A 288,358-nucleotide genomic window follows, 5' to 3' on the forward strand; every position below is an offset into this window, starting at 1 on the left:
CATGGAATTAAACCAACAGAATTTTACACAGCACCTTTTGCAATATTTTATCTGCAAGCAACAGCTATATTGCCGTAATTTTGGAGAGTTCTGTGCATAAAACACAGGCACTGCAACCATTTGCTATAAAAGTAGACATACCACACTGGGAATTCTATGCCAAAAACTTTTGGCACCAACCCAAGCCAGTCCAGGGCTCCTATACCCCAGTGACTGTGGCACATGGCAATGCTGGAAGTTTTTATTCCAGGAAAAACTTCAAAGTGATCTATTCAAGCCTGGAGGACAGGCTATGTCACTGTGAGGAAATACTGGAAAATGAATATTACATAGGAAAGGAAAGTTCATTAAGAGGTTTGTACACAAGAACAATTTTAAAAATAGCTGAACTGTTATATAATTAAAGGTAAAACATGCAACTTACCATGAGACAATGATGCTACTTTATCTGCCCAGAACAGAGCACTTTGATACTGTTGCTGTTTTTAGGGGCAAAAATACAAGAAAAAACTCTCAAGAGTTACAATTTGTTTATAGGAAACAAATTTCCTATTACATTTCTATCTTGCCCTTCATCCAAGGAGCTCTGGACAACATATATAGTCCATCCACCCCATTTTATCCTCACACCCTGTGAAGTAGGGAGAGAGAGAATGGTTTGTCTAAGGTGACCCTTCATGGCTGAGTGGGAATTTGAACCTGGGTCTCTCTAGTCATGCCACTTTAACAACTACATCACACTGTGTAGACACTGTTATTGTTTTGTAAGTCATAAGAACATAAGAAGAGCCATGCTGGATCAGACAAAGAGTCCTTCTACTCCAGCATTCCATACACACAGTGGCCAACCAGCTGTTGACCAGGAACCCACAAGCAGGACATGAGCGCAACAGCAGCCTCCCACTCATTTTCCCCAGCAACTGGTGTACATAGACTCATTGCCTCTGGTTCTGGAGGTAGCACATAGCCATCAAAATCAGTAGCCATTGATAGCCCTTTCCTCTAGGAAATTGTCTAACCCCCTTTTAAAGTTATCCAAATTGGTGTCCATCACTACATCCTGTGGTAGAGAATTCCATAGTTTAACTATGTGCTGTGTGAAGAAGTCCTTCCTTTTATCTATCCTGAATTTCCCACCAATGAGCTTCATGGGATGACCCTGGGTTCTAGTATTTTGAGGGAAAAAAATGTCTCCCTATCCACATTCTCCACACCACGCATAATTTCATACATCTCTATCATGTCTCCCCTTACCTTCCTCTTTTCCAAGTCCTTCAGCTTATATTAGGAATTATTTTTTTTGTAAAGTCATCAGCAGACCTCAACTCTGAGCATTTTTGAGCAGAACCTCTGTTCTCAAAAATAAACCAGGAATACATTTGATGTGTTATAATTCAGACACAACACATGATATTCCACTAGCTCAGCCTTGCCTAACCTGGTGCCCTCCAGCTGTTTTGGACTACAGCTCCCAGCATTTCTGTCCATTGACCATACTGGCTGGGATTGATGGGAATTTAAGTCCAAAACAGTGGGAGGGCACCAGGTTGGAGAAAGTTCCCCTACCTCCTTCCCCAAGTAATCCCTATATCTTTGCCTAAGGTCTCCGTTAAAAAAACCTACAAAGTACTTTAACCTCCAAATTACTGGATTGTATGCAAAATGTGTCTTATGTAGGGTAGATCCTTTGAAATGAATAGGACTTAAGTTAGACCAACATTGGATACAACCCATTGGATCAAACCTACTGTCAGTGCTGTAACATTACAGAAAATTAAAAGCCACAAATCCTTTAAAAAGGGCAAATTAAATGTCTTATTGTCTACTCTAATGGATCTAAGCTAGCAGAACTATTTATTGTATATCACAAATGATTTTAAAATAACTGGAGTACATTCACAGTAGAAAATGCCTCGGCACAGAACCAAATGGTGGAAAGCAGATCTAGAGTGATCTTGATAGGCTGGAGCACTATCAAGATGCACTCCAGCCTATCAACAGAATGAAATTTAATAGGGATAAAGGCCAAGTCCTACACCTAGGAAAAGGAAACCAAATGCACAAGATGGTGGGGCGAGATTTGGCTCAACAATACTACAAGTGAGAAGGATCTTGGAATTGTTGTAGATCACAAGCTGAATATGAGCCAACAAAATGATGTGGCTGCAAAAAAGGCAAATGCTATTTTGGGCTGCATTAATATAAGTATAGCTTCCCAATCACGTGAAGTACTAGTTCTCCTCTACTCAGCACTGGTCAGGCCTCATCTGGATACTGTGTCCAGTTCTGGGCGCCACACTTTAAGAAGGATGCAGACAAACTGGAGAGGGTTCAGAGGAAGGCAACGAAGATGATCAGGGGATTGGAAACAAAGCCCTATTTGTTTGTTTGTTTATTTATTTTATTAATCGCCCATCTGGCTGGTCACCCAGCCACTCTGGGCGATGTACAGTAATAAAAACTGTTTAAAACAATAAAATTCTACATTAAAAACACTGTATTTCTAAAAAATACCCTAACCCACCCCAAATGCCTGCCTGAACAACCACGCTTTTAATGCATGGCGGAAACTCATTAAAGAAGGGGCATGGTGGAGTTCTCTACGGAGGAAGTTCCACAGAGTGGGGGCCACCACAGAAAAGGCCCTCTCCCTCATCCTCACCAGTCTAGCTGTCCTGGCTGATGGGACAGAGAAAAGGCCATCCAAGGCTGATCTTGTTAAGTGGCCTGTCTGGTGTTGCTGGAGGCGCTCCTTGAGATAGGCTGGGCCGGAACTATATAAGGTTTTAAAGGTCAAAACCAACACCTTGAATTTGGCCTGGAAAACAACTGGTAACGAGTGCAACTCCTTCAGCACTATGAGGAGAGACTGAAAGAACTGGGCATGTTTAGCCTTGAGAAGAGAAGACTGGGGGGAGATACGATAGTGCTCTTCAAGTACTTGAAAGGTTGTCACAGAGAGGAAGGACAGGATCTCTTCTCAATCATCCCAGAGTGCAGGACACGGAATAATGGGCTCAAGTGACAGGAAGCCAGATTCCGGCTGAACATCAGGAAAAACGTCCTGACTGCAAGAGCAATACGACAATGGAACCACGTCCCTAGGGAGGTCGTGGGCTCTCCCACACTGGAGGCATTCGAGATGAAGCTGGATAGCCATCTGTCAGGGATGCTTTGACTTAGATTCCTGCATTGAGCAGGGGGTTGGACTCGATGGTCTTATAGACCCCTTCCAACCCTACTATTCTATGATTCTATGAGAGAAACAGTAATACAATATGGCATGAACTTCCTTACACCAAGTTTACACCTTCTTATCTAAAGACCAGCATTCCTTGTATTAAAAACACCTTCTAATCTAAAACCCTTGCACAGGCCAGGATTCCTTTTCTATTAAAGACTCTTAAATGTTTTGTATGGTATCTTATTCACTCTCACACCTCTGGGAGATAAATCGATAATATTGCCATTTTCCAGATGCGAATGCGAAGCTAAGAGATAGTGTCTTGCCCAGAACTATCAAGTGAGTCCCCAGATTGAACTAGCATTTGGGATTTGATCTCCCAGTCCACTAACAGTGTTTTAACTGATCTGGCACAGTTACAGAACCATGGTTAGTTCTATTGTTGTATATTTTCCTTGTGCTTGTATCGATCATAGCAGTTGGTGCTTTCATAAATACCACTTTTAACTAAGTATAGGTACTCCTCAATCTACTCCTATGAATCATTTTCAAAAACCAAACTTTTTGAAGCTTTTGGATCCAAAACTGTCACTTGAAGCACAGGTGAACTCACTGGCATGGAGCACTTTTTATCAGCTTAGGCTGATATACCAACTATCTGGACAGAGATAGCCTAGCTACAGTTATCCATGCTCTGATAACCTCTAGTCTGGATTACTGCAATGCATTATATATGGGGCAGCCTTTGAAAATGGTCTGGAAACTTCAGCTAGTCCAAAACAGGGCAGCAAGATTGTTCTCAGGAACTGGCCAACAAGATCACATTATGCCAGGACTTTTCCAGCTGCACTGGCTGCCAGTCCATTTTTGGGCCAGATTCAAAGTGCTGGTGTTAACATTCAAAGCCCTAAACGGCTTGGGGCCAGGTTATCTGAAGGATCGCCTCCTCCCATATGTGCCTGCCCAGACCCTAAGATCATCCTCAGGGCTCCTTCTCTGGCAGGCCCCGCCAAGGGAAGTGAGGTGGGTGGCTACCAGGAAGAGGGCCTTTTCTACTGTCGCCCCCTGGCTGTGGAATGAGCTTCCTAAAGAGGTTAGCCTGGCACCTATGTTGTTCTCCTTCCGGCACCAGGTGAAGACCTTTTCATTCTTCCAGTATTTTAGCATTTTAGCTTCCTAATCATTTAGCTCTGGTGTTTTAAATCTGTATTTTAAATCTCTGCATTGCTGTTATGTTTTATTCTGGTTGTACTGTTATACTGTGGTTTTAAGTATTCATATTTTATATTGTTTTATGCTGCACTCTGTGGTTTTAATTTTTGTGAACCGCCCAGAGAGCTTGGGTGGGATAGAAATGAAATAAATACAAATAATAAATAAAAACTTGAAGATTGAAATAAACCCAAATAACACAGCTTTTATTAATCTGTCTAAAAACACCACTAAAGTCTGAACCATTGAGAGGGTTGCCCCTTTTTCTGGCAGGGCTTCCGGTGCTTTCAAGTGTTGCACGTCAGACAGAAATTCTACCAGTCCAACCTCCCCAGTCATTTTACTGCCTCGTGCAGGTATAAAAGGCTCAGAGCTCCTGACAGCAAAAAGGACGGCAAGAAAATGGGAACCCCAGCAGGGAAGCGAGGAGGGACAGCAGCAGGCTCGGGCTCAGAGTTGCCTTTTGGTTTTCTTTTCATATGGCACGTAAGTGGGCTATGACTCTTACAGACGCGCATGTGACCACGAAGCAAGCTACCGCCAGCAAATTTCCACTAGTGGTGCCCGGACAGGAAGCTGCGTTACCTCGGACCAAACTCTTTGTCCACCTAGCGCTCAGGGCACCTTCGCCGGAATGGCAGCGACTCGCAGGCAGGGGCTCTTCCTCGTCACCTGGACCTTTTGGCCGGGGTTACCCAGGGGCTGACCCCGAGCCCTCCGCCTGGCCTGAGGCGAACAGGGGGCCAGGGCGCCACCCTCACGCATCCCCCCCGCGCCGCGCTAAGGGGGACGGTGGCGACAGCCTGAGCTCACCTGGTCTATGTACTGCCGCACGCGCTTCCTCAGCCGGTCCAGATTCATCCCTCCGCTGTGCGCGCCCGCCCGCGGGAAAAGCCGGTTAACGAGGCTGACTTAATTCCTCCCACGCACCCCGCCTCCCCACCCCTCCTGTCATAAACCGTGTTTACTGCCGCGCGCCGAGGGGCTCCCCAGCACCCCGAATCGCTTTCTCGGCTCGCGTAGCTTACGCCTTTCTACGGATCCCTATGGGTCCGCCGTCGATTGCCCTCCTCCTCCTCAACGTAGCCCGAGTGTCCCGTTCATAATTGTACCCCTTCCTACGGCGGAAACACGGGCCCTGCGCGTGGCGTTCCGAGAATGCCGCACACGGGGGGAACTGCGGGGCGGCCGTGTTCTTAATTTGCGCGGTGAGAGTCAAGACGAAGGGATAGTTTGTGGCGTTTTCTCTGGGAGTTCTTTTCTTAGAGCAGGTACTGTGGTAACCGTTTCGAGGAAAGAGAGGGACAGCAATCGTCTCGCTCGAAGAACGTCAAGCAACTGCCCGTGTATTTCGACCCCTAGGTCTTTGTGCTTTGTGTGTTCAGCCGAGGCTTGCAACCTTTTTTACAGGGGGAAGAGACTACACTTGTTTTTTATATTAATTAATTAGCTTTCTAAAACCTTTAACCCACAGTGTGGCCTGAAGGATTCTTGCAGCAGCTCAGAACGCATTAAAAAGATAAAACATTATTATTATTATTATTATTATTATTATCAATTAATAGCATTATGTCAATGCATGTAAATATATCTACACTTTGTTCTACCATCAAAGCTATGTTTTTAAAAAAGATGTTGGGTCACATAACAGTTTAAAAGTAGCCACATACCCCTTCAGCTTTACGTTACAATTATGGTGCGTCACTGTGCCTTATAGCTGTAAGCAAATCAAATGTAACAGTATTAAATATCAAAATGAAGTGTTGACTCTTTCATATTCATAACAAAATCACTGTGGTATCCAAGACTTGTTTATTCTTTTTGTTAAAGTAAAACCCATCAGAACTAAAGAGAAAAAAGTGGCCAATGTAACAGTTACTCATGCGCATGTTGACTCAGACGTAAGTCCTATTGCACTGTGCAGGTTACTCCCTAATAAGTATGCATAGGATTGCAGCCTTAAAGGTCCAGAAATGAAAGCAACCCCATATATTGTTTTTAAACTATCCTTATAATTGTTGAAGAATTTGGGAGGAGAATAGTGGCATGTTGTGATGTGATAATTTATTGGTCATGGCTTACAACCCTTCTCAAGAATGGGTCTTCAGGTGGTGCTGGACTACAACTCCCATCATTTCCAGCCAGCATGTAGTCCAACTTCATCTGGACCAGCGGTTGGGAAAGGTTAGCTTATTAGCAGCAGTACTAGAAAGGTGTGGTGAAATCAGATGGGTGGTATGACTGTCTTCACAAAGTAGCCGCATAACCTCATGATGGTACCGTGAAATGGCAAGTCACCATAAATAACTTTGCTGCTGTTTTGCCCTGTGGTTTACTTTCAGAAGACAGTAAGAACAAAGGAGTTCACTAAGAAAAAAAAGTGCAGTTGGGTCCTATTAAGTGGTGGCAGGTGGATTGTCTACATGTTGTTGTTCAGTCGTTAAGCTGTGTCTGACTCTTCGTGACCCCATGGACCATAGCACGCCAGGCCTTCCTGTCCTCCGCTCTCTCCCGGAGTGTGCTCAAGTTCATATTCATTACATCGGTGATGCTATCTAGCCATCTCATCCTCTGCCGTCCCCTTCTCCTTTTGCCTTCAATCTTTCCCAGCATCAAGGTCTTTTCCAGGGAGTTTTCTCTTCGCATTAGGTGGCCAAAATATTTGAGCTTTAGCTTCAGTATCTGTCCTTCCAATGAGCAGTCAGGGTTGATTTCCTTTAGGATGGACTGATTTGACCTCCTTGCAGTCCAAGGGACTCATAAGAGTCTTCTCCAGCACCACAGTTCGAAAGCATCAATTCTTTGGCGCTCAGCCTTCCTTATAGTCCAGCTCTCACAGCCATACATTACTACTGGGAAAACCATAGCTTTGATTAGACGGATCTTTGTCGGCAAGGTGATGTCTCTGCTTCTTACTATGCTGTCTAGGTTTGCCAGAGCTTTCCTCCCAAGGAGCAAGCGTCTTTTAATTTCATGGCTACAGTCACCGTCTGCGGTGATCTTGGAGCCCAAGAAAGTAAAATCTGTCACTGCTTCCATTTCTTCCCCTTCTATATGCCAGGAAGTGATGGGGGCAGATGCCATGATCTTCGTTTTCTTAATGTTGAGTTTCAAACCAGCTTTTGCACTCTTCACTTTCACCCTCAACAAGAGGCTGTTTAGATCCTCTTCACTTTCTGCCATTAGGGTGGTATCGTCTGCATATCGGAGGTTGTTGATAATTCTCCCAGCAATCTTAATTCTGAGCTGTGATTCATCCAACCCGGCGTTTCTTATGATGTACTCTGCATATAAGTTAAATAAGCAGGATGACAATATGCAGCCTTGTCGTACTCCTTTCCCAATTTGGAACCAATCGGTTGTTCCATGTCTGGTTCTTACTGTTGCTTCTTGACCCTGGTACAGGTTTCTCAGGAGACAGGTAAGGTGGTCTGGTACTCCCATCTCTTTAAGAACTTGCCACAGTTTGTTGTGATCCACGCAATCAAAGCCTTTAGCGTAGTCAATGAAGCAGAAATAGATGTTTTTCTGGAATTCTCTTGCTTTCTCCATGATCCAGCGAACGTTGGCGATTTGATCTCTAGTTCCTCTGCCTCTTCAAAACCCAGCTTGTACTTCCAGTAGTTCTCGGTTCACATACTGCTGAAGCCTAGCTTCTGGGATTTTGAGCATCACCTTGCTGGCATGTGAAATGAGCGCAATTGTACGGTAGTTTGAACACTCTTTGGCATTGCCCTTCTTTGGAATTGGAATGTAAACTGACCTTTTCCAGTCTTGTGGCCACTGTTGAGTGTTCCAAATGTGTTGGCATATTGAGTGCAGCACTTTAACAGCATCATCTTTTAGCTCAGCTGGAAGACTGTCATCTCCGCTAGCTTTGTTGTTAGTAATGCTTCCTAAGGCCCACCTGACTTCACTCTCGAGGATGTCCGGCTCCAATTCAGTGACCACACTATCATGGCTATCAGGGACATTCAGATCTTTCCTGTATAGTTCTTCTGTGTATTCTTTCCACCTCTTCTTAATCTCATCTGCTTCTGTTAGGTCCCTGCCTTCTTTGTCCTTTATCATGCCCATCTTTGCACAAAACGTTCCCTTAAGATCTCCAATTTTCTTGAAAAGATCTCTAGTCTTTCCCATTCTATTGTTTTCCTTGATTTCTTTGCATTGTTCATTTAAGAAGGCCTTCTTGTCTCTCCTTGCTATTCTCTGGAACACTGCATTCAGTTGGATATATCTTCCCCTTTCTCCCTTGCTTTTCGCTTCCCTTCTTTCCTCAGCTACTTGTAAAGCCTCATCAGACAGCCACTTTGCTTTCTGGCATTTCTTTTTCTTTGGGATTGATTGAGTTGCTGCCTCCTGAACAATGTTATGGACCTCCGTCCATAGTTCCTCAGGCACTGTGTCTATCAGGTCTAATCCCTTAAATCTATTCCTCATCTCCACTGTAATTCATAAGGGATATGATTTATGTCATACCTGAATGGTTTAGTGGTTTTCCCTACATTCTTCAATTTAAGCCAAAATTTTGCAAGAAGCAGCTCATGATCTGAGCCACAGTCAGCTCCAGGTCTTGTTTTTACTGACTGTATAGAGCTTCTCCATCTTTGGCTGCAAAGTACATAGTCAATATAGAAATCAGATTGATTATCTGGTGACGTCCATGTGTAGAGTCGCCTCTTGTGCTGTTGGAAAAGAGTGTTTGCTATGATCAGCGTGTTCTCTTGGCAAAACTCTATTAGCCTTTGTCCTGCTTCATTTTGTACACCAAGGCCATGCTTGCCTGTTATCCCGGTGATTTCTTGACTTCCTACTTTAGCATTCCAATCCCCTATGATGAAAAGGACATGTTTTTTGGTGTTAATTCTAGAAGGTGTTGTAGGTTTTCATAGAACCAATCAACCTCAGCTTCTTTGGCCTCAGTGGTTGGGGCATAGACTTGAATTACTGTGATGTTGAATGGTTTGCCTTGGATTCGTACTGAGATCATTCTATCATTTTTGAGATTGTACCCCAGTACTGCTTTTCCCACCCTTTTGTTGACTATGAGTGCTACTCCATTTCTTCTAAGGGATTCTTGCCCACAGTAGTAGATATGATGGTCACCTGAATTAAATTCACCCATGCTTGTCCATTTTAGTTCGCTGATTCCCAAGATGTCGATGTTCAATCTTGCCATCTCATGTTTGACCACCTCCAGCTTACGTTGATTCATTGATCTTGCATTCCAGGTTCCTAAACAATATTGTTCTTTACAGCGTAGGATTTTCTTTTCACCACCAGACACATCCACAGCTGAGTGTCCTTTTGGCTTTGGCCCAGCCGCTTCACTCTTTCTGGCGCTACTTGGAAATACCCTCTGCTCTTCCTCAGTAGTATATTGGACACCTTCCGACCTGAGGGGCTCATCTTCCGGCATCATCTCTTTTAGGCTTTTGATACGTTCCATGGGGTTTTCTTGGCAAGAATACTGGAGTGGGTTGCCATTTCCTTCTCCAGTGGACCACATTTTGTCAGAACTCTCCGCCATGACCTGTCCGTCTTGGGTGGCCCTGCACGGCATAGCTTATGGCTTCACTGAGTTACGCAAGCCCCTTCGCCACAACAAGGCAGTGATCCATGAAGGGGGGATTGTCTACATACTTGTACAATTTAGCCTGTTCCAGAAGTATTGGTGGCAGCCCTTCCTCTGTATTGAGCCTGAGTAATCAAGATCAGAGCTCAGAAGCTGGACAAGCTGGGATCTCTATGTTACTGGCTAGGCTTTTGCCACAGACCCCAGAGAAGCACTTTAAACCTACCAATTTATGAAGGCAAATGTTTGCCAAATGGCCTTCATTTCGATGGCACTTAGTTTCAAGTAATGTGATTATTTTAAAAATATATTCATCCTAAAATTTTCTTTTCCACTTGTCTTTCACTAAGGAACTCAAAGCAGCTAACAGCAGAGAGATAGAAATAATTAGGACAATATAAAACAACATGATAAAATATTTATTATTATTATTATTCAGCAAACAGAGCAGGTGATCAGTTCAGCTTTCCCCAAATGTCTCCTTAAAGAATGAGGTCTTCACCTGGCACCAGAAAGCAAATAGTAATGGGGCCATATAGGTTTGGAATGGCAGAGATCTTTTTCCTGGATGAATATTTTCTTTAGTCATCTAATTGCTTTCTGTGTATTTTGACACTGTGATGATACAGTTAAGCTGATAGAACTTGGTGAATTCCTGACATTCCACTTTGAAGAACTGAAGTTTGTACTCAATGTCTTGTATAGTTGGATATTTATAAACTACATTCTATTGTCAGTTTGAAATTTTCCACATGTGTAGATAGAGTTAGTATTAAAGGAGTTGTAGGGGCATGAGGAATTGCAGGGGAACAATTGGGGAATTTCCTCAATTGTATTTAGCTCAAGACTACTGAGCTCTAGGACTAGAAGACTAACTTGCTGTTTAGCTAACCCTAAATGCCAGCAGTCTTAACACTGTATTCCATACAGTGCTGAGTGCTATGGTGAGATCCTGGGTGAGCAGGAAGCTAGCTCTGAACTACAGTGTGTGGTAAAGGGGTGTTTCTACCCCCTCCCTATGCGATGTGGGAAAGTTCAGCGATAATTTTCATACACATCCCATTCCAGGGTACTTTAAGCTAAGATGTGCTGGATGGGATGATGGGAGTTATAGTCCAACATGGCTGGAGGGGGGCAGGTTGAGAAGCTGCTTTAAGCTAAACCGGACTCTGCCCACCTTGCAACTAAAAGACACCTTGGTGGGGGCAATGAATTAGAATTGGATGGAGTGTTTTTCCTCCGATCTTAATAAATACTACCATTATTCTTTTAGCTTTAAAGGGACTTCAAAGGGCCCCAACATCCATGACTGGGGGGGGAGGGTAAGGTTTAGGGATACACTCCTCATGGCATGTATCCTCAACCCTTATTTTTGCTGTAAGTTGTATCACTAGCAGGCCAATTTCTCCAAGCACATCCCATTTCCCCTTTATTTTTTTATTTCAGCTGATGCCCTTAACATTCCATGGTCAGTCCAGTTGCTCCGGAGCGTTCTAAGACCTCCTGTGAGGCATTGGCAAGGCACTTTGCAGATAAAATTGATTGGATCAGGACTGTTATTCCGTGCACTGTGGATACACTTAGTGAGTGAGAGGTGGCCTGTGGCAAACCGGTTTTGTGGGATTGGTTCCAGCTTCTTCCTTCTGATGAAGTGGACAAGGTGCGTTAATCTGTAAAGCCGACCATCTGCTTACTTGATCCTTGCCCATCTTGGCTCATTATGAGCTGCAGAGAGAGATTGGGTGAGGGGACCAGGGCGGTGGTGAACGCCTCCCTTGAGGAGGGAGTGATGCCATCAGCTCTCAAGGAGGCAGTGATAAGACTGCTTTTTAAAAAGCCCTCCTTGGATCTCCAAGTTCTGAACAACTTTCGCCCAGTCTCAAATCTGCCATTTTGGGGCAAGGTGATTGAGCAGGTGGTGGCGATTCAGTTGAAGGCACACTTGGAAGAAGCCGATTATCTAGATCCATCTCAGTCGGGCTTCAGGCCTGGGCATGGGACAGAAACAGCCTTGGTCACTTTGGTGGATGATATGAGGAGGGCTCTGGATAGGGGCGAATGCTCCTTCCTTGTTTGACTCGACCTCTCAGCGGCTTTTGATACCGTTGACCACAGTATCCTCCTGGACTGCCTGGACGGGTTGGGCATTGGACACATCGTATTATGGTGGTTCTGATCCTTCCTCTCCGGCAGGCACCAGGGGGTAGCACTGGGAGAGGAAGTTTTGGACCTGTGGCTGCTCACTTGTGGGGTGGCACAGGGTTCCATCCTCTCCCCGATGCTAGTTAACATCTGTGTGAAGCCGCTGGGGGCTATCATCAGGAGGTTTGGGGTGTGGTGTCATCAATATGCAGATGACACGCAGCTCTACCTCTCATTCAAATCTTCACCAGGGTTGGCCGTAGAATCCCTGTCTAAATGTCTGGAGATGGTGAGTGGCTGGATGGGGAGGAATAAACTGAAGCTGAACCCTGACAAGACCGAGATACTTTTGGTGGGAGACAAGAGGGGGTTGGGGGATGTTGACCTGGTGTTGAATGGGGTACAGCTACCCTTGAAAGACCAGGTTCGCAGCCTGGGGGTCATTTTAGACTCCCAGCTATCCATGGAGGCTCAGGCATCAGCTGTGAGCCGGACAGTGCTGTACTAACTCCATCTGATACGGCAGCTGCACCCCTACCTTCCTGACCATCTGCTCCCATCAGTAGTACATGCCCTGGTCTCCTCTTGATTAGACTACTGTAATGCGCTGTACGTGGGGTTACCCTTGAAGACGGTTCGGAAGCTGCAGCTGGTGCAGAACACGGCAGCTTGCCTGATTAAAGGCAGCCACCACTGTGATCACATCACTCCGGTGCTGAAGGAGTAGCACTGGTTACCAGTTGTTTTCTGGGCCAAATTGAAGGTGTTGGTTCTGACCTTTAAAACCCTATATGGTTCTGGCCCAGCCTATCTGAAGGAGTGCCTCTAGCAACACCAGACAGGCCGCTCAACAAGATCAGCCTCGAATGGCCTTCTCTCTGTCCCATCAGTTAGGACAGCTAGGTTGGTGAGGAGGAGGGAGAGGGCCTTCTCTGTGGTGGCCCCCACTCTGTGGAACTCCTCCCTAGGGAACTCCGCCATGCCCCCTCTTTAATGAGCTTCTGCCACGCAATTAAAATGTGGCTGTTCAGGCAGGCATTTGGGGTGGGTTAGGGTATTTTTAAACAATGTTTTAATGTGTAATTTCACTATTTTAAATTGTACTGTTGTACATCTCCCAGAGTGGCCAGGTGACCGGCCAGATGGGTGATTAAGAAATTTGATAAATAAAATAAATAATAAATAAATGCCTACTGGAGAGGCAATGAGTACAGTCAGTTGGAAACCCCAGCTATAGGGGCTCCTTTCCCCTACATTCACCACAGTCCTCTTAGCATAGCAGCAGTTCTCCTCAGACATCTGGGGAGAGGCTTTATGATCATGTTCCCCTAGTATGTCTCTTAGGTGCACCACCGCTGAGATGTATTACTAGCTTTCGTATAGGCTTTTAATTAAATAAACAATAGCTCTCTTGTTGCACGGGTCCCCAACAAGGCACCATGGCACCCATGGGCACCTTCAGTGGTGCCTGTGAAGGAGCCCCCAATGTGGCACCCACTGGCACCTGCAAAACATTTGTATTTTCATTTATTTTCATTTTTTAAAATATACATACATGGATTTGTATATATCCATAGCAATGAATACATATGAAATGCATACAGCTTTCTAGCAATTATACATAGACTTCAATAAAAGTGGACCAAATATCCAAATAAGTATCCATTTGAAGATAGCATCTATATGCTACCCGTTCAAATATTTAATGTGTTGTAAGGTCCTCAATCGATTGCATTATAGGAGGTGAGTGTTTATCTTTCCAGTGTTATAATATCAATCTTTTAGCTATCTAAAGGGCATGAAGAATCCATTTATACTGACCACTTGTTAATTTTCATGAAGTAGGTAAATAATTTAAAAGAGTATGTACATCAGTGAATATTAAAGACTGTTCTGGTACAAAATTTATCTGTGTAATAATGTCTTCCCAAAAAGAAGCGACTATTGGACATTGCCAAAACATATGTTTAAAAGAAGCATTATCTGTATTGCACTGCCAGCAATTAGCCAAATTAGACAATCTCTTATTAAAGAAGCATTATGGTGCCCAACAGACACAAAAGTTTTTGCTGAATAAGACACAGCCTAAGATCCATAGACATGGCAGGTAGACGCCAAAGTGGCGATCTACTGATTAGGCATTTTGTGGTGGTCCCACAGCAGTTTCTCAAATTCCCAAATATGCCCACAGGTCCAAAAGGGTTGGGGACCCCTGCTCCAGTGTTTACTACTGAACTTCAGGGCCAGATGAGCAGGGAGCTGCTTGCCCGAGTCCCAAACCTGTGCAATACATTCTCTGCCTCCTCGTGTGGTATAGATTAGAGTGGGAGGAGGAAATGAGGGTTGGAGGATGCACATCTCATGGCACTTATCCACCATCCCTAATTTCATCCTCATTTTGGCCTGTTATAGGGGTTCTGTCTGTTCCCAGCCTAAAGAGTACTTGGATGAGGCAGTAATTAATTAGGATCAAAGGAAGTACTTTTCCTCTGTTCCTAATTAATTTTCCCTGAGGACTCTTAGCTCAAAGCGGTCAGAGGCCTTTGTAATAATTATAGCATCCTGTACTGTGGGTGGTGGTAGTAAAATTAGAATCAAGGGATACCATGCTTCAGGCCAATTCTCCCTCCCTTTTTCTTCCTCCCCCCTACCCTGTTGACACTCATCTAACTTCAGAATTCTATGCTACCGGGAAGGAAGTGACAATGCTCGGTCCTCATTGTTGGAAACCTCATCTGCAAGTTACTGGAAGGGAACAGTGTTGCAGTTAGTTCATGGGAATTTTGACCACAGCTAGCCTTAGAGCATCTGTACACCAGCCTAAAATCCTGCATTTAAAATGGGGCTTTGTGCTTCCATTTTAAATGCAGGGTCATGACAGACTCCCTTTACATGCACTTCCTTCCCGGCTCTTTTTCCCCCTTATCTGAGTCTTCCATATGTTTTATTATACAGCCGCTGGATGGTGCTGTGGACTAGCTCCTCTTGTTGTGGCTTTTCCTTTTTCATGAGGGAATGCAAGCAGAACGCAAATGCTTTAATTTGATATGTCATTATCTGTGATATTTTAAAAAATGGAATGAAGGTCATTTAGTGCAGGAGACGCCCTGGAGGTTGACAATGTCATCTAAAGGACCCGCAAACTTCTGTGAGTAACCAATCTCAATAGCAGGATAAAAGCTCCATGTGAAGAAGTCCTTAGGATTTCTATAGCCTACAGTGTGGTTTCCTGTGCTCCCTTCCCCCCACCCTCTGACTTCCACCACTGCTGGAGCACTTGTCTTTGCTCTCTTGGGGCATGTTTCCACGCTATGGGATTCACTTTGTTTGCAACTTTGTTGCGATGTTTCCCCAGTTGCATCTTCTCCTTTTCCTGTTTCTACAGCCCTTAAAGACCTGGCTTATCATCTCTGTAGCCTGGGGCTCTGTGCTGTTTCCACTGAGCTCTAATCGAATTAGTTTCTTGATGGCTGAGTAGAGTCTGGGTTGGGTCTGATTACCTCATCAGTGTTCCCGCCTCTTCAGCCCTGTTTCCAAGACAATGGAAGGAGAAGCTAATGGAGGAATATGGAATTTTTTAAAAAGGAATCATCTTTGCTGTGAAGAGAGGCTCCCCCCCTTTCTCCTTTCCCCTGAAAGTCCAGATGCACCTGCATTTCAGGAGCAAGCCTCATTGAGCACAATGGGAATTACTTCCGAGCAGACACACATATGCTTGTGCTGGGAAGGAGTGGGGGAGGACACAAAGGGGGAAACTTGCCCCCATTTTAACCCAGAGGACCTCATTGACAACAATGGGAGTTACTTCTGAGGAGACAAGTAATGGGTTTGTTGGGAGAAAGAGTGCAGTAAACACAAAAACAGAAACCAGCCCCCGTTGTAACCTGCAGGATATCTATAACGAAGCTGTGAAGTACTTTCTTCCTAAGGCAATTATTTGGAGACTCGAAATCCCGCTTGATCGCTTAATCGCACTTAAGGAATTGGGCTTAAAAGTGTGCCATTTCAATTGAGGGGGAATCTCTGTAAGTTCTGATGTGGGCATTCAAAGGCAAGCTTCATCAACCGCAATGGGAGTTACTTCTGAGGAGACACTAATGGGTTTTTTTGTGGGAAAGAAATGGAAACCAGACCCCATTTTAACTCACAGGATCTCTATATGGAAGCTGTGAAGGAGTTACGTCCTAAGGCAATAGACCGGAGCCTCAAGATCATGATTAATCACATTTAAGGAACTGGGCTTTCATATGTGCCGTGTCAATTGAGGGGTTTCTCTTGTTATTTCTGTGGTCATTGAGAGGATAAGCCCCATTCAGCACAATGGAAGAAAACACCCCTTGACTGGGGACATGGGCTGTGTTCTGGTACTTATTTTCAATGATGTTTTAAAAGTTGGTCCCTTGGCATCCTGCTCCAAAACGGTGGTGAAACGTCTGGGAAGGAAGGGTTGGGTCACTGAGTGGGAAAGGGTTGGGTCACTGAGGTCAGAGCAACGCCCCCACAAAGGCTGGGCTACATGCCCCATGGGCAAGACTATGATACCAAACCCAGTGTGGTTGTGAAAACAGGTCAGCAATGGAGCCGAAGTAAACTAGAAAAGTCGGACTATAACCAGTCTTGGAAGAAGTGTTTTTTTCTGCATTAAAATGCGGGGCTGGTGCTGAATGGCCACAACATCATGAAAACACAGAGACCTCACCATGCAGCCAGATTGAACTAAATCACTGCTGGACACACAGCCTTGTTACTGCCTGTATAATAGAACATTTGTGAGTAAAACCATTTTATCTTTTCTTCACCAAAGAAAGTGTGGCCTCCTTTTATAGCCTTGTGTGCACTTGGGACTGGTAAATGCTCATTCTGTTCTGCCTTTGTTTTTCTCTGCTAACTGCCTTTCTAACAGGAGGCATCAATACTAAATAATTCCCATCACTCCTTGAGCTGTTTTGGTTGTTGATGTTTTCTTTTTAAAAATATCAGTAATATTTTTCTGCATCCCTGGGGAATCCCCCTGCCCCCCCCAGTATACCAACCTCACTAGTATGTCTGTGGATGGCCACATTTAGCTGCCCCACTGATAGCAAACTTGGTGGCCTGTGCCTATTAGATATAGTAATACTGGCTATGCATTATTTTGCTAATTGTATACTTTCTTTGAGATGACAACATTTGCCATTCACAAGGGTCATTTGTATTTGTTTACGTTCTTTCTTATTTTCTACCAGAATTCTCTTACAGCAATTATTTTAGAAAAGAAATTGTAGAAAGGCAGGAATAAACATGTTAGCCCTTTTGCTTTGGATGATGGAATTAGAAGCAAGTGACTTGTTTTCTAATGAAAAATGCACTCCTCCATTAACTAAAGTCAATTGAGTTAATGAAGTTGAGCAAATACAATAAAGGAGTCTTATCTGTCTACTACATTGGTGGTCTATACTTCAAGTAGAAAAAAATCTATTGGAAAATAATTGAAGAGAAAAATCCTTGATCTAAAAATACTGAACATGATCATCAAGTGTATACTCAGAAGAAAGATGAGATGGTCTTTAGCTTGGACTATCCATAGACAGCTTTAAAAAAAAGTTTCCCAGAAGTATCCTGTTACCTGGTATGTTAAACTACCAAGCCTTGCAGTCTCTGCCATTACAATTTCCAAACTGCATGACTCTTCCACAGATCAAAGGCTGAGCAACCTTAATGCTGTTTTCTCCTTAAGAGTATGACTCTTCTGTGCAGTGAATGACATCCATTAAGAAAGGGCCAAAAGGATTTTTTTTAAGGATAATTCTTCACATATGCCCACAACCCTGCACATTTATTGTCCCTGTAGAAATGCGGCCCATGGCATGTAAACCTTAGACAAAACAAAAATTAAAAATATATATTGTAGATGCATTTATATACTCACATTACTATGTGGCAATGTATTTTTCTACATATGCTTAAGCTTACAGGTCTGATTGTTTTAACTTAATTCTGTGCATTTTGCTGTGTGAAATGAATACATTGGTCCTCCAAAGGTACTGGATTTACCCCAAAGACAACCTGTTCTAAATATAAAATTGGATTCATCTATTTGGTGGCTGATGGCACCTTGGCTACCAACCCCTTTGTTCATTTCCTTTCTACTAAGTGACTCAGCAGAAGAGGTGATCAGGACGTGGAGGCATTTCTCACAGGTTCATTCCAATCTTTCCTTTCCTTTCTAGCTTCCTTGTTTCCTTACAATATAAGAATTCAAAAATGAAGGACATAGCAGTGTTGGAAATATAGAAACTAAGTATTTTATTCCTTGTTGGAAGTATAATGTCCAGTTTTTTAAATTTGTGCATCATGGGTCTGTTTTGCTGATGACAGCAAAGGAGAATTTACTGGTCTGGGCCCTGTTTAAAATATGAAAGAAAAATGTTTCTTTGATGTTCAAAACTTTACTGTAGGAATTTCTGCTTCTGTGTATTTGGATCCACTCAGAAAAGCAGCGTGCCTTCAGCACTGTGAATGGAATCATCTGTGTGACTTTCTTTAGCAGGCGAGGAGACACACAGCAGAAACTAATGCTAATAGGTTTAATGTCATTTAGGAGCCTTACAGCACAATCCTAAGCAAGTTTAGTCAGAAGTAAGTCCCAGTGTGTTCAGTCAGGTTTACTCCCTAGTAAAGATTGCAGTCTTAGTTCTATAAACGTAGATTGCTAACTGTCATTTTGTTTTTCATATTAAAAAATGTTACAAAAATATTTCTGTCCACACTTTGTTCTTTAAAATAGAGTAAATAAAAAGTGGCAGATATTGTGTTCCCTATTTGAGGGGTTAGGTATTCATCTTCATCTGTGGCCCCATCCTATGATTTTCTCTACAACGCAAAAGTCAGACAGGATTGGGTGCAAAGGTGACTGCATTAGCAAAATGTGTTTCATATTGTATAATTCCCAGAATGTTGCACTGATACAGGAACTCTTGACATTGCAGTTGTGCTAGTGTCAGTGTACTATGCACAGCTTTGCACAAGTCAGGCATAAGAAGTATTGACACTTAGTGCAATTGCATTCACAACAACAGGATTAGGGCTTTGACAATCCCACATTGGTGCAAGATTACCATTACCAAAGACAAACGGGGTGGATGGGGAGTCCAGCTGCCAAGACTCAGAGCTGAAACAGTCCCTGCAGAGCACAGGCACATGTGATTATTCTATGCCATGCAGAAATAATATTGCATACTCATCACACTATGGGTTGGATTCAGATTTGGTCATAATTAGAGTAAACCCATTGAAATCAATGGCTCTGCTCTAAATAAGAGTAAGTCTGAATCCAAGTCTTATGTCCACTGAAGGGATAGGGAAAATAACAATTATGCTCCAATCCTATACACACTTACCTGGGAGTAAGTCCCATTTTCCCAGTGTGACTTACTTCTGAGTAGACATGCCTATTGTCAGGATTCCCCTGTTGCCTAGTGAATACTCCAATAGCCAAATCAACACTCAGACAAAAGGGCTGCTTTCTAAGGCTTTAATTCCATTTACCCTAATGAGGCATACAGATGCTAATTGCTAGAGACTCAGGGAACTACAAAGGAACAGCCATCTAGGGGTTCAAGGGGAAAGTAGGTTAGTTGATCTCTGTTTGGGAAAAGGGCGGCAATTCTCTGAACTTAAGGAGTGGGAGGGGAAGATCTCCCCCTCTCCTGTGATGCTTCTGGGCACAGCTGTTGACGTTGAGCCTATTGGACTGAGCGCCGAAGCTGATCTCTCGCTTGTGCCTGCGTCTGCACCTCGCATCTAAAAGTTCAGGTCATCCTTCCCTTTTCATGCCTAGTTTGCTATCACTCCCAGGGATATGAGAAGGGGGGGCTCCCCCTCCATCTGTGCCTCTGAAGTTCCTCCCCCACGAATTGCCTCTCTTCCTCAGAATCAGAGCTGCTTTGGGATTCTATGGGCTCAGATGCAACCCTGACACCTGTGGTTGCACTGCCAGAGGAACAGTGGATAGGAAATTCCTGCACATCCCAGCTCAAAGGATGATAATTGGTGTTGAGGGACTTCAATGTACATTCAGAGGCCGTCCTCACAGGGGCACCTCAGGACTTCATGGAGACCACATGGCTTCCTGGGAGCTCCACCCTATTCCAACTGGGCCCATCCATGTAGCTGGTCATGCACTAGACTTTGTGTTTGTTTCTGGAGAAGCGGGGAGTGATCTGGAAGTCAGTCTTATGGATCCGAATGGATTCCTGAACATGCTTGCAGATTCTCTGGAACACGCCAACAGCCACTCGGTCGAGACCCTGGTGGGTGGCTGGAATGCTGCAATCACTGGGGCATTAGATTGGATGGCTCCGAAACACCCTCTCCCCCTGAACAGGGTTTGAACTGCACCATGGTTCAATCTGTGGTTTTGGTATGTTTTGGTAATATGGAACGAAGGGCCAGATCTACACCTCATGTCATATTGATATGATCCTATCATGGTAACACTATATTCCTCTTGCGCATTTATACCTCATAGCGCACACAGTGACATCTGTTGCAGTATTTTGGATAATACAGAATAAAAAGCAGGAAATAATGCTAGAAAAGTAGTACAGGGAATGTGTAATGTGCCCCAGTGGTTATCAGTGCACTTTGTTACGGACAAAAAGCACTAGTGTAGCTCTAGCCCAGGTGATCCACACCAAGAGATGTATTCTAAGCATGATTACACTTATTTTTTTTCCTGGTGAATTTTATATTAATACTACAAGGGTGCAATTCTATACATGTTTAGTCAGGAAAAAGGCCTACAATTCCCAGCATGCCCCAGCCACCTGGATGGGGAATACTGGGAGTTGTATGACTTTTTTTTCATCTAAACAAGCATAGGATTGTGCCCTAATTTTTGTTCAAGTGGAAATATAATTCTCAACCTCATGCCTCATGCCTTAGCCTAAATATCTTACAGTCTGAACCTAACCTACTTTCTTAGAAGTAATTTCCACTGATTTTGATGGAATTTAATTTTGAAATGTGCTCAGGATTGCTGCTGTAGCCACCCTGCTTATCTAGTACATATCTAGTAACTTGCATGAACAGTGTTTAAAGAAGACATGTTTCTAATAATTACCTTTAGTATAAGCAGGATAATTTCCTGATAATGATTTCTTTCATATCAAGACTTAGTTTAGTAATATCCATGGTCTGTACTGGCATCATAAAGTTGAAATTACTCTTTGTCTACTGAATTTTCTCTTGGATGATCACTTCGGTGAAATTTTAGTTCTTCGCTTCCTGTTTGTTGGATGTCTGTCTTTCAGGTGGTTGTCTTGCTGTTTCTCTCTTTTTGGTGTTTTTTTCCCCCTGTGCATGGATAAATAAATTATATATTCATGTGCTTGTGAATAGATGTGCGTGCGCGCGCGCACACACACACACACACACACACACACAAAGATGGATTCGTGTACTATAACTAAAAAATGTAATTTTGAGTACTAGACCCTTTTAACCCTATGAATCCAATCAGTAAAAATCATAAGATATTAAAATAATCTATGTTGTTACTTTTTTATTTGTCCTTGCAGATGTTGTATTCTAGGCTTTACCCTTGCTTTGGGCTTTTTCTTTATTTCTATTCTCTGAGCACATGCCATGGTAATCTGAATTGAAATTAATGGTATTTACACCTGATCTGAGGTGTGGGGATTATTGTCTTGGCCTTTCTTGTAAAAGGAGTGATTCCTGGATTCAGGAATTCGGCTTGAGGAATGTTTTGAGAATCTGTGAGAAATATAAGATAGCTGGAAGCCTTACAACTTGAAATTTATTACTTATGAGGTGCATATACATCTCCATTTGTTGCCTGAAGATAACAGGCTTAAATCCTTTTTAGGGGAAGGTGTCTTTCCTTTTCTTCAACCTCTAAGAATTGCTTCTGAAGATCTTTGAGACAACCCAGAACTTAAAGCATTAGTTGAGAACATAAAAGCTGACCTTGGAGGGATGGGAAAGGCAAACAAATTCTCTCATTTCAGTCTAACGGTATACTTCAGCAGAAAGAAGACAGTAGGAGCAAGAAATAAAAATGTTCTTCTTCTGATTAAGAACAAATTCACACATACAAATTGTGACCTTAAGATCTGTATGCATATTTTCATGAGAACCCACATTTTTCTTGTACCTACAAATTTAGTTTTCTGGTTGTCCAGTATATCTGCATGGAGTTTTAAGTACAGCAAATTGTGTAGCAATGACATGGCCTCTTCTGGCATAGAGTGAGCTGCAACTTAGATCATTCCAAATCTTGACACTAAGACCATCAGTTTGGTTGTGTGAGAGCTGGCTTGGTATTAGTTTTTTTTAATGACAGATTTTGCTGGCTCAAATAATCAACAAATTATACCCTGAAGCAAATGATGGGCTGGATCCAGTCTTAGTCATGCTTAGAGTAGACCCATTGAAATCTGTGGGACTGAAGTTAGTCATCACTTTCTTGTCCCTTTGAGTTCAATAGGTTTAAGCATAACTATGTCTGGCTCTTACCCAACATTTCTAAGTGCACACAAAATGTTTTTGATGGGACTAAAAGTATAATTTGCTGTTAAATGGTGCTATCTCCCTGAAGTTATGTGGACAACTTTCCTGTAAGTAGATTAGATGCATCCTTCCTAGCTTTATTAAATAGCTTCAAAATATTAACTGTACTAAGATAGAATCATAGAATCATAGAATAGTAGGGTTGGAAGGGGCCTACAAGGCCATCGAGTGCAACCCCCTGCTCAATGCAGGAATCCAGGTCAGAGCATCCCTGACAGATGACTGACCAGCCTCATCTTGAATGCCTCTAGTGTGGGAGAGCCCACCACCTCCCTAGGTAATTGGTTCCATTGTCATATTGCTCTTACAGTCAGGAGGTTTTTCCTGATGTTCAGCCGGAATCTGGCTTCCTGTCACTTGAGCCCATTATTCCGTGTCCTGCACTCTGGGATGATGGAGAAGAGATCCTGGCCTTCCTCTCTGTGACAACCTTTCAAGTACTTGAAGAGCGCTATCATATCTCCCCCCAGTCTTCTCTTCTCAAGGCTAAACATGCCCAGTTCCTTCAGTCCCTCTTCATAGGGCTTTGTTTCCAGTCCCCTGATCATTTTTGTTGCCCTCCTCTGAACCCTCTCCAGTTTGTCTGAATCCTTCTTAAAATGTGATGCCCAGAACTGGACACAGTATTCCAGATGAGGCCTAACCAGTGCTGAGTAGAGGGGAACTAGTACTTCCTGGGATTTGGAAGCTATGCTTCTATTAATGCAGCCCAAAAGAGCATTTGTTTTTTTTGCAGCCACATCACATTGTTGGCTCATATTCAGCTTGTGATTGACAACAATTCCAAGATCCTTCTCGCTTGTAGTGTTGTTGAGCCACGTATGCCCCATCTTGTAACTGTGCATTTGGTTTCTTTTTCCTAGGTGCAGAATTTGGCCTTTATCCCTATTAAATTTCATTCTGTTGTTTTCTGCCCAGTGCTTCAATCTATCCAGATCACTTTGAATTTTGTTTCTGTCTTCCAAAGTATTAGCTATCCTGCCCAATTTTGTGTCATCTGCAAATTTGATCAGCATTCCCTGCACCTCTTCCTCCTCCAAGTCATTAATAAAAATATTGAAGAGCACTGGGCCCAGAACTGAGCCCTGAGGTACCCCACTCATTACCTCTCCCCAGTTTGAGAAGGTCCCATTGATAAGCACACTTTGAGTCCAATTCTCTAGCCAACTGTGGATCCACCGGATCGTTGTTTCATCTAGCCCACTTTGAGCTAGTTTGCTCATCAGGATATCATGGGGCACTTTGTCGAAAGCTTTGCTGAAGTCGAGGTATATTATGTCCACAGCATTCCCACAGACCATCAGACCAGTCCAGCATTCTGTTCACACAGTAGGCAACCAGTTGTGGACTGGGAACCCACAAGCAGGACACAAGTGCAACAGCACCCTCCCACCGATATTCCCCAGCAGCTGGTGTACATAGGCATATTGCCTCTGATACTGGAGGTGGCACATAGCCATCAGGACTAGTAGCCATTGATATCCTTCTCCAGGAATTTATCTAACCTCCTTTTTAAACAATCCAAATTTGTGGTCATCGCTACATGTTGCGGTAGCAAATTCCATAGTACAACTATGCGCTGGGTGAAGAAGTACTTCCTTCTAACTGTCCTAAATTGTTTCTCTCCTTTTCGTCCCTCTGTGCTTTCTAATTTTTCTTGTTCTGTTCTTTCTCACTGCATCAGACATTTTCAGCACACACTTTCACCCCACCCACTGCCTTGTAGGTGGGGTGGCCACTTATGCATCGCCAAAAAAGAGGACAAAAAAGGGTGCTAATTTGCATATCATTACCATATGCACATTTCTGTGTATGGGTACACATTTACAAATTATAATTATACTTTAAATAGAAAGACAACATTTCTCACCATAGTGGAGAAGACTGACCAGGTGACCTGTGCGCCTGCTCAGTCTGCTGTCCAGGTGCCAACTGGTGATGGGCCACTTCAAGGCCCCTCCCTGCTCTCCCTCCTGATGGTTCTTTGACTTTAAACCAGACTTGCACTGGAACCTCTTCAAATAGAGGATGCTTTCAAGCAGAAGACTATCTTCTGCCAGTTCTCCATAGAGGACTGTCTTCTGTAATTAGGACACCTGGCCACCCTACTTGGAGGTGTCCTGCCCTCTTTCTTTTTTATGTTCCTCCACTCTGATTTCTATCCCCAATTAAAGTTGTTTCTTGCCTTGGGCTGTTTGTGTTTTGCTAGGCTCTGGTGAGTCAGAGTAAAACAGGAAGAATGGGAAGGCAGAGTAAGGAGAGCCCAGAACTGGCAGTCAGTCAGTCATCTAGTGATGGAAATAACATTTGGTACTTAACAGGTGAGCAACTCACAGAAGGATGTTAAATATGATCCCAAGCTTAAGGCATTATGGAACTTGCTTTGCTAAGAGCAGGTTTTGAACATAAAGGTGGAAATTGGAGATTAGGTACCTCCCTGGTTCAGCTGTTGTTGTTTTTGCAATATTTATTACAGATAGTTTAGAAGAATTCAGAAATAACACTTGTTTAAATTTTTTCCAAACACAGCATTTTCTGTCCATTTAAACATTTTATTGTATTGTAATTATCTTTTTAAAAATTATTATATAGCAATGAAGCCCAATGTGGTGAAAGATATACTGAGTATTTGTTAAAATAAACATCTGGCAGGAATAGCCCTGCCAATACATGTTTTTAATAAGAATAGAAAGAGAGCTTTTAAACATCAACTTTTTTGGCAGCAGTGATAGGGGGAGATATGCCCAATTAAATGCAAAATTCCAGAGGTTAGCCAGAAGATATAAGGAATTATTTTTAAACAAGCAATGCGCGGAAGCGGAAGAAGATAATAGTATAGGAAGGACAAGAGACCTCTTCCAGAAAATTAGAAACAGCGGAGGTAAATTCCAGGCAAAAATGGGTATGATCAAAAACAAAGATGGGAAGGACCTAACAGAAGCAGAAGAGATCAAGAAAAGGTGGCAAGAATATACGGAAGATCTGTATAGGAAGGATAATAATATCGGGGATAGATTTGACGGTGTGGTCAGTGAGCTAGAGCCAGACATCCTGAAGAGTGAGGTTGAATGGGCCTTAAGAAGCATTGCTAATAACAAGGCAGCAGGAGATGACGGTATCCCAACTGAACTGTTTAAAATCTTGCAAGATGATGCTGTCAAGGTGATGCATGCCATATGCCAGCAAATTTGGAAAACACAAGAATGGCCAACAGATTGGAAAAAATCAACTTATATCCCCATACCAAAAAAGGGAAGCACCAAAGAATGTTCAAACTATCGAACAGTGGCACTTATTTCACATGCCAGTAAGGTAATGCTCAAGATCTTGCAAGGTAGACTCCAGCAATTCATGGAACGAGAATTGCCAGATGTACAAGCTGGGTTTAGAAAAGGCAGAGGAACTAGAGACCAAATTGCCAATATCCTCTGGATAATGGAAAAAGCCAGGGAGTTTCAGAAAAACATCTATTTCTGTTTTATTGACTATTCTAAAGCCTTTAACTGTGTGGATCATAACCAACTGTGGCAAGTTCTTGGTGGGATGGGGATACCAAGTCATCTTGTCTGCCTCCTGAGGAATCTGTATAATGACCAAGTAGCAACGGTAAGAACAGACCACGGAACAACGGAGTGGTTTAAGATTGGGAAAGGAGTGCGGCAGGGTTGTATACTCTCACCCTACCTATTCAGCCTGTACGCAGAACACATCATGCGACGTGCTGGGCTTGATGAAGCCAAGGCTGGAGTTAAAATTGCTGGAAGAAACATAAACAGTCTCAGATATGCAGATGATACCACTTTGATGGCTGAAAGCGAGGAGGAGCTGAGGAACCTTATGACAAAGGTGAAAGAAGAAAGTGCAAAAGCTGGGTTGCAGTTAAACCTCAAAAAAACCAAGATTATGGCAACCAGCTGGATTGATAACTGGCAAATAGAGGGAGAAAATGTGGAGGCAGTGACAGACTTTGCCTTTCTAGGTGCAAAGATTACTGCAGACGCTGACTGCAGCCAGGAAATCAGAAGACGGTTACTTCTTGGGAGGACAGCAATGACAAATCTTGATAAAATAGTTAAGAGCAGGGATATCACACTGACAACAAAGGTCCACATAGTTAAAGCAGTGGTATTCCCCGTAGTAATCTATGGCTGCGAGAGCTGGACCATAAGGAAGGCTGAGCGAAGGAAGATAGATGCTTTTGAACTGTGGTGCTGGAGGAAAATTCTGAGAGTGCCTTGGACTGCAAGAAGATCAAACCAGTCCATACTCCAGGAAATCAAGCCAGACTGCTCACTTGAGGGAAGGATATTAAACGCAAAACTGAAGTACTTTGGCCACATCATGAGAAGACAGGATATCCTGGAGAAGATGCTGATGCTAGGGAAAGTGGAAGGCAAAAGGAAGAGGGGCCGACCAAGGGCAAGATGGATAGATGATATTCTGGAGGTGATAGAATCGACCTTGGGGGAGCTGGGGGTGGCGACGGCCGACAGGAAGCTCTGGCGTGGGCTGGTCCATGAAGTCATGAAGAGTTGGAAGCGACTGACCGAATAAACAACAACAACATTGCTCTTCATATGCTGTGAGCTCCAAAATCAGATCTAGCTATACCATGTTTCCCACAACTTGGAAACTGCCCGCCCCCCGCCCCCAACCTTCCACCATTATGCACTCTCCACAGGTCAAGAGCCTACCCAAGGAATCTAAGTGAATTTCACTCTGGTGCATGTTTGTAAGACCATAAAGTGTGAACTTTTGTTGGTTTAATTATTTGTTAAGCTTTTAAAATATTTTAATGTCTTATAAACATTTGGTTTTGAATGTTGAAGCAATTTTAATCATAGAATCAAAGTTGGAAGTGGCCATTTAATCCTTTGAGTCCTATCCCCAGCCCCGTGCAGGACTCCAGTTTAAAGCATCCCTGACAGATGGCTATCAAGTCTCTGCTTGAATGCCTCCAGTGATGGAGAACCCACCACCTCCCTAGGCAGTTGGTTCCGTTGTCTGACGGCTTTGACTGTTAGGAAGTTTTTCCTGATGTTCAACCAAAACCTGTTGTCCTGTAACTTAATTCTTTTGTTTTGTCTCCTAAAGTCTTGGATGATAGGGAACAGCTCTTTTCTGTGTGACAACCCCTTAGGTACTTTAAAAGTGCTAGCATATCCCCCCTCAGTCTTCTATTCTCAAGGCTATACACACCCAGTTCCTTCAGTCTTTCCTCACAGGACTTAGTTTTTAGTCCCCTGATCATCATTCTTGCCTTTCTCTGAACTCGTTCCAATTTATTGAATCTTAAAGTGTGGTGTCCAGAACTGTATTTGAAAGGAACTCTGACCAGCACAGAGTACAGTGGAACTATTACATCCCCTGATTTAGAAACTATACTTCTGTTGATGCAACCTAAAATTGTATTTGCCTTTTTTGCAGCCACATCACACTGCTGACTCATATTCAGCTTGTGATCAATTTTAGCTTCAAGATCCTTTTCACACATACTATTGTTAAGCCAGATATCCCCCATCTTATACCTGTGCATTTGATTTCTCTTTCCTAAATGAAGAACTTTGCACTGGTCTCTGTTGTTATTTTCTGTTATTTTCTGCCTACCTAACAAGATCATTTTGAATTTTGTTTCTGTCTTCTAAAGAATTAGCTATCCCACCCAAATTTGTGTTATCTGCAAGTCTATTAAGCATTCCTTCCACCTCTTCCTCCAAGTCATTAATAAAAATGTTGAAGACTGCAGGGCCCAGGCCTGAGCCCTGTGACACCCCATTTGATACCTCCCTCCAGTTTGATGAGGAACTGTTGATGAGCACTCAGTGGGCCTGTTCGCATGATCATACAGCCCACTGTAGCTTATTTAAGCCATGGTGGGCTGCAGAATTTGCCAGTGGCCATTTTGTACCCATGACCTGTTTTATAGTTATGTAAGGGTTGTTTAAGTCCCATACAACCCACTATGTTCGGATGACATGACAAGCCAAGGTTGTGGCTTGAATTTTCAGCGATTGTCCAAACCCAGTCACTGGGCATGGTTCTCTAGCCAGCTGTGGATCTGTCTAGTAGTAGTGCCAGCCAGCCCTCACTGAACTAGCTTGCTAATCAGAATATCAGTAACATGAATGAAACAAAGCGAAAGTATATTACAAACTAAGAGTATTTCATACCTCAGGAGCTGCATATTCAAAATTCCTACCTTAACAGATAAATGTTTCAAGCACACAGCAACCATCTGCCAGGGTTCTATCAATCACAATCCATTAATGATACTCCTTGAATCCAGGCTACCCAGATTCAGTGAATTTTACTGCATTTTTTTGCAGCTAGATAATGTAATGTGAAGAAACAAATATAGAAGAAATTGGTTCTTTCATGTCTTTCACATTCTTTTTTCCACCATTTCTGGGGCAGCTACCGAATTTTCCAGCTTTACACTGGTATAGATTCCTTCTACACCAACCAAGAGATAGCGAGAAACATAGTTTGGAAATAGAAGACCAGGAGGTGTGGACCACTGAGCTGCAGAAACTTGTGCATATTTGACAACTGGGGTTACCTTTTGATCCTGTAACTTGCACAATCCTCGAGGATATCTTGCAATACTGTTCATGTAGTTTTTAGCCTTTTGCCAGTCTTCATTCCACTTCTGGACCTTGTACTGAGGCTTACACTTCATAATCCTCTCCAGAATGGCATGATTCTCTTGGCTTACTCTTAGTAATTCTCGCTCTCGTTTTTCTCTGTTTAAGCTAAAATATATTAGCATAATTTATACAAATGCAATATATTATCCATCTAGTTACTAATATGCAGGGGCAATGCGAAACAAGTAAAGGGGCAGCTAAACTACTAAAAAAAAGTCCTATGATTCCCAGCATGCCCCAGCCAGCATGGCTGGCTGGAGAATTGCTGGGAGTGGTAGGTCTTTTTTCCATCTAAACATACATAGGATTGCACCCTTAGTATAGCTGCCACTACTGGCTACTTTACGTACAAAACAAAAGGAATATTAGTCAAATGGGAAATATACCAACTAGTATGTAAATGCTAACATAGTATACTATGAGTAACATTTCCTTCTGGGAGTAGTAGCTTACCAAAACAACTTGTGACATACAAGTGCACACAGGCTACCTGGCAAACATTTTTGTAGACTGGTGCATTTTTTTATAGTTACCTGAAGGACTGCTGTAGGGTAAATTCTAATTATGCTATAAGCATCAATAAGCTACTGTCATGGTTTGATAGCTTTATGTGAGGCTATTCTCCTCCAGAAATGGAATAGTCACACAAAATATTCTCAGTCATCTGACATACAGCAGAGAAAGATCTGACATGCTTCATGCTTGAAACCATCTTTCCCTGGAGAACTCTCAATGTTCTCTGACAAGTGTTCCTTCCTACTGCTCTGAACTAAGCAGCCTCCATGAATCGTACAGAAGTTAGACTGAGATCGTGGCTCTCCTCTGCCACCCTCATAGTGATATAGTTCAATGGAAATGCTGCTATTCGCCTTCTAGGTCAATATGAGCCGCTGCTTGCCCCAGGCAGGCCTTCTGAGTACCACCAGCCACCCTCTGTATGCCTGCCTGCTCACTGTTGATATCTTCCCCGAATCATGAATATTCCAATACACCAAATCATCATTTGAATGATGCTCTTGGTTGATGCCCTTCTGGATTTAGTGGAAGTCACAGTAGCAAAAGATCCCAAACCTCTGGTTTAAAGATTCCTATGCAACCTGTTGAACTACAGCTGCCATTATCCCAAGCAAGTGATGGGGGTTGTAGACCAACTAAGTTAGTTCTATGTTAGCTCCGAACCTAACTGCTCTGATTCATGGGTTCCTAGTACTTCCTACGACTTATCTTCTATTCTGTACCATCAGTTTTATCATCCTGCTTCTTTTTATTTTTAAACAGAGATGGCTGGCTCAATAAAATGCTTACTCTGTCACTTTTCAACATTGTCTTAAAGTGACTCCTTCCCTTTCATCACCTGATTTAAATGATCAGAGGGATTTTAAATGAAGAATGACCACTGAAGCAAAGCACTAAGCTTCGGAAGCCACAGGACATGTCTGCGAAACAGAACGAGAGCTTCTTGTTAATGTAGGCCTTTATTTATTTATAGTCATGGTCAACACTATCAAAATAATTGGATAACTCTATAGTATAGAGTCTATACCATTCTCATTGCAAACCTTACCTTTTGGCCTCATATTCATTTTTGTTATCAATTCTTCCTCCAGTCCTTATGATGTAAGACATCTTCTCCAGCAGCAAACGATTGTCTCGCTCAATGACTGACTGACGATCCTGATCCAGCTTAAAAAAATCAAAAAGACAAAAGAATACTCGTAGGGCTTTGTACATGAGGCATTTATCGTGTGCTCATCATTCTCTACTCACGGTTGTTTGCAGGTTCTTTGGATGACAACATGACCCTCAAGTTTCCCTTCTGTGTCTAAAGAACACTTATGGTGAGTTTTTTAGAGCAGGGGAAATGCAGAATTTAACTGTAAAATCAAAAGAAACTGCTTTTTTCATTTGTGTATTTGTGCTACTCTGCTATACCACAGTTCCACCTAGATGTTATGTAGTGGAAAAGCAGGGAAGGAAACATTCTTCATCCAGCGCTTGAATCTCAATTCTGCAATGAAACCAGGAGTAGATACAGCCAAATAACAGCCTTGTATGGAAAAGCTTGTAGAAGCTAATCATGTTCCATATATCCTCTCTAATAAAAGACAGCTATAATGCTTGTCCCCTCCTTCACATCTGCAATTTTGCCTGCTGTGGGATATGACTGTAGAAATGTGTTTCTTCGTGGTGAAATTCACAATAGACACAAAAGAAGTACAAGAGACTCTTGGAGCACTTAGAACAGCCTTCCCCAACCTGGTGCCTTCCATATGTTTAGGACCACTGCTCCCAGGATTTCTGACCATTGGCCTTGAGGGGTAAAGCTGGTGGGAGTTGAAGTACTAATCATCTGGAGGGCATGAGATTGGGAAAGGCTGACTTAGAACTTACTAAAATTGGGTCTTAATGCATAATACTCTTAATTATCCAGATAAATAAGGGAACAGAGAACATTATCTACATTATCTTTAAATGTCTTCTTCCTTTTAGGGAACCCCACCCACTTTTTCCCACAGTCCAGCTGATCAGCCCACCAGTTTCTTCCCCAGGCCCTATCCCCTTTCCCCAGTAGGTAAAAGCTCCTATCTCCCATCAGCTGCTTACAGGAGATAAGAGCTTTCCTTGCAGGGGAGAGACTGTGGGGCCTTGGGAGTAAGCTGCTGAGTGATTCAGTCCTGCTTACCTCTGAGTAGACATGCAGAGACTTGGTATTTGGGAGGCTATTTGAAAATGCTGCTGAGTGACTCAGTCCTGGTTATGTACAAGTAGGAAAAAGTTCCCCACCCCACTAGTGGAAGTAGGGAAACCACATATCACATTAGTGGTAGTATATGCATGTGTGCATATGCACACACACGTTTGCAGCCCCCCTCCCCCTGGCAGACACCAGATACAGTCCTCAGGGCAGAAAAGGTTGTGCACCCCTGATATAAAGTCTACAATCCTTTACTATGAGATAAAAATGTACTAGGACGTAAAAATAACGAAGTGCCGTCACACCTTAAAGACGAACAAATGTATTATGACACCAACCCATAACAGCTGATGTCACAATAAAACTGGCAATCTTTAAAGGATGCTTCACTCTTGTTTTTGCTACAATAGGCTATAAGCAGCAACATACCTTGAGTTTTCTTAATTTCAAATGAAGATGCCCATATGTTGAAGGAGTAGAGGTGTCTATGACAGGTTTGGCTGTCTGGATCTGCAGCAGGAAAAAAAGGGTTTTATTTTTAAATTTAACCATGGAATGAAAGGGAATAACTGTATTAGTGTAGTGTTTAACAGCTAAAGGCCCCTGATTTATGTCTCAGTTTAACTATGAACCCACCAGCTGCTGATAGACAAGCCATTACCTATCAGCCTCAGCCCCTTCTGCATAATTTGGCAATAATAAGAATAATATTGGCTTCCCTTCCAGTGATGTTGTGAGGATTGTTGAGATGATGTAAGTGCTTGGAACGCTTACAGCAGCACAGTCCTATGTATGTCTACTCACTCAGAAGTTCAATAGGCTTTTCCCCAGGCAAGCCCCAGATGTTAACTGGTAAGCATGCATAGGACTGCAGCATTAGAAAGACATCTGCAATCCTGTGCATGTTTACTCAGAAGCAAACCCCATCGTGTTCAGTGGGTCTTACTCCCAGGAAAGTGTGCATAGGATTGCATCCTCAGGCAATTTGGACTCAATGGGGTTTACTTCTGAGTAGACACATATAGAATTGCATTGTTAGTTTATTATTTACTACATTTCTATCCCGCTCTTCCTCTTCCATTCCTGTCTATTTTTAACCACCACCCTCCTTCATATATTACCTTTGTCTGTCTGTTTCTAACACCTCTATTCTTTATTTGTTTCATTTTTGTATCTTCCACTCCCCACCTTGTGGCTCATTGTGAATGAAATGCCAGGGTGTGTTTCCACCCCAGCTAACAGCAGAACACCGCTCCGGTTTCATTAATAATAAAAGCACATTCCATAAGTAAATATTTGCATGGTGCCTTGTCTGGTGGACTGTGCCTGTTCAAAGTCATTTACCCTAAGATGTATAAATAAGAGCAGGGTATTAATGCAATAAAATGAAATAGAATTGTTGATACCTAAACATAAAAACATCCTGTAGCAACAAGAAGGAGAACTACATTATCATGCAATGACAGTAAGCACTTGCCAGCAGCTCAGTCCACAGATTGAGGTTTTTTTTCTATGCCAAATCTGTGCTGCGGATATGTGCTTTGTGTCTTGTGACCACGTGCAAAGCCATTGTGTTGCAAAACCTCCACCCGAAATTTCCTACTTGGCTTCATTATGATGATCCCATAAGAAGTCAGAATGATCAAACCTGTGTGCCGGACTGAGCAGCCTCAGAACTGGAGTTGGCACTTATGATCCGAGAAGCGATACAAGGCGCATCCAAATAAACAGAAGTAAAAAGCATTATTTACTTAGGGAGCAACCCAATGCATGTTGAGACAGGAAAAACGTCCTACAGCTCCCAGTGTGTTGGGAGCTGTAGAACTTATTTCTCTCTAGTCATGCATAGGATTGTGCCTTTGGTCATACTTAGAGGAGACCCATTGAAACCAGTCATGACCAACTTAAGTGCCATTGATTTCAATGGGTCTGCTCTAAGTATGACAAAGTCTGGCTCCAACCCATTATGAGGATTATTCAAAAGTCAAGAACCTACATTATTTACCTTTCACATGCATATGTATTTGCATTTACAAATAAAAGAGCAGTAAGGGTTAATTTTGTGTCTTAGCAGCGATCTTTACATCTGAAAAATGTACAGATATCCAAAACTGCACTTTAAATCAGGGGTGAGCAACTTGTGGTCCTCCGGATGTTGTTGGATTGCAACTCCCATCATCCGTCACCATTGGCCATGTTGGCTAGGGCTGATGGGACTTGCATCCAACGACAGCTGGAGGGCCACAAGTTGCCCACCCCTGCTTTAAATGATCATATGGGGACCTCATATAGTAATTATGCTTTCCCCATGGCTAAACATGGATCATCTAATAAAGGAAAAATCCTAGTCTGTAAGTTAGGAAGAGTCGCCTAATAGTTTGATTTTAGCAATATAATTAGATTTTATTTTCCTGGGCTTTTTATCCATTACTTAATTTTATCCATTATTTTCACAAGAACTAAACCTATTGCAGCCAAATGCAGGATTGTTGTTTAATGGTACATAAAAGCTTTAATGTTTTCCTTGAGCACAATTAGACTATTTAATGAGTTAATGTGTGGCTGAATCCTCACAACTGGAGGAGATCAGATTTAGACTGCATAAAATACTAAGGATGTTCAGAAGGATGTTGCCCAATAGTTCCTTGCAGACTCAAAAGTAAACACTTTTTAGCTACTTCTACATTTAGGTTAAGGATGTTGTGACCTAGATAATAGACTGATTCCAGGCATTAATTTTAACAAACACATAAAATTGCAGTGAAACATAAAAAAATAGCATGCAAATTAGAGATAACCTTTGTTTTGATGAATGCAAAGATAGAGATAATTTAGAAAACAGATAAATGTTCAGCTAACAGAAATAACTGTTTTCCTATCCACTCATTCGATTGAAAGATGGAGGTGAATCTTACACCAAGCCAGTAATGTGCTGCAACTACTTATTCATTATATCTGCATTCCAGGTTTCCTCCAAAGAGCTCATATGTGAGGTTTCCCCATATTACCTTCACACAATCCCATGACATAGATCAGGCTGGCAAAAGGTGATGACTTGTGGCTTATGGTTACTCAGTGAGCTTCATAGTTAAGTAGGACTTTGAACCCTGGTCTCTCTGTCTCCCCCAGCCCCCCCCCCCACTCCAGCCAGCCATTCCTTTTCCAGAATACTCCATTCAATTCCCCTCCTCTGAGATGTGCCCCATCGCCAATAGTCAGTCAGCATTCTCTGCCACTGAGCTGGCTCAGTTCTCATTCAGTTGTTTTGGGTGCCCCCCCCCTCCCCTTAGGGTGTTTTTTAAAGACTGTTTGTACTTTTTCCTTTTGTGCAGTTGTGCTGGTGCCATTTGGGCTACATAAGGACCAGCACTCACCTCTGTACTTTGGAAATAGAGGGAATGAATAATACAATATAATATATATAATATAAATGGCAATATATTCATTTGTCTGTGGCTCAATGACCTTTACAAAAATATCCCCTCAAGGAACAAAGGGAGATAAAGATACATATTAGCAAAGGCACATTAAAAAGGTTCTTGGAATGCAATAAAACGGTGATAAACTCATAACACAATTCATAAAAGCAGAAAATAGGTGCAAATGATATTTTCCTGATTACAGTATTAGAGGCAAAGGGGACAGCATAACCATTACAAAGATTTCTTTTCAGGGGCTCACAAAAGATGATCTCCCTTGCAATCCACTGCAGCTATCTTTACAACATTTTGTTGGATTTTCTGGGCTGCCACTCCAAAAGTAGTAGCCTTGTTAGTAGTAACTTTACAATAAACTGCCAATAGATTGCAAATTATGCTGGCCAGAGGCCAACCCGCTCTTGCTTTCAGTAGGTCCCCCCAAAAGCAAGCCCTGGTTTCCTATATAATGGGCAATGCAGAAGATAATGCACCATATCTTCTACTTCCCCAGAGCCACAATACATAAATGCTGCACATAGGGGATCCCTTTATATTTCTCTTCTGAATATGCTGAAAGCATTATTTGGAAGCAAAGAGCCGTAAAGGCCTTTCTGAAAGTAACAAAGGTTAGATCCTGAAAGTACTGTTGTAGATAGTATTCTCTCTTAAAGAAAATAAATCACGGTGAGAACTCTTGGAGCTGAAGAGCAAGGCCACTTCCCTGATGGTCTGCCTCATAGTTTTGATCTGTCTGTATTATAAAGTATAGCGAAAGCCACTCAGATTAATTGTCAGTTCTTTTTCTCAACTACCAATGAGCAGAGGAAGAGCCCTAAATCAAAGGGTTCATTTTCACCTTTAATGTCAAACTCAAGGATATTTTCCTCCCATCTTCCTTTTTAAGCCTAATTTAGTTGTATGGGCTTTGTAAGTATAAAGATGATGATGATAATGAAAAATTACACAAGCTCCACACTGGCCTAGAAAGCGGAATTACCACCTGAGATTGAGTTCTCATGTACTTTTACCAACACTGATTAACCTGTGTGTCAGGAAAACAACAACTATGTATTATTTGTGCAGAATTGTGGCACAAGTATTACCGTTCTCTGTGGGTAGGGTACATGGATTGGGGAGCTCTGAACTGTATTGGAAAAGGAAAGGTTCCTCCTGTGCAAGCACCGGGTCATTACTGACCCCTAGAGGGACGCCGCTTGCGCTGGCGTCTTCATGGCAGACTATAGCGGGGTGGTTTGCCATTGCCTTCCCCAGTTGCGACTACCTTTCCCCCAGCAAGCTGGGTACTCATTTAACCGACCTCGGAAGGATGGAGGGCTGAGTCGACCTGAGCCGGCTACCCGAGACCCAGGTTCCTCTGGGATCGAACTCAGGTCGTGGGGAGAGTTTCGGTTGCAATACTGCCGCCCACCACTCTGCGCCACACGAGGCTCTCTGAACTGTATTACTGTGGCAGTAAAACACCCATTGATAAATGCATCCATGCTTTTTCATCATGGAAATTAATGTCCATGACTGAAAAAGTAACGTAAAGTGGTCTACAGTACCTGTGGGAAATGTTGCATTTTTACTTGGAAGGATGTTGAGATTGGACAGATTCCCTGTATCGAAACTCTTGGCATGAAACTGAGTTTTGATTTAAAATGTGGGATCGAGAGGGAGCAATGTAGGGTGAATACTGAAACAGCAAGCTAAGCTATGGCTAATTGTTCATATCCTTGGCAGAAATGCAAAGGTATTTCCTTTCAACAAGTTTGGCTTTGTACATGGTTCCTATGCTCTCTGTTATCAGAGAAGTTATGCTTACCTTTTTCTTGTGTTCTTCATATGTAGTTTTGTCCCACTTTTGCTGAAGATATTTATTGCCACATGGCAAAATTGGCTGGTAGGCTCGATGCATCTTAAAACAACATAAAATATCTCTAAATCTGGACTCCTTCAAAGTGGATGAGTCATCAGCTAGAGAACCTTCTTGAGCTGAGCTCTAACAAATGTGGTGTGTTTGCAGCAGGTCATGTGGTGGTTGTCATGGTATCACTGAGGCAAAAAATTGAATAGCTGGTGGTAGCCTTTTAAACAATATGTTGGGGGAATAGGAAACAAGAGCTAAGGATCTAAAGCTAGGATTCCAAAGGATACCCTTTTCAGTTTCGTTAATCCCTGGAACAATTACATTTCTGTGACCTTGCTTAGCACTTCAGCAATTGAGGAAAAGTAGTGGGTCAGCTAGTAATACTTTTTAGATTACTGCAGGTAAATATGGGTTTGCACAAATGTAGTATTTATCATAGAGCCTGCACAAGACATACAATAAAGTGTGCCGTCTGTCATTAAACTGTTAGAAATGCCTCTCTGCTAAAGGCCACCTTTCACATTACAAAATTATGTGGAAAGTAGTCCCAGGTAGAAAACAATAAGCAACAACTTATACATCACCATGTATGATGAACACATATATGGGATAGTAATTGCAAATCTCTCTCTCTCTCTCTCATATTATCACAACTCCCTTGCAATGTGAAAGCCATGCATATACACATGAAGAACCATGCATATGCATTGCATGTAGGAAGCTTGTAATATGTGCATGCACTTTCTAAAACAATTTTAAATCTTGTTTAAAACCCCTCACGTTCCTACTTGAAAACTGCTCCCAAAGTGTCAGGAGCTACTGCAGCCAGGATCAGGACCTTTGTTTTGGGGTGCAGTTGCCTCATGTGGTAAGCCAGCAGAGCTACACTTTAAGACAGCCTTCCTAAACCTTTGGACTACAACTCCCAGCATTCCTGACCATTGAATATGCTGGCTAGGGCTGATGGGAGCAGAAGTCCAAAACATCTGGAGGGCATGAGGTTAGGGAAGGCTGATTTAAGATGTCTTCTAGGGTAGTGAAATATTCTCAGGCTCTGGACCAAGCCTGCCCACCCAAGCTGGCCCCTGGGCCCTCTTAAACAGGAAGGGCTATAATGGACGTCCTGTTTGGGTGAAGAATTTACCTGAGTAACAAGGTCTTACTGGCTGGAGTGTGTGCTTCCAGTGGAGGCTGGTGGCTCCAATGTCAGTGGGGTAGTGAATCCACTCCAGGATATTTTCCTGCCGAACAGGACTCTAAAGGAGCTATCCAAGGTGGATAGCTCCTTTAGAGTCCTGGCTGGTTCTGACTGCAGCCCAGAACAGAGTCACTGCCCCACTGACATTGGCGCCACCAGCCTCCACTGTGTGTTTCTGTGTGGTCTTCAGAAGTCACTCCTGGCTCCCAAATGACAGCTGCTTATGGTTCAGCCTTATCACAGAGTTTTGTGTTTTTTAATCACGCCACCTAGTTTATGATATGCTACAAAGAGCTTGAAGCTTTTGGTTCAGGCCTCCTATTAAGGTAACAATTGAGTACTTAGAAGCAACAGCTTGGCTTTCTATTAAAACTTTCACTTTACTAATTGTTGACATCCAGTAATCTGGCTGCTACTGGCCCAAATGCAAAATATACCATTCAAAATGTATTTTGGACTGCCTGATTTTTACAGTTGCTGCCAGCCTCTGCTATTCAAGCTAATGCTAGAAAGCAGTAATATATGTTTTGATATGTAGTTGTGTCTGCTGTTCCACAGTAAGACATGTGAAAACACTTTGCCCCCGAGGAAGACCAATGGCCAAAACATGTTGGGCATTCTTCAGAAAATAAACTACCACCCTGCTATCATAGCAAGCAAGCGGTTAGAGATAGACAGCCAAATGTGGAAGTAAAACCTTCTGTGAAAAAAACCCTATTGGGACGGAGGGATCTGAACATTTTACTTGTTACATGTTTATCCTGTCTTTCTTCCAAGAAGCTGAGGGTGGTGTACATGATTCTCACCCATTTTACCCTCACAACAACCCAGAGGTACATTAAGCTGAGAGATGGTGACTGGCCCAAGGTCACCCAGTGAGTTTCATGGCTAAGAGGGGATTAGCACCTAGGTCTACCCAGTCCTAATCTGACACTCTAATTACTACACAAGGTTCTGCCAGTGTCCAGGTCTGCCAACAACTTGCTAGATGCTGCCAAGTTTCAGGTGGAGCCACTCTTGATCTATCAGATGCTGTCTCTGCTCCACATGTGGGCTGCCCACTCCTTCCAGGCTCAACCAGCCAGGATCTACTCTGCCCTAATTCTCCCTCTACACAGTGGGATGGCATTTTGACTCTGCCTTAGATCCTGCCTCCACACAGAGGAATGGTATTCCTAGCCATGTGTCTTTTGAATACTTACTGCATCTGCCTGGTGGAGTAGGGATACTTTGTAGGAAGGAGGGAGGGAGAGATTTAGTGCCTGTCAAGAATGTTAAGCTTGGTGCTTCCTCTTGCTTGCTCTTTCTGTCTCCCTAATTTCTCAGAACATTAGTGCAGGGTTTGATGTGGTGAACTGTTGAGCAATTTGACATAGTGCAGCACATTTACTGCAATATTTTACAGGTGAGCTTTTCCACTGTAGTTCATGGCATTCCACAGTTGAAAGGCTGGATGCATGGTACATGTGTTCAAAAAGCATGCTTAAACCTTTGTCTTCTTCCTCCTCCTGAACTGGAATCTTAACACTGTGTGACTTGCAGGAATTGAATACATTGAAAGAGTACAGAAACTCTCTCTCTCTCTCTCTCTCTCTCTCTCTCACACACACACACACACACACACACGTACGTTGTGCTGTGCAGACACTCATAGCCTTCTATCTCTGTGGATGGTCTTTCCTAGTGTAATTGAAGTATAGTTGGCACTGAGGGAAAATACATTTTCAAGCCATCTTTATGCCAACTTTTGTTGGGGCCATTGCATCAAGTTGTGTGATCTTGGGATGGCCAACTTGGTAGCCCATGAGCCAAATCTGGCAGAATGTTGGAAGCCCCTACCTAAACAAGATGTGATAAAAGGTTTCAGCCACAGTTCCAGTCATTTTCTAGTTTTGAAGTATAGAATATCTTACACATTGCATCTCTTTTTATTTTTTATATAGTATGTAAACCGATATACTATTTTGTGTGTACTTCTATGCCTGAACACAACTGCTCCATAACTAGAAACCTGTTCCTGCTATATGATGGGAATATTATCATGGAAATTGACTACCCATGAAGAGATCAGTCAGTGCAGCAAAATACATGTTTGGTCCACAAACCAATGTTTATAAAATTGAGTGGCCCCAGGCATACAGAAATTGCCCATCCCTAATTCTAACTCCTGAAGATCAACAGGGAAATATTGGTAGAGGTGATGTCTTCAGTGGTTTAAATGCCAGCAGAATACAGATATAGAATTAATCCAAAGCATAGAATCATAGAATAGTAGGGTTGGAAGGGGCCTACAAGGCTACTTCCTCCTTTTTACCCTTTTTGAAGATAGGGACAACATTAGCCCTCCTCCAGTCATCTGGCACTTCACCCATCCTCCATGATTTCTCAAAGATAATAGACAGTGGTTCTGAGAGTTCTTCTGCCAGTTCCTTCTGCCAGCAGACCTTCTTATCCAGGCACAATGTTGATGAACTTCATCTTCAAGATTCTGGTAAACTCCTAGAGCTGAACACAGTAATCCTAATGAGATATTGCTAGTTCTGAGACACTGAGTTTCTCCACATGGGGCTTATATCATGTGATCAAGACTGGTTGCTCACAGAAATTTGCAGGTACTTTACATGACATCATCAACCTCCAAGGCCCCTCCTGCAGCTTATGACCTTTATCTCATTAGGATTACACAGTAATCCTAATGAGATATTGCTAGTTCTGAGACACTGAGCTTCTCCACATGGGCCTTATATCATGTGATCAAGACTGGTTGCTCACAGAAATTTGCGGGTACTTTACATGACATCATCAACCTCCAAGGCCCCTCCTGCAGCTTATGACCTTTATCCTGATTTTAAAGATCGGAGATAACATGATAAGGGTTGTTAATCGATCTAACAGCTGTATGTAATGATGGCATTGAGCTATAATCACAGTGCCATCTAATGGTTGTAAAATGAAATGTGTAGAAACATATAGCACTTGCAGAGAAAGGAAGTCCTTGATTCAAAGCAGTGTCCACCCATGCAAAGGATCTGATCCTGCAAAGAATCTGGAAGCAAAAAGCCCCAGTAAGGATGCAAGATTTCAGCCTTGTGTGATGAATCCCACTGAGTCTTGGAACAACATTCTTGTCTAAACAAACTAAAAATGTTATTGGCCATTTTTGCCACAATAGCCCATCTTTCGCCTATTCATATAGGCCACACATGCCATGCCTATGTTTTGTCACCTGAATAGGTGGACTACCTCTGTTAAAGAATTACATTTGAGGTGATGCAGTCATATCAGATAATACGATTGCTTTTCCTGGGATATCATAGAATCATAGAACAGTAGGGTTGAAAGGGGCCTACAAGGCCATCAAGTCCAACCCCCTGCTCAGTGCAGGAATCCAAGTCACAGCATCCCCAACAGATGGCTGTCCAGCCTCATATCTGGGGTTGATCTGGGATGGTTCTTCAATACATGCAAACCATCACTTCATATTGCATTTATTGAAGTGGTAAACTTTCACAAGTTAACTCAACTGTAACAGACCAGCTTCACACAATATGCACTTTCCTTTGGGGTTGGATGTGGAAGAATAGACAATGCTGTGATATACTCTGCACATGATATACCCTGTGTTTGTATCAGTTGCCCTTTTATATGATTTTGATAAAAGGAAATCCTTCCTGCAGTACAGATGAAATGTCTGGAACTGCATGTGAAGCAACTCTCTGTGTGTGCTTTTGTGTATGTTTGTCCTCTTAAGTTTGTGGCTCTTTGATAATAGAAAACCAGCCACTGTCTTTTGGATTGGAGCGATCACAGTTTCCAGCAGGTGGCTTGCTGCAGAATCTAGGTAGAAATGGCTGACTTCCCAGATTGTATATAGCAATATTGTGATATAGCTGTGACTTGTTTTGTCCACAGTGATTGGACTGCATAACTGACACAGATTAGCAACAGCTGTAATTTATCAGTATAACATACAATTATAGTTGCAGGAATCAAAGAAAGCATGGAATTAAAAGGAGCAAACCTAAAGAAAACACATAATAATACAATAAAACAAGGGAAACTGTTGAAATCCAAATAGTCCCCAAGAACCACCTTGGTAACTGCTTCCTAGTATTATGGTGCCCATCAGCTGTGTGATTGGGAGTGGGTTTACTGCAGGAGAATATTTTTGCAAATAATCCTTTGAACTCAATTAGCAGCTGACTTCACCTGGGTTACTTGCAACTAGGGAAGATTATCTCAGCAACCCACTCAATGGCTCTGTAAGGTTGGTCAGTATTATTATCCCCCAAACTACAGGTGAGGTGCTCAGGTGACAAGATGGTCGCTTGCCTATGGTCACCTGCTGAGTTCATAGCAAAGGCTACATTTGCATGAGGGACTTCCTGGTCCAGAGCTCAGGCTGCAGTACACTTACCTGGGAGTTAGTCCCATTGAACTCTGTAGTGCTTTCTTCTGAGTAGACATGCATAGAATTGTACTTTTAGCCACTATCCTACAGTAGCTCTCTACTTTGATAGAAAGTGGCTGTAAAAACAAACCTGGCCCTTGTGACTACTTTAACCCCCTTCAGGCATTATGAAATCCTAACTGTGGAGGGGCGACAAAGATATGTGCTTTGCTTCTGCTCCACCACCCCAACTTCCCTGGGTTGATAAGGAAGGTCTGCAGTTAACCTGTAACCACAGTTAGAATTTGATAACACTCAAAGTGGGCTCTTGTTCCTCAGGTATGTGAAACAATGAAAAAGAATAGATTCCCAAGGCCAATTTCCTATTGTGTGGTGATTTTCCGCCAAATTTGGGATCCACATATTGGGAAAGCATCTACCATCCTGGGCAATCCAGAGTTTTGATGCTAAATATGTAATGGGGCCTTTTACCAAAATCTAGATAATCATAGATTCTCTTATTTATTTATTTCATTTATATCCCGCCTTTTTTCCCCTTGCAAGGAACTCAAGGCGGCTTACATTATCCTCCTCCTCTCCATTTTATCCTCCTCCCCTGCTCCACTGTCCTGTGGCTAGACAGCCCAAAGCAGCTGTCTAGCTGAAAATGCAAGGCAGGGGGAGCGCGGAGGGAACGATCCCCTCCATGCTTCTGTCCTGCATTGGATAGGCAGTCACCTCTGAGTTCGGAGGTGGCTACCTACCTGCATAGGATTACGCCCTTAATCTATTTCTGAATGACCTAGCTCCATTATTAAATTCAATTGATTCTCATGCCCCCAAACTAGCTGCCACATGGGTACCATTGTTCCTATATGCCGATGACTCTGACCTGGTTCACATGCTGTGCCAGGCTCCCCATTTAACCCACGATGAACCACAGTGCATGATGACGGGCACCATTTTGAATATGCAATCCCCCTATGGGGTTGCGGCATGGCATCTGAACCGGGTCGTCATCAGGGGTTCTGTGTTGTAGGGTTGTGCAAGGGTTGTTTAACCTTCACATAACGCCCAAGGGCTGAGCTTGGATGACACACCACAGCCCCATCAGGGGATGCATATTGAAAATGGTGCCTGGCATGGGCCATGGCTCATTATGGGTTAAATAAATGCAAACCGGGCCTCTGCATTATTGTCACAATAAAGGTTCTTCATTGCATCCTTGTTATCCCTGCAGTTCAGGGGATTTAGAGACTGTAATGTGTGGCTTATTATATTGCAGTTTGTGTTGGGATATTAGGAGAGAACTGATTGCGACTTTATTATTGAAGGGCACACTCCTTTCCTGTAGTTACTGGGAAAGCTGCTAAGTTTTTTTCTGTTACAGTTGAGAGCTCAGTTAACCTGTTTTTGATTTGCTCAGCATGGATGATACATTGTTCTGTGTCTTTGTATATATACTTTCTTGCTCTATATGTTTTGTAAATATATCTTGTATACCTTGCTTTTTCAATCTGGTCATGGACTGCAATAAACAGACTTAGGCTTAGAAGTCTTTTCAGAACCAGGTGAAGACATTTTTTATATATCCAGGCCTTTTAATAATTTGATTGTAGCCTCTGCTGGGTATTTGTTTTGTTTATTGCTCTGCTGTTTTAATCTGTTTAAAGTGGTGGTGGTGGTGGTGATGGTGATGGTGATGTGATTGTTAGTTATTTGTCTGTTTTGTAAGCTGCCCTGAAAATGGAAACATTGAAGGGTTTGGTTTAAATAATTTAAAATAAATACAGTAAATCTGTTGCATGAAATGGCGAGGTCATTGTGAATAAGAGCAAAAGCCACAGAATAACTTTAATTATGAGTTGAGGTTGCCAAGAGGATGTCTAGAGCTCATGGATCTCATTGTAGACAAGATCTTAATTTCATCATCCTAAAGTTCAAAGAAAGTTTTGATGAATGGAATTCTTGCTGGATCTAGAAAGGCAGTGTGTTATAGTGGGATTAGAATGTTGTTGGGTTTGGTGTGGGAAACACACACACAAACACAGGTGGATTTAGACAAGTCTATATCGTCTATATTCCTGCACTGAGCAGGGGGTTGGACTCAGTGGTCTTATAGGCCCCTTCCAACCCTACTATTCTATGATTCTATGATACAGGACTCCACTTTATGTGTCTGTAACAGCAAATGTAGGAAAAGAAGCGGCATGAGTTGTCACACATTTTCAGTCTCTGATTGTTATAACTTCTGAACTGACTCATACTCAAGATTCCAGATGCAAACAGATTTACATCCTACCAGCAGAGGGCGTAGACACACTGCCTCTGAGACTCGAAGCAATGCAAGTGATATGTGAATCCAAGGCAAAGCTGAGAGAAAGGAATCAGTATCTGTGTTTCCTTTCAGTATCCAGTATAGGATTAAAACACACATACATATGTATAAACTTGTTCCAGAATCTAACAGGGCATCTTTGGAGCATCCCTTTTTAATGTTTATGGTGAAGAAGTCACAATATACAAGTGTATTGATAGAACTGGTATGTGTCATGTTTTTGTTAGCTGTTTCCATTAAGGTAATTAGAAAATCTTTGAACTTCCTCTCAAGGGAAACCTCACATCTAGATCACTGAAAGGAAGTGATTTCCTTGCCTGGCAGAAATGAGTCACAGAAAATGACCTTCTGTGGATGTTTAATTGTTGCCTAATTTAGACTTCAGAATCCTCTGCAGAGTTACAATGCATGAAGTTTTAGATGCAGAGCACCAATGAAAGAGGCCTTGATCCTCAAACCACTTTTGAAGTGTTCCATTTAAATCAGTGGAATTAATTACAGAATTGTTCCTTAGATAAAGAACTGAGAAGAGAGGAGAACAGATTCTCTTAACATTCCTGTCTGAGAGAGCTGCTTACATTAGAAGACAGTATCATAGAATCATAGAATAGAATCATAGAATAGTAAGGTTGGAAGGGGCCTATAAGACCATTGAGTCCACCCCCCGCTCAATGCTGGAATCCAAGTCAAAACATCCCTGACAGATGGCTGTCCAGCGTCATCTTGAATGCCTCCAGTGTGGGAGAGCCCACCACCTCCCTAGGGAATTGGTTCCATTGTCATATTGCTCTAACAGTCAGGAAGTTTTTCCTGATGTTCAGCTGGAATCTGGCTTCCTGTCACTTGAGCCCATTATTCCGTGTCCTGCACTCTGGAGTGATCGAGAAGTGATCCTGTTCTTCCTCTCTGTGACAACCTTTCAAGTACTTGAAGAGCGCTATCATGTCTCCCCTCAGGCTTCTCTTCTCAAGGCTAAACATGCCCAGTTCTTTTAGTCTCTCTTCATAGGGCTTTGTTTCCAGTCCCCTGATCATCTTTGTTGCTCTCCTCTGAACCCTCTCCAGCTTGTCTGCATCCTTCTTAAAGTGTGGTGCCCAGAAGTGGACACAGTACTCCAGATGAGGCCTAACCAGTGCTGAGTAGAGGGAAACTAGTACTTCCCGGGATTTGGAAGCTATGCTTCTATTAATGCAGCCCAGAAGAGCATTTGCCTTTTTTGCAGCCACATCACATTGTTGGCTCATATTCAGCTTGTGATCTACAACAATTCCAAGTTCCTTCTCGCTTGTAGTGTTGTTGAGCCACGTATCCCTCATCTTGTAACTGTGCATTTGGTTTCTTTTTCCTAGGTGCAGAACTTGGCCTTTATCCCTATTAAATTTCATTCTGTTGTTTTCTGCCCAGTGCTCCAGTCTATCCAGATCACTTTGAATTTTGTTTCTATCTTCCAAAGTATTAGCTATCTTGCCCAATTTTGTGTCATCTGCAAATCTTATCAGCATTCCCTGCACCTCCTCCTCCAAGTCATTAATAAAAATGTTGGAGAGCACTGGGCCCAGGACTGAGCCCTGCAGTACCCCACTCATTTCCTCTCCCCAGTTTGAGAAGATCTCATTGATAAGCACTCTTTGAGTCCAGTTCTGTAGCCAACTGTGGATCCATCTGATAGTTGTTTCATCTATCCCACTTTGAGCTAGTTTGTTCATCAGGATATCATGGGGCACTTTGTCGAAAGCTTTGCTGAAGTTGAAGTATATTATGTCCACAGCGTTCCTACAGTCCACAAGGGAGGTTACCTGATCAAAAAATGAGATCAGATTAATCTGGCAGGATTTGTTCTTGACAAATCCATGTTGGCCTTTCTACATGAGGCTTTTATTGTGTGCTTGTGATTACTCACGGTAGTTTGCAGGTCCTTTAGACAATGCCATCTTCCTCCAGGGCCTCTCCTGTGTTTTGCAACTATTTCCCTGGCTTTTTTTAGATTGAGGAAAGTGTGGCATTATTTAGAAATGGTGGAATGAGACTCTCATGTAATTGCACAATTCTGCTATACCACGGCGTCATCTAGTTGTTGTCTAATGAAACATATAGAAAGGCAGAGAAAGAAAAACCCTGAAAAAAAATGTGCAAAGGAGCCAATCTTAATCCCGCAAAGAATCTGGAAGCAGAAGCCTTGGTAAAGATGCAGGTTAAAAGCTTCATGTAGAAAAGTCCTAGATCAGCCCCTGTAATATTCAGTGCTTGAACTTCTGGGGAGGCAGGCTCTTAATTAAACTAAGAAATCCCACCTATTATTTTTTCTAGATTTAGCTAAATCATACCCCCCTGTATCCTTCTAGAAACAGTAGATAAGAATCCTCTCCCCTGTAATTCAAGCACTGGTAATATTGCTTCAAATCCTCATTTTGAAATCTGCTCAAAATCTTTCTGATCCAGAGTGAAGGGCCAGATTTTATTAGGAATCTTTGGACTTGCACTGGAATTCAGTGGAGAACAACATTTGTTGTCCAACTGTACTGCATTATGGGGTTTGTAATGTTCACCACTGAAAGCACTGAATTGTTGTGCCATATTTTTTTAGGATATTTATATCCCATTCTTCAAATAGATATCTCCCAGAGCACCTAAGGAAGTTTAAAATAATAGCACAATAATCACTACTTTTTAATTACAAAAAATACATAGTTAAAAACAGAAGCAGCAGTACAAAAAGAATAAGACAGATTAAATAGAAGCTTAATGGTATAAAAGAACTGGATGGTCTTCACTTGGTGTCAAAAATAAAATTTAACTCCCCCCCAGGCCCAATCCTACATGAGCCTCCCTGCAGAGAACTTTCCATAGTCAGTGTGCCACAGCTAAGAAGGCCCTATTCTGGGTCAGCACCACCTTGCCTATGAAAGGGAGAGAAACTCAAAGATTGGCCTTTGAGGGAGATCTTTGTAACTGGGTAGGTTCTTGTGGGAGATAGCAGTCTCATCCCAAGCTATTTAGAGCTTTACAGGTAAGAACCAGAACTTTTAATTTATTTCAGAAATGGACTGGGAATCAGTGTAGTTGTTTTACGGGTGATGAGATATGTTCCTTTCACCAGCACCAGCTTGTAACCTAGCTGTCACATTTTGAACTAACAGAAGTTTATAAACTATCCCACAAATAATGCATTGCAGTCATTCGAGCAGGATGTTACGAGAGCACGAATAACAGTTCCCATGCTATCTGTGTCCAGGAGACACTGTTACTAGCACATGAGTCTCAGCTTTAGGCTTTATGCCACTGTGGCTATTTGGGCCTCCAAAGATATGGCTGGATCTAATAGTACCCCAAACAATTAGCTTGATAATTTACGGGGAGCGTAAGCCAATCCAGAAGAGGCCAAATACTGCCTTCTAGTTCAGATGAGCCATCTACCAACAACATCTCTATCTTATCTGGTTGATCAGATCTGAGTTTCAATTTCTTGACCTTCATCCAATCCATTATTCACCTTAGGACACAATTATATGCATGTTTAGACAGGGGGGGAAAGCCCTACAACACCCAGCATGCCCCAGCCAGCATGGCTAGATGGGGCATACTAGGAGTTGCAGGCATTTTTTTCTCCTGGAACATGCATAGGATTGTGCCCTAAATTGATTTAATCCTATTGACTTCAGCAATGTAATGGAAGCAATCAACTTTTAAGAATACATTTTATAGAAAAGTGGCTTTTCCTCTTCTTATATTCAAATACTTGTTTTCTCACTGTATTCTTGGCAACTGAGAAAGGCTCAATGGTATTATTTCTTCAACAAGTGGTTGCAGCCTCTTGCCACACTTCTTAATATGCCACCTCTGCCATCCTATACATATCGTCTATGTCATCGGAACTAAGGAGCAAGGATTTCTGATGGCTCTATGTCTTTATGTCCATTGCAGCAGCCCAGTGCTTTAGAAAATCTTCAGTGGCCTATTTACCAAGATGTCAAAATGGTTTGCACTCCATCCTGGTTTCTCGTGTACCACCTAGAGTGCTCCGCTCCTTTAACAAAACACTGGCCTAGGAATTTGCATTGCGTTGCGTTACGTGTACTTCAGAACTCAGGGCATGGATCTAATTTCTTGGCATTATTCTGAGAATCAAAAAGCTACAGCAAGCAACGTCTCAGAGATGCAAACATTCCAGAGCAACATATTCACCTCTACTGACATAGAAAAAGGCAGATGAATTATCTCAACAGAAGGAACTCTTGGGGCAACAACTTGTGTAATATGTTTCCCCCTTGCCTCTGCATTGTTCTTCACCCTTTGTTTGCTCCAGTGAAGCTCTGTGAAGACTAGATGAAATTCTTCTGAGGATGTTCAGTCCTCCACAGCCTACACTCCAGTTCTTCAGCTTGGGCAGTGGCCGTCCATCCATCCGCTCTCCAATAAGGGCAATTTGAGGGCAACTGTGTGCTATGCTGTCTGCCCAAGCAAATAAGTAACTTCAGCAGGAGAATCACATGTACTGCATTGGGCCTGACTTTTAGAGGAATTATTTTTGTAAGACACTGTTGTGCTCAGTTGAGAGCTTGGGAAATATCTCTTGCAAATACTAAGTGACAAGGGAGTACTAGGGTGCTATGTCAATGCAAGATGAACCACTTCAGAACACTGACAAATATAATCACTGAGTGATTATAATCACTAGAGATGTTGCAGGAATCTGCAACGGATTCAAATTAGTTCAAATTTCTATGAATCCGACCTGCAAATTCCACAGCGGACCAACTTTTTCTGAGTCAAACAGATTCTGCAGACTTGCATACTGCTTTTTACTTGGGGGGGGGGGTTGCACAAATTTGTACTTGCATTTGCTTTATTACTAATGTGCATTTGTGCAAAGTGCACACTTGCACGAATGCACATCACTAACACACACTAGCGCTAATACGCATTAGCACAAGTGGAATGAAATTCTTGTACATCACTAAAAAAAAATCAATTCTGTAATGAGCCGATGATGGAATGAAAGACGCCTGTCAATCCGTGAAACACAGATGAAATGGCTTTAACAAAATCCATACATCCCTCATCATTACTGTATTCTCCTGTACCCCCACACTGATGGGTTTGCATACACATCTTGGCAGATAATTTGCTTCCACTGTGCTCTGCTTCTAAATTTCATGTTGCCATTTTGAAAGCCTAAATTAAGGGTAGGCGGGCACCAGTGATCCTTGCTGCAGTACTTAAGAGTTCAGTTTGTCGCTCATAATTCCAGTGGTATTCTTTGTTCCTAAGCACGTCCTGCTTTGAGGAATATTGGGCTACTTTGGGGTCAAGCAACTTTTAGGATAGACAAAGGATCTTAGATAAAAAGTGACTAAGGGTGCCATCACACGAGGCTTTTATTGTGCACTCGACAGGTGGGTCACTCACAGAAGTTTGCAAGTTCTTTCCAACGATGCCGCCATCCTTTGGTTTCTCTCCTGAGATTTTCTAGCTTTATCCTGCAATGTTTTAACTCATTGATAATGTAGTAATAACTTATACAGCCATGAGAGGACATGTACTTCTGGGAACTCGCAATATTGCCATAATCTTGCAGTGCCATCTAGTGGCTGTATAAATGGAATATAGGGAACTTCCACACAAGGGAAACGTCCCCAACTCCCCCAAAGGGGGAGGCGTGTGTATTGTCCAGAAGAAGAAAGCCCAGTAGGGGTGCGGGAATTCTACCTCATATGATGACACCCTAAGAATAAGTAGTTGTCATAAAGGGAAGCACTTCTTCACACAGCACATAGTTAAACTATGGAATTTACTACCACAGGATGTAGTGATGGCCACCAATTTGGATGGCTTTAAAAGGGGGTTGGACAAATTCTTGGAGGAAAAGGCTATCAATGTCTACTAGTCTTGATGGCTATGTGCTACCTCCAGTACCAGAGGCAGCGAGCCTATCTATGTACACCAGTTGCTGGGGAACATAGGTGGGAGGGTGCTGTTGCACTCATGTCCTGCTTGTGGGTTCCTGGTCAACAGCTGGTTGGTCACTATTTGAACAGAATGCTGGACGAGATGGACAATTGGTCTGATCCAGCATGGCTCTTCTTATGTTCTTATGTCATATACAGGCATTTTTAGGACTCATATTTTGGAAACAAGCACAATTTCTGCTTCATATTTTGCTGTAAATTCTAAACATGTATTTCTCACTAATTAACTCCTGATACCAGCTCTATATAATATAAAGTAGAAGCTATTTTTTAAATCAAGTTCTTTCTTAAGCCCTGAGAATTATGTTCTGCAGTGCCTGGTTTAGTTTGGTAGAGTTGGAATTCGCAAGACATTACACAGCAACAAGCCTGTGTTTGCCACCAAGTATACATTCAACAGGGAGCCACTGCCAAGCTCAGATGAGTGTTCCTGTATGATTCCTCTTTCAAACACCTATTTAGCGCATTCACACTTGATTTTTAAAGTGTATACTTACAATATTAAAATGTAACATATGAAGAGGCAGTGAGTCTGGCATAGGCCTCTGATCAAGTATAACGAATGCTGATGGCTAGTATTAGAGTCCTGCTACTTAGTGGTAAATAAAAAGCATTAGTAGAAAGTAACAGTTTTATATTTATAGTGTGTTTCATGGTGGGGTCATACTAATAGGTGTAAAGCTGGAATAAGCTTATTCTAGTTTTGTTTACCAGTGATCCTTTGGGTTGCCAGAGTATGAACTATCAAAGAACTCTTAATAGGTTAATTTGTTGGAAGGACCCACATTATAGGGTCCAAAATATCAAAATAGCACAGCTGGCTTTATCAGCTGGAGGAGCACATCAAAATCCAGGGTCAAGAATGAGCAAATCCTACAGTCTTCATGGTCATGAATTTGGTTAAATACATACAGTCTTGACATCCCAAGAAGATGCCAACTCACAATCCAAGTAAGATGCCATGAATTTGGGTCAGAACAGGCAATTCTGACATTGTGTCAACAAAGGCTGTATAGCGGCCTTCCCCAGCATGGTGCCCTCCAGATGTTTTGGACTGCAATTCCCATCATTCTCAGATAAGATGTGATCTTGGAATGATGGGAGTTGCAGATCATCACATCTGGAGGGCACTAGGTTGGAGAAGGCTACTTACTATATGGCAACCAAGCCCTTTTTTTGAGGAAAGGAAGGATATGGTCATTTTCACCATGCTGGTTGTAGTATCTAGGTACCTACATATTATATAAGGGTAAACGCTAATGGCTCCTGGGTTAGCCATGCTGCTGCACTGATTGCCCCCATCAACAACAGCAATAACAGTTACATTAGCACTCCACCACAGGAGGATGGAAGCAGTTTCCCAAAAAACTCGAATTTCCACAAGCACAAAATGCTGCTTTTCTGAGTGGTCATAAAATGTACTTGATGTCAAGTACAACTGAAGCGCAACCTTGTATGTAACAAATGAGTGTTTATTGTGTAGCAGACCGATTGTGATGGGGAAAGCCTTCATATTAAGCACAACTGCTTTAGAGCTTAGTGGGAAGTAACCATTTTGTACACTTGCACAATTTTTTAAAAAATTATTTAAAATATTTCTATATCACCTATCATGTAAAACATATCCAGGCGGTGTACATCAACTATGACTTTGTTATTTAAATATAGATATATGGTCAACTGTTGTCTTTTCCTTTGTGGTAGCTCAGAATGCCTTTATTGTTACCTATGGGAGTGGGGAATTACATTTATATAACTTCAAATTAACTTAATTTTCACAGTCTATGATCTGGGTGACAAGAGCAAGAACAAGATCAGTAGGATCTCACAGGTTCCACTGTTGCTAGGGTGTTTTGGCATCAGGTTGCTAGGATGGCTGCAGCTGAGTGGTGACATCACCTAACTGGTGCTGCAGTCTAGCTTTCTTGCAGTACATTGGGAGGTTCCTTTCCAATGGCAAATTTTAGCCTGAAAAATGCCCCATCTGCACATGAGGAGAGTAGCTTCTCCAGAGCAGGGATGGGCAGAAAGTAGATCTGGATCTACTGGTAGATCTTGGATGATTTGCACTAGATTGGCCAGGATTTCTGAGCCCCTTCTGAGTTTTCAGGGCCTGCTGAAAACATACCTTTTCCTTAACAGGAAATACCTTAACAGGAATTCCCAGCAATTTGATCTGTTTTTGTACATCGCCTAGAAATGTCTTTAATGTCTGCGATTCATAAATAAATACATAGTTTAACTACCAACAACAGTATGACTCCCCCCCCCCCCACTAAAATAGGCTGCTGAAATGAATACGCCTGGGGTAACCAGGAGTGGAGTTTTGTGCGAAAGGACTAGATGAGTTTAATTCTAGTACTGAAAACAAATTCCTGGGCTCAACTCAGTACGTGCTCAAAGACACCCTGATCTTTAATCCCAAGCGCATGTCTTTTTCAGCTGGCTGCGGTCGGGGGGAGTTCTTGTAAAAAGAATGCATTTAAAACGTAGACCCGACAAGCCCGAAGGGCGCTCGGCCCTGCTCTAGAGTTAAGCCGCCTTGAGGGCCGTTTTCGCTTGGTGAAAAGGCGGCGCGCAAATCGCACCAGCCGAGAAATGGAGTTTGCGGGGTGCGGCGCGATCCTCTGCTTGCGCAAAACTCCATCCCTCCGAGCCAAACAAGAGGTACAGCCCAACAAGCGCTCTCAGACCTGCCTGCAGCCTTAAACTCTTGCGTGCAGCGAACCCACCTAGGAGTCTTCCCAGCTACTCCCCCCTCCCCCTTCCCCGTTGCTGTGCGCGGGAGAGAAGGAGCTGCAGAAGTTGGCGGCGGCGCGGTGCCTGCACTCTGCCCTTCATCGCGGGCCCTCTCGCCAGCCGGCAAGGCGGCGCGCCCGCCCTCCGCCGCCGCCGCCGCCGCGCGCTCTCCAGCTGTGTCGTTTGCGCGACAGATCTCTCGGTATTTCTCATTCTTCGCCCCAAGAGGGAGCGGCCGGCCCGAGCTGGCCCAATGAGGGGCGCCACCCGGCCTCCGGCTAGCCAATGAGAGGGCAGCTGTGGGGGCGGCCGCTGGAGGAGATCTGCTCCTTCGCCTGCCGAAGTGAGGGCGGAGGCGGGGCAGCGCGCGGCCTCTCCCCGCCTCTGCCTGCGCTGGGCGCGCTGGTGTCAGCGCCGTCCTGCACTTGCGAGAGCGGCGGCGGCGGCGGCAGCAGCGGCGCTTTGCCCGGCCCGAGCAGCGGGCGCAAGGGAGCCGGCCTCTGCCTCTGCCTCTGCCTCTGCCTCTGCCTCTCTCGCAGCGGAGCTGAGGCGCGGGCTGCAGCATGGCGGTGGAGGAAGAGGGGCTCCGGGTGTTTCAGAGCGTCAGGATTAAAATAGGTACGGGGGGAAGGAAGGAAGGCGGGAGAGTAACAAAGGGAGCCGGGAGAGCGCTTCTTCCATGCTGACCGGGGGCTTGTCGCTGCGCAGCCCCGCGGGATGGCGAGGAGGGCGGAGGGGGTTCGCTGGAGCGTCTTTCCGCAGCGCGACAGGCGCTGCGACCTTCTCGGCTTCCCCCCCTCCGAAATGCTCGCCGGGGACAGGAGCGGCGGACTGGGGCGGACGAGCGCGCCCCGTGGCCCTTTTCAGCGCCTCGGGCTTTTCCTTGCCCGGGCGGCACCGGCCACTCTGCCTTGCCCTGGCTTCTTCGCTTGCACCCAGTCCGTCCCCGAAGGAAATGACAGGCGCGGAATGCCTCTCGTACGGCCTGGCGTGGAGAGGAATGCCAACGCGCGCGCGCGCGCGCGTGTGTGTGTGTGTGTGTGTAGTCCGAAAGAATGCACAGCCGGGACGGGACGGGGTGGGGTGGGGTGGGGTGGGGTGGGGGGCTCATGGATAGTTTTACCGGGTGAAGAGGAGATGCCAGTAAAGCGGAGGCAGACAAGGATGCTCAGAGCAGGAAATGGCGCAAACTGGGAAAGCAGAACAGAGAATGTCTCTTGCCAACTTGTGTGGAAGTGTTTCGTTTTTAACTATGAAGCCATGCAAAGGCTGCCTCGCTGGATCACCCCAGGATCTTTCTGGTCCAGTGTTCTGTGGCCAGCCAGAGGCTACGGTGTGTGCTCCTGCTGAGCCCAGAAGCTCAAAAGCTGGCGTTTCACTCTTGAGAGCTGCAGGATGGCGTTTCATTAACACGTGGTGTGGGATTTCTAAGTTTTGCAATGCCACACTCAAGTCTGCGGAAGATTCTTCTTTGTCAGTTGGTATGAAATATATTCAGTGCCATTTTTCGACCCCCTTTTCTCCATCTCTGCATATTATTTCGCTTATGTCTCTATTGCAACCATCTGAATATCACCTGTAGTTGGTAGATTTCTTATTGTCACTCCTTGTGTGGGTCTACCCCCCCCCCCCCCGCCCAGCTTTCCACTTGCATTTGACAGTATCGGCTTATTGTCATCCCACTGCTGCTTAGTGGTTTCCTGTTGGCATTCCTGCATCCCATAATGCTTTAGAGACCACCCAGCTTCTTACCATTTCCTGTTGGTACAGTGTGGTCATCGTGAAATGTCAGTTTTTGTTCCTCTTTGTCATCTCTGCCATTCTTAAGCCCTAAATACACTGTGGTGTGTGTGTATTTTTTAACAGAGATCCAGTGAAACATCATTTACAGTACAATCCTATGAGTATCTACTTAGAAGTAAGCCAGATGAGTTCAGTTGGACTTACTATTGCATACTTGTGTGTAGGATTGCAGCTACAATATATTTTGCACTCTGTGGGCACCGCATTCCACTGTTTTCATGCTTTTAAAGAAGGCCCTCTTGTGTTCTGCTCTGAAATTTCTCTGCCAAGTCTTTGACTCAGATGATTGGTGCAGGCTGAGCAAAGACAGAAGGGATTGATGTTGCCATGTCAAACAGAGGTAATGGTTTCTTGCCATAACATCTCAAGGACAAACTTATCTGTTTGTGTGCCATCTTTGTCAGTTTCAATTACAAGAAACTTCCCTCCTCTTCTTTTGTGTGTCTTCCTCTGATCTAGATGTGCAAAGCATGTGTCATATGCCCATATGCACCATCATGGTGCTGGTAGTAAAAGTGGCATGCAGTTGTGCAGATCCATTAGAAGAGCTACACAGCTAATTATAAGAGCTCAGTGTGTGAACTGCTATTGTTTCTAGCCTGTGTTCAGGATTATGGCTTTTCAGATACATCAGGCTGGAATTGCAGTGCCACCCCAGCCCCTAGCATACATAATGGCCCAGTTTGCACATAATGACAACCCAGGAATGTTTTAAAAAGACAAACATGTGTTGCTGTGAACAAGCCAGTGTGCTAGTTGATGCGGCTCAGTCACTCCCATTTCATACCTCCTTCTTGCAGGAGTGACTGAAGAACTACATCCAAATCTGGAACTCTGACTTGCCTATCCCTTACCAAGCCAGAGCGGTTCCCACTCTGGGGAGAGAGACAATCAGAGTTCCAGGTTCAGATGTTACTACAAACAACCCAAAGATGGAGCATCCAGTGATGTGGAGTTTCCATAAAAATTTCCAGTGCAAATAAAGTCATTTGCATAAGGAAACTTTCAGTTTGCTTTGGCAAAATGTCTGATGCCTTAAAGCAGGGGTGGGCAACTTGTGGCCCTCCAGATGTTTTGGCTTGCAGCTCCCATCATTCCTCACCATTGGCTATGCTGGTTACAGCTGATGGGAGTTGTAGGCCAAAACATCTGGACGGGCACAAGTTGTCCACCCCTGCCCTAGAGAGAGCTAGTTTAGCATGTTTATTTTGCTTATATTTAGTATGCAAAGCTTAAAAGAAGGATTCCATGTTAATTTTTTCGACACAATACATTGCAAGTATTTGACCTGAAATACTTGAGGAGAGAAAAATTAAAGCACACTTAATAGGATCTATATTATGTAGACGTTTTTATTGGAATACTTGTAAAAATTAAAGACAATAGCATGTATTTGCCTTACATTGTTTAAATTTAAAGAAAACCTCCAAAGGTACTGAAAACTGTTGACACCCTAATTAATTTTAGCATCCCAAAGAACTGTGCATGATATGCTGGCAACCACTCATCTGTTGCAACAGCTCTCTTCCACTGAGGTTGGTTAGGCGGTTTCACTCTCATTATTAGTTGGTTCCATTTCACACTGAGACATAGATGTATTTCAATAACAAGTGTGTATTCATTCTATACTAGCTAAGGATCATCACCTGAAAAGCATTAATTGCAACTTTGAAACTGCCAAGCGTGACTAATATTGTATTTGCAATTGGCATATATTCATTTTTAGTAGTGAACTTATGAAATGGAAATTTTTCTGCAGTAAAATTAAGCACTGGAAAATTTTCCACCACATATCACTGGGAATGTCCCTGGATTGTTTAGTTGCTTATGCTGGCAGGAGCAGCCAAGCAGGAGAAATCCAGCATGCTGGATCGTTCACGACAACTCAGGGTTTAAAAAGGCCCTGGCTTGTCATTATGAGTGAACCCTTCCATTCATTTTTCCCCCCAGTCCCATGCTCTTTGGACAGACTTTTGGAAGTTCTTATAGTGCTATAAACCTGTTTGAGATGGCCATTGCAGTAAGGTAAAAATAAATAAATGTGTGTTCTGTGGACAATGACACTCTACAATATTAGCTTTGTTTATTTATTGAAATTCTTAGTCACCATTCTCTTTAAAAAAAGGTGGTGACTTACAACAAAATTATTAAAACATACAAAATATAAAATAGCTAAAAACAAATTGTGTTAAAAATATCAAAACATAATAAAACTACAGACCATAACCAGAACAAGTGATGCATAAAAGCCCATCATATGCCGTCAAATGCCTGGGAGTGGAGGAAAGTCTTGACCAAGCACTGAAAAGTGCCAGGCCAGCTTCACTGGGGAGAGCTGCTGAAAAGGCTCTCTTTCCCTTGTTGCCATCCCCCGAACCTCCCTCAGAGGAGTCAATTTGAGGAGAGCCTCAGCTGTTGATGGCAGTGTGCAGGTAGGTTCATACCAGGAGAGGTGCTCCATGTAAGTCTCTGAAAAACTTACTAAACACAGCCAAGGTTTGAATTGTGTGTGGTGTACTTATGTCAACAATACTGGTGGATCACTTTTGTGCATGATATGCTAAGAACCTGAGAAAGTGAACATAAAATGACTAGAGGTAAGCATAGTAAAGATTTCCTATATTCCAAGCTGCTAATGCTTTAATCTGCTATCGACTATTCACAGCATGTAGCTGCTGCGTGGCTATCACAGAAGGTACTTTAATTTGTCTGAAATATGTGCTATTATTTGACTGTTGAATGACTTCCAGACCACATCATTCGAAAGTAAGCAACAGATGTTACTGTTGTAGATTAAAACTCTCTCTGGTATTATTCTGACTGTACAGGGTTACAGGGCAAGTGCTATACCCTTAACAAACTAAATCCAGTGGGAGAACCCTTCTGCTTTCCCCCTTACCATTATAAAAAGCCTCTTGTGTTGATGCTGGTAAAAGCAAATTTGCACCCATCCCTATAATGCAAATCTGGGTGGTAAATATTACCTCAGCATGAAAATGATGATGTGATAACTTTTGCCAGAATACTTCTTATTCAGTGAACAGTTATACTGTTTTGTAAAAATACCACTAAAATACACTGGGAAACAGGGTGTGCTAGTCTGTTTAACTCATGCCATTCAGAATGCTGATGAGCCAGTATAATAATGCAAAATTTGCCTTCATATTCTACAAATAAAGGAAGACCTTATCATATTAAACACTTGGTATTGGTAGGCCTGTTTTAAGGGAAAAAACAATAATGTCTTGTTAAAATGTGAATGCCTCCAGATCAATTAAGGATGAGACCTGCTCTGTTTCATCAGAATAGTGACCACCTTGCCTGCTGTTTAGGGTTATCATGTCTCAGTCCAATAAATCCGGGCAACACAATTAGCATATTATGCAAAATTGGGCATGGATAAATTAGCATATTTGATTTGTGTTCTGCCAATAGGTGCTTATCTGGAGCACGAGAAGTGGTGGGAGAGGGGTACAAGTGAACTCATGTGTGCATGCATACACGTACACATATACCTACCTGCATACACACAATCAGATGTCTTCCTTGTCAGTTCCTGTGTGCCCTCCAGGATTCCCAGGTGCTCTTTATAAGTAGTTTTCCTTATATCACCCTTCCTCAACCCAGTGCCCTACACTTGTTTTAGACTTCAGCTTCCATCAGCCCCTGCCAGCATGCCAGTGGCCACGAATGCTGGGAGTTGTAGTCCAAAACATTTGGAGGGCACCAGGTTGGGGAAGGCTCCCTTATGTCATAGTCCTACAGAAAGCCATGGGAGTTCTTATTTCAAGGGGCCAAACTAGATGTGATGCATATTAGAAAGCACGATGTTGCTGTTTTAAAGTATTTACTAGCTGTTTGAGTGGAGGTAGTTTTCACCAAGATGATAGTTTGTGAGGAGGTGAGATTTAACTTTTCCATCCCTAGCTGTGATTCTGGCAAAAATCTCCCGCCCGCCTGTTACCTGTTATTAAATAGCAAGTACTAGGAAAACATCCTGACATGCTTTCTAATCATGTGTTCAGCATCAAGTGTACTTTGGCTCTGAAATCCATAGTATCTTAGTACTTACAAAATAAATTGATCTGGAAACCCTAGCACATGTCATCACTTTTCTGTCTGTCTTGTCTTGTCTTGTCTTGTCTTGTCTTGTCTTGTCTGTCTGTCTTTCCTTCCTTCCTTCCTTCCTTCCTTCCTTCCTTCTTTGAAAGGTGAGGGACTGCTCCTTTTTCTTTTTTTTTAAGAGAGTTGGCTCTCTTCTACCTTCTGTTTCATTCATACACTTTGTTTCCTACAGACGTAAGATGTCAAGAAAAAAAATCTGTGGGAGACCTGCCCCCTAACATAAGCAGTATTTATTTATTTTAGTTATTTAAAAAAGCATTTTATATCATCCTTTGGTCCTAACAAAGGCCTCCAAAGTGGTTTGCAGAACAGAAGAAAGCTAGACAAAATATCAAGCCTCAAAAATTAAAAATAAGAACCTGAACCAAAAGGAGCAGAGCTAAAAACTTCAGTCATATATTAAAAACCATTAAAAGCCATGCGGAATGGGAATGTTTTCAATGCCCATCTAAACACCATCAGGGATGGTGCTAAACTTGCCTCCTTTGGGAGGGAATAATAGAGGTGCTGCCACAGCAAAGATCCTGTCTCATTTTCCCACCAACCAAGCTTTATCATCTTTAGGATTATAAAGGTGGGGGCAATCTGCCTGTCCTCTCCTCAGTCTCAGAAATGCAGTGCAAAGAGAAGCCCCAGATAGGGATGTTGGAGAAATCCGCAAAGGAATCAAACTAGTTTGAATTTCTGTGAATCCAACATGCAGGCTTTTCCCAAGTTACATGGATTCTGCAGACTTGCAGACCATTTTATTTACTTTCTGCAAATTTAGTTGTAGAAAAATATGTACAATTAAAAAAAAAACACTGGGTGAAAATGTGCATTTCCTCCATAGGCTAAATCATTAAAATGTGCATTTTGGGAGACGTGTGCATAGGGGGGGAATTTTGCATTTGTGCAAATGTGAATTTGTGCACATTCAGGAAATTGGAAAAAATCTGATTCCATCAATGAACAGACAATGGAATGAAAGGCAGCTGACAATCCATGACATGCAGATGGAATGGATTTTACAAAATCTGTACATCCCTAGGCCCATCAAAGTGGAGAGGGCTGCAGGGATCATCCCTGCAGTTGTGCTGTCTTCCTGAGGCACCTTGGAAGTGCTGTGCAACTGTGGGGTGATCCCTGCCCCCTTCATAATCTCCAAGGTGCTCATCATGCTTCCCAGAGGGCAGTGGAATATTTACCATGGTGGGCATGGCAATGGGTCCTTGGATTATTGGAAAGAAAAAGTGGCTCAAGTGTGGGTGCTCCTCATGAAAGACCATTTAGTGTTTCTGCAATAATTTTCAGTGTTTCTTCTACACTCTGCCACCCAGCTATACTTCAGTGGTAGAGCATGTGCTTTGCATCCAGGAGGTGTCAGGTTCAGTTCCTGGCCTCTCTAGTTAAGAGGACCTTGTCCAGCAATTGGGAAGAGATTGCCTGAACCACTAGAGGACCATTGCTGGTCAGGATAGACAGTACTGGGCTAGATGAACCTGATTTTCCACCTGGAGGATCAGGGTGCTGTGTATCTTGAGGGGAAGGAGCACTCGTCCGAATATTTCTGACTTTCTTGCTGCATCATGTTTCTGAGGTGTCTTTATTACTTGCTGTAGAAAGCTCATATTGTTTTTTTTTATTTTTATACTCTTTGGTGAATGTAAATTGTCCTAGTGTTTTGTTCATGTGAAAAAACGTGCCCTTAAAAGTTCTTAGTCTGGATGAAGGACTGATTCACACGCTTGTACATCCCTTGATAATTCATCAGTCAGTGATTTATCCCTGCAGTTTCTTGCAGCGGATTCTTTGAACTGTTGTTTGAACTGTTGTCCATTGGGGGGTGGGGGTGGGGGGAAGCAATGCAGTTTGAGATGATGTGATATGAAAGCTGTATCTGGTTTTACACATGTAAAGTCATTGCATGATGTCTCTGTCAACAAATTATGAACTTGCTCTTATTTTAACCTCCTTTGGAGAATCAATAACGGTAGTATGTCTTTGATGCCCTACTCTCCTATCCCTGTACATGCTTTTGCTTGTATATTGCTCACAGGAGATTTTGACTTGTGTTGTCAAGTAGGACCTCATCTGTTCTGGTGCATAATAAATTATGGGCAACGGGTGAAGCCATGTTCTTACTTGCTGGGGGCTTTTTAAAAGAAGCAGGTAGCCAGTGAGAATGTGCTGAGAATTGGCACAGATTCTTGGCGCAAAGCTAGGGAGCTTGTCACCTGCTTTCCAAGGCATAGATCTCTGTGATTTAACCTAACCACTGAAGGTAACAGAAGAGTGTGCCATTATAGGAAGACGACATCTTGCAGCAAGGTACACTTCCCTAACTATTAGCAACTGGAAATAACGTAACAGGTTCATCTTCCAAATATCGGCAGTTTTGTTCTCTGATATTGAGTCAACTGTTCTTAATCTATCCTGTGGCTATTACAGCCATTACATTCCTTAGTATTTCACTTCTGCTTCATATATTTTGTCTCTTTGGACCTCACTGAGAATGAGGTAATCCCAAAGCTGCACCTGAAGCATATGTACTTGGCAGTGAGAGTAGCTTTGAACATTATGGTGAAACGTTGTGGAAGTGCTAGGCCTCTTATTATGCCTAAGTCATAGTACCTTAAGTGAAAGTTGTGCCAACTTGATGCAAACAAAAACGCTGGTGCATGTTACACAACATCCTTTCGATGTTACAATGGGAGATGTGGCAAACGGGCTTTGACAGGCTGTCCCTGTAATGTCTGAAGTTGCTCTAAGCTCTGTTGAAATCCAAAGCGTTGATGTCCATGTGAATATTGTGGATGTACTTTATTGACCGAATGTATGGTGTTGTGTGTCATTTGGGCAAATGTTATGGGTCCTTGTCCAAAAAGCAGATACTACTATTCTCCCGCTCAAAAAAAAAAAAAAAATCTAGTAGAAAACTGGAAGTCCTTATTGCTAGCAAGAAGTGTATGCCCTGCCATCTGCTTAAAAAAAAATCTTAACATTCAGCATACGGACTGAAAGCAGAGCATTTCTTTTGTTAAAGATCCAAATATGGTTTGGATTGATGTGACGACTTTTTACTTGCACTATATTTTGATTTGTCTCTGCTGGAAGTTTTTCTCTCTTGAATCCCTAGTACATAAATAAAACCAACGTGTCATGTAAGGCAAACAAACACTTCCTACGAGATTGCCACTTTGAGGAAGTGTGTGACTCTGATGTTTCCATGAGTCAGTGTACCAAAACTTGGAGGGAAACAACATACGGCATGTGACAAATGATTGCTTTTGAAGAACTACTAAGAGGATACTCATGCTTGGCAACATAGGTTATACTTGTTAATACATATAATTAGGCATTCCTTAATTGCTGTTCTCTTTGTTGTAATTGCACATGTGTAGCATGCATTTGGAAGAGTTTTCTTAAATCCTATAACTCTTAAGCAGAGAACAATAATCAGCTCTTCTCTTCACATTCTGTGGGTGTCTTGAAATACTCTATTCCAGGTAGTCAATTTAGGCTACTATAGCAAGCTTCAGTGCCTTTCATTTTATTAACTATAAATTGTACTCTTGACAAATTAGGCCAATTCATGTGCCCAGGGCCAGGTTTCCATGACAACGGAAGGGTGAAGCAAATGGAGGAATGCCGGATTTTTCATGGAATCCATATGGCTCTGCGCAGGGCTCCATGAAGGACTGCACCACACCATTATAAGTCGCTGACAGAAACATACTTCTGGGTAGGGTGGGGGGATTGGAAGGGAATGTCATCAGACTGGCAGGGGCTGCTCAACCAATAAGAGAGGCTCCCACCTCCAGGCTTTACTCCCCTTTCTCCTGCCCCCCTGGTTAGGTGATGATGCAAAGGATTGAAGCTGGCATTAATTACTCCTGAAAAGCATTGAACCAAACAGCAGAGATACGCAGCTTTGGAAATAGCGCTTCACAGCCATTAGGGGAGTTACTAGGCGTTTCACGAGAGGAATACATCATGTACCCTGGGTGTATTTAGTGTTTTTGGCTTAATGGCAATCTCAGTAAATTTGGGAACAAGCCTCATTGACCGCAATGGGAGTTACTTCTGAGTAGACTTCCCAGACCTATGCCCGATTCCGCCCACTTTTTTTTTTAACCTTTCCTTCTAAATACGGGGCTTCCGCATTAGCAGGCACCCCTGAATAAATGCGCTATCGCATGATAGCATACTTTTGGGAACAAGCCTCATTGACTACAATAGAAGTTAGCAGGAGCTCCTGAACTAATGTGCTATCGCACGATAACGCAAATGCACGTTAGCGTTTTTTGCGATAGAGTGATAGCAAGTTACTGACATAGGGGGTATACATATTGATGGAAGAAATGCACAATAGTATTATAATGAGATAGCGAAGGGGGGTAGAGGTGCTGCTGGAGCATTGAGGCGTTTTTCACTGTCGAGTGATAGTGATGCCTTCTAAATGCACAACTGAGGATTCTACAGTAACTGTCAGGGTAGAAACTGAGCTGATAGAACCCCAGACCAGTTCTGATTCTGAGGAGGATCAGCAATCCGTGGGAGAGGAGCCAGCTCATCCCTCACAGGCACAGCAGCTGGCAGAGATTCCTCCTGCCGGCATTCCTGAGATAGTGACCCTGGCAGTGAGCAAGTGCGGGGGGGGCCTTGCTGGACACTCGACGCAGACACAGGGAGTGATGAGCGATGGAGGGCGCGGAAAGCAGGCGTAGCGCCCGTTTGGCGCGCAAGCAACGGCCGCGTCCCGTGGACCCAAGGGAAAGAGGGAGGATCTTTCCCTAGCCCATACGTTCAGGGTCTTCAAGTAATTCTCCTTCAAATGGGGACCAACTACCTACCCGGAGCATAGGCTACTCTGCTGTTCATTGCTTAGTCGCTGGTGATTAGCATTTGAAAGAGTCATTAAGTTGTAAAAGGATTAAAGCCTTGAAAAGAATCCTTTCCTCTGTGTCTTGAGTTGGCTATACTCAGAGTGTACTGAAAGAGGCCGCTAGGGCGCTCCTGACAGCAACTACCTCTAGAACTGTGATCTGGCTGGGAACTTATATATGTATACCTCACCCCATGGCTCTTTTAGTAGTGTAAGCTTTAGCCCCTGATAGAGTAACAGCTTTAAATGTCCAACATCGATACAGTTGGTGGCTGGTGAACAGGGAGTGCTTACTTATTTACTTATTTATTACATTTATATCCCGCCTTTTTTTCCTTAAGGAACTGAAGGCGGCGTACGTAGTCCTCCTCCTCCTTCATTTTATCCTCACAACAGCAACCCTGTGAGGTGAGTTGGGCTGAGAGTCTGTGACTGGCCCAAAGTCACCCAGTGAGCTTCCATGGCCGAGTGGGGACTAGAACCCGGATCTCCCAACTCCCAGTCCAACATTCTAGCCACTACACCACACTGGCTCTCGACGTAGGGCTAAAGTGGTGTTTTGGTTTAATCCTTTACTTAAAAAAAAAAAAAACTCTGGTGGCCAGTGGGGAAATGGAAGAAACATCAGGGAAACACAGGTGGGGAAAACATTGGGGAAACATCCCTTGACTGAGGTCATGGTGAAAGGCACACCTCTGGGCAGCGCTAAGACACTGGAATACATGCAGAGGGTTGGTGTACACCACAACAGAAGCACCGACAAGCCAAATTAAGGAAAAGAATCGGACTATAAGCATTCTCAAGAAATCTGTTTTTTCCGCGATAAGCTCCGGGGTGGTTGCTGGATGGCCATGAGATCATGTATCCCTAACGACCTCCACACGCAGCCAGTTCGGAATAAATCACCTGTGGAAACAGGCCCCAGTTGAGGTGGTAATGGTATCGATAAGTTTGATTGGTTACTGGGGGCATGATGGGTCCTCTGTACCGGGTAGTTGGTCGGTGATGGCCATTTCACAAAAACAAACCTTTATGTTATGGTTGCAGCCAGTGGTTCCCAAACCGGTTTGTCAGGGGGGCGACCATGGATTTCACTTTGGCATTATAAAATAAATAACAAACATTTTGCATTAGTTTTAAAATGATTGCTACTAAGTGGCTCACCAGTGGGTGTTCTTATTATCAGAGGTGAGTGCAGGACCAGGAGCTGTGCTTAATTCCATGATTCTGTTTTGGAACTCTTAGCCCCACAACGTAGGAATGGCGGAGAATTCCGCCATGGATTTCAGTGAGGCCAAATGCCCCCCGAAACCCATGGCGGAACAGCCTCCCACCCCCCCGCCCACCCCGGGACGAAGCTTACCTGGGGCGGATGTTCCAGCAGTGGTGACTCCGGCAGCGGCAGCGGCTGGTCTTTTGACCGGCTGCCGCGGCCGCCATTGTCATCCTGCTCTTTGCCGTGATAGGCTATGTAAGTATTTACATATCCTATCATGGCAACCAAAAAAAAAACCATTAAAAAAAACAGCGTACACTACAGCAGCCGCCATTTGCATTCCCTATTTTTTGCCATTTTATCCTACGTAAATATTTACGTAGGCTATTACGGCGAAAAAAAGGGGGAACGCGAATAGCGTAGTGGGCGCTATTTGCGTTCCTTTTTGATTAGCCATTTTAGCCTACGTAAATATTTATGTAGACCTAGACGGTGAAAAATAAGGAACGCAAATGGCAGCTGCCGTAGCTGCTGCCATTTGCGTACGCTGTTTTGTTTTTTGCCTGCCGTGATAGGCTACGTAAATACTAACGTAGCCTATCACAGCAGCCTGGCTGGACGCAAATGGCAGCCGCCATTTGCATGTGCAGCAGCCCATCTGCAGCCGGAACTCTGGCTGCGGCCGGCCCTGGCAGGATTCCGGGGGGGGAGAACCAGATCACCTCCCCCCCTGTCGAGGATTCTGGGGGGAGGGACGGAGCGCCTCCCCCCCATTGCGAATCACATCCGCAAAAAGGTAAGTGACTTTCGTACATCCCTACCACAATGCAGCTCCTGACATTGCAACAGAGCACAAGCATAATCTGTAGGGATTCATTGAGCCTGATAAAAATAATCACACTGACCGCTGAGTGAAATTCATAAATGAGGCTTTTTGTGCTTATTTATCAATCTCTGGGTTCCCTTGCTGTCAAAGGCGATTAAAAGTATTGTAAAGGATGTTTGTATTTTTCTTCCACTTCCTCCACCCCTGCCCCATGAAACTGGGCTCCTGTCAAGCCCTGCTGAACTACTGCTTACAGTAAAATGCAAGTGGGAACATTAACAGCAGAGGCAGCTGGGGAGGTACATGCAAGAAAGCAAAGTTGAATGGAGAGGCAAAGGAAAGTGTAGCACTGGAAATCAAAAAGTCAGTGTGGTGTAACGATTAAGAATGTTGGACTAGGGAGGTGCAGATTCAAATCTCAACACAGCCAAGATGCTCACTGGGTGAGCATCCATTAGCCTAAGGTTGCAGTTCTGTACAAAAGCCTTACCTAACCTGGTGCCCTCCATATATGTTGTATTACAAGTTCCATCATTCTCAGACAGGATGTCATGCAGGCTGGGGATGATAGGCCCGTTGGGTAAGCCCGCTGTACGGCCATACCTGGGAGCATGCCCCACTGAATTACTACTGAATAGGCATGAAAAGGGTTGTACTCTCTCAGCCCAACCTACCTCGCAGGATTGTTATGAGGATAAAATAGGGAGTGAAAAGATGGAGGAAAGATAGGGTATAAATGGTTGATCTTTGCCTGGGTATCAATAGGGAGAGTGCATCCTTGCTGATTCTTTTGGATCTCTCAGTGGCATTCGATACCATCAACCATGATATCCTTCTGGATCGCCTGAGGGAGTTGGGGGCACTGCTCTGCAGTGGTTCCTCTCCTTTCAGGATGGTTCCAGATAGTGTCGCTCAGGGATAGTTGTTCCTTGAAAAAGGAACTATTATGTGGAGCCCCTGAGGGCTTCATCCTATCCCTGATGCTTTTAGTATCTATGTGAAACTGCTGGGAGAGATATCAGGAGGTTTGGGGCTGGGTGTTATCAGTATGCTGATGACATCCAAATCTATTTCTCCTTAACATCTTTATCCAAGGAAGGTATGACTCTTCTGAATGACTGCCTGAAGTCGGTAATGGGCTGGATGAGGGGGAACAAGCTGAAGTTGAATCCAGGCAAGGCAGAGGTGCTCATCGTGAAGGGTCCTATTGAGGTATGTCAGCCAGTTCTGTCAGACAGAACTGTCATGTATGTCAGACAGTTGCACTACCCCTGAAGGAGCAAGTTTGTAGCTTGGGGGTAGCTTGGCACCCCAGGTGGAGGCAATGGTGAGAAGTGCCTGTTATCAACTTCAGCTAATATGCCAGCTATGCCCATTCCTGGAACATGTGGACCTGGTAACAGTGGTGCACGTGCTGGTAACCTTTAGGCTTGATTTCTGTAATGCACTGTACTTGGGGTTGCCTGTATATTTGGTTCGGAAACTTCAACTGGTACAAAATATGGCAGCCAGGTTGGTCTCTGGGACATCCCGTGGAGACCATATTACATTGGTTTTAAAATCTTAACACTGGCTGCTAATTTGTTTCTGAGCAAAATATAGAATCATAGAATAGTAGGGTTGGAAGGGGCCTACAAGGCCATTGAGTCCAACCCCCTGCTCAATGCAAGAATCCAAGTCAGAGCATCCCTGACAGATGGCTGTCCAGCCTCATCTTGAATGCTTCCAGTGTGGGAGAGCCCACCACCTCCCTAGGTAAAAAGTGCTGGTTCTTACCTTTAAAACTTTACATGGCCTAGGTCCAAGGTACTTTAGAGAGTGCCTTGTCCCCTATGGAGTTCATCACACGGAGCTTTTATCTCGCTATTGAGATGGCTCTCTCTCAGAAGTTTGCGGGCACTTTACATGATGCCATTAACCTGCAAGGCGCCTCCTGCCATTTCCCCCAGCCTATCTTGTGTTTTCCCCAAACACAAAAAAATGTGGTATTTTTTTCCAGCCTATGGAACAAGAGTGCCATGACCTCCCCATGAAATTCTCCAATAGTGGAAAAAACTGTGTCTGCCTGCTGTGGGCGTTTGTTTTGGGTTGCTTGGGTCACAGTCAGGATGATGAAGGCATTGAGGATGGGAGGGGGTTGCAGGGAAGGAGACTGAGCAGATTTGACAGGCACGAGGGCAAGAATTGCCTGCTGACTGCTGCCTCTGCATTCTGATTCGCATCTGATCCCCCACCCCACCAAGCTCAGACGCAACGTCTTCTGTTGTTTCAGAGCACCCCATTAAGTTCAGTGGGGCTTACTCCCAAGTAAGTGTGCCGAGGGTTGAAGACTTATACTGTGGTATTATCTCTACTCAGAAGTAAGTCAGAGGTTTCCTGGGGGCTGCGAGAAAACAGTACAGCAGATGTTAAGCTACAGAAACCAGTCTCCCCACCCTCCTTTGCACACATGCCAGGGAGGGAGGCAGTCCCTCAGTTCAAACCATGTGGCTGCCGTGTAAAGAAGCCCTTCCTAATCCTGCAAAGAAACCAAAAGCCGGATGCTCCGGAAAGGATGTGGATTTTTTGTGGGGGGTTTGCTTAATGTAGAGACACCCCACGTCCCAGTCTGCCACCTAAGGTCTTCTGAGCGCTAGGGATATACGAAAGTGACTTACCTGTTCGCGGATGTGATTCACGGTGCGGGGGGAGGCGCTCTGTCCCTCCCCCCAGAATCCTCGACAGGGGGGGCGATCCGGTCTGCCGCCCTGGAATTCTGCCCGGCCGGCTCCGCTCCACAGCAGCCCTGCCGGAGTTCCGGCCGCGAACGGGCTGCTGTGGACGCAAATGGCGGCCGCCGTAGCAGCCGCCATTTGCGTCCAGCCAAGCTGCCGTGATACACAAGTATCACCGTGATACACAAGTATTTACGTTGCCTATCACAGCTAACCTCCCCCCACAAAAAAACAGCGTACGCAAATGGCGGTGGCTACGGCAGCTGCCATTTGCGTTCCCTATTTTTCGCCATTCTAACTTACGTAAATATTTACATAGGCTATTACGGTGAAAAAAAGGGGAACACAAATAGCGTACTGGGCGCTATTTGCGTTCCTTTTTTTTGCCGTAATAGCCTACGTAAATAATTACATAGGCTAGAACGGCAAAAAAAAAAGGAACACAAATAGCGCCCACTACACTATTTGCGTTCCCCTTTTTTTTGATGTAATAGCCTACGTAAATATTTACGTAGGCTAGAACAGCGAAAAATAGGGAACGCAAATGGCTGCCATAGCCACTGCCATTAGCGTACGCTGGGGGTTTTTTTTGGAGGGGGGTTAGCCGTGATAGGCTACGTAAATACTTATGTAGCCTATCACAGCTGCAAGGGCGCCAATGGCGGCCGCAGCAGCCCAGCCGCGGCCGGCCAGGAGACCAGCCACTGGAGCCACTGCCACTGCCAGAACCGCTGCTGCTGCTGCCGAATCCGCCGCATCTGCCCCAGGTAAGTTCCGTCCGATGGGGATTCCGCGGGGGGGCAGGAGGCCGTTCCGCCATGGATTCCGGGGGGCCGGATTCTAAAGAATCCAGGCTCACTGGAATCCGTGGCGGAATTCTCTGCCATCCCTACTGAGCGCTATCTGCTGCAGCTGCCTAATGTGAGATTGGCAGCCACACACAAGAGGACCTTTTCCTTTGCTACCCCTCAGCTGTGGAATGACCTGCTGGTTGAAATGCTCCTGCTGACCTCTTTGAAGGTTTTTTAGTAGGAATTAAAGATTCTATTATTCCGGCAAGCCTTCCCTTTTTAGAACTCTTTTTTCTTTTGCTTACTTTTATATACTGTTTTTAAGCTGTGTTGTTTTAAGCTGTGCTGTTTTATTGTTGGATGCTTATTTTTTATTTTTTGTTAAATTGTTTTTAGTTCAAAGTTGTTTTTAGTTCAAAGTTGTTTGCATATACTGTCCATATGCTTTTATGTAAATGGTTTTAAACTTCGTATATTGCATTTTAACGTTTTAACTTTTGTAAACCACCCTGAGAGCTTCGGCTATGGGGCGGTATAGAAATGTAATAAATAAATAAATAAATAAATAAACAAATAAAGTAATTTAATAACAATAATGGTTGTCAATCATGATCAGCCATAAACTATGGGCCTGTGACTGCAGTCACCACCTATAAATATAGCCATGTAGTTTTGGTCCCCAATTAATGAAGACTTGGGGATAGAAGGCAGAGTGTGAGGGCCATGTCACATATTATTTCGGTCAAACCTGGGTTTGTCACCAGCTGTTTAGGATGTTTGTGGTTAGAAATATAATAAATATTTGTCACTTCAGTTGGTGATAAAGAGTCTGCTGAGGCCTGAACTTTTTCTTTTAAAGGTGCTGTGACTGTTCTTTCCCCCTAGTAAAATTAGCTGTCAAACACATTTTGAACAAAGAGGTACTACTGTTAGATCTTCAGGTTTTCAAACTGCAGTGAGTTTGTCATTCTTGTTTTCCCCATCTCTTGTGCCAGTTTTGTCAGCTCTCTTTCATTGTGGAGGGCTGTAGAATCCAGAGAACCTTTTCATAGCGAGAAGAAGGGAGGGTGTACAAAGGAGAACTAGATTTGCCTGCATGGATGAGGGTGGGGGTGGCGAAGAGCGGCTGCTTTTCCTGGCTCAAGTGAGTCCCACCGCCCTTCATCTCCCACTGCTATCTTTGATCTGAGAACTGAGGTAGCAGTGGAGGGATGCCCTCTGAGGAGATTCCTCCAGGGGGTGGGGCTTGCAACCTAAGCCCCCTCCCTAGAGGAACCCCAGTCTCTGTATTATCTTATTCTCTCAATAGCATCATTTTATTTTGTGGGTGTGGCTGACCTGCAACAACTGTGGTGCATAACGTTTTTTTCGCCACCCTTTACTTTTATCTGTTGGGCTTAATAACTGCAGTTCTTTTTCTTGCACGTGTTATGTAGCTGCCAGTCTCCCATAACAAGAGTACGGGATCAAATCTTTTATTCGGTGCCTTGAATCAAATAAGTCCCCCTTGAGAACAAAACTTGCGTAGGTGGAGAGATTCATTACATAACTTGGCATGGCGGGTGCCTGTGTGCAGCAGCAAGTCAAAACCAAAATGCCAGTAACGTGGGCACATGCAGCGTTTCCAAACTGTGCTTGAAAGTAGGCAATTTAATTTGTTATGTTGCAGTAACCTATAAACTTTTAGAGGAGGCAGAGCAATGCATCTTTAAAATGGCATGCATGTACAATTGTATGTACAACATACATCATTTCAAATTATGACATAGGCACATAGGGAGCTGCCTTACACCCAGGTCAGACCATTGGTCATCTAGCTCAGTTTTGTTTGCATTACTCTGACTGGCAGCAGCTCTCCATAATTTCAGAACAATGTCTTTCCAAGCCCTCCTGGAGATGCCAGAGAACCTGGGATCTTCTGCATGCAAAGCATGTACTATATGGCCCATCCCCTATTTTTTTTTAAGGTGCAGCCCTATTCTTGGGCTCTCCCACACTGGAGGCCTTCAAGACGAGGCTGGACAGCCATCTGTCAGGGATGCTCTGACTTGGATTCCTGCACTGAGCAGGGCGTTGGACTCGATGGCCTCGTAGGCCCCTTCCAACCCTACTATTCTATGATTCTTCTCATTTGTATGGGGCTTATCCAGTACAATGATGATGTATCCATGTACAAGACAGTGGCACAAAGTATTCAAAAGGATTTATTACATAGATTGAACACGTTCTCAGTAGATCACTTTATCTACGACTTGGAACGTACGAAGTTAGAAACAGTGCTGTTTCACAGCCTACAGATTAACAGGTGATCGCAAATTGGAGCACTTAACTGAACACTCAGAATTACATTAGGAATTTGAAAAGGTCAATGGGTGACTTATGACAACCCCCTGCCCCCCCACACGCACGAAAACCCCACATACTAACATTGCAATCCTATACATGTCTATACAAAAGTAAGTCGAATTGAGTTTAAAGAATCCTGCTGCCAGGTAAGAGGGTATATGACTTTTGTCTGGTGTCTGGAATATGCAGTTTTGTATGGTTAGGTTGGAAATTCAAAATGGAATATTTGAAAGTTGTTTTAGGATTAATGCTATCCCACATTGATAATTTTCTTATGAAATAATTTAATACAAGTTTTCTTCTTGGTAAAAAGAGTACCACAATATATGGAAACCACAAGGATGTAATGATTTGGTGAGTCAAAATGTAAGAGCAAGAACTACACTTACTGGAATACCTGATTATTCTAAGTGTCTTCTGTGACTGACAGATTTTCGTTATTCTGAAGGCATGGCCCATGGTAAGGAAAAGTCACTCTGAGAGTGGAGTCCTATACTTCAAGCATGGGGAACTCTGGTCCACAGGCCAAACACAGCCCGCAGGGGTTCCTCTTCCGACCTACCAGCTTCTTCCCTAAGCCCTGTCCACTCTCTCCAGGCAGGGAAAAACTCCTATCTTTGATCAGCTGCTGATAGGAGACTAGAGCTTTCCCTTGATCAAAGCTGAGAAATAACCCCTCTACAGCTAATCTGCATGGATCAGCTGAAGGGCGGGGTGGGGGGGACTAAGGGGTGTGTGTGTGTGTGTGATAATGGTGTGTATGGGGTGTATGTGTGTGGATGGATTGTGTGTGAAAGAAGTAGCCATGCCCACTTTGGAATTTTGGCACATCTAATGCTGGAACGTGGCTCCAGGGAGGTTTCCTGGGTGGCAATCTACTCCTGGGGCTGAAAAAGTTTCCCCAACCCTGCTATACTCCCTTACCTGGGAGTAAGCCCCTTTGAACTCAAGGGGTTCAAAGTAGACATGCATAGGCTTGCACTATTAAAGTCTTAAACACAGAAATAAGACACAATTCTATGCATTTTTATTCAGGAGTAAGGCCCTCTGAGTTCAATGGGCCTTACTCTTAAGTAAGTGTGCACTGGATTGCATCCCAAGTAATTCTGTTCTAATCCTAAATCTCTATCCTGATGTGTTTGGCATTCTCTGCCACGACCAATTTTTGGTACAAAAGATGGACACAGATACACATTTATTGCATGTAGTCTTCTCTGGACATCTTTCTTTAGGGTTACACTTCCAGTTAGAGGGACCCTGCATTGAATGTGAGATATGCCATACTTTGAGGAAAAATACTCTTTTGCTACTGCAATTGTTGTATTGAACGTGCATATACAAATGTCATCAGTGCTTGTTAGATATGGATTGTGATATGAATGGGGGGTGAGCAGTGACGCAGCTCCTCCTACGGTGCAGGCTATGGCAGAGTTTTAGTTATTCCCAGTTCTTTAGAGGCCGAGTGTTTCTCATCAGAGTGTTCATCTAGCCGCCACTCCCCAAAACGTTGCACAATAGCAGTTGTCCATTTTCTACAGTTTATCCTCCCACTTCGGAAACCTTCTGTTTCTGATTTATTTTTTTTCTCGGTTACTTTTGGAGGCTGTGCCCTGCCGACATCTTGAGCGCTGATTGCACATCTACCCTGTCTTTCCACAGCCTTTGAAAAGAGACTTGTGTGATGATTGTGCAAAGGCTAAAATGTGGCTGGCTCGCACATTAATGGATGGTCTGCTTACATCCTTGAGAGATGTCTGACAGCAGCCTTAGAAAGTCTTCTCTCATACTGAAACTTCCAGCTATGGTCTTTGAAGTTGGGAGAGTTCTAATTACATTTAAATTCGCTTGTTGTCTTCGTTACCATAATGGGATGCCTTCCTCTGCTGAAGGTAGGTTTGCTTGCGTGGTTGTAAGTTTAAATTCAAGCTGCTATTCTAAGAGTAGATCAAGGGATTTTTTTTCCTGCCTAACCTTAGCCAAGAATACCTATCGGAATGAATGAAAGATGATTCCTGTATATGACAATAATCGTGGTGGACAGAAACATTTACGGTGGTTTGCTGCTTGTACACATGCCTCCCACCCGGTGAACAAGAAATATGGACCAAGGTTGCTGAAATGGCAGGACCTATTTAGGAACTTCAAGACATGTATGGCATTTAAGAAGCTTTGCAAAGAAGTATTGCAGTTAAAAGGGGGAAATCTATTTTAAAGTACCATGAGGATGACTTTCATGCTACAAAAAAAGAGGATAAACCTATTCAAAAGCTACAGTTTTCAAAAAGCGGAATGAAAACAATGTTTCCAATATCCTCTAAAAACTAATTGAGTTACATGTTATATATTTGCCACAGAGAAGCTATCAGAAATGATATCCCCTTTGGCAAATGAGTTCTCCGCCTACGCACTGTAATATGTTCTTCCCAAGCAACTTACATCCATCACAAAGTGAGCATTGGTTTCTGCACTTATATCCATTATGGCTGCAGGCAGGGGCACGAATTGTCACTACGTGATGAAGCTATTAGAGCTGAGTCACATGGTAGGCTCTTGTATACCAAAAACTTGGAAGGAATCTTGTACAAATTCAGGGCCACATTTAGGGATGGAAACTGTATAAACATAAACACTCAAGAAACTAACTTTAAACACTCAAGAAAATTCCATAAACACTCTAGAAACTAACTATGGTGCCTGTCTGCCTGGCCAATGAAAATATTTAGCAAAACAATAAAAAGGTTTATAATAAAACATTTTATATAGTGTTCTTTGTGTATTCAAAGCAGTTCACATCCAGTAATCCTTACAGCAGCCCTGTAAAGTAGGCTAGTATTATTTTCTACCTTATTGCAGATAAAATGCTTAGGCTGCACGAGGTATTGAGTTCATGAACTGCAGACTCTCTAGCTCACATTCCTAGCCACAACACTTCACCAGCTCTCAAATTTCTATCTGCCCTTTACACTACATACTTAAAACAATTTTCAGATAAAACAACCTGTCTTGAATTACCCCTGGGCTATAAAACTCCCACCTCAGCAGTCAGTATAATCCCATGGAAGGATAATGGGATTCCTGTGGGGTGGGGCGAGGTCCCCATCATATTGGCAACATAGCTGGTCCCTCTGGCCAGACAGCTGATCCAGAGCATCTGAAAGAGAAGATAGTGGTTGGGAGGTGGGGGTGGCCCTGGACACTTCAAGGCCAGGTGAAAAGCTCTCATGTGCCAGATATGGCCTGCAGACTCTGTGTGGCCTGTACACTGTAGCTTGCCCACCTCTGTAGAAAATAGGATAGGGAAGACCTTGTCACAGGGATGCCATTTTCAGCAACATCCCTGTCGTGAATGTAACTTATAGCCCAGCTTTTACTTATCATAGAAAAAGATGGCAGATTCTTCTGTTTGAGGCTCTCTGCAGTGTCAGCATTAGAATGTGAGTAATCCTTTTGCAGGATCAGGAGATCCTGCAATGGAAAAAGAAACAAATCCAATCAAAGAGTGAGTGATTAATATGAGAACTGTCCAACAGCAGAATCTGGTTAGGTCAGAAACTGGAGTATTGTGAGGCTTTTTTATTATACCAGAAAGGTGAGGCTGGCTGGCATACTCTTCATTCAGGAAAGAGAGGGCGAGTCAGTCATGGGGAACTGTGCCAGGAGCATTGGTAAACACTTGTGCATAATTAGAGTGAGGAGAGAAATGGAAGTGATTGCACAAGAGTTGAGACTTCAGAGAGACAGAGGAGATCAAGTAGAAGCTGGCAGAGCTTGTTGCAAAAGCAGAGACTGGCCCATGAGGAGTTTAGTCCCACTTGTGTTGGTCTGACTGAAAGCTTCAATTATTGAACCGCAAGGGGTGGCTGAGTAATGACTCTGGATGGTTCACTGGGAAAGGACACTGCCCTTGAACTACACAAACTTGGTTTGAAGCGCTGCCTTTCCTTGCCTGTGGAATTTGAAGCATGACTCTGATCTTCATTACAAAAAAAAAAAAGTGAAATGAAATTAACTCTAGTGGCTCTGGCTGATAAAATGTGTATGGAATTCTTCATTTTGCAGGTGCCCAAACAGCAAATTTGCATGCAAGAATGCCCAAGACCCTATTCAGTTCACTTATATCTTTGCATTTCCTACAGAAATGGAAGTGTAAATTATGGCAGTATAACTTGGTGGAATTCCCATGTGAGGTCCTGGTTATGAGTCTAAATAGGGAGGAGATGCTGGTTTCCTACGGTTCAACTCTAGATGCAGACATTGTGACAGTAGATTCATGAGCTCAGTTGTAGCAGGACAATAAGTGTGGAGATGCCTACCCTCACACACCCAATACATCGACACAATCCACACTAAAGTAAGCCATTGAAGGACTCTCTGAATTGTACCACATGTGTGTGTGTATCCCTCCCTCCCTCTTATTTTGGTGCGTAGTTGTACCTGGTTATAGCCAGTTATAGCCTGGTTTGAACAAAATAAGCCAGGATTCCAGAGTGAGCGACGGGCAGGTGGAGGAGGAGGGGGATCTGGGCAGCTGACTCCTCCTGCTGCCAAAGGCCTTGGCCTCCTCCCTGGTTCTCCACCAGAGAGGCGGTCAGCCTTCATGGGGCTGTAGCACTTCTGTAAAACTGGCACCCCACAGGCAAAGAAGGGGCTAGCTAGTTCTTCCTTGAGCAGGGGGTTGGACTCGATGGTCTTGTAGGCCCCTCCCAACCCTACTATTCTGTGATTCTATGATTCTATGATTCTGTGATTTACAAACATTGTGCCCAGTTGCCCCCACTGGGAGGCTCCTGCAAGCTGGAGTAGCTAAACAAACCACAGAACCTCCATCCATGATTTCTTCATCATGATGTCCAAACTGGGAACTCTGGCTTGTGTCCCCACACTACTCCAAAAGAACCAAGCCAGAGTAATAGCCCATGGGTGGTGGTGGTTGTTGTTGTTGACTTATGACTCTGACTTGTTTGGGGAGAGACATACTAGAGTTCCCAGTTTGGACATCACAGTAAACAAGCCATGGTTGGAGGGGCTGTGGTTTGTTTAGCTGTTTCGGCTTCCAAGTGGGAGTGGTTGGGCAGCATACACTTGTATGCTGCTTGGTCTCAGTAAGCCAGGGTTTATCATGACATCCAAACTGGGCCAATTTGTCATGCATCATGAGACCTCTGGCATACACTTTTAATAGCTGCAATTGGGGCACAGCAATCCTAATACCCAGCTCTACCAGCTAAAAGGACATTGGGGGAAGGAATTTAAAATAAAAAGGTCCACTGGGCTGAGGAGCCTGGCAAAACTGCCCCTCCCCATATCTTCTGCCTTGGCTGGCACGAGCTGGCTGGACGTATAAATATTGCTTTAGTATTGGCACTGTTTTCTGCTGCTAAGTATTGTTATACAAGAGTCTTTGTCTTTGGCCTAAAGAAAATAACATCTACTATTCTTGGAGGGTTCCTGCTACGTTAGCAGTCTGTGTTGCCTGTTGGGTATGTTCTGTGTAGTTTCTTTTAAGGGGTGAAGTATGTAGAGATTCTCATATAGTACAGAGTGTAGAATGGTGGGGCAGGTGAGTGAGTGAGGCCTCGGTAACAAGAAAATAAAGAGGCACAGAAAAAGCTCAGGGAATGCATACTACAGAGAGGAGAAATGGAAACAGGCAAAGGCCAAGTCAAACAAAAGGTCATAGGGAGAAAGTGAGAACTGAAGGGAAAATGAAACAGATATATTGGCACTTGGTGCCAACAGATACGCTAAATAGGAAAATATACAAGTGTAACATTGGATGCAAACTTATAATTTCCTTGTCATAAATTTTCATAATTCTGCTGCCCCTTCCTTCTCAAGACACATGGCATATATGATAAAAGATCCTTAAGTAGTTAGTGCTAAATATCTAGCAGCACAATCCTATATATGTCTACTTAAAAATAACTCCCACTGAGTTCAATGGGGCTTACTCCAAGGTAAGTGGGCATAGGGTTTCAGCCTAAAGCAAGTGAGCCAAAACATACACAGCAAGGAAAGGAGCTAGAAAAAATGGAGTGAATAATAAATGGCAATATTTAATATGGAGACTGTGTAATTGAAAACCCACTCGTTATATAATGTTCATACAGACAATTTATTTACATACTGGAATATGTAGTATTGAGCTACAAAATGACTGAGATATTTTGTTTTTAAAACATAACCCTTAGTTTACATGGTGTGATTTAAGTTAAATTAATACACCACATTATGTTGTTGCTACACCTTTATGAATTGTAACATTTGCTTCAGCTTTAATTCACTTTCCCTTGGAGCCAGGCCTGTTGACATTGTGCTTCTCAAGTTGGTTTCATAACCAGCCGTTGATTAACAAAGTCTGTTCTAGAAGTCACCACATCTTGTGCACGTGTGTTCCTGTTTCAGAAGAGAACGTGCAAAATTAAAGAAGGATAGATTATATAAATGGGAATGGGAGGGAGAGAATAGCAAAAAAAAGTATCAGTCACTCAGAATCATTCTGCTGCTCAAAATCATCAGTCTGCTCAAACATAATCCTCCCTCTCCTATTCATCATCAGTTACAATTAGTGTCTCCTACACAAATTGCTGTTAAAGGCACGTCTACAGAAAGGGGGGCAGGATACCTAGTTAATTGAATGCCACCTATTGAACCGGGTCAGTGTTTTTGAACTGTGTGAGTATTTTAGAAGATGACTTTAATTCTATGGCCTTTAGAGATGCAACAGATCTTAATGTTATGATTTAATATGCACAGAAAGGTAGAGTTTCAGCACACCTTCTATATGTATGGAGATGATATTAGGCACTGGCAGTGCATGTGCGTGGAGGGGGTGAATGTGCTATCCATCTGCTGCTGCTACAGAGTGAGTGAGAGAAAGGAGGCCCACTGGCCTCATATACTTAATTCTAGAATTATATTTGCTCTAAATAGCCTGCTGACTGACCAGTTAGGATATCAGAATGGAATATTCTGCATGTTGGACCATCTAACAGGAAGGGGATTTAGGACACCATTTTGTGTAGCTGTCTCTGAAATGTATTTGGAAGCTACAACTGGTGCAAAATGCTGTTGTGACCAGGGCCAGTTTTCTGGAATATGTGACTCCATTGTATTATCAACTTCACTGGCTTCCTATCCATGTCTGGGTTCAATCCAAAGTGCTGGTGATCCTTTTTAAAGTCCTAAACAACTTGGACCCAGGACACTGTCTTGAAGGACCACCCCTTTCCACATTAACCTGTCCCTCCATTAAGATCAGAGGAAGACCTTATGAGAGTCCTGACACCATCAGAAGTGAGGTTGGTGCACGTGGGAGGGCATTTCCCATGGAAGCACTCCAGGATGTGGAACTCCCTGCCGTAGGACACCCTCTTGGCTCCCTCCTTTATAGCATTTAGCTACATCTGGAGGTCAGTTGTTTCAGCAGGCAGTTGGCCTAGCTGTTGGACAATATTTTATCCCCTTGACATGTATTTTAACTGCCATGTTTCTGTTCTAATATTTGTGGTTTTAGGATTATTTATATTATGATGATGTATGCCACTTTGGGTATGTTAGAAATAAAGAAAAAAGGCAGGATAATAAATATTTTAACAAACGAAGGAACAGTAAAGATATGCACAACATTTTCCTAAAAGTTTACTAAAAACAACAACATTCAAAATGCTTATACTACTATTCTTTAAAACTGACAAGAAGAATAAAGTAGTCCAAGCCCAATTTATGTCACTTGAGTAGCATGATTATGGCATAGAAAGGACTGATCACATAGGAGGTCACCACGCTAGAGATGGGTGCCACAGAGCTATGGCACTGATGGAGACATCCTGTGTGATCTACCCTCTTAATGTGACTTTGTTATTGTATATATTAGTGGAATGGCATTGGATGGAACTACAAAATCCAGCAACTAAAGGCTCAATCCTATGCAAGTTTAGACAGAAAAAAGATCTACAGCTCCTAGCAGAAGAAACCAGCCAGCAAAGGAAAGTTGTAGGACTTTTTTCTATCTAAACTTACAAAAGATTGCATCCTAACTCGCTTGGGTATGAACCGCACCTCAATCGCTTTATTTTCTGTTCTACTTTCTGGTAAAGAAGCTATGAAAAGGAACTCATTAGGGGCTAGTCTTTGCTAAACCCTAGCAAGAGATAGCTCAAATGTAAGGTATCATAAGGTCATCACTTGAGTGAAAAAAAAATAGCTATCTTCATTAGCCTACAAACAACCTACAATGCCAGTTTAGCACATGGAACAATGTTCAAAGGCTGCTTTGATCTAGCAACCACAAGTCTGATCTTGAGCAATTCAATACACTTGACAGTAATATTGCATAGGGAGCCACCATGAAGATGAAACTGACCAAAACAAAAATGTGGTCAAGAGACAATATTTTAAATCAGGAAGGAGGGAGATCTGCCTTAATATTGGATGTCTTTCACTCGGAGTGGAGAGTTGGCAAGTCTGCAGGTACAGTAATCCATAATTAAATAGAATATTAATCATATCAATCAGTACCATTACTACACTAAAGCCCTCCTTCAGTGGTACTCTTAATCTACAGTAAATATTTGTTATTCATTAAATCACCATAAGACTGTTCTTTATATGCCCTTCCATCCTAAAAAGGGGGTGAGGGGAAGAGACCAAGCACTGATGGATTACCAGGGCCATGTATTGTTACGTGTTCTCTTATTAAAAGTAACAATGTGAAGTTCAGTGTGCATTACTCAAATGTTGATATAGTATCTCTTACAACTTTATAAAACATATCTTTAAGTAATATGCGATGGCATACAAGCATTTTAAGGCTGTAGTCCTACACACTTACTAAGGAGTTGATGAACATAGTGGGGCTTACTTCTGGGTAAACAGTCATAGATTGTGCCCTTTCTTTCTTTCTTTCTTTCTTTCTTTCTTTCTTTCTTTCTTCCCTGAAACTTACATCTAGACAATAATAATATTTGATTATTGGTATTGGAGGTAACTTGCAAACAGAGCCACACATTTTCAGTTACTGAACTTAGCTTTATTACTAAAGCTGTCTCTTAAGTTGCAAAATATGAAAAATCATTAAGCATACCTTAGCATTACATATTTTGTTGGAAGACCTTTAGAGAGGATTATAAAGAATACAGAGTTTATAGGCAATTGATTGAGCATTTAACAGTGTTCTACCTAAAAGCTTTAGGTTTCCTGATTCAGGCATGATCTCAAAATGATTTAAGAAGTAAAATCTGGAGACTTTGAGAAGGCATTCATTTTGTTCTACTACAGTTTCTGTATCAGAGATGTAAACCCATGCACATCGCACACTACATTTCCTAGAAAATACTGTTGATTTTAAAAAAGAATACAACTGTTGATTGTTCAGCAGTTACATAGTGTTAAAAAGGCATCTTTCATGCAGTGTAGCAGAGACTGTTCTTTTTTCTACCTCACTCCCAAATTTTCTGATGGCTGAACTATTGCCAGACCTCTGGGGTTAGCTCACTTTGACTGAAAAACCAGAAGAGACACATTTGTGAAGTTTAGTAGTGCAGTAGAACTATATCATAACAGGCACAAAAATACTTGACCTTTTAAGAATATCAATGAAAACTACAAGAGCTATTCATTGGAGATGATCAAGAAATCCACCTACAGTGCTACACTAAATGAGGCAGGAAATGATGAACAAAGAAAGGAATTTCATAGATTCCAGATGTACCCTAACACCAGCTGTGAGGTGCAAGCCAGAAATCAAATTAAGGCCTTATGAAGGCCACTACTGTCCATTTTCTTAGGGGAATTTTTTAAAGGAAAACAGCAATCCAGCTATACAATGTTTAATGTTCCTGTAATGAAATCACTATCTATGTTAATCTGGGGCTAGTTACCCCCCAAAGATGCTCAGTTTTAGAGAAGGTTTGGAGAAGAAAATGTTAACATTCACATTAGGGGTTTCCAAACAAACCTAGCATATCAAAAGCCCTTAAGAAAGTTGCCAATTGGCTGTTTTGAGTTTTCCTGTGAGAAACTCATCAAGTTCTGTTTAAAAATATAAAATCTACAGTGACCCATGTTTCTGTGATATAAGCTAAGAATATTTGTAAATATTCTCAGTAATCAGTGCCATTATTTTAGTTTCCAGTTAATGAAAGAAACACAATCACAAAGTCCTCTGGCAGGCAACTCTAGTTGCACCATTGGTGTTTTTAACTTTATGGGGTTAAAATGTAGTATTTTTAAATGTTGGCTAGTGATCTCTAACTATTAGATAGCTCAGATGGATACTAAGAATGTGTTAATCCTACCATGAATAAATGAATAGTTGTAAGCTACATTGCTTAGACTGACATTTTAGGATCATATCCCATATTTGGCAAGTGTTTTTTTTTTTAACACACACACACACACACACCATAGATCTAAGAGTGCCTTTTTATGTGGTAGGATAGAGGAAATGCAGTAATCAGAGCAGAGGTTCAGGACTCTGCCAATTTTGCCCCCAAGCAAGAAATATAGAAATATACCAGGCCAAGCAATTATGGACAGACCATGAGAGAGGTAGCCTGTGGGAAGCTCAAGAACACATGGTCAGGACTGTAACGGAGCAGAAGGAGAAATGTGGGAAGCAAGCAGACCTGGTGGCAATGATAAGAGGAGCAATAGATTAGAGGTAGTGCAAGAGTTGAGAGAGCTGAATACCTACCTCTCATCAAAGCTTCAGTTACACAGACTACCTGATAAGTCAAGCCTCTTTTGTACGCATAAGCTGACAAATCTGGTCTCAAGAAACTCATCAGGTGGTGTCACAATCTAAGTCACATATATAAATATAAATTGTGTGCTGTTTGGATTTAATTTTTGTGAACCGCCCAGAAATCTTTGGCTATTGGGCAGTATTAAATAAATAAATAAATAATCAATCCTGTATACTAATAGCAAAGTCATTCTTTGAGTGCCAATCTTTATGTAGCCCGAACAGCACCAAGATGGAGGTATCTGCACGCTTGGCCACAGCAGCCATTCTTTCTACAGGGATGCATTTTTTAAAGCATAATTCAAGGTGCTGGTTCTAATCTTTAAAGCCCTAAATGGCTTTAGGACCACGATACCTGTAGGATCGCATTAACTTGTCTGAAGAGGCTCTTTTCAAGTTTCCAAGTTACTGTACCTTCTGTTGCCAATTATAATGTCTTTTCAGTGCCAGCTGAAGACTTTTTATTTGCCCAGGCCTTTTTAGTGTTTCAGTTGATGGTTCATGAGGTTTCACTTTGAGGCAGAGGGCAGAGTAGATTGGGGCTGCATGATTCAGGTTCTGAACCCAACGAGCAGATAACAGTGCTCAGCATGAAGCAGTGACACTCTTGGCCTGCAGCCCCAAGTAACACAATTTTCTTCAAAGACAATTAGCCATGTTATATGTTCTGAAGAATACACCATCTAAGCAAGGAGATGAAAAACAGTCTTAGATTCAAAAGTTATTTATCTGGCAAATAAGCCTCTTTCTACTATACTGTAAATATTTGAATTGCATATGCGTATATACCAAAATATCTTTTATAGAGCAAGCACTGTTTTCAGTCTTTTTAGATCATCAGAATGAAAAACAAATAAAACACAATCAAGCCATAGAACACAGTACTTTGATCACTACATTATTACATTGTGAGCCTAAATGTACTACAGATATATTGAGAGTGGTCTCCACACAATTAAGAATATGCCAATCCTTCAGTGGGGCTCACACATGCATAATTAGCAGGATCACAAGCTTGTTTTTAGGTAATAAGAATAAATCTGCAGTGACAGAGGAATTTGATAATGCATTCATCTCTAGAATCACTGCTGCTTTTAAAAACAAAAGAAAAATCACATCTGCTTTTTAAAAAGTGAGATACATACCTACCTTGTGAAACATGCTAGATTGTTTATCCATTTGTATGACAAAAAATAATGCTGCATTAGGCTGAGGGCATATGTTGGGCTAAGGTCCTCAGGAACTGGGAATCTTTGCTGCTTGAGCCAGTCAGGATTGGAGCTCAAACGTTTTTGGAATGATAATGTTCTTCCAGGGTGATTTAACCCACCCAGACATCCCACTGGTTTTCCTTGACTCAGTAGAGCTATCTAACCTTCTGGATTAGCCTTGGATTTTGCCAGGGCAACAAACATAGGAAGCTGTCAGACCATTGGCCCATCTGTTGTTGACACTGACTGGCAGTGGCTCTCCAGGCGTTCAGGCAGGATTCTTTTCTAGCCCTACCTGGAGATGCCAGGAATTGAATTTGGGACCTTCTGCATGCAAAGAGGTGCTCTACCACTGAGCTATGGCCTCTCCCTCAAACAGAATTTATCTTATCAGCCTGTATGCTGTGCTTGGCTCTTGGTCCTTGGCCTGCTGAATTCCTCAAGCCCTGATTCTGGATGTGTGACTCTTGTACCCCATTCTACTGGCTTCATGGGCTGCCTGTTGACCACCATCACAACAGCAACATTGATCAGTAGAAGATCATAATGTCCTAATGAACTTTCTATTACTGGTAAAAATAAGTCTGAATGGGTTTTATTCATTTTTGTTTATTTGTTATGTTTATATCCTGCCTTTCCTTCAGGGAGCCCAAGGCAGGGTACATGAACCTCCTCTCCATGTTATCTTCACAACAATCCTGTGAGGTAGGTTAGACTGAAAGTCAGTGACTGACCCAAAGTCACCCAGTAAACGTCATGTCAAAGTGGGGACTAGAATGCAGGTCTCCCCAGCCCTAGTTCAATATTCTAACTACTATATCATATTGACTATAGCCAATGTTAGTCCTACTTAAAGTAAACCTATTGAAATAAATGGGACTTAAGTTAGACTAAAATTGGATACGATGTTTGTATTTTTGTTTTGCTGTGACTTTCAGCACATAGAGGTAATTTGTGGCCATTCTGCATGTAGCTATTCCAGGTTAAAAAAGCATAGCCGGTTTCTTTCTTTGCGCCTATGACTCCCAGATTTGCTAGAATGTGAAGTTAATGGTGATAAGCTAAAAATGGCAAATCAAACTTATATGAGGACATTCTTACTAAATAGCTCCTCAGCCTTTATTTTGTAAGGCTTTGGCAGCTGATATCCACAGTAAATTCTCACCATGTCTTCTTTCAGGGTTAGTAAACAGTATCTGAAATGCACACACTTTCAGGAATGTGTTGTGAATTAGCGTGTAGCAGGGGTACTTGTTTCAATCTGATATATACTTTGGTGTTCAAAACCGTAAGAAGAAGAATTGGGAGTGAGCCATCTGTAACATATAATTACATTCTGTCATATCTCCTGTGAAGGTTGATTTGTAAGTGCCATGAATTGGAAATGTTTTCATTTCAACTTCTGGCTAATATCCCAACGTATAGAACAGTTTAGGCCAAATATATGTATGCCGTAACTGTGCTATTGATAAACAGTGGGTCTTAAAAGGTTTGATCATGTATCTTAAAAGTGCCATCCTAGGCATGTCTGCTCAGAAGTAAGTTCCAATGAGTTCAAAGAGGCTTACTCCTAGGTAAATGTGTATAGGACTGCAACCGTAATTTCTGTGTTGCAGGACATGGTATATCTGAAACCTGACACTTCAAACATGAACCTTGGCAGACTCTTTCCCCGTAAGTGAAGTGTTCACCTCGTTCACTCTGTATTTCACCATGAGCTGCCTGATTAGAACTTAAGCATTACTAGTTTTCATTTGTTCCAGGGCGACTTTACCGCAGCAAGAGCAGGAGATAGCTTTGCAATGTGGAAATGAAGCTTGTAGGTGCTAAATGCCACTGCAAGTCTTGTGTCAGTATTCCTTCTGCCATAAATAGAGGAAGTGGTGATTCATGTTTAGCTCTTGATTCAGAGCCATGAAAGAACTTAGTATCTCTGGGACTGATCAGGCTCAGTTGAGGTCATGAGCAATTGCACAATCTGTCTGGCAAGTCAGAAAATCCAGTCCCATTTTGCAGCTGGCGTGAAGGTCAGAAATATGAAACATGGTTGAAGAACAATATATTGGTTGCATTATTTTTATTAATAATGTTTTATATGTCATTTAAATGGTTTGGGGTTTTTTTGTTTGTTTTAGGAATGTGTTAGTTCAGGGCTGCATAACTTGTGGCCCTCCATGCTAAATGCAACGGACTAACAAGTATCAGTGGCACACGACAGGCTTGATAAAACTCATTGCACTGCAAAAACGGGGCTGGGATGCTCAGGTACACTACCTACTTAGGCAAATATAGTACACCACCCATGTAGGATGGCCTTCTAAGTGTTTGGCAGTCCTCTCTGTGCAGCTGTGGGCATGCAGCAAAGCCTCCTGATTTATCAGGCTGTGTTCAGCTTGATGGGTCATGTGTTCTGCAGACCTGTGTACAAGTGAGCAAATTCAGTTCAGCTGTAACTGATCAAGAGTAAGCATGGTGCTGTATTGGAGTTGGACCTGAGAAACCCCAGATTCAAATCTGTGTTTGGCTATGAAGCTCACTGAGTGGACTATTGGGTTGCTGATTGTCTAGCCTGAAATGCTACTCTTGACTCATTATGGGAAGGATGTAATACATTTACATCCTAGCATGCTATATGTGAAACATGATTCACTTTTTAAAATAGAAAATACAGTTTCATACAATTTCACTTTTCTCTACTCATATGATAACTTCCAGTGCTTTCTTACTGTAATAGCCCCTTTTTGATCTACAGTGAAATAATTTGCGGCTACTTTAAAAAAAATATTGTATTGCTCTACATACATCTAAGCAGACTTATAAATACAGAAACAATAATTCCCAAACAGCAGACATGGATGCAGAGCTATCAGTTACAATAATTGCAATAAGGAAATGAATGCATGATCATAAATATATTCTCTTATAATGTATTTGATTATTGGTCTCCAGATCTTATAATAATATGCAAAGAAACAGGGCTTCTTTGAAAAAAAAAGAGAGAGAGAGAGAGAGAGAAAGAGAGAGAGAGAGAGAGAGAGGAGTAAATCCTATAGATGTCTACTCAAAAGTAAGTCCTGCTGGGTTCAGTGGGTAAATGGGTATAGGATTGCAGCCTAAATCCTATACCCACTTACCCAAAATGGGTAAAATGTGTATAGGATTGCAACCACAGCCTCCCAAAACTTCAACAACAATTCTTTTTTGGAAGGTTCAGAAGTATCTTTTTTTCCTCTGATGTTATTAATCAGTACAGAACTACATCCTGATCATCTGTCAGTCAGTATGAATTGTTTTACATTATTTAACAGTGTCACAATCAAATCCATTGGTAATGCTGCTACTTTTAAAATTTGAATTGCAGGACTCTTCAGAATTTCTCCTACTTTGCAAATATATACAGATGTAACACCAAACTCCATATGTAATCTAGTAATGTTAGTTGCTTTCTCCCTTCGTACACAGTCATTTGAATTTCAGTCCCTGTAAAATACATCATAGATGCAAACAGTCTTTTAAGAATATTTGCATTGATGTCATTTTGTAACACATGTTTTATACTGATTTACTTAGTTTCAAATGGTGTTAGCTGGCTCAGTTAAGTCAAGGCAGGCAAAAATCAAAATTACATAATTTCTTTCTAAAAAAAGATCAAGGTATGCTATTTCAGGTAATTTAGCCAGAAAAATTCAGGAGAATCTTAACTCCTCCGACCTGTCTACAGCCATTAATCTGGGGCTGGATTAGGACAGAGTGTATTGTTGTTTACTAGGGGATTTTTTTCAGTGAAGGTTGATCCAAATGCAGGAATTATTCTATTCAGGTTTTTTCTTTATGTTTTTTGAGATACTGTTAGGAAGAAATAACTTTTTGAATTTCTTATCAAAGTAATTTACCAGCCCAGGTAGGGTTTTCCCGTTGAAATGTTTTCCAAAGCTTCTGGCCAAGGCCATAGAAATCTTCCAAATTGAGCATATTGGTGAAGAACAGCATTTATTTATTTGATTTGTACCCCGGTTTTCTGTAAAGAAAAATGGCACTGAGGGCAATTTAAATAAATAAAACTTGATTAAAACAATAATACGAACACATTAAAACACGATTAAAAACAAAACAGTAATGAAATAAACAGAGCATCCAACCCAGCAGACCCACTTACATGCCAAAGGCCTGCTTAAATAAAACAGTCTTTTACTTGCTGGTGGAAGGACAGCAGAGAGGAAGCGAACTGAGCCTCCCTTAGCAAGGTGTTCCACAGCCTGGGAGCAGCCACCGAGAAGGCCCTCTTTCACGTTGCCACCAAAGCATCTCTGAAGGTGGTGGTCTCAAAAGAAGGGCATCTCCCAAAGATCTTAAGACCCAGGCAGGTTCGTATGGGAGAAGGCAGTCTTTCAGGTAGCCTGGTCCCAAGCCGTATAGGGCTTTATAAGTTATAGCCAGCACTTTGAATTCCACCCAGAAACAGACTGGTAGGCAGTGAAGCGGTTGTAACAAGGGAGTCACATGCTCCGTGTAACCGGTCCTGGTCAAAAGTCTGGCCACAGCATTCTGGACCAGCTGAAGTTTCTGAGCAGTTTTTGAAGGCAACCTCCTGTAGAGCATGTTATAGTATTCCCAACAGATTACTAAAGCATGTGTGACCATGGCCAGATCAGACTAGGGATGGGTGCAGTTGGCGTACCAGCCTCAGCTGCTTTGCCTAGAACTTGGCGGTGATGCACAAGCTGAATCCCTGGCTGACAGCTCTCAGCCTCCAGGTTCAGGACCTGGTTCAAGCCGTGCACAGGGTTTAATTCAGTCCTGCTTTGCTTCTGTTTCATTGTTTCGTTTCTGCCCAAACTGAGCAGGGCTACCTCAACTGCCATAATGCCACATCGTATTATGTGGCTAAATTGCACTGCTGCGTAGACAAGAGACACAGCTGCGATCAACCTTATGTGGAAGAGGCTGAAGCATCTGTTGGGTGTTTCTGTGTCACACACCTTTCTCTGGACCAAACTAGACATTTTTAAAATCACACACTGCAGAAGAGCTATGACTGATTGACTTACTTACCTCTGTGTAAGCATACATGGCCACAATTTCAATCAGGACTGTGTGATTCAGGGCGGTGGGTGAGGGGAGAAAAACCATGTCCATAGATTCCAGTAGAGATGTCTGCCTTTTTTTTTAACTCCTTCCCCCTGTGTGTGTGTGTGTGTGTGTGTGGAATTTTGGCATGAACATGGGAGGGGGAAGCTTAAATCCCCCTTACCAGATTGCTATGGTCCCAATCTGAATTGGGCCTGTGTGTGCTTACACGGAAGTAAGTAAGCCAAGTAAGTAAGCAGAGCTATGTGTGATTAGCAGAATATTTAGTATGGTCATCTCTCTGTGCCTGTGTTTGTATGTGTGTATTTACACACACGTGCATATAAATAAAGTAAGTACGATCCAGCAGAAATAAAGTAAAAAAACAAGCATTTCTGAGTCCATTGAAGCACACACAACTCATGAAATCAGTGGGATCTAATTACCTTTTCGCTGGAAGATCATCTTGCCCATTTTTAAAGATAGGTTGTCTGGAATGGTTTTCTTAAACTGCTTAAATTCAGCTACCTCTGATTATTGTGGTGCCATCTGTTTCTTCCTTCTCTGGAGTCAGTCCATAGTTGTAGTAAGTAAATCCTGCTTGAGCAATTTTAGTAAAGTCTTTAATAATGGGAAGTTTATCCTGAATACTTGGCGAACTTGGATATACAGTGTTGGATATGGGGAGATTGTGTAGGGGCTCAACACTTTAAATTACATTACATTTAGCAGAAGAAATTTGACACCAGTATGTCATAATTGGAACATGAAAGTTAAGCCAGCAGCTTCATAAGCCTTGGCGCGCACACACCCTGTCCATGAGGACATTTTTAGAATTCACTCTCCAGTTTGAGGCCTTAGTGCTGCAGAATGATGAAGGACAGATTATGGGGCTTCAGTTTTCCAGGACATTTTTCATATGATGACAGACTAGGGCCACCACATTCTCAGCTTGTTAAAGGTTTATGTTTCCTGTGTGACACACCCAGATCAGAGATGTTTACTCTTTATCCTATTTTTAGTAAGCATTTTAAAAGAAGCAAAATTGCAGTCTCTTTGGGGCAAGCAGGCCATACATGTGTTACAGTTACAGTCTAGATTATGGTGTCACATACACATTCTGTGTGGGTAAGATACTGTTTCCATAATTGCATGTCCAAGTATCTGTCTTGCCCCTTCGGGTCAATAGTTTCAGTAACTTAAGGCGCAATCCTATGCATGTTTAGACAGAGAAAAGGCCTATGACTCCCAGCATTCCCCAGCCAGCAGAGTCCTACAAATCCATACTGGTCGGGGAATGCTGGGAGCTGGAGGACTTTTCTTTCTGTCTAAACATGCATAGGATTGCGCTCTAAGTTACTGAAACTATTGACCCAAAGGGGCAAGACGGATACTTGGACATGCAATTACTGAAACAGTAAACAGGAAAACTGGCTGCTGTTCATAAAACTTATCTGTATCTTTATGCCTATATACATATACTTTAGTAATTCATTTTCCTTTTTATGTGTTTTATGACACTCATTGCTTTATGCATGCTTGAACTCCTCCTTGGAAGGGGGAAATGTCATCTGTTTTGAGATGTGTGGGTAATGAATGTCTTCCCATGTACAACAATATAGTGATGTGCAAAAGAAATGTAATGCAGTTCAGGTTATTGTGCACTTTACAGGTCTTGGCTTCCTGTTACAGCATATCCATTTGGCTAAAGTAGTAGACTTGATACATTTTCCTAGCAATGCACAAATATCTAGTGGAACCCATTGTCATAGGATGCTGTGAAAGTCAGTGGGCTCAAAACAAATAACCCCCACTGGCTCAGCCTAGTGTCTGGCATCGTTATGCAGTTCTGCTGTTACAAGGATGATATGTGGAGATGACATCCTCGATCCCATATCTAGTAATCTGCCTGCCTGCTTATCCAGTAGAGCTATGGAGGGGGTGGTGTGTGTGTGTGTGTTCCAATGGTCTCCTAACAGTCTATCAGTGCTGTGGTGGGCTTCTAAATGAAAAGCCTCATAAGACCTCATTAGCTGGATGTGGCATGGTCGGCTCTAACTATTTTGCTGTCCTGTAGATTGTTTCATCAACAGAAATTGTTCTTATGATCAGGACAGATAATTTGTGTTTCCTACAACATCATGACTGCTAGCAGTGAATTACAGGTGATTAATCTGTGATTAATAACAGGTAGTTAATCTAGTGGGGCTACCACATGTGGCAGGGACTTTTTGGTGGTGGGACCCCTGCTGTGGAACTCCCTTCTGGTAGAGATTTAGCTGTCCCGTACGCTGTTGTCATTTAGACTCCAATAAAAAAAACAAAACTATCTGTGCAGGCTTTTGGAATATGCTCTGTTTTTTGATGGTTTATTGTATTTTATTATATATTTGTTTTAGTCATGTTTTTAATGTTTGTTTGTTTATGTGGTGTACTGTGTCTTATATAGGTTGTTAACCACCCTGGGCTCTTTATGAGGAAGGATGGGATATATATAAAATAAATTACTAAAAATAAAATTACTTCACAGACGTTTCTCACAGCATTTCACTTGGCTGCCTTTTAGAAGTAGATTACCTTTTGTATAGTATTTAAATGACATAGTATATAACCAGCCACAACACATACACGCATAGAATATAACCAGCCACAACACACAACAAAAATACAAGTAGAGGGTATATAAAGGGGTTTAACAGAAAGTGCCAAATCTCAGCTCATTTAAATTCCTTATCAAGGATACTAAAAGTGTGTATAATTAGTTCTTCTGCGGAGTTATGTTTGTATCTTTAAACCTCTGGCTTGTCACAGTTCTTGGCCATAAATTGAAGCCCTGTTGTACTTAAATGCTCTAACCGTTTCTGCATTCTTTTAGCACAACCTTAGTGCTACATGTTGGAAGCGTTAACAATATAAACGTATTACACAGCTGTGTCTTCTGGGGTGGGAATCTGAGTGTGGATTTTTCTGCCCCCACGTCCTTTCCTCATATCTACCACAGAAAGCACTGCAATGGCTTCTCTTCTGAGGATGCAACACCATCCTCAGAAGAAGTCAGGGAGGGTGAAAAGGGGGGGGGTGTTCCGGGGGAGGGAGGAAGAGAGCTTCTCAATTGCCATCCCTGCCTACTGCACAGTAAGTCAGCTAGATGGGCTGAGAGGCCCATCTAGCTGAAAAACGTTAAAACAGAGGAACCGGAGGCTGTAAAAGCTCTTGCCGTCCGGGCTTTGGACAGACAGAGGGCTTGGAGCCCTCTTGTCTATCAAGCATCAATCCCTAAGGATTGCACTCTTAATGTCTTGTAATATCTTGTATTGACTACCACTGTAGTCAAACTGCTACATGGTTTGTTAGTCTGACCGAATATTTCTTGTATTTCCAAAGAGTGCTAATTAAAATTGTTCTGTTCATAAAGTGACTAAAAGGTACAGTTTCCTTTTGTATGTGGAATAAATTTATTAATGATGTTTGCAGTTACAGATAGAAAAAATACAGTTTGCATTCAAGGACATTAACAGTGCAATTCGCTGCTTGTCCACAAGTAAGTCCCATCAAGTTCAACATCAAACATCTATATTGAACCAAAAAATAAATAAAATGAGCATCAACATCATCCTGTTTTGTTCCTTGCTTAACATTGTTATTTTCCTGTTTTCAAAAATACTAGACATATTTATTTGTTATTGTCTGATAAAAATCAGATTAATGCACCTTTATTAATAAAAGTGATCATTCTGAAACTGTATGATAAAGCCATTTTCCTTTTTTTTTATCCAGGGAACAGATTCTCTTGTTTGGGGAGAGGAGCCAATAGCTTCATATAATCACTTCAGGTGGTGACTCGTGATGAAAGCATCATAGGGTGATGGTTTAAGCACGGTGACTGGTCATTTGAATGTTATAACATATCTTAGAGATTATGGCTAGCCACCTCCTTGAAAATTCATCCTACAAAGTCTGATTTGATCCATGAGTAAGCTTGTGGGTGTCAGTTCAGGAACGGACCTTTTCTGTGATAGCTGCGTGTATCTGGAGCGCTTTCCCCAAGGGAACTTGTCTGGCAGTGATACTGTCATCTTTTGGCACCAGGCAAAGACATACTTACTTTCCCAGGCATTTGGACATTACCTATGGCCCAATTGTTTGTGGGCTGCTTTTGTGATGTCCATTCTAGGCTGTGGATTTTGTGGATTTGTGGATTCAACACTGCTTTTTGTGGTGGGAAGCAACACATACATTTAATAAATAACAATAACAATAGATGGAAGAATAGCTGAGATGTGACAAATAAGTCAAATTATATATTACTTCAGAAGTGCAAGACATGCCATTCTGATTTTTAATCTTAAGAATACCATTTCTGTTTTAAAACTCAAGCAATTAGGCTTCATAGTTATAGATACACAGTCAGAGCCAGAAATATTGGAACAAGGATAACTGTTTTGGCAGTTGGCCTCTGTACACCACCACATTGAAGTTGAAAGGAAACACACCCAGATGGGAGCGAAGTCAGGACTTTCAGCTGTAATTCAGGGGGTTTGGCAAAAGTGGGGCGCTAACCATTCAGGAAGTATAGCCAGTGGCATACACACACACCCATCGTTGGTGGCTCATAAGTTTTGGAACGAATGGCTGATAAGCAGCTGCATGGCCAGATGTGGCTTGTTTCCTGGGTACCCCATGACCAATCAAGCAGATAAAAGGCCTGGAGGTGGTTCTGAGTGTTACATTGGCATTTGGGAGCTGTTCACTGGAACTCCCAACATGAGGTCCAAAGAGGTGTCCATGCGAGTGAAGGAGGCCATCATTAGGCTGAGGAAACAAAATAAACCCATCAGAGAGATAGCAAAAACAGTGGGAGTGGCCAGTACAACAGTTTGGAACATCCTGAAAAAGAAGGAATTAACTGGCAAGCTCAGCAACAGCAAAAGGCCTGGAAGACCACAGAAGACAACTAAAGTGGATGACTGCAGAATTCTGCTCATGAATCCTTGCACAACATCTAGCCAGGTCAAGAATGCTCTTGCGGAGGTAGGCATGTCATTGTCAACATCTATAGTCAAGAGACAGCTTTATGAATGTAAATACAGAGGCTTGACAACAAGGTGCAAACCACTGGTAACGCTCAAGAACCAAAAGGCCAGATTAGCCTTTGCCAGCAAACACCTAAAAAAGCCTGCCCAGTTCTGGAATAAGATTCTTTGGACTGATGAAACCAAGATTAACTTGTGCCAGAATGATGAGAAAAGTATGGAGAAGGAAAGGAACAGCTCATGATCCAAAGCTCATGATCTGTCAAACATGGTGGAGGCAGTGTTATGGCACGGGCATGTATGGCTGCCAATGGAACCGGGTCACTGGTGTTTATTGATGACCTGATGCTGATAAAAGCAGCAGGATGAGTTCTGAAGTGTATAGGGCTTACTTTCTGCTCAGATTCAGCCAAATGCTGCCAAACTGATAGGACGCCGCTTCATATTGCAGATGGATAATGACCCAAAACATACAGCAAAAGCTACCCAAGAGTTTCTCAAGGCAAAGAAGTGGGCTGTTCTTCAATGGCCAAGTCAGTCACCTGATCTCAACGCAATAGAGCATGCTTTTCACTTACTGAAGACAAGACTGAAGGCAGAAAGACCCACAAACAAGCAGCAGCTGAAGGCAGCTGTAGTAAAGGCCTGGCAAAGCATCTCGAGGGAGGACACTCAGCATTTGGTCATGTCCATGGGTTCCAGACTTCACACAGTCATTGACTGCAAAGGATTTTCATCCAGGTATTAAAAGCGATCCTTAAGTTTGAAATGATGTTGGTTTGTTCCATTACTTATGAGCCACCAACGATGGGGGCATGTGTATGCCACTGGCTGTCCTTCCTGAATGGTTAGTGCCCCACTTTTGTCAAACCCCTTGAATTACAGCTGAAAGTCCTGACTTCGCTTCCATCTGGGTGTGTTTCCTTTCAACTTCAATGTGGTGGTGTACAGAAGCCAACTGCCATAACATTTATCCTTGTTCCAGTATTTCTGGCCCTGACTGTACCTCTGAAAAGACAAGGGCAAAATTTATTAAAGGGTTAGAAATAATGGCCCTATACAGCCATAAAACTTAACCATGGTTTATTTTCAGTCATGATCTGCAGCATCTCTACACCAGCCTAAAATCCTGCATTTAAAACGGGGCTTCCTGCTTCCATTTTAAATGCAGGATCATGACAGACTCCCTTTACCCAGGCTTTGTTCCCCCATTTTCCGCTCTTAACTGAGTCTTCAATATGTTTTGTTATACAGCCACTAGATGGCACTGTGGTCTAGCTCCTCTTACTGTGAGTTTTCCTCTTTTCATGAAGGAGCTCAAGCATTGTAATTTGATAGCTCATTATCTCTGATCTTTTAAAAAACAGAATAAAGGTCATTTAGTGTGGGAGATTCTCTGGAGGTTGACGACGTCATCTAAAGGACCCACAAACTTCCAAGAGTAGTCTCAATAGCAGGATAAAAGCTCCATGTGGAGAAGCCCTAAGCATCATGTCTGGATATATAAACCATAGTTACAGATAAGACATGAACCACAGTGTGGAACCACAATTTGAAACGGGTTTGCAAACTATGGTTTTTCTTATATCTGCACTGAGCAAAGCATGGTTAAGAACCTTGGACTTGCTTCAGTCCATAGCTTCTCAGCAAGACGACAAGCAGATCTCACTGGTGTGTCTCCTTTGGAAGAGGGCTTAATTCTGCAAGCTAAATTCTGTTTAGCAGTGCTTGGTATCTTAACCAAGAGTAAGACAGGAGAAATCATGGGTGGACCACAAATTCAAATAGTCCAAATTTAAAATCAACTTTTATGGTAAGGTGTTAATTTCCTCAAGGTCTGACTCAACTTTTTAAATGAGTTGAATAAATGAAATATATGCCTGGCATCAGTCACATGTTATGCTAAGAACTTACAACAATATGTGGAAAATTAGCTATTCTGTGTTGTGTGTGTGTAAACTGTATATAAAATAATTGCTAAAAAATTTACCACTCCTGTGTTATAGTGATGAGAGGAAAAAGCCAATAATGTGGCTTACACATAACTAGCTGTGCCTTCATATCTCGTTATGTTGCTGATCTTCAGTGCTGACTTGGCTTTTAAAACCGTTTTTTCACTGGGTATTTCCCCATGTGTCATTGAGAGTGGCTTCAAACTTGGTAAACAATTGAGCGGTTTTGCTGTTCCTCTTCCCATAATTGTCTAGAACATCCAATGCTGAACTCATGTATTTGCACACCCATCCAGCCACCCCCAGTAAAGATGCAGAGAGAATACCTTCCTTTCCCCACTGGGAACAATATGTATGCATAACAATGCATACATATTTCAGTTTGAAATAAGTGTGAGTAGAGAAAGCACAACCTATGTGCTCCCCCCCCCACACACACTTTTTCAAAGCCTCTCTTAGCCAAAGCAAAGATGAATTGGCAGCAGAGTTGTTTTGTTCCTTCTAAAATATTTATTTGCTGCCCTTCAGTTTGACACAGCCTAAGGGTACTTCACCAAATCACAACAAAAATATATAAAAACAATTTAAAACCTTAACATCAACAGAAGATGTCAAAGACTAGCACAGCTTTCCCCAATCTGGTGCCTTCCAGATATTTGAGACTTCGACTCCCATGGCCAATGGTCAGGAATGCTGTGAGTTGTAGTCCAAAGCATCTGGAGGGCACCAAATGTTGGGGAAGGTTGGACTAGTAGATTAAGACCAGCTAGATGGCATGGGAGAAGACCAAGGTAAATACAAAGATCTTTGCCTGGCACCAGAAAGACAATAAAGCTGGTGTCAGGCAAACCTCTCTGGGAAGGGTGTTCCAGATGCTGGCTCCAAAACAAGGCCTTAGAGAGCTGGAGTAGCATGGCCACTAAGACACCAAGCTGCAAATCGAGAAGTCCTTGGTTTGAATCTTCCCTCTGCCATGAACTCACTAGGTTGGCCTTAGCCAAGCCCCCGCCCCCAATCTCTCTCTGCCTTAGTCCTCTCTGCTGCAGTATAGGGAATAATAATACTGACTTACCTTACAACAGGGGTGGGCAACTTCAGGAGGTTCAGGGGTATTTTCATAGTAGGTATGGAACATTAAAGGTTAAAAAAGACTTCAAAATGGCTGCTCCAGATGCCATTTTGTTTTTAAGAAATGTTTTAAACAATTATGGGGGCAGCAGGGAACAGCTGCATGTGGCCCACACATTGCCCACCCCTGCCTTACAGAGTTGTTGCAAGGGTTACAACTACGAAATGCATGTGAAATACCAAACCTCTGAAAACGTTTTATAATTATTAAGTATTATATTATTAGGAAAGTCAATGGCAAAGGGAAGAAGAATCAAAGGAAAACAAAAGAAGCAGGACCGCAGGGGTCTATGGCAAACTATGGCACAGTGGCCTGTGGCATACTTGGTTGACTTTTAAGTATGTGACTACTGGTATTTTACTAACCTGCCTCTCTGTCATTCAACATGAGTGGGTAGCATGTCATTTTCAGGGTTATACTGATTGGGATATGGGAAGCACAGGACAAACCTAGATTTCAGTTCCTGGCTCAGGCAAGATATGTGTTGGGTTGGTGGAGGGACCCAGGGGAGCTCTTTAGCTTCCCATAGCAGCTTCACAGGGTAGTCAGTTTCACATTTTGAAAAGCCTTAGCGCGTTGCCTTGGTTCTTATGCTTAAACTCAGTGAAACATTTACTGATATTTAAAATAAGAAAATAACTGTGCAGTAATAGAGAATCTGTATAAGGCCATCACTAGATTTATTTATTTTTCAAATTCGGTGTAATTGCAAATTTAGGTTATAGGTTGATCTTCAGTTTTCTGAATTAGTACAGTGTCATACACTTCAAGTGTTGTGCCTCTTAAAATTAAGATAATCTAAAATCTACATTGAAACTTTCTTCACTGATAACCATATCCGTTAAAATGTATTTCCTGAGTTCACGGTTTTGAGGGGACTTTTTTCAGAGATTACAGAACTTTTGTGAATAATCTAGCTATTTGTTTTCATCACGTTTGGTACACTGTATGATAAGCCAGTCTTGGTTTGAGCTTGTTTCTCGGATAAAGGCTCATATGATGTTTCTTCTGTCACAGAATTCAAATTATTCACTGTTTCGAAATTTTGTATTAATAGCAAATCACACAGCATGTATGATTTACAGTATGTGTTTTATTTTCTGTACCTGCTGTTTTCAGACAGAGGAAAATTATGCTCATGTATAAGGAAATGGAGCATGATTTGGTTGTTCTTTGCGTAAAAATAACCTTTTTATTACATGTCAAGTAGGACTTCTGCCTCTGCATATCTGTTCCAGCAAATGTCCATGCTATATCACAAACTACTTTTGAAATGCTCCTGATATAAAGTATGAATCTTGATGCGCCCTGCCTGTCTTTTTAGTTGCTTCATTTTATAGGTGTAAATCGTTATCTTCTCACATTTTTAAACATGATACATACAAGTAAGAATTAAGAAGAAGATTAAAACGATAGGTCATATGCAGTGTAATCCTATGCATGCTTGCTTGGAAGGAAGTCCTATTTTATCCAGTGGGGCGTACTCTCAGGTAAGTATACATGGTATTGCAATCTATTTGTGCCCCAACCTGTGGTCATTCTTTTCAAATGTACACAAACTAATTGGCCATCATTAGAAGTTAAAGATCTCTGTAGTTAATTGTCTCTTCTTGTTCAGCCTGTGCACAATACAAACTGAGAATGGGAATGGTTGCTGGTCATTGCCTGACAAACCTTATGTTATAAGGAGATTGTTTTAACATAGGGCTCAACTAGAATGGAACTGACATATAAATTCTTATGGGTCTCTATATATTTTATAAATATAACTGAGAGTGATTCCATGCAGTAGTTGTGTTTACTGTAGGAGCATTAGTGTTAAACTGGTGTTTTCAAGAGCAAATATGTAAAATGTGATTAAGAGCACGATTAATCTCAGTTCCCATATAAATGCATCAGGGGGAGCTATAGTTCAGTCAGGGCTATCCAGCCTGGGTGTTTTAAGAATGCATGGGTTGGTTCCAGACTTAGTCATGATTAGAGACCTATTGAAATCAGTGGGACTTAACTTAGTCTTGACTTGTCCTATTGTTTTCAATATATCTACTCTAAGCTTGACTAGGTCTTAATCCAATCCCATGTGTCTTGTTCACAGTATACATATCTGATGAAGGAAATACTGGTGTAACCCTAATGGACTCATGACAGACATCATGGTCACATAAGTGTTCTAGTACTATGAGCCTAACAGAGTTGTGATAATAGTTGGTGAGTTGCAAATAAATTATTTGCATGTTTCTGTTAAAATGCACTCATTTCCCACTCACCACAGAATCTAATCTATCCCTATCCCGGTGAATGTGGCATAATAAACTAAGGCAATGACATAGAGACAAATGGTAATATACCACAACATATTTTGGAAATACAACTATTTGATTCCACTTGTTTCAAATATATTCCACTTGTTTAATCTATTTCTGTTTATTTATTGAAGGTTGGACTCACGTAATGGCCTTTTTTGGCCATTGCAGCTATTTTTGGGTAGTCTGGTAATTTAAAATGTCTGCCAGGTACCAAACAGCCTGTCTAATCAAGTGCAAGCCATACCCAACAAGGAGGAACGCAAACTAATATATGATAAGCCTATCCCACAGCAAACACTGAGAAAGTGTGTACTTTCCTTAAGACTGAAATCATAAACAATGAGTAAGTCCCATTGAGCTCAGTAAGATTTGCATTTGAGTAGACATGTATAAGATTTCATAGTGTTGCATATATAGGAATCTGTTGGTTTTATGTACAAAATCAAAACACCATGCAGCATCTTTTTTTCTCTTTTTTTCTTTTTTCTGCTCCGGATGACTTTGGGCTAGCCTGTCAGTTTTGGATGGTTCAGGAGTGATGGTTCCTTGCACTTCGGTAGCCCCCCATTCTTCGCTATAATAAAATATATCTTATTTGGGTCAATACAGTCTGATTTTTGCCTGTTCTGATTATGCAGTTATGACAAAACAGTTGGTGGGCGGTGCTCAAAAGAAAATGCAGTCATCTGCTGTTAAAGTGGGCCATTGGCTGCAGGACAACTTGGTGGTGAAATCGCAAGAGAGCACATAAAAACTCTATCAGATTACTAAATTAAGCTTGATTAGTCAAAGCTGCTGGATATCCAGATTAACTCTACTTGCCATCTAAAACAAGATTTGCATCATTTATTTCAGCTTCTGGTTGTTCTGAACAACCTGGGTGTCTACTAGCGCAATCTAATGGAGATTTCATTACAATGTGCTTCATAATTTGCAACCCATTGATATCCAGCTGCTTGTTTATGGTTTTTTAATTACCATTGGAAGTGCTAGTGTTGTTTTGGATTCATAGAACACACATTTCTTGTAAATATTAACAGAGCTGAAATAAGCATGTTAAAAGAAATGTTTGTCTGATTAAGAGATGAGCATCTTATAGGAAAAAGTAATTTTTACCACAGCAGTTTTCTGCCACGGAGAATGTAGCTGACAAGAGTATCAGTACTCTAATAGTTAAAGAAAGGACACAAGAAAGGAAAATAGAACAAGAACAACCTCTCATGGCAGATCTTAATTTCATCATCCTAAAGTTCAAAGAACGTTTTGATGAATGCAATTCTTGCTGGATCTAGAAAGGCAGTGTGTTGTAGTGGGATTAGTGTTGTTCGGTTTGATGTGGGAAACACACACTCAAACACAGGTGGATTTAGACAAGTCTATACTGTCTATATTCCTGCACTGAGCAGGGGGTTGGACTCGATGGTCTTATAGGCCCCTTCCAACCCTACTATTCTGTGATTCTATAGCCTTTTTCAGGTGTTCTCTAGTAGGTAAATGTAATATGTGAGGAGAGGGAGCACTCTAGGCCCACCCTCCCTACCTGTGGAGGGTGACTGTTTTCTGAATGGGAGAGCCTCCTGTATCCACAGAGGCTCCTGTATCCACAGAGGCACTCCACACGATTGAGAAGCTGGGGGAGAGAAGGAGGAAGGAATCGGTGGCAAAAAGAGAGAGAAGGGGGTGGGCCTGCCCACTGTTGTCTCTAGCTCTGCCCACCACTGGCTTCAGCTGCATTCACCACCAGCACGTAGCCCCAGCAGATTACCTACTCTTGGCAGAAGAAAGTTGCCCAGCTCTGTGTGACATTATTCTGAGTAGACATGTATAGGATTGCACTGTTACTCTTGCACTGTTTAAGTACAACTACGTGCAAGATTGCATAGTCTGGTTTAAGACAGACAAGTTGTGTGAAGTAATTTAAACTAGATTCATCTTATTTTGCCTTTTCTGTAACATCTTGTATGGCCTTCAATGATGAAAGCAGCCACCAGAGAGAGAGAGTACATCTTGTTATTCAAGATGTCTTGTCTGGGAAACACTGGGGAGAATTGGCCAGTGTCTTTGGATGGTATTTGCACTCATTTGGGTGGTATTTGCACTCATTTGGTGGCACTCTATGTAATGATGCAGGAGTTCTGGCCACAATCCTCGCAAAGCTCCATCCGCATTAGATGATGTGATTCATTCAGCATAGGCTAGCTAGACCATTTGCCCATTGTGGCTCCAACCACAACCATACTTTCTGCTACCACCTCATGACTTCTCTCTCAGTGGTACTGATGTTTTTATTTATAAAACAATGCTGCATACATTCTCATCATAAAGAGAGGAACGATAACACTGGTTCTTCAGCAAATAATAGACCAGAATTATAAAAAGTATCAGTATGGATCTCTCTTAATGGAATGTCCAGCTTGCACCACACATTTGCATACAGTTTTATTATTCCTTCACTTCCTTTTAACAGTCAGTGGGATTGCTAGTGGAACTGCAAGAATATTGAAACCGAAGCTACTCCTGAAGAATGTCTGATGTTTGCTAGCTCATCACTCTTTCCTGCAGGTTTCTGTCAGAGCCACTTGCTCTCTCTGACAGCACTGAGTATTCAACACAAGCATCTCTGAGTGGCCTTAGACATTTACAGCACAGCTGCCACCTTGATGTTAAGTGCCTCATGCATTCATTATCGGAGCTGCTGAGAATATCCAGTGGAGGAGGTGGACAGGAAAGCTTTTTTAATTTTGTGTTTAGTTATATGCTCATTTATATACTGCCCTTTAGAACATGGTCCTCCCAAAGTGGCTCACAGTAAAAATTAAAAATGGAAGCTACAAGAGAAAAATACAAAATCGCACAAAGCAATTAATAACAGAGCAAAGTTGGTTAAAAATACAAATTACTTAGTGGTATGATACAGTAGCAAAAATTAAAGACACAGAAGATTTAAGGGAAAGCAAGCTGAAAAAGACAGGTTTTAAAAACTTCCTTAAAAGTTTGTAGGACAAGACCATCCACATTTGAGTGGGGAGATTCACAAGTTGGACACAGATCCAAAGCTCACCATTTCTTTCTATGCAAGTTCTTTTTGTACGTTTATAGGAGCTGCAGTAGGTCAAGGCCGCAGGTATTGTAGTGCCCAGATACAACTTTTGTTCCCTCACAGCTGTGTGTGTGTGTGTGTGTGTATGTGGGTATTATTTTGTCCATGTGCAATAAATAGCCCTCTAACTGTTACATTGCAACTGAATAACCTGTGAATGGCTCATCTGCATCACTACAAAAGGCTACATTTACTATATTTCTGTGGCCACCCATCAGCACAATATTTAAAATGGAATAAGAACAATAAAGTGGAGCCTTTAAAAACTTTCCCTTTTTAGCTGTGGAAAAACAGGACCTATTAGCAGCCAATAATAACTTTTTTTTAAAGTTGTTTAAGAGGCCTGAGTGAATTAAGAGGTATTAGGCAAGCCTCTTTGAGAAGGCATTCCACAGGTTGGGTGCCACCACCGAAAAGGCTCTCTCCCTAATTGCCACCTCCTCCATTTCACTTGGTGGGATACGTGGAGCAGGGCTTCTGAGCCGGGTCATCAATTATTTGACTGGTTGATGTAGATTAGAAATGACCATGCACATTTATTATTTTGGTAATTGACTCTTCAGCACAGATAAAAGCAATGGTCAAGGCATTTCTAGAATCCTTTACATTACAGTACCCAGTTGTTTATTGAACATGGCACTTGTATATTCTATCATTATTGCCTAATTTTGTTTTTTCTGTTTTGTGAAAAATTTAAAACAACACTGAAGTAAGTATACAAAAAGCAACGGTAGTCAGATTGATCCATAAGAAAAAAGCCAAAATCCATAGTAGGCCAATACCTTTATTAGGCTAACCAAAGTGGTCACAAAATAGTCAGCAAGCTTTAAAGCTCTCCAGAACTCTTCGTCAGGATACATCAATGTTCCGCAACCTCCAATACATCTATAACGCACTAGGTTGGGGAAAGCTGAGCTAGATGTTAGAGCAGGGGGAACTGGCTGATGTTGAAGCCATGGAGTTTGCATTTAGTCACAGTCTTAAGATGGAATGTAAAGGAGGTAGAAGCAATTAGAAGCTCTAAGTGCTATGCAAGGTGTCAGCCAGCCCCTAGAACTGTGGGTTAAAGACACATAGAATGGTTGATTCCTTCACTTCTGAAAATATACAATCCAAATCAAGAGTGGAATCCTTATTTGGTGGAAGATTTTATACCACCTGAAGATGGACCTGTAGTTTGGAGGGTAGGTTCCCTACCTCCAACTGCTAGGCAAAGCTACCCAATTTGTCTTCTGATTACTTTTTTAACCTGCTATACCATCTAAAGTTGTTTTCAGATGTATTAATATAAAATGGTTTAGCTTCTCTCAACTTGTTTTCCAACTGCCAAGGAAGCAAGCCTGGAGTCGGACCTGGGTAACAGGTGGATTTTATATTTTTAAAAATGGGAGAGCAACCATTGCATGTATGTGTATTCCAGTACTTCTAGGGAGAGACTAGGTGCAACCTAACACCTGCATAGCACCTAATAGAGTCTGATGTAATAGTTTGCTATCTCTTCCCACATTCCATCTTCAGACTGTGACCAAACACAAGACTTCATGGCTTCTACATCACTAACTTTTTACTTCCCCTTCTCTGTTTAATATGTAGCCTGATAAAAAGCTCTGGAGAACTGTTGTGTTAAGTAGAAGAAAAAACATGTATAGATCACACAGGCCTTGCAAACACAACTATTTTGTATTGCTACATAACATTTGACAAAACTCCTCCTACCAGCCACTTGTGGCATGCAAACTACAGGAGCTCAGAGGGTCCAGAAACCACTGACATTGAAACACAGTGCCCCCTGGCATACATACCAAGAACTCAAAAGAACTCTCACTATTTTGTGAAATGTTAGTTGGCCTAATAAAGATCTTGGCCTACTAAGGACTTTGGAATTAAAGTGGCTGGCTATTCACTTATTTTTATTTCTGTGATTTAATGTAAGATCTTAATCTTTGGCAACTTTTGTCTCCTGTAAGCAGTTTTAACTCTTGAATATAATAATGGTGTAATGCTATGCATGTTTAGACAGAAAACAATCCTACAACTCCCAGCTTTTCCTGCCAATGCTGGGAATTGTAGGACTTTTCTGTCTAAACAGGATTGTGCCTTAAATCAGCATGCATACAAATTAATGGTGTTAGGCTGCCAGCCTTGCCAGGTATCTCTCTCCCTCCACCAGTTTTAACTGCAAGCAGGAACAAAAGAGAAACATGACCTCTTGCAGTAAAATACTGCCAAAGGCAGTAAATGCCTTTGGCAGCAAATGCATGAGTGGGGTTAAACACAGATTATACTTGATAACCCTGTCCTTCCTGACCTGGAGAAAAATCACTGGTAGAAGCAATATTTAAAAGCTTAAAATGGTGATAGGGTGAAACTTCCATTTTTTGAACTGGTTCTTTTTTGTTTACCTTCAGCTTTTTTCATGTCTTAAAAATTATTCTTGATATTTAACTTGCATTATTTTCCTGTTGATTTAAGGTGTTATATGCTGCCCTACTCTGTGACTGAATGGCTACTGCCCTAGAATAGCTTTTCTTTTTTTTACTAAATGTGATTGCAGACCAGTGTTGGCTCATGAATGTGGAGTTCACTGCTCTGCTAAAAACTCATTAAGAAACAACAATTTTAAAACATCTGCATAGGTGTTAAATTGGGCAGTTCTGCTCAAACATACCCCTCAGAAAAAGCTCAGGACCCACTGCTTGTGCTGTTGTATTTCTTGAACATGGGGGAGGCTCCATTAGAAGCCAAGGGGCAAACTGTGAGTAGAAAGGGTGCCTGTTCTAGTAGATGAAGGCACAGATGTTTGATCAATGCAGTATGTCACAGTGGGCATTTGAAGATATTAGGTAGGCCTCCTGGAGGGAGGTATCTTCTGAAAGGGCAGTGCCATAATAGGATTTGTTGTTTTCATTTTATTTTTTTTACTATACCTCAAAGAGAATACTGGACTAGATCAAACATTGGTCTCATCCAGCAAGGCAGTTTTACAGTGATATTTCTGAACACCATCCTCATGAGAATAACAATTCAAACTATGTCTGTAGTCAGAAATACTTGAATGCAAGCTGTTTGGATCAATGTTGAGTTTCAGCCATGTATTTATAGACACTTAAAAAAATTAATTACTTGAATTTCCTCTCTCAAACGGTTCCTCTAAAAATAACCTTAGCCCAACACAGTCACGTTTAATTTCAAAAGAGGAATTTTTTTTTTCCTTAAATGAGGGGATTTATTTAAAGGAAGTTGAAAGGGAGAGTCAGGAGGGACAAATCTGTTCAGGATACTTGGAAATTATTTAAAAACCACTATAATAAAAGCTTAGCTAGAATGCACACCACGGACTAGGAGAGCTACAGAGAAGTCCAAGGGGATGCCACCATGGTTAATAAGTAAAGTCAAGAAAACCATAAAAGGCAAGAGCGCCTCTTTTAAAAAAGTAGAAGTCTTGCCTTAATGAGGAAAATAAAAAGAAGTGGAGATTCAGGCACAACAAATGTAAGTTGGAGAAAACAAAAAACACTGAAGAGCATATTATTAAATACTATTTTAAAAATTATTTTAATACATCAAGAAGCCAGAAACCAGCCAGGGAGACAATTGGACTGTTGGCAGTGAAGGTGAGAAAGGGGTAATGAGGGATCTAGAGGGACTGAGCTTCCCTGCAACCTAAACTGGCATTGATCTTGGGCTTGTGGTGAATATTATTCCAGGGTGAAGTGGGCAGTGGCAAAATGTAAGTTCTGTTTTAGGGATTATCAGGAATGGACCTAGAAATAGAACAGCCAATATTGTAATGTCCTTATGATGCGGCTATATTTTCAATATTGGGTTGGATCCAGAGCGCATTCTGGATCCAACCCAGCATGTACAATTGTGGTCTTCCCATTTCATAAATGTTATCTTATTGCTGTAAAAGGTGCAAGAAAGGGACAAAATTAACTGGATCACCTTTCTTATAAGGAAAAGCTGAAGCGTATAGGGCTTTCTAGTTAGAAAAAAGATAACTCAGGGGGAACATGATAGCGCTCATAAAATTCTGAATTATGTTGAGAAAGTGGATAGGAATATATTTTCCCCCTTTCATAATACTGCAGTCTAGTGTTGCTATGATAGTCATTGGCCATAGATGGAGGACAGACCAAAAAAGTCCTTCACAGAATTAACTTGGCTGTCATAAGATGTGATGGCCATTGGCTTTAAAAGCGGATGGAAGAAATTCATGGAGGATCAGTCTGTCAGTGGCTCTTAACTATGCTAACTATATGACAGCTTCATGTTTAGAGGCATTATGCTTCTAAATCACGGGTGGGCAGCCTGCGGACCAGACCTAAATTCATGAATGGGGGCGGGGTGGGTGGGTGTGGAGTTCAGAGGGAGAGAAGGAAGGTGGAAAGGAAGAAAATGGACTAAGTATGAAAGGAGCTGGGGAAAGCCCTCTACAAGTGATCAGTTTACATTGGTGGCTAAGAGCAACCTGTCCCTCTCCAGCTGGCTGGGTGGGGAGGAAGAGAGAGAGAAGGAGCAGATAGAGTGAGAAAAGGGCTGGCTACCCTAGCTCATTTTTGGCTCCGCTCTGCCCACCGCTGGTATGTGGCCCCCAACAGATTATCACCGAGGGAACGCAGCCCTCAACAGCAAAAAGGTTCCCCACCCTTGCTCTAGTTGCTGGGGATCAAACAGTCATGGAGCGGAAGGCTGTTGCCCTCAGGCCTTGAAAATCCTAGAAGCATTTGATTGGTCACTGTTAGAAACAGGATGCTAAATGAGATGGCCCCTTGATCTGATCTAACAGGGCCCTTCTTATGGTCATGTTCCTGCTTTCCAATGTCTCTCTTTCTGCTCAGTGTTATTCCAGCAGTAAACATCTTGTTCTGTTAGCCTGTACGCTAAGTAAAAAAGGGCTTTTGTTTATATATAGTCATCTTCCTGCTACCCCAGTGGGGGTGGGCAACTTGTGGTCCTCTAGATGCTTTGGCCTACAACTCCCATCAGCCGTAGCTAGGATAGCCAATGGTAGGGATCATGAGAGCTGTAGGCCGAAACATCTAGAGGACCACAAGTTGCCCACTATGGTCTTCACTTGCCCACTAAGGACCACTATGCTAGCCTCTTCATGTGCTTAGTAAACATGGGGTCTGAATACCTGAATAAGACTAAGGGCATCCTGTAATACCATTTTTTTTAAGTATGTTCCATGTTTTGTATAGCAACATGTTTTAAATATAAACAAAACCCATTTTTACTCAGTGTGCAGGCAAACAAAACAAGATGTTTACTGCTAGAATAACACTGGGCAGAAAGAGAGAAGTTTGAAAGAAAAGACTCAAACAGTGCAATCCTATACATACTGTATCTTGTCAGAAATATGCCCATTGAATTCAGTGGGTTTACTCCCAGGCAAGTGGGTATAGGATTTCAGCCCACTGGACTTCAGCTTCCATCATCCTGAGCCAATACTGCCAATGGTTAGGAACGCTGGGAGTTGTAGCCCAAAACATCTGGAGGACACCAGATTGGGAGAGGCTGTTCTAAAGTATTGGCATTATTATCCATTAAGAGTGTTCAAGCTGAGACTATGATCATGCATGATTACAAAAGCTTAGTGTGAATGTTGGAGTGTGTGTGTCTGATATATATAGTATGTATGAAAATGAACTGAGAAGACTTTCAAAAGCTTTAATGTTATGTGTGTAATTAACACACTTCGCTTTTTAAATAACTGCTGCCAAACACTGCTGAGAAGCTTCTAATAAGAACACCTGACGGAAATAGAAAATGAGATCACAGTTCCTTGCTGTTAACTGTCGATACCAAGAACAGTGGAAATGCTAAAATGGCAAACAAGCTGTGAAAGAGTAGTTTGGAATGATATTTATTGGTCCAGCTTGTTGGTGGAAATGAAAGAACAATGAAGGCTTTTAAGTCTCATACAGTTTTTTTAAAGCAAAGACGATGACAGATTAAGAAAGGGTGGTGTGGTAGGGAGCCAACTTGTTTAACTTGTTCACATGTCTCAACTGGATGGACTGTTCTGCAGCAGAGAAGCTCAGTTAGGTGAGACCATTAGAAGGAAATTTTTGATGATGCATTTTCAAGAATATGATAAATGGAAAGAAAAATCCACATGGATTTTTTTTCAAGATACTAGATACTACATATAGGCTTGCCATTGCTGCTGTCATGTTCGTGTGCAGGCTAACAAATCTGGGGGGCTGGGGGGTGGTAAGGGCAAGGTTTACATGGGAGCAGAGGTAGGACGATGGCCAGATACAAAGGAGAACTGGACTCCTGTATTTTTAACTAGTGTGTAGTTATGGCACCATGGACAGCCCCACCCTTGTGTGACAATAAAAAAGCTGAAATCCTGTTGCTTAAAAAAAGGGGGGGAGAGATGTACATGTGTTTAAGGCTAACATGCATAGTATTATGTTAAATTAATGTTATCTTCTCCCTTTTCACCTCCTACGTAATGCTGTTGTCCCAGTAGTTTTCTGCTAGACCCAACAGATATATCATTGCAGCAAAATCTAATCAGCTGTGCTATTAAAACTGGTCCATTGTAAAAACTATTGTGATTAAAATTACAGAATCCTTAACTAAGATTATCTCCCTTGTTTTATTTCTAGATATTAAACAGAGCAAAAATCCTGTGTGTGTGCACGCGCACGCGTGCGTGCACAGACACACATGCCTCTGACTATTAAAAGGCTGGCAACGCTAGGTTTCTAAATCAGGTCATGTACAGCCATCTGCATACTGATTCCAACATCCTGAACCCTAGATTTTCAACTGACCTGTTCCTAATGCGACCATTGCCTACCAGCACCTTTCTTCATGGTGAAGCAGACTAAATATAAAATTAGGAAGTTGTACCCAGCACTTTGAGTGGCGGGGGTGGGTGGGTATTCTTTTATGCCTTCACGTAACGCGCTATTCGTTTTTTTCATTTAAACAATAAATCAACTACCCATCTTTCTCAGTTATAAAAAGTTCTTATTAAGGAGAGTTCACTTCTTGGATATCCTTTTACCTTTACCCAGATTTAGAACTTTTTTCTGGTTAGGAAGTAAGCCTAGGATTAAATTGACCTGCTGCTCAACAGGGCTGAAATCGGGGACTTATTAAGAACAATGCAGCATATGCAAAGAGTGCCTTTTCCTTATTTCTGAGAAACCTGCTTTTGTCTCGCAATAGTTTAGTCACATTACTTATCTTCAGGGCACATGAACAGGAGTTGCAAGCTAAAATCCACACACACACACACACCCATTCCAAGAGTCAGAGGAGCCATTGCCTTTTCATAGAGCTGGTGGTACAGAAGCCAAAGATACCTGGTAACACCAGCTGAATCTGCCTGATAACTGCCAAGTTCAGAATCTGCTGAGGATTCTGTGTACTGGAAAAGGGGCAGATTAATTATTCTTAGGATGAATAATAATAATAATAATAATAATAAAATATTATTTTTATTATTATTAATAATATTAATATTAATTATATTATTTTATAATAAAAATAGATTTTGTTCAAAGCACACTGCTGCCCTTCATGTGTTGTGTTTCCTACGAGTATAGTTTTTCTTAAACGACACTCGTAAAAAATTCCACACACTGCTATCCTCCCCTGTTTCACTCCCAAGATGGCATCAGGCATGCATGTTATGCAAGACCTTAGAGTGGGTGCTTTAGGGTGGTGTCATCTTGCCCAATTGTGTTTGAATTGTGTTCCTGTGAACACTGGGGCTCCTTGCAAACTTGTCAGGTGGTCCCCCAAGGGGAAGATAGTAATGCTGGGCAAGCTTTCCTTTAAAAAAATCCAAACAAACCCTATCTTTCTCACCACTACCAGTCTTCCCTTGCATAGTATGTGCAGCCAGAGGGAGTCTTGGGTGCTCTTGCATCAATTTCTCTGCATGAAGCAATGGTGAGGCCCAGTAGGCCCAGCCAAAACTCCATGTGAATCAACTGGACACCAAGATCATCCCCTAGTAGTACAATCCACAAGGGTTCTGTGGCAGACATGGCAGTGTAGAAAGAGTTTCCCAAATGTCTGCCCCAGTGTATGTGCAGTGCATATGGCAACCTTTACCCAATAGTTGAATGGGGATTGCATCAGCAACATAAGATGCCTGTTGAGAGTCCAGATAATTAATATTCCAAAAAGATATGTCATGGTCTTATGCAGGGGTGGGCAGCTTGTGGCCCTCCAGATGTTTTGTCCAACGACTCCCATGAGCCGTAGCAAGCATAGCCAATGGCAAGGGATGACTGTAGGCCAGAACATCTGGATGGTCACAAGTTGCCCAGCCCTGATCTAGGGAAATTTGCAGTCCCTTGATGGACCACACTTAAAACAATGAGGCATCCTTGCTCCTAGTGGCAGTCTCTAGAATTTCAGAGCATCACCGTAGTCCATGGAAATAAGTGTGAGAGTTCAAGAATCTCACTGTACAACTGACATCACATATTACTGAAAAGAATGTTTCGTCTTTCAAGATGATATGGGTACTTCCTTTTTGTTTCTTTCTCCATTTCTGATTTGTTAGAAAGCGATCTCTTTTTCAGTAATTATTCTGGTTTCAGGCTTGAAACAAAAGGTGAGAAAACATTCATCTGCCATGATGCTCTGGGACTGAGTCATTCAAATGTTTTGGGAAATAGGAAGGCAACCAACATTCTCAAACAGGCAAATACAGTCTTTGGTAAAAACCCTAAAGAAAAATTTGAAATGAGTGTTATCCAGAAATATTTGCTGTCATTTTGTAAGTGTGATGGTGTTGGTGGTGTGTGTGTGTGTGTGTGTGTGTGAAGTATATACTCTCAAACCTAGTGAAAAATTACCATCATAGCTTGTGCACATTTCACTCTTAATATATTTTGTCTCTGCTTGATTTTCTGTGGCTTAATGCCTGCAATCAAATTCTGGCATAGATAGTCCAGCTGTTGTTCTGAGGTTTTTCTGCCTCTAGATCCATTTGAGAGATTAATTTGCCTTCTTTATTTTTTAAAGATATGTAGTGCTGTGTGTGTAGGGATATTTGTGTGTGTGTGTGTTTGTGTATGCTAGTAATGCATGAAGATTTTGTTCTATCTGTTGTAATTAAACAGCCCCGATTCACACTTCCTGGCCTAATTCTGTATTGGTATTGTAGTTTTAAGTCATTTTAATAGTGCATTTTAATTTTTTTATTGTTATTGTAATTGAAATAGTGTTTAATAGTGTTTTTAAATGTATTCTAATATTTAAATGTTAACCGCTTAGAGCTGTTTTTATATTAAGCGATATGTAAGTATTATAAAATAAAAAATAATTCACAGATCAGAATGTCAATATTTTTCTATTTTCACACTTCTCTGACTTTGCAACACAGTTATCTATTAAAATATGATAAAAAATTTGATCTTTTGTGCACTTAAGAAAGACCTCTCATTCAGTAATGGGATGGAATGGACTTATGAATGAACATCTGTAAAACTGACACGAACTGAAAATAGCCTGATCTGTCCCTTTCTAGTATATGGAGAGAAAGCCTGTTTATAAAATCAGCTATTCCCTTGACAGTGCTTACATATTGAGCAGTTAAGAACGTAAGAATTGGCATGCTGGATCAGACTATTTAAGTCCACTATTCTGTTTTTGACAGTGGTTGGCTAGTTGCCCCAGAATGTCATGAGCTGGGAATGTTGTTCCTCTGTCTCCAGCATCTAGTGTTCAAAGGCAAACGTCCCCTGTGCATTGAAGTTCCATTTAGCTATGGCTACTAGCAGCTGAAAGACTTACAGTGCAATCTGATGCATGCCTACTCAGAAGTAAGCCTCAGTGAGTTCAATGGAGTTTAATTCCAGATAAATGGGTATAGGAGTGCACCCTTAACCCCCATGGATTTGTCTAACCCTTTAAAAGGCCATAGAAGCCTGTGACCATTATCGCCTCTTATCACAGTGAATTTCCACACATTATGGGCATCTTTACACCAGCCTAAAGTCCTGCATTTAAAATGCGGCTTTCTGCTTCCATTTTAAATACAGGATCACAACGACTCGCTTTTTCATGTGCTTCCTTTTCCCCCACCCCCTTCCCCCATATCTGAGGCTTCCATTATCTTTCATCGATCTCGCTCCTCTTCTTACCGCTTTTACTCTTTTCATGGAGGAAACTCAAGCGGAACACAATGGGGATAATTTGATAGCTCATTATCTGTGATCTATTTAAAAACAGAACAAAGGGCATTTAGTGCAGGAGAAGCCTTGAATGATCACAGTATCATGTAAACAGCCCACAAACTTCCGTGAAGGAGCAATCTCAACTGCAGGATAAAAGCTCACTGTGAAGGAGCCCTATATGCTGTCTTTTGTCTGTCCTAAACCTTCTGCCAATCAGCTTCGCTGAGTCACCCCAGTAGTAGGAAGAGGAAGAACCCATCCTCAGAGCATTCATAATTTAATGAAACGTATATCCTTCCAGAGCAGATTTTGGGAGGCAACATTGGGGGCGGGGGGAGGCTGCAGGGAGGGAAAAGAGGGAATTGCTGAAAATCAACTCCTCCCTATGCCATGGAAGGATGGATATTGCATACCACCCTCTAGCTTTTTTTTTCACAAAAAAAGGTGATCCATTAAAAAGGTTAAATATTAGGCTGAAGTATGAGTAACAAGTGAAGCTCCCCTGGTAAAATAAGGAGATCTTGCATCTGTGTTTTCCCTACTGGGACTGACAATGGTAGGATTATTATGCAGAGGGTCAGTAAGCAAACCTACCAGAGATATTCTATAGGAGTTAAGGAGTATTGCCTGATTCTGGCCTATTGTTTCAATTAGACTTCCTTGGCTGGTTGGTGTTGGTAATCTCTGGAGAGTTCCCTCTTTTAGCCAATGCTGGGTGATGGGGCATAGCCTGGAACCATTCCCACCAACCCCAGAGCTCATCAGTTCAAGACCTGCTGGATGCACAAAGCCTGACCAGTGGTGCAGTGGAAAGGGACAGGGTTGAAACATCAGGACCTGTTTTAAAGCAGGGATGGCAATGTCATTTGCTGACTTTCAGGCCTCCCTGTTATTTCTGATCTCACAGCTATAGTTCTCACAGTAGTTGGAGTGTGTGTGTGTGCGTGTGCGTGTGCGTGCGCATGCATTTTCCCATTGTGAGCTATGCTGTTGTAATGCAAAGTATTTTAGCATGGCTTTATCTTAAATGGGTGTTAACTTTACAAGATTGGCTCTTTGTGGAGTTGAAATCAACTACTGGTTTCTTTGCCTTTGAGAGAAAGTCTTATTTCATGCTGCTGGACAAATAAACCCCTGGAGAATCTTCAGCTTTTGAAGGTTTTTAGCTGTCTTATGCTGTTGGGGACATCTTGTGTTCCTCAGATTCCTTTTCTGATGCCCTGTTGAGTCCTCCCCCCCCCCCCAAAGCAGGAAGGCAGGATGGCTCTCATGCCAGGAAAGTGTGCATAGGATTGTAGTCTTAATTGTGCACAAATAATAATTAGTAAGTGATTCCTTTGTAAGTGACAGCTCTGTGCCAGGCATCTGTGGTTAAAACTGGAAAGGGGGGATGTGGGGTGGGTGCACTTTCTCTTCAAAAAGAAAAAAATACTGTTTATTTTTTAAAATGCAGCAGTGTTAAGAGGTTTGCATTGAAGATACACACTGTATAAGCGTATACCTTTCAATTTACTGGCCTGCTTAAAGAGAAGAACTCGCCTTTAATATTGGATGATATAAAAAGTTTTAAAAACAATTTCAGTGTACTGAAGAGAGAGAATAAAAAGCTACTTAAACAAAGAAAGAGTTTTTTTCAGTATAATATAAAATGGTTGTTTCATGTGTTTAGATTTGTCTTTACATATTTTCTACATATAAGTGATATTTTGAATGTATATACCCCCCAAAAAACATTCTTGTGAATGCCCATGGGTGCAGCTATGGACTCTCCTGGGGGAGTGTTACTATGGGGGTTGTCATAATGAGCACTTGCATGTCAGTGTGTGTTGCTGCTGCTATTATTTATTGTTTTTGTTATTAAATTTATTAATTTATTTAAGGAATTTATACCCTGCTTCTCCTCTCCAAAAAAAGGGGGTCGCTCAAAGCTGCTTACACAGTATAAAAAGTATAATGCTATCACTAACCCACTGGTCTTGACAGAGAGATTTGTAGAGTGCAAAGTTCTCTAGAGTTCACTTGCTTAACTGTTACTTAGATTTCATTCATCATCTTTTCCTGAGTTGCAGGAACTCAACTCAATTTGCAACCAACTTATTTGGTTGCAAATAAGATTTGGTTCTTCACACTTCCTCTGGTGTCTTATCAGGGAAGAGTGTTCAGGGCTTCATGTCACCTGATGATAATCTCTCTGCACCGCAGAAGCACAAATTAAAACATAGAGATGGCATCCTCAGAGGAGCAGCTTCTCCTTGAGAGAAAAGGTTGAAGGGGACAGGTTATCTCTTAGAAAAAAAAAAAAGGTTTCTGACTTCTGTTCTAAACTGATTAGAGGACCCTTCTGATGTTATCGTTGTAGCATGGGAGCTGCTGCAGTGTGACTCCTGCTTGTGCTGCGGTGGTAATGCCAGCAGCCCTGGGCCATGTGGGAGGAGTCCATGTTGTCACAAATTCTCATACTGCTGTTTCCCATGGCCTCTTGCACCATTTTCTGGAGGGGTTGGTGCTGGTATGTGAAGGAGCTGGACTGTAGATTTTCCCACATTCAAAGGAGCTGTGATGCAGCAGCGCCCACACTGCAGAACTTCAGGGGTGGGCAACTGGCAGCCCTAGGGCCACATGTGGCCCTCAGTGTAATTTCATACGGTCCTCAACCTAATTCCAATAGCAATCTGTGTGCAATCACTTCAGACCTCTGGCAAGAGCGATCTGTCCCTTCCCTGGCAGCCCACAGGTGGGAAGGATGACGGGAGAAGAAAGAAGGGCGTGGCAGAAGGAGAGAGAAATGGGTGGGAGCAGAAAGCAAAAGGGTTGACTAATCCCCTTTTCACTCTGCCCCTTCCCACCACTGCCCTCAGCCCCATCCACTGCTGACATGCGGCCCTCGCCATACTATTCCTGAGGGAATGCAGCCCTGGACAGAAAAAAAGGTTGCCCGCCCCTGTCAAAAGAAAAGAGTCATGATAGTCTAGTGCTTCTGTTTTGTTGCTTTATTTTTAGATAATATCTGTTCTTACAAAAAAGAGACGATCAGAGCTTTGCCACTTGTGTGCTGCCTTTGTTCACAGTACTTATAGAGCTATAAAAGTACTGAGCAACATTCTAGTTATATTACCTGGAGCTTTTGTGTGCAGATGATTTAATATATGGGATGAAGCCTCCACCACCCAAATGCCTGGTCATCTGGAGGCCCCATTGGCTTACTTCCCCCATGTCTTTTATTTTTCTATTTTGAGGGAGAGAAGCTATGCAAACAGGGCCTCTGTGTGATCAGATGGAGGCTGCAGCTCATATGTTGTGTCATCTGGGTCATGCACGAGAAGGGATCGCAGCACCCATCAACTATGCTAATGGATGAACTGGGTCAGATATGGGATGTTTATGTGTTACTGTATTATACCATATGCATTTGTAGTACTCCCACCAATGAAGTTTCCTTTCATGGGTTTTAGACAGAAGAAGAACCTTTCCTTGAGGCTGAAATCCTATATTCATTACCTGGGTAGCCCACTGAATTTAATGGGACTTGCATCTGAGTAGCCATGTATAGGATCGCTCTGTAAAATCTGTATTATAATTCCTCAAATGAACTACAGTGTAGTACACCACTGGGCATTTGAAATGCGTATTCCAATGGGAGCAAAGGTCCGAGAAGCACTTTGATACATTCAATAAAAAACATCATCTCTATGGGATGAGCTCTACCCAGCTTTCCCGAGTGAGAAAACAGTTCCAATGTTTATCCATGCACTGTTTGACTTCTAATACATTTCTCATTTTAATTTCTTCGCTCTTTTTGTCTCTAGGAGAAGCTAAAAACCTTCCTACATATCCAGGCCCAAGCAAGATGAGGGATTGCTACTGTACTGTAAACCTGGACCAGGAAGAAGTTTTCAGGACCAAAATAGTGGAGAAATCTCTGTGGTAAAACATTTTTGAATTGAAGTATTCCAGCAGCTTTATATTTTTAAAAATGTATTCAGGTATTTATGTCCCACTCTTGAAGACAAAAGCCTTCACAAAGCAGCTTACAATTCGTTGTTAATTCGTTCAGTCGCTTCTGACTCTTCGTGACTTCATGGACCAGCCCACGCCAGAGCTTCCTGTCGGCCGTTGCCACCCCCAGCTCCCCCAAGGTTGAGTCCGTCACCTCCAGAATATCAGCCATCCGTCTTGCCCTTGGTCAGCCCGTCTTCCTTTTGCCTGCCACTTTCCCTAGCATCAGCATTCTCCAGGGTATCCTGTCTTCTCATGATGTGGCCAAAGTACTTCAGTTTTGCCTTTAATATCCTTCCCTCAAGTAAGCAGTCTGGCTTGATTTCCTGGAGTATGGACTGGTTTGATCTCCTTGCAGTCCAAGGCACTCTCAGAATTGTCCATAAATACCAGCTAGAAATGGTAACATTCAATAAAATCAAGAACTCAGTTAAAAACATGTTTTTTATGCATGTTTAGACAGAAAAAAGTCCTACGACTCCCAGCATTCCCCAGCTGGCATCCCCCAGTATAAACATGCATAGGATTGCACCCTTACCATACCCAAAACTAATCATAATGGGAGGGCACCATGGGAATGATAGAAGTTGCACTCCAACACATCTGGCGGGCACCAGGTTGGGGAAGGCTGCTTTAAAATCATGTCTCCTATGCCTCAGTGAACAGTTCCATTCATCTCTACTGATGCTGTGTAAGTGAGAGCTGGTGAATGTGGGCCACATGGCAAAAACAGCAGTAGTCTTGATCCAGAAAGCTCTCAAGGTTCGTTATTCCAGTTTCTCCATGCCTTGCCCTGCTCAGGGCTTTAGACATTAGATCCACAGTTCCTATATCACATGAGGAGTGAACAGCGAATAGATCTTAATGATATAGGGCAGGATACAAATGTTTTAAATAAAAAATAAGAAATAATAGTGCCTTCTAGGTTTCTGAACTGCAGGAAACTCCAAAGTAGTCCAGCACTATTCTTCTGCAGGATATGTTGGTAGGAGGCTTAATTTTAAGTTGAGACAAAAGCCTCATGACATCTGCCATGTTAGCCAGGAATAGCAAACGGATGACGGCTGAAAGCAGAGCTCTGGCTGCCCCCTGCCATGGTGTGCCTCACTTGACAGAGGAATGGAGATTATTACCAAATTCTGATGATGCTATTTTCATCGTTTCTCCGTGTGTACGCACATCTTCCTTGCTTACCCACATCCTCAACAACAGTGACGAGTTCATATTTTAGGTCCTGGCTCTTCTCTGCAATCTATTCTCCTTCTTTCAAAATGTTTTAAGTGGTTTGTTCAACCAAAGCAGCCAGCACATGATCCTTTTTAGCTTGGTCCTTGTTTTGTTTTTGTTTTTTTACCAGATGGGTCTGTTGTATGTGGCATTGAGGGAGTTGCGCTCGACCCCATGACAGTGGTGCTGTGGTGTCCTGCTATGTTCTGTTCTGGCTTCCATGATTTTTAATACCCATTCAAAGGTTCTGGGAGACTTCGGGGGATTTGGCATGAGGTGACAGCAGTATGCTGATGACACCTAGTTCTGTTTCTCCCTCTCGTATGAATCAGGTGAGGCCATGCAGATGCTGGATCGGTAACTGGAGGCAGTAACAGATTGGGATGTGGGCTGATAGACTGAATCCCAACAAGAGCTGGTATGGTGTAGTGGTTAGTGTGTTGGACTGGGACTTGGAAGACCTGAGTTCAAGCCCCCATTCTGCCATGAAGCTCACTGGGTGACTGTGGGCCACTGACTCTCAGCCTAAACTACCTCACAGGGCTGTTGTGAGGATAAAATGGAGAGGAGGATTATGTATGCTGCCATGGGCTCCTTGGACAAAAGGTAGGATATAAATGTAACAAATAAATATAATAAGACCGAGGTCCTTTAGGTGGATGGTTCTCAGATCTGGAAACTAGGTAGATGGCCTGGTCCCCTGAAAGAGCAGGTGCATAGTTTGGGGCCTTAATTCAGCTTTGTCACTGGAAGCCCAGGTAGCCTCAGTAGCACAGAGTACTACTGCCCAGCTTCAGCTAGTACACCACCAGTTCCTGAACAGAGATAGCTTAGCCACAGTGACTCATGGTCTGGTATTTGGGTTATTGTAATGCATTTGACATGGGGCTGCTCATGAAGATGGGCCCCAGCATATCAAGGAATGCCTCTCCCTGTATCAGCAATGTGCAAGCGATCTCCTTGGACACCCTTCCCACAATGCCTGGCTCTGAGAAAGTTTCCTCTCAGAGCCAAGCATTTGGGCCTCGCCAGCTCTCTGAAAAGCCATGGCCGGCGCCTTTTACTGGTGCCTCACAGATGTTTTGGACATCAACTCCCATCAGCCCCAGCCAGCATTGTCAGTGGTCAGGTGCTGGGAGCTGTAGTCAAAAACATCTGATCTGGAAGGCACAGGTTAAGGGAGAATTTGTATTTGAATTGGACCTTAGGGTATTTGCCGATTAATCTACTTTTTCAGTTTGAACACTATTGAGTTTCTTTATCAGGGCTTTCTGCAACTTTGCTTATGACTATAGAGTCTATACTAGCCTGCAATGGACAAGGAAAGAAATCCCATTGAAATGGATGGGGCTTATTTCCAAGTAAGCATGCCTGGGATGTGGGAGTAAGGTTGCAGTCCTGAGGACACTTATTTGGAAAGTTCTATTGAAATCCATGAGACTTCCAAGTAAATGTATTTGGGTTTTTTTAACTGTCACTTGAATCTGTCTCTCTTGCTCAGAACATGAAGCTGCTTGGATAGTGTTTTTACATTCCAAAGATAATTGAAATGGCTCATGGGGGTTTATTGTCTTCAGTGATGTCACTTTGCTGGACTAATCCAATAACCCTTTCCTATTGAGAAAATAAGTCCTTTGAGGGTGGAGGGAAGAAGGAAAATGCTATTTTTAGGCTTTCCTATAAAATTCAAGTGGTGTGCTGAGGTTTCTCTGCAATCAGATGGCTACTGTGTTTACGTGGAGCAAAACCCCACGTAGCTCCAAGATGTGACCAGGGAATGTTTCCTGTCTCCCAGCACCCAGCATCATGTCTTTCTCCATAGCATACCTGGGAGTAAGACCCACAGAACAGAGTGAGATTTTCTTCCAAGAAAACATGCGTTGGAGTACACTGTAAGGGCTTTTGCACACATCTTTATGTACCATAGACAGAAGTTCTTACCAACATGTCTGCTCTTAACGACCTACCCATGGCCCCTGTTAATGGCGTTTCGTGCAGGTTTCACCTGAGCCCCGTCTCTGATAGCCTTGCATTTGTACTGCTGATTTTCCTCTCTCAGTGTCTGGCCCACCCACTGTTCCTTTACCTCTAACTCCCCAGCCTAATCTATAAACCACGTGGACCCCCTCTGCTTACATAGGGGCACCCTGCAATTGGAGAGGAGCCATAGCTCAGTGGTAGAGCACCTGCTTTGCATGCAGAAGGTCACAGGTTTGATCCCCGGCATCCCCAGATAAGGCTGGAAAAACTCCTCTGCCTGAAACCCCGGAGAGCCCCTGCTGCCAGTCAGTGTCAGCAATACCGAGGACCAATGGTCTAATTCGGTATAAGGCAGCACCCTATTCCTACATTTCTGCCATGCATTCTGTCCTTCTGAGCTCCCTGTGAGTCAAGACATGGGAGCAGGGAGAGAGACTGGGGCAGAGGCACAGGCAAAGGGAGCAGGCTTGTACCTTTTGAACTGCCCCTTCTTTGAACTTCACAGGACTGCACTTGATTTTTTTTTAATGTCCACACGTGACTGCCAAGTCAGAATTTGAACAGCGGACAACTGAATGCAACTTTGGCTGACCCACTTTCTAAGAATGAACATTTTTATTTTTCCACCCCGTCCCTGCTTGAAAAGGAAAGGATGATGAAGGTTGTCTGTCGTTATTTGCAGAAACTGCTGAAATGGATTTAGGCTATCATTAAGTGTAGTTATGTCCTACTGATTTCTTCAGGACTTAATTGCACACAGTTGCACACAGGATTACAATCTCATTGAGTTCAATAAAAGGTCTCTGCAAGGTGTAGTAAGAGGGAGCAGCCAAGATATAGAGATTTACTTTTCCTCTTGGCCACTGGGTTCTTATGATCAATAATATATATTTAAAAATAATTGTTTCCCCAAATCCCTTTCTTATCATCCCCTGCATCTCCATCCCAAATGCAACAAAGAATAAATCTGTACAATCACATTTATTCACATCTTTGTTACCTTTGTCTCCTTCCTCCCTCTGTTCTCTTTCCATTGTCAATTGTTGGACTGTAAGCTCCTTGCGGTGGAGACATGTTCCCAGCCCCCTTTAAATTATGCTTGTAAGCACCATGTACATTGATGATGGGGTGCAAATAACAGTTAACAGCTGGGCAAGACTTTTGTGGCCTGACGACCTGCATACTTGGTCGCAGTAATTTTCCATGGCACCAACAAAACCATGTGATCCATTGCTGTCTTCATAGCTAACATTGTAAGTTGGTCATGAGCATAAATTCCTGTTCTACTCCAAAGCTTTAACCAATTATTTAGAAGATAGTGCGGAATACCATCTTCAAGTAGACATGTTTTAACCTTGAGAGATAACCAAAAAAAATGCATTTGTTCATCAATTCCTTTCAGAACTTTGTGGTCATGAGTCGTGACTGAGCGGTGATGGTTTCTTAATATCACACTTCATTGGGGCAGATTATACACATTTAGGCATTCCTCACTCAGTCAGAACCAATGTTTTAATGCTCCAAATTCTGTTACGTATTCCATTAAATGTTAAAAGTTTGAAGCCAATTATTGACCTCTCCTTGCTGTTCATAGCTCCATGAGGGAATTCCAAGCTATAGTTTGCAGCCCTTTCTCACTCTTTCGAAGGATCTTCTCAATTCCACCCAAGACCCTTAAAAAGTGGAGATGAGAGAATGCCTGTATCACTACATCTACACTGCTCCTTCATGGATTCTGAAGCATATGGTGGAATTGGCACCAGGTTGTCCTTATTCAGCCTGTTGCAGCTTGGAAGAGAGCTATGATACAGGCTCTACCTGCATGTGAGGTTGTCTCACTGTGTGAATTTCTGGGGGATGTAAGAGCCTTGTGTGCTTGTGCTACTCAGCTGGACAAGGAGGAGAGAAATCAGCCAAAAAATTCCTGAGGGGAAAGGGAGGAACTGAAGGAGAGGGATGCAGACATACTTGTGAGGGCGGGAAAGGAGGGAGAGTGGAAAAAGGTACCAGATGAGGCTACAGAGAGACCTTGGGGACACAGAGAGAGAAAGGAGGTAACATGAGACCTGTTGGGGTGGGGAAATGGCAAAAAGGGCATTACAGATGGGATATTGACCTGAAGTGGTTCAGAGAGAAAGGGAAAAGAATAACAGTTTATTTGAGTGGAATAAGTTAAGGAGGTAGGGCCATCAGAAAAAGGAGTTCCTGGAGACCTGCTATGGAGAAAAGAACAGAGAGAATCTACTGTTGAATGCCTGTTGCAGGAGATCTTTGACTGAGTTTCCTGACATCTTAATTTTATTTAAAGGCCCCAAACGTGATCAGAGCAGCGGCACAGGAGGAGGAGAAGGCTTATATCCTTTTCCACTTATCATTTCCCCCAATCTGAATCACTCCCCACACCTGTTGTTTGCCCAACTACCCTGAGAATGGGCAAAATAGAAGAGACTAGGTTAAAATTGTGACCCAACATGCCTTTCCATGGCAAATCTAGTGATATAGCCCCTTGAGTTAAGAGAATGTAAAATTGGCCCCTCAGAGTGATTTGAGTGATTGTTTTTAGTGGGGGCTAAAAAGGGGTAGGAAAACTTCCATTGACACCAATTGAGATTTCCTCCCCTCTTTTTTAGCCCTGTTGGGGATGAGAGAAAGCGGCTGGGTGGGAAGTTTTAAACCTCCCATATCTGCATGTGGTGATCCCAGTCTGGATTGGGGCTCCACATGCTTACTTCAAGGTTTTAAAAGACGGTGAGGATCAGCTACACACTATGTAGAATCATAGAATAGTAGGTTTGAAAGGGGCCTACAAGGCCATCGAGTCCAACCCCCTGCTCAATGCAGGAAATACAATGCATGCATGTATTTAATGTAGCATCAAGTTTAGCCCTAAAACATCAAAAATTCCAGGATGCACTCTTTTGATATTTTTACTAGGGATGGAGTAAGCATTTGAAGCAAGGGCACTTGGAAGTGCAAGCATCCCTGTTCAAATGACTGCTGGCAGCAAGCATCAAGGAGAGCGCAGCCCCCTTTGAGGAGTCTCGCTACCTCAGTTCTGCTCAGAGCCCACCTGGGCCAGTCCTCATTCCCGCAAGGCTGTGCTATGCTAGCCACTTTCTGTCCCCTGAGATAATGGATGCCGACATTGCTGTCAGTGCCCATGACCACAGGTGGAAACATGCGCAGCTCCAGAAAATGTGATTAGTTGGGAGGCAAAAAGCAACCCATTGCTGAAGACTGTCTTGTCCCAAGGGTCTTTAACAAGAACACTTTTTGGCAGTGTTCTGCAAAATACCGCTGCAGGTTCACATCTACCTATTGAAGACAAATGGAGGCACTGCATTGATTGTACTAGGTAGACTTAAAACTGCTGCATGGCATAAAAGGGCTGATTGGCAGGGGGGTGCAAGAAACCCACCAAGACTCTCTTGTCCCAAGGGTCTTCAGTCTTTGGGGCTTTGTGAGTGCTTGGGAATAAATGCTCACAAAAACATGTTTGAATCAAACACGGGGATGATCGTGCACCCGTAATTCTGACAGTACGCTCACACATGCACAGAGTTTGAAAAGAGGATGGTTTAAGGAATTAGCATGTGTTGATTTATTGTGCAGTAGTGTATGAAAGCCAACATGTAATGGCAGAGATATATTCAGACATGGACATTTGTATGTGACCTCTACCCGATTCGCACCCACCTTAGAAACATAAAACAATGAGGCATGAAACATAAAACTTTATGAACATAAGTTGGTACATCATTGGCGGCCTCAAATGAGCTATGCCAGCTAATGCTGGGTCAAATTGGTTTTGGTTAATATGTTTTATGTATTTACTTGCATACTGAGAATAAGGTCACTTGCCTAAAGCCACATTGGCTTAAATTGTTTCTCTTGTATCATCATCATCTTAACCTTTTAAAGAATCTAAAATATAACTTTTAAAAATGACATAGATTTACAATTTAAAAAAGACCCAAGACAGAAGGAAGAGGTGAGGTAAAAATGAGAAAGAGAGGTTTGTTAGATGCTAAGTTGAAAACAAAAGCAGAAATTGAGCAAGTAACATGAAAATTTAAACTTAGTATTTAAAGTTTCTATTGGTAGTATTTAAATTAATGGTATAACATTAAAAAGAAGTATTGCCATAGCATTCTGTGTGCATCATTTTGGATCCTTTCTTCCTTTCTTACCTTAAAAAGCCCAAGCATGTTAGCAGAGTGCTCCCGAGTAAGGCCCACCACCACCTGGACATGATGTTTGCTCATGGGGTGAAAGGCCAAAAATATCTTCTGACAGCAGCCACTTTTACTTTTATGGCGGTGCCACCAGAGTGCCCTCTGACTAAGAGGGTCTTGAGGGTGGTGGTGGAGGGGATGCTTGAAGGGGAGGCTCATTTCAGACCCATTGAACTGGCTGGATGCATCTTTTGATCAGCATTCCTAACTGGAGCCACTAATTATTATATGCAGCTACCTGGAACTGGATTGAGTCATACAAGTCTCATAGATACTTGAGTTGCACAAGTACCTTTTCCACAGACATGTTCAGTTTCTTTATATTTGCATTTAACTAATGCTATGATGTAAACTCCTGTCTTGAGTTTGTCCAGAAAGATGAACCAAGCGTTTCTTAAACATTGTGGATCAGCCAAAGGATGTACTGTAAAATTATCTATGGCATATTTAATGACTCTGTTTCTGAATACATTTAAAGTTCATATGCAAGAGATTCAGTTTGGGATATTCCATTATTAGTCACTGCATATTATTTACTCATTGTATCCTAAAGGGGAATAGTGCAATCAATACAAATCAAGACAGCATTTGTAATCTTGCAGCACTGAGAATTAGATGCAGTGTTTTACAGCTCACCAAATCATTATTGTCATCTGAGAGACTGAATGATGTAGATGCAAAAACATTTCAAGTGTTATTAAAGCTTTAAGTTCTGAAACTTTTGGTTAAATTCATCCCAAGGTAGCACAAGAAGCCACTTAACTGAGAATAATTCCATAGCCTTCAGCAAGAAGGTAATGGTTTGTGGGCTTTACCCTTAATTGCTAAAATTCATTATATTTCAGAACTAGAAGATTAAACTCTGAGGCATTTGCAGTTAAAGAATGCAGACTGTTATACCCATGTATTTAATCATTTTCTATCCTCACACCTGGCTAATATTTCTATTATGCTTGATCATAATTTTTTTAAGTACATACAAAACAGAAAAATTAAACTGATATACAAATATGTATCATCACTCCTAGTCTGAATTCAAGTAAAGTATTGATTTTTTTACATTTAGGCTGCAATGCAATCCTGTACAAAAAAACGTAATGGGTATTACTTACAATGGGTACTTATAACGCATCATGAGTTCTCCCATATAAACCTGCCTGTGATGTATGATTTTCATCAGAGTTCCTGTTATATGTATCACCACCAAGAGAAGTTAGATTGGTGGGCCTTTTCTGTGACAGCACCCTAATAATGGAACTCCCGCCCTAAGGAAGTTGGATTGGCACCATCTTTGCCTAACTTTAGGCGGGCTGTAAAGTCTGTTTTATTTAGACTGGGTTTTGATGGGTTTTAAAGCTTTATTCTGTGCTCTGGATGTTTTGGAGATGTCTTGCCCTGTTTTTTGATTACAACTTATTTAAAAATATGTATATATTACATAAAATGGACAGGCATGGGCGAATTTAATTCAGGTGACCATCATATCTACTATTGTGGGCATGAATCCCTTAGAAGAAATGGAGTAGCACTCATAGTCAACAAAAGGGTGGGAAAAGCAGTACTGGGGTACAATCTTAAAAATGATAGAATGATCTCAGTACGAATCCAAGGCAAACCATTCAACATCACAGTAATTCAAGTCTATGCCCCAACCACTGAGGCCGAAGAAGCTGAGGTTGATCGGTTCTATGAAGACCTACAACACCTTATAGAACTAACACCAAAAAAAGATGTCCTCTTCATCATAGGGGATTGGAATGCTAAAGTAGGAAGTCAAGAAATCACCGGGATAACAGGCAGGCATGGCCTTGGTGTACAAAATGAAGCAGGACAAAAGCTAATAGAGTTTTGCCAAGAGAACATGCTGATCATAGCAAACACTCTTTTCCAACAGCACAAGAGGCGACTCTACACATGGACGTCACCAGATGGTCAATATCGAAATCAGATTGATTATGTCCTTTGCAGCCAAAGATGGAGAAGCTCCATACAGTCAGTCAAAACAAGACCTGGAGCTGACTGTGGCTCAGATCATGAGCTGCTTCTTGCAAAATTTCGGCTTAAATTGAAGAACGTCGGGAAAACCACTAAACCGTTCAGGTATGACCTAAATCATATCCCTGATGAATATACAGTGGAGGTGAGGAATAGATTTCAGGGATTAGACCTGATAGACAAGAGTTCCTGAGGAACTATGGACGGAGGTCCGTAACATTGTTCAGGAGGCAGCAACGAAATCCGTCCCAAAGAAAAAGAAATGCAAGAAAGCCAAGTGGCTGTCTGATGAGGCTTTACAAGTAGCTCACGAAAGAAGGGAAGCGAAAAAAGGGAGAAAGGGGAAGATATACCCAACTGAATGCAGAGTTCCAGAGAATAGCAAGGAGAGACAAGAAGGCCTTCTTAAATGAACAATGCAAAGAAATAGAGGAAAACAACAGAATGGGAAAGACTAGAGATCTCTTCAAGAAAATTGGAGATCTCAAGGGAACGTTTTGTGCAAAGACGGGCATGATAAAGGACAAAGTAGGCAGGGACCTAACAGAAGCAGATGAGATTAAGAAGAGGTGGCAAGAATACACAGAAGAACTATACAGGAAAGATCTGAATGTCCCTGATAGCCATGATAGTGCGGTCACTGAACTTGAGCCCGACATCCTCGAGAGTGAAGTCAAGTGGGCCTTAGGAAGCATTAGTAACAACAAAGCTAGCGGAGATGACAGTATTCCAGCCGAGCTATTTAAAATCCTAAAAGATGATGCTGTTAAAGTGCTGCATTCAATATGCCAACAAATCTGGAACACTCAACAGTGGCCAGAAGACTGGAAAAGGTCAGTTTACATTCCAATTCCAAAGAAGGGCAACGCCAAAGAGTGTTCAAACTACCGCACCATTGCGCTCATTTCACATGCCAGCAAGGTGATGCTCAAAATCCTACAAGCTAGGCTTCAGCAGTATGCGAACCAAGAACTACCGGAAGTACAAGCTGGGTTTAGAAGAGGCAGAGGAACTAGAGATCAAATCGCCAACATTCGCTGCATCATGGAGAAAGCAAGAGAATTCCAGAAAAACGTCTATTTCTGCTTCATTGACTACGCTAAAGCCTTTGATTGTGTGGATCACAACAAACTGTGGCAAATTCTTAAAGTGATGGGAGTACCAGACCACCTTACCCGTCTCCTGAGAAACCTGTACGAGGGTCAAGAAGCAACAGTAAGAACCAGACATGGAACAACCGAGTGGTTCAAAACTGGGAAAGGAGTACGACAAGGCTGCATATTGTCACCCTGCTTATTTAACTTATATGCAGAGTACATCATGAGAAATGCCGGGTTGGATGAATCAGAGGTCGGAATTAAGATTGCCGGGAGAATTATCAACAACCTCCGATATGCAGACGATACCACCCTAATGGCAGAAAGCGAAGAGGATCTCAAGAGCCTCTTGTTGAGGGTGAAAGTGGAGAGTGCAAAAGCTGGTCTGAAACTCAACATTAAAAAAACTAAGATCATGTCATCTGGCCCTATCACTTCCTGGCATATAGAAGGGGAAGAAATGGAAGCAGTGACAGATTTTACTTTCTTGGGCTCCAAGATCACCGCAGACGGTGACTGTAGCCATGAAATTAAAAGACGCTTGCTCCTTGGGAGGAAAGCTATGGCAAACCTAGACAGCATAGTAAGAAGCAGAGACATCACCTTGCCGACAAAGGTCCGTCTAATCAAAGCTATGGTTTTCCCAGTAGTAATGTATGGCTGTGAGAGCTGGACTATAAGGAAGGCTGAGCGCCGAAGAATTGATGCTTTCGAACTGTGGTGCTGGAGAAGACTCTTGTGAGTCCCTTGGACTGCAAGGAGGTCAAATCAGTCCATCCTAAAGGAAATCAACCCTGAGTGCTCATTGGAAGGACAGATAATGAAGCTGAAGCTCCAATATTTTGGCCACCTAATGCGAAGAGAAAACTCCCTGGAAAAGACCCTGATGCTGGGAAAGACTGAAGGCAAAAGGAGAAGGGGACGGCAGAGGATGAGATGGCTAGATAGCATCACTGATGCAATGAATATGAACTTGAGCACGCTCCGGGAGAGAGCGCAGGACAGGAAGGCCTGGCGTGCTATGGTCCATGGGGTCACGAAGAGTCGGACACGACTGAACGACTGAACAACAACAACAAATATATTACATATAGGGCCCTTTTGGGCACAGAGCCAATTTATACATATTTTAATGAATAAGTACTTCTAGATAGGTTTTCTATGCTTCTAAGGTCTCCAAACCCCTCACTTCTTTAGAACTTCAGTTCCATCCTTGCCAGTCTCTCTGTTGCACTCTCTCTCTCTCTCTATATATATATATATGTGTGTGTGTGTGTGTGTGTGTGTGCGCGCGCACACACACACACATGCGCACACACAACACACACTCACATTTTTGTGTTGCCTTAGTGGAAAGTGCTTGTGCACAAGGAGAGACTCCATTTTCACCAATTCCCCGCCCTCAATCCATGTAAAGTCCTGGTCTACCCTAAAAGCTTGCTCCTGGTGGTTCCACATGGACCCATGGCCCTGTTGGAGTCCACCAGGAAAAGAGCCTTCAGCATGGTGGCCCCCTTCCTGTGGAATTCCCTGCCTTTGGAGGTCAAGCAGGTGCCAATGTTATGTTGCTTTCGGCGCATCCTGAAGGCATTGTTATTTCTAGAGGCCTTCCCTGAGTGACCAGCTGTGGTTTATTACGTTCAGAATCTGTTCTTTTAAAATGTTTTAATGGTGGGGTTTTATTCTTTTATCTTGTTGTTTACCACTCTGAAATCTTTGATGTGGAGCAGTACATAAATATTGTAAAAATGAATGAATGAATGAATGAATGAATGCCTGGTTCTGAGGATTGTGGTACCCTTTAGGACACAATTAGACATGCCACTGAGGGCTACATGTAGGTAGGAATGTCAGAGAAGTCCACAGTGGAATCAAATGTGTTCAGATTTCTATGAATCTGAACTATGGACTCCACAGCAGACTGGCTTTTCCTGAATCACATAGATTCTGCAGACTTGTGGACTGGTTTCTTTACTTTCTGGAATTTTACGAAATTTAGTTGTAGAAAAATACGTAAAATAAGAAACCACCGGCCAAAATTGCGCATTTCCCCCATAGACTAAAGCATGAAAATGCGCACTGGGGGGATTTGCACATTTTCGCAAGTGTGAATTCTCACAGGTGTGAATTTGTGCAAACGTGGGAAATTGGGGGGGGGAATTCCATCAATGAATGGCCGATGGAATGAAAGGTGCCTGAGAATCTGTGAATCACAGACGGAATGGATTTTACAGATCCGTATATCCCTACAGGTAGGTAGAGGGGTCTACCAAAATCAGGTGTCCCAGCCTGCACAAGTGGAAGTGCGTTCCACTACAGCCAAGCCACCATTGGATACAACCCATTATTATTTTAAAGAATTTGTCAGCCCCAACAAGCATTGGCATCCTTGAAATCTGGCTTTAAAGGCTTCATTTGGTTAGATTGCACCCAGTGAATTTTAAACAAGTATTATGTTTATGGTGCTATAATTTCTTTACAATTGTGACAGAGGATTTGACCATAGCTCAGTGGTAGAGCACCTGCTTTGAATAGAGCAGGTCCCAGGTTCAATCTCCAGGTAAGGCTTAGAAGGAATCCTGCCTGAATGCCTGGAGAGCCGCTGCCAGCCAGTGTCAACAATACTGGGCTAGATGGGCCAATGGTCTGACTCAGTATAAGGCAGCTTCCTACGTTCCTGTGAAAATTACCATCATTGTGAAGTCTGCAGAAATCTGGAAACCAGGGAAAAAACCTGTTGTGGCCCCATTTTGCCTTGCTCCAAGGTGTAACGCTTACAGGTTTAGGGATAACATGATTCAAACTTCTTGACTGTGGCCTGTGTTTGCTTAATATTTACGCTGCCTGTTGAGCAGTAGGATAGATTGGCAGTGCTTTAAACAACTGTGCTGAGGAGAATGACTGACACAGAGGATGGGTACTAGCTTGATTTAATTATTTTATGGTAGTTTACTCCAAAACAAAGAAAAACAAACTAAGTATCCTTGAAACATTCAAACATAAGAATTCAAACACAGCTTCGTATTCTTATCCCAGTTAAAAGACACATTTAAAATTCCTTAATTTTTCCTTTATATGATTTGTTTTGGAGTGCTTTATATGATAGGAATTTCATATTTCACAAGAAAATGTATGAAGGGTTTCCCCATGAGCTGACCATGTCAACATGTGTCTCCAAGCTGGTTTCCTGGAGGAGAGTTAATAAGGCGATTTTTCATAAAAGGACTGAGGGAGGAAGAGACTGTTTTCTTCAACATCTTCAGTAGAATTAGTTTAACTTGAAATAACATTCGCAGACTTGCTACAGCCATCACTGATTCATGATTTGGTTCCCTAGATGGGTTGTTAGCATTAGGGGCCTCAGAATGAAATCAGTGTCAGAATGTGTTAGCAGTAAAACATGATTAGCTATTTGTGGTCTTCCTTTGCATAATTATTTAACATTATAATTGGAGAATGAAGGAAACTGCAAGGGTTTTTGCCAAGAGTTAATCATTGTTCTCCTTCTTTCAGTTAGGGAAATTCATAAAAACACTAGTTTAAGCGTCTGAACTCAATTAAATGTGTTCAATCTTCTATCTATGTACCATAATCAAATAAGTTGAGATGTACATAGATCATTATGTTTATGATGTCCTGATATGTCAAAATTGCAAATTTGGTTGCAAGCATTTCCTTCATTTTTCTTCACTGGAAAAATACAAGACTTAACACTGGGAGTAATATTTTAAGTATGACTATGTAGAGTATAATGAATTTGCTTTTTAGTACATCTCCTTCTAGGCTTTGCAGTAATGCAAAGAATAACAATGCATGTTTAATTTCATAACATCTGTGAAAAGGCAATTTGTTCACTTCCACTTGGATCAAGCAATACAGAAAAGATCTTACTGGCTTCTGGTGTGGGAGGTAATGCATCTTGGACATATTGCTTTCCCACTCCCCTACCCCAGCTGGACCTAACCTGAAAGGTAGTTGGAAAACATAGTATATCACTTAAGTATAATTTGAATTATTATACTTGGGGGGTGATTGTGGTAGAGGAGGAAGTACAGGTGGAGGGTTTGCAATTGCTGGATAAAAGCTTTACGTGGGCTAGATCTGAGCTGAACAGTTTCTAACCACAACACTAAAATATTTCCTTTTTGTTTTACATAGCCCCTTTTATGGAGAAGACTTTTACTGTGAAATTCCACGGAGTTTTCGTCATCTGTCATTTTACATTTTCGATAGAGATGTTTTCCGCAGGGATTCAATCATTGGTATGTGTTTTTATGCTAGCTCAATTTTAAATTCAGCTCTAATCTTCAATATTTCCCCCTGTTAGGAGTAATTTTGTGCATTCTAACATCTGTTATAGGCAACATTGAATCATTCCTTCCCCGTTTCCGTTTAACTGAACAATGACTATTTCAACATACTGTTCATTATTCTTAACTTTTAAGGTGGCGTTTTATGGGTTTAAAGATAATTCTATATAATAATGATGATTAAGAAGAAAATTACCCTTAAAATTAGGGCAATTTCTTATTTTAGTGTAAGGTAAAATGGGCCTTTTTAAAACCTGTTTTTAAAAGAATAAAGAAGAATTTACCTGAACATGTTATGAAACACATGGCTTCAATTTATCTGTTAAGAAGGATAAAGAGATTAGTCAGCCCTGGTTATTTCCAAATGGATGCTTTAATTTTAAACTCTTGTTTTCATGCACTTAAACTTTCTAAATTGGTAGCTAGAATACTTGATGCTCCGTGCAGCTTTAAATAAACAATACATTTATCATGGATCTCTTCAGTCTCTTTTAAAATAGTAAAGCAATCCATGTCGGTTTTTTGTGAACATTCCATCTTGGTGTTCTTCCGGTCCTTGGATGCAGAGTGTGTAAAGAACTAAATTAGGGATGCATATGGATGGGAGAAGCAAGTGTTATAATATAATTGCAAGATGAAAACAATATGAAAATGGGCATGTAGAGATGCTAGAACAGAGTGAAAGAGGCAAGAATGCATTCTGTCCAGAACTATTGCAAAGATAGAAAAAAAATATGAGTGAGCATTGTGTCATGGCTTATAAGCATTAATAATGAGCTAGTAAGTCCTTGGTTCAGATTTCAGCTCAGCCGTGAATGTAGTGGGTGATCATAATCAAGCCCAAATACCTCGGTCGCCCATTTCTAATGTGGGGGATATATAATACTGGTTTATCTTACAAGGTTATTGTAAGGATTAGAGTGCAATCCTTAATACACTTGCTGGAGGGAATAAGCTCCAAGGGACACAGTGGAACTTACTTTAGAGTAAACATGCATAAGATTGCACTGTTAGTGAGATAATGTATATGAAATTCCTAGAACACTTAGGAAAAAAGAACACAGCTGTGTGTTAATCTAGAAGTATGTAATATTCTAAAGAGAAATTGCCTTAGCAGTCAATCAGTTAAGGGTGTATGTACAGGGTAAAAATATAGCAGTGACAGATTTTATTTTCTTGGGCTCCAAGATCACCGCATACGGTGACTGTAGCCATGAAATTAAAAGACGCTTGCTCCTTGGGAGGAAAGCTATGGCAAACCTAAACAGCATAGTAAGAAGCAGAGACATCACCTTGCCGACAAAGGTCCGTATAATCAAAGCTATGGTTTTCCCAGTAGTAATGTATGGCTGTGAGATCTGGACTATAAAGAAGGCTGAGCGCAGAAGAATTGATGCTTTCGAACTGTGGTGCTGGAGAAGACTCTTGTGAGTCCCCTGGATTGCAAGGAGGTCAAATCAGTCAATTCTAAAGGAAATCAACCCTGACTGCTCATTGGAAGGACAGATACTGAAGCTGAAGCTCAAATATTTTGGCCACCTAATGCGAAGAGAAAACTCCCTGGAAAAGACTTTGATGCTAGGAAAGATTGAGGGCAAAAGGAGAAGGGGACTGCAGAGGATGAGGTGGTTAGATAGCATCACCGATGCAATGAATATGAACTTGAGCACGCTCCGGGAGAGAGCGGAGGACAGGAAGGCCTGGCGTGCTATGGTCCATGGGGTCACGAAGAGTTGGACACGACTTAACAACTGAACAACAACAACAAATGGGGTAAAAATATAGGGAATAGAAGAGGAAATAGAAGACAGCCTTTGAAAAGGTTTGCAAATGTTTGCTGTATCGATGGGTAATAATATTGGGTCATTTAATTTGAAATTCAAGGTACTTAGAACCATAAGTGATTTTTTACTTTATATTTTAATATATAAGTAAAAGATCTCTTAAAGTTCTAAGTAGCTTGGATTCTAAATTAATTGACCCTTGTACAGTAATATTATTTTCCACTGATACAGCATGTGTTTACAAAACTTTTCAAAGACTTTCCTTTTTCATAAAAATAAAATCTGTCCCTTCTATCTAATTACATTATGTATTTATTGGGAAACCAGCAAATTAAAATACATTTTGAGATCCGTGGCATATTCAATGTCGTTTCATTAGGGCGTGCATCACTATGTTGCCTGTTTCCTCTCCGATTCCCTATATTTTTATCCTTGTTTTCTTGTGGCATAGCTTATATGATGAGGAATGCAAAGTCAGCTAAGAAACCCCAAACCCAAGTTGATAATGTTTCCTGTGCTTAAAATGTCTCATCATAAATGACAAATCCAAAAAGAAGAAACAAGTTCACAAAATGACAACATTTTTAGAGTATCTCAATGAGTCTTTTTGGCACTGGTAGAGGAAGGGACCTGAAAGGAGCTTGTGTTCCTTTAATAGGCTTTCATTTTCCTGCTGCATTAAAGGCTTTTTCCAGCTGACTGGTTTATAGTTGTGTATTTGTTATATGAGATCCAGACATCTTCCCTTAAGGAAGTAATTTTGTTTTTAAAACATTGCATCATATTTTAACGGTAATCAGATTGTAATATATTCTTATTTGCTCAGCCAGTGGGGCCACAGCAGTTTGGAGAGCTGCTTGGGACATCATTGGGGGAAGTGTTCATAGGCACTTCATGGATAGTCTCTATGATATCAGTCCTAGACCCCCATCTAAGTTATGTTGTGTGTCCTTAATGACAATAGAGGACTTGCGTGGCAGAGTCAATGCACACAGTGTGTGTGTGTGTGTGTGTGTGTGTGTGTGCCTGATAAAGCACATACTTTTCATGCATAAGGTTCTAGATTCAATTCTTGGAAAACTGAGTTATCCAGTAGCAGTAAGAATGAGCTCAGCCTGAGATCTTGGAGAGCCACTGAAAAAATCTTGGCGAGCCCATAGCTGGCTGGGGGATTCTGGGGGTTGTAGTCCAACACGTTTGTAGGGCACCAGGTTGGGGAAGTCTGTGGAGTAGATAGTACTGAGCTAGATCCACCAATGGTCTGATTCCTTGTAAAGGAGTTTCATAAGTTCACTGACCAGAGCCCCATTCAGGTGTTCTATTTTGGAGTTTAATTAAAATGCAAGCAGGAAGAGCAAGGATGAGCACATCAGCTCTGCCCCCTCCGTCCCTGTTTTCATTGCCCTCTGTCTGTTGTGGGATAACTTCTGCAGTGGAGAGCCTTTTCCATCTCTGTAGATTCCCATGTGATTTAGAACCCTGGAAAATCAGAAGTGAATTAAACTCAGAAACAGTATGCCTGAAATGGGCTCAGGTGAGACTGACAATGGCCTTTTCCAGCTTCTCCCCTCCCACGCAGGAGCCAGCAGGAAGGTGGGAGATGACTTTCACTAATTTCCCCTTTCCTCTTGCATCCCCTTGTGTCCCTCGAAAATCTGGTCCGGAGGGTTGAGAGACCCTCTGAAGTAGTGGGAACAGTGGCAGCAGGAGATGAAAATCAGTGAAAATAGTCCACTTCTTTCCACTGGTGGGATCCTCCCCTGGTTCCCATCCATGAACAGAAGCCTAGTTAGGATCCAAGCCATAAAACCCACAGTTCAACCCCATCCATGTCTACTCAGAAATAAAACCCACTGAGTTCAGTGGGGCTTTCTCCCAGGTAAGAGGGTATAGAATTGCAGCTCAAGTGTTGTTTAAATGAGATGTGTGAGTCTTTTGGTGTAACAGACAAAGGAGAAAATGCCCAGGCTAGCGCTATTATGTACAATAATATTACCACGCCAGTGCTTTTTAATCATCAGGAGCCTATCTGTGAATATATATTGAATATATCATTTTTAATCTGGTAAAACATTCAAGAGAAAATTAATGTAACAATTAGATGTGTTAGGAAGGGCTTTGAAAGAACCCCAGGCCAAACCTAGAGGATAGCCAAATGACAGAATCCACAGCAGGCATGTAATAAACAGTTCAGCATCTGTGACCTTCAGTTAAAAACAGGAAACATGCTGCATCATCTGATCATTTATCACTCCTCCGAAGGAATAAAAGAATGCTTATACTGGGTGTCCTTCATGTGACAGATGCACAATTATTCCTGGCCTAATTTACAAAATAGGGAGACACATTAGAAGTTAAAGCTCTCATTTACGTTGGAAACATAACCCATAATGCAAGCATGAGAATTTCTCTCTTAATCACAACTTTTAGGAGGGCTTGTCCTGGAACTTGTGTTCAGGGTAATGTGTCTTGCAACAAGAATATTCTAAAATGGAGAAAGAGATGTTATTGCCTGAGATCCACACGCAGGACTTGAGAGACCAATCAGGGTAGTCTGTGGGTCATGATCTATGATAGCAGATAGTTACTGGCTTGGATCAGAGATGACTTGCTCAAGGCAGAGCCACCAAATTCCTCCAGTGTACCTGTCCTCCTGCAGCCCCCCACATCCCATGCCATTCCACAGGGTCCATCAACCCTTAGGAGTGGATTTTGGGGGGCTGTACTTGTGGGGTCAGAAAAGCTCCCTTGCATGGGTGCAGATCTGCCCAGGGTGGGGACAAATGGAGCAATCTTCCCTTGGTCCCCATAAAGCAAGGTTTCTGTGTATCATTGGCCCCTGCCCCAGGTCTGCCACACATGCACAGGTTCTTGTAAGGGGCAGTGGCAGGGCCCCCAACATCACACCTGCTCTGAGGCTACATAAACCCTCTGGACGGCCCTGCACGAGCCAAGTTCTATGCGATCTTGACTGGATCAAACCCGCTATGTACTGTCCCAAAGATGCTGAAACGGTGGCTGATGTATAGAAGTAGCTTTGTGGGTTTTGTGCGGTTTCATACAAGTCCTGACAACTAGCAGGAAGGAGTTGGGTGGGGGAAGATGCCCTGATGAATGGCACTGTCTCTGAAGGTATCATCACTGGATATGTTTAATTTAGGCTGCAATCCTATACATACTTACCTGGGACCAAGCTCTATTGAAAACCATGAGATTTACTTCTAAGTAGACATGTTCAAGGATTGCACTGTTAAGAACTTTTCACTGCTCCTCAACCATATTAAGTAATCTGCTGACAAAATTCTGTTTTAAATTTTTTGGATCCTTAATGTGGACCTTTTAGATTAGGAATACCATTTCCCATCTGCTGAAAAAGCAACGTTCTTCAAGGCTAGCTAGAAGTATTTAAAAAACCTGGCCCAGCCAAAATTAAAGAAATAAATGCTCCTCTTGATTTCTGCCCCTTAATGCAAGACTTACATCTATGATAATAAAAAAGGAGAAAGTTAGGAAGAAGAGAATTAGACAAGTTTCTTCTGAGTGAGGTCTGTTGTTCCATTTGATTTCATGGTGAAAAGGTTATCTCATATCAGCTATTTCAGGGAGCTTCCTTATCACACAAATGCAGTACCTGCCAATATAGATAGTAAGCCGTGAGCCTATCACTTGATAAGATTTCTCCATTGACTTGTGTACTGTGCTCGCAAAGGAACCCTATAGGAAACAAGAGTGAAGAGCTTATTGCTGTGTAAATGAGTAGCAGCGAATGAAGTGCTTTGTACATGTCTCGGTCCCACATTAAAAAATGGAACAAGTGAGGCAATACCTTCTATTGGGCCAATTAGTTTTCAAATGCTTGAAACACCTGCGTTCATTTTATATATGGAATTCTTCAGGCAGAGTTAAGCCTTTGTTTTATTATGCAAAGTCAGCTCTAATCTCTCTTTTCTCTCATTATTTTCCTTCCTACATACTAAAATATAGATTCATTTACAAATGTGAATGATATTGTGAAAAAGATTAAGTATGATATATTTGGATGAATAACTTCTGTAAACCATCCAGAGAGCTTTGACTATGGGGTGGTATAAAAATGAAAGTAACAACAACAACAACAACTTTGCAGGGGTCTATACTGGAATTAACATTGAGCAATTCTGATTTAGGAATTTGTGGTGTTAACAGGAAGATGGGGCTTTCCCCCTAGCAAAAATAAAATTATCTATAGCTATATTCTCTAGTTTGGCTTTGGCTTATGCCAGCCTTCCCCAACTACAACTCCAAGAATCCCTTACCACTGGCCATGATGGGCTGATGGGAGTTGCAATCCAGAACATCTGGAGAGCACCAGGTTGCCTACCCCTGACTTCATAATTTCCCTTTAAAAATATTTTAGAATCTTGAACACATTTCTAATTGTAGCAATATGAATAATAAATGCTGCCAGATATTGCCCAGAATATCATCTGGAAGTCAAGTCAATGCTGCAAATGAACTTGTTTAAATATTTTTTTTAAGTAGAGAAAAGCTTGCAGTTAAAAAGGAACAATGTACTGCATAAAGAGACATGTGAGAAACTGTATATTAGGTTCTTTTGTCCTGCCCATAGAAGACTGGATCCTGAAATGTATATAGAAATGCCTATATTTATCCAGCATGATATTTTTCATTTGATGTATTTTCAGGAAAAGTTGCAATATTGAAGGAAGATTTGCAGAAGTACCATAACAGAGACACCTGGTTTCAGCTGCAACATGTTGATGCTGATTCAGAAGTACAGGTGAGGTTGTCTGCTCCATTACTAAATCATGTGCAGTCTAGAAATGGAAAAGCTGTGGGATTGCATTATTTTCCAAGCTGAATATATTAACTGTAGGTAGCAGTGATTGTTTGGAGGTTGTTTTGAACTGTCTGTGCATAGTAGTAGTTCTTCTTCATGGTCTCTATGACTCACACAGAAAATTCAGCTTCCGTATCTGTCCTTCCAATGAGCAGTCAGGGTTGATTTCCTGTAGGATTGACTGATTTGACCTCCTTGCAGTCCAGGGGACTCGTAAGAGTCTTCTCCAGCACCACAGTTTGAAGGCATCAATTCTTCGGCGCTCAGCCTTCCTTATATTCCAGCTCTCACAGCCATATGTTACTACTGGGAAAACCATAGCTTTGATTATATGAATGTGATGTCTCTGCTTCTTACTATGCTGTCTAGGTTTGCCATAGCTTTCCTCCCAAGGAGCAAGTGTCTTTTAATTTCATGGCTACAGTCACCTTCTGCGGTGATCTTGGAGCCCAAGAAAATAAAATCTGTCACTGCTTCCATTTCTTCCCCTTCTATATGCCAGGAAGTGATGAGGCCAGATGCCATGATCTTAGTTTTTTTAATGTTGAGTTTCAGACCAGCTTTTGCACTCTCCACTTTCACCCTCAACAAGAGGCTCTTGAGATCCTCTTCGCTTTCTGCCATTAGGGTGGTATCGTTTGAGTATCTGAGGTTGTTGATAATTCTCCCGGCAATCTTAATTCCGAGCTGTGATTCATCCAACCCAGCGTTTCTCATGATGTACTCTGCATATAAATTAAATGAGCAGGGCGACAATATACAGCCCTGTCGTACTCCTTTCCCAATTTTGAACCAATCAGTTGTTCCATGTCTGATTTTTACTGTTGCTTCTTGACCCTCGTACAGGTTTCTCAGGAGACAGGTAAGGTGGTCTGGTACTCCCATCACTTTAAGAATTTGCCACAGTTTGTTGTGATCCACACAATCAAAGGCTTTAGCGTAGTCAATGAAGCAGAAATAGACGTTTTTCTGGAATTCTCTTGCTTTCTCCATGATGCAGCGAATGTTGGCGATTTGATCTCTAGTTCCTCTGCCTCTTCTAAACCCAGCTTGTACTTCCTGTAGTTCTTGGTTCACATGCTGCTGAAGCCTAGCTTGTAGGATTTTCAGTATAACCTTGCTGGCATGTAAAATGAGCGCAATGGTGCGGTAGTTTGAACACTCTTTGGCATTGCCCTTCTTTGGAATTGGAATGTAAACGGACCTTTTCCAGTCTTGTGGCCACTGCTGAGTGTTCCAAATTTGTTGGCATATTGAGTGCAGCACTTTAACAGCATCATCTTTTAGGATTTTAAATAGCTCAGCTGGAATACTGTCAACTCCGCTAGCTTTGTTGTTAGTAATGCTTCCTAAGGCCCACTCGACTTCACTGTCTAGGATGTCGGGCTCAAGTTCAGTGACCGCACTATCATGGCTATCAGGGACATTCAGATCTTTCCTGTATAGTTCTTCTGTGTATTCTTGCCACCTCTTCTTAATCGCATCTGCTTCTGTTAGGTCCCTGCCTTCTTTGTCCTTTATCATGCCCGTCTTTGCATAAAACGTTCCCTTGATATCTCCGATTTTCTTGAAGAGATCTCTAGTCTTTCCCATTTTATTGTTTTCCTTGATTTCTTTGCATTGTTCATTTAAGAAGGCCTTCTTGTCTCTCCTTGCTATTCTCTGGAACTCTGCATTCAGTTGGATATATCTTCCCCTTTCTCCCTTGCTTTTTGCTTGCCTTCTTTCCTCAGCTACTTGTAAAGCCTCATCAGACAGCCACTTTGCTTTCTGGCATTTCTTTTTCTTTGGGATGGATTGAGTTGCTGCCTCCTGAACAATGTTATGGACCTCCGTCCATAGTTCCTCATGCACTCTGTCTATCAGGTCTAATCCCTTAAATCTATTGCTCACCTCCACTGTATATTCATCAGGGATATGATTTAGGTCGTACCTGAATGGTTTAGTGGTTTTCCCTACGTTCTTCAATTTAAGCCGAAATTTTGCAAGAAGCAGCTCATGATCTGAGCCACAGTCAGCTCCAGGTCTTGTTTTACTGACTGTATAGAGCTTCTCCATCTTTGGCTGCAAAGGACATAATCAATCTGATTTCGATATTGACCATGTGGTGATGTCCATGTGTAGAGTCGCCTCTTGTGCTGTTGGAAAAGAGTGTTTGCTATGATCAGCGTGTTCTCTTGGCAAAACTCTATTAGCCTTTGTCCTGCTTCATTTTGTACACCAAGGCCATGCCTGCCTGTTATCCCGGTGATTTCTTGCCTTCCTACTTTAGCATTCCAATCCCCTATGATGAAGAGGACATCTTTTTTTGGTGTTAGTTCTATAAGGTGTTGTAGGTCTTCATAGAACCAATCAACCTCAGCTTCTTCGGCCTCAGTGGTTGGGGCATAGACTTGAATTACTGTGATGTTGAATGATTTGCCTTGGATTTGTACTGAGATCATTCTATCGTTTTTAAGATTGTACCCCAGTACTGCTTTTCCCACCCTTTTGTTGACTATGAGTGCTACTCCATTTCTTCTAAAGGATTCTTGCCCACAGTAGTAGATATGATGGTCACCTGAATTAAATTCGCCCATGCTTGTCCATTTTAGTTCGCTGATTCCCAAGATGTCAATGTTCACTCTTGCCATCTCATGTTTGACCACCTCCAGCTTACCTTGATTCATTGATCTTACATTCCAGGTTCCTAAACGATATTGTTCTTTACAGCATCGGGCTTTCTCTTCACCACCAGACACATCCACAGCTGAGTGTCCTTTCGGCTGTGGCCTAGCCGCTTCACTCTTTCTGGTGCTACTTGGAAATTCCCTCTGCTCTTCCCCAGTAGTATATTGGACACCTTCTGACCTGAGGGGCTCATCTTCCGGCGTCATCTCTTTTAGCCTTGTGATACGTTCCATGGGGTTTTCTTGGCAAGAATACTGGAGTGGGTTGCCATTTCCTTCTCCAGTGGACCACATTTTGTCAGAACTCTCTGCCATGACCTGCCCGGCTTGGGTGGCCCTGCACGGCATAGCTTATGGTGTCACTGAGTTACACAAGCCCCTCCGCCACAACAAGGCAGTGATCCAAGAAGGGGGTGAAGACGGTTTACCTCTCATCATTATAACTATAGGGATAGAGAATAACTCGCTAGCCTCTTGAGCAAAGGTGTGATAGAAAAGCTCTCCCCTGCTCAAAGGTCCACCAGTTTCTTTCCCCCCAAAAGATGGAGGTCTTTGACCTGTTCTCAACCTTTGGGATATAAACCACTACATTCGCCCAAAGAAATTCAGGATGCCTACACTATCCTGCATTCTCCCCCCACACACACACACATCAGGGAGGCTGGTTTGGAATAACAGAACTTCGCTACTTTTGCTTCCACATCACTATACACCCTGCTTCTTGACCTTTTCTCAGATTCACCTTGGACAACAAATTCTTCCAGTTAAAGGTTCTCCTTTTTGGCTTAGCCAGAGCCCCCATCACCATACACCTTGCAGGAACATCCAGCGCTCTTGCCGACTCAGTCAGCAGGTCAGGAACCACCCTTCACGAGTGGGAGCTCTCTCCAACAGTCACATTACAATTCTTTGACATGTGGGACACTCCAGCTATCGACCTCTTCACTACAGCAGTGAATACGAAATGCCAGCCTTTCTGCAGCAGGTCTGGTCATGACCTGGACTCCCTGGGAGACGCTTTCCTTCTTCACTGACGAGGCACTCTCACCTACGTTTTCCCCCTTTCTCCCTAGTCAAACAAGCGGTGGACAAGATACAGGACGGTGGGGCTGACTGCATCTTGATAACCCCATGGTGCCTGAAGCAAACATGGTTTGCAATACTTCTCCTGTCCAGCCACACTTTTCTCCATCTCCCTCGCATCCTGAATCTCCTCACAATGAGCAACGAGAAGATTAGGGACCTAGAGACTCTACATCTTGCTGCATGGAAAGTGGGCAACCTCACCAATTCTCTGACAAGGTCCTGATAATAACTGCTTCATGCAAGCCTTCCACCCTGGCTTCATACACTGCCAAGTGGAAGGCCTTTTTGAAATTTCTCACTCCAACAGAACAGGTCCCCAAATCCTGTGGTCTACCAAGTATATTGGACTTTTTTCTTTCTTTGAAATCTAGAGGTTTAGCTCTTTCTTCTATCAGTGTTTACTTAGCAGCCACATTGATTAATCATGACAATATTGAAGGTTTCCCAGTCTTCTCACACCCTCATGTTAAACGGTCCCATAAAGGACTTGCTAACCTCTATCCACCAGCCTCCTCTCTGATCCCAGCCTGGCCTCTCTCAGTGGCACTGGCTCAATTAACAGCCAAACCCTTTGAACCTATGGCCACAGCCAACTTCAGGCTCCTCGTGATGGAAATGGTTTTCGTTGCTGCTGTTACTTCAGCACAGAGGTCCAGTGAACTATGTGTTCTAAGGCATGACCAACCATTCCTCACTTTTCATAGGGACTATGTAGTGCTACAGCTGGAGTGCTCCTTCCTTCCAAAGGTTGTCTCACAATTCCATCTAAGGATATTGTACTACCAACTTTTGCATAGTCTGGCCTAAAGAAGTTAATTTGATAAAGCTTGCTGTGTTGTAACTAGCACATTTTAATCTGGTAGTGATATCATCACAAACCACCATATTTCCTTCTGCATGGGAAGAGGAAATATTACAGTGTCTCAGATAACATTGTGTGTTCGCTTTTGTTAAATAGCTGCTGTTGCCTGCAAATGGTATTCATTTTTATGTAGAATAATGTTTGGCTCATGCACATGCTTGAAGAAGTTTGTTTTCTTGCTTGCTTTACTTATTTATTTAATGAATGTATATGCTGCCCTTCAATTATATATTGGCCTTTAATGAATTTGTATACTGCCCTTCAGTATTCACAAGTTAGATGTGAGTAGTAAATTGCAGCTCCTAAAAAGTTAATGCAGTTTTGGGCTGCATAAACAGAAGCATAGTGTCCAGGTAATGGAAAGTAATTTGGAGTACTGTACCCAGATCTGGACACCACATTTTAAGGATATTGACAAATTGGATTATATCCAGGGAAGAGTGACCAGGATGCTGAAGGTCTGGAGGAACAGTTGAAACAGCTGGGTATAGTTAGCCTGGACAAGAGAAGTTTCAGGGGAGACATGATCACGGTCTTCAAATATCTGAAAGGCTGTCATGCAGAAAATGAAGTAGAGTTGTTGTCTGCTGGTCCAGAAGGCAGGACTAAAACCAGTGGTTGGAAGTTGCAGGAAAGCAAATGTCGGCTAAAGATTAGGAAAGCCTTCCTAACAATACAGCCTAAATTGTTGCATGCTGCCTTGATGGCTTTTTTTGTAGATAAGGTAGTATTTGAATGTAAATAAATAAATAACCATGAGGGCTGTTTGGCAATGGAATAGTCTGCATCAGAATGTAGTGGGTTCTCCTTCACTGGAGGTATTTAAGCAGAACCTGGGTGGCTATCTGTTAAGGAAGCTGTAGCCCCATTCATGAAGGTGCCAGGCAAGCCTTCCTGGGGAGAGAATTCCATAATTGGGGTGTCACAACGGAGAATCTCCAGTCACCACCTGCCTTACTTCGGATGGTGGAGGCATCTGGTGGAGAGCCTCCAAAGATTATCAGAGTACATGGCCATTTTGTTGAGGGTACCCTGGTCCCAGGCTGTGTAGGGCTTTAAAGATATAAGCACCAACATTTTACATTGTGCTTAGAAATTGACTGGAGGCAGTGCAGCTCTTTAAGTACTTACATGTACTTGTCAATTGTACGTGACAATAAGCATCCTTTCATCTGAATGCTCATGCAATTTTTTCCTAGAACAGCCTTCCCTGACATGGTGCCCTCCAGATGTGTTGGACTACAGCTCTCATCATCTGCTGGCTGGGAACAACACATCTGGAGGGCAACACGTTGGGGAAAGTTGTCCTGGAACATTGCCAAGAATCACATCATACCCAGAGATTTTGTCCTGTTTTGTGAATCTCCTTTCTGGGTATTGGCAGAAGGACAGTCTCAAAGTGGAGGTCCTCCTGTAACCAGGAGGCAGGAATTTGAAGTTGACCCTGACTTTAACATAAGGAAGGGGGCTACCTACCCCCAGTCTGGAAAATCAGAATGTTTACATATCAGACTTTTAACAGGAAGGGTATAAGCAGAACAACATAATGTATCAAGAGAAAGAAACCTATCCAGGAATCTATAACAGACAGAATCAGACAGAGTGGGATGGAATATCCCTCTGCCCATACCCAGAAAGAAGCTTCACCAGATAACATAAAGGCTTAGTTCTGACGTAATAATGAGGTCCAAAGTTGGGAATATCAAAACAAGTCAGGATGTGAAACCATAGTTTGATCCTGGCTTGTTTTCTCTAACCATAGTTTAAACAAAGCACTGTTTCTTGAATTCAGGTGGTTTGTTTTACATCAGATTGTGTCAGCTTCCAGTGTCCTCATAGAAACATGAATGAGGAGGAGGGAGCAGCCTGCTTCAGCTGCTGTAGAACAATGTAAGACAGGAAGTGGAGCTCTGACTTTGGGGACAGTCTAAAAGTCAGAGATTTCCTTAAAAGGTAATAGTTCATTTATGGCCCTAGTAGAGGATTTCCTGTACAGTTTCAGAACCTGCTCAAGGAAAGGAATATCTGAGTGAGTTACCATGGCATTAGAGAGGGTTTCACCTCCCTCAGATTGAAATTAAGAACAGAGATGGTACAGTTGAACAGGGTGGGCTAAGCTGCCCAAACCTGCTTCTTGGCTGAGGCAGGAACAGCCTGGGAGTAATGATCCCCCTCCCTTGGATTAAAGGTCAGTTTCAACTTCCTGCTTCCTGATCGTGAAGAAGGGGGCTTCTCTCTCCCAGAATGCCGGCCTCTATCCAGAAAAACAGCAACATTGTTATATTATTCTGCTTGTAATGTTATCTGGTACAGATGCAGGATACATAAATAAGCTAATTTATATAAACATCTACACAAATTTATCTCTCTTCGTATCCTGAAGGCTAGGAGTATATAACAATACATTAAAAATACAAAATCCTATTTAGATTTAAATATCCTTATAATTAGCATGAAACAATACTAAAACAATACAGATTGGCCCTGGGATTTGCCTTCCAGTGATGGAAGGGTTCCTCTCATAGAAAGAGCCTTTCAGGGGTCCCCACACACCACAGATCACTCCAGCAGGGCCCCCAGACCTTCTGTGTAGTTTTTCATGGGGCTGAAGGGGCTGCTGTGGGCAGGAGGGGGCAGAGATGCCAACCCAGTTGCATAGCAGGTTGGATCCAGCTCCATTTATTTTCCATTTGTCCATTGCTGCCCTGGCCTACTTTTTGCCTCCCCTCTATTTGGGTGTCTCCTGCTGTACTGAAATTTAGAGCAGAAGCTTTTTGCTTATGTAATTCTGTAAAGTCCAATGTTCAATTGCCGACTCTATATAAATGAATAATTACTTATCAACTATCTAGGCTCTTTGTTCAAAAAGGCTGTTTAAAAGTGTGTGATGGGGTAATTAATGCACATTAAATGATACCAGATATTGGCCTTAAAATAACTTTAACAGCAGAAGTTTAAAACATACACACACCAATACTAGAGTCTGTTTCCTGTGGGAAATGAAAGTTTCCCTTTATCCTGTGAAGTGAGCCAATATTTATATGGCCCTTGTGTGCCGTTAATATTCACTGTACCATTGACACATATTGAGATTGTGGGAGTTGTTTGTACAATGTTACTTTCTAGAAGACTGCTGGTTATTTATAACTCAAATTCCTTGTTTCTTGTAGCAAATGTTTGTGAAAATTTCTAGTTAATTAGGGACATGAGGTCTAAACACTAATTATAAACACGGTACTATTTTTGTGCAGTCTATCGCTTCCTCCGTTTTTGCTTTGTAAAAGCCAGCTTCATAGTGCTACATTTGGAAGTTGGTGATAAGCAAGTATAACAAGTGACCTACGCTATTTTATTCTTATATTTTATGGTTTTATTTGTATTTTGTGAACTGCCCAGAGAACTCCAGCTATTAGGCAGTATAGAAATGTAGAAACAAACATACTTTTGTACACCATGGGGACTGTTCCTCTTCATTATTTCAGGGGTATACAACCCACAGCCTGTGGGCCACATGCAACCCTCAGCTGCGAGGATTTGGTATCTGTATCAAACAACAGCATTCACCTGCAAAAACGCTGGTGGCTATGTTTCTAGTACAAGAAACATAGACTCTGGGTTGACTGCACACTCTCAGCAGTAGGCTGCAGGCAGTGAAAGCAAATCTGAACCAAGTACTGGCAAGATCGTGGGAAGGGGCAACGTTACTAGCAAGTTCCAAGAGTGATTTCTAAGGTCAAAGCATTGTAAGAAGCCCACATGAAATGTTATCCCAATGGCGCCTTCTCCATTGCAAAATCTCTGACTGTATGCTGTGCAACAACAACAACAACAACAACAAAAACAACAAAAAAGAGGGGAGAGAAGGGAGTGTTTAACCCTTATCCTGCCAGCTGCATTTCCCCTGAAACTTCCCCCAAAGTTGCTAAAACATGCTTCAGCACGCATGGTGGAAAAGAAAAGCTTGAATCAGAAAGTGCGTTCTTGAAATGTCAGAAACAGAGAAAATTGTTATGGGCTTTCCTGTGATTCCACATTAAGTGTTTTTAATAATTTGTTCTTATTCCAGTTTCAACCCTACCAGCAATCAACTATTGCGCCTTTATCCTTTGCTCCTTCCCTTGGTCTGGGATGTCCCTGGCAAACAAAATCAGATTCTTAAAATCCCCAGATAAGCATTAGTTCTACATTCACAGCACTGAAGTCATGGTTATAAATAGAACAGCAATTGGATGCATGACATGGTGATATCCAGATTGATTCACTGGTGATGAGAAGTGCAGATTCTGAAGAACTTCCTGAACTCTATATTTTTGTTATTGGTTCTTGCCTGAGGGAGAATTGCTGTCTCCAATGAGCCCTCATGACTATGGCATATTGCTTTTCCCTTCCCATTGTGGAGATCCCATGAAATCTGGTGTTGTCAATTATTTGTGTCAGCCACCTAGATATGGTGGGTGGAAGAAAGGGAGAAATAGGCCTTTTCACTCTTAGAAGCAATAGGTGACACTATTTTACACAATGCAAATGCTGGCCCTCTCGGATTTATTAGGTGCAATCCTGCAGGCTAGAGTAGCGTGTAGAGGAACTCTATAGGAGTCAGTAGAACGCTTCCCCTCCCAGCTGGGCCACCACTGCTGGACATGCAACATCATAGTCGGGATGTTGATTCCAGACCATGCTCTTCCATGACTCTCCTGAAGGCATCTTCAAGCTCTTTGCCCCCATGCTTTGGCATGCAGACTGATCCAAAGAGAAGCAGGAGTAGAGCCATTCAGAGAAGGCTGGGGAAGAACAAGCTTGTGGATGGTTGGAGTGGGAGATGCTGAAGGTCCAGCCTTGGACTCGTGACCTGGCCACAATATCATACGTACAAGGCACAAGGGAATGGGAAGGTTATGAAGCAATTCCATATGCTACTTTACATGTGCTGGACACCTATGGGATTGTATCTGTTCACACTCATGCTGCAATCCTAAGCAAGCATGCTTGGAAATAAGTTCTTGTCAAATCAATGAATTCCTGAGTAATCTAATGAAACCAATGGGATTTTTGTGATGTTGACTGGACTGTAAGAAAACCCCAAATTGTCATAGGAATAGCCATATACTGTAGCTTCCAGTGATCCATTTTCCTTATTTCCTTTAATGCTGCATATGTGACTGTCCAAGACAACTACTCAAAACCATGTTTTGTAACATGTGTGTGTGGATGTTGAAATGTGCATATTTATATTACTTGGATTACATTTTGTGTCTATGATTTGAATGATATGTACTCTGTATTGTCTGGTAACAACTAAGAATGAAAACTGTGTTTTAGATAGTGTCACTGTTGTTGCGATATGCTTGCTCAACTTATTTATTTGTATCTAGCAGAGAGCTTATTTGAGCAGTTAATCATTTGCACAATTCAGAAAGGCTCCGTGTTGAATTGTAACCACAGACCATGTGAAAGTGAAAAAACCTATTTTCAGTCAAACTGTTCCCCACCCAGGAAACAAAAGGGTGTGACCCATTTTATCTAACAAACAATCGTTCTCACATCTCTTGTTTTCTTAGTTTTCCATAAAGAAAATATATATTAGTGATTACTGCATGTCTATTCAGCTGTAAAATATTTCACATTAAGTATGTAATATGGTCAAGACTGAAATGCTGAAACCTGACACCAAACCTAATTACATAGCCTCTCCTAAAAACTTTGAACCTGACTGTTCAGTTCACTCTAGACATTTGGTATAAGGCTGCAATTCTATGCATGTTTAGACAGAAAAAGATTCTACAACTCCCAGCATTTCCCAGCCAGCAATATTGGCTGGGGAATGCTGGGAGTTGTAGTACTTTTTCTGTCTCGGCATGCATAGAATTGCAGCCTTATACCAAATGTCTAGACCGTACTGACTCAGTGTGGATACTCTTCATCCCAAGCAGCTATTGGGAAATCTATGTTAGCAACCAGCTGTGTTGAGGAGCTGTTTGCTAGCTTCCAACAGCCCACAACAGCAGGTCTTGAACTGGTGCCCTCAGTGCTGGCAGGTAGGTATTAAGCTTGCGCCTCCCCCCTTGGTTTTAGCCAAAGGGGGGAAGTGCAGCGAGACAGGCACAAACACCGAGGAAGCCTCCGTGCACCAATAGACCCAGAGCAGTTAGCTGATACCCCTTGGCCCCCATAAAGGCTTCTTGCTGGTCTAAGGAACAAAAAAAGACCCATTCTTGCTGCTTTGACTTGCATATGGCTTGCTTTCCCCTTCAGCCTTTGCCTTTCCCCACCCAGGAGCCAAGTCTGATAGCTTCATTTCCCAGTCTGCAGTACTGCATTATTATTAGGCTAGTTCTGCCATGAATAACTCAAGACCATCATCCACATTCTGAATCTCTACAGCTCTAGTTGGCAAGTAATTTTAAAAGGGGGGTATCTATAATAATAAAAGAGGATGTGTATCCTCTTGGCACCATAGTGCCAAGACTGTGAAACCTAGACTCCTGAAACTTGGTATGCATACTACAGGGACCCTAGAGGTTATTCAGCTTTTAAAATACATTAAGTATTTTAAAATAATTTTAATGTGTCAGTGTGTTTGAAGCCTGCAGTACCATCTTTAGTCACTAGGTGGCAGACTTCCCTAACCAGCACATAGTTTCACAGTTGACACAGTTGAATCCAGAAAGGGGTAGTCCAAGAGACAGAGTTATATGGCTTCCCCACCCCCCTGCTGTGAGGCAGCCCCTGTCAGGGGATTGGAATGGACAGATCCCTCCTTCAGGAGACTATCGGGGTGAGCCATGGCAGGGGCCTTGCCTGCGAGTGGCTTCATTCAGATGGTGTGGGCGGAATGTGTCCAACTCTTACTGGTGTGTAGTGTACTGTTGCTCGAAGGCTTTGCTGTATCACACTAAGGGTTATTCCAGCACATGTGAAACTGGGTCCATTTGCTAATATTTTACATAAAGCAACAGATGAGTGTCAAGCACCATTGGCAGCACCCACTGACTACCTCGTGCTCCCCAGTGTGGTTTTAGCAGAGTTCCTGCCCACCATCCTTGACTCCCATGTATGAGCCAAGAGACAGGCAGGTAAAAGTATAGACAGTGAACTGAATAAGGAGGGTGCTTCCAGATTAGACCAGGGTGGAGGGGATTAAAGAGCCCTTTGCTTGTGTCTTTGCTCACATGGGAAAAAGTAGCAGAGATACATCATAAGAGAGCTTGGACTTGGAGTCAGGGGCTGTGCTGAGGCCCCGGGGATCTTCAATGAGCATCTGCTGGCTTGTTGTGCATTCCTTGGAAAAGAGGATCCCATCAATTCTGTTTGCCTAGTCAGTCTTCTTTTTTTAATTGGGGGCAAAAGAGAGCAATTCCTTTTCTTATATTGCACCCCGCCCTCCAGAAAATATTTAAAGACTGATGCCTGCAGAGCTGTGAATTTTTTTTTTTTTCCTTTTGAAAGTAGACTCCAATGCCTAGCTGGCTTCAACAAGCAGGATAGTACACCTGCGTTTCTTTGAACCAGCGGTTTGCAGGGGAACTCCAGCAACAGTTGCTGCAGACCACAATGGAGGTTATTGCCCTGTGCCAGGGTAGTATAGCACAGTAGAATGCAGTCCCACGGCCAGAAAACAAGCCTCCTTTAACCACATGGCAGTACTAAGTCTGAAAAATCTGTGGCTCAAAAATCATTACTCAACAATAACAACACTCGAAACAGAAATATGCTATTTGCTAGTCTAGTAACTGAATACATGCCCTCCAACATTTCACAGATGAAAATACCTTGTTTTCATACTTTCTCAGCCCTGCCCTCTCCACTATTGTACATCGTTGAAGGCTCTTTATCATCTGGTTATATGTTGTGTCCATTTATTCTGCAATGGATATGTGGACACCCTCTACCAAAAGGGTGATTGTTCTTTTGCTTAAAGTTATACTAGAAAAATATCATTGCCTTACCATATATTATCAACAGTGTTCTCTCTCTGTCTCTCTCTCTCTCTCTCTCTCTCTCTCTCTCTCTCTCTGTGTGTGTGTGTGCGTGTCTATCTGTCTATCTATCTTTGCAGCAGCGCTGTGTAAAATGATAGGCTATGCACTCTACTGGTACAATAGAGCCAAAATCTATCCTCTCACCTACTCAGAGATTCAACCCTGATCACTGTGGTGTCTTTTTAAAGGAGAAGCCATAGCTCAGTGGTAGAGCACTTGCTTTATATGCAGAAGTTCGAGCCCTGGCATTACCAGGTGGGCCTGGGAATAACTCCTGTCTGAAACTGGAGAGCCACTGCCAGTCAGTGCAGGCCAGGGGTAGGCAAAGTGATGCCCTCTGGATGTTTTGGATTACAGCTCTCATAATGTTTTGGATTACAGCTCTCATAATGTTTTGGATTACAGCTCTCATAATGTTTTGGATTACAGCTGTCATAATGTTTTGGATTACAGCTCTCATAATGTTTTGGATTACAGCTCTCATAATGTTTTGGATTACAGCTCTCATAATGTTTTGGATTACAGCTCTCATAATCCCTGACCATTGTCCATGCTGGCTAGATTTTATGGGAGTTGTAATATAAAACATTTCGGGGGGGGGAGGCAGGTTGCCTGTCCCTAGTGTAGACAATATTGAGCCTGATGGACTAATGGTCTGATTTAGAATCTGGAAGATTCCTAATTATTATTCCTAATTATCCTGAGGATGGAGCTGAACCTGAAACAGTATGTTGGCAGACTGCCGAGCATAAGAGCCTGGGAGACACTTCACCCCACTGTTCTTGAATATTATGCAAGTTTGCGTTAAGAAGCTCAGCCTGGCCCCATGTGGAAGCACAAGTATGAAGGGCTGACCATTCTGGGGGTAATGAGTGAGGAAGCCCAGGCCCAGCAAGTGATTGTCATGAACTTTGGGCCAGTCACAGACTCTCGGCCCAACCTACCTCACAGGGCTGTTGTTGTGAGGATAAAATGAAGGAGGAGGAGGATAATGTAAGCTGCCTTGGGTTCCTTGCGAGAGGAAAAAAGGTGGGGTATAAATACAATAAATGAAATAAAATAAATGAACTTCTGGTCACGTAAGCAGGACAAGACTCAGTGATATCACCCAATTAGCTTATGCTAGGAGGAGGACCACAGTGGGAATGGGGGCACCTTGATCAGGCATTAGGCATGAATGCACACAAACAAAGAGTCACATACCCCCAAGGTGTTACATAAATACTTTTAAGTAAGAGGGTCTGGTAGAGATCTCCATCCCTGAGTGTAGCACTCCAGGAAGGAGTTTTGAACAGGGGAATCCACCCTGTTTTTCTTTCGCTTTGTCTAAAAATATGATGAAAGCCCATCATTCCAGTGATCTGTGCCAGTCCCATTGGCGCTCACATCTTCACTGAAATCATGTTCTGCTGGTTCCCTTCCTATGGTCCCCTGGCTTCCATCTCTGGTGGTTCCTGCTATTCCTACTTGCTCTTGGACCCTTTCATCCTTGCTGAAATTTGCAGCAACTCTAAGGCCCCTTCTCCACAGTAGCTACAGAAACTCCTCCACACCCCAGCTTCATCTTCAGGATGATGCATTTGGGTTATCTGGAAAGGTATCTTTTGAAGTCTCTCCTATCTTTTGGAGGTCCTTTCCCTACAAACTGTAGTCTCCTATGTCTTCCACTTTTCTGTTGTATGATTGTGTGAGTGTTTGGAGAGACTTGTTCTATTTTTGGACCCAAAATTTGGGCGGAAGCCCAGTGACATAAGCGCAGCCCTTCCCTGATGTAGGTGGAGCATATAGTGGTAGCTGTCAAAACCGTAGATGAGTTGAATTCTCATTGATCATCTAACTTCTTGGGTGGATCAGAGCCAGTGAGTGGCAAGGTTGGGCATTTGCTAGGCCCCTAGCACAAGGGGCCCACCATTCCCACAGCACTGTCATAGTCACTTTTGCACACCCCACCTCGTCCAAATTAAGGAGCTTGCTGAAAACACCAGAGCCGCAAAAATCCTCAAGCCAGCAGCACTGAGCTGGATTGCCAAAAGTTATCAGGATAACATAATAACAATGTAGTTCCAGAGTGGAAGAAAGTGGGCCAACCGTCAGCTTGTTGAAGGGTTAAGCGAGGGTTGTTTACCCTCACATAACCCCCAATGGCCAGGTTCACACAAGACGAAAACCCCCAATCGAGGGTCGCATATTCAAACCACACCCAGCACACACCGCAGCTCACCATGGCTTAAATAACCTGCAGTGAGCTCAGCTGTGCTTAGCTCATGACCTGTCAAACTAAGCACAGCTCTTCAACCACAAATGCCCACCACAGGCACACCCTTTTTTTGTTGCCTGCAAAACAGTGGGGTTGTCAGGATCCTGGCAGACCCTAGTAAATGGCTGGTTGGTCTGCTTTCAATCTGGTGTGTTACAACTTGGGCAGGCCTGCTCTATAGCTAGCCAGTTGGAGAGAGGAAGTCTCTATTGTTCTGGGGTCTTCAAATCAGTGAAAGCACAAGGGATTTACTTCCACAGAGTTTGTAACACAAATTCAGTTTGCTTTTGGAGAGTGTCCTTTCACTGAATAGCACTTGAATAGCTTGGCTTGCAAATAAAGTATTGGTCTCTTCACATTCAGTCTAGTGTGCTGCCTTAGCAGCCACTTGTCAATATTTTTCCTGTCTGTTGAGACATGCATGAAGCTAGGGACACTAATCTTTGCTGGTTTCAAGGCCTTTCAGTCAGGCTGTGCACTGCAAGATCCTCAAACTAGATTTATTTAACATTGTCACTGAAGAGCTGTGAGGTCTGAGTATGTCACTGGTTGGCAGCAAATTTAACAGGATAATATTCATTAAACTGAACAGGAGCAAAAAGAGCCAGCAGCATTGGTGAAACAAAAGGAAATGTAGTACCAAATTAAAACACACACATCTTCCCCCCACCCCCAAAAGACACAATCTTAGGCTAAAGCTCAGGATATAGAAATTGATAGTAGTATATAATAGAACCAACCTTTTTCAATTGGTTGTGTTCTTCAGGAACAAGGAAATTTTACAGCATTTACTCCACTGATTTACGGCAGCAATTATAACACACTTTAAGTCAAGGGTGGGGAAACGTTTTCAGCCTGGGACTCGCATTCCCTTGTGGGTAACCTTCCAGGAGCCACATGCCAGCAGCATGCATCCCATTCACACACATCCATGTACCCTGTTCTTCCTTTATTTTCAGCCCAACCTCTTGATCACCCTGTCAGCCCATTATCTCTGCCTACCTATTCTCCCTGTCACCCCATTAATGTCTCAGAACTAATGTTTCCTGGAATCCCCTAGTTTATCTGACCCTGTAATGCCACTACTTTTGCTTTCAGTACTTTTTTTCTACTCATACGTGTTTTCTCAGACACTGCAGAACACGTGCCTGCAGGAGTCTCATATTGCCAGAGTCATGACTCACCAGTCTGGCCTCAGTCCTCTGAACTACAGCAAAACAGCAGTCTCTTGAGTAGGATTTGGTGTACAGTAGCATCACTGAACCATACAGAGACCTACCCTGCAGCCCCCACTAGCTTGGTTTACTGTGAATTTGCCCAGACGATCAACATATTGTGTGAGTTTCAGTTGTAAAGTACACAAAGTTGAAGTAAGCATTTAATTTAGACTTGCATCTTGACAATCCATAGACTTTGCTTTCCCCTGGATTAAAACAGAACAGATTGGCAGAGGGCTGAATGTTGGAATTGACCCTGGTCCACAGAAAATAAGTGAGCCAGTGAACTTGCTTGTTTCAGGGGGAAGCCCTGCATGGTTCTGAGTGCATGTCAGGGGCTTAGTATCTAGCATGCTCCTCCTGCCCAGCCTTTCCAGATGGAAGGCTGGGAGAAGCTTTGGCAGCCCCGCTTCAAGGCACTAGAGGCTCCATGAGATAATGGCTCCCAAAGCACCAGAAACCCCCAGGAGAGGACAAGTCTCAGGAGGAAAGGCCACAGTCTGGATTGGGGTGCAAGGCAAGCTGGAAATTCCCCGTGCCTGCTTAAAGTGAACTGCTGCCATAAGATCTGTGAAAGACATGAGTACAATATTGTCATAACCTCAAGGCTTGGATCACAGACTATAGTCTTGAGACACAGTTGTATTTGTGTGAGATGAGAGATGGAGTGTGTTAGATAGAACTTACACTTTGCTTCTGTTTCCATGTTCTCTGTATACAGGGCCACCTATCGGTTATTTGGAATGTAAACTCTTTATATGTATGGTATGGCGATTAAAGTGGACTCCTGATTTTGACTGAGGACATTAACAACATTTGCTTCCAGTGGCACCTATCTGTTCCTTCAGTAATTCTAATTGTCCCCCCCCCCCGTCCGCCCCCAGTGCCAAGCTTACCATATTTTAAAACTGTCTTTTTACTGAATGTTATGAGATTCTGGGTTAGATCCTGACTTGCTCTTCTGAGAACCGATGAGCTCTTTCTCTTTGCGGAGGGGTCTTTGATCCTCCAGAGGCTTCTGTTGGCAGAAGTGGGGGGGAAGGGCTTTTTTATTGATTTTCCCCCTTCCTCCTGCAGCACATCATGCTACCTCCCATGCTGTTCTCCCTCCAGTGCAGATTTTCTGGGGGTCTATGGGGGAAGGGGAAATTGGTAAAAATTACCTTTACCTCCCCTTCTACCAGCAGGAGCATCTGGTGGGTGGAACCCAGGCCTACGTATATAATTTTGACTTGGTAAATTTGTTGCCTTTATATAAAACCTTTGTTTTGTTCTTCTCTAATCCCTTAATAAATAAATGCAGCGTGGTTGTTTAGTTCATTCTTCTGTGAATATAATTGTTTCTAGTTCTTGTTACTTTTCCTTTATTATCTTAAAGCATGTATACTTTTATAACTTTCTGGTCTAGCTGTTGATTATTCAGATTCTGCATATGCTAGAAATTGAGGCTGCATATCCATTTAATGTGTGTGCATGTGTGTGTTTAAATAAATGTACATATGTATCTAAATATTTGTAATGATCTGGTTATAAAATAAAATTGCAAAACAGTCTGCTGTTCTCTGAGAAGAATGCTTTGAGAGATGCTTTCTTCAGTACTCTGGAGTCAGTTTGAATCAGAGCACCCATGAGAAAATTATTTAATGGGCTGTTGGGTTTCACCCAAGGGCATAATTGACACAGGCAGGAGCATGCTGTACACAGGAGCAGCATTTGATGCACAATACATCCAAACATATCACTGCAGCAGGCATGCTTTAAAGTAAGGCCACACCTGTGTTCTGCAACAGTATTTCAGCAGTAATTATACTCATGTGATGCCATGGCCCTTTTAGCTATTTTCCAGAGTATTCTTTCCGTTTAGATAATTTATTCTATTTTAAAAGGCACAAGTTGATGACTGTAGAATCTCATTTTTCCTCTGTGCTGAGCCTCAGGGACAGGGCCCAAATCTGGCTCTCCTGGGGTACCAATCCACTCCTCTGAGGTTCCCCAGATGACCATGCCCCCTTCCCCTGATATCACTCTTTCCTCTGACCACCAATCATTTTGTGGTTTCCTGGCTTTTGCGCAGTTTCCCCCCCATTCTAAAAGACTAAAATGCCTCTGCTAAGGCTTAGTTACTGGAAGTAAAAGCATTAACCTACAATATGCTGGTCTTTTTTGTCCCACCTCTTTTGCCTTTAGCCCTGCCCACCACTGGAATGCAGTCCCCCAAAACATATCTGAAATTGAATTTGGCTCATGGGCTGAAAGAGGTTCTGCACCCCTGCTATAAAAGCATGGTACTTAAAGTAAGAGTGATGTGACAGTGTGACTAGATTCAAGCAGTTGCTGTGAGCCACAGAGACCCTAATTCAGATTCCACTGCAGCCATATACTCACTTGGTGAATTCCAATATATACTGTACACTGACCTCAGCCATTCCTCCCAGACTAAGGTGTGGGTTGGAACATACCAGTTCTCCCACTTCCAAAATATTCCGGTACAGTTCTTGGCTCAAAATAGTGCTTAAAAATACCTATTTTGAGAGACAGTATATTCAAAATGCATATTTAAATGTGGATTCATGACATGGAACATAAATTGATTTGTCCATCCATAACAGTTATTATGATTACTCCATCAGTGATAATACTGCCTACATAACAGGGCTGTGGAACAGATTTCTAAGCTAATGTATGTGAAACACTTTGAGTACTGGAAATACACTATATAAATGCAAAGCATTGTTGTTATGGTTGTTATTGTTGTTATATTCAGGTGTTGTTGTTACGGTTGTTATTGTTGTTACATTCAGATGAGAGAAATATTATTTAGTTATTTTATCAAATGTACTGTCTCTTCATTGGCCATTGAGTGAAGCTGAATTATGACCCTTGGGGTGGGCAGAACTTGCTTTCTCAATCAATGCCTTATATGGTCTGTATGTGTGACGTTTTTAACAATGACACCTTGTTTTAAGAATTTCATAAATTATATGTGATTTTCATATAGTGCTTTACTATTTTATATTTCAGGGAAAGGTCCATCTAGAGTTGAGGCTGAGTGAAGTCATAACGGACACTGGTGTTATTTGCCATAAGCTCGCTACACGGTAAGATGCTGCACTGATACAGATCTGCAACTTGGTAATATTTACTTACACTGTTTTTACAGCAACTGTGAACATGTAAAAGACAAGTAGGAATACAGTAGTTAAAGATTATGGCCTGGTTCCAAAGAACTCTGGGCCTACCTCTTTGACCCCAGTAGGGCTTTCATTTAGCATTCCCTTAAACAGCAGCCCATGGAAAACTGATTTTGAAACCAGGGAGTGAGTGTTCAAAAACAGTTTGTGTGATAGTGTGGAATATCAGCTGTTCCAAGAAAACATCTACTGGGATAGCCAAAAGTATGTCTTTGGACCCCGAGCGTTGTTTATGAATAAGTTAATTTTCTTCATAAACCACATTATGTAGTCTGCAGGAATATATTTTCCTGGTAGTAAACTTTTTTTGGTAAACTTAAATTGAGTTGCATGAGTTCTAGATGCAATCTGAATTTTACAAGCTACAATAGAAGGAAGATATTCTTGAATAAACATTTTAACCGGCACACAGTCTGATCTTCACCATAGACTACGTAGTGGTATAACTTAGCATAATAAACCATTATACATTATAATGGAAAATTAACTGCCAACATTCCCCACACCCTTATTGACTTTGTTTTTCAAAATATTGGAGGACCTATAAAGTAGGTGTGAGGAACCCTTTATTCTCCTGAGAGCAGCTTTCCCTTGGGGCCAATCTGTTGCAGGGCACAGACCAGTGGGTCCAGAACCAAAAGTGAGTGGGGTTACCCCTTTTTTCTCTCTCCCAACTGCCATTTTTCTCCCATCTCCCTTCTCTCCTTCCCTCCTCTGATAACGGTTCTGAAATCTGAATTAGAACAAAATGGACTAGAATTGTGGTCACAGAAAACCAGAGTTTAAAGTGCTGGCTGAATTCATTCACTGCAGATTTTAAAAAGAGGATTTGTAATATTTTATGTCAAAATGAGTGATGACATCTGTATGTAAAGCACCATTGGGATGGTTGTAAATAGTTTGTTAACGATAAGCAATGTACTTATTTTTGCTTCCCAAACAGTAAGTAGTTTTCCTGTGTTCATTAGCTGAGTGGAAGTTTTGTCTGTCATTTCTTGCTTGAAGCAGTAATTGGGACTTGTAAGTACTCCTGCATGTATGTAGCCTCCTTATGTATGATAAGTAAGAGTCAGACTCCAAGGGAGGGTTCATAACTGGAAGAAAGGAGGCGCCCCACCTCTACTTTTTAAGGCTGTCCATGTGTCACAAATGACTGACAAGGTATATGCCACTAGGTGGTCTAAGATGCTATTTTGTGGGCAGGTACGTGTTTGGGACTTACCGAAAGGCTGTAATTTAAATTGGTGAATAGATTGATTGCCCAGCTACAACTTACAGCTCAAATGCTCCCTCCTCTCTAATGCAAAATAATGAATCTATGAATAATCCTTCCTTTCTCATAAACTCTAGGTTGTTTTTCTCAAGCTGCTAATTTTGGAGCCCATTTTTATGCTGGGGACCAACCTTAACAGCCAAGAACGGGTGGGTTAAAGCACTAGATAGGGTTCAATTATGTTTAGCATGTTATTTTTTGTTTGTCTTCATTGGAGAGGCAAACTGCCATGATTGGGGCCCCTAGTGGCATTACTTTTGCTGTAGAGTCTATGCAGCGTGCCGTGCACCCATCCTTCGCCTCTTCAATAAGATTAGGTGATGTGCGTCTCACAGTAGGAGCCCACAACCTGACTCCCTCCCAGACACCAGGCAAATACTGCTGTGGGAAGAAACCACATAATGGGCTCCTCTCACATGAGCCAGGCCTTCTGTCATTATCCTCATGCTATGGGAGTGGCAGAAGCCACAGCAGCTCCATTCCCATTAGGGCAATGTCAGAATTGGCCCTTCACCTTGGTTTGAAGGGAGGTATGTGTAGGGATTGTATTTCTCAAGTTTGCTGTGAAGTCCACTCAAAGGAGTACCTTGAACAAGTATATATGGTACAGTCTGTTCTAAAGTGTTTTTAGGTCTTGCCAGCATAAGGTGCTGTTTCCCACATTATAATTTAAGAACCATAAAAAGTGTTCCACAAAACGCTAGTATATCTGAAAGCATAGCTACATCTGACTTGTTAAAGGAACATACTTTAAGGTATTACTAGATAATTTCAGTATCAATGCATTCCCGCAAGCTAGTTATATCTATCTATCTTGACCTGATCCAAACTGCTGAGAAGATCCAGTGAACAGACCACAGTCCTCGACAGTAGGGTAGATGGTCAGGATCTACTCAGGCAAGTCCATCAAGTCCCCAGCAGAGCATGTCACCAACCCTTCATGTAGGTCGAGGCTCCGGTTATGCATGAAATTTTGAAAAGCTAGACAATAGTGGCTGCACAGAATTTTGTACATTAATCTTCTGTTGACAGGAGTTGCAGGCAGAAGCAACATGATCCTCTCTCCCAGTGCAACAGCTTATATTTGTTGTTCCCGTTTCTAGTGGAAATCTGATCAAATACATTGAGGATTCTGTTCAGATCCATATTGATGCAGCCTTGCATGTGAAAGCACTGGGTACAGTTCACTGGGAATTGTGTGTGTATGGCCCCACTGAGATGAACAGCAGGTGTGCAACAGCACAGCTATTCTGTTGTGCAGCTGCCAGTCCTTGCAGTGAGGCTTGAGGCCATTTGTGCCTGTACCTTTTAAACTCAAAGTTTATTTGAGACGGGCAGGATTATGAAGCATTGAGGGGAGGATGTCTGAGGTGAACACCATACCTATCCTGAATTCCTAACTAGTGAGCTGTTACTAGTGACTGTGTGTGTCATGCAACCTGTTTTTCTGTTTATAAAAGTCACTAGATGTCAGGAACAAAGCCTGCAGATGAGAATCCAGTGCAGCTTCCATTTCCTGCTTTCTGTTTTCTTCTTTGATCTTCAACTGATTTGAGCGTGAATGGTCTAAGAAGTGGCTCAATAGCCCCTTCACTACTTAGAGTGGGTGTGAGTGTCTAGCACAGATAACAGGAGCATAGGGAAGATAAGCTAGAAAGCAAGTACAATAGGGCAGGATCAAAAAGCAACAGCAATGTGACGTGTGTGTGTGTGTGTGTGTGTGTGTACACACACATAGAGAGATACAGATGCATGCGCGCACGCACACACACAAACACACACACAGACCCCTTCCTTGTAGTGTTTCTTTTTACCAACAAAGGCATCTTTGGGGGCAGTCTTTGATGATAGGACAGTGCCGAGTGCTAACACAACATTCATTGCCTGCACAAAAGTATCATTTTGAGGAAACGTTTAAATATTCAGTTAATGTTTGTTGTCCTGCTGTGAAGTGGAACGACTTCTCCACTACTTCTTCGTGACACTTCATGCCTAATCCCACACTGTGTTCCTATGTTCCCTCTTGTTTTATCTTGCTTCCTATGTCTATTGGCATGGCACAAAAATTGTTGCACTTAAGGCAAGTGAACTTGTTTTCTGCCTGGTTCACAGTAGGTTTTGTGGTGCTTCCTCATCAAGGTTTGGGTTTGCAATAGGGCTGGCTCATGCATGCATATTCATTCTTTAATGCCTGCAGCATCAATATGATATCTTACATGTGTGAATGAGCCATCCCAGGTAGAACTTTCATATCACCTCAAACAAAATGCTTCTCAGTTCACACAGTCACGTATTGACAAATCAAGTGATGTGTAATCTATTACATATTCTCCCCAGTATTTTGGGATGATGCTCTTGTGCATTTCTCCTGACAAATTTTAAAGCATGACTTAGGGATGGTATTGGATAAGGAATCGCCACACATTCATTCTGAAGAGGCAGCCTACTTAACCCCTTGGCACAGCCATGAGGCATGTGGACACAAGTAGGGATGTACGGATTGTGTAAAACCCATTCCGTCTGTGTTTCATGGATTGTCAGGCACCCTTTGTCCACCCATCCATGGACTCAGACTTTTTCTGAGTTTCCGAATCTGTGCAAATGCACATTCATCCAAATCCGCACATTTTCATGCTTTAGCCTATGGGGAAATGCATGGTTTTGGCCAGGTTTTTTTTAATTTTGCATATTTTTCCATAGATGAAATGTGCACAAAATTCAGGAAAGTCAGAAAACCAGTCCGCAGGTCTGTGGGATCTGCCCAGCAGGGGAGAAGCTGGTCCATTGCGGAATCCGTGGGTTGGATTCACAAAAATCTGAACTCATTTGGTTCAGTTTTGGATTTCTCCAACATCCCTAGATACAAGTGCAGGTACAAAATGGGAAGAAGGGAAGCAAAGCTGACCAAAGCTGAATGTGTTACAACAACAGAGTCTCAGCCAGCTATAGAATAAACTGCAGGGCAAGTATGCTGCAATAGCTCCTACCAGGTTTGATCCTAGCAGATTTTCCAGAATTTCATTACAACTACCTCTGCCTTTTTTGGGTTCCAGTACACAGCTCTTTGGGAAAGGACCATAGCTCAGTGGTAGAGCCCCTACTTTGCAAGCAGAAGGTTCAATACCTGGAATCTCCAGGTAGGGCTGGGAAAAGACTCCTGTCTGGAACCTTGGAAATCTGCTGCCAGTCAGTGTAGAGAATATGGAGCTAAATGGACGAATAGTCTGACTCAGTGTAAGGGAGCTTCTTTTGTTCCTAGTACACATCAGCAAGCCACTAAATTCTTGCATATGTGCTATTACTTCTTTTGGGACCTGGTGTGATATTGAGATGGATGAGAGCAATTTCCACAAAAACTTAGCAGGAATGAATTATCAGCACGGAATATATTTAATCACAAAGCACTTACATAGTTAACCCAATGTTAAGTGAGGTGAATTGAAATAGTGCATTTCAGCATTTGCAAAAGGAAATGTATGTAATCTTTCTCTCCTTTTCCCCTCTCTCAAAATCAGTTCATTTAAATAACTCCGCTGAGCCCTGAGGCAATGCTGGCCTCTAGCAGATGTCACAGAGTCCCGTGCACACATTACTTCAACAGCGATTATGAAGGAAAGCATTAGCGATGATGGAAGGTTTACTCTGAAAACACAGATGTAGTTCATCTGTCTACATTCCTAGCGTTTGCCTGATAATTAAACAAATATATTGACTTTTTAAACCATAAATGAACAGTTACCCTTAAGAGAATTATCCCAAGCATAAAGAACTTCCTATACTGGACACTGCTGTAGAAATGGTTAATATAAGAATGATAAGGAGAGCCTTGCTAGTACAGACCAAGGGTCCATCCAGGGCCAGGGTCAAGAGTAGGCACGGTTGGGCACCTGCAGAGGGCCCACACCCTAGCATAGGCCCACTGACAGGAGCCTCCTGGAGTTGCTCCTTCTCTTTCCTGGTTGGGGAAGGCTGACATAGAAATTAATTCTGTAATTTGCAATGCAATCCAATACATGTTTACTCAGAAGTACATAAGTCCCACTGTGTCCAATGGCATTTGCTCCCAGGTAGTCTACATAGGTTTGCAGCCTTAACTTTGTTTTGTGTGACCTGCTTTTGCTTTTATTACTAGTAATAGATGAATGAAGAACCTTTCTGAAAAATCTCCGTATCTCACCTTTGTGGCTCTTTTATATAGGGAGCTCATTGTCTGACAACACTTTTTAAACCTTTCTGTGGCAAGCAGAGATTGTCTGTGCTCCTTTCTCAACAATCAATGGAACTCTAGTCTCTGCAAACTAATATGTGATAACACTGTCTTGCTTCAAAGCACTTTCTATTCAGTCCCATGGAGCAGTAGCAGGTCCTGATCTCTTATTGTATTCATTCATTGGTAATCAAAGTACTGGAAATACATACTTAATCCACTCAAGGAGGGATATTTTCATTAGCTGTTCTTTAGTTGGGATTTACTGAAGAGTCAAAGACCCTTATCAGCTCTTGATTCCTCACTTCCCTTGTTCTCTTTTAATTGTCTATGTACGCACATTGAGATTAAACCTTTATACAGTTTTTATTTGATGTCCAGGAGTAGGCAACATGCTTATGAATGAAGGAACTGGGCGTTAGGAAAGTAAGATACACTGGAAGGCCACAGCTAAAGGATGCATATTTGGTATTGTTCCTTACTCTTTTTGAGACGACCTTGAAATGATCTGCCTTTGGAAAATTTAACTCTACATCACTTTTATCAAATCCATACAACCTGAGTTACAAACCATTAAGTAGTCCGTTTAAAACTCAAAGGTGTCAACTGATGACACTTCTGAAGTGTCAACTGCTTCTTCTCTTGTTCTTCTGTATCGCATCTGCATAGTCTGCAGACTTCTTTTCGGGTGGACATACATCAAGTTTTAAAAGATAATTAAAATTCTTTCTTCATAAATGTTAATCATAAAATGTCAACTTGCTCTCATTTACTCATTTTCCACCAGTTTGATTTTGCTTCAAGTCCTTTTGTGGTATAGTGGTTAAAGTGTCAGGTTAAGACCAGGGCAAACCAGATTCAAATCTCCACTTAGACATGATGCTCATTGAGTGACCTTGGGTCAGTCACCGTCTCTCAGGGTTGTTGTCGGGATAAAATGAGAGCGGGGGCCATGTACCAAGCCCCGAGCTCTTTGGAGGAAGGGCAGTATAAAATGAAATAAACAAATCTGAGATGACTTGTAGGTCATTTCCCCCCAGATACTGCCTTGTCAGACACTGAAGCAGTTGATGAAATGACAAAACCTAAAAAAAACCCAAAGGCACTTTCTTATCTGTACGCCTTTCCCCCTGTATTCTGTTTATGCACATCACCTCTCTCCTGCTGCCATTCAGTGTAAAGGCTTCAGTGGGGTGGACAGCTTTTTCATACAGTCGGGATGCATGTGTGAAACCATGCCTGACACTGAAATGGATGCAGAAGCCCTTGCTTGCTATTTGCACACTGACTTCTTAATACTTAATTTTTAGACCTGTAAAATACAGAGAGATTTCCTTAGAAGAAACCATTGCTTTCCAGATACAAACCATTTAAAAACAATGAGAGGCATATTATCGGAAGCTATGGAAAACAAAGGCCCTCATGTATTTATGTATTATAAAACATTAGGGCTGTAGAGGAACACACATAGTAAGGACAATGATGAATACTTGGGGGGAGGGGTTCGGGGGTGGAATAGGCCTTTTTTCTGTGAAGCCCTCCACTTCCTCACTTAGAAAACTGCACTGTATCCTGTAGACAGACTGACTCATTCATCCTGTCCCTCTAGGCTTCCCACCTCTGCTTGTATCTCATCTCTAGCTCCAACCTACTGCCCACACACTTCCCAAGCCTCCTATCTAATGTTCTCTTCATGTTTTTCTTATGCTTATGATTTCTTAAAATGTTTCCCTTTTTCCGCTCTACCAAATTTATGCTTAAGTTTGGGGAAATACTGCAAAAACAGATGTCTTTCTGTAAACTCTCTCCAAACAAAGAGTGGTTGTATTGGTAAATGCCCCATAAATGGGTAATCAGTGGACATTCAGTTGAACAGGTATGGGTCTCCAAATATTTAGGGAGCCATTTTAATTAATGTACTTCTTGGGCTCAAATCAGCAATTGGTTTAATAGTTTCTAAAATAGATTCATGTTATACAGAATGTTTCCTGATCTAAAGGAGGTAATTTGATCAGTCCAGTTATTAAATTGGGATGAAGGAAGGAAGTTTACTTAAATACTTTTTAAAAAGAAATGTATCAAATATGGGGAGTATAAACTCCAATGTCGAACAGAAGAGATAATATTCCTGACCAATTAAAACCAAAGAAATGGTATTAGTCTTACAAAACTGATCATTTGTGTCAGATATACTTTCAAGAGATGGCATTAAACTCCTTAAGGAAATCTCCTTAATATGAGATTTTAGACCATGCCATCAGCTTTTGTTAAAATGGCAGATATGCAAAAACTCAAAAAGCACAGCAGAAATGAATATGCAACCAGGGCTTAGTTGAAGATATTCATTATATGCTGTATTGCCCTTTAAATAGCGCCCATGGGGAAATATTTTTATTGGCTTTTTTGTCCAATCTTAGGGTGCTGACTGACTAGGAAATAATTGGGTTTTGCTGTCTAATTATGAATAAATTTATTACTCTCAGAGTGACATTAGAGCAACCCTGGCTGTGCAAAAGAAATCCAGACAAATATCTGAAATAGATTGTCGTGTCTTGTTGTGGGGTCCAGTTGTTGTGAATCATTCTGTTAAAATGGTTATGATTTTTGTTCTGTTTTAACTTCTTTTAATCATTACGTTTATATTGCAAATTGTGATGACTTAGAGTCTTAAATGATAAAATCAAGTGATTGGTTTACATCTTGTTCGCATGCTGCTTTTCTTGTGACCAAAGCCTCTTTCCTTTTATCTTCTACCTTTCTTCTTGTTAGGCTCTATGGTGTTACATGCCAAGCAGGAGCCTTTCTTCGGTACCTCCATCGTGTTTCTCAAACCATTATTTTATGATGATCACTTTGGATCCAGACCAAGGTAGTCAACCTTGGGTCCCATTAAAATCAGTGGGACAAGTTAGCCATAATTTGACTTAGCTGCCATTGATCTCAGTGGAACTCAGTTCAATCCACTTGATCTTGATCCAACCCACTGTGTTTTGCATTATTAATTTGGCAGATTTTAGTGTGCACACCACTGTATGATCTTTATTTTGCTTGAGCTACTACTGTTTGAAATAAGTATACACTTCTCTTTTACAGGTAGGGAACTATAATTTTTAGAAAAGGGAATGATTGATTTGCTCCTACCACTGATACCTTGTATAGTTTATATATATGACTATCATATTTTGACCTGGTTTTATTCATTTTAAGTGCCAACCCCTTAGCTTAGGGGTTAGCAAACCATGGCCCTCCAGATAGGAACATAGGAAGCTGCTTTATACTGAGTTCGACCATTGATCCATCTAGCCCAGTATTGTCAACACTGACTGGCAGCGGCTCTCCAAGGTTTCAGGCAGGATTCTTTCCTAGCTCTACCTGGAGATGCTGGGAATTGAACCTTGGAGCTGCTGCATGCAAAGCATGTGCTCTACCATCGAGCTGCGGTCCTTCCCCCTACAATTGCCCTATGATTCCCATCATCCCTAGCCAATGGCAAGGGATGGTGGGAGTTCTAGGCCTATCAGAAATGTCCATTTGGACAAACTTCTTTATAACGCTTTCTACTCCCTCTGTTGTCTCAGCCCTTCTTTGTCTGCCATCTTTAGTGTGTGTGAGTGTGTGAATGTATCTTGAGCATTATGTATACATCTGCCTATTCAACGGTTTTTACAAGTACTGGCTGGAAGTTCCAGAGGAGTAAAGAGCACAGAACCTTCCTGGGTTTCAACTGCCTACAGGATCTACACACGTTCCCCATTTGGTTCCACACCATTCTGTACTTGATTCCAACTTTCATATACTTTGCAGCAGGGGCAGGCAACATGCCCGCGGGCACAAATGTGCCTCCGGACACCTTTCTTGGCACCCACCAAGGTGCCCTCCCCCTCCCACTTGTATTTAAAAATTAACACATGTTCTCACCGGCAGCTGGGATTACTTCAAAGCAAAGTGAAGGTCCCCAGCTCCTGCCCTCTTCATATCTCATGTATGCCTCTTGACTAATGATACGGCTCAGAGACATTCTTATGAAATGGAGACGAGAGAGAGAAAGAAAGAGAGAGAGAGATAATGTGTGGGTGAGAGTGCATCTATGGGCGGTGATCTAGAGTGAGAGAGAGAAACAGATGGGAGGAATAGGTTGGCTGGCAGAGGAGTGTGGGGAGAGAGAAAAAGTTTGCCTTCTGTGAAATAGGTTGCTGTTGGCACTGAAAACCATGGGTTCAAAGGAATGGTTTAGTGTGTGGTGGCTCAGAACCCACCTTTGCCTTGTACACAGTTGTTTGGGCAAGCTGCTTGTCCTTTGTGACTACCTACACTTCCCATGGCAGCCATTTTGTGGTGGTGCACACAACAGCTTATCAAATTGCCAAATGTGTCCACAGGCTAAAAGGTTGCCTACCCCTGCGTTACAGGTTGTTGTTGTTTTTCTAAAGCAGCAGTACTTAAATAAACTGTTGGAGGGCTTGTGATGGCTTCATTACTTAGTGGCGCGGCTACATTCATGCTTTGTACTTAGAGTTGTCGCATCTAAAATTATTGAGACAGTATAGTGGTTAGAGTGTCAGACAAAGAGCTCAAATCCTGGTACAGCCACAAAGCTCACTGGGCCAATCACTAGTTCTCAGGTTATCATAACCCAACCATAGGATTGTTGAGAGGTTAAAGGGCCGGGCGAGGCATGTTGCCATAGTGAGCTCCTTCAAGGAATAACAGAGCTTAAATGTAATACATAAATGTATATCTGTTTATGACTGTCTCTGGCCTTTCACTTAAAGAGACAGATTTCCTGTTTGGGTTCTTTGAAAAAAAAATTTTTTTGATGCCCATTATTTTTATCTGATGTAGGTGATGCTGCATAAAAGTCACCAAGGGTAGAGATGGCCATGTGCATTGTTGCTGTGACTCACAAAGAGGCATGCATAATTTATTCTGCATCATTCAACAAGTGTTTCACAACATCAAATTGGCCATAAAGAGCCTAACTGCTCTCACTTAAAAATATGTCTAGATAAACAAGAATCTGAGCTTCTTACGCAAGAGCCAAAGTTTAGGCAGCTATGCCCTCTTCCAGGATACTCCAGTCCATTTCTCTCCTCTCTCCCCCCTTCCATTTTGTTTTTTCTGCCCACCCTCCAGTAGTCAGTCAGCTGTGTACATGCACAGTCCTTGGACTGTGTTTGGATCCCCACTCCTCCTTAGTTTCTTCTTTTCTCTAAAGATTTTTGTACTTCTGCAGCCCTTGGGAGTCCCTCAAGCTTGGTGATGATACCTGCTGCATGGATGGTGATGCCATATTGGCCTCACAAGGATCCACACTCAGAGAAGGAGTTTGCTCTTAGTATATAGGATATACAGAAGAGAAGATTGCGTTTAACAATATATTAGAAAACAAAACGGAAAACCCTTAAAGCTTCCTTAAATGACAATTATACCATTTATATTTTTATATGTTTGTATGAACTGGCTGTTTCAGTTCAGTTCAGCCAGGGAAGGGTAACATCACATATGGCCTCATATATATAGGAGAACCTAGTGGCTGTAGCTCAGTGGTAGAGCACATGCTTTGCATGCATCAGGTCTCAGGTTCGATCCCCAGCATCTCCAGGTAGGACTAGGAAAGAATCCTGCCTGAAACCCTTGGAGAGCCGCTGCCAGTCTGTGTCGGCAGTACTGGGCTAGATGGACCGATGGTCTGACTCAGTATACGGCAGCTTCCTGTTTTCCTATGAGAAGTAGAGGCAGGTCAGACAATAAAGTTGCATGGTTGTAGTGAAATGTGTAGTCCACTTTAACTGGCATAAGGAAGTAGACCTAAAACATCCTTTTAAATATGCTTCAGCCTCCTTTCCTATGGATTTGTAAACTATAAACAAATGCAGCATTGAAATGAGTTAATTATTTGCCACCTTCCAGCAAATGATACTGTCCTGTAACTTGCTGTTCTCTTCTTTGCATTTCCTGCTGTTATCATTACTCTAAAACCACAGTGCCTTTTCATCAGACCAAATCCCTCCATCTTTTCAATATTTTAATAGACTGTTAGCCTAATTAGGATTAGAAATCATTAGCCTACATAACTGCCTCTCTGCAATATTTTCTTCTTTCCTCAGTATTTTCATTTCTGCTAACATTGCACATTCTCAGGTGTTCACTTTCTAGCTTTACACATTTTCCTTGTGTTTGAGGCTGGTTTACAAAAGTGGCTTTTTCCAGAGAGTCCCCCCGCCGCTGCTACCGCCCTTCCTTCGAAACACTAGGAAATTTCTTCTTGTTTTCCTGTTCTTGAATTGTTCTCTCATGCCGAAAATGAGAGCGAGAGAGAGAGAGAATGCATGATGCTAGCAGAAGCTGATTCCAAAGCAGAAGCAACTGCTAGATTTGTGTTAAAAGTTTCACCAAGTCAGTAAATCCTCTTAAGCATCTCTTTGTTAGTGCATGTATGTTCATTAAAATTCTTGACACATCTTCAGTGAAGAAAATGCAATCTGACTTTTTATAGTAACAAGCGGGAATGGAGAGACTTTCTGAATGGTCTTTTAAAAAGTGAGCGAGAGAGAGAAGCTTAGAGCTCTTTCATAATTTGCTCATAAAACAGTTAAGCTGCTAATGAATTGACTGTCTCTCCTAGGACCATATTATGATTGGCAGGTGTTTCCCCCCCGCTTCCTCTGTTAAGCATCCCAGATGGTGCTTCACGATTTCAAAGCATCTTTCTGAGGGCTGCTTCATGCTTTACAGCGCAAGATGGGTCCTTGCAAATCCACTGGAGATCAACCACTCTTTCTCAGTAATATTTGAAGGGTGTTCCTGTGTCTGTCTAAAAACATATGGTAAATAGCCATCCAGCAGCCTTAGACAATCACAGATTTCGGGGGCATGTTTACTACTTGTTTTCATACATGACGAAAGTGGTCTTCACACATTATTGGACACATGGTCAAGCAGCTGCAGCAGAAATATGGGGACCTGTCTTTTCTGTGGCATCGGAAGCAAAGTTATATCAAGAGGAGAACATTAGTGCTTTTCTGTATAAAACAGGTACATATTGTTTTAAAAACATCCACCCCCAATCTAGTGCCCTCCAGATGTGCTGGACTACAACTCTCATCATTCCCAGCCAGCACGGCAGTGGCTGTGGTGGCTGGGGTGATGGGAGTTGAAGTCCAACACATCTGGAGGGCACCAGATTGAGGAAGGCTGCAGTTATCTTCAGATTTCTCACATCTCCGAATTTTGTGATGCAGTTCTTAACTAAAAAAAATACCCAAAATGATTTAAAATACATATTTTAGGATAAAATATATTTATAAAAGTGTATTTTGTGAGAAAATGCATTCAAAAATACAAGTTTAAATCATATTTATATACAATTTTTCATGCATATTATTAAAGAAAAAGAGCACATTCATGCAGAAACAGGAGGGAACAAACATATGAATGAAGATATGCAAAACTGACATAGACCAGAAATAGACTAATCTGTCCATCCTTATTCTCTGGTTTGTGAAGAGGGAGAAGGGTGTGTATGTGTGCACACACAAGTGTTCTCTCTCTCTCTCTCTCTCTTTCTCTGTCCATGGGGAAAATCCCAAGAGTAAGACAACACTGAACAGGTCCTATGTTATGTTCATAGGGAAATATTTAAGCATACTCTTGTATTTCTGCTACCTTAGTCTGCAGTGCAATCTTCCCCAACCTGGCACCCTCTAGATCTTCTGGACTGCAGTTCCCACAATTCCCAGCCAGCGTGATGATTAGGAATGCTGGCTGGTGGGATGAACCTTGTAATCCAGCACATCTGGAGGGCACCAGGTTGGGGAAGGCTGCACTGAATACGTAAGTTGTCAAATACCATTAATTCATAATAATCTGCAAACAAGTGTGACTAGTTCTGTAACTGACTCAGGGCTAACCAAAAAGCCTGCTGGTTAGGAATCAAAACTGGCCTCTTAGCAGGAAATATTTTTTAGCACACATCTTCAGCCTTCTGCTGAAGAATACAGCCAATCTATTCTGCAGCTATACATTATTATGTGGTAAATCCCCTGCATTTGATTTGATTCCTCAATATATACACCCCAGCATTTTTCAGAACTGATTTTACCTTCTGACAATGCCTGTGGGGCACCTGGACAGCTTATGTCACTTTCTCTTTGTCTCTCGGGTGGCAGGGGAGCCAGAGGTGTGCTGCACCAGTATGCCACTGGTGTAAGGTAAGTAGCCTTAGATTGTGTGGGGAAAGCTCACATAGGTTCCTCCCCACACCAGTATTGGGATACAATCCTCTACCTACTTACCTGGCAGTAAACCCCTCAGTGGGACTGATTTCTTATAGGATTGTATTGTTAACCGATTTTGTTGATGTTTGACACTGACATGGAGAGAAGCCACAGTATGGGATCCTTTGTGTGATCCAGGGCTCTTTACGTTACCTTGGTGATGCAGGAAGGAGTGGCGCTTCTGTGGCTCCATTATCTGCCTGTCATGCCCACCCTCTTGTTTTCTTATTCCTCGTGTGCGTGTGCACACAAAAGAACCATAGCAATTGCATTTCAGTGCCACTCCAACTCAGGAACTGCTGGAAGGGCAGCTTGTAAGGAAGTACAAGAAAACACCCTTTATGTAAAGGATTCTGAAATGCGGTTTGTTGAATAGATACTTCAAATCCCACAAGCCTGTGTAACGGCCTTACCTTTTTTGGTGATCCATTCACAAATTGTAAATAAGTTCCACATCAAGAAGATAACATCTTTATTTCTTGAATCATATTTATGGGGCAGTAATAGCTGTTATATATTCATAATGTTAATTTTTGTTTTTTGTTTTTACTGAATTCAGGTGTCACATTTTGCTCCATGTTACTAGGAATGTATGTTGGCCATTATTGTATTAAGCTAAAATTCAAGAAGGGCACACCAGACCCCATACCTGTCATGCAGGTGACAGCTCTATTGTGAGCATTTTTGCAGCCCTGATTGGAGGCAGCATTAATGCCATTTTTTCTTCAGGTTTCTTAATAACAATGCTGTTGTAACCTGGATAAGGAGATTTGGCTGCATGGTGACAGTGTCCCTGAGGGCAAACAAAGCTTAATTCAGGGTGATGACAAATGCTTCCTGAATAGCCATGACTCTCACTCTGAATTAGCTTATTTTACCCTCTGTGGCACTGTCACATAAGCCCTCTTCATGTATTAACTGCAGGACCATGCTGCTGGCCCTGTGCTCATGGCTGCACATTTCCCCTGGGATGGCAGTAAGAGTGAAACTGGCAAATGTTTAGAGGTCTATGCAGGTAGACTTCACTATGGCAGACACTCATGGCCCAATGTGTGGGTGCTGGGGGCAAGGAAGTTGCACAACTCAGTAGTGAGGCCAGCAGCATAGCCCCACTAGCTGGTGTTTACATAGAGAGCCTTTCACATGATTAACACATGAAGGGGTCAACTGCCAACTCGGACTGGCTTCATGATTACTCAGAAGAAGAGCATTTTAAAATGAAAAAATGGTGCCAACATAGCACCTGATTGGGGCAGCAAAATCCAGTCAGCAGATGTGTAACAGGTATACTTTTGTGGGCACCTTTGGGAAACTTTTCAACCTCCCCCAAAGCACCCTTTTTATACATGAAATGTTCACTGGAGAACTTTCAGCTCAACTCTAATTAGGGTGGCCACTTATGCATTGCCAAAACAGAGGAAATGCATCACCAAAAAGGGGGATAAAAGGGGACACCAACTAGTCTAACATTTGGATATGCAAATGTATACGTTTAGGTGCAAATTCAGAAATAAATGCCATCTAAATGGATATACAGTACATCTCATCATAGTTGAAAAGACTGACCGGGGGCTGTCTACATGAGCAACTTAGTGCGAAGTTAGAGTTTGAGGTCCTTCATGACAGATGATGTCATCACCAGTCTTCTGCCAACCAGCTGCTTCCCTCTTGAAAAGCCGCATTTTCTGAACCTCCTTTTACTCCGACTTTTTTTTACTGAAAGCAGCTCCCTGGCAGTTTTACCACAGTGTGCCATGCCCCCCACATTAAATCCTGGGCGTGCCTCTGTGACCTGGCAGTGACATGGTCAAGGGGGTGCAATGCCCCATTTTCTCTTGTTTCCCCAATGGAAGTAGTTTTCCCCATTGAGAAAATCTCCAGGAGTGCAGCAGTGACTCCTCATATTACCTCAGTAGTCTGGCCGCATTCAGCTTAGCTAGCCTGCTTTTAATCTTTAACATATCCCCTCCCTCTGTGCATGTTTACTCAGAAGTAAGAAATAAATCTTGCTCCCCTGCAGTGAAAGGGTGAAAGGCTAACTTTAGTAACTCGCCCTAAAGCATTCTTTCACTTCCCCATTGCTCTCTCAAATCGCTATTGCGATGTTGAGCTTCTTTAATGTTTTGTGGGTTCTCTGATGTAAAGTAATTTTTCTCTGTTGTTAGGTAAAGTCCCTTCTGCACTTTATCGCTTTATCGTAGTAATGATGTTTCGGGCTTATGGGAGCTTCTCATTGTGAGCAGGAAGAAGGAGAAGGGGGACGGTTGGAAGCAATAACTCTAGGGCAGAGTACTGGAATGGGGCAAAATTGAGGGGCTGAGCTGTTCTCAGGGGGGCCTTTAAATGCTGCACTTGGGAATCAGGGATTTTGGCTTCTTAAGGCAAAAGTGCACATCTGGGGGAAAATGGGGTGGGAGCAATAACTCCGAGGCAGATTGCTGGAATGTGGTGAAATTTTGGTGGGGGGAAGCTCTTAGGGGGAGCCTTCAGATGCTGCACTAGAGAACTGGGGATTTTGGCTTCTTCAGGGAAATCTACACAGGGAAAAATAGTTCCTCTCCATTCATAATAATGTAGTAGCAGCGGAGAGCCTGTACAGGGGCGGGAAACAAACCTCTCTCATTGTTGAGCAGCCCTTGCCAGTTTGATGACATTCAGTTCTACTCCCCCCACCTCACCCAGAAGTATGTTCCTTTGAAGTGCTGTGTGACCCCTGAAAACCGGATTTTAGGGGTATGCTATGCTCAACTTATTCTGCTCCTTGTGCCCCTAATGGGCCAAAACCGATTCCATGAAAATCCGGGTAATACTCCAACGTGATTCTCTTTCCACTGTTGTGAAGACCCCCCCCCCCACGTGACTTGTGTACCTGCCCAGCCTGCTGTCCAGACGTTAACTCTTGATGAGCAACTATAAGGCCCCTGGGCTTTCCCTCCTTATGCTTCTTTGACTTTAAATCAGACTTGAACTAGACAGCCCATCAAATAGAGGACACCTTCAATTAGAGGAATGTCCTCTGTTAGCTCTCCAAAATAGAGGACTGTCTTCTCTAAAGTAGGACATCTCACCACCCTGCCTAATCACCACATACCAAGATTCTAAGATGACACTCTTGTAGTACTCAGCATACTTAGCAAATCTTAAAACCAGCATATAAAGTAGGTCTGTATTACTATCCCTATATTGCAGATGGGGTTCATGACTGAGGTGAGATTTATACCACACCAGTTCCCCCAAGTGCTCATATAAAAGTGAATAGCCATGTATCATTCAAGAATCTTTGGAAGGGGAGAGATATTCTTATACTATTCACAGAATATTGTGATATATCATCACCAATTTTAGAGGACATTTCAGTAGTGACTCTGGAATTAATCAGTGGGATAATCAACTAAAGCTTTCAGTGATTAGTGGCAAATATTGGTGGATCTGAGATTGAAGGACTCAAGTGTGTTACAATGTGGAATGAAAAAGACCTAGCTGAGTGTCTTCCAGTGCTGTTTATGGGAGTCAAACAATGGTTTGGTTTGCACACCACAATAATGTTATTGTGAACAAGGCAGCGTGCTAGTATATGCTACCCAGTTACTCCTGCCGTGGGTGGGAGCAGCTAAACAAGCAGGGATCTTCCATCCGTGGTTTGATTAATGTGATGTGTAAACCAGGAGCTATGGCTTGTCTCTCCCCTGACAAACCATAGTCATAACTCATGGCTTGTTGTTGGGTTATGACTCTGGCTTGTCAGGGGAGAGACAAGCAAGAATTCCTGGTTCGCACGTCACGCTAAACAAACCATGGATGGAAGGTCCATCATTTGTTTCCAGCGGGAGCAATCGAGCAGCATCCTGCCTCATTCACATGCACTTGTGACATGCAAATCGGGCCACTATCTGCCTCTTTCACCTTCCTCCGCCCTATCTCCTGTGACTTGTCACTTATACAGGCAGCTGCCAACATTGCCCAACAAGGGAGAGTAGCTTCTTTGGATGAGGGGAGGCCATTCTGTGGGCAACCAAGCAGTAAGCCAGCCATTCTGGGAAGCCCTGTCCCATTTTTCTGTGGATGGGAACTCAAATACAAGTTTCTTCTTTAGTAATGTGCAAATCAGTCCTAATTTCTTCCATAATCAGAAGAATCGAGGCAAATTAAATGTAAAAAGCAATCACATTAAAATCAAGGTTATGTTTTTCTATGGCTTACTAAATTGAGTTCTGAACATTTTCTATGGTAATCAAGCATTTTGACACTACGTGCAAAGACTGCTATGTTGAAATAAGCTGGTTCTAGCAAACAGTTTCCCACATGAAACCACAGTAGACCGCATCTGTGAGGTTATACACTGTCTGGGCAGTTTAAGATTTTTGTATTAACAAATTCCTACTTCAGTATACTTTACAGAAGGGCATGTACATTTTGTCTGTGTTTTTAAATTGACATTTTAATTAGCAGTTTTAATTACAAAGCCACTAAATACACTAAGACAATGCTATAGTATTTTATTTATTTATTAGTAATATTTCTATACCACCTTTCCACAAATGTCACCAGGGTGGTGTATAGCAATTCAAATAAAATAATAATACATAAAACCATAAAAGCAATAAAATCATATTAAAACATTAAAACTATTCACAATTTAAAAGGCCAAATTAAAGAGATGTGTCTTAACTTCTTTCCAGAAAGCTAAGAATGGGGACCAATCTTAGCTCCTTTTATACTAACTCATTTGTTATCCCATTTCCAACAGTCAAAGAAGATAAAACATCATACTTCCTCCAAAGATTTTTTTAAACTTGATTAAATCACTGCCACCATGACATTCCGTTGATTTTTAGCCAAGTCTGTTTGTTTACCAGCCTGCACTCTTCATTTCTCCTCTGTTCGTTTCTACCACAACTATAGAGTATCAGCTCTTTTTTTGCACTTTAGAATATCTTTCATATGTGCAAATATGTAAATATTTAGTCTGTAAAACAAAAGCTTCTGAGGGAATGTTAGGTAAAGTTCAATTACAAATCTCTAGTAAGCACAAAATTATATATTTCCAAAAGGTGAAACATAATTTGCCACAGCCAGAAAGAGAATATTTTAAAATGGATGTGATGCTTAGTTTTCTCTCCTCTTTCTTTGTATTTCCTCTGTGAGACAGTTACAAGCTTTCTTTCTTTCTTTCTTTCTTTCTTTCTTTCTTTCTTTCTTTCTTGCCTATAAAACAGGTTCCCTAGGCATCATATGTTCAGTAAAGTTCAATTATAAATCTCTTGTAAGTACAAAATTACATCTTTCCAAAATGTGAAATGTAGTTTGCCAATGCCAACAAAATAAAAATACATAAGCAAATACAAAACATCAACATGATAAAAAAAAATACAATACAAAGTGACCCGTAATGGAATACAGTAAAACAGTAAAAATACAGTAAAAAAATGAGAAGCTAAAACCATCAAAGAAATACAAGAGTTAAAACCACCAACATCCAGTAGGGATTAAAATAACAACAATTTAAAAAGTCCTAAGAAAACAAAAAGATCTTAGCCTGGCAACAGACAGAAAACAATGTTGGAGCCAGGAACATTTTCCTGGGGAGAGCATTCTGTAACCAGAGGACCACAACTGAGAAGGCCCCCTCTCTAGTAGCCACCCTCTGGTCTTCACTATGAGGGCACACTTGGGAAAGGGCCTCCTTAGATGACCTTAGGGTACAGGTAAACATATGGCAAGAGGCGTTTCATGAGATACTGAGGTCCCAAGTCATGAAGAGCTTTATAGGTCAAAGCCAATCCTTTCAACTGGGCTTGGAAATTAACTGGGAACTAGAGCAAGCAAGACAGAATATGTTTAAACCACTGAGTCTCTGTTAAAACTTTTGCTGCCATTTTTTTGTACCGGCTGTAGTTTCCAGACCACCTTCAATGGCAATCTCACGAACGATGCATTTCAGTTGTCCAAACAGGAGGTTACCAGAGCATGGATCAATGCAGCCAAGTTATCCATCTCCAGATAAGGTCATAACTGGGATACCACAGGTTCACAGAACTGTCAGGCAAGAATTAGCTCGTAGTTCGCTTCTTTGGCTCAAAGCCCATAGATTTATTTATTTATTTATTTATTTATTTCATTTCTATACCACCCAATAGCCGAAGCTGTCTGGGCGGTTCACAAAAATTAAAACCAAACAACACACAATAAAACAATTTAAAATATATAGAACATTAAAACCACAATATAACAATACAACCACAATAAAACCTAGCAGCAGTACAGGAGTTTAAAATACAGATTTAAAACAGCAAAGATAAAAATTTAGAAAGCTAAAATGCCTGGGAAAATAAAAAGGTCTTCACCTGGCGCCGAAAGGAGTACAATGTAGGCGCCAGGCGAACCTCACTAGGGAGCTCATTCCAGAGCCGGGGTGCCACAACAGAAAAAGCCCTCCTCCTAGTAGCCACCCGCCTCACTTCCTTTGGCAGGGGCTCAAGGAGAAGGGCCGCTGATGATGATCTTAAGGTCTGGGCAGGCACATATGGGAGGAGGCGATTCTTCAGGTAACCTGGTCCCAAGCCATTAAGGGCTTTGAATGTTAACACCACCTTCTCTCACTTAGGGTCAGATTGCCTTCTCTCACTTAGGGTCAGCTAGATGTGATGTTAATTGTATGAGTATTTACAAGTCCCCACATGAATACATAACCATCTGGCTGTCTTGGCACATAGTTCCTCTTTGGCTTTGTATCCACATGCATTATATACCTCTGTCTGTGTTTTTCTTGACGTTTGATTGTACAGTCACATCCATGCTTACTGATTTTGCTTTGTCTTGATCATAGAGACTGCAGTGCAGCAAATCACCTTATTCTCTGGTTCTGTGGTTTAGACAATCTTGAACAGGGTTCTAGTCTACACTTCTTAAGAGTAAACTCTGCATTTTTAAAGTGTTGTTTATAAAACCTCTCTTTAATCTGATATATAATTCTGCCTCTTGCTATCAGTAATAATAATTTGTCATAAATTCTCGATACTCGCTTATGGAATTTAATTTGGAAAACAATCTTACAACACCAAAACTATCAGATTCAACAAGAGGAAAATCCAGTTGGTAGCTCTTGTTGTTCTGTACTCTTGAAGAAAAACAAAGAATTGTCACATTCTGTAGCATCTCCAAGTGCATCTTGTGTTTTTACTCCATATAATATTTTTCTTCCTTTATTTAGAGTTCTAGAATGCCAAGGATTACCAATAGTGAATGGACAGTGTGATCCTTATGCAACCGTTACCTTAGCAGGACCATACAGGTTAGTAGTACTTACTAATTATTCATTTATTCTAATTAAAATATCAATCTCTTTTCCAATATTGTTGAAAGCGGTGTTTTAAAAAATACCATTTGATTTATTTTTAAAGTATAGCAAGAACCTTTTAGGGTTCTGTGAGTTAGCATCAGATCAATACTGACATTTGTGGGGTATTACTTTCTACTGGGATAACTAATTATTAACTAATAATTTCATGGGGTAATTCGAAATGTAGACAGGTAGCAACATCACCTTTCTAATAAGCTGTTTTAAGATACATCAAAGTATCCCTTTTGCTTACATTTGAGTTCTTATTCCATCTCATAGACAGAGAATATGACACTGGCAAATCCCACTAAGGCAAAGCCTTATTCGTAGTTTCCCCTAGGGATGTCGGAGAATTTCTCCACGAATCTCCGGGAGGCCGAATGCCAATGCATTCGGGCCCCCGAAATTGGTGGAGGAACAGTCCGCCCCCCCGCCCCGCCCCCCGGAATGGGACTTACCTTTGCCGAATGTCCCTGGCGCTGGCAGCTCCCGGTAGTGGTTCGGTGGCGGCGGCAGCCGGTCTTCCAACCGGCTGCTGCCGCCACCATTTCCAAGTAAAAAAAACCAAACACACAAGCAAACATGATAGGCTACGTAAAGATTTACGTAGCCTATCATGGCTAGATTTTCAAAAAACACCGTTGAAAAAATAATTTAAAAAGCGCATATGCAAATGGCGGCACCCATGGGCGCCGCCATTTGCGTTCCTTATTTGGGCACGTGTAGTCTACGTAAACATTTACGTAGACTACAGCAAAAATAAGGGCAACGCAAATAGCATTGCCCTTATTTTCGCCATAGTCTACGTAAATGTTTACGTAGACTACACATGCCCAAATAAGGAACGAAAATGGCGGCGCCCATGGGCACCGCCATTTGCGTATGCACTTCCCCCCCCCCCAAAGTCAGCCGTGATAGGCTACGTAAGGATTTACGTAGCCTATCACGGCTGACTGCAGGGATGCAAACGGCGGCGGCTATGGCCACCGCCATTTGCATCCCGGCCAGCCAGGAGGATTCACGGCCGGAGGGACGGGGCACCTCCCCGCCGGCCAGAATTTCGGCCGGAGGGACGGGGCGCCTCCCCCCCGGCCAGAATTTCAGTGGGGAGGAACGGAGCACCTCCCCCCCGGCCAGAATTTCGGCAGGGAGGAACAGAGCGCCTCCCCGTACCGCGAAGCAAGCTGCGGGACCAGGTAAGTGACTTTCGTCCATCCCTAGTTTCCCCACCACCCATCTCTTTCTGCATGCACTGAGACTGGGAATGCATCTTGGGTTCATGGATTTCATCCCTTTGTCTCCTTGCCAAACCTGGAGATCCTGTGATCATTTGAATACAGGGTCTGCTTCACCCTGGATATTAGTGGTTGTTGTTGTTGTTCAGTCGTTCAGTCGTGTCCGACTCTTCGTGATCCCATGGACCATAGCACGCCAGGCCTTCCTGTCCTGCGCTCTCTCCCGGAGTGTGCTCAAGTTCATATTCATTGCATCCGTGATGCTATCTAGCCATCTCATCCTCTGCCGTCCCCTTCTCCTTTTGCCTTCAGTCTTTCCCAGCATCAGGGTCTTTTCCAGGGAGTTTTCTCTTCGCATTAGGTGGCCAAAATATTGGAGCTTCAGCTTCATTATCTGTCCTTCCAATGAGCGGTCAGGGTTGATTTCCTTTAGGATGGACTGATTTGACCTCCTTGCAGTCCAGGGGACTCGTAAGAGTCTTCTCCAGCACCACAGTTCGAAAGCATCAATTCTTCAGCGCTCAGCCTTCCTTATAGTCCAGCTCTCACAGCCATACATTGCTACTGGGAAAACCATAGCTTTGATTAGACGGACCTTTGTCGGCAAGGTGATGTCTCTGCTTCTTACTATGCTGTCTAGGTTTGCCATAGCTTTCCTCCCAAGGAGCAAGCGTCTTTTAATTTCATGGCTACAGTCACCGTCTGCGGTGATCTTGGAGCCCAAGAAAGTAAAATCTGTCACTGTTTCCATTTCTTCCCCTTCTATATGCCAGGAAGTGATGGGGCCAGATGCCATGATCTTCGTTTTTTTAATGTTGAGTTTCAAACCAGCTTTTGCACTCTCCTCTTTCACCCTCAACAAGAGGCTCTTTAGATCCTCTTCGCTTTCTGCCATTAGGGTGGTATCGTCTGCATATCGGAGGTTGTTGATAATTCTCCCAGCAATCTTAATTCCAACCTCTGATTCATCCAACCCGGCATTTCTCATGAATATTAGTGGTAGTGCCCCCTTTATTGAATGCCCTCTGCAGACAAGTTAGAAAGCGCCAGGCTAAAAGCTTTTTGCTCATCAGGGATTTCAATGGCCAATCAATGGTGTTAATATTAGCTTCTTTTTTCTCTCTGTAGTTGTTCTTACTTGCTCCTTACATTTTTCTGTTTTTGTGAATGTGTTGTGGCTATTGCTATGATTTACTGTTTTGATTTTATTGTTTTTGTTGTGCATCGCTTTGCAAGCTGGAAAGTGGAAAAACAGCATATACATTTCTATCAAAATGAAAATGCTCACTTTTGGTTCAAATAAGCTTGCAATATCCTGGCTGGACATTACCTCCTTTTACATGCCGTAAGGGAAGTGTGCTAGCTCAGGACCTGCTCTCAATCTCGCCATGCAAGGAGTGTAACATCCAAACAGGCCCAGAGTTAATATACTTTTAAAATAAATAATGGGACTTAAGAAACAAGTGGTCGTATTTGGGGTAATTCTTTTCTGCCCTTTCCTTTTTTCATGCAGATCAGAAGCCAAAAAGACTAAAGTTAAAAAGAAGACGAACAATCCACAGTTTGACGAAGTGTTTTATTTTGAGGTCAGTATTCCAAAAGAATGTGGGATAAAGCGCAATGCTGTTGCCACTGGCGCATATTGTGTCAGCTGCTGCCTTTCAGAGAGTGTTCCAGATAGGGCCTGAAACATCCAGGAGCCAGCTAGATGTCTGGTGAGGCAGAAAAGTGTCACTTTTACAGGTGAACGGAGTGGTGCTCTTCGACATAAGTTTCCCCACCTCCGATTTGGCACTTTTGAATCAATCATCCAAGCTTTGAATTTGTGCTGATAAGCAAGTGCTTTCTAGACGGTGGTTTTATAGCCGCTCCACCCTGTCTTTCTTGGTCAATAGTGGGAGGGTTGTCTCGCAGGAAATGTAAAAAGCTTTAAAAGCAGTAGCAGCAAGCCATTCAAAACTGAAGATATTGGTTGCTTGCCAACATGCTGTAGCACAAAACCTCTTTCTTCGCTTCGATAGAAAGCACTTCCATTCCATTGAAAATGTCTAGAACTTTGTGTAATAGGACCTTTAAAAAATGAATGAAGGTAAAGCAAAAGCATAGCATCATTCAGAATGTTGCCACTCCCACCCACCTTTTTTGTCTTGGTAGTAATCACAGGAGGAATACATGCCAACTTTGAACAGAAGTTCAATCCAAACCCTGAACCAAGTTCATGAGACTCTGGGATCTTGTTTTGTTTTTTCTTTTCTTTTGTATTCTGTAAGGGCTTCTTTTAAATCAAGTGTTATCATGATGTCTAAGTAAATCCCTTACATTGGCTAGCACACAATAGTGAATTGAAGTCACTATATGTAAAGCTGCCTTGCATTGATTCAGCCCACAGATCCTTCTACCCCAATATTGTCTATGCTGACAGGCAATTGTTCTCCAAGGTCTTGGGCAGGGAGTTCTTTTCTGACCTTGCTACCTGGTATCCTTTTAACTGTAGATGCTCTGGATTAAGTCTGGGACCATCTGCACGCAGAGTGTCTGCTCTACCAGTTCACTGCAGGCCCTACTAAATGCTGATTTGTGTTACTGAAAGCAGGATATAAGGGCCCAAAGGGGTAGAGTTTCTTCTGTCCACTCTTAAAGAAGGGCTGCTCTTTCAAAAACACTTTGGAAACTGTAGGGTATAGGGGCGTTGTGCAGGTGATGAATGAGTTCCTGTTTGATGTGCCAAGTTGATGTGCGCTCAGACATAAGGCCCACATCTTAGCTGGTGCAAACAACCAGAAGAAGTAGATTGGCCATAGTATTCATTCATTCATTCATTCATTCATTCTTATCCCAGTCTTCGGCCAAGGCTCCCAGAGCAGTTCACAAAGACCAGTCATCTAAAATACATGGCACAAATGGAAAGGGGATTGGGAAGGAGCAGGAAAAGCAATCCAGGAACCAGGAATTAGTAGTAATATAAACACATTAAGATAGTACTTTGAACACATTTAAGTGTGCTACGCTGTCAGGCTTCCCCTTATGACCTGGACCCCCTGAGCAACTCCTTAAGGATATCTTGCCTCCTTAAGAATCCCACCTTTCTGCTTTTAAACTTCCCCTTCCCAATAATGCGGAGTTTAGGCTGTAGATGTGGGGTGATCAACACTCCAGACACCTGGGGTTTTAACCACAACAGAGTACTGGTAAATTAAAGCAAGCAAATCACAACAAAATTTATACAATAGAGCTGAGTTATATAAAATGCCTTAAGAGAAAATAGAAGTTACAAAACGCAAGTTTCTTTCCTCTAGCTGCACTTAGAGTTTCCTGCTTCTTTCTGCTCCCTCTTCAGGCTCTGGTCTCCCTGACTCTGCTCTTACTGGCTCTCTCACACTTTATATACCCTCCTCCCTCAAAACCAAAAGTACTGCTTCAAACCTGAAGAAATGAAACTTAACTGGGGAAATGAAACTGAAACTTAACCAGGGAAATGAATCTACTCCTCTCAGGGATATCCCCTGCCAACAAAAATCTTCAGGCCTCTAAGCCTGACCATTTTTCCCTTTGCCTCTGTAGGCCTCAAACCTTCACATATGCATACTTTATTTCAGTAATCCTAAGAACCATCATGTGAAGTAGGCCATTATTATTCCAGTTCTCAAGATAGATGGGTAACGGTTGAGTGAGAGATGTTTGCCTAAGGCCACCTGATGATTTTGTAGCTGAAGTGAGATGATGACAGTGGATTTCCTGCTTTACAACCAACACTATGTTTTACCAGCTCTACACAACAAAAGCTGTAGTGCATCTGTGCTACCTCAGAATATACTCGAAGAGGTAATAGGCAAGATGGTATTTAGACCAAGGGGCTAACCATAAGGATATGTTTCTTAGAGACTGGCCTAAGAAATAGTCTCTGGGGCATAACAGTGGCTGGCTTTCCAGCTCCCAAGACTTGAATTGGTAAGATTATACCGAAATGTGAAAGGCCATGACCAATTTTTGAACTCTAATTGAACCAAATTTATCCTTACTCTGCCCTCTGTAATAGTGTGACTGTATTCAAAATGAGATTAATTCTGTAAACAGCAGTGAAGAGGTTTCACAGAACAGTGCAATATACACTGAACTGCTGGAACAATTTGGCATATTAAGTTACTGTGCTCTCTGGCTCCAAGGTGCCTTTAAGTTAAATACATAATTAAGGACGCTTTGTTTCCAGTGCTTTGAGTTCCCATTATGTTCATGCATTGAAAGCATTACCTTTTAAATGTCTGTTTGTTTGGCTTCATAGCTGGAACTATATTTTCTTTTGCCATCTCCAATTTTAATGCAATTAAATCAGTTTTCTAATATGTTAAAAAAAGGAAAAATATATAAGAAGGTTACTTTGTGCGGGAAAGAAATGTTTCTGACCCATATAAATTCAAAATGTTTGTAACAGGGAGGAGCCTTTGAATATATTCACATCTCAGTTACAAATACAGTTTACACTGTGGTTACTTTTGGGTGGGGTACTCTCGTGGTTGTTTCCGTGTCATCTGCTCATTATAAATGAACCTCAAAGCTTTTGTTGTTGCGATTGGGTTATGAGAAAGATTAATAGATTAAGAATCACACTGTTAGGGAATTTAGTATGGTCAAAGTGACACAGAAAAAATATTAAAGTGCAGTGCAGAACTTACAGATTTGCAGGCAAAAGGACTGGTTTTGCCTATTTATGTTCCAAATAAAATACATTCACCAACACAAAAAAGAAAAAAACAGAAATAAATACAGATGTCAGTCTTTGAAACCTTTTGTGAACGTTCTATGTTTTGTGAACATTCTAACTGCTCAGAAGTTTAAAAACCTGTCATCACACAAACATCAACTAGTTAAGAAGGGTAGTTTGCTTGTCACCCTACCCACTATTTTCTACTCTCCTTTTGCTTTTCCCTTTCCCAGACCCTTCTGAAATACTAAGGTGGATATGAAAACTAGATGATGATCCTCTGGATCTCAGTAGTGTAGTGGCACATTCAGAAATGCAGGATCCCTTCGTGACAGTCATAGCCACGCCCCCTCACAGCCACGCCCCCTTCTAACATTGTACAACCGTGTAAGATATACAGCCTTCAACTGGGATCCAAAAACAGTGCAGCTGAGAGTGAGGCAGGGGTATTTCAGTTGGACGTCTGAGAAAAAATGCAGGGGTGTTAAGATTTTATTCACTCACTCACTCACTCACTCAAACACAAACATTTTAGGTTTTCAAAATATGATACTCTATGGAAGCTTCACCCTCTCAGCTCAGCCCTCATGGACAGATCCCTTCTCGTTTAAACAGCCCCCCTGCACACTCGCTTAGTGCCCCAACATTACCCATTAGCCTTCCCTAAGCTCCTTCATTATATCTCTCCCATCCTGCAACAGAAACGTCCACACACCCAGCTGGATTGAACCACACACACACACGCACACGCACTCTTTCTCCTCTCCTGCCAACTGATTTTTTTCTTTTTCCCTTTCCTCCATCAGGGTTTGTTTGCCCAGGTACATGCCAACCTTGTACAAAAAGTGTAGCTGACAGAACAGGTTGCGTTTGGCCATTCTGCTTACTGTAGAAACTAATGTTCAAGAATTAACAGTGCAATCCAATGGGTGTTTATTTCGAATTAAATTTATAGAGATCTTGGGAAGGCAGCTAAGGCTGCAGCCCTATGCACACTTACCCGGGAGAAAGCCCAATTGGCAATTGAACATAGTGGGACTGACTTCTGAGTAAACATGCATAGGATTGTGTGATCAATCCTAAAAACTGGCACAAACCAGCCACCTGCCCTGCCCCCTAAGTAAATAATGGTGGCAGCCCCCCCCCCCCCCCGCTGCCATGGCCAGCAGCAGCAGCTCTGAATGTGTGGCCAGTATTGCAGGAGACGAGGTCAGCGCTGGGCGCGCAGGCACAGAGCAGGGACAGGCGGAGAAGCCAAGAGCTGAGGAGGAGAAGTGGGGGGAAGGCTGCAGAGCTCCCTCAGGCGGTTCCCTGTCTCGTTCACTCCCTTTGTCTGGCCTGCCCTGTGTAGTAGATGACAGGCAGCCAAGAGGCAGCTGCCTGCGCTCCTCTGCTCCCTCCTCCTTCCCTAGAAGACTGCGACCCGGCTGGGGCTGGCTTAAAAAAAGTGCTGGAGCAAAGCCCCGGCGCAACCTGGCACCACTACACCGCTGCTGGATCTAGATGTAAAAGGTCAACACATTGCCCTCTGGCTGAGAAGTAGATTCTATGCCATTTTGAAAAAAGAATATCCATATTTATTTATTTACAGTTGTGCAGTAGTGAGCCTACTCTTCCCTCCCTTTGATCCCAAAGTAATCACAGTGGCTTGCCTTGGGCTTAAGATAAACATGGCAAACCACAAAGCCTTCTTCCAGTTTTTGTGCCTAGTGTAAGCCAGTGTGGTGTAGTGGTCAGAGTGTTGGACTAGGACTCAAGGGATCCGGGTTCTAGTCCCCACTCGGCCATGAAGTTCACTGGGTGACTTTGGGCCAGTCACTGCCTCTCAGCCTAACCTACCTCACAGTGTTCTTGTGAGAATGAAATGGAGAGGAAGACCATGTAAGCTGTCTTGGGTTCCTTGGAGGAAAAGGAACAATCTAAATATAATAAATAAATAGTGCTTTCAGATGTGGCATTCCCATTTTACTATTGTGGGAAATGATAATCTTGTATTAGTATTACTCAAGTCTGTAATTATACTGAATATTAAGAGTTTCCACCCTCCCTGGCAAACATCCAACAGATATAACCATTATTACACTTTAGCTTAGACTTTAATTTGTATTCCACTTTTCTAAAAGTATTGGGCTGGAAGACACTCACAATTATGGTTTCCAGGCTACATTTAAGTCTTGATATATATAATGGGAGATTTGTATCTTCTTTTGGACACCTGTTTGCAATCTTGGAGACATATTGTGGAGTGGGCAATGAAGTTCGAACCAGGCCCTGGCACCTTATCTCTGCCACAAGCTTTGTACACCGATCTCTGTTGCTCAAGGGTGCCACCTAGGCAGAAATACAAGCCCAGTCATCTGACTGAGCATGAGCGCTCATCAGCAACTCCAAAGACCAATCCAGCTACACCAGGCCTTCTAAAGACAGGCTCTGAGACTGAGTCCATCAATGTGAGAAGTTTCTTGCTGTGAGAGAATCTTGACATTCATTCATTCATTCATTCATTACATTTATATCCTGCCTTTTTTCCTCTTTGAGGAACCCAAGGCAGCATACATAATCCTCCTCCTTTCCATTTTAGCCTCAAGACAACAACCCTGTGAGGGAGGTTGGGCTGAGAGTCTGTGACTGGCCCAAAGTCACCCAGTGAGCTTCCATGGCCGAGTAGGGACTAGAACCCAGATCTTCTGGCTCCCAGTCCAACACTCTAGCCACTGCACCACAATGACTAAGCTCCTCTTGCCTGTCAGGGTTGGATCAGAGCCCATAGAGCCCAAAAGCAGTTCTGATTCTGAGCAAGAGATAGAAACCGTGGGAGAGGAACCCCCGGGCTGTTCAGAGGTGCCACTGGAGGGAGAGTCCCTCCCTGTTCACATTCATGAGAGTGGTAGCGACCCTGGCAGGCAGGGGGAGGGACAATTGGAGCTTCGGGATGCTAGGCGCCGGCGAAGGGACAAGCGGGAGATGGAGGGCGCCGAGAGGAGGCGCTCAGCCCGCTTGGCATGTTGTCAACAGCTGCACCCCGAGGCCCCATGGGAAAGTCGACCATGGGAAAGTCGACTTTCGCCTCTTAGCCCTTAAATTCAGAGGTTTCCTGCCTCTGCTCTCCAAACGGAGATCAACTGATTCACTAAGGCTAGAAACCTCTGGTAGGCAGCTCTCTTAAGTTTCCCTCATTAGGCTCATGCAATTAGCATCTGTAAGCGTCATTAGGTTGAATGGAAATAAAGCCTTGGAAAAGAGCCCTATCGTCTGTGTGTTGATTCTGGCTACTTGAGGATTTCAGAAGGCAGCAAGGGTGCTCCTGACATTGCCTTCCCCCACTTCAGAACTTAGCCTCTGCCTGCCTTCGATTTTACTGTCTGTTTCTAGGCCCTTCTGATCTTCAGTTGTCTGCTTATGGAACTTGGCCTGCCTGCCCTAGACTATGCTAGTTGCTTGTAGCCCTGTTGAACTGACAGCTGCCTCCCCTTAGGGAGAAAGGGAGAAAGCTCCCCTTGGCTGTGGACACACAGACACCAGTGGACCATGATACATAGATTCCAAGGAAAATAATTCAAATGAGTGATGGATGAAACCCACTCACCATGATTCAGAGTGGGCTGGGACTTTACAAGCCTTTCTGGAGTATTCTTGGGCATTACTGATTGTTCTGGAACATTCAGAAAGTTCCAATTCCAAGGAATTTATCGGCTGTTGCCAGCCCTCTTGTCTGCAGCTTCCTCTTTCCTACATTTCCTCCGAACATATCTCGTTGCCAGGAGGGGGAATAGCTGCTGAGGAGGCCAGTGAAAGCCATGGGCTGTTTCTGAGCTGTTCGTTAGTCTCTGCACTGAAGATGTCTTTTAAAAATTTATTTATAATTCTTAAACATAACAGTCCGAAACACTGAACAAACAGAACAATGTTCACACTCATAATGTACATATCTCATAGGCCTGATACAATCGAGCAGAGTGCATGAAGGTTTTCCTTTCTCAGCGCTCCTGCTGGAGGGTTGATCTGCAGATGGTCTCAGTATTGTTGCTTTGTTATTGACATAGAATATAAATGGAAACTAATTTTCAAGAAATAAACCTAAACAAAGCTTGCATTGCCAACAGGAATGTTTTAATTCCTCCTGGCCAACAAGTCAGGAGAAATTTAAAAATTGGTCTTAATTGCAGAAAGTGAAGGACAGCTTAGAAATAGCCCTCTGCTTTTTCCTGCACTCTCCTGTTTTCCTTCCTCCCCTTTGTAACTTGGGAAGTAGTTTGGGAACGTGTAGAGAAGTGGGCAAGGGGAACAGAAAGACCCCTAGAGTGCTAGCGCTACTATTGCAAGTGAATCCAAAATTTGGAGGAAGGAATTGGGCTCAGCTCATAATAGCATAGGACTTTCCAAAGTGTGGGAGTCCCCCCCCGCATCCCCCATTTTCAAAACTTCTCCATCACTAATTCCAGTAAACTGCTTCCCACCCTTCTAAGCCTTCGTGTTTCTCATCTGAATATTGATCAGCCAGTTGTTAATTAGAAAACTTCAAACAAGTATTTGTAATTGGCCAGGTCCCTGATGGGGTCTGTCACCCTGAATCAAAGAACTATATTTCCTTAACAAGGGAATCTCAGTTGGCTGGATGTGCACTCAATGAGGTATTTCTGAGTCTCATTCCCATAGACCCAGGCTGGGTATATGCCTGAACTGCTGTGTCTCTAGAGAGACATGTAAATGTTGCATGTAAAGAAGGCTTGCATAAAAGTATGGACTTCGTGTAATTTTGCCATGGATTTAAGACATAACATTTAATATAAGGTAGCCAGTGTATAAGTGAAACTTCTGTTATATATTTTACTTTCTTTGGTTTAATATTTCTTTGTTTCCATCCTGTTCCCCTCACCTGCCGTGTTTTTTCAGAATCTTAGCCTTAGGGCACTTGAAAACATGTAATTCTTGATTTAGCACAGAGAAGAGTTGAATGGGGTAGTTTGGAACATAATGTGGTGAAACAAAGGAAGGTGTGCATGAAGCGACATCAGTTCTATTTTCAACTGTTGCAGGTCTTCCGGAATTCCTTTCCACCTAGCTTGTAAATTAAATTGTTGTGTAGTGGCAGTTATCATATATACTAATAGTGATCTCAGTTCTCAGAGTGCTGCTCCTAATGTAGCCAAAATGACACCATCCATGCACAAGAGGAAGGTATCAGCTTGCAGAAGTACCAAAAATATATATACAACTAAAGTGGGGGGGGGCAAAGTTGGCCAAACAGAACTGAACATGCCCAGTGGTCCCTGACTGTTGGACAGGGATCAGAAGAGCAAGGGGGAGGAGAAACAGAATAGAGTATCCTGGGAAAACAGCAGGGAGCCACCAGTCAGCCCTGAACAAGAACATTCCACACGGCAATGCTTTGTTGCAGCATCCACTTGTTAAAACAAATGTTTTAAAATAACGTGTAAACCTTTGCTGTTTTATTAATACTCCCTATGAACTGGTGAGATGAATTTTAACTTTCCAGCTCCTTTATTTCAGTTTCTTCATTAAAAGCATGTTCTGGATTTTTTATTTTCTTCATTTCTGCACAAGTTTTTGTACGTGATTGATTTCTGCTGTATTTCAAGCAGGCAAACAGAGCAACCTTGTTTCCCAAATCAGATTGTTAATGCATTTTGTGTTTAAAGTAAGTCTGAATCTGCCACCTTTTAAATATTTTTGGGCTTAGTAGAAATCATGATAAAGCAGCTGTAGATCTGAGTTCACATACTGAGATCTCAATACCATACTTCTTTTTTCTTCTCCAGATTTCCAATGGAAATTTACATTGAATATGATTGATTGAGCAGGCAGTGTGCTATAGTTTAAATTGGAAATAAACATGCCTGTTCTACAGTTTAAACTGGAAAATGTTATGTACTTTAATATGTATGCTTAGAAATGTATTATCTAGAAGCTTTGAGGTATAAGGGAAGTATAGTAGCTTTACACCCGTGAAATAAGTGCTGGGTGTAATCTCATTGAGCTATATAATTGAGTTTCTATATTGAGAAACTTTTTAATGAGTTTCTTGTTAACTAATAAGATCTTACTGTCTTAAAATTTCTCATCTGCACTAGGTTACCAGACCCTGCAGCTATAATAAGAAATCCCATTTCGATATTGAAGATGCTGATGAAGTTGACAAGATGGAAATCAGGTAAATTGGTTTATACATATGCTCCCTCTCTCTTTATCATCACTGTTTAAATTTAATATTTGGAAAAGAAAGAATATGGGTTATCCAGAAATTGTTAGAGATCTCTATCCAGCTATAGACATCCGTTGTGACCTTGAAAGGTCATGTGTTGTCTCTCTCCTTCCCCCACCCATATTTCTTAGCTGTCAAGGAAAGAAAGCATATGTGCTGAGGGGAGATGGGCAGGGCTGGTGCCAGACTTCTGGGTGCTCTTGGACATGGTGTTACCCTACCGAAGGCCCGCTCCCTCTCTTCCTCCTCCTCCTTGCTTTCACTGCTGCTGCTTGCCCCCTCCTGCCGCCCCCTATCATGATACCACTTCTCTCTCCCACCCCTTCTGTGAGAACATGCCACTTTTGAACACTGGAAGCTGCCTCAAGCAGACTGTTAGTCCATCTAATATAGTATTTTCTATACCAGGTTTAGGAAACTAGTACTCTCCAGATTTTTTGGACTACAACTCCCATAATCCTTTATCATTAGCTATGCTGGCTGGGACTTATGGGGGTTGTAGTTCAAAACATATTGAAGGCACCAAGTTACCTACCCCTGGCCTATGCTGACTGGGACCAGCTCTCCAGAGTTTCAAACAGTGTTCTTTTCCAGCCCTATGTGGCGATGCCAGAAATCAAATTTGGGACCTTACCACGTGCCCAGTGGGAGTCCAGGGTTCCCCCCCAACTTAGTGCAGATGAGGAGCATCTACTGCCATTCTCCAGTGCTCCAAATGATGTGAAAAGAATAGAAAGATCTTCCCAGTGCTTTGGTCATGTCTAAATCAAAATGGAAGAATAAACTAGTTGATAGTTCTTCATTTTTCAGTATAGTTACTGCCAGGTGACAGCTGCCTATACTAACCACCGATGCGGTATTTATGTGGCTAGCTGTTAACTCATTGTCTTTTACTGTGATTTTCCAGTATACTAAGAAGAAAAACAATCAGGAAACCTGATCAGATTGGTTAAAATTGGCCAGGTAGCATCACCATCCTGACAAAGGGTATTTGTCTTGGAGCTTCGTGGATGTGTTCTGTTTTGTAGGGTTTTTTTTAAGGTGGCTACATTAATTATCAGTATATGATAATATCTGAGAAGACTGTCCTTTGAGCCTAAGAACAACATATAGCAACTCTGAATCTTGTTAGGAATAGAAAGATGTATTTGTAACGAGGCTTATTAAATGATTAGATAGTGCATCCATGATAAGAAATAAGGAAACCAGTAGGCAGTTGTTTAGGGTAGGGAAATCTCTTACTGGTTTTGCTTCATTAAATAGGAAGTTTTGTTTTGTAAATGTTCATTCAGTGGAATGGATTCCTTTGACATCAGTGCAACAAGTCAAGCAAAGGGAAAAGTGAATGGATATTATCCATGACAGGAGGTTAGCCAGTAGGAATATGATGTTCAAAAGAGGAGGGATGAAAGCTAAACACACTGTGTGGAGAGTTGCACTGTCATGGATATAGACTTGGACCAGAGAGATCTGGATTTTATGAGACCCAGGCTTGCTTTATTTATTTATAGCATTTGTACCCCACCCTTTATCCAGAAAGGCACCCAGAACAGCTTTCAGATCAGAAAAAAACAAGACAGTCCCGGCCCTCAGTCTGACAATATAAAAAGTTACAATACAGAAAAAAAGGAAAAATGGATGGTGTGGAAGGAAAACAAGAAAGCTCAGGCAACTAATTCTAAATGTTAGACTGTTTTTATAATGACCAACTGTGATGGAAACAGGTTGCTCACAGTTAAAGAACAGGCCTTGGTGGGCCTCCAAGTAATAGCTCGGTGAGTTGACCTTCCGTGAAATTGCTGTAATGCAGTCAGACATTGTTGGTATTACACTGTGGAGCCTTGGCTCTCTGGGACCTGTTTGGAATCTGCTGGGTTCTTCCCACTCCTGCCACTGCAGGTAAGACTGCTAAAAGCAGCAGCGGTGGAGATGACCATTCCTTGCTATCTGCTGCTTCTCCCCCTCCTCACAGGGCAGTTATGACTGATAGACTCTGTGACTCAGGGGGTGTAGGGGCACAGCCCAGCGGCTAAAAATAGCTGTGAGTGGAGACGGCAGTTCCTTGCCATCTGCTGCTGCTTCTTTTCCTCACAAGGGGGTTTAGACCAGCCTTCCTCAACCTGGTGCCTTCCAGATGAGTTGGACTTCAAATCCAGTCAGCCCCAGCCAGCATGGCCAATGGTCAGTGATGCTGGGAGTTGTAGTCCAAAACGTCTGTAGGCCATCAAGTTGGGGAGGCTGGTGTAGACCCACAACTCAGCCATGAAGCTCACAGGATAGCTCTGAGCCAGTCTGTCCCTCATCACCATCACCACCATCATCATCTACCTCCCATGTGATTGTGATGATAAAATAAGATTGCCCCCAAACTGCCATGAAGACCTTGTGGGAGGGATACAAACATGTTAAAAGTAAATAATTATTGCAAAGGTTTGCTGTCTCCTTGTTTTACTATGTTTTATTGAAAAGGAAAAGATTTTCATACAATTTTATAGGAAATAATAATAGCATACAAAAATGTAACTGAAAGAATGAATGGTACAGTCAGTATATCATTATAATGAGTCTGAAGTTTTAGCACTGTAAGTATATCTGACCAGAATGACACATGCGTCTCAAGGAAAACTTTTACCAATGACTTAGTTTACAGATGGTATGAATTAATAACAATCATCCAGATAAAAACACAAATCATCTCAGGTATTATAGGCAAGAATTTGTTTTGTTAATTAAAGCCAAAGGCCATATTTGTTTATACCATTGTTCTACTCTAAGAAATCATGAAACTTGCATTGGCATACTATTTCTAATCTTGGAACTTGCAAGAGAAAGAAAGACAAGAAGATTCTTGTGCTGAGTATTCTGAGTTCTTATCTAAAAATATTTAATAGTGCTTTTTAGCTGTAGGTAGAAAATTAGTTTTATTAATTTCATCAAAAATTTTCCTGCAGAACCCACTGATAATATTGTATCCCCACCATATATAAAAATAGGCTCCTATGCCTCCACAGACCATCCAGCATTTTGGAATATTCTTTATTACAAATATGACAAAATTTTCGTACATACCTGTAACAGCAATTGATTACTTTCACTTAGAACTTTTCCCAACCTTGGTTCCCCAGGGATTGCTGGACTACAATGCCCATTATCCCAATCCAGCATAGACTTGTTGGGGTTTATGGGAGTTGTAGTCCAACAACATCTGGGGATCCAAGGTTGGGAAAGGCTGCTTTACTGAATTCTCTCTAATCCTAAATTTGCTTTTTAAAATGCTGATGTCCACAGCTGTATATATAGAATTCCAAAGGAGGCCTAACATCTCTCCAAGACCTGTCTCCATGACAATGGAAGGAAGAACGAAGCGAAGGGTCGGTGAGGTGAAAGACACACCCCTGAGCAGGGCTGTCATGCCAGAGTAAATGCAGTGGGTGGTTCACACTACAACAGAAGTACAGACAAGCTGAATTAAGGAAAACAATCAGACTAAAAGTAGTCTCAGAAGAACCAGGTTTTTGGCACAAAACTCCAGAGTGGCTGCGAGATGGCCGTGATGTCATGTATCCCTAACGACGTCCAAACACAGCCTGCTTGGATTAAGTCGCTCGTGGAGACATCCCCCAACTGTGGCCAAAGAGAAATGCTGATTTCAAGGACAGGGTGTTTTAGCTAGTCCCTGTCATGCCTCCTGCCCTACTGCTAGGAGGAACAGCAGCATTTTGATGGTGTGAGGGTTGGACCTCATCAATGTCTCTTTGTGTACAGTTTATCCAGTTATAATAGGTATGAAGCCAAACAGTCTTTGTTAAGATATATTAATTGATCTCAAATTGACTCCCTGTGTAATTATCATGTAAAACCCTCTCTTAACTTTTCATTGCTGAATCTTGAAACTTCCCCTGTCCTCTACAACTACTATGTTGCCACTCCTTACCCCCAAAGCTCTGCCATTAGACCTCAGAACAAATCAAACATCGGGGGAAAGGGGGGGGAATCCTTAATAAACAATCATATAAATATATAGAAGTGAGTGTGAACAAGTCTTACTACAGAGATACTGAGGTTTATTAAATCAATCGTTATATAGAGTAAAAAGCTTAGAATCAATTTACAAATACAGTATATCACTAGGTATATCTCTTACATACACATTAGGCATTCATAATATAGCTGACATGGTACCCTGCAATATTAATATTAAATACTACAAATACAATTTCCTGGATATGTTACAACAGCCAGGCTCCTTTTCAGCAGCATGGAGATGATGAATATTCTCACTCTTCTGAATAAAGATACAGTGGACCAAGCTTTTCAGGGAACAAGGTATGACTCCACTGGCAAAAGGCCTTCTGCTTATTGAAGTCTCTGTATCTGAATACATAATGGGTTTGCTGAAAATAGTCAAGGACAAGCTCAAAGAATTACCTTCTGAGTGAGACACGAGATTATAGCTCAAGAGTCTGCAAAGCATCCAGCTAGGTAGTCTTGCACGTCAGGTTTAATTGAGAACTGGGTGTTGCGGTAACAGCCATCTTGCAACTTAACCCTGTGGATCTGAACATCAGGAGGAGGCTGAGAATATATATAAAAGTCTTAGGCCACCATTAGATTTGTTGTTTTAGCAATGGTATAATGACCATATATAATTAATTCTCAGTCTCTTCATTAGAATACAACCAGAAAATACAGGACATTTGTATGCAGTATTCAACAATAGAAAAAAATCAGAAAAAACAGCTTCCACAGGCTAAAGTGGCAAGTATTTAGTGTGACCTCCCCTTACACTAGAGTAACAGCAGGCGCCTGGCCAGGAATGGTCTTCGTGGAAGGGTAGCAGCCAAGAAACCACTTTTGCGGAAGGGGAACAGGGTGAAAAGGCTAAGATATGCTAAAGCTCACAAAGATTAGAATGACGATCAGTGGAAAAGATTATTATGGAGTGATGAATCCAAGATTGAAATTTTGGGGTCAAATTGTCGACAATATGTGAGAAGAAGAGTTGGAGAGAGATGGACGAATGAGTGCTTGCGGCATTCTGTGAAACATGGTGGAGGGTCTGTCCTGGTTTGGGGCTGCATTTCTGCCAGTGGTGTTGGTGATCTTGTCTGTATTGATGGGATCATGAATGCTGAAAAGTACAGACAGGTTTTAATTCATCATGCCATTCCTTCTGGAAAGCGCCAGATTGGGAATGGTTTCATTTTTCAGCATGATAATGATCCCAAGCACACTGCTAATGCAGTGAAATCATATTTAGTGAGAAAAACAGCTGATAAAACACTGACAGTCATGGACTAGCCTCCACAGAGTCCAGACCTGAATATTATAGAGGCAGTATGGGATCACATGGACAGAGAAAGAAATAAAAGGCAACCTACATCTAAAGAAGAACTCTGGGAAGTGCTGAAAGAAGCCTGGTATAATATACCAGAAGATTACTTCAGAAAACTTCAGGATAGTCTCCCCAAAAGAGTTCAAGATGTGCTTAGAGCCAACGGTGGTTGTTGTTGTTCAGTTGTTCAGTCGTGTCCGACTCTTCGTGACCCCATGGACCATAGCACGCCAGGCCTTCCTGTCCTGCGCTCTCTCCCGGAGTGTGCTCAAGTCCATATTCATTGCATCGGTGATGCTGTCTAGCCATCTCATCCTCTGCCGTCCCCTTCTCCTTTTGCCTTCAATCTTTCCCAGCATCAGGGTCTTTCCCAGCATCAGGGTCTTTTCCAGTTACTTTTCTCTTCGCATTAGGTGGCCAAAATATTTGAGCTTCAGCTTCAGTATCTGGCCTCCCAATGAGCAGTCAGGGTTGATTTCCTTTAGGATTGACTGATTTGACCTTCTTGCAGTCCAGGGGACTCGTAAGAGTCTTCTCTAGCACCACAGTTTGAAAGCATCGATTCTTCGGCGCTCAGCCTTCCTTATAGTCCAGCTCTCACAGCCATACATTGTTACTTGGAAAACCATAGCTTTGATTAGACGGGGAGCCGACTGAGCAATGACGGTCGCCAGAAACCAGGGGGGACAGTCTAGTCAGGCCTGGGGACGAGGAGGAGGAGGAGGGGGAAGGAGAGGAGGAGGAGGCAGCGGAGCTGTGGATTTAACTCGGCAGGTCTTGGTGAAATGCCCCAACTTTCCACATCGAAAACATTGGCGCTCAGCACGCCAGTGCTCAAGCTCCTCTGGCAGCATTGAAGCTCGGGTAGCTCTAGGGGTGCACGAAAGTCACTTACCTGGTCTCGCAGCTTGCTTCGTGGAGCGGGGGAGGCGCTTCGCTGCTCCCCCCGAAGTTCAGGCCGGGGGGGGAGGCTTCCCCCCTCGCCCGGCCGAAATTCAGGCCGGGGAGGAGGCGCCTCGCCTCGCCTGGCCGCGAAATAAAAAGTTTAAAAAAAAACGCCCCCGTGATAGGCTACGTGACGATTTACGTAGCCTATCACAGCTGACTTTGCAAATCTAGCCATGATAGGCTACATTAATCGTCACGCAGCCTATCACGGGGGTGTTTGTTTTTTTTTTACTTTTCTTGGAATGGCGGCGGCGGCAGCCGGTCAAAAGACCGGCTGCCGCCCCTGCCCCTGTCGAAGCCCTGCCAAACCGCCGCTGCGACCCGCCACCGGGAGCAACATTCGGGAAAGGTAAGTCCCATCCCGAGGGGGGCGGGAGGAGCGGAGAATTTCTCCCCGAAACTACTTCGGGGGGCCGAATACGTTGGCACTCAGCCCCCCGAAGTTTCGGGGAGAAATTCTCCCCCATCCCTAGGTAGCTCCCAGCTGCATCGGGGTGTCCTCCACCGCCTGCGCCGGAGCGGGGGGTGGGGGAGGAGGCAGGAAACATGGGGGAATGGGAGGAGGGAAATCCCGGCCCCCGGCGCCCCGCTGGGTCTGCCAGCACCCCTCCAGCCGACTATCTATCTGAAGGCAGGTCTGGATGAGCTCCTCCAAAGTAGGCGGGCTGGGCGTGCGCGCCAACTCATCTAAGATCTCGTCGTTCAAACCATCCAAAAACTGAGCCACTAGCGCAGCATCATTGCACTGTAAATCCTGCATCAGCAAGCGAAAGGTTGTCGCGTAGCTGGAAACTTGAGTCCTTGCCCTGCCGGAGGCGGCGAATCTCCCGAGAAGCCATCTGCGTGCGCAGGGGGTCACCGAAAAAACGTGCCATGGCTGTCATGAAACCTTGATAGTCCCCGAGCAGGGGGTCATTAGCGAGCAGGAGCCCCGAAGCCCATCTAGCTGCCATGCCTGACAGTAGGTTAATGATGAAACCCACATGAACCTGTTCCATCTGGAAATCCTCAGGCCTAAGATGCATGTACAACTCTGATTGGGCCCTGAAAATCTGAAAAAGTCCTTTCTCACCATAAAACCTCTCTGGCAAGGCCACCGGGCACTTGCGGCGGGGGGGAATCGGAGGTGGATGGGGTTGAACTGCAGCCTGTAGATTCTGCATGGCAGCCGTCAGTTGAGCCATCTGATCACGGAGCATCTGGTTTTCATGCGGTAGCGCTTGCACCGCTGGGTCCCCGGCACCCTCCATAAGGCAATAGGAGAAGGGGGGGGAAGAGGAACGGGGACCAAGCTGTCAAGGGCTCCTTGGAGGCCTCTCTCAGTCTAATACAGTAGCCAAGTCCAGACACAGACAAAGGGATTCTTTTCAAAGCTTTCTTCCTCTTTTACAACTTAACAACTGTACTGTTAGCAGCTAGATATGAGCAGAAGAGTACCTATGCCCTAAGTTGGAACAGTTGGTCCCCGTTTGAAAGGGAATCACTGGCAGACCCCTGAACTTAAGGAGTAGGGAGAGTCCCTCCCCTTTTCCCTTGGATCCTCTGGGCGCAGCCGTTGTTTGCGCGCCAACCGGGCACTACGCCTCCTTTCCGCGCCCTCCGTTTGGCACCGCTCTCTGCGTCGGCGTCGCATGTCCATCAAGTCTGCTTCCCGCGCTCTGTCACTCCCTGGACTGCTATCTAAGCTAGGAATGCTGGTGGGAGGAATCTCCGTCCCCTGTTGGCCCTGGGAAAAAGGAACGCGCTCCTCTCCCAGGAGCGACTGCTCTTTCTCAGAATCAGAACTACTCTGGGATTCTATGGGCTCAGTGTCCACCCTGACAGCAGTGATCCATGAAGGGGTTAGAGCCAAGGGAGATCACACTAAATACTGACTTTTGCCTGTACATATTTCCTGTATTTTCTGTTTGTATCTTAATACAGAGAACGAAAAATAATTATGGATGGTCATTAAAACTTTGCTAAAACAACAAAGCTGGTGGTGGCCTAAGACATTTGCGCAGTACTCTGTGTGTGTGTGTGTGTGTGTGTGTGTGTGTATATATATATATATATCCCACTTGTTGTGCTATGAATGTGGATTAGGTGGGATCCATGCATGGCTTATCACATGCTGAAGCAAGCATATTATTTCTCCACTGCCTTTTGACTGTCCCTTTTAACATGACATGACAAAGCTCTTGAGAATGAGTTGGGCAGTGGTATGGATATGCAAGGGCCGCGGTGGCTTAGTGGTTAAGACGCTGAATTGCAGACTGGAAGGTCAGCAGGACAGAAGTTCGAGACCTGAGTGCTGCATGACGGAGTGAGCTCCCGTCTTCAGTCCCAGCTCCTGCCAACCTAGCAGTTCGAAAGCAAGAAATTGCAAGTAGATAAATAGGTACTGCTTCGGCGGGAAAGGTAACAGCGTTCCGTGCACCTCGGTGTTCAGTCATGCCGGCCACATGACCATGGAAGCGTCTTCGGACAGCGCTGGCTCTTCGGCTTAGAAATGGAGATGAGCACCACACCCTAGAGTCGGACACGACTGGTTGGGGACACCTTTACCTTTTACCTTTATGGATATGCATTGGGTGTTTGCCATAGTAGCAACCCACTGCTTGCTTCAACATGTGCTGAATGCAGTATGGATCCATAGTCGTAGCGAGTCAATCTGATTTGTGTCAATTGGTATAGGTTACAAGAGAACACCTGATCCATCTTATCTGCATTTTTAATGCAAATATGTGAAGAACACTGTATTCTAGAACACTGTATTATCAATTACCCCTTCCTGCAGTAGTCCTGTGGCTAGCTGGGCTATTTTGAACATTTTCTCTCTCAGTTTGAGGGCTGATTGGAGGGGGGGCAGATAGAGTGAGGAGGATGTGGAAGCATTGAAGTGGCAGATAAATTGTTGCTATTTCACCCTCTTTCTCTTTTTTGTTATGTTACAGAGTTGACCTTTGGAATGCAAGCAACTTGAAGTTTGGAGATGAGTTTCTAGGAGAACTAAGGCTACCTTTGAAATTTCTCCAGCAGTCCAACTCTTACAAAGCATGGTACCTAATTGTATAAAAAGACTCTACTCTTTTATTTATTTATTTATTTATTTATTGCTTCACACTAAAGTGATTTTTGTTTATCTAATTAATTTTTAACAAAACTTGCCCCAGCTATCCAATTTGTCCAGTTATCACATGACATTATAGCTTTATCCCCCTAAAAAGCTAAGACTTCAGGTCTGGGGAAGAAAGACCTATGAATAGGCCCTCCTATGAAATCTATATGTAGCTTGAGATGTCCTTTGTATTTTTCTCCCTTCTGTTAGGTATTTCCTGCAGCCCAGAGATAATGGCAACAAGTCGCTGAAACCTGATGACCTGGGATCCTTGAGGTTAAATGTTGTTTACACAGAAGACCATGTTTTTCCTTCAGACTATTACAGTCCACTTAGAGACCTCTTATTAAAATCCCCAGATGTTGAGGTAATTTGCTTGCTGTGCTAGGTTCATCCCTTTGTTGTTGTTGTTCAGTCGTTCAGTCGTGTCCGACTCTTCGTGACCCCATGGACCATAGCACGCCAGGCCTTCCTGTCCTGCGCCCTTCATAAATATTTAACATTTTACAACAAAACACGCCAGTGCCCCCCACCCCAGCTCCCAACGGACAGTGGCTCCATGTTAACCACAGTTAGCTAATTGGAATTAAGGATGTGCAACACTGGAAATTCTGTTTCATTTAAGCATGACAGGATTTTGCAGCGTTTCCATTCCAGTAGCTGGTGGCAAGCTCTAGCAGATTTATTTTTCCTGATTCCAGAAATGTTTTGTGCACTGTTTTTTCAGGTTCCACATTTGCACAAATTGTAATTTGTGCAAATTGTAATTTGTGCAATTTGGGGGGATCTTGAAATTCATGCAAATGGTGTTGTAATTTTTTTTAAACACAAATTATTAGCAGTTTTGCACACGTGCACATGATCGCAAATCCGTCTGTCCACTATGGCAGTAGACATATTCCCCTCTTGTAAATATCATTGTCAGTTTCATCCTCTCCACATACTACTTCATTTATCCCAGCAAAGCCATATTCTGTACTTTTTGAAGAACTTGTCAGTTTCCACACCCTCCGCTCTGGATTATATTGACAAGTTCTACAGCAAGTACAGAAGGTGGCTCTGCTGGGATAAATGAAGTAATGTAAGGAGAGGATGAAACTTAACAAGGATATTTACAAGAGGCAAATATGCCTCTCTGGAGCAGACAGACGGACTTGTGATCCATGTGCACTTGCGCAAGATCACCAATAAAAATATTTTTAAAATTACCGTTCACACAAATTTCAAGGTCCCCCCCAAAAGAAATGCGCAAATTGCCGCCATTAAAAAAAAAAGGAACCCGCATATTGGCCCGACTTGCTACAGATCAAGTTTATGCCAGTGAGGGGGAAACACAGCGAAATTCACAGGACCAAACCAGAAAAATCCGTCAAGTCTTCATCCCTCATATACCCCAGGTTCTCATAGTACCCCAGGTTGGAATATGCATTTGCTGTCTGTGGAGCCTTATTTTCCTGCAGCATGTTTCCCCCTTAGTAACAGCTATGTAGATGGTTAACAACTGCTAATTAAGGTTTTCATGAAAACAATATCTAAAATGCCCTTTCAAGTGTGCTTTCAGATACTGGGTTAAGGAATACCCTGGTTAGCCTCAACCACTGTTAAGTTCATTTTGGATTTTATTTTGTATTGATATTTGAGAATTGTCATTACAGTTTATGGACAAAGAAATGTACTTACTTAACTATTGGTAGTCTCATTGAACCACTACATAACCGTGGTTCATAAAATAGTAGTGTTGGAAGGGGCCTATAAGACCATCGAGACCAACCCCCAGCATCCCTGGCTGTTTCATCTCCCTCTCTCTCTCTCTCTCTCTCTCTCTCTCTCTCTCTCTCCCCCTTCCCCACCACTCTGCTAATTTTTGAGAATCCCTCCTTTTCCTTATGGGTCCAGTGTCAAAATATCTTTCTGTGTAAATAGCAATGAAGGCAATGCTTGCTTTCTAGTAGGCATAAAGCCCTGCATTTTTTTCTTACATCCTCCCTTTTCCCACTTTTAATTTATCTAAAGTGGAATTTGGCAATTTTGATGTATTCACTTTTTATTTTTGTTGAAAGAAGCTGGTTTATTTTATTTTATGGATAATTACTTTGGACACATTCCAACAACCAAATCCTAACTTAATAAGACTGGATATGCATGAGTGGTTTAAAGTTGGCTTACAAATCCTGGTTTGTTTGGAAGCAATTAACCATAATTCCCATTTTGGACGTAACAGGAGGCTATGGTTAACTGCAGCTTCCTGGCTTGTTTGCTAACTCACATGAAGGGAGGCGCAAACCAGCAGCAAAGGGGTGGGTGCAGGTGTACACCGCTTGTACATATCCTGACTTATTAAGCCAGCATGTATGGCTTTGCATCATGTCTGAACTGGGTCTTTGACAATAATTGCCAGGTCATAACACTGCAGTAACAGCAGAACCTGCAACTGGCAGAATTCCTGTAAGGTTCTAGACTGTAGATCTTGCCACCACTTCCTTTAGCCAGCCTGACTCCAGCCTCCTTAGCACTCTTGTCACCCTTCCTTGTTCTCCGTAACATACAGCCTCTTGTGAGCTTGTGCTTTGAAGATTCTTCAGAGTCCTCTCTTGCCTCAGCTTCTTGTATCTCCTGGTCTTTTTATCAAGCCACTACCCTTCCTTCAGTGTTCTCTTTCACAGTCAATTCCCTAGTCTTCACCATTCCTTTAGCCTCCTCACCTCTGAGCTTACAGACCCTTAGTTTCCCTACATCCTAGGACCTCTTTCCAGTCCTCAGCTTGCCCCTTCATGAGGTTTTATATGCAGCCAGAGGTAACTTTCCCTTCCTTCACAGTTTAGTTCCCTGAACAACTCGACATTCCATGCCATCGCACTAGTTCAGACATCAGTGTCAGCGGCTTCATCACCACAAGCACAATCCAAGATAAATTAGGGGAAATTGTCATTTTGAATTAAGACCTAAATTGGGTGGCTTAATGGATTAAGAAAACTGGTTGAAATATATGACTATTTCAAGTTCTTTTCCACCTAAACATTCCATTTATAAAAAGCAACTGGAATATTTAGTGAAATTAAGTGAAGGACAATATAAAACCAAGCTGACTTGGAATGGTTTTCATATTGCTGCCCTCTTCTGATTAAAGCATACAACCAATCTTCAGTAAATGCCTTATCAGCATCCATGTAATGAAGCACTGCTACAAATATTAGGAATCTGGCATGAATTAATCAAAAGTGTGTTAACTCCTCAGGAGTACACATCTTTAAAAGTGTTTGTTTCTCTCTGTATTTAGCCCGTTTCAGCATCTACTGCCCATGTATTGGGTGAAGTCTGCAGGGAAAAGCAGGAGGCAGCCATACCTCTGGTTCGACTCTTCTTACACTATGGCAAAATTGTGCCTTTCATTAGTGCAATTGCAAATGCTGAAGTAAAAAGAACTCAGTAAGTACAGCAGTACATTTATTTCAAAGTATGTCAGACCAAATGGCAAGTGGTGACTTTGAGAGTTCCACTTAAGAGGAAAAATGGGCTTTTGATTCCTGCCATCCCTTCTTCCTAGCAAGTATTTGCACTATAAAAGAAGACTATGGCTGGCGGGGATTCAGCAGCCTAAGACCTAGTGGGGTAAAAATCTACATGAGAGTCACTGCAAGATGAAGGCAGGGCCAGGACTGCAGAATCATGAACACTTCAGCTGTCACTTGAATGGCTAGGAAAAAAATAAAATATTATTGTCCATTTAAGGCTTAAAGACCAGGGTATGTTTTTGTTCTGTGCCTACTGTGGCTGCCGTCCCTTATTTGAATGCAAGTCCCTATCAAATCAGTGGAACTTACTTCCAACCAAATGTGTTTAGCCTCTTTATAAAGAAGAGCTGCTCTTACTGTAAAGGCTTGTTCCTTTTGTTCAGAACTTCACAGCTTTATAGATATACTTGAATTCAGATGCAGGACTTCCAGAGTGGCTTGATTTTGTGGGGAGACATTTTTATTTGGCAAACCTAAGTGTGCCTTCCTTTAATTTGTTTCTGCTACTCATGCAACTGGCCCACTCCTTTTCAATGCAGCGATCCTTTATAGAATTTGAGTTTTCTCATTGAAAAATGTGGAGCTCTTTAGTGCAGAAATTTAAGATATATCCTCTCTGAGCTCCCTAGTTTAAGAACTGAGCTGACCATTTCAATTTTATCTGTTGACTTTTTCCCAATAAAAACCATGATGGGAAACACAGGGCAAATAGAAAGCATTGCAATATGTTTTGCCTTTACAATGCTTTTCTGAAGTTCCTCATGAATTGCATGCCAAAGTATTCATCTGGCCAAGACCTCGTGCAGTGTATTAGATAGAGTGGCTGGCCCTAGATTTGGATGAGAGAGACCTGGGTTCAAATTCCCACTCCAATATGAAACTCGCAGGATGTCCATAGTAACCTCCTTGCATGATTATTGTAAAAATAAAATGGGATAACCTTGGCGAAAGGGGAGGATATAAATGTGCTAGATAGAGCGCAAGATAGGACCAACCCCTGCCCTGCTAATTCCTGTGATTAGTCATACTGCCACACAGGTGCGTATCTCTTTGTTCTGCAGGCAGATACAGGTCTGGGCAGCCCATCTGTTGTCTTCTGCTGCCGTTCCACTGCCACATTTGTTCCTGCCACCATTAATTGTGGCTCTGGGTAGGCCAGGCACCTCCCTCTCTGGGATAAGTCTCCTCCCACACCTACTTTTATAGGAAGAGGTGGCTATGCTTTGTTGAGCAGACTTAACAGCCAACTAGCTGCTCTGTGCTTTCTTTCCACCTTCCCTCTCATCCTTTCCTGCCCAACCATGCCAGGACAGAAGAAAACATGTGCATGTTCACTTAAACTAGTATGCATGCATTCTTGAGCTTCTCTGTTATTTTTAAAGGCCCGTAAAGGAAAGCTGTATTAAATCTTTTCATTTAATAGCCGACGCTTGAAATTCCTAGGAACAATATGTGCCTTGAAAACTGTGCGACCATCCTTCCATTGTTACAGGCTGAAGTTGTTGACTGTCATTTGTCTCTGCTTGTAATGCAGTTTTAAGATGGTGGATAGCACCTTTTAATGGGCACCTCTTGGTTAAAGAAGGTGTTGTACGTGCATTCATCTGTTGCTCCAACTATTTTATTTACATATGTCATCATGTTGTTTATTGCTGGTTTCTCACAAGAAGGCTAAATAATAGAAAATTGTTTGCTTTTAGAGATCCAAACACCATTTTCAGAGGAAACTCATTAACTTCCAAGTGCATTGATGAAACCATGAAACTCGCAGGGATGCATTACCTTCAGGTTACGCTAAAGCCAATTATTGATGAGGTGAGACCACCTTCAAAACGTTCATAAGTTTTAAGAGCAGAATGTGCAATCTCTTGTGATTTTAAGGATGCTTGACAGACTAATTCACAAGTTATGAAAAACCCGGGTAGTATTTGCTTATCCAGTGAGTCAGCCATGTCACTTGGATGCCATCTGTTTATATGAAATGACATGTTCTGGCTTGGCCACAGACATAAGTTTCATGTTACAAAAGCAAGCATTTTGATCCTGGAAAGGCATCCAGCATGCATACAAAAGAAACAACTCATTTAAATGTGTGATTAATTTTAGATGTGTGCACATGTGTTTGTTTAACAACGTGGCAATGTTTCATTATCTCTTTAGAGCAGTTAGCATGTTCTTTTTCCAGTGCACAAATAAGCAGACCGCAAATTTCCTGTAATTGATTCAGCACTTTCTTAACCGATCTCTTAATGTCATGGCTCACTAATAGCCTATACTTTTTCTTTAAAATGGTTTTGCAACACTGTTTTTTTGTTCTTCTTTTCTTAAACAAAAGGGAGGTAGAAAATGTTTCCTTAAATGCTCACTTGATAGGAGATTGATGTTATCTCCTTTTCAGCACAGGAGATGTGTGTGTGTGTGTGTGTATGTTTTTCACTAAGGTCCAGTGCAGATATACAGTTGGCTCCATGCAAGCCATTATTTTCAAACTGGGAGACAGCCCCTTCTCCCTCTAGCCTGAACTTCCCTCTCTCTTTAGCAGCCTAAGGGAGCATCCTATGACTGCTCGTCAGCTGCTAGATGGCCATAGGATATGTGGGTTTCCGGAAACCGACCTCAGAGCCTGCGCTCCGAGGTCAGTTCCCAGAGAGCCAACCTTCCCCCCACTCCTGTGCTGCCTCGCAGGCAGCTCAGAACAGCCCCGCGCTCCCTGCTCAGAAGAGAAGTGTGGAGCTGTGAAAATGGGGAGTTCCGGGGCGGGGAAGGCGGAAATGCTGGTACAGCACTTCCTATGTGTTGTCCAGCAGCTGCCTCCCATGCTCCACCTTCCCACGGCTAGACAGCCGAAATCGGCTGTCTAGTTGCAAATGCAGGGTGGCTGAAGTGCTGAGAGGGCGATCCCCTCTGTGCTTCTCCTGCCTTGCATTGGATAGGCGGTCGCCTCCGAGTTCAGAGGCAGCTGCCTATCCCCATAGGATTGCGCCCTAAATGATTTAGTGTTACATCTGTAATGTCAGTAACCATGGTTAATGTTAGAGTTCCCATGTGAACCAGCATTGGAAACCAAGTTTTGAAGTGGGTTTGTAAACACTCTGTTAAAAGAAAATCAAAGTTACTGTCAGTGAAGCTGTGTTACTAAGTCACAGTTAAAGGTTATAGAGGAGAGGAGGGAAGTTGCTTTCCTGGGGCTTGTTCCAGTTTGAAAATCCACATTTTTTTTCCTTGAGAGCCAGGATTATGTTTTCAGTGGAGTAAGAGGAATTCCTCATATCTTGCCCAAAGAAAACTAGACTTGTTGAACTAGAATCAGTTATTTTTATTAGAAATTAAAACAGAGCAAATCTCACCTGAAGATAATCCACTTTATTATTTCATTTTTTTAGATCTGCCAACTCCATAAATCTTGTGAAATTGATCCTGTGAAGTTGAAAGATGCCGAAAACTTGGAAAATAACAGGGTAGGCAGTTCATTTTGTAGCTGAAAACCAGGTTTCTACTTATTGCAACTATTACTGGTTGACATTTATTTAGCACCAGTTGGGTGCTAGATCTGCACATGCAGTCTTTCTGTAGCTGGGGCAAGTGGCCATGGATAAATTTGCTACTCTTTTGTGCAGCTGTGCACTATACGATGCCTATACCAGTTTCCAGAAGTTTTCTGTCCAGATATTGCAAGATGATACAGGTTATCATATCAATACAATAAAGCAGCCTTCCCCAACCTGCTGCCCTTGAGATGTTTTGGACTACAACTCCCAGCATTCCTGACCATTGGCCATGCTGGCTGGGGCTTATGGGAGTTGATGTTGAGCCTCCAGTTAGGGAATGGCCACAATAATGCCTGTTTCATATGTTGCTAAATTCTTACACAAAAGGAAATAACCTGCCAATTGTGATGTTAGATTATCTTCTATGTGGATTTTTCTTTACGCATGAATACTGGAATGCTGCAAGTTTGCTGTGGCTTCCCAGAACCTGAAAAGTTAGTGTGTACACAGCAAAAACAAAAGAACCATGAACACGTGCAGGATTGGTATGCATCTATGTTTGGATGTCACATAAATTCCTACATGGAAGCATCTTTTTTTGTAAGAATTCATCATGTGTGAGGTGATTTTAAATTAGATGTGTTTGCGGATGCCTGATTTCACCAGTAGCTTTACAGTAAATATTCAGTCCATATGTGCCATAAGCAAGACATACAGCACATTCTAGAGGAAGAGGGATAGGAATATAGGAGTAAGGAGGATACAATAAGGAATAATTAGCAGCGCCATACAGAAAAGGGGATAGTTCAGAAACAGCTTTGTTAAGAAAAATGAGTTATGCACTTGTATTAAAAATGCAGTTCACTTTCTGAATACAATTGGTGCTACAAATCAAGAACCTGAGTAGCAAAATCTCATTAATTTTGTTTCCATGTAAAATATGGCTAACACTGCAGAAATGTAATATAAATTGAGCAAGGAGGAAAAAGCTTCTTAACAAATACATTTATTTAACATAGCTCCATAGTGAGGTTTTGAAAGTTCTTCCAGGGCTCTGTAGGTAAATTTTCCATAGCAAATGTGGGAACATGCAGTAATGTAGGTTTTAAAAAAGCACATTTCTGCTGCCTTATGCCCAGGATCCAAAGAACCACTTCAGGTATACCCAAGGCATATCAACACCCAGTAGGATTTTTAAAAAACTTTTGGTTGTTTGGACAGGAAGTTTTCCCCTCTCCAAGAGACCTCAGACTAATCTGAATCTTCCTTTCTTTCAAATATGGTTTGCCACATGGTACTGAGGCAGGGTGGGTGCATGAGCTCTGTTCAAGAAACACCAGTCAAAGGCCTCCTTGGATGTCTGGAACTATATGTATGGTTCTTTAGATCCTCCTGGCCTATATTTAATAAAGACATTAACAACAGGTTTCTCCAAATGCCCCAGCAGAAATAAGTAAAGTAGTGCTAAAACATGGCATAAGTATCTGGTCATCATAAGTTCAGCAGATATCAAGCATCATTAAAATATATGTTTTTGTTCAGTGTTTTAAAAGCCTGTAATTACTTCAGCATGATTGTTTTATCTGGTGTTTTATTTTTACCTCCTAGGAAAATCTTAAGCAGTATGTAGACCGGATTTTTACTGTTATTACAAAATCTGGGGTCAGTTGTCCTACAGTGATGTGTGATATCTTTTTTTCATTGAGGGAGTCAGCTGTCATACGTTTCCAAGGTATGTTACCATGCAGAGTTGAAACTCCCAAGTCCCTCAAAACAGTATTAAACTGATTTGAAAATTATTTATCTGTCCACATAATGAATCACAACTGTATTTGCCAAAATATTTCGCTACATGTTCCTGATATATGTGTACACTTTTGTGTTATCTATACCCTACTTAAGATCTGCCCTGCACTGTGGCATCCTACTCTGGCACCCTCTTTTGTTTGAAAGGTTGGAATTAATAAATTTGCAGAAAATAACACATGGACCAAAACCGATATTCCATTTCAATCAGTAGCCCTCCAACATTATTTATTATCTATTTGAAGTATTTCTGCTCCACTCTTCTGCCAGAAGGGCTTCCAGAGCAGTAAAAACAAAAATACAAGACAGTCCCCACCCTCAGGCTTACTATCAAAAAGGACAAAGGGATGGAGAGGGAGAAGGAAAAATAAACTCAGACACCAATACTTAAAGTCAGAGTTCTTACAATGACCAGTTGGGATGGAAACACTTTAGGTAGCCTGATGGAATGGCTACTGCTAGGTGAGTGTTGAGAGTGCCAAAAACAGTTGGTCTCTTAGCAGATTCAATAGAATAGCCCTGCTTCCATTCTCTCCCTCCACAGCAGTGAGATGAAATGGCCACTGTAAGATGATAGTTGAGTGAAAGCCTAGAGCAAAAGTTGGGAACCACTTTCACTCCAACTTCCGAATTCAATTTTGGAGAGGCTCTTGGGGCCATATTCCAGTGGTGGGAAGGGCTGAAGGCAAAGCGAGTGGGGCCAAACTTGCAAAAATACCAGCATATGTTAGCTTAAAGCTCTTACTGCCTATAACTCAGCCTTAGGACAGACATTTCAACCTTTTAGAATGGGGAAAAAGCTGCACAAAAGTTGGGAAACAACCAAATGATCAGTGGTTAGGGGAAAGGGAGTGAGCTGAAGGAAAGGGGAATGGCCATCTGCAGAACCCTGGAGGGCAAAATTTGGCCCCAGCCTGAGGTTCCCCACCCCTTGCAGCCATTAAATCTGACCCCAGTCTTTGGAATCTATGGGTATATCTCAGGATGTTATGGTAGGGAGCTGTAGGAGGGTTTTTTTTTTTAAGTCTCTTCCTTAATATGGATGGCTAGCTTAATGTGAGGTATTCCATTAGGAAGTAGTCAGTTTCCAGTTCCAAATAGAAATTCCCAGCCTCATTCTATTTATCTTTGAAGAACTCTTGTACCTCCTGTGGGTTTTGTTTGTTTGTTTTTTGGTGGTTTGTTCCATTTTTCAGCACAGAGCAGTAAATGTCACCAGCTAACTAGTGTCCAAGTCTGGAAGTTCCACTTAGCCATTGTGTGAGCTGCTGGGATCCTACAGAAGCTTAGAGGAGAGGTGTGGGAGGCATGAAGATGAGGAAGGCTGGGAGAGGTAAAAAGATACCTGAATTCAGGCTAAATTTGAGCCAGAGCTCACCAAGCCTGAATTCCAGAATCTGGTGTAGAGAAGTCAATAAAAGAAAAAGTGTACCTCTGATTATGGGTTGGATCCAGGCTTAGCCATACTTAGAATAAACCCATTGAACATGGGACTTAAGGTAGTCAAGACTGACTCAGTTACTATGGATTTCAATGGGGCTGCTCTAAGTATGACTAAGTCTGGATCCAACCCCATATGAAGTGCACCACTGAATAGCTACAGTCTGCTAAGCAATCAAACCTCTACAGAAGGAGCAGAATTAGTTATTGGTCCTGGTGCAGTATAGTGGCTAAGAGTATATGCCCCATCTCCCCCGTGAGCTCACTGGGATGCCTTCAGAAAGCCACAGGCTCTCAACCTCCTTTTTTGTGGTTGTTTTGACTTTCTCTTAAGAGTGGAATTATATTTGGCGGTTTATGTTTTGTTTTTAAATTACAGACGACCCAGATGTTAGGTACACAGCAGTAAGCAGCTTTATTTTTCTGAGATTCTTTGCACCTGCAATTCTTTCTCCAAACCTCTTCCATCTTACACCACATCACCCAGTAAGTGTTGCATCTTCCTAATACAACGGTATGCAGGAAGTCCGTATGTAGCCACTGTGTCCTCTGCTTTAGCTTCCATGTGGCAGCAAGTCAGAGTTTACATCAGTACTGTGCAATTGAGAAGTTCTCAGCCAACAGGCACTATCTAGTGTGAGTAGATGTTAGACCTTTTCTTACACAAGACATTAAAAGGTCTCTGAGCTCCTCATGCTGCTTATGCCAGGTATGGAAGTTCTTAAGGTGGGGTAGAATGTGGAAAAGAAATCAAACATACGTTCTCACCAACATGGGTGTTACGTTTGCACTGCAGACAGACTTTAGGAAAACACTTCTAAGTGTGTATATGCAGGCACTATCCCAAAGGGAACTGACCCATGGGAAGAAGAGTTAGCTTGTGCATGTGTTTGCATGCATGTATGTAAAGAAATGTGAATCCCTTTTGTTTCATTACATTTGAAAAATGTGACATTTGGCTACAGTCCAGAATAGCCTTCAGCATACTCATGAGACGTCCAACTTTAAAGCCCCTCTTCATCCCATGACTCATGGCAAACTAGTTTTGAAATTCCCCCAAGATTCAAAAACAGCTTATCATGTGTGTAAGGGTGCACGAAAGTCACTTACCGGGTCTCGCAGCTTTTCGCGGTGGGGGGGAGGCGCTTCGCTGCTCTCCCCGCGAAGTTCAGGCCGGGGGGGGAGGCTTCCTGCCTCGCCCGGCCAAAATTCAGGCCGGGGGGGGGAGGCTTCCTGCCTCGCCCGGCCAAAATTCAGGCCGGGGAGGAGGCGCCTCGCTTCGCCCGGCCGCGAAATTAAAAGTAAAAAAAAAAAAACGCCCCCGTGATAGGCTACGTGACGATTAACGTAGCCTATCACGGCTAGATCTGCAAAGTCAGCCATGATAGGCTACGTAAATCGTCACGTAGCCTATCACGGGGGCGTTTTGTTTTGTTTTTTCTTTTATTGGAATGGCGGCGGCGGCAGCCGGTCGAAAGACCGGCTGCCGCTCCCGCCCCAGACGAAGACCCGATGAACCGCTGGCCGGACCCGCCGCCGGGAGGGACATTCGGGAAAGGTAAGTCCCGTCCCGGGTGGGGGGCAGGGGGGTGCGGAGAATTTCTCCCCGAAACTTGTTCGGGGGGCCGAACATGTTGGCGCTCAGCCCCCCAAAGTTTCGGGGAGAAATTCTCCGTCATCCCTACATGTGTGGGGAGTTTCTGCTTGAAAAGAAGAATGTTGAAAACTGCACTAAGAGCACAATCCTATGCATATTGGCATAGCTGGCTGGGGAATGCTGGGAGTTGTAGGAGTCTTTCTGTCTAAATATGCACAGGATTGCACTCTAAGGGTACAATCCTATGCAAGTTTAGGCAGGAAAAAAGTCCTACAACTCCCATGCTGGCTGGGGCATACTGGGAGTTGTAGGACATTTTTCTGTCTAAACTTGCATGGGATTGCGCCTTAAGTCTGTCAAACTAAGTTGCACAGTCCTCTAGATTGTGCTCTTTATATACCTATGATCCTCGCAACAATATCTTCCTTCCAAATTAACCATTGGTGGTTTTCTCCAGGCTGAAAAATCATTTCAGTCTGCCTCCAAGTAAATAAGAATAAACATTGTGTATGTTGATGCATATTACAACAATGTCTTGAGAAGGTGGTGTAGAATAGGGGAGGGTAAACTTCAGGCTTGGGGGATCTATTTTTTTTTTTTTAACAGAACCCAGGAATCTGCTAACCAGAGCTAACTGCAAAAGACATACACTTAGAATTAAAGAATTCTGCGTTCAGCAATTGGTTTTGTGTGCCAGAACTGAACAAGGCTCACAGCCCTTCCATGCAAAAATCCACTCCTGGTCACCCCCTCATCCTGCAGTATAACTTCAGAGAGGGAAAGTCATTTTGTTGTTGCCATTGTTAGAAATCCTTGCCAATCTACTGCAAATCACCCAGAGATCTACCAGTAGATCGTGATCTATTTACCCAGTATAGAATGTTATCCTGGCTAATAAAATACCAACTCTTCCTGTTTGCTTTTTAAACTGGTAGTATTCCATTTATGATTTTTTAAAATAGATTTATATACCACTTACCATATTTAAAAGTATCTCTAAGTGTTTTACAAAAAATACATTACAATAGAACATTTATAAAAACGTTAAAACCAAGGGCTCTCGGTGCCGTAATTAGCAAGCAAACTGGGCTTTGCAAATTTAGTGTGACATGCTGCTATACCAGTCTTTGCTCTCACATTACATCAAATATATTTTGCTAGATTAGAATTACCAGTTATGTGAAAGCATGTTGAGCACACATGCAGATTTCAAAAGGCATAGAAAACCACGTTATACTGGTCTCAGATGAATCCTAGATGCATGTATCTAGGAGTTCCCAAACAGCTTCTAAAGCCAGTTGTGCATTGCTGTGGGTTCCTATCTCTATCAAATGAAAATGTGGTTGATTTTTTTTTTTTACCATATTTAAAGTACCTACTGTAGGGAGCCTAATAACTAGGGACGTAGGAAGCGGCCTTATACTGAGTCAGACCCTTGACCCATCTAGCCCCCTATTGTTGACACTGTCTGGCAGCGGCTCTCCAGGGTTTCAGGCAGGAATTTTTTCAGCCCTACATAGAGATGCCAGGGATCAAACCTGGCACCTTTTGCATGCAAAGCAGCTGCTCTACCCACGGAGCTACGATCCCACCCCAGGCGTTACCATGTTTATTTGTTCAAGAAGTGCTTTTGAAACTAATAAATATGAGATTCGGGAGGAGTGGGGGAGTTCCTAGAATTCCTGTACAGGAAGGAGAATTTCATCCAGACATGCATTCTGCATTTGCAAATTAAGCAAGGCAGCTAGGGACCACTGCCCCTGCAAGACACTGGACTTGACAATCCTTAATGTCCCTTCCAACTTTTAATTCTCTTGTACTCTAGGTATAGGGCAGGGGAGTGCTTTATTCTATGTGTAAAATAGAAACTGGCACTGAAGTGTAGTACAGCATTTGTGGTTTCCTGTACACTAATCATAATACAATGTTTTTTTCCCCTTTTTTAGGATCCACAAACCTCAAGAACTTTAACACTGATTTCCAAGACGATACAAACATTAGGCAGTTTATCGAAATCTAAGTCTGTAAGAATTTCCTATTCTTTTCCCCCCTGTTCAGGGTAACTTTGGCATTTCACCCCCTTCATTTAATTATGATCATTAAACACTTGGGGCACAATCCTTCCCTACATGTGCATAGCACTCATGTGCAGAAGGATCTTCATAGGGAACAATAGAGCCCTGTGTTCTCTCCATCACAACAGCACACATGCAGGCTCTTTTCTGTGTTTGTGAGTACATCCCATATCCCCATCCAGACTTCCTTCTCTGTTGGGTTGTCACATGAACTTCAGAGCTTGTGTTTCCTTATCAAGGAGGGTATGTGGGAAACAAGAACAGGGGTTCAGTTATTCAGGAGCTAGCAAACATTCCTTGGGCTAGCAAAATACACATTTGAGAGCCGATTCATGTGACCACTCAGCATTGCTAGCCATTTATTTCCCAGCTGGGACGGAAGATTGCTTATAGTGTTCAAATCATGTGAGGGGTTGGTATATCCAATAATGGTGAAGCTCTGAAAAATTCCTGCCCACACACAATGTTCATGTGAATTGGACCTGAGTTTGGTCATAAAGTGCTTGTGGACTGCAGCCTCAGTCTCCTCTACCAAGCCATTATTGTCAGCTTAGAATGAATGGCTGATTTGAGAAAATAGAGTTTGAACTGTATCCAGGCTTTAAAAGGAAATACCTTGATTTGAGGGCTCGGCATATGAACCAGTACCTCTGCAGTGTTTTTAGCCTGCACTTAATAGTCTCGGTCAGATGGAATCTGTTTTCAAGGCTCTTTTCAATATTGAAAAATATCTGCCTAAGAATGAACGAATCTTAATTTTTCTTCTGACTTGATATTTTGATCTTATGTATATACATTGTCATATTTGAAGATAAATACCTAGTGGTGATTGCATTTCAGGCCAGTTTCAAGGAATCTTATATGGCTATATTTTATGACTACTTTAACGAGCAGAAATATGCAGACGCAGTAAAAAATGTAAGTCATACCAACAATATCTTATGTACTTCGTTGGCTTAATAATGTGCGCTTTTTCAATAAATACTTAATTACGTGCATATCTATATTCTGAATAGTCCGCTTAAAATGAAAATAACAATGGAGGAGGCAGAAAAACATGAGAAGTAAATCTATGAATGTGCTTTGGGGCACAGATTTGGGTTTTATCCTCTTCATAGTTGTAGTAAGCAATATGGAAAAGCAGCTACTGCGGGGTAATTATTTCAGAGTTTCAGAGGTAGGGCAGGAAAGGGAGGTTGATTAGATATATGGGCTCAAAACATAGTAACTGTTCACCTCCAGAATTTGGTAGCCTGCATAATAGTGATGACCAGTGGAGGTTGGTGGCTCCTATTTCAGTGGGGCAGTGAATCTGCTCTGGGTTCAATCAGAACCAGTCAGAACTCTAAAGGAGCTATCCAAAGTGCTGAAACCATTTGGGGGATAGGGTTCAGCACTACGGATAGCTGCTTTAGAGTTCTGGCTGGTTCTGACTGAAACCCCAAGCGGATCCACAGCCCCACTGAAATAGAAGCCACCAGCCTCCACTGGTGAGGACCTTATACTTTTAGATACCATAGACCAACCCTCCCTAAACTTGGTGCCCTGCAGATGTTTTGGATTTCAACTCCCATCAGCCCCAGCTAGCATGGTCAATTATCAGGAATGCTAGGGATTGTAGTCCAAAACATCTGGAGGGAACCAGGCTGGGGACAGCTGCTTTAGATGTTCTCTGATTAGTCTGGGAGAAGCATTGGACCAGCAGCAACCACAACTGCAGGAGAATGTCTAAAGGAGGCTTCAGTGTGGCGTCAAGGTAGGAGGAGACTTATCTGTGTGTTCTGTGAATGCTGGCAGAGATAATGCAGTAAGTTATGATGGGCCAGTGAAATTTGGAGGTCCACAATGTCATTCCGCATAAGGCACCTATCTGTCTTATTTAATTTGTACATGGAACTTTATCTTTGATTGCAAGTAAAGCTTTTAATATTATTTGTCCTGTCATTAAGTAGTAAATAATTAACCTTTCTAAACTCTAGCATTTCTACTTGCACTTTATCAGTGCTGCTGACATGCAGCAATTATATGAGGTCTGTGCTAAATCCTTATTTCATATATATGCATTATTTTGTGCTCTAAGTTCTTAGATTTGATTTCATCCTCTGGAAGAAGAGATCACAAGAGAATAGAGCAGCCAATACTACTAAAAGAAGGGTGAGAATATGTCAGTTTTTTATTTTGTTTTTAAGGCATACAAAATGGTTCAGCATCTGCTTGGATCGATGTACAAGTGAGTTGCCACGAAATTCTGACCTGTGTCTAGTATTATCTAATATATATATATCCATTGAAGACCTGGAAGAGGAAATAGAAAATACAGTTCTAAAAATGGCAGATGCCACCAAATTGGAAGGAACGGTAAATACCATAGAGGATATGATCATAGCTGAAATGGAAGCAAATTTGTTTTTATCAGAAATATATCCTGAGTTATAAAACACCACATATAATTGAGTTCAGGGTAGAAAACCTGCCTGGTTCTAATTGTAATAAATTTTATTACCTGTATTTTCTGCCTGCCCCTTAAAAGTTTGTTCATCTTTTTAAAATTATTTGCACTTTCTTTTGCTTTTTAAATAAATGTGTACGGTTTTTATAAACTTCCCTTCTTAACTCTTAAATGTGACATTTCTGCATCTGTCTTTCTTTTGCTTCTGTCTGATTTTTTCTGTCTCTTCTTGCTTGGCCTGCTGTGTTAAGGACTCTTAAACTAACAGTAAAGAAAGTTGATGATAATAGTTCATGCAGGTAAGATGGTGAAGGAAGTTGGCATTTAGCCATAGCTACCTGCCAACAGTGTGCCCTCCCTTCATATCAAGAGAGTGTGTTTGACCTGACTTGCGGGAAAGGAAGTAAACTGAAGTTAATATCCATGCAGTGTGGCAGAAAAACAAATGGGAATGTTTTGCACTGTACTGCACCAACAGCTACTGAACACACAAAAGGGCTTTAAATGTACACGTTCTTAAAACTCCGTTAGAATGTTTAGAAATACATGGAGCATATTAAATCTGGTATTAGTAGTAACTACTTCAGTCAATAGTTCTCAGGGTTAAGAGAATGGGGGTCATTAGAGAAGATTTGTTGACAAAAGCTACAATTTTGGTTCCTTCTAGAGTAATTCTTTGTGTGGTTAATATGGTTTCTATGTGCCTTTTCTCCTCTTCCCATGGTTCAGCCTGTCTCCATACTAAAGGGGAGAAGGCCAGTAATTCACTAGACAGAGTCAGACTAGTAAACTGATATGCGATGCCTGAAATATTTGTGGTCTCTCTTCTTGTTTTGCTATGCTGGCACAGTGTAAGCCTCAGCCACTCAGCAAATGGCTTATTGCCTATCTGATTCTTTTCAGAAGCGAGAGAGCAAAAAGCAAGTTTCTCCTATCATTCTTTTGTAAGGGCACACACATATCTTTTAGATAATCTCCTCAATTCAAGTCTTAGGCTAAAATAGGGTAACTGGCTATCTGGTTATCCCAAAGGAGCTATAAATGTTTTTAACTATTACTAAAACAACAGCAACACCAAGAACCAACAATAAAATGGCCTTGAAATATTTGAATATGCTTGAGTTTCATTGGGAAGATGTGTAAAATGTTAGAAAGTAAGCATAAAGTTGGGAATAGAGCTACAACTATCCTGAAACGTATAGGTGGAACTACCAAAGGTGTTCAGCGAATAGATGCTTTCTCCAGCAGCTTGGTTGAACTCTTAACATGTTAAAATACGATCTCCTGCTATGCCCGCTTTCCTCAGCAACAGGCAGATTTCCCATTCTGTATTCTTGGATCTCTTTTCACTCAGAGGTTTATAGATTTATTTAGATGTCCTTAGAGTTGTGGTCCTTCCTAGTTCCTGGTGCTATGTCTACTGGGTCTACGGGTTTAAGCCTGAGATCTGCACATAAGTTCCATTGTCTCATAGTTCATGGCACCTTCTCCTTTGGAGCTACATTCAGTATGCATGCTCTGTGGAAGCCTAATATATCAGAGTGTTATTGGTTTTCTTTAGAGTTCTAGGTACTCTCTGTTTACCTGTCGATCTGTAAGTGGCATCTTAAATTACCTGTGAGATGCCGTTCTTCCCTACGTGTCACAAGAATCTGCTGAAATTCAGAATCATTGTATTTGGGCACCAAATCCATGTGGCATGAAACCGCGGACAAGACTTCTCAAGATTGCCTCAAATTGTTAATTTCCCTCTACTCGGAGACTTATCAAAACAGGATCCTTAGCATCTCCGAGAAATGCCTTAAAATGTTCAGGTTTTGTCAGATTTTGGTAGCCACAGTTTAGTTCAGTATGGAGCTGGGAGCCTTCATAAGGGTTTTATTTGGCCAGTGTGCAACCTACTTGACTTGAAGCATTTTGGCTTTTAATTTTTTTCGTGTATTATTTTTAGTTTATTATTTTTAACCTGATTTCTGTTCAAGAACTAAGTGGCTTTGGGCACAGTCCTATGGGCTGTGTCCTTGATGCTTGTAGGCCCCCGAACTCAGAGGCTTACAAGCATCCTATGCAGGGCAGAAGGTAGGGCTGTCAGAGAAATCTGCAACTGAACCAAATGAGTTTGGGTTTTCATGAATCCAACCCATGGATTCTGCAGCGGACCGGCTTTTCCCCTGTTGGGCGGATTCTGCAGACTCGTGGACTAGTTTTCTAACTGTCCCAACTTTTGCGCAAATTTCGTTGTAGAAAAATACACAAAATAAAAAACCTGGCCAAAAATGTGCATTTCTGACATAGGTTAAAGCATGAACATGCACATTTGGGGAGAATTTGTCCATTTTTGCACGTGCACATTTGTGCAAATTCGGAAACAAAACAAAAAATCTGATTCTGAGGGAACAAAAGGCACCTGACAATCTGCAAAACAGAGACAGAACAGATTTTACACAATTGGTACATCCCTAGTGGGAGGAGCAGTAGAGGCAATCGTCGCCTCCCTGTCTTCCTGCCCTGCATTTTCACTAGATGGGCTTTTTTGCCTGTCTAGCCAAAGTGTTTCGGAGGGGGAGGGACACAGGCTGGAAAGGCCCCAGGATACTTCATCCCGTCTTCTCTGGTCTCCTGTCCTCCCCACCCACTGAAATACCTCCTTCTCCCGCTCTCTGAAGTTGCATTCCCAGCCTCACAGCTGCCGCAGTTCTTTCTGCACCAGCTGTGGGGGGTGGGGTCAGAGCTCGGATTCCCAGCACTGAGCTCAAAGCACTGTCTCTGTCTTTGATGCTGGGAATCTGAAATATCCTATGGTCCCTCGGTCTCTGTCTAAGGGCCACAGGATTTTTACAATGGTGACTTACTCTGAACCTCTGTGCATCCAACTTTAAAAAAATGAGAACTAAAATATCCTGAGACTGGTTGCAACTTGTTTGGAGATTAAACAGAGTATATTGCTACGTTAATTTCTTATTTTCCTTTTGAACATCCAGTCTCATTTTGTAACTCAACTGTGATTCTCTAGAAAATGCTGTGTGACTTCTTACTAGATAGTTTTTACCTGTACAAAAAATGTGCATGTGTGTGTTTTTACAATCTATGTCCTTTTGACTATTAATGAAATTTACATACTCTAGATTATACTTGTACTTGAACAGGAAGACTACCAATACAGCCAAATCCCCATTATTTATTGACTAGAAATTACTTTCAAAATGAATCAAATAACAAATCCATAGAGATAACTGATATTATTTGATCTGTTACATATTCAGCCCATACTGAGAAATGCAGAGCACAAGCTATTCTAAAGTTCAGGTGAACAGGTTACAAGGTATATGCAATCAGTGGTATCATTTCAGAATGTATACAGGGGATCGCTTGTTTGAAAGTTCTCCCAGGTCAATACCTTCTTTTGTGTGAAAGGCTTCTGGTTAGCCTTCTGTGTAAAGCCCAAGTTTGAAACGAGAGTGCTCTCATACATGCCTTCTTCTCATACATGCGAGCAATCCGACCTGGTATAGTTATATGGAGGTAGGGTGGCCATATGTCCTGTTTTATAGAGGACAGCCCTCTATTTGAAGAGCTATCAGGGGGACAGTCTGGCCCAAGTCCCTTTTTTTTTTTAAAGGAGCATACAAGGAAGAACAGGAGACTTGAAGTCGCCCATCAAAAGTTAGCATCTAGACAGCAGGGCTGAGCAGGCACACATGTCACCTGGTCACAGTCTTCCTCACAATTGTGAGATGTATGCATTTCTATTTATAGTCATGATTTCTAAATTTACATATATACATGTAAATCAGCATATGCAAATGTTATACAAATCTGGATCCTCTTTTGCCTTCTGTCATGCATTTCCACTCTTTTTTCTGATGATGTGTAAGTGCCTGCCCTATATGAAGGAGTGACTTGCTGAATTCAGCTACAAGTGGCCTGGAATCTTCCTAAAACTAGACTGAGTTAGCACTTGCTGACCCCGTTCATATGACATGGCAGGTTATCGAGGGTTAAATATGTGCCAAGTGCAGGCAGCCACCATTTTGAATATGCAACCACCAATCAGAGGTTGTGCCGTGTTGTGTGAACACAGCCACCGTGGGTTATTCGAGGGTTAAACAACCCTTGCATAACCCTGAATTAGTAGTAGAACCCACGGTGACTGAGTTTGCACGACACTGCGTAACCTCCGATCGCTCTGATTGGGGGTTGCCTATTCAAAATGGTCGCTGCATGCACCCATCACGTGCTATGGATGGCCCAGCTGTGTCATGAAACTGGCTGGCTAAACTCATTATGCATCCATGTTTGCATATTTTTCAGTGCTCACTGGTCTCTGAGGACACACTGTCTTGCTCACTGGTGGTGATTATACTTTTGTAATACTGCTGTGGTCTCATTTGCAATAGGTTCATGATCAAAAGGGCACAAGGTAGGAAACGATTTGGTATGAAGAACTTCAAGAGGAGATGGTTTCGACTCACTAACCATGAATTTACCTATCAGAAAAGCAAAGGTATTAAAGTGTTTGTCACCTTCTTTATTTAAAAATAACTTTTATTAACACCCAAAACTTTCAGAAACAAAAAATGCATCAAAGAATCAAAAGCGGCAATGAACTTCCCAAAGGCTGCCCAGTTACTTTAAAGATGCAGCATTGGTATGAAATTGTGACGGCTTCATATTTGGTTCTTCTGCAGGATATAAAGGGATGAATACTCCTTTCGATTTATTTTCAGTGCTATATAGTATGCAATTCAATTTTTTTCTTTTATTCTCTTAAAGGTATGTGGCAGGTTAAAAAAAAGTTGTATGCCTCTAAAACCTGCAAACTGAGCTTTTATTGCAATTCTGTGTACTTCCTCTGAGAGTCATGGAATCCATATTTGAGGATAAGACTACAAGGTCATGGGACATTTTAAAACAATCTTCTTTTTCTGCATTTGCCCACTGCAGGCGATCATCCTCTGTGCAGCATTCCAATTGAAAACATTCTGGCAGTAGAAAAATTGGAAGAGGAGTCCTTCAGAATGAAAAATGTAAGCATCTCCCCCATCACTCTTTTTTACTTTTAAGAATTATATCTTGATTAATATCCATTTGTAGTCAAGTTCTTGTACAGAATACTTCTAAACACATTGTCAGTTATCATGAGAACACAGCCATAGCTGTTGTACCTAGCTATAGCAACATGGATATCCCAAAATACAGCCTATTTTGATGGAATCATATAAGAATCCTCTAACTGCAGCATGGTTATGGTTGCTCTCCCCCAGTAATAATCAAGTTCACGATATCTGGACTTTATATAATTGTTTCATAAAATTGCATTGTTTTATTATTACAGTGCCTGTTTCCGTGGGGTAAAATTACATTATTTAGCTTTGGAAGGTAAACATCCTGCAACATGGTACAGATGAGCTGCAGAATATCAATAAGATTAATCTCTGTGTGGTTATTGTGTGTGAGTGCATGGATGGGGGTTTGTATGTGTATCATAGCTAATGCAGAATAGTGTTTCTCTTATCTGCATGCATAGTTGAGTTACACATTTACATCTGTGTACTTTTTTACATCTTGTTTTACAAGAAAGCTGGGGTATAAACTTCTTAAAGTTTTAAAGATACATATTATTAAAGGGGCAGAGGATTGCCCCTTTAGTTAAGGTGAATCGCAAAAAAAAGGTTCTGCCATTATAAGCCTCAAAATTCTACTGCTTATGCAAAATTCTACTGACACCTGTACAGCTAATAACTTGAAATTTGGCATCCATAATCTACCTGGAGGTTTACAATCATTTTGGGCAGCAGTTTAAAAATTATCAAGGTTTTTCTGACGCATGAAAGCTTGTGGCAGCAACTGCTGACAAAGTTATGTTGGGCATGTACAGTTTCATGTTGAAGCTAGGGTGACGGTACACTCCAGTGTTTTGAATTCCACTGTTCCTGACAGCATTCTGACAGTGGGGAGAATAGGAGGGAACTGTCAGATAAGAATGAGGTGATTTTGAAAGCTGAGGGAATCACTCTCACTAATGAAGAAAGGGGGGAAAGGAAAAGGCTACGCTGGAATCCTGGGCAGGCTTACTGAAAGTAAGGTTTTCTGAACATACAGGGACGTAACTATTCATTTGCACACATCTATTCAGTCAATGACTTGTTTATTATTTAGTTTGTGTTTTTCTTTCTTTCAGAACACTGTAATAACACATTTCCTTTTAAAAACCAGGGAAATTCAATGGTCAAAAAACCTGCCAGTTTAAGACCAGAGTTAAGGCGATCTCATGTTGGCTCAAGTTCCACAAATCCAGGAAATTGGAAGCTTAGGCTGATGCCTTAACAGATATGTGCCATGATCCGTAATGATGCTGTGCAGTGTCACAACTTGTGCTTGTTTACAAGCAAAAACAGGCATGAGTCAACCCACAGGAGGATTCCTCTAGTGATAAAGTAAGGCTCAGATGATTCATAAGGCAATACAGGACCAAGACAGTGTGGGGCATCTTTGCTGGTCCAAGGCACTTAAGTCTTCCCCATCTGAGTTTGGACCTGAAAGACCCAGGAGAAGTGTAGGTGCAGGGTAAGTTGTAAGCAAGCACAATTTGTGACATTGCACAACGTCATTATTGCTTACGAGGCACATCAGTTAAGTCATTAGCTTAAGCTTCCAATTTCCTGGTTTTGTGGAACTTGAGTCAACATGAGATCGCCTTAGCTCTGGCCTTAAACCAGCAGATTTTTTTATCACTGAATATATAAGACTCATCCACATCATCATCATTATTATTTCTATACCGCTCCATAGCCAAAGCTCTCTGGGCGGTTTACGACAATTCATAAAAGATACAGCAACAATATTACAAAAAAATATTTTGATAAAAACGGTCTGAAAAGTTTTAACACAAAAGCTTTAAAACAATTTAAACAGCTAAAAAACAATTTTGGTCATCAATTTTCCCATAATAGTCCTGCTCAAGACAGCAGACAGAGATGTCCCATCATATGCCATTAAATGCCTGGGAGTAGAGGACAGTCTTAACCCGGCGCCAAAAAGATGACAGTGTGGTTGCCAGGCAGGCCTCAGTGACACATGTGTATAAAACATGTGTGCGCGTGTATGTGTTATATACACACACACACACACACACGGTTATATTTATAACGTGTAAGTAAGCATGAGAGTAGAGCTTTCTGTGCAGAAGCCTGACTTATGAAATACATAATGGTGCTGATGGTTCAGGTTCTATAAAAGGAATGTATGTATTTTCTTGTTCACAGCGGAGTTTATGTTTGTGTTTTTTAATTGTGATTACTGTGGTACAAAGGTGGATAAGTGTTAGATAAATGGGATAAAAATAGAGTGCATTCCTAAACAACTTGTAATTAAAGGTGAAGAGACTGAGATATATTTTGTACTAAAATGTTTTTTCTGGGGGTCATATCTGCTTGTCTTCATCAGCAGTTTTGAAATATTAGCTATGTTCTTGTGCGGAGCAGATTAGCTCGTTATGATTCCAAATAGGAAATATAGGAACCTTGGTCTGTCTGCCTATCATCTTTCTAGTCCCACCATTCCTTTAAGGAGTACAGATAGAGTCTATCTAATTTTATCCTTACAGCACCCCTATGAGGTAGTTTAGGCCGACTGGTCTGAAGTCACGCACTCAGCTTCATGGCTGAGCAAGGATATAACCTAGATGTCCTTGGCTTAATTTCAGCACTCTAGCTACTATACACATTCGCTCTCAAATTATTACTGTGCAGTACAATTTGCTTTTACAAATTCTCAAAGAGTTCATGTCAAGGGATCCAGGATGTAAACTCATAATCTCATGGTATGAGCTTGGTGCCTAGCCCGCTGAGCTACCCGCTGACTAAAATATCTGGCTCAATCAGGCTTCTCTCTGTAAACATTAGATATTAAGTGAACTTTTATGTCAGCCATTGGTTATCCCTCTCTCTCTCCCCTTCAGATGTTCCAAGTGATTCAGCCTGAAAGAGTCTTGTACATCCAAGCAAATAATTGTGTTGAGGCCAAGGACTGGATCGATATCCTCACCAAAGTTAGTCAGTGTAACAAGAAACGTCTCACTGTCTACCATCCCTCCGCGTACCTTAATGGGCACTGGCTGTGCTGCAAGGCTACAGCAGATAGTACTCCTGGCTGTACCCCATGCACTGGGTGAGGACTTTCTAGGATGCTTCCTGTTCTAAATTTTGCTTTAGGCAAGTTGATGATTAAATGTGTAGCCTGCAGATGATTAAAGACTGAGAACTGATGCTAACTGATGAGAAGGAACGTGCAAGAAAATACTACCTAGTTGTTTTCTAAGTCTGCTTTTCCTTACATCAACTGCATACCCAGGGGCTTCCTAATACAACACAACCTTACTTATTCTTGATAAAACACTCTTGCAGCTGCGGTGCCCATCGATTAATGCACTTGTTAATCATATCCATCATCGTTTTGACTATAAATATGCCCCCAATTAATTGGGAGATTTTAATCTTTTAACATTATTTTTAAATACAGTACTTCTAAAAACTGCACCCAGCAGGCACCATCTGCTCTCTTGCACAAGAGATGCCTCTTCTAAGATGGTGCCTGCCATGCAGACACACTATGCTTCATCCAAACACAAAGAAAGGGGGGGGGGGTTGTTCCACATAATTGGCATATTCATATGCATATTTATGCATATTTAATTGATTCAGTTAATCATCAGTTAAACCCCCAGGATCAATGGTTGAAAACCTGAGCTAAACAAACAAAAATTGCCAAAACGTTTGCTGTTTTCCATCTGCTTGCAAATGATGCATTCTTTTAAAACTATATTGGGAATAGAGTACCTTCATACACACATGTACGGCTCTGTTTCGGAATGCCTGTTTCCTTTTAACTGTTCTGTCCCCTGAGGATAATTCATTTATCACATTTAATAACACTGTATGTTTAAAGTAGATTATACTTCTGTAACTTAAATTGTTTCATTTTGGAGTCTTGTTCTTCAGTTAATCAAAATCCCTTTAAAACCACAATGGAAAAAATATAATTGCAAAGTCTCTTAACATTATCTAAATGATTCTGTAGGGGCCTGCCAGCAAATATACAATTAGACATAGATGGAGACAGAGAAACTGAACGCATCTATTCCCTATTCAATTTGTATATGGCTAAACTGGAAAAAATGCAAGGTGGGTATGCAAATGAATTACTCCTTTTTCTGCACAAGTCATTTTAAAAGAAAACTCTATTTTAAAGAATATTTTGCTTCAGAAAATCCAAAATGACAGCTGTATGTAAACTTGCACATATAACTGACTACATGCTATTTCTTTCTATTCTTATGAGGCAATTATATAACTCTGTTTTCATGCATAATTGCAACTTATAATTTTTCCTGTGTCAAATGATTATTTTGAAGTATGTATTTAACTACAAAAATTTACAACCATTGAGATATACACTGCAGGTAGTTTGTTCAGGATCACGAAGTAGACATAAATGCTAAATCAAAGCAAACCATAAATTAAGAAGGGATGAATGAATTGGGGTTTTGTTGTAAACACTTATCTGCTGGCATGCTTTGATTTCTCCTTCATTCTTTTAGGTTCTTATAGGCTTTTTTTTCCAGATTCATTAATGAAATCTGAGTGTTGGGCAGATGGAGTATTCAATTAATGTATAAGGAGGGAGGGAGCTTCATATGGCCACTGCATTTCTTGGCATGCCAAAAAACTATTTTGAATTAACAGTTTGCCAAACTTCAGATTCCGCTTCAGCACAGGGAAGGTTCAGGATATCTCAAGCTGATATATAAATATAACTTTGTAGGATGTAAGCCAGTAGTGTCAGATATATTTAAACCTACTCTGACCCCATGTAATTACAAACCTATGACCTCACTTTCCATTTCTGAGCTAACCCATCCCTTTGCATTATCTCATTTTGAATAAACAGTGTCCTTTGCCCATAGAGAGAGATGCTGTTGCTTGTATCTGATGAAGTAGACAGTGTCCACAAAAGCTTATGCCAGAAGTGAGAATTGTGTTCTCCTTTGAGGTGTCACAAGACTCTTTATTGTTTTTGATACAGCAGACTAACACAGCTACCTCTCTGGAAATTGATGCTTCAGACACTTATGTGCTCTAATGGACAAACTAGATGTGAAGTTAATAATGTGATTGACCCTTGCATAGAAAGTATCATAGAATCGGGCCTACAAGACCATCGAGTCCAACCCCCTGCTCAATGAAGGAAGCCTGATTCCCAGGTGGTCTCCCATCCAAGTACTAACCAGGGCTGATGATTATTTTCTCTTTATGCAATAGCAGCCATGGAGGGGCCTTGGATCTGGATTGATACCTCAGCATGGGAGCGGGAGTTTTAACCCTTTGCTCCCACTGTGGCCCCAGTACAGACCTTTCTCTTCCCTCCACCATGATTTGTATTTGCTTGGAAGGAAAGCTCCCACTAGCACCAATGTGCGCTTCCATCCTGATACAAATAGCAGCCATGGGTTCATAGCAGGGTTAAAACCCTCCCCTATTCTACAGTCCTGATCCAGTTCCATGAGCCTCTGTGTCTATTTAGTAAAGAAAAAACAAGCTTGCAAGGGCCAGTCACATGAATAACATCACATCTAGTTTGGCCCAACATAGATAAATGTGAAGCTGTGCAAGGCAAGGTGAAGAGAAAAGTCACTGCAGTACATAGTAGGGTTAAGTCTTTTCTTTCCTGGGCTGATCTGTAGCCCATGTATGCAAAAGCTCACATACCCTAGACTGTTTTCAGTCACGCAGTACTTTTCCATAGTATTTCTATTTACTGAATCAAAGATAGTTTTCCATCTGAATCCCATCTTAAACAAAGGTGCATGCTGCAATTACTCCCAAATATATTTTCACATTGGTGGTGATGGCCACTAGTTTAGATAGCTTTAAAGGGGGATTAGACAAATTCATGGAAGATAAGCCTTTTAATGGCTATTACCCATGATAGCTAAATGGTTCTTCCAGGTTCAGATGCATTGTACCACTGAACACCAGATGCTGGGGACATACAGAAGAAGGCCATCATCTTCATGCCCACTGGTGAGCTTCCAGAGGCATTTGACTGGCCATTGTTTAACCTTGGATTTTGGACTGGATGGGCCTGTGGCCTGGTCTAATAGGGCTCTTCTTATATTTACTTTATTCTAAAGCATTACCTCTTTTTCCTGGTTAGAGATGGGTTTGTTGTTACGTGGGTGTGAATTCAGCAGTGATGCTTTTTAACCTATATTAGTTTCATGAATATTAGCTGCTTTTTTCCTTCTTTTTGACAGAGGCTTGTGGCAGTAAATCTGTGTACGATGGGCCAGAGCAGGAAGAGTATTCAACTTTTGTCATTGATGACCCTCAGGAGACCTACAAGACACTAAAACAGATTGTAGCAAATGTTAAAACCTTAGAGCAGGAACATGCCCAGTACAAGAGGGATAAGTTCAAGAAGACAAAATATGGAAGCCAGTAAGTGTGGGTTATTCTTAGGCACTACTGAAATTGCAGTTGATTTCCTGGCATTATTTTTGTCCAAGACAATAAGTGGGTATCTAGTTTTGGTTCGTTGGTTTGTTTTCTGCAATCTATGGCTTCGTTGTCTTGCTTGAGTTATCTAGGATTGTTATGCAGAAGAAGCTGTTCTACCATGCACTTGTTCTCTGCTTGTGGCCCGTTTGGGCTCATCTGTTACTACTGTATGATTCTGCTCTCGAGCAGGGAATTGCATTGTACCATTGTACACATGTGAGTTTCAAACCTGGAATAGGAAATTTTATTGTTTAGTAAATGGCAGGCCCATTAAAAAATTTTTTACAGCAATCATTTAACAGTTTCCTTGAGAACAAGAGGTTAACAGTAAACAAGTTCTGCAGATACACATATTGAGCAGCTGACTTTAGGCACCTGGCCTGCTGAATACAGACTGCAGGCACAGAAAGCTTTTTGATTTGTTACACACCCAATCACTACTGGCCAAACGTATTCCCTTTGAGTAAGGGATGTAGCTTGGTGGAAGAGAACGTACTTCGCATGTAAAATGTTCCAGGTTCTGTCTCCAGGTAGGGCTGGAAAAGACTCCTGTCTGCAATCCTGGAGAGTATTGCAAGTCAGTGTAGACAGTACTGAGCTAGAAGGACAAATGGTCTGACTTGGTATAGGGCAGCTTCCTATGTTCTTATATACCAAGCCAGGCAATTCCAGTTTTCAGTACCATCAGCCTTCACTACATGATCAGTCACTGCTTTTTCCTACTCCAAGATAAACTTCCTGTTCCTTCCAGCAAACGTTTTCTGTGCAGCAAAGCACCCCCTATGTAAGCACCTTGCAGACTCAGGGCTTTTCTACACAAAGCAATTATTGTGCACTCGGCATTCCCTACTCACAGTTGTTTACAGGCTGTTTAGAGAGCGTCATGACCCTTCCGTATCACTTCTGTGTCTAAAGAGCACTTTCGGCAAGGTTTTATTTTAGAGCTGAGAGAGTGTGGTTTTTAACTGTAAAAGCGAAAGAAACTGCTTTTTCCACCTTTGTATTTGCACTATTCTGCCACCTAGAGGTTATGTAGCAGAAAAGTAGGAAAGGAAACGCTGTTCACCTAGTGCTTGGATCTCAATTCTGTGATGAAACCAAAAGTGCAAACAGCTTATGAACAGCCACGTGTAAAAATGCTCTCTATATCTCATTCTCACCTTACTCTGTGGTCCTGCCAAATATTCATCCAGAGTATCAAATGGTTGCTTTCTAAGTCTCTGCTCTTTTGTCATCTAAATTTACCTGCAAACTTTCTAGCATCCAAGGCTGCCCAAATTACATGTCTGTTATTTACCTTCAAGACTTTCCATTATACTGGAAAGTCTTGAAGGTAAATAACAGATATGTAATTCATGCCAGATCTTTCTCCTAGAGGAAAAATGTGGAAACACCTTTCCTTGTTTTTGGCCCTAGATCTTTCTCCCAATCTGCAAAATTTAGAATATGACTGGGCTCTCACAATCACAGAGGGAAAATAAATTATCGTAGCTTATTTTGCCTCCACGCACATGGCAGTCGCATAATTAGCATAATTATTCTTGCCACACGCAGGTTGTCATGACATCCGAACCTGGTGAGAGTGGGTAGCTGAGGTGGTTTACAAACCACCCTGAAATCTAGGGTTTGTTCTGGGGTTTCAGAGTGGTTTGTAAACCACTCCAGCCACTCTTGGCAGGATCGGACATCACAACAATCCACGCATAGTGAGGGTAATTAGGCAGTTTACGACTGGCACGCATGGGGAAGGAAAATAAGCCACCATGGCTTACTTTCCCTCTGTGATCATGCAGTCCCATATGCCAGCCTTATCCTTTGTCCTTTTCTCCTCATTTTCTAGGGAACATCCTATTGGTGACAAGAGCTTCCAGAGTTACATAAGACAGCAGTCAGAAATCTCAGCACATTCCATTTGAAGTTTGAAGAAAGTTGCAAGATACTGCTGAAGGGTTGAATTGAAAAAGAAAGAAAAGAATGGAAGAGAAAATCCACCTGTAGCAAGACGTACATAACAAGTGTCGAGCTTGCAGAGGCTTGCTAAGTGTTTTCTCTCTCTCCAAGAACTGTTAGAATAGTTGCTATGCACTTTATTCATCTGAGGTCAACAGATGAAGGAACTCTGCCTTCTAGGCAGGTTTTGTCATATATGTTGTGTTGAATTTTCTAGTGTTGCTCTGGTTTCTTGGAATCTAGTGATCAGTTCAATGATCAAGGTCTGTGGACTTCATATTGACAACTTCCACAAAACTTTACATGGTTCAGAGCATTTTTCTAGATTTCTCATTTTTGGTTGCTGACTACTTTTGTGCTCTGCCACACAGCCATTAGGGAAGGCTTTACAGCACTTGCTTTTAGTGAGGAGAAGCCCGTTTGGTTTTTGGCATAGTCTCCCCAAACCACGGCTTGCATTACCATAAGCAGGCTGAAGAGCAGGGTATTTCGGTTTTAGCATCAGCAGCGTAGTAAAAAGCTGGCTTTTTAAGAGAAATTCTAGTACCTAATGGTACTCCTTGATATTTTTGAGATTTAAAGTTGTTTCCACCAAGGCATTCAGTCAATTTCTATTTTTGCTACAAAGTGGTGCCATAAACCTGAATAATGCAATTTAAAGCAAATAAACGAAATGTAAATAGTACAAGAAGACATGGAGATTAGTCACAGAAAGGTTGTTTTAGATATCTGAATTACTGTTTTTCTCCTATTCTAAGGGCCACTTCAAATGCAACACATTTCCTACATCTATAATATTTCCATGTAGGAAAAACATGTTTGTACCATGAGCAGCTTGTCCTGTTTGATTGTGTGTATATACAGTAGAAAGCAGAGGTAAAATGAATAGGTGAAAATGGTCTTACTCTGTAGCACTGTACTCCCAAATCGTTTGAACCTCACTAGGTTCTTCCTCAGGGAAATGTGAAAAGCTAGAAACTGCTGTATTCTCTCATAATATCTTTTCTAGAGAGGTTGACTGCTGCAAACCAGATGCCAGTGCATTTCACACAGAGAAATGGATGATAGTGAAGGAGAGTCTTGCACAATTATTCTTTCTACACATGGTTTGCACGCCCTATACAGAAGTATTATCCATGTAGGAAAACAACATTCCATATGAAGCAGGCTGAAGAGGGACAGAGCTGTAATTTAAGAGTAGCTTGTTATAATTAGGAAATAGTGCTGCCTTAACTCTGCAAGAGAAGTGTGTTGGGAGAAGGACTTGTCAGCATGATATGCATGCAGAGTCCTTAACAAAAAGTTGTGAAGGCTTTTTGTACTGAATAATAATTTTCAGTTTAAAACTGAAATTCATGTTCTCCTAGCACACTACTTGATTGTTTGGGATGAGAGTTGTGAAACAAAATGTTTCAAAACTTGTGAAACAAAAGTGTTTCAAGAATAGAGATATTTTTGTTCTTTTTTTAAAAAATGCATTAACACACAGCTGTACCTTGCTAATATGTTAGGAGTGTAGATGAAGTGGAATGAACTGTGTACCTCATAAAAGCAAATAAATGTTATTATGGAAGGATTCTGAAGAAGTGTGTGTGTGTGTGTGTGTGTGTGTGCGCGCGCGCGCGTGTGAGATAGATAGATAGATAGATAGATAGATAGATAGATAGATAGATAGATATATGGCTTAGACCCAGGCTATGCTAGTGGCACTTAGGTTCCATTGAAATGTGAAAACTTAGGACTATCTTAAGTCCCATGGATTTCAACTGACCTAGGTATGATTAACAGTCTGGATCCAAACCAATATGTGTGTGTATATATCTGTATAGGTATTTATGCACATACGTATTATATATATGATGTATTTTGCTGTTTAATTGTATGTCATAGCCTCTCTTTAAGAGTCTGGTTCAGTGCATGTTGGGCTTTGATGGAAGCCTAAGTAATGTTACAGAAGTTATGGGATAAGTGGGGGCTATTTTTGGACCATAATTAATGAGCTTTCAGCTTGATGTGAAAATTCTATACCAACACATAATAATGTTTCTGAATCAAATCTTTAGTGTCCTCTGGGCATTTGAAGCATAAAAGAAATATTGAAAGTAAATATCTGCAATCCAGCCCCACAATGCTCAGATCCCATAAAAAAAATAAAAAAACAAGTGAGGGCTTTTATACAGCCTCTGTTTTTAGCGGTTACAGATTGTTGTTGTTTCTTAGCATTGGAGTATGTTAGAAGGCTTCAAGATGAGAACTGATATCCTATCAATTGCCAGCAAGAACGCTGAGAAAGAACTGTACTATGTGCCGTGAACTGCCATTTGAATGCCAGTTTTTTAAAAAGAAAAAAAACAATGTATTTGTAACTTAATAGTCTTTTAATTAAATACTAATGACCTGCAATGTGTGTTCTACTTGCCAATTAAAAGAAGTGTTTCATTTCTGAAAAGTGTGTGTGTGTGTGTGTGTGTGTGTTAAAAGCTAAATAATGCCTTCCAAACAAAAACAACATATAGGGATGATTTCATATATGTCAGGGTGTTTTTTTTCTAAATATACCATGAGGAAGAGGAGGTGGTTTAGTGAAGCTGAAGTCAGATGCTTCTTCTCATATCCTTCCCATCTGCTCCTGAAAAAAAAACAATACTTGTATCAGAAGATGAAGAAAGAAAGCTCTTTTTCCTAATATTGCGTATTTTCAGGAATATCCCCATTCCACATCAGCACTTGCATCCTGAATGGTGCACCTCATATAATTATAGAAAAGCCATGGGAGTGGAACGAACCAAAACCATACAGGTGAATTCTAAAAAAAAATCTCCAGCAATGATAGCTGAGTCAGCCAAAGATGGAAGCAGCACAATTAACTACATGCCACACAGCTCTGTAGCAGATATTCAATTAGGTTAGGGCAGTTCTTTGCTATAAAATATATGTAAGATATTTTCCCTAGGTCCATTCAGTGTGACATCTATATTTAAGATGTCAGAATTTGTATCAAAAATAAGTTCCTAGTATACTTACCAAACTAATATAGAGGAATTTGTAAGCCAACCTTTCAAACTGTGGAGCAGTCTTGGGGTGGATGGGCCAGTTGCTTCAGTCTCCCTTTTGTGATGTCATAGAAGGCTCACGACAACCAAGTGTGAACAAAAGCCACATGTTTTCAAGACAACACATTTAAGAAATACAACAACTGACAGCTCTATATTATTCTCCATGTACAGTTAACATGAAGAACCAAAAAATGTCAAAGGCTGCAATTGCAGCACACAGGAGACGGCTACAAGGTGTGACTTTTGCAACAAAACTGTCACCAGGGTCCCACCGAGTTGCAGAAACTTCTGATCTTCACAAATGCAAGAGTGTCAGACTCAGTGGTCACCAACTTAAACCTGAGCTAGCTGGCCTAATTGAGAAGACACTGCAAGAAGCTGGTAAGAAACTTAACAATCACATTTGTTTACATAGAAAATCTAAAAAAGGAAGAACATTTGTGACGCCCCTTTGCTCCTGTTCTCTTGTTGTCTTATAGTCCTGGTCAGCAACTAGTGTTGCTGGAGAGCTTGGCCAGGGCCTGTTACCAACTGTTTTCATAATTCAAGAAACTTGCTAACGCTCTTCATAGGACAAGATTTATTCCACAGTCGATCAGCTGTAGCAGACCCTATTTGGTGGGTAGATAGAGTTTCCCGTACAACTGATATGATTAAATGAAAACAATTTAGCCATGAGGCTAAAGAGACAAGATGAAGAATAGACTATAATAAAAATTGTCATTCACCATAAGAAAAACTGGAAATAGGGAATCCAGTAAAATTGTGCATTCTGCCTCAGATTTTGAGCACAAGTAGTTTCATATGAAATAGTGATAACTGCTGCCTTCCCAAAACCCTATTGAATAGTTAAGCTGGCATGTTTTATTGGGGTGACTGGGCAGGTGAGTTAAGAATAGTTGTGTTTTATAGTGACACGGAAAGACTTCTGTGATGCTCAAGCCTTCATCGTCCTAAATAACATAAGTTGGCTTAATAAAATATTGCACCAGCTAGGCAACAGTTCTTACTACAAAGCATGTATTGGCTACATTTTGGCATAAATTAATAGTTATGGATTATGCCCCAGAAAGAGGGAGAGTTGTGAGTCCTGAACTTTGCCAGTTCTTTGTCAGTAGTGTTGCTTGTTCCTTCCAGAGAACATAGCTGTTGACACGGAGGAAGGGAGAAAAGGCACTGTTCCCCCATAGATCTTACATGCTATGAGAATGTCAGAGGCCTATCGAAGCTTATTAAATGTGTGGTCTAGCCCAGAGTTTGCCTTGCCTGCCTCACCATTCTAAAGCTGATTAGATTTTTTTTAAATTTCATATCAGTGTGTAGAATTAATCTCTGACCTCACCCCTTCACTACCTGGTGGGCCTTCCTTCCTCTTTAGGATTTCCAAGTCCAGACCCTGAGAGGACTGTACTTGTAGAGAAGTGCGAATATTACCAGGTTTGGTTCTTCTAATAATAGTGTTACAATGCTGAGGACAGCTGCATCTGCTGAGGGTCCCCCCCCCCCTTCTAGGTACCTTTTAAAAGTACAGGAGATTATTTGGGACCTTATGTCCCCTTGGTTTTCTGTTCTTTCACAGTAGCACACATGAAGACGTTAAGCAGGTTATCTCCCACTGCATCTGTTTCATTGGTTTGTGTGAGGCTGTTGTTCAACACACAGAAGTAGAGCTTGGGAAAATTTGGCAATGCTACTTGCCAGTCCACAGTTCACAGCCCCTTGTGTTGTTAAGCTGTGAAGGCTGTGAGGCTGCTTTGTTAGCTGCATGACTGGCAATAAGTAATAGCATAAGTCTTCCTAGCATATAGAGAGGCAGTGATTGATGGGAACACCTGCACTGGACTGGTTACATTTATTCCAATTATGATGCTTTTAAAGGTACAAGAGGAGCCCTGGCAGATAAAATGTGGCAACCATAGCCAACTGTGTTGTCCATAGCCCCACCTTCTCCTTGCCCCCTCCTTCCTTCAGCTTCACTCTGCCAACCATGTATCCTCTTTTACAGAGGACAGTCCTCTATTTAAAGGGCTGCCAGAGGACTGTCCTTTGTTTGAAGAGCTGTCCTATCCAATTCTGGCTTGAAGATAAACCATAAGAACTGTTGCCCATCTCTAGTTAAGACCTGAACAGACTGAACAGGCAGGCACGCAGGTCACCTAGCCACAGTTTTCTGCACTACAGTGAGACGTACTATATTTCTATTTAAATTTAATCATTATTTCTATTTTTGTACCTATACATGTACATTAACAAATGTATGCTTTATGTAAATCTATGCCCTCTATGTTGGTGATTCATAAGTGGCCACCCTGATTTTCTTCCAGCTCTCCAGGCCTACTTTACTCAGCTCAGGTCTGACATCAAAGGTAGGTATGGTTGGGTTGGGCACCTGCCAAAGGCCCACACCCCAACAGGGGCCCACTGACAACCCCCTGCCGTTGCTCCTCCTCTTCCTTGTTGCAGCCTGCTTGTTCATCTGCCTCTTGCTCTAGCCCAGAAAATGATGGTGTGGAGCAGAAGCAGTAGATGCCACTGACTGCTCGCTCACTGGCTTTCTACCTGTCAAGCAGGCCAGTGATAGCACTGATGACAAAGAGTAACTCAAGCCAATGCAGGTGAGAAAGTAGACTGACTGAGGGAGGGGACCCAAAGGCCCTCAGACTAACTCAGCTATCCTTCCCAGCCAACTATCCTTTGTTACTTACTACCCAGTATTATTTTTCTTCCCACCCTCCTTCCTGTCAATAGCATACAGCTCCTGGGCCCCATCTACATGAGGGATTTACTCTGGTTCTACTGTGCCTCACAGATGATCATGGCAGATGATGTAACCCCCACTCCGTATCAGCCACACATTTTTCTGCCTGAAAAGCCACTTCTTTGCAAGGTTGTTTTGTGCTGGATTTTCCTATCGTGGCGGCCTCAGTGTGGTTTGGGAGTCTTGGCAACCTCAATTAGCTTTGGCGCGGGCTGGGGGAAACAGCACTGATAGGCGGAAGGGATGGTTGCATCGTGAAAGGGTGGACATGAGGTCTTGGCTAAACATGTCTACTCAGAGGTAACTCATTCTCTTCTATTGCACTTCACTGAGAACGGGAAGAAGGGTGGGCAGCAAGCCTGCTGTTTTAAATATCCGCTCTTAAAGGAGAACGAAGGCGTGCAGGGCTATAATGATTTTAAAGGGTGGTTACCCCCAAATGACCCTTATTCCTGCCAAGAAAGGGTGGACACGAGGAGAGGTGTTGGCTAAACATGTCTATTCAGAAGTAACTCATTGGCTTCCATTGCACTTCACTGAGCACGGGAGTGAGGAGAGGGCAGGGAACAAGCCTCCACTCATTTGCTGCCCCGCACCTACACAGTCGATTGATTATTTATTTGTTTGTTTGTTTGTTTGTTTATTTCATTTGTGTCCCGCCTTTTTTCCTCTTTAAGGAACCAGAGGCGGTGTGCATAATCCTCCTCTTCTCCATTTTATCCTCACAACAACAACCCTGTGAGGTAGGTTGGGCTGAGAGGCAGTGACTGGCCCAAAGTCACCCAGTGAGCTTCCATGGCCGAGTGGGGACTAGAACTCTGATCTCCCGACTGGGCCCAGTCCAACACTCTAGCTGCTACACCACACTGGCTCTCATTCAGTTCTACTCGTGGGACTCCACCCACCCAAGCCCCAACTAATGTGGTTTCAGGTGCCATTTGCCCCATGAAAGTGGTTTTTTTAAAATGTATACACCACTTTACTGGCTACATTTGCCATGGGAGGAGCAAACCCAATTTCATGAAAATCCGGATTTAAATGGAATCACCTCAGAAAGCATCTCCATGGTGATAGGGCCCTGCTCTTTAGTCCCCTGTGTACATTTTTCTACTCTATAGTTGGTCACTCCTTTCTTTAACTCCTTGTCTTTTGTGCCTGTATTTTCCTCATAAGCCTACATCGTCTCTATTTACTCATCCCTCACATTTCTCTATTGTGGCCCAATGCTGGTTCTACCACCCTTTTTCTGAGTTCCCTGCCCCTTAGCTCCTCTGGAGACCTCACAGCCTGCCTATCTTGCCAATACAGCTTTTCCTGCCATAGAGCCAGCATTAGGTTTTAGTTCCAGCCCAACTATCACTTCCCTTAAAGGAGACCATCACCTCTCAACATTCAATGTAGCAGCCTGTTATCATTCTCCACCACCCAGGCATTCTTCACCACCTGTTTGCATTCTCCATCACCCAGTGTGGTGCCTTCCAGATGTTTTAGGCTTCAACTTCCACCTGCCCCAGCCAGCATGGCCAAGAGTCAGGAACGATATGAGCTGCAGTCCAAAACTTCTTGAGGGAACCAGGTTGGGAAAGACTGACCTTGAATTTTCATGCAAGCTTAGCCAGTCTGTTCCAGAGGCTTCGTCATTGCTCCTGCCATCCATGATCACCCCAAAAAATCCCTTTGTACTGTACAGATGCTAGGCTACAAAGATAGTGATGCCTTGTTTTCAGTCCCACTCAAGCCAAACAACATGTGATGCTTACTGCTTCATTAGGAAGTACATCTCATAGAATCATAAAACAGTAAGGTTGGAAGGGGCCTATAAGACCATCGAGTCCAACTCCCTGCTCAATGCAGGAATCCAAGTCAAAGCATCCCTGACACGTGGGTGTCCAGCTTCATCCTGAATGCCTCCAGTGCGGGAGAGCCCACCACCTCCCTAGGGAATTGGTTCCATTGTCATATTGCTCTAACAGTCAGGAAGGTTTTCCTGATGTTCAGCCGGAATCTGGCTTCCTGTCACTTGAGCCCATTATTCCATGTTCTGCACTCTGGGGTGATTGAGAAGAGATCCTGGCCTTCCTCTCTGTGACAACCTTTCAAGTACTTCAAGAGCACTATCATATCTCCCCTCAGTCTTCTCTTCTCAAGGCTAAACATGCCCAGTTCTTTCGGTCTCTCCTCATAGGGCTTTGTTTCCAGTCCCCTGGTCATCTTCGTTGCCCTTCTCTGAACTCTCTCCAGTTTGTCTGCATCCTTCTTAAAATGTGGTCCCCAGAACTGGACACAGCACTCAAGATCAGGCCTAACCAGTGCTGAGTAGAGGGGAACTAGTACTTTACGGGATTTGGAAGCTATGCTTCTATGAATGCAGCCCAAAAGAGCATTTGCCTTTTTTGCAGCCACATGACATTATTGGCTCATGTTCAGCTTGTGATCTACAACAATTCTAAGATCCTTCTCACTTGTAGTATTGTTGAGCCAAGTGTCCCCGATCTTGTAACTGCGCATTTGGTTTCTTTTTCCTAGGTGCAGAACTTGGCATTTATCCCTGTTAAATTTCATTCTGTTGTTTTCTGCCCAGCGCTCCAGCCTATCAAGTTCACTTTGAATTTTGTTTCTGTCTTCCGAAGTATTAGCTATCCTGCCCAATTTTGTGTCATCTGCAAATTTGATCAGCATTCCCTGCACCTCCTCCTCCAAATCATTAATAAAAATATTGAAGAGCACTGGGCCCAGGACTGAGCTCTGCAGTACCCCACTTGTTACCTCTCCCCAGTTTGAGAAGATCCCACTGATAAGCACTCTTTGAGTCCGATTTTGTAGCCAACTGTGGATCCACCTGATAGTTGTTTCCTCTAGCCCACTTTGAGCTAGTTTGCTAATCAGGATATCATGGGGCACTTTGTCAAAAGCTTTGCTGAAGTTGAGGTATATTATGTCCACAGCATTCCCAAAGTCCACAAGGTTACCTGATCAACAAATGATATTAGATTAGTCTGGCAGGATTTGTTCTTGACAAGTCCATGTTGGTTTCAAGTAATCACTGCATTGTTTTCAAGGTGCTTACAGACTGATTGCTTTATAATCTGCTGCTAGGGATGGGCGGGTTCCCTACCTGTTCTTCCGCTTGGGAATCCGCTCGCGGAGGGAGGCGATCCTCCAAATATTTGCGTAGCCTATCACGTGAAAAAAAAACAGGAACGCAAATGGTGTCCAGTACGCCATTTGCGGCTGTAAAGGTTTTAGTTTAAGGTAAATGCAGCTGTAAATGGCTATCATGTGAAAAAAAAAGCGGGGACGCAAATGGCGTATAGTACACTATTTGCAGCAGTAAAGGTCTTAGTTTACAGCTGCATTTACCTTAAACTAAGACCTTTACGGCCGCAAATGGCATACTGGACGCCATTTGCCTCCGCAGTCAATCCCCCTCAGCCAGCGATACAGCATGGCGGCCATATCGCTGGTGCTCCGGAGCCAGAGGAGCCAGCCGAAGAGGATTCCGTGGGGAGGTGGAGGTAAGTGCTCCGTTCCACCATGGACTCCTGGGGGGGGATTCTTTAGAATCTGGCCTCATTGGGGTCCATGGAGGAATTCTCCGCCATCCCTATCTGCTCCAGAACTTTCCCAGAGATTGATGTCAGACTGACTGATCTGTAGTTCCAGGTTCCTCCTTTTTGCCCTTTTTGAAGATAGGGACAACAGTAGCCCTCCTCCAGTCATCTGGTACTTCACCCATCTTCCATGATTTCTCAAAGATAATAGACAGTGGTTCTGAGAGTTCTTCTGCCAGTTCCTTTATTACTCTAGGATGGAGTTCATCTGGCCCTGGAGATGTGAACTCATTCAAAGTAATTAGGTGTTCCTTGACCATATGCCTATCGATCTCAAGCTGCAATCCTTCCCCTTCAGCCTGTACTTCACCTTTGCCAGGGGGATCATAGACCCTCTTTCGGGAGAAGACTGAGCCGAAGTAGGAAATTAGCACTTCTGCCTTTTCTTTGTCATTATTTTGCCATCCTCACTGAATAGTTGAACCACCATTTCTTTCCTCTGTCTTTTACTATGCACATATCTGAAGAAAGCCTTTTTGTTGCCATCCCTGCAATTCTGATCTACCTGCCTGTACTCTTCGTTTGTGGGTTGGCCTTCCTTCCACTTCCTATATGTGTCCTTTTTTGTTTTCAGGTCATGTCTAAGCTTTTTTGTGAAGCCACATTGGCTTCTTCTGTTGTCTTCCAACTTTTTTTCTTGTTGGAATTGTTTGTAATTATGCCTTTAGAATTTCCTTTTTTAAAAACTCCCATCCATCTTGGACTCCTTTTCTCATTAGAGTTGCTTGCCATGGGACCTTATTTATCATTGTTCTGAGTTTATTAAAATTGGCTTTCCTAAAATCCAGGGTACGCGTTTGACTACACTCAGCTTTTGCTTCCTTTAGAACCAAGAACTCAAGTATAACATGGTCACTTTCCCCCAGAGTTCCCGTAACTGCTACTTTATCCACTAAGTTATCTCTGTTGGTTAGGATCAAGTCAAGGATAGCCAATCCTCTGGTTCCTTCCTCCATTTTCTGTAGGAGGAAGTTATCAGCCACACAAGTCAGGAATTTCTTGGAGGGGCCATGTTTTGCAGAATTTGTCTCCCAACAAATATCAGGGAAATTGAAGTCCCCCATTACTACTACATCATGCTTCCTTGAAACACCAGCAATTTGCTTTTCAAAAATTTCATCCTCGTCTTCTCCTTGATTGGTTGGCTGGTAGTAGACTCTGACCACCATGTTCCTTTTATTCTTTGCTCCATTTATTTTAACCCAGATGCTCTCGATGGGGCATACCTGGAGGGTCCATGGGTCTTTACGACATACTTAGGTTTCAATCCCACACAGCAAGGAGTCTCCCACTACTACTCCTCTTCTCTTGTTGTTGTTATAAGCCTTGGCATCATTGCCTCTGCTTGACTGACCTTCAGCTTCTTGCTCGCTCTCACGCAGGATCCCCTGAGAAAAATCTGTTTTTTCTTCTTCCGTCTTTAATTATAGGCGATGTGAGGGTGTGGGTGATTTTCATCAGAACTGCTGATCAGAACCTGGGTGCAACCCTAATAAAAATTGCCCCACTGCATGGCTCTGAGGGTGAGGGAAAAAGCTCCCATTGGCACCACTAATAAATTAGTATAACTAATTGTACGAATAACTTGCAACTAAAAATTCAGTTGATTAATTCAAATCAACCAGGTGAGCAATACAAATGGCTGCATTTCTCTTGGTTTCACTGGAATAAGTGTAGCTTCCCATTTCCTACTCAGGCACCATCTTCTTCCTTCCTTTATTTATAATCCACCCAATAACCAACATTCTCTGGACAGATTACAAATAGCTAATATGCCATACAAACAGTTAAAAATATAAAATGCATTACAAATGTTTAGAAGAATAAAATAATTAATCATTTGTTTTTATGATGGAAAAATGTAACTCTAGAAAGAAAGCTGCCTTTGCAGCACACTGTTTATGGACCCTTGATCTTCATTTCCTAGATGTTTCGGGTACAGAAGAAGGTGCACGAAGTGTAGAAGAAGACCTTAGCTGGTAATAAAGCACTTGAGTATGAAAATCAGAAGCAAATGTAATTCTGGGCTCTAAGAACATAAGAAGAACTGTGCAGAACCAAACTGTTCTTTTCGTTCAACATTCTGTCATCTAATTGTAGCCAGCCAGAAGTTTCTGAGAAGCCTACAAGTAGGTTTGAAGGCAATAGCCCTCAAACACTGTTAACCCCTCCCCAGCAACAGGAATGCTGCCCCTGAACTTGGAGGTTTTATTAAGCTATTATGTCCTCTGATAAATTTATCCTACATTAATTTGCCTAATCTTCCTTAAAGCCACCTATGTTATTGAGCATTACCACATCTTGTGGCAGTGAATTCCATAACTTTGATATTGTGGTATTTCCTTTGTCCTGCATCAAGCGCCAATCAATTTCGTTTGGTGACTTGAATCAAATGCCAATCCATGTTATTCAATACCCCCAAGTTCTAGTGTTATGGGAAACTGAACAGAGTGTTCTGCTACACAGTGGATGAGTAGAATGGCTGGCCATCTTATCTCCAATTCCTTTCCTAGTAATTCCTAGCATGAAATTTTGCTATTTATGAATTATACAATAGTGAGTAGAACCGATGTGGTTTCACAGACTTTAACTGGAAATGTTCCAACGGTGGCTTTGAAAAAGACTTGTGCTGTATAAAGGCATAATTGGTCAGCATAAAATGGGAAGCTTAATTCTAATGTAGGCATGGGGGCTGGATCTACACTTACCGCCTTTTTTTGCTTCCAATGAGATTTCACTGCCCGCCTTTCACACTACGCAGTACCCACCTCGAATTGGAACTGGAATTTCCCACTTCCGTGCTCCTGCTTTCAATACCCTAATATCCCAGTATTTCCCCTTAATGTGCTCTGATTTTCCGCCTTCACTACCGTATCTGGTCATAGTCCCCTCCCCCACCTGTCCATATATGGCGGTGTTTGTATTTCTCTCCTGTCCAATCACAGCTCTCAACAGCCCCATGTCTTCTTTCGGCTACTGATCGCATAGCTTCCTCAGCAGCCCCCGTTTCCTCAGCAACAAGCAAAGGGCTGGATATGCGCACGCTTGTCTGATCTTGGAAGTTAAGCGGGGTCGGCCCCAGTCAGTAGTTGGATGAGCGACCGCCTGGGAATCAGGCTTCCTGCACTGAGCAGGGGGTTGTTCTATCCCTTCAAATGAGATTAACTTTTACCTCCTCCTATCCCCCGCTCCGGATATTTTTTTTTAAATTAAGGCATTATCCTCGCAGAATCGGGGCTTCTCCACGATGTTTTTTTTCCTAATTCAGGCATGATCTTCGAATCTTCGAAGATCATGCCTGAATTAGGAAAAAAAACATCGCGGAGAAGCCCCAATTCTGCGAGGATAATGCCTTAATTTAAAAAACAAACATCCAGAGTGGGGGGTAGGAGGGGATAAAACTTAGTCTCATTTGAAGGGATAGAACAACCCCCTGCTTAATGCAGGAAGCCTGATTCCCAGGCGGTCGCCCATCCAACTACTGACTGGGGCCGACCCCGCTTAGTATCCGAGATCAGGCAAGCGCACGCAGGAAAACAGCACAGCACTTGAGTGTGAACCGAGCTTGCGCATTCGATGAAGCACTGCAACGGGGAAAATGGGTGAGTGTGAATAATCACGTTTTAATGTGAGAGCGTTTAACCCGACGGGACACTGAATTCATTGCGATGGTGGGCGCAATGTAGATCGGCCCGGGGTCACAAATGGTGGGAACATGGTGTCATCTTGCAAAATTTGGAACACATGTCTCATTGTAAACCCACTGATGCCAAGGGGAACCAGTCCTGGTGCCCACCAAGAGAAACTGTCAACCACTGACATAGTCTGGGTTCTGCTTTCTCATTTCCAAATAGAGTCTTCATAAATTAAACAAAGTTAACCCGTGGCTGTTCCCAAAGTTCATTCCTAGACGTACATTCCAAATGTAAGCATAAGAAAAGTTCGGTGATTCCCATTTATGAGCCTTTATATATTGGCAAGAGCAGTAAATATGGTTGCTGCTGCTTCAATCAAAGCACCTGGTTTTACTCCAAGCATGTTGGCGTAAAGAAACTCGGTTGCTGGATTCACCATTGCTACAGGTTGTTGAGAGCTGCGTGAAAAGAACTGCTAAACTCAACATGGTGAATCACTTGGACCAGCTTTCCTCAACCTAGATGTGTTGGACTACAACTCCCATATTCCCCAACCAGCATAGTTTATGGGAGAGCACCAGGTTGAGGAAGGCTGACCTGGACAATCTGGATTCATGGTGATTTCTTTTGGGGAATCACTTTGCCATAAGTATATCAGCCCAGTTTCTCTTGCATCAGAACCATTGTGTGCATTTACCCTAAGTCTTAATTCGGTTGTGTTCCACATTTAATATCGTGGATGGGAATGATACAGATAAACCATATGGAAATGCTCTTGACCAGGAGTTAAGGACAAAGTTTCAGAGAGCGGCATATTTTAGGTAGAAAAACAGAGAACTACAAAATCAAAGATGTAAGGTAGCATGCCAGGTTACTCTAAAAGCTTTATACTTACTTTAATCTCCCCAAAATAATATGTTTGGTAGATATGGGTGGGAGCATTGATATTGTCCTGATCCCTGTTAACTGTCTACCCCAATCCAAATCTTGGCCATTACACCCAATGCCGTTTTGAACATTCACACTGTTACATATGTACAGGGTTTATAAAGACCTTTACACACATTTTTTGTTAAGTGTGCACCTAAAATGTACACTGAGAATGCCGCAAATGTGTGCTGCAAAACGTATGCATCATACAGCTCTACTCAGAGGGGCCACATTTTGGCTGTGCCTCCATGTTGAATTTATACTTGGTGTCCTCCCCTGGCTTGTTGCCACCCCCCAAATCCTTAAATCATAGAATAGTCGGGTTGGAAGGGACCTATAAGACAATCGAGTCCAACTCCCTGTCTAGTTTCAATAGGGTGGTGTACAGAAGGATTAAGTCAAAAGGTCTTCCTCTTTTGGAGGAAGAGCCATTTTCTCCCTAGAGCCATTTGCCGCGCTCTAGTGTTTTTCACAGTGGGCAGAAGAAGAGACAGCCTAGAGGCCTGTAGAGTTCCTGTTGGATTAGAAACTGAGCTATGAATCAGGAAATCTCTAGTCTGAATCCTTCCTCTGCCATGAAATCACCAGGTGGCCTTAGGCAAGCCACTCTCTCTTAGCCTCAGTACCCCCATCTGCAATATGAGGGATAATAATATTGACTTACTTTATAGGGTTGGTGATAATACATGTAAGGGCGCAAGCCTATGGCTGCTAGAGAGCGGCGAGATAGCCATAGAGGTTTTCAGTTTTCAGGAAACAACCTTGGAGCCAGCACATCCAAGGTTGGTTCCCAGAAAACCACCTCCTCGCCCATGCCGCCTCATGGGCAGCATGGATCATCCCCAGCTCTTTGCTCAGAAAAGCAGTGAGGAGCAGGGGGAAAGGGGGCATTCCTGAGAGTGGGGAGGTGCAGGGACGGCAGAAGCATTGTTACGACACTTCCTATGCATTGACCGGTGAGTCCCCCTCCCACTCTGAACCAGTCTGGCTAGATAGCCAAAATCGGCCATCTAGCTGGTAATGCAGGGTGGCTGGAGCACAGAGAAGATCCCCTCCACACTCTGCCTGCCCTGCATTGGATAGTTGGTCACCTTCGAGTTACTATTATTATTACTATTATTACTATTATTATTTATCATCATCGTTATTTACAGCCAGGACTTCTGATAATGTGGGTTTCACAGGGCCCTTCAAGATTTCTCACAGAAGCAAGTAAGACTGAATCAAATTCGACAACTAGTTCTGTATTTTCATCTAGATAGTTAGCATTGCCACTCTATATTGTACGTATGTACCTAAGTTAGCATGGAGCAGGATCCAAAATATATAAGTAAATACCAGAAGTTCTCTTTGTTCCAATATTGACTAGATGACTGTTTAATATAAGACATGTCAGTATAAACTATGTCTATGAATTAAGTATTTATGTTCAATAGACCCCCACAAACCTGTACTGGATATATAAATATTCCTTCCTCTGCAGTCTGAAAGAGATCAAGAAGAAAGTATATGAAAGTAAAAAAGATAAGGATGGTGGTCATGAGCAAGATGGATCTGTTACAGAGGACACCAGTGAAAAAACGGTCAGGAAACATCATTTTTAAGTACAATTTTTTTAACCAGTGGTTCTGTGTTTGTCTACACCAGCGGTGCAAACCTACAGGCCCACAGGCCAAATCTGGCCCATCTGAGGTCCCAATCTAGTCCCCTGGGTTTCTCCAGAAGGCCTTGCTCCCTTCCCCTGGCCTCACCCCCTTTCCCCTAACTACTGATAATTTGGTAGTTTCCCGTTTTTGTGCAGCTTTTTCCTCCATTCTGAAAGGTTGAAATGCCTCTCCAAAGGCTTAGTTGATGGCAATAAGAGCTTTACAATAAAATATGCTGGTATTTTTGGCCCTGCCCCTTTTGATTTCAGCCCCACCCACCACTGGAAAGTGGCCCCCAAGAGCTTCTCCAAAATGGAATTCAGCCAGCCCTTGCTCTGAATGAGGTTCAACACATCTGGTCTACACATTACACTAGGACCGAGCAACGGACAGCTCCGTCTGGCATCTCGGGGCTTCCTATCCAGTCGCCCAGTCCCACTGTTTCAAGATCCTTGTTTATTATGCACCTCAGCTTCTCATTCACATTGTGAGCTAATAAAGTCAATCAGAGGTGAGAGGTCCATACAGTGAGTTTGTTGATTCTGCTTGCATAGTATTGTAGCTCATGTTTTGCTTGTTCTGAACAGCATTTTCTTTCATACTTTAAAAGTTACTTGAGGGCTCATATGTGGGCGTGGGCTCCAAAATCACTCAGCCCCTTTCAAGCCCAGCTAATTAGGAAATAACTTATGTCCCATTGATTTAAGTGGGTCTATTCTGTTAGATAAGGGCCGCGGTGGCTTAGTGGTTAAGACGCTGAACTGCAGACTGGAAGGTCGGCAGGTCAGCAGTTCGAGACCCGAGTGCTGCGTGACGGAGTGAGCTCCCGTCTTCAGTCCCAGCTTCTGCCAACCTAGCAGTTCGAAAGCAAGAAATTGCAAGTAGATAAATAGGTACCGCCTCGGCGGGAAAGGTAACAGCGTTCCGTGCACCTCGGTGTTCAGTCATGCCGGCCACATGACCACGGAAGTGTCTTCGGACAGCGCTGGCTCTTCGGCTTAGAAATGGGGATGAGCACCGCACCCTAGAGTCGGACACGACTGGTTGGGGACATCTTTACCTTTTTTTTTTATTCTGTTAGATGATCATCAAAGAGACACAGCACGTTCAAAGTGTGAGAAGAAAAGGTTGGGATAAAGTCTGAGTTATGGCTTTTGAATGGAAGATGGTAACTGATGATAAATCATGTGCTGCAGAGTTTTCACTAGCGTATGATCATGTCTGCTTAAATATCCTTTCAGACCTGACAATGATTGTACAGTTCAGTGCCATACAAGCAGCAGATGATCTGCCGATTAAAGCGAAGTTGAAAATGAACTTGAGACAATTAGACAGGTTTGCTTTTTGATCTTCCGGGCCCCATCTATATGGCACCGCTTTGACTCCCTACCCCATTGCAACTATGCAGCAACACAGCTTCACGTCAACATGCCCTGTGATATACTCACGATGTACTGTGCGCTTCCCTAACAGACTCGCCATGCACTCTTTTTTTGCCATTTTACTGAAATGCACAGCTGTGCAGTCTCATGAGTGTGGGGGTGTGACACTTCAGTGGCTGTTTTGTATTTGAGGGGCTCTGCTGTGCCCTCCCGTCCCTTTTTAGGTGAAAGTGGGTGTTTTGTGCTCCTTCATTTCCGCACCATCAGTTTCACAGTTCCTCAGCCCGAGCCTCTCGCGATGGTTCGCACTCACAAGTGTGAGCGCTACGTGCCTAGCCATTACTCCAAAATCGTGGCTGGAGCGATGCTGGTCCTTCCCCAAGATGCCCCCCCCCCGGCCCTTGGGTACTGAGTCCACAACCATTGCGAAGATACAAAGCTGCAAAACTGTGCGAAAGTGATTAAATAGAAGAAAATGCCCCTCTGTGCCTCTGTAACTGCACAGTTGCAAAGGGATGGGAGCAGTAAAGGGGGGGTCACAGAATGACGCAGTCACTACGCACGCCTACAACACGCCCACTGCAAACTGCGAAGTCAGTTTGGGGAAGGAACAGACAGCCCGCAACCAAGGGGAAACCCGCAGCAACTCCCAAAATCGTAGTAAAACAACTCCTTGGAACTCCACATTTTCCAGGCGAAAACCATGGATGGCTGCAAAGTGGCAACTGTCATCTATCACAAGGGACCTCGACTTGCACCTGCCCCGGAGTAAAAGCCCAGTATAGATGGGGCCCAGGTCAAACAGGGCAACCAGTTGACAAAAGTAAGGCACCATTTGACTCAGCACTCTCCACAGACACCCAGTCAACTAGGACCAGGAGCCAAATTAAGCCTCTTCCTTCCCCTTCCAAACTAGGAAGCACATGTTTCATTTGTAATAGATCATGGAAAAGCATATGAAAGAAGTGACATTAGTATTATTATTGTTTTAAGAAGTGACATTACTGAAGATTATTATGGAGGATTGTGCTATTTAAAAAATGGAGGACAGCAATGCCATAAATGAACACTCAGCCAAACCAGATAGGCAGATAGCAGCAAAACAATAAAAAAATTCATCTAGCAGGTGGAGATGCACGTGCACACAAAATAGATTACCACCCCGTTGTTATAGGATCTTCCCATACAATCCCTCAGAAGAAGCACGGTGTTTTGTTTACAGATGGAAATAGTTCAGCATGTGGTAAATCCATGTTTCAAGAGAATAGTTTGAAGAAATTAGCTTTCACCAACTTTCAGGTCAACTGACCTTGAAATGAAAGAAGACATAATTTATGGCAGGGATTTACAATAATATTACAATACAATACACCACAATAACATTTAATTACAATATATTACATCATTAAAACATTACAACGACATTTGCTAATTTATTCACTATGCTTTCTTGTTAACGTTCAGGATAACTGTAATGTCCTGATTTCAGTAATGTCTCATTATGTTATTGCTATCGCTATTGAACAAAAACTAAGAACTTTACACACATCACATAATACATTGATATGGGTTTGCGAACTACATAAAATTAATGTACTATCTTTGATAACTGAAAAGTACTGGAGCCACCATACCAAAACTGAACCAATCTAGAACACCACCACTTTGGATTTTGACAGCCATCTTGCGCTCCCCTCCCACCCCGGTACCATTACCCTGGCTGCCCCAATCAGTATGAATTCACACAAAAAAGCCAAGGATTACTCATCTCCATTTCAGCAGGGCCTGAAAGGGGCTGGGTGGGTGTGGGCTCCTTTGCAGGTATGAAAGAAGATACCTTTCACAACAATAAAAACATGAGCTACCATATTATACAATTACAATGAATAAGCTCGCAGTATGAACCTATCTACACATTAAGGTGCATAAGAGGAGAATTCTCAGATGGGGGGGCCTGCAATTTATATTGCAAAAAAATGATCCAATTATTTTAAACTTTAAAATGACATGCAGTTTGACCCTTTGCTGCAGTTCACATAGCTATGAATGGGAAGAAACCCTTTTGCCTGCATCTCAAAAGGCCCTATGTAGGCGTTCAACCTGCTCATGTGAGGACTAAAAGGGCAGTGGAGGGAAGGGTGCACACACAAGTACACCCCAGCATCCCCATCCACTCAGTCCCTGACCTTTCTGTGTTCATGGGGAAGGTCTGAAGGGAGCTTCTACTTGCATTGACGGAAACACAAGTAGAATCCGTCTTCATACTGGGACTGGGATGTTGTGGGGTGGGGTGAGCCTTGCTCGCTCGCCTTCACCATTGGCACCCTTTTAGCCCTTGCGTGAGCAGACTAAATGCCTGCATAGGGCTGGAGTGAATGGCTTACAGTGAGGAGGAGGAATTCAAGATACCTGGTATCACCTCATGAGGGAGTGAGACCAATGTTGCTGGTCCTAATAAGTCCCAGTCGCAATGGAATCCTAACTGGGGCTTGGGATAAAACGCTGAACATGGTCACCACTTTAATGGGCCAATACCAATCAAATGAGGGCTGGACCCCAGAGAAGTGGGGACAGAGTGAACGATGCCTGTATATGTGTCCACAAAGAAAGAGGCATGCCAATGCATCTCCTCATGGGAGAGTGAAACAGTGGATACAACAAATGTTGCTGTACCTAATACATACCAGTCCCAATGGAGTCCTGATTGGGACTTGGGATAATAAGTTGAAGGTGGCCACCACTCTAGTTAGCATACAGAAAGAGATGTGGCCAATGGCAGCTTTCAATTTCGTTTCAGATGTTCACACTGTGAATTTGTCTTTACAGCTACTCTATTACCCTTTGTTGAATATATAATATGTCTTTGGTTCAGGGCCCAACCAGTGTGGGATGGAATAGATACTGGGGTCCATGGAGGCCCAGTATAGGCTACAAGCCCATTGCCCTGAAGGGGAAATGGCTAAGAAGTAGACCATGTCTAAGGATGTTTATGCAAACGTATTTCCTCAATACTTATGGGGTGCCCAGATCAGAATGTCAAACAACATTGTGAATAATGGGTTGCTGATGAAGGCTGCCCTCTGCATAGAGGAAAGGAGCAAGGACAAAAGAGAACTTGCACAGGAGACTCTAAAACTTTGAGAGAGAAATGGGCCACTCTAGAGGACATGCTCACTCAAGAACTACAAGTCCCAGAGTTCCTGCCAGTATTTCCTATGCACAGACAGGAGGAGGCAACAGGGTGTGGCAGGATCACTGAGGGACAAGCACCATAATAATCAGGGACAGTGAGAGCCCAGGAATTGTAGAGTCAATTTGCAGGCCCCAGAACATATGTGAGTAAATGAGTTAGGCCTCTCGTCTTCAGAATGCATAGAAGAACTGGCACCCAGGGACAAGGATCTAAAAGGAATTTGTCACTGATGAATATTTAATATACATACGTGTCATAGCGCTACGCTTGGCTAGAAATACAAATCAGGCTGCCAGAAACATAATGACAAGGCCTTTTATGTCATTTTTTAAAACACACCCCCACAATGGATCGTGGAATGGCGGGAGAGGAGGCCTGTACTACAAATTTATAGTGGGCCTAGAGAAATTATGCTTGCCGCTGTTTCTGTGAAAAATGAGCTGCTGAGCAACCACTACACTAACCCGTCTACTTTTAAATCTGTAGAAAGCAAAGACAGAAATTGAAATGGAAGATGTTCTCCTGGAGATAAAGGCAAGTAATTCCCACAGAAAGAATTGCTCAGCGTTCTATTTTACATTCATCTGAGAAGCAAACTGAAAGTTTCCAAGGATGTGGATGGGAGGCTGGAATCTTAAAAAAGATTTCTTAAATTGGCCCCAGTCGATAAGAGTATTTCCTCGTCGTGGTTATTATTTTGCTTTCAATTAGAATGGAGATTAAGGAAGACAAAAATAATTATTCTGGCCATTTACTTAGGTCAGGGCCCCCCGACCTTTTGGGTCTGTGTGCTCATTTGGAATGCTGAGAGAATGTTGTGGGCACTCTCAGAAAATGGCTATCGGGAGGGGGGGTCCTGCCCATTTACAAAATGGCTGCCACGATGGGCATGCCCACTTACAAAACACCATATTCCACCCATGATTAGGCCCAAGCTGGTGGGACTATAAGACAAATAATTTGCCAAAGAACCTGAGTACAAGACACGGGTGAGGTCTGAGCTCCAAAACGCAAAAACACTCTTTTGAAACAATAGTTTTCTGCTTCGACACTCATTTCACAGAATGTGAACTGAAGAGGCTCAGAGACAAGAGGCCAGAAACTGCATGCAACGCAGAGGTGGAGTCTGATCCCCAAATGCTACGTCACATATTTGCCCTTACAAAGTACAATAAAAAAACCTATTTCACAGGGAATCAGAAACGCATACGTGCACACACATCAAACCCAGGCAAAACAAACACCACACACACACACACACACACACACCAGGCAAAATACAACACACACACACACCCATATACCATGACAAAACAAACCAGCTCCTAGGATGCTCTCTCGCAGGCCTTCTGACCCCCAGTGGATACTCCATACCACCACCTCCCCACCTTACCGTTTTCTTTTTTTCTGGGCATCTGTGCATAGCTGTGCACCATTTTTATTATCTAAGAATGCCTCTGAGGCCCACTTGGGGTTCACAGGCATATCTGGGAAAAAAGATGCCCCTGGAGGCTGGTGCCTCGCTTTATTATCACTAATAATAATAATTTAAAAAATCAGGGGTAGCAAGCCTGATGGACACCAAGAGAGGTGTCCATTGGCATATTAGTGCCCGTGGGCACCTCACTGGGGATCCCATAGTTAGGTGTTAGTCCATTTACTGAACTGTGTAATACAGATTGCATTATAAAAATGGGGCCATTTCTGCATCAGTTTTCTTGATGCTGTTTACAATAAAATCAAGGAAAACATACAACCTATCTAACTTTTGGCTGTGTTCTGTATATTTTAAATTGTTTTATTGTGTGTTGCTTGGATTTAATTTTTGTGAACTGCCCAGAGAGCTTCGGCTATTGGGAGGTATAGAAATGAAATAAATAAATAAATAAATAAAATAATGAATTCCCAGTTTATGTACAGTAGATTTGCTGTGGAATAATTTACTAACGGTCAGCATAGTAGTCAATAGAAAGCATGTCAATGAATTAATAAATGTGTTTTGGTACAAAAAAAATATGGCCAAATAGAACAGGTGGAGTAATAGCCTATCGGGTAACAGCAGCTCTGTCCAGAATGGTGAACCCATGGGTACATTCTACCTTGTGGTATTTCAGTTCCAGTACTATAAAAACAGCTTGCTACCATATACCAAGATATGTTGGTTCGCACCTTTGCCGATTTATGTATTTATTTAATATTTATTTAACTTCCACCCTTCAACAATAGTGAGAGCATGAAAATTATAACAAAACAAAAATAATGAAGATCACTTAATGGTGGCTGAAATATCTTCACCATATTGCATAAGCTAAGTCAAATCCACTACGGCTCCTTCCAAACCCAACTGTGGTGCATATGTCATCCATCTTATAATAGCTTTGCAAGATGCAATGATACAAATCACAAAGATGGCTTTTCCTGAATTTGCACAGCTGACATATTCTCCTGCACCACTACAATGTTCTAGGTAAGCTCCTAACACAAATGTGTGATGCTGATATGTTGGTCTAAGACAGCCTTTGCATAGTATTGACCATACATTGCTCTACTTTCCCCCACTTTCTAAGGACCTAACTCCATGCTATATGCAGACAAGTGTATTATATACCTAGAAGGTATATAATGTCTGTAGCCCCTTCCCCGCTCTGGACCTAACCACACATTACATACAAGCATGTGTAATAAAAGTCCTATAAAGGCTTCTCTAGTTTCCCCTCTAAGGGCCTAACCTTGCTTTACACACACACCATGCAATATAAGCTGAACAGCTGCTTTTCCCTAGGAAGAACAGCTGTCTGGTTTTCATTACACCCATATTTGTGTAATGTGTAGTTCCACCCTAAAGGTTATCTTACAACTTTGTTTCCCCTTATTTTATGTTCCTCTCATAGAAAGACTTATCGTCATTTGTTGAGATTGACCTGAGAGACAGAGTTGAAGAGGTAGGCATAAACTAGGGACACAAACGCATACCTTTTGACTTGTTATACTTCCAGGAAGGGAAGATGTCTATGTAATGGATGCATGGAGGAAACAGCTCTCATCCTTCTTCCAGCTATGTTAAATTTTATTAATTAAATGTATTTATTTAAAATAGTCATATCCTGCCTGCTGCCTGACAACATCGTATGTCTAAGGTAGCTGGCAATAAGAGAAAAATTAGCACACAATAAACATAAAGTTGTTTTTGTTATTTGTAAAGGTTGTGCTGATTGACGAAGGCTCTGTGGGATGATGATATAAATAAAATGTCCTCTCCCTCAGACCTTCGATGTTACATTAGATGCCTTCACTTGCTTGCATTTTATACCATGCAGTGTGAGCAAAATGCATCCCCATTTTAGATTTTATTTTTAGTAATGCAGATCATGGGAAGTTATTAACTGAATTCAAATTCTCTTGGCTTTTATGAACAACCATAATGGAAATTCATCAAGAGCTGATTGGGCTCTTTCTGTAGCATTCTATGTTTTTTGACTGAGGGATAATCAGCAGTGTTGGTTCGTAGGAGGAACATTTGCTTTTTCCTATGACAATATGCTTAAGCAGTAGGGACTTCATAGGGTGCTTCCAGATGAAGCTTTTACAGCACCATCGCCTTGACTTATTTACAGATTTTATGGGCTCACTAGATGTTGTTGTCTTCCAGTCAGAACCCTCCTGTGTATTCCCACCACTTCTTCCATCTTTTTTCCTTACTGCAGATAAGCCAGGGAAAAGGATGGAACTGCTGCACAATGCCTTCTGATAGGCAACGCTAGGAGCCCTTTGCCTGGAAGCACCTTTCATTTAGACAGCATGGGGAGAAAGGAAAGAGGGTTATGAAATTATGAATAGGGCAACAAGAGTGACCTAGTTCACACATAACAGTGGCATTTGGTGGCAAATCATGGGTTAAACCCATAGTTTGTTCTTAGGTTAACTTTGGGTTGTTTAACCCACAAATAATGCAAAGTGTCTGGGTTTAAACGTCACACTAACAATCTACTAATGGAACATTCTTAGGTTGTTCCTGCAAAACGGAAATGATTCACACACTGCATGCATCATCACAAATTGTGGGTTAATTAACCCAGGATTTGCCACTGATTGTTGTTACATGTGAACAGCCCCAGTGAAGGAAAATTATTTTTACTTTCTCAAACACTAGACCAATGAATTTGTGTGAGAAAGTGTTTCTTTTTTATTAATTTATGGAGTTCAATGTGGCAAGGTATGCTTGTGTCCATTAGCTTAGATTGCTGTGAAATTCCTGGGCCATAAGACTCTTTCAGGAGCATCTGGCTTGCTATTCTTGGAAATGGAAGGCTAGACTTATTGCACAACACTATGCATGTCTGCTTAGAGTAAGCCCCATTGCGTTCAACAGGGCTTGGTCCCAGATTGCAGCCTTAGGGCACAATCCTATCCATGTTTAGACAGAAAAAGTCCTACAATTTTTAGTAGTAGTAGTAGTATTTATTACATTTCTATACCACCCAATAGCTGGCGCTCTCTGGGCGATTTTACAAAGATTGAAAACATTAAAAATACAATACAATATAAACACATGAACAGACAATATACACAAAAGAAACATATATCTAAAACAACTTCAAACAAACAATCTCAAAAGCAAACAACCATAACCGTAAGACATTCCAGGATTGATTAAAACTTATCATATGCTGCTGAATGCCTGGGAGAAGAGAAAGGACTTGACCTGGCACCAAAAAGATAACAATGTTGGCACCAGGCAGGCCTTGTCAGGGAGATCATTCCAGAATTTGGGGGCCACCACTGAAACGGCCCTCTCCCTTGTCACCGTCTTCCGATCTTCCCTCGGTGTAGGCAGCCAGAGGAGGGCCTTAGATGTTGAGCATAGTATACAGGTAGGTTTGTGTCGGGAGAGGCACTCAGTCAGGTATTGTGGTCCCAAGCTGTGTAAGGCTTTATAGGTCAAAACCAACACCTGGAATCAGGCTCAGAACATACAGGCAGCCCGTGCAAGCGAGCCAGAGTCAGTCTTATATAATCAGACCTTCTGGTCCCCCGTTATCAATCTGGCCACCGCATTTTGCACGAGCTACAGTTTCTGAACCGTCTTCAAAGGCAGCCCCACGTAGAGTGCACTGCAGTAATCTAACTTGGAGATTACCAGAGCATAGACAACTGAAGCCAGGTTATCCTTGTCCAGAGAGGGTCATAGGTGGGCCACCAAGCAAAGTTGGTAGAAGGCACTCCGTGTCACTGAGGCCACCTGAGCCTCAAGTGACAAAGATGGCTCAAAGAGAACCCCCAAGCTACAAACCCGTTCCTTCAGGGGGAGTGCAACCCCATCCAGAACAGGTTCAGCACCTTTCATCTGGTCAGAAGAACCACCCACCAACAGCATATCAATCTTGTCTGGATTGAGTTTCAGCTTATTCACCCTCATCTAGTCCATTGTCGCAGCCAGGCACCGATTTAGCACATCCACAGCCTCACCTGAAGAAGATGAAAAGGAGAAATAGAGCTGTGTGTCATCAGCCTACTGATGACAACGCACCCCAAAACTCTGGATGACCGCACTGAACAGTTACGTGTAGATGTTAAATAACATGGGGGACAGAACTGACTTCTGTGGCACACCATACTGGAGAATCCACAGGGCCAAGCAATATTCCCCAAACACCACCTTCTGGAACTGACCGTCCAAGTAGGAGTGAAACCACTGCAATGCAGTGCCTCCCACTCCCAGCTCAGACAATTGTCCCAGAAGGATACCATGGTCGAAAGCCGCCAAGAGATCAAGGAGACTCAACAAGGTCATGCTCCCCCTGTCTTTCTCCTGACATAGGTCATCATATAGGGCGACCAAGGCTGTTTCCGTGCCAAAACCTGGCCTGAACCCCGACTGAAATGGATCTAGATAATCGGTCTCATCCAAGAGTGTCTGGAGCTGGTTGGCAACCACCCGCTCAAGAACCTTGCCCAGGAAAGGAACATTTGCAACTGGCCTAAAATTACTAAGATTTTCCGGTTCCAGGGAGGGTGTCTTTAGGAGTGGCCTCTTTGAGGCGGCCCGGGACCACTCCCTCTCGCAAGGAGGCATTAATCACCTCCCTGGACAAGCCAGCTGTTCCTTACCTGCCAGTTTTTATTAGCCAAGAGAGGCAAGGATCCAGTATGGAAGTGGTTGCATGAACCTGTCCAAGCACCTTGTCAATGTCCTTGAGTTATACCAACTGAAACTCATCCAGGAGAAAATGACAAGGCTGTGCTGTGGATACCTCACCAGATTCACCTGCTATAACACTGGAGTCTAAGTCCCGGCGGATGCAAGAGATCGTATCCTGGAAGTGCCTACCAAATGCATTACAGTGGGCCTCAGAGAGATCTACAGTGTCCTTAGGGTCGGCATGTAATAGCACCCGGATGACTCTGAAAAGCTCTGCTGGGTGGCAGACAGACGATTCAACAGAGGCAGCAAGATGCTGGTTTGCTGCCCTCACTGTCCCTGAATATACTTTACCATAGACACATACCAGCATTTGATTGCATCCACTAGGAGTTCTTCTCCATCTGTAGCCGTCTCCTATTTTGTTTCATCACTCTCAGCTCTGGGGTATACCACGGAACAGTTCAAGCTCTACTCAGGAGAGGGTGCTCAGGAGCAATCATGTCAACCGCCCGGGTCATTTCTGCATTCCACAGTTCAACGAGGGTTTCGACAGGAGAGCCCGCCATATCAGCTGGAAACCTCCCCAGAGTTCTCTGGAAACCATCCAGATCCATTAGCCTCTGGGGGTGGACCATCCTAATAGGTACCCCACCCTTGCATAGGGGGAAAGCTGCTGTAAGTCTAAACCTCAGCAGGTAATGATCTGACCATGACAAGGGAACTGATGCAAAGTCCTCCACCTTGAAACCACCATCTCCATGTCCAGTTGTGAAAACCAAGTCTAGAGTATGTCCCGCTACATGTGTTGGGCCAATGACATGTTGGGACAGTCCCATGGTTGTCATGGAGGCCATGAAATCCTGAGCCGCCCCAGACAAGGTGCCCTCAGCGTGAATGTTGACATCCCCCAGAACCAACAGTCTGGGGGATCGCAACAGCGCACCAGACACCACTTCCGTCAGTTCAGATAGGGAGTCTGTTGAGCAGCAGGTGGGTAGTACACCAACAGGGTCCCCAATCTGTCCTGCTGGCCCAATACAAGGTGCAAACACTCCACACCAGTAGTCACATGGACAGGGAGCCTGCAGAGGGAGATGGAATTCCTATAGGCCACAGTAAACCCCCCTTCCCGGCCCTCAGGTCTTCCCTGAGCTGAACCAAATACCCTGGTGGGCACAGCTGGGAGAGACTAACTCCCTGCTCACCTACCCAGGTCTTGGTTATACATGCCAGATTGGCCGCTTCATCCACTATTAAGTCATGGATGAGGGAGGTCTTACTTTGAACTGATCTGGCATTTAAAAGCCGCATCCGGAGACCCAAGGGTAGGCTGATAGAGCAACCACCATGCCTGTGCTTGGGGGGAGGGCCGGAACATGGCACAGTTAACTCTCCGAGCCAATGTCTTTTTAATAAAGGCTTGTCACATTCGACTAATTGTTGGAGATGTAATGCAGTTAATGCTTCTCTTATTCATATGTTTTGGAAATGCCCAATGGTTGCCACCTTTTGGGAGGAAGTTATTATACGGATAAATTTTGTATTGGAAAGCTCTTTAATATTCACTGATGTAAATGTTCTTTTAAATTACTTACCTGCTTCTTGGAATATAACACATGGTCAGTGTAAATGGATTTGTTGCGCCCTTTTGGTTGCTAAAAGACTGATACTACGATATTGGAAGAATAAAATACCACTGCCTATAATGCAATTGACTGAAGACTTATCAACACTAGCAACATTTGAAAGAGTGGTATATAGGCGTAACTGGCAGATGGACTTGTATATGTGGATATTTGGTCTGCTTTTACTGAAGTGTATGTGCAACGTGTTTTTTTCTCTCTTTTTTTCTTTTCTTTCTTTCTTGAATATTGTAATAGTTGAAACTGAGGATTTTAGAATATGTTGTTGTATTTTCTTATTTTGTTCATTTGGGGGGGGGTTGCTTTCAGTTTGTTTTGTTTTGCTAAAACTCACAATAAAACACTGAAAAAACCTCTCTGGGCCATGTTCCCCTAACCTGGCTAGCCCTCCTCCCAACGCCATATCTCCCTTGATCCGTAACCACACTGATTGGGGCCCCCTCAAGTTCCCCGACTTGGCCATATTTCCTCTCACCCAGGCACATAACAGGATCCTAAGCAAAACAGACACAAAACAACAACAACCAACACCCAAACATAGAAGCCACAAGAACCAGTCAACCTAGTGTTAGGGGGGTGGCCCTTGCCCTTGTGTCTCCCCCAAAGCATCCCCCCCAAAAGGGGCGACCCCGCCTTTGGCGGTGCCACTGCAGTGTGCTAGGAGTTATAGGACATTCTTCTGTCTAAACAAGCATAGGATTATGCCCTTAATAGACCTTTGACTTGATTCAGCGAGACAGTTGTTATGTTATCCTGAGCTTTTAATTTTATAAAGGCTTTATTAATTTACATTTATTTATAAAATTATTTCTGAGTTGCCTTTCAGCCCAGAAAGGGCCTCCAAGCCAACTTACAATTTGAAACTTTAACACATCAAAACTAAGAACCAGGGAAAAACAATCTTTTAAAAGCAGGGAACAGAGCTGATAGATTGAAGGTGCAATCCTATGGCTGGCTGAGGCATGCTAGGAGTCCTAGTACTTTTTTCTGTCTAAACATGCATAGGATTGCGCCGTAAGTCACTCAGAATCCATATGGAACCAAACAGTTTTACTGGCCCATCTAAAACTAAACAAAGAAGGAGCCAGGGACAGAGTTCCATATTTCTGGTGTCATCACAGAAGACTTTTCTACATGAGGCATTTATTGTGCACTCATCATTACCTACTCACCATTGTTTACAAGTTCTTTAGACAAGTCATGACCCTTCAGTTTTGTTTCTGTGTCTAAGGAGCACTTTCAATTAGTTTTTCTAGAGCAGGGAAAGTGCAGTTCTTAATTGTGAAAGCGAAAGAAAACATTTTTTACTTGTGTATTTGCACTATTCCGCTATACCATGGTGCCACCTAGAGGTTATGAAGCAGGAAAGGAAATACTCTTCATGTAGTGCTTGGATCTCAATTCTGCGACGAAACCAAAAGTAGATACAGCAGATTAACAGTCCCATGTAGAAAAGCTCAGAGAAAGCCCTTTCTTGTGCCCCACTTCTATACACAAACTGTCAGGCATATTTCAAGTCATATTTGTATGTTCACATATGCCTGGGTATATGTACCACTTACAAAATTCAGGTCACTAGGGGTATTGTGAAATGCCATGTGTTGCTTGTGGGAAAAGATGGATAACCATTCCAAAACACGACACCACATTGTTCCAAAACAATGGCCTCACATTTTACATGTAAATGCATATAGCATAAACCTGACTCCAGTCCAAGGTTAATTGAGAGTAGTCCTGTGCTCATCTTTTTTTATGAATAGACATATCCATCCTGGTGAGGATATGCATCCAAATCAGGGATACATACTGATCTGTCTTGCTGGACTGGGGCCAGAGGGAATTATTTTTCTGGATGTGAAAAATGTGGATCAACAACACTTGACTCACAAGGCATTAGGTTTCATCCAAGATTAGTCTAACATAAGCGCAACTCATTTCAGTAGGACTAACATTAGATAAACCCCATTCTTATACTTTCCCCTGATTTCTAATCAAATTCATTTGTTTATTTAATTTTTGTGAACCTCCCAGAGAGCTTCGGCTAGTGGGCTGTATAGAAATGAAATAAATAATAATAATAATAAAAATAAAAATATTGATATCCTTCTTTCCGTCAAAGACTCTCAAGTTGGCTTACAATACAAACAATCAATTTAAAGATGTTAACAATATAAAATAGCCAAGAGGAAAATAAAAGACTGCTCGGTGTTATATTAGCATTTTTGGCAAAAGTGAACCTTAAATCTAAAAGTCAAGTTGAATTGCCTATAGGTCACATATCATCGACAAGAAAACTTTGCACATACATAGAAAATGTGCTGAGGCAGAACCAAAAGCACTTTTCCATGACATACAAAGAGGACTGAATTAAATATACCATTTCGCTAAAACCAGCAACGCAATGAAGCATGTTTTATATTTTTAAATAGGAATAGTTTTACTGAAGTCACATGTTTTGAACAGTGTGTGACCCTGGAGCAAATATTTTGAGCAAGAAGGTTCCCAGGAAAGAACTGCTTCTGTCACAGATTATTAGCTCGAAGCATTTAACAAAGAAATGACTATTTGTTAACATTTCTCTGACTCAGAAAACTGAAGATATCTTGACAGAGGACAAGCAGCATGAAAAGGAAGAAGAATCTCCTGAAACTGTGTATGGCAATATTTTTTATCTCTTGTGCAAAATGTTCCTGGGGAAAGGCCACCTTAAAAAACAGGCTTGTTTTTGCATGAAGGTGGCTGCAGTCCAGTGGAGCTGAATATGCTTTAACTCCTAGATAACTTCGCTTGGAAGTTATGACCCAGTCAGTGGTGCTTACTTCCTAGTAAGGATTATAGCCGTAGGTTTTGCTCTCCGACCCTAATGTCCATTTTGTGCATTTTATGCTTCCCAGCTGGCAATGCAACGGAAGTGTTTACATTTGTTCATCTGCAGAAAAAAAGTGCCATTCCACTTGTCCTCAGCCAACAAGAGTGGCTCCAGATGGTATTCTGGAGTGGCTCCAGATGGTATACAATGAACTATTACTGTTCAGACTGCACTGCAGCATACACTTTACCTGCTGAGATAATTTAATCTTATAGGACCAGTTCATGTGTGTTGGAAGGCTATCTTGGAGAAGAAACAAGACACTAATATTAATTTACAAAACATTTCTAAAATGATATTTGGACCAACAGCAACATGAAAACTTATGTGCAGTCAGCCCCCTACCCCCTCTGTCTTGGGGTCCTCAAATTATTTTTCCCATGATTCGTTCCTGGTATCATATTACACACCAGTTGCTACATTGACCACTACAAGGAGTTTTTTCCACATAATCTATCTGCTGCTTGTGTCACTGGATTGCCTTAAAGGCCTTAGTGTTTCTTGCTTTTGCAAACCAGCATATTAAGTTATTGTTCTTCCTGCATCTTATTACTTCACCTGCAGCTATATCCTGTCCATGTTTACTCAGAAGTAAATCCCAACAATTTCCACAGGACTTACTCCCTAGTAAGTGTGCACAGGATTGCAGCCATAGTTGGCTTTTTTCTTCATTTTGTTACGAGGACTGCTTGAGCCAGTAGGGGAAACTGTTGAATAATATGAGAGAAACATGTAATTTATTTACCCTTTGCAGGAGTTAAATACAAATACAAAAAGCAGGTTCTGTTAGATGATTCCATGTGAATGAAAAGACTTCCAAAACATTGGTGCAACTCAGTTTCATGCAAATCAGTGTGATGTTTGTCATTTATTTCAGTAGGTGCTAGACTGTAGCCATCACTGTCTAGCCTTAGTTGGTGAGAAAAACAACCTTGTGCACTTGTCGCTCCATGTTGCTACTCAGTCCTTGAAATACTCTACCCCATTTGTATCTCACCCTTCCCTCAAGAAGCTCAGGGCAGTGTACTTGGGGTTTCCCTCATTTTCTCCTCCTCACCACAATCCTATAAGGTAGCTTATGTTGAGAGCTAGTGATTGGTTGCCCAACGAGCTTCTGAGCAGAGTTTTGAACCCAGGTCTCCTTGTTCCAAGTCTAGCACTTGATCCACTACCACTAGCTTTATCCACTGGCTTGCATCCCTCCTGCCTTTGACAGGAGCTCACTAGTTATCTACAAGTGGAATAGTTTGCAGATCCACTTTAGAGGAAACTAGGTATTTTCCTGTCACTTATGTAGTGGTGAGGACTGGAGAGACCCATGTTCAAATCCCCACTTAGCTGTGAATCTCACTTAGTGACTTTGGGCCAGTCACTCCCAGCCTACCTTAAAAGGTTGTTTGAGAAAGATAGAATTGAGTGTGTGTGGTGGTGGTGGTGGGGAAAGCCACATACTCCATCCTGCAGCTGGTACAGAACGCGGCGGCTCACCTGATTAAAGGCAGCCGCCAGCGAGATCACATCACTCCAGTGCTGAAGGAGCTGCACTGGCTACCAGTTGTTTTCCAGGCCAAATTCAAGGTGTTGGTTTTGACCTTTAAAACCCTATACGGTTCTGGCCCAGCCTATCTCAAGGAGCACCTCCAGCAACACCAGATAGGCCACTCAACAAGATCAGCCTCGGATGGCCTTCTCTCTGTCCCATCAGCCAGGACAGCTAGGCTGGTGAGGACAAGGGAGAGGGCCTTCTCTGTGGTGGCCCCCACTCTGTGGAACTCCCTCCCTAGGGAACTCTGCCATGCCCCCTCTTTAATGAGCTTCCGCCATGCATTAAAAACATGGTAGTTCAGGCAGGCATTTGGGGTGGGCTAGGATAATTTTAGAAATGTGATGTTTTTAATGTTGAATTTTATTGTATAAACTGTTTTTATTGTTGTACATCGCCCAGAGTGGCTGGGTGAATGGCCAGATGTGAGATTAATAAATTTAATACATAAATAAATCCTAAACAACATGAAAGAAGGGTACGATATAAATGTAATAAATAACTGTCCCTGTTCTTCTGTTGGAATCTCCAGTAGCCAGGATCTTATAGGTCAAAGAATTGGATGGACCCTTGAACGTAATCTAATCCATCTAGTAATCTAATCCATCTAGTCCTCTGCTCTATGTGGGATCTCCTTTGAGAATCTCCAGTAGGTGAAGTTCATAGAATATCAGCCTTGGACTGGGGAAGTCTTCCCTTGAATTCCAATCCACACTCGATCCATAAAGTTCACCGGGTAGTCTTGGGTAGCCTTTTCTGTCTTTCAGCTTATTCTACCTCATATAGTCAGGAGGATTAAATTGGATAAATTCATATATGCTCTCCTGAGCTTGGAGGAAGGGTGGGATACAAATACGACAAATAATATTGTTATTTTTTGTGCTTATGGGCGAGAAAGGAGAAGATGGTCCAGCACCCAAACTATGCAGAGAGATATCATATGAGCTTGAAAGCCTGTTGGTTAGGAAGAAAGGAGGGGGGCGAATTTTGGAAAAGAAGTGGCTGTCAGGGAGAGGGGGAGAAAACTTAAATCTCCCCTGTCCACGTGTGGTGGTCCTGATCTGCACTGGGGACCCACACACTTTTCTTGCGAGTAAGAAAACAAAGAGAGGGGCAGCTGCATGCTACGTATTTAACGTATTGTGTTCTCTGTCCCTTAGCCAGAGGACATCAGAACACTTCAGTTGCCTTTGTCAGACTATTTGTCTATCTAGCCAGCTATTGTCTACCCTGACTGGCAGCAGCTCTCCAGGGTCTCAGACAGGCCTTCCCTGTCACCTCCTACCTGATCTTTCTAACTGGAGATTCCAGGGGTTGGATCTAGGAGCATCTAACACAAAACTTCAGCTCTACCACTGAACCGTGGCCCCTCCCCAAAGTACAGTCTTCCCATTGGCTCCCACAGCAAAGCTAGAACGAGCTGCTCTGCCAACAACAGCACTGAACAGCCACCCAGCCAGCTGCTGAATTGCTCCCAGGTCCTGCCCCACTGCTGACTTTCTTGCTTACCTGGCCTGGTGGCAGCAGCTCAAACACTGGTAGGAGCAGAGGGGGAGAACTAGAGACCTTCCTTCCTTCCATGTAGCTGAGGCATTACGATCCCAAGCACCAGAATCCCTGGGAAATAGCTTCCAGGGTTGTTGATGCCTGGGCCACTAACACTCAAGATGCAAGGGAGGGGGAGGGAGACCTCTCAGGCCACCAGATCTCCCTCCCTACTACTTCTGCTGATCTGCAACTGCCACCAGGCCAGGGACGTGAAGGAGGAAGGGCAGGGGCAATGTTTGGGGATCACGGAAGAGTATCCTGTATTCAGAATGGAGTTATTGTCAACTTTCTGATTACACTTCTTGGCTTTGGTTCCCTTGCCAATATTTCGGCCTTTATTTAGTTGCTTTCCCATTGGGCTGTATTCTCAAGCCACCTGACCCTAAGAAGACTCTGTTCCAGCTGTGCCCTCATAATCTGTGTGTAGTGGAAGCTTCATCTAAGTGAATTTCTGTATATTAAAAATTGCCTCAAAATGTGTGCAACTTATGACTTCTATGATATTTAACTTTTACAGGCCCCAAAGCAGTTGGCTGTGCTGTTTTCCTCTCTGGACGAAGCAGAAGAAGCGAAAGGAAAAACAGGAGTAGCCACAAAATGGTTAATATTCTTACTCTGATAGGACTGGGCGTGAGAATACATGAGATAATTATAAGGGAAGACAGAAAATAAGCAATGTTCATGCCTATTTCCTCTAGTCACAATCCAACAAGATCCACATTCAGACATAATGTTTAATCACAGTTCAGTGCTCCATGGACGAGCAGGCCCAGCATCGGCACCTGGCAAGATGGGGCAAATACTGTAGGTCTTGGCTAGGCAGCCACAACCATCACTGTCTTCCTTACCCCCAGTGCCTCTGGGCCCCACCCATAATGTACTCATTGGCGGCAGGGCCCAGAGGCATTGGGCATAGGGAAGACGATGGCAGAGGCTGTTGGTACCTTGCCCAGACCTTCACTTTACAGCACTAGGCTGAAGGGGTATCAGGCCGCTGGAGCTTTCAGCCACACTTCTTGGCACTGCTTGTCCCCTGGTAATTTTGGGGATGGCCACCAAGGAGACAGTAAGGGGCGCACCAGAGGGCACCTTTTCCAGGGCCCTGTCAAACCTGGCCCTGGCCCTGTGAACAAACATCAGCCCTCCTCTGGCATAACCATGAGGAGGAGATTGGAGGCATTCATTTCCATTTTCAGCTAACCTGAGTTTTCCATTTTGTCTGAACCATAGTTTCTTTTAAACTATGCTTGGTTCTAAAAAGCCAAGATCAAACTGTGGTTTCTGGCCCAGGCTTGTTTAGCTAAACCTTAGTTAAAACTAACTGCAGTTCCTAGTTTGGATGAAACGACAAACTGCAATTATTTAGAAATGGGAGCAAATGCTTCAGTATCTTTCTCCTGACCACACTGGAAGAGGAGAGGAAAGTGGCGAGCAGGCTGGTGCACGTAATGCCTAACTATGGTTTTATGCTATTTATTATTTATTAAATTTATACTGCCCAACTGGCAAGTGCTCTCAGGGCAACCTCCCCCAAGGGTAAATAAATCCCAGCATTCTCCAGCCAGCCATGCTTGGAGTTGTATTCCAACACATCTGGAGGGTGCCAAGTTAGAGAAGGCTGCCTTAGGTCGCCTAAACTATGTCCAAATCAGGTTACATAATTAAATAACTTAAGTACACATTTAACTCTGTGTTGGATTTAGTGTATATCTCTCGATATTTTAGGGTACTTTGTGAGAGCCAGCAAACAAGCAGAATTTTAAAGATATAAGCCAGTTTCACTTTTCTTCTTCTTTTGGCACCTGAAAGTGATTTTTTTGTAATTGATTCCTAAACACACGTTATGTGTAAAAAAAACATGAAGTCAGAATCCTCATTCTCCCTTCCCCTGACGATTGGTGTTCACAAGATCATTTTTTTGTCAATTGCATGGATAATACTGCAGAATTTGGGTTATCATGGAGGTAGATGCTGTCAGTTCTGGGCGAGAGATCAATAACAAAACAAATCTTTGTCAGGCTGGCTCTGAGGTTTACTAGGTAAGTCAGGGCTGGGGAACCTCTTCCAGCCCAAGGGCCAAATTCAGTTTTGGAGAAGCTCTTGGAGGCCACATAACAGTGGTAGGCAAGGTGGGGCCAAAATACCAAAAATAGCATATTTTAGCTTAAAGCTCTTACTCCCATTAACTAAGCCTTAGAAGAGGCATTTCAATCTTTCAGAATGGGGAAAAATGTACAAAACCTGGAAAACCACCAAATGATTGGAGGTAAGGGGAAAGGGAAGTGGCCCAGAGGGCCAGGTTGTTTGCCCACCCCTTAGGACAAAGTGAAGTTCACTTAGGGCACAATCCTATGGGGATAGGCGGCCACCTGCGAACTCGGAGACGACTGCCTATCTAATGCACGGCAGGAGAAGCATGGAGGTGATCGTTCCCTCCATGCTTCTGCCCTGCATTTGCGGCTGCTAGACAGCTGATTTCAGCTGTCTAGCTGCGGGAAGGCAGAGCCAAGGAGGTGGCTGCCGGACAACACATAGGATGTGTCGTACCAGCATTTCCGCCTTCCCCGCCCCAGAAAACCCTTTTTTGGCTGCTTCGTGCTTCTCTGCCGAAGGGGAAGGTCAGTTCCCTGGGAGCCTACCTCAGAGCATGGGCTCCGAGGTTGGTTCTCGGAAAACCACATATCCCATGGCCGTCTAGCTGCTAACTAGTGGCCATAGGATTGCTCCCTTAGGCAACTTCACAGCAAGGACAATGTTTTACTGGTCAGATCAGTAAAATGTTGGCCAGTTGGCAACTTGAGGAGAAGGCGGAATACCTACCCAATGTCTTTTGATTGGCAGTGTTAGGGGCCGTCTGTCAGGAAACACCCAAAATGTTGATGAAAGATGGGCATGAAAGTTGGTTGGTCAGGTATGGGCCAGATTTCTTTGAAAGTTGTGCCACATCTCTTGTACTATGCTGATTATTCTACATGACCCTATCCCAACAGGATTCTCCAGCTTTTTAGAATATGAGGCCCAATATGGAATGGAAGGAGACCAGTGTGGGATGGTCAGCTGAAGAATAAGCATTGAATAAACTCAAGTCCACAACTAGACTGGTTGTTTCTTCACTTTATTGAGGTACCACAATAGGCTGCCAGCCTTTGCATGATGCTAGAGGCAGTGGATTTGAAAGACATAGCATGGTGTGACAATATGCAAAAGGTTACAAGCAAATGAAATATGAATAAAGCATCCAGCATCACCAAAGCTATTAGACTGCCATGGAGCTTGGCCATGTATATGCTCCCAATATGTGTATATGTGAGCATATGAATTTATAAATCTTTCATATACTGATCAGACCATTAGTAGCCCTGTACTGTGTGTGTACTGTGGCAGGCAGCATTGTTCCAAGGCTCAGGCAGTGCCCTCTCCCTGTCCTGCCACCTGTGTTCCTTTAAATAGTCCTTTCCTGTGCAAAAAAATGTTAGTGAATATGCTCTACCACAGGCCTGTATTGTTAAATCAAATCTATTTAGCTGTGTACAGATAAGTTGTACAAGGATTGATTGGGAAGCTTATTTAATCGGAGGGTACAAAACTCAATGAAGCAAAGGCCTTTTAAAAAAATGATGTAGTAGAGAGGCCATTGCAAGGAAACCCTGCTCAGATTGGACCACTAAGGGTGTAATCCTATACACAAGGGGTGTGCAACTTGTGGCTCTTCAGATGTTTTGGCCTACAGCTTTCATCAACTCTAGCCAGTATGATATACATACTACCTGGGAATAAGGCCCATTGAACTCAGTACATCCTACTGAAAATAATACAGTGCCGATAGATAGCATCCATGTCTGGATGCACATCTGAATGAGGATGGGATGTTGTCTGTCCATATTGCATTACTTTCAGTGGGATGTGTGTTCGAATAGGCATCTAAGGTCATCTCCACACAAGCGATTTTTTGCATGCTTGTGGTTGGCCATTCATGGAAGTTTGTGGGTCCTTTAAACGACACCTTCAACCTCCAGGACATCTCCTGGGCCTTCCCCTGGTAATCTCACTTCCAAAAAGATCGGAGATAATGCACTATTTAAAAGTATCATGGGATATCCCTAGTGTGTAAAGTTGGTGTTGTGCTGTAACACAGCCACTAGATGGCACAGTTTCCTTAAATCTTATGGAGCACTGCCAAGAGGGGAAGTTTTCAATTACAAATCACTTGGTCACCATCTAAAGGAGTCGGTAGTGATCACAGAAAGACTCCAGAAGAAAAAAGCCTGGTAAGGGTGCAGGTTTTTTCCTTAATGTAGAGACACCCACACTGTACATCCCTATTCACATTCTGTTCCAACTTGTCATGGGTAACCATGCATGACTAAAGATGGATTGGGGCAAAGGTCTTGCAGCACTGTTGAGTAATGAAACTTCCAGTGCAATGTGACAAGACAGGTTGCCTGGGCGATAGGGAAGTATTCGCTATTGCCCTATCGGAGTGAAACCAAGGGCTTTATTTAACTTCAGTGACATTGTCACATCGCCAGATCTAATGGACTACATGGGTACAAAGACGTTCCCTGATTGATTGAGATTAAGTAGTTAAGAAGCCCTTTCATCTTAAAAAATGGTTGTGAAACAGCAGCAGATTAGAGAAAAAGCTATGAATAGGCAAAAAAAAAAATGCATGAGATAATGGAAGGAGGAAGTTTTTTGCAGACCTTCCAGCTCCCCACTTCCCACTCCACCAGCTTTTGCATCTAAAATCAAACCTCACCGAAAATTGTTACAGTGGTAGTTGTAGACAACAAATTTTTGAGCATAGAATGTGGAGGGTGGATTGAAAATGCCTGTTCCTAAGGTGCAAAATGCAACACTTGTATCGTTTCCTGACTGAAAAGCAAGGTATTGTTTTTCTTCCCCCTTCAAAATCTCTTTTTCAGACCCTTTCTGCGCACTGCATATCTATTCTAGATACAGATATATAAATAGCCTTTACTAAACCAGTAACCATGGGAATTAATAGAGTTCACAGCTGGATTCTAAATGTGTTTCTTACATTTTTTCCCCCCTCTGTTCAAAACAGTTCTCTTTGAAATAGCAAGAAGGGTCTTTCAGAGAGACGTATGGAGGGTGAATTTGAACAGGCCTGCAGACGCAGCTCTCCCTTGGCCCCCTCCCTTGAAACTCTGAGTATTATTCGGACAACCCCTGACATTTTCTAGCCCATGCTTTCTTTTTTCCTGGCAACAACATGAAAGCCATTACTGATGGTGAGAGCAAGCTATTGCCATTAGCATAAATAGGCCTGAGCTGTAGGCCTGATTCTCCTCTGCTCCATCATGCTGTTAGGAATTCAAGAGAACTCATTTGAGAGGCGCTACATAAATTCTGGGACACATGGCATTGTGGTTCTTTCAGTCAGGGTTCATCCACAGGGTTGTGTGCTCAAATCCTTTGTTCCCCTATGCCAAGGGACAGCTGGGCCCCATACTTGGAAGAAAGCAAAACAGTGGGTATGGTGAGTTGGGAGATACCATGGTTCAAATCTCTGCCTAGCCATAAAGGTCATGGGGAGACCTTAAACAAGTCAGCCTAATCTAATTTTCAGGATTGATGTGAGGATAACTTTGGTTGCTTTCATAATTTGGGGTGACCCTGTGATGCTTAGAAAAAAGGTGAGATACCGACGTAGGAAATAAAACACAGTTTCCCATCACATTACTAATTCAGCCTTCTCCAACCTGGGAACTATATGACTACAACTCCCCTGGGGGTGATGGGAGTTGTAGTGTAACATAGCTGGAGGGCACCAGGTTGGCGAAGACTGGATACCTCTTACACTACCTTCACATGATGGTAATGCTTGCATTTTTTGTTCTTACGTGCTGTTACTGTTAGTTTTCTTTTTTCATTCAGAAAGGCCAATGCCTTTTGTTAATGAGATTATAAAAATTAAGTAACATAATAACAGACTTTCCATACAAGCTTCAGTGGTTTACACATCATCATGTAAACTCGTAGAAAGCTTGGTATTAGGTTTGGCAAGGTCTCTGATAGATCAATAGAGACATCTGCTGGTCAGAAAAAAATGTTGTAGAGTTGCAATTATATATCTCTGCTAAGATTGGATGCAGTTAAAAAACAAAACAAACATCATTCTTAATCTACAGGTCTTAGGGTGGCTCCCCACTTTATACAGCTGGCCCAGCTGCTGCAGGTATGCTTGATATAACAATATTTCCCCAGCAAGGACACCAAGGGTGGACAGCTACCCACATATTTAAATAGCTACATAGGTGATGTGCCAGAGGTCGCTGATGTGTGTTCATGTGTATTTAAACACCTGTGTATGTCAGCCACACTTTATCATTTTGAGGAGAAACGTTAAAAATCCCATTTTTATGTGACGGCAATTTTATTAATAGGACTGGGAGTTCCATACATTCGGCCTTTAGCTACGTTAGCACCTGTCAAAGTCTATATAAAGGAGAATTTTTCTTGGCTTCAATCTTAAGGAAGGTAATTTAAGTTTATATCTGCTAGTTCTTCCCACAGTGGACAAAAAAAGACAGAACAGCACAAAGAAAAGAGAACAGCAATCTGTCCTACTTTAGAAATGCGGGACATACATAAATCAACGCTAGCGACACCAGGCTCCCTTGTAACCTCTATCATCTATAATAAGGGATTTAACTGGAATAGTGAACTGGGTAATTTTAATACCTTAGCAAAGCATTTTTTAAATTATTTTTGTGGTCAGAGGATTGGATCCAGACTTCGTCATACTTAGAGTAGCACTGGTACCTTTGCCAGAGAAATAAAAGCTGTCATTGCTCATTAGCAAGTAATTCATTTCAAGAGCTTTTTATCAGCTATGGCTGGTATGGCAGCTATGGCTGTTCTGGTACAAGAATAACTTGGCCACAGCAATTCAGATATTGGTAACCTCGAGGTTGGATTTATGCAATGCGCTTTCGGTGGGGCTGCCCTTAAGGCTGTTCCGGAAGCTGCAGCTAGAGCAGGATGCTTGGGCCAGGTTGCTGAGGGCCAAACTAAACTATCACGCATAATGAAACTATGTGTGATAGTTTAATTTACCTCTGTGTAAGCACATGTGGCCCCAATTCTACACACACACCTATGGTTGCAAGGATATGAGGCGGAGGTTAAAAAAAGTCTTCATTGGAATCAGTGGGAACTTTTTTCCTTTTTACACCCCCAGCACAGGTTGGTGGTGGAATTTCACACACAAAAACAGACAGGAGTGGAAAGGTTTATCTCCCCTATGCTTACACAGAGGTAAATAAAACTACCACATATAGCCCACCATATGTGATAGAACATTTAGTTTGGCTCTGAGTAGGGTGATGTATTGGGAGCGTATTACACCTGTGCTGAAGGAACTGCACTGACTGCCTATTTGCTTCCAGGCCAAATGTAAGGTTTTGTTATTAGCATATAAAGCCCCAGACAACTTGGGACCTGGTGACCTGAGAGACCGCCTTCTCTCTTGTAGATCCATTCAATCCTTGCGGTCATCTGGTGAGGCCCTCCTGGGGGTGCCAAATACTTCTGAAGTCCGCTTTGCCGTTCGCAGCAGGGAAGCATAGTGGAACCAACTATGTGGAATAATCTTCCCCCTGACATTAGACATAGGCCAGCACTTCATTTTTAACCAGATGTTGAAGATCCATCTGTTTATGCATGCCTTCCCTGTGTAGTGTAGCCTACTATCTTACGTAGATATATGTTCTATGTTATTGGTACTTGTTTTTATGTTTCTCTGAACTGTGTACACTGCTTTGAAATCTTTAGATGTAAGCAGATTATAAACAGAGCGCAATCCTATGGGGATAGGTGGCCACCTCTGAACCCGGAAGCGACCGCCTATCCAATGCAGGGCAGGAGAAGCACGGAGGGGATTGTTACCTCCACACTTCTCCTGCCCTGCATTTGCGGCTAGACAGCTGATTTTGGCTGTCTAGCCGTGGGAAGGCGGAGCAGGGGAGGAGGCTGCCGGACGACACGTAGGATGTGTCATACCAGTATTTCCGCCTTCCCTGCCCCAGAACACCCCCCCCCCGGAACCCCCTGTTTTGGCCGCTCTGTGCTCTTTTTCCAAGCGGGGAGCATGGGGCTGTTCCGTGCTGCCCGTGAGGCAGCGGGGGGGGGGCAGTTCTCCAGGAACTGACCTCGAAGCGCGGGCTCCAAGGTTGGTTCCCAGAAAGCCACATATCCTATGTCCTTCTAGCTGCTGAGTAGCGGCCATAGGATTGCTCCCTAAATAAATAAATTGAACACATTTCTCCCCTATCCCTATCTACATGTTACCTAGAAGAGGGGAAGACCACAGAAGAGGATTCAAACTATTCAGAGAGGTATAGGGTTGTTCTTATTGTTTTTACTTGTACCCAGAATACACTGGGGGAACTGGCACAGAGTCTGCCAAACAGAGGAAACAAATGCAGGTATTAAGTGTCTCACTCCGCTGCAGCCTGCTGTATAACCTTGAACAGGTCACTTTCTTCTTTGTTGTTTCCCTCCTGTGTTTGTTCTTCTGTTTGCTGTGATTGTGTTGGTACAGTGTGTGCTGCTTGCCTTCAGGGGCACAACACTAAGACAAACAACAACACTGGCAGTTTGCATTGCCCATTTGTAGCACCCACGCTTTCTTGTCCGTCACATGTTGTAGGCGCCCAAATGGTTACAGGTAGTTAATCTTCAACATTTCTGAATGCAACCAACAGCAAGTGAGTTCTTTGCTCAAAATACATGTATTTGCTGTATGTGCTCATTTAAATCCCAGGTGTAGGAGGTTAAATAAATAAACATGTAGGTGAACTGGCAGTTTGTATGGATCATATGATGCACCAGTCACTTGCTTCTGGGCCATTTGGTGCCTTTCCGATTTTTAAAATGGCAAATGCTGCAAACATCAGACTTCCCAATGTATAACAAGAGTGTTTTGGTTTTTAAAAAACAAAACAAAACAAAGAATGTGATCAAAATTCACTATTTTACATCTACAGTAACTTTTGCTGTCCTGCTTTGTTTCATTTACTAACAACTTTTCTTACTATTTTATTCAGCAGAAGTTGGAAGAAGTCCAGTCTTTGTTTAAATTGTTTACATAACAGCTCTGGAAGGCCCATCATTAAACTATAGTAATGAAACCATGTTTCTTTTGTACCTGAACCAGATCACTAGCTTAGAGCTAGAAATCATAGAATAGTAGAATCACAGAATAGTAGGGTTGGAAGGGGTCTACAAGACCATCGAGTCCAACCCCCTGCTCATTGCAGGAATCCAAGTCAGAGCATCCCTGACAGATGGCTGTCCAGCCTCATCTTGAATGCCTCCAGTGTGGGAGAGCCCACTACCTCCCTGGGGAATTGGTTCCATTGTTATATTGCTCTAACAGTCAAGAAGGTTTTCCTGATGTTCATCCGGAATCTGGCTTCCTGTCACTTGAGCCCATTATTCCGTGTCCTGCATTCTGGGGTGATCGAGAAGAGATGCTGGCCTTCCTCTTTGTGGCAGCCTTTCAAGTACTTGAAGAGTGCTGTCATATCTCCCCTCAGTCTTCTCTTCTCAAGGCTAAACATGCCCAGTTCTTTCAGTCTCTCCTCATAGGGCTTTGTTTCCAGTCCCCTGATCATCTTTGTTGCCCTCCTCTGAACCCTCTCCAGCTTGTCTGCATCCTTAAAGTGCAGTGCCCAGAACTGGACACAGTACATTGCTGGATAGATTTAAATAGTACCAACACCTTGTATTCTTTTTAACTTTTGTTTGCTTTCACAGAGCTCCAAACAGGGATAATTACGGTGGTCAATGTATCAAAGGGAAAAAGTATCAGATTTGATAAATGTTCATAAAATAAAGGCAGTATATCATGTCTTGGTGGACTCCACTTTATTTTTAAAACCCTCCAGGTTCCCTTACACATTGTGCCATGGAGAAAACTCTGATACAGTGCCTATACCTTTAAGAGCTTTTGTACATGAGGCATTTATTGTGTGCTTGTGATTCCTTACTCACAGTTGTTTACGGGCTCTTTAGACAACATCATGATCCTCCAGGTTTGCTGCTGTTTTTTCAGAGCACTTTCCCGGTTTTTTTAGACGTTGTCTAAATGGGATATTATTTAAGAATGGGGAAAATGGCACTGTATCTCCTTGTGTATTTAACCTATTCTGCTATAGTACAGCTCCACCTAGAGATTATGTAGCAGAAAAGGAGGAAAGAAAAGCTCTGAACTCAGTTCTGTGATGAAACGGAAAGTAGGTACAGCAATTAACAGCCTCATGCAGAAAAGCCCTAAGAAGTTATCTTACCAGCATCCATTGCCTCTCCAACGCAGTTCTGTCTACTGCTTCTGAAAGGTTTAAGAGTCAGGTGGGGGAATGGAATAGAAGGTTTAGGAGCTGTAACCTGTCCTACAACCCAAAATATTCTGAAGTGCGGGGGGTGGTTTGAACTTCTTTCAGCCTGAGAGCTGAATTCCATTTTGGAGAAGCGCTTGGGGGGCACATTCCAGTGGTGAGTGGAGCTGAAGGCAAAAAGGGGCCTAGATGCCAAAAATACCAGTAGATTTAATGTAAAGTTCTTACTACCAGTAGCTTAGGAGAAGCCTTTCAACCTTTTAGAATGGGGAAAAACTGCACAAAAGCTGGGAAAATGCTAACAATTGCTGGATGGGTTAAGGGGGGAGGGGGAGGGGATGTGGCAGTCTGAGGAACCCTGGAGGGCCAGTTTGGGATCTCAGGTGGGCCAGATTTGGATGCAGGCCTGAGGTTCTGCATCCCTGTTCTGAAGGAAGAGGCACCAACCCCAGATTAAGACCTAGCAATTCTAGTAACTGGCTACACAGAATGTGTACCTCTAATGCTCCAAGCTTTAACTGGTGGATTAGACAACTAAACTTTTAGGGCTTCTCCTCACAGGTTTTTATCCCACAATTTATCAGGGCTTCTGCTTCTGGATTCTTTGAGGGATTAAGATTGGCCCTTTACATGTGCTTTCCCCACCCTTTCCCCCTTTATCTGCAAGTTCTATATGTTTCATTATACAACCACCGTGGCACAGCTCCTATTATTGCATTACTTCCTCTGTTCACAGAGAAATTCAGTGTACTGTATTTTAATGGCTCGTTATCTCCGATCTTTTAAAAAAACGGGATAATGGTCAGAAGATGCAAGAGAGGCCCTGGAGGCTGACAGTGTCATGTAAAGGACCTGCAAACTTCTGTGAGTAACCATGTGGAGAAGCTCTTAGCTGATTAACTGGTGGAGCCTGTTATAATTGGTGACTGGAATAGTGAATCAGAGGGGGTGCTTATTTATTTCAGCTATTAAAATTATCATGTATTACTGTAATAGGAATTGAAAAGGAAAAGATTAAAGGTGATCTCTTGTAAATGGTAATTTACAGAAATATTCCTTCTGTATTTCAAAAATACTGAAATATACTTCCTATGTTTGTATTTTGGTAATATGAAAATGCTATTTAAATATGATTACTAACTAGTTAAAAGGTAGATGACTCATCAACTAAAATTGTCTAATCAGTTGATTGCCTTAAGTTAGTTTTTAAAAAACAACCTTGTAAAATGTAGCTAGTGGAAATTGAGGTGTGACATGCTTCTCATGCCTATGTGTTGAACCACTGACGCCTAAAGGGCAGGATTTTAGAAGGAAAATATTGTTAACACCAACCCTACTTCTCCAAGTGGAGAGCTGTTTCAGGGATGCAACACCAACCCAGGGCTGGTTCCCTTTGGAAGAGGTAACTGGAGCTTTAATGGCATTTTGTAATATTTGCATTTATTTACAAATGTACAGGTTGAACATAGGTGGAAAGACACAGCCTAAGGACTCCCAACATACCACCAAAATCTGCTGCTCCTTCATCAGATCTCCCAAGAGACAGCCAGCACCCTAAGGTGCTTGCAGAGCCCAAAGCTCAGCTCTCTGTGTCTTTCTTTGTATACCACTGTGATACCTATGTGATGGAGGGTAGTCTAAAAATATTTAAAGAAAGGGAAAAAAAACTCTTAGTCTCGGTCTGACTGAAACTGAAACCTGTCTTCATTTCACCCACAGACACCTTGCCCTTCTGGCTGTGGGGACAGGGATCTGAATGAGTCGGCAGTAGTAAAGGAGGGGGGTTCGCATCAAACTCTAAACCACACCCTGTTTTTGAAGGTGACAGTTGTGCCGCCCCCTGTTGAGATGGGAAGTCCCGCCCTAGCTGGAAGCCCCACATATGCGATCAGCTGACCCGGTCATATGACTTTCAGGGTCACCTGATGGGCGTCATGTGACCCCTCTACGAACTCGCCATGTCACCATGGACCCAAAGGAATTGGTTTTAGAGCCCTAGGGGGCACAGGCGCGGAAATAGCCCGTGGTGCCATTTCCAAGCTGTGCCCGGATTGGCCCAGCGGGGTCATGTGACCCCTCTATGAGCTCGTCACATCGCTGTGGACCAATAGGAATTGGTTTTAGAGCCCTAGCAGGTACGGGCGCAGAGATGGCCTGCGGGGCCTTTTCCAAGCCATACCCGGATTGGTTCTGCAGGGTCATGTGACCCCCTCTACGAACTCACCAAGCCACTGTGGCCCAATAGGAAGAGGTCTTAGAGCCTAGCCCTGTAAGGTCATGCCCCACAACCCCATTGACCAATAGGGACAGCCTTGCCCCTAGAAAAACAGCCTTTTATCATGCCCAGACACGTTTTCTGCACAGAGAATGTGGTGCGGCCAAGAGTGACTGAGGGACCTTCGGGTTTTACTCATCCCCCGGTACCCTTGTGCATTCAGCCCAGAAAGATGGAATCTGCACCTATGACACCTGGAGTCATAAACAGTAAACCAGGGAAGGGAGCTGTTGTCACAGCGACTGTAACAGAGAGCTTACCTTTAGCTGTATTTCCCATGGGGCAAAGACCTTTTCCTGAAACTGAGTTACATGCCGCTTGGAGTATGGATAGCACTGAGGTGAAGCCTGTTGAAGACCTGGATGGCAGGGTGCTTATGAAAATAGCCACCTTGCCTTTAGAGAAAATGGAGCTGGGGAATCCTGACACAACCTGGTCTACTTTCCGCACATCCTTTGAGGATCTGGAAGAAGAGATGGAAGTTGTGGCAGAGAAAGGAGGCACCCCAGTAAGTGTTTATTTCTGAGATTTGTTCTTAATAGTATTTAGAGAGCAATTCTAGGGGTGGGAGTACATGCTGCTGACTCTAAGCTTTTCATTGTGTTACACAGGAACATGGAATGTGTGGTGATATTGAGAACCTGAACATCGAGAGTTCACCTACAGTCAACATTTCCTGCCTGTCATGTATTTCCCCAGACACGGTCATAGAAAGATAATGCTTTCTGTGGTGGTTGTTTCTTTTGCACCAATAAAAATGGTAACCCTACATGTCCATTCTTGTGTTAACCTACAAAATGTCAGAGCATCAAGAAATCCTAAAGAAGATTTATTATACCCCGGTGATGTTGGGAGTTTGGGTGGAGTGAACCCCTTATTTCAGGAGGCAAAGAAACAGAGCAAAATGCTGGTCAGAAGAGAGGTTACCAAGTGGCTCTCAGATCAGGAGGCTTACACACTGCATAAACCAGCCAGGATCCATTTTAAACAAAATAGGACCATAGTGTCTGAAGTGGATGCACAATGGCAAGCCATTGAATTCAACATGAAGCAATTTTCTCAATACAACCACGGTTACAAGTATATTTTAACAGTGATAGACATTCTGTTTAAATACGCCTGGGCTTGCCCTCTAAAAGGCAAAATGGGCAGGGAGGTGTCTGGAGCTTTTAAAGCAGTTTTCACACAAGATGGAAGGCAGCCTATCAAAATACAGACGGACAAAGGAACGGAGTTCCTAAACAAGGATGTGGGTCGTCTATTCAGAAAACATGGGGTACACCATTTTGTTTCCAATAATGAGGTCAAAGCTGGGGTTGTTGAGAAGTTCAACAGGACTTTAAAAACAAAAATGTGGAGGTATTTCGCAGCCAACAATACCTTCACTTATATAGACGTGCTACCGCAATTCCTAAAAAGTTATAACCATAGCTTTCACAGCTAGACCTGTGGTTGTTAATCAGTCTAACTCCCTGGCCATTTGGAAAGTAGTCTATGGGAGCTCTGTAAAAAGGAAACATGAGGCACCCCTGCTCAGAAAAGGGGACCATGTGCAGATTTCTAAAAGCAAGGGTGTCTTTGCAAAGGGTTATGAACAGAATTTCACCACAGAGTTATTTATAGTGGATCAAGTCATCCAAGGGGCAAAGAGGCCTGTCTTCCAGTTAAAAGATTATGAAGGAGACACAGTAGTGGGAGCCTTCTATCCTGAAGAATTACAGAAGGTTAATGCCACAGAGGATAGGGTGTACAGGATCGAAGAAGTCCTGGCTACAAAAAGTAGGGGTAGGAGAAAGTATCACCTAGTGAAATGGTTAGGCTGGCCTAGCAAGTTCAACAGTTGGGTGCTCACTTCTGATCTTTGTGAACCTGTATAGAAGGGCAGAACAGGATGGGTGACGGTGGGTTTTACATTACCCTGCCTAGTAACGCCTGTGCAGAGGTTTCCCCACAGAACACCATCTCTGCATTTACTATACACCTAGCAAGATCTCTGGACCTTCCAGTGTCATGAGAAGTGGGTCTGGTTGAGATACAATACCCGCACAGCTGGTACACTTTAACTACCAATGCACACATTGAAATTCATCAAGGGAAAAGCAAGTGGACCCTATTTCTGCGCAGTGGCTATTATGAGAGCATTCCTGATCTGGTCGAAAATATAAACAAGCTTATACTAGATAAACCAAGTGGCCCAGAAGCGATTATGCACTACGATGCAGTGTCTGGAAAAGTTGTTGTTAAAGCCACAACACCGTATAGTGTAGTAGCCAGTACAGAGCTGATCCGCATATTGGGGCCGTTAACTGGAAATTCTGACATTACTGGTGGCTTTAACACCTTATACATCTACACAGACATCATGGAACACCAGATTGTTGGGGACTTCTATGTACCTTTACTGCGCTGTGTGCCGGTGCGTGGACAGAACAAGGAATGTGTCAATATTGGGTATGACAAGCCTCACTACATACCTGTGAGTAAGCATCACATTGACGCCATCATTGTTAAAATAAAGACGGATCAGAACAAAAGTGTACCATTTTGTTTTGGTAAGGTGGTTGTGAAGCTGCACTTTCGCCCCTGGAGATCCTAGGTATTTTAAAGTTAAAATGGTCATCCTAAAAACATATGGGGAACCTACCCTGTATAGGGGATATTATAGGGCCCAGGCCAGAAATGCGCTGCCAGGATTTCATGACGCCCCTGTTATGTACGGGGCAGGGATCGGTGGGATTTTCAGGAACCTTTTCCGAAAAGCAGTTCCCCTTTTGAGAAAAGGCTTGGACATCATCAAACCCCACATGAAGACTGCTGCATGTAATATTACTAAAGATGTGGCTGGTCACGTTACTCAAGCAGTTCTGAATAGAGTGAACAATCCACTTTCTCAAGAGGGGTCAGACCTAATGTATATTAAAAGGAAAAGGAGCCAAAAAAGAAAAGCATCATGGGTGAGATTGATTGGACCACCCCACCCTCTTAAAAGAAAAGTTGTGAGAGGAAAGAGATGTCAGAAGCAACGTGTTGTAAGAGAGAAGAGACATCCAGCTGCATCAAAAAGAGATATATTTTATACTCAATCATGGCTTTTATCCAGTACGGCTCTGAAGAATGCACTAAATCTGAATTGGATCTATTCAGCATTGGTCCTATGCAGACCAGTATTGAGAGAAGTTTGTTTATCAAAGTACCCCCCCTTGTCAGCCCTGACAGAATCTGCACCCCTAGACTTCTTCATCGCAGGAAATGATGAAGATTATATGGATCTAAATAACACCTTGCTCTATGTGTGCTGCAAAATTGTCAATGAAGATGGGAGCAACATTGCTGCAGATGTGGCAGTAGGCCTGGTGAATTACCCCATAGCATCCATCTTTAGTCAACTGGATGTAACGGTGGGGGATCGACTTATAAGTCAGAGTAATAATTCTTACCCTTACCGTGCTTTCACTGAATCTGTGCTGAACTATACTGAAGATACTCTAGCAACACAATTCTCAACAGGCCTATTTTACAAAGATACAGCTGGGGAACACGAATCTGCGGGTCTGGATGGGAACAATCAAGGCTTCATTAAAAGAGCAAACCTAGCAGCTCAAAGCCGAAAAATAGAGCTACTGGGGCATCTTCACACTAATCTGTTTTTTCAGGAAAAACTGCTGTTAAATGGAGTTGATGTGAAAATTAAACTTACACACAGCAAAGATGCTTTCTGCTTAATGACAGAAAGCACAGCAAGACGTTACAGACTACAAGTTTTGTCAGCCTCCCTTTTTGTGAAAAAAGTGAGGGTGGCCCCTGGCGTTCGCTTAGGCCATGCAGAGTTCTGTTGACAGCCAATGCCAAATACCCGATCTTGTGAGTATGAAAGTGTTTAGCATTCCAAGAGGAAGACGTGTTGCCAATACGGATGTACGAAAGTCACTTACCTTTTCGCAGCTTGGCTTCGCGGTGAGGGGGAGGCGCTTCGCTTTTCCCCCCAAAGTTCAGGCAAAGGGGGGGAGGAGTCCCGCCTCGCCCGGCCGAAATTCAGGCTGGGGGGGAGGCGCCCCACCTCACCCGGCCAAAATTCAGGCCAGGGAGAAGCGCCCCGTCTCCCCAGCCGTGAAACAAAAAGTAAAAAAAAAAAAAAAAAAGACCCCGTGATAGGCTACATGACGACTTACGTAGCCTATCACGGCTAGATTTCCAAAGTCAGCCGTGATAGGCTACGTAAATCGTCACATAGCCTATCACGGGTGACTTTAGAAAAGAAAAAAAAAGGTGTGTATGCAAATGGCGGCGCCCATGGGGCGCCGCCATTTGCGTTCCTTATTTTGGCACGTTTAGTCTACGTAAAGATTTACATAGACTACGGCGAAAATAGGGCAACGCAAATAGCATGCCTTTATTTTCGCCGTAGTCTACGTAAATCTTTACGTAGACTAGACGTGCCAAACTAAGCAACGCAAGTGGCGGCGCCCCATGGGCGCCGCCATTTGCGTACGTGCTTTTTTTTTTTTTCAAAGTCACCCGTGATAGGCTACGTGACGATTTACGTAGCCTATCACGGCTGACTTTGGAAATCTAGCCGTGATAGGCTATGTAAATCGTTACGTAGCCTATCACGGGTGTGTGTGTGTTTTTTACTTTAGTGTTGTTTTTTTTTGCAATGGCGGTGGCAGGAGACCGGCCGCCGCCCCCGCCCGCGCCGAACCGCCACTGAACCGCCGCTGGGACCTGCCGCCAAGAGGGACATTCGCCGAAGGTAAGTCCCGTCCCGGGGGGGGGCGGGGGGCCGGCGGAGAATTTCCCAACCAACTTCGGGGGGCCGAATGCGTCGGCGCTCGGCCTCCCGAAGATTCAGGGAGAAATTCTCCGCCATCCCTAGTTGCCAATCAGGAAAACCTGTTTTGGGGGCAACTGCCTAAACAGGTAATTATAGGCCTAGTGGATAATGATTCCTTCAGCGGAGCTTTCAATAAAAATCTATTTAATTTTCAGCACTATGATATTAATGTCGCAGCTCTTTACCTGGATGGAGAGCAAATCCCCACGAAGCCACTCCAACCCAATTTTGAAGATGGAAACTTTGTAAGAGAATACATGAGTCTGGTACAAACAGCCGGCAAACATATGAAAGATAGGGCCCTTTTAATTAACCGTGAGGAGTATGCGAACGTTTACACACTTCTTGCGTTCAACCTGACACCAGACCAAGAATGCGGAGATCACTATTCTTTGATTAAAACTGGGAACCTGAGAGCAGAATTCCATTTTGCTAAAGCCCTGGCTGCCACGGTCAACATGATTGTTTATGGTGTTTTTGACAATGTGATAGAAATAAATCACAGGAGAAATGTCCTGTTTGACTATATGTAACATGGACAGCATGCAGCTAACTCGTGTGCTATCTTCAAGTTCCTACACCAGAAAGATTTTCTACGGCGTGTTTCCTTGTGACATGCTTCCCAGTGGGAGGGTACACCAAAGGCCTGTGGGGTTAGTAGTTAATACCCACCCCCACAACCTACCTGGAGAACACTGGCTGGCCATCTACTTGACAGAGGATAAAAGTGGAGAGTTTTTTGATTCCTCCGGGCACCCACCCAACCACCGCCTCTTCCCTAAAACCATCATGAATTTTTTAAGAAAAAATGCCAGGAAGGCTGTGTTTCAACCCAGGCAACTCCAAGCCGATGAGTCCGTGGTTTGTGGCTACCATTGTGTATTTTTCCCGCAGCAGCGTTGTAAAGGCTTAACATTTAAACAGATTCAAGAACTGTATTCTCACAGTTTAGAACGAAATGATCAAATGGTGGAACATTTTGTGAAAAACAAGAAGAACATGTCCAGGTACACCTTAGACATGTTCCAACCTGTCCAATGCTGTAGATCATGCCATGATTTTCATAGCTGCATTTCCCAATAAAGCACCCTCTATTGGGGTTTTTAAAACAAAGAATTTCTTGTCTGTATGTTTTCTAACTATTTACCCTATTCTTACAATTTAGAAAGAAATGTATTCTCACGATTTAGAAAGAAATGATCAAACGATGGATCATTTTGTAAAAAACAAGAAGAACATGCCCAGGCATGCCTTAGACATGTTCCAACTTGCCCAGGCATGCCTTAGAACATGCTCCGACCTGCCCAGGCATGCCTTAGACATGTTCCAACTTCCCCAGGCATGCCTTAGACATGTTCCAACTTGCCCAGGCATGCCTTAGAACATGCTCCAACCTGCCCAGGCATGCCTTAGACATGTTCCAACTTGCCCAGGCATGCCTTAGACATGTTCCAACTTGCCCAGGCATGCCTTAGACATGTTCCAACTTGCCCAACGCTGTAGATCATACCGTGATTTTCATAGCTGCATTTCCCAATAAAGCATCCTCTACTGGGTTTAAAAGAAAAAAAGGGGAAAAAAATCTTATCTGTATGTATTCTAACCATTTACCCTTAAAGTAGACAGGCACAGCGCAGATTACTTTAAGTAAGTTTTTTTTTTATAAATACTAATTTATTTTTAGTCCTGATAAAACAAAAACCACAAAAGGTTACTTCATAAGCTGAACCAGGTAGGAGCATCCGAATGCCTTTGTTTTTTAGCACTCGTAGAGGTGTGCAACAACATTGGCGTCGCGTCTTTGGGGGTCTTTAGGTAGTCCAAGGTTTCTCTATGGGTAGGATACCCACTACAGATGCTGGGACATTTAGTTCAGCCAGAGCACTCATAAAAACATCCCATCCTTTTGGGGCATGCTTGGTTTTCAGGGTCTGTGTGATCCCCTTCACCAAATCCAGAATACTGGAACCAGGTACAGCCACCCCCTTGTACACAAAGGCTCCTTTCTCATCCCACGAAGAAACATCTCTGTTTTGCTGCATTTTGATCAATAGGAGCCTTGCATTGTTCTTATATCTAGCAGGAAGACTGTCTAGTACTTCTTGGAAGACATTGTCAGAGATTATTGATGCTTCCACAGAGGCTTGTTGTGGCTGAGGTAGAAACAGGTTTAGGTGTTCTTTCTCTGCCTCCCTCTGTCTTACATGGGTTAGATATTTTTGAAGCAAAGAAGCATAACATTTAACTTTTTCATGTTCTGTTAAGTCACTCCTGTGGAGAATTCCCTGCATCTCAGTATCTAGTGAGCTGATTGCTACAGTTCTGATGTTTTCCTCCTTAGGAGGTGGACCCTTTAATTTTTCCAGCTGTTGGCTAGGGACCAAATACATCTTTTCAACATACTCCATCACTGATGATGGAGTATGCTGGGGGACTGCAAAACTTACTAATGGTCCAAGAAACCCACTAGATTGTCTCACCAGATGCTTCTTTCTTCTCAGAGAGACTTTCTTGTTATTCAGGCTTTTAATAAGGTTACGTTTATTTCTTAATGTACGTACCTGTTGGGGAGATAGAGGAATGTTGCCTTTTAAAGTATTGAGTGCTATTTCTGAGATGGCCGCAATCAGATCATCAGATGCTGCACGTAAAATGGCTTTCCTCTTGCGTGGCGGTGCCTTAATAAGAATTTTTAAGAGTGCCAAATTTCTCTTTACACGGTTAGACATGTTGCCTTGCAGAGGAGCTGGAAATCAATAGATGGGCTAGCACTAAAGGCGAAGCCTTTTGTAACCAGATGGAGCTTTTTTCATGGTTTACACTACAGGCCAGTCTGGCGGAAAAAGACCTGTTCTTAACCTGTAAGTTTCTGGGGTAGATGCATTTAAATCTACCACCAGATAACCACAAGGTTTGCTTGTAGAATCTGCAAACGCCTCCATGAAGAATTGACTGTTTTGTGGGTACATTTGATGAGCTAAAATCGCAATTTGTAATTTATCCCTGGGGTTTTTGAACAGCACCATATATTTTGCATTTAGGCTGATGGTGCGGTTGCTTTTTCCCTTGCAGAAAATATTCTGCGTGATGAAAAAAATACTCAAGTTCCTGTGGTGTACATACTGAGTAAAGGCCTTTTCGACTTCACAGCTTTCAGACGCCGACAACATCAGATCGTCTATCACCAAAAAATTTACTTTATTGAGCGGTAACAAATCATTATCAGCAAATTTTGCAGGCAAACCCTCCGCAAACTGAATAAATGGGTATTTACATAGCAGATCTTTGTACAGAGGCTGCCAACAACCATAACACCACACAATATTTTCAGGTACAACCGAGAACACACTGTGAGTTTTGTCCAGCATATTTTTGATGAAAAAGCTTTTCCCACAGTTGCTAGGCCCCACTAGAATGGCTGAAAAGGGGTGTTGCCAGCATGTATTCATAGTCAAAATCCGTAAGACAGTGTGTTAAACCCTTCAGTAATAACTCTTTTATCATATACCACCTTTTGAGTTTTCCTGAGAGTCTTAGTTTCCAGAGTCCAATGGCTTTTGTGCCTTACAATACCTGGCTGCTGTATGACAATCTCACAAGGCGGTCTGCGCTCCCTGTCTGAGACGTAGGCAAAAACTAAATCTTTGAGACTGTTGAAATTAATTTTTTCACAGTTAGTGATGTTCAATGTAATGCCTTTGACCTTCAAAAAAACTTTCCCTTCTCCTGAAAGTTTAAAACCATAAGACTTAGGACCAGCCAACACAAACTCTGTGATAAATTCATCTGCAGGGATTTCGCTTGTGAGGTCTCCTAAGTAATCTCCGAGAGGGGGTATCCACTGCCCCTCCCTACTCACAAATATCACAGAATCTGTATTGTGATCTAAACAGCGCTCTTGAAAGCCATCTAGCAAAGTGTAGAGCTTCAGCTGAGCATATGCTGTTGTAAAGGCAGCTATGAACACATTCTTCCCACTTAGAGTTATCATGCGGTCTTCAGAATGTTTCCAGGACACACATGCTGCATCAGTATCGATAAATTCACACATTGAAACCTCATAAGGATCAGAAAACAGAATCTGAAATAACTCATCAGGGTCTCTCACCACTTGTGTGTTAGGCAGGTTTGTCCTCTGGCCAAATTTCCCCCACAGAGAATTTAAAAATAATTTTGCAATTTGCCATTTTGCGGGGTTCATGGCAATCTCATCAGGGCGCAATACCACCCCTTCATTTTGGATATATTGCTGTTTATCTTCTGTGCTGACACACCAGTGTGGGTACCCTGAAGCCTCCTGTTTTTGGCGAAGGTGCATGTCAATGTAATCTGAAAACAAACGGGTGGTCCGCTTTTCAAAATGCCAGACTTCATAAATTTTCACACCCTTGTAGCCCTTTTCTACAGCTGCATTCAGCTCAACAGTGCACCATGTTCCTAGCAGAGCCCATTCCTCATCAGAATGTTTACATGTTCCCTGCTGATGCGCTGATGCACAAGCTGCACACAGGGCAAACATGAGCTTACTGCCCACCTTGGTAGGGAGGACCGGGAAGAAAAGACCTCGGGGTGGGTAAACTTTAACCTTTGCAAGCCCGAAGTAATCTGAAAGTGGTTTAAAGATCTCATAAATTATTTTGGGGTGACCACAAGGGTATGCTTTATTCTTGTTCACATAGGGATACAGGCTTGTAAAATCATAGTAATGAATCCGTTCCCCATCTTCAGGTTTATAATACAGACAGACCACATTAGTATGCTCCCCAAAGAGAGCATCTCTAGGTTCTAGAGGGTCTGGAAAATGAGCACCAGCAAGAAAACTCTTGAGGTCCTCATCTGTTTTTAACATATGCCTCCACTTGTGTTCCCATATAGTCCTGACTTCAAACCCCATCAGTTTCAGTTCAGCAGCCCTTTTTTGTGTGGAGTTGTACAGGAATTCGTATGTTTTACCCTGCAGGGGGTTCTTATCCTCCAGAGAATAACACACTACACACCCATGCCAAAAGCAGCTGTGAAATTCAAAGGCTGTCTTCTTATTATCTATGACCGCATAGCCATCTAGAAAATAAGGGCCAGCTTTGAATTCCCCACCCTTTAAGGTGTGCTGAATCTGAATGTTTCCTTTATGCTCTATGTAGCTCAACCACCGAATTGCATGGGTAGAAAACCGTTTACACTGCCGGTGAATTATCTGGTGGGGGTATGGCAATGGTGTACTCCATCAGAAACTTAAACCTATACATTGCAAAAGATGTACTAGCCAGAATGGGGTATTGGAATGGATCTATTGCTAACCTTTTCTTCACATACTTCTTACCATTCCAAAACGCTCTCACTGTCTGGGTCAGTTCCATGATTTCTTGTCAGTACTTGGTGCATGCCTGCTCCAAAATATTAACATCTTGCCTGCAGTAAAACATCAACTCCTTCTGCATTTCAAAAGTTTTTGACTTGTTCTCATCATACCCCGCTAAAAAAGCCTCTCTCTCTCCAGGTATCATGTATTGGGCACCACAGTCCTCTGCTTTAGGCAGCGGGCCCACATAGTCCCAATTCTCAGGTTTGTTAAAATAATGTGGGAAGTAGCGCTTGGTGCTGGTAAAACCCAAGGCTTTTGGTAGCTTTGAGAGGGTCATGGGTAGATGACAGAGTGAATCGATAAATTTTATATCTAGCCCCTTCACTGTGATACACAGCAATTTTCCCCCTTGAGTAATAAGATCTACAGTCAGTTTCTCTTTTATCAGCTGACTGAGAATAAAGTAACCATCATACCCCTTTGAGTTATGGGCTATAAAAGTGCACCCTTTGAACCACGCACTGTCTGTGAAGGTCTTGATAAATTCAGAGAGACAGGAATCACCCTTAACCTCCCACGTTTTGCCAGCCATGGCCCACAGGCTTACATCCCCATGCGCTTTCACACGCCGCTTTCTCTTCTTCTTGCCCTTACCTGGTTTATCCTTAAAGCGTTCTACAGTTTCACCTGCAAACGCTTTTGCAAAACAGAAATTAGGAACATGAAATCCTGAAGACTGGTGCGCTTCAAAGCCATAAAACACATATTTCACAGACACTTTCGGCTTCTTAAGACACCCCATATAGCACTCATGCTTATCACCATCTATGATAAACCCCCAACAGACAGTGCTCCGCCTTCCTGGACAACGCTCAAAGCCATGATCACCTTTCTGGAAAGTCTGACAGTATTCACAATAGTCTCTAAAGACACATTTTACTTTACCCTCTAAGGCCAATTCTCTATGTCTGTTTAAGCAGGCGCTGGATCTGCAGTTCATCCGACAATGTCCACACCTCTTCATTTTACCGACATTTACAGCATAATCTGCA

At 42.6% G+C, this 288,358-nt stretch overlaps 3 protein-coding genes and 1 long non-coding RNA gene across 10 annotated transcripts in view; 2 read left to right on the top strand and 2 right to left on the bottom strand.

Moving 5' to 3' along the window:
- The window catches only part of CDC16 (cell division cycle 16), a 26,212-nt gene extending 20,737 nt beyond the window's left edge, over nucleotides 1-5,475 (bottom strand). For 2 of the 4 annotated variants that reach the window (XM_084844545.1, XM_084844544.1), the window contains exons 1-2: nucleotides 5,210-5,475; nucleotides 425-479 (exon numbers count right to left, since the gene is read on the bottom strand). In XM_084844545.1, coding sequence (XP_084700671.1) covers nucleotides 425-479; nucleotides 5,210-5,257 — 103 coding nt within the window. In that variant the 5' untranslated portion in view covers nucleotides 5,258-5,475. Of the gene's footprint in view, nucleotides 1-424; nucleotides 480-4,981 lie in introns of all 4 variants that reach the window. The other 2 variants (XM_084844546.1, XM_084844547.1) reach the window with 2 other exon arrangements.
- Nucleotides 5,476-19,613: 14,138 nt separating this feature from the next.
- CFAP97D2 (CFAP97 domain containing 2) lies at nucleotides 19,614-37,406 on the bottom strand. The gene is made up of 5 exons (XM_084844548.1): nucleotides 37,272-37,406; nucleotides 32,457-32,537; nucleotides 30,897-31,015; nucleotides 29,245-29,437; nucleotides 19,614-21,449 (listed from the first exon to the last, which is right to left on the bottom strand). The coding sequence occupies exons 1-5, from the start codon at nucleotides 37,362-37,364 to the stop codon at nucleotides 21,366-21,368; spliced, it is 570 nt and encodes a 189-aa protein (XP_084700674.1). The 5' UTR covers nucleotides 37,365-37,406; the 3' UTR covers nucleotides 19,614-21,365.
- A 16,964-nt stretch (nucleotides 37,407-54,370) lies between these two features.
- RASA3 (RAS p21 protein activator 3) lies at nucleotides 54,371-233,027 on the top strand. Of its 2 annotated transcripts, XM_084844550.1 has the most exons (24): nucleotides 54,371-54,565; nucleotides 117,147-117,264; nucleotides 132,029-132,132; nucleotides 138,650-138,744; nucleotides 157,896-157,972; nucleotides 179,032-179,112; nucleotides 181,909-181,981; nucleotides 191,187-191,266; nucleotides 200,537-200,641; nucleotides 200,911-201,067; nucleotides 203,978-204,126; nucleotides 205,913-206,027; nucleotides 207,596-207,670; nucleotides 209,309-209,432; nucleotides 211,326-211,432; nucleotides 214,490-214,567; nucleotides 215,459-215,536; nucleotides 216,699-216,772; nucleotides 221,465-221,571; nucleotides 222,012-222,094; nucleotides 225,028-225,236; nucleotides 226,146-226,249; nucleotides 228,382-228,565; nucleotides 230,466-233,027. In XM_084844550.1, the coding sequence occupies exons 1-24, from the start codon at nucleotides 54,511-54,513 to the stop codon at nucleotides 230,539-230,541; spliced, it is 2,508 nt and encodes an 835-aa protein (XP_084700676.1). In that variant the 5' UTR covers nucleotides 54,371-54,510; the 3' UTR covers nucleotides 230,542-233,027. The 2 variants fall into 2 exon arrangements, with proteins under 2 accessions (XP_084700676.1, XP_084700675.1); XM_084844549.1 differs by lacking the exons at nucleotides 54,371-54,565; nucleotides 117,147-117,264 and adding an exon at nucleotides 124,530-126,878 and having other exon boundaries at nucleotides 230,466-233,020.
- A 17,814-nt stretch (nucleotides 233,028-250,841) lies between these two features.
- LOC146350236 (uncharacterized) lies at nucleotides 250,842-267,628 on the top strand. Of its 3 annotated transcripts, XR_014789211.1 has the most exons (6): nucleotides 250,842-250,928; nucleotides 251,273-251,320; nucleotides 253,678-253,728; nucleotides 261,160-261,222; nucleotides 265,049-265,131; nucleotides 267,522-267,628. It is a non-coding gene; the product is annotated as an uncharacterized LOC146350236 (long non-coding RNA). The 3 variants fall into 3 exon arrangements; XR_014789214.1 differs by lacking the exon at nucleotides 261,160-261,222; XR_014789213.1 differs by lacking the exon at nucleotides 253,678-253,728 and having other exon boundaries at nucleotides 261,160-261,224.
- Nucleotides 267,629-288,358: the final 20,730 nt, after the last annotated feature.

The sequence above is a fragment of the Heloderma suspectum genome, chromosome 3 (genome assembly GCF_057233095.1).
Source record: "Heloderma suspectum isolate Gila_16-S chromosome 3, 16-S_ref, whole genome shotgun sequence".
Lineage (NCBI taxonomy): Eukaryota > Metazoa > Chordata > Lepidosauria > Squamata > Helodermatidae > Heloderma > Heloderma suspectum.

Bases quoted from the DNA above. Each gene is read 5' to 3' on its own strand.
- CFAP97D2 (XM_084844548.1), bottom strand. From the start codon at position 37,364: ATGCATCGAGCCTACCAGCCAATTTTGCCATGTGGCAATAAATATCTT. The intron at 31,016-32,456 runs GTATGTTGCTGC...GATTTTTTTAAG, and splicing joins TGAAATTAAGAAAACTCAAG to CTGGATCAGGATCGTCAGTC. The intron at 29,438-30,896 runs GTAAGGTTTGCA...AATATATTTTAG, and splicing joins AATGAATATGAGGCCAAAAG to CTTAAACAGAGAAAAACGAG.
- RASA3 (XM_084844549.1), top strand. From the start codon at position 126,232: ATGGGCGAATTTAATTCAGGTGACCATCATATCTACTATTGTGGGCAT. The intron at 200,642-200,910 runs GTACCTAATTGT...CCCTTCTGTTAG, and splicing joins TCCAACTCTTACAAAGCATG to GTATTTCCTGCAGCCCAGAG. The intron at 226,250-228,381 runs GTGGGTATGCAA...TCTTTTTGACAG, and splicing joins TAAACTGGAAAAAATGCAAG to AGGCTTGTGGCAGTAAATCT.